Source organism: Lissotriton helveticus, chromosome 6 (genome assembly GCF_964261635.1).
Source record: "Lissotriton helveticus chromosome 6, aLisHel1.1, whole genome shotgun sequence".
Classification (NCBI taxonomy): Eukaryota; Metazoa; Chordata; class Amphibia; order Caudata; family Salamandridae; genus Lissotriton; species Lissotriton helveticus.
Genome location: NC_136067.1, coordinates 1,671,627,482 through 1,671,915,839, shown reverse-complemented (window position 1 = coordinate 1,671,915,839; position 288,358 = coordinate 1,671,627,482). Strand labels below are relative to the sequence as shown.

The window sequence follows — 288,358 nt, the reverse complement described above, 5'->3', positions numbered from 1 at the left end:
TTATTTGCAAATTGTGAGGACATACCAATATTGGATGTGTCCAATAATGTACAAAATGAGGTCCAAGTCAAACTTTTGTCACGATGCCAGAAAGCATGGAGGATATTTACCACAGATCTGTGATATAGTGTTTTTAATCTCTTGTTGCTTTGTACCTAAAGAATGTGTTTGGATGGGATGGGACAGGATGGGGTGTTTATTACAATGAACTATCGGTGCAACTGGCAATGCACTTTGTATTTTTTCTGCTATTGTTGATTAATCAAAACTCAATGAAGGAATTTTCAAAAAAATAAAGCAAATTGTATGGTATGAGTGTGCTGCCAGGCAGGGATTATATAAAAGCCTTGTTGCAGGCCGGAGATCCAAATGGGCTTTCAAAAATGGTCGAAATATCTTGATCACATGGGTGAATGAGCGACTATACATCTAAAAGCCGATATTGACATTATTTTAACCATATCAAGGGTACCTAATAATAAATGAAAATCCTTGGGTATGCCTTAAGATATTTGTTTCTCCTTTCTTGATCCCTGCTATAATCCAGTTCACATTTACTTAAGAACTCCCAGAAATGGTTGTACTCACCATGGTGGTATTCACTTACCATGGTTTGGATTATTTCCTATGAAGAAGGTTGCCACGATAAATTGTGGGTGAGGCACGTTTTCTAACATATTTTACAGATTCCCACGGGGCAACCAAAGAGTTCTTTTCACATGTGCATTTATTTTTCCTCTGTAATGTACTTTTTATTATGTATCTCTCAAAGTGTTTATGCATAGACTGATCATTCAAGTCAATCATGCTTGCTGTACTGGATAATGCATACGTTAATTAATGTACTAATCATATGTGATTACATTTTAGATACATCTTTTTCTAATTAAAAATGACTGAAGGGTGAGGTATTTAATGTATGCGGTCATTACCGGGTGCTGTAAATACCACCCAACTTGGAATTTTGACCAACTCTGAATCAAGGCTACATGGTCTCTCTTCCAGCATTTTTTAAGTTAATTGCACCAAAGTTACTAAAACCATGTACATATTTTGATCATATGCAAGAAAGCAGATGATGTTTCTGTCAAAGCCGAGTTAACCCTGTTTATTGAATTAAGTGCAAAGTGTTTTCTTTACTGACATTATTGTCTCATATTTCTTATATTCAATACTGCAGCACTATTTCTAAACTGCAAGCACCCGAACGTGAGACATTTCTCTTTGTCTTTATTTGTCCCAACCAGAAAGGTTTTTTCAAGGAGTATCTGACCTGATAAAAAAAAACTTATTACATTCCATGATTTTTGTACTTTTTGGTAATCGTCCAAATTCTGTAAACTGTTGTGAACACTCTTGTAAAAGCTATGCAGCTAATCACACTTGCTAAATACTAACAGCATGCTTTAGATATGCAAACAAAGGTATCAAAGCTCTCAATAGAAGTCGAAAGAAAATTAGTCCATAAAGTGAGAATTCTTGTAGATGTTTCAAGCCTGTAGATTATTGTAGACTGAAGCCAAATATCTGTGATCATCTGTACATGCTGAAAACAGCAGAAGACAGCCAACACATGTTTCGCCACTTAAGGTCATATGTAGGTAATATGTGTTTTCCGATTCTCAAATTGCAATTTTTAGGGAATCGCAATTAGAGAATCGCAAAACGCAATGTAGGTAGGATTAGCTAAATATTTTGCGAATCCCACCTATTCCTTATTTGCGAATTGCAAATTGAGATTCACAAATAAGGAATACCTTTCCATTCATTCCTATGGGCTAGAAGGTTTATAGGAATGAATGGGAAGACATTCTCAATTTGCGCAAATTGAGAATGCAATTTCAAGGTTGCAAGGGTGTCAATAGGACACCCTTTTGCACCCCTGAAATAAACATGTGTGCACATGTGGCGGACACACATGCCCTAAGGGCATGTATGTGCGCCACATGGCACTTTGAAAAATGCAAAAAAATGCATTTTTCAAAGAAATCGCAAATTACCACCAACGTGAAGTTGGTGGTAATTTGCGATTCTTTAAGCCAAAATCGCACAACTTGGGTGCTACCTACATTGCATTTATGGAATCGCAATTTAGGATTCCTTAAATGCATTCGCAAAATAAGGAATCGCAAATTGTGCGATTCCTTAATTTGCGTGTGGGTTTTTGTGTGCTACATAGTACACTGCCCAAATTGCGATCGCAAACACAGAAATTCTGCGTATTACTGCATTTGCGATCGCAATTGGGCTACCTACGTAAGGCCCATAGTGACTTTATTCAGTCTAGGTAAGTAATGATACATTGGTGATAAATTTGCGAGTAGAAGGATCTCTAAAACCAAAGTCTGGTTGTCACTTATAACAAATGACGCCAAGATGATGACGATGCAAAAGGGGATGATGGACGGAGCGTTTGAGCAAATCAAACACTCACCCCCAGTCAACTGATCTGGGTTTAATCCATCACCATTCTTTAGCTCACTCAGCCACCCCAGTTCAGACATGGCCATATGCAAATCAGTCTGACCCTGTGCATCATGGGAACAGTCCAGCCCGAACTGCCAAGTCATATCTTCCCTGGACCGGAAACAAGCATCCTGGGACCGGTTTCGGATCAGAGGTCATACGGGTCAGACTCTACATCCACTGTTAGCAATTTATAGAAACAGTGTACCGTAAAAGCAGTCTGATTAGAGATGGAGAGCCCCTTTTAGCCTATGGTCCAATGTACAGAATAGGGTCACCCTGCACAAATAACAGCTACAGCAAATATCCAGCGTGTTCTCACGGCGTCCTGGAAGTAAACAAAACTGCTTCTTTTTTTTTTTTTACTTCCGGGACACCATGAGAACATGCGATGCAACTATCTCCTCGGGTAGCAACATATCTTTTTTGATATCAATCCCAGGTCCAACAGGTGTGCGCTTCATATGGTCAGATGGGTCCTGCTGAACGTATTAACCATTGTTCTATATAATTAACGTATTTAGGGGCCGATTATGATGGCGGACGGACATGAGTCTGTCCGCCACTATAGAGTAGGAGGGACTGTCCGCAGGGGCAGCGGCGGTCCCTCCATACAGATTAGGATGTGACCACCAGGGTGGCGGTCACATCCTCTATTTTTAACATTGCGGCGGGTGCAGCTTCAAGCTGCACCCGCCGCAATGTTAAAAATGCATGCACGGCATTTGCGTGCACAAAGCGGCAGGCACCACGCGTTGTCTGTCGCTTTGTTCACGCAAATGCAGGAGGGTAACATAGGTACCCCCCATGTGCACTCCCCTTCACCCAGGGGGCCCGCAACGGGCCCCTGAGGTGAAGGTCCGTATGCTTTTCCACGGCGGAAAAGCCGCCGTGGAAAAGCATACTTTTTACTCTATCATAATATGGCTGGCGGTGTCTGTTAGACACCGCCAGCCATGTTAATGCTTTTCCGCCGCGGTCGGAAGATGACCGTGGCGGAAAAGCGGCGGACAGATTCAAAGACCCACCAGCCATCCTAATTTGGCGGTGGGTCTTTAAAGCATCCGCGGCGGTTTTCCCGCATCCTCCGGGCTGGCAGTGGTTTTCGCCCGCCCGGAGGATGCGGGAAATCCGCGATCCTAATGAGCCCCATAGTTTGGACCACTGACTTCTTTTCATAGTCCTCAGGTGCAGTTAGACTAAAGACCCGTTGCTGTTTCACTTAAGTGTCAGATTCCTTTTGGACCACCAACTTCATTTCATGGTCCATAGCTAGATATTTGCTGTAGCTGTTATTTGAGGAGGGTGACCTTATTCTGTACTTTGGACCAGAGCCTACCAGTGGCTCTCCATCTCTAATCAGATCACACGAATTTAAATATTCAATATGTCGAGCCAATTTAACTCTTGTATACATTTTTTCATCACTTCACTCAGAATTATAAAGTACTGCGATCTGCTTTTCTCTGCGAAATAAAGTTGACTATGCACAATTGTAAGAGTGTTTTTATTAATTTGAAAAATTATGACTAATTCGGGTCAACTTTAGCAAGCATGGCTAGAAAAGAACATATTTGCAGAGAGAAATGTGCCCTTTTATTTTGTGTGAACGTGTGTTATTCTGTGTCATTTTAGATTTTAAAAAAATCCATGAAATAGAAGCCTAACCCAGGGTCGCTGTATTTATCAATTCTAATAATTTGCCTCCCTCTCAAGTAAGCCATGTCCAGGATGTTCCTGTCTTTGTAACTTTCAAAGTCTTTTGTGTGAGCCCTTCTTATGGATAATTCATTAGCTGAAGTGTCAAATGTTTTTCTGTATTATGCATAGGCCAAGTAATTTCCTTCATTTGCTACACACACATCATTCATTAATATGCAATAGTGGTATGTGTTTCTAGATCTATCCTACTGAAATGTATCTTATGTACTAGACTGTTCCCTGGTCTACTAGAATAATACATTGCTAGTTTAACCTTCACCACTGAAAGCGAGTGATATTTCTGTATAAAACCCTGTATAAGATGTTTTTCGCATAAATGTCAGACTTTGTTTTACTTTCATGACTTTTTTTGCCTTTCTAACTGTGCTGTTATTTGATTTAAGCTTAGTTGTGCATGCGTTTCCTTTAGAGGTAGAGTCTATAACAGTTCTCTTGCTGAACTTTATTAGTTCCGGCTGCTGGCCCTCTTGCATGATTTGATTTTGATTTACTATTAAGACATTGATTGTTATGTATTAACTAATCACTTTTTGTCTCCTTTAATGATCTGAATTTTAAATACATTTTTAAGGTTTAACTTGGAACTCTGTCTCACTTACGTTAATTTGTTTGGCTTGGACTCAGTCTTATGAAGACCCAGATAGTCCCAATACTACGTTGACCCCCCTTAATTATTTTAATTAGAGCATTGATGCAATTAATGCTGACAAGTCATCCAATAGGCTCTTCAGCAGACTGCCTTCTAGAAAAAACTCTACAAAATCCTTTGCATAATGGATGACTTACAGGCCTCTCCTACATTGAATTCATCAGATATGGATTTTTTTCCAACATCACACTGTTAATAATATCTCTTGATGAAGGCAACCCCTCCAATTTCTGTCCAGCCTCACATCTCTACTACTTGGCTAAGTCATAGGAGAAAGGGGTTTTAATGAACTAAATGGTTATGTGGGTGGCAGCTGCTACCTTTATTCAATGTGATCCGGTTTTCAGTGTGGTTTTAGCAAAAAGGAAAAGGTAACTGCTGCCCTGGGTGAGCTACACTGTTCTACCAATGACTGGCCACTTTGATTTTGCTTGCTTTGGCAGCATTCTTTGACCCAATAGACTACCAAATGTTGATGTAATGTCTTAAGGAGATCTGTGACAAGTATACTGTCTTGCTTTTTGTAGGAAGTTGGGTTACTGATTGGGGGGGTGGGGTGAAAACCTACACAAGCAGCTATCACAATTCTCGTTAGGGTGAAACACAAGCAAACCCCAATTAACCCTCTTGTAGCTTGGGACAAAAGCAGTCAGGCTTAACTTAGAGGCATTGTGTAAAGCATTCGTGCTGCAGTTCAATTAACAAAAGTGAAAACACAACACAAGAAGAATTCCACACCAATTTAGAAAATGATTAACATTTTATACTTTATTTGACACCAAAACAACAACAATCCATTCATTAGAACTGGAGATTTAAAAGATTTATTGTAGAAATAGTGCTTAAAGCACAAAGCGCCAAATGTGGTTATATGGTCATGCCGTGACAAAGTCACAAGTTCAGGCTGATAGCAATGAAACGCGGCTCGGATACAGGGACCAAGTTAGGCCTGCTGAACAAAATACCTTAAATCCTATTTGTGCAGCACTGCGAGGTCCTGCGGCAGTTCTTAGGGGCTATGAAGGAAGTTCCTGAGTAGAGGATGCATTGCATGGTGTGTAGTGGTTTGAGGATCTGGCAATTAGAGGTTCTGCGTTGAGGATGCATTGCACAGCGGCAGTTCAGAGGGTCTGAGATATCTTCCTTCTGGGCTTCATTGTGCAGTGGCAGTTCAGATATGTTGCTGCTTGTCAATGCGTCGCACTGCATTTAAAAAAAAAAAAAATTGTAGAGCACCTGAATCACCCCCGAAGGGGTATCTCTGCGCTATGGATGTGAAGCAGTAGGCCGAAAGGGGTTGCAGGTTAGAATACAGTTTTGAGGAGCCTTCGAAATTTAAGGTGGTCAGGGCATTGTCGCAGGTGGGTGGAGAGTTGCTTCCAATAGAGGGGGAAAGGTGAGAGAAAGCTTTCCCTCCCATCCTTGATATTTTGAACCGCGGAACAAGGAGAAGAGATTTGGGTCCTGAACACAGAGACCTTGTAGGAATATAGTGGTTGAATTTCCTTGCAAGGTAAATGGGGCCCTTGCCATTCACGGCCTTGTGGACAATGCAACAGATTTTAAACTTGATTCGCTTGCGTACCGGAAGCCAGTGAAGCTGTTGAAGGAGGGCATTCAAGACAAGGTGTGCCGCAGTGTTTTGGACTACCTGCCGTCTGCTCAACGAGGACTCATTGGCTTAGAACAAGAGGGCGTTGCTGTAGTCTAGGCGGCTTAGTACCAATGCCTGGATGAGAGTTTTCCATGTAGATACAGGGAGAAAAGGAAAGACTCGCTGTAACAGTCCAAGCAAATTGAAACAGGAGCCAGCAATGTGGGCCGCATGTTCCTTCAAGGTCAGTGCCTGTTCTAGGTGTATGCCAAGATACTTGACCATGGTCTTAGGTACAGGGGCGTCACATAGATCAACCGGCCACCAGTCAGGAGCCCACAGTAGTGGTGTGTCTCCGAACAGCATGATCTCGGTCTTCCCTGTGTTAAGCTGGAGGAAATTACTCCTCATCCAGTTTGATATGGCTGTCATCCCTTCGGAGAGGGTGGACTGGGCCATAATAGTGAATTTATTAAACGAAAATAAAAGCTGAGTATCATCAGCATACGAAATGGGTGTGAAGCCTAGTGTCCTAAGTAGGTCTGCCAATGGGGCGACATATATGTTGAACAAGGAAGGGCTCAGGCAAAAGCACAGGGGCTCTCCTTTGGTCAGCTTCATGGTCTTAGAACGAAAAGGACCTAGGTTAACAGTCTGGAAACAGAGGGAGAGAAAGCTCTCCATTCACTGAAAAGCCGGTTATGCTGAGACCACAGTTGGGCCTGGAAGAGCACCTTCAGGCCCACTTCCAAGGGTCTAGGAGGTGAGCGTCATCCAGAACATTCATTTTTAACCTTAGCACAGCATGTGAACAAACGTTTCTTCCTAAGTTTGGTACTGTGCTATTTTTCATAATTTGCGCAATGCAGCAACTTTTACACACAGCTTCCTTACATTAAAGAGACAGAGTAGGTCTATGCCTAAAGTAACTGAATTTTGCCTACTCCATTTTTTTCATCAATATGTGGGATCTGAATTCGCAGGATAGTTGGATTTCAATGAAGTAAAGTCATATACAATGCTCAAATGAAGACAGTCGTGCTTGTGCTCATAAAATGTACCTAGATTTCAGAACTTTTCCACAATCACATATGGTAAATGTAAGCATGAAATGAGTACTCGAGATGAAATCCACGACCCCATGCCTGGTTGACTAAGCCTCTAGCTTATTCCAAGAACTGTTACGATTCTCCTAATGTTTCCTGATTTTCGCTTGCATCGCCCAACAACTGCCACAGTTGTAGGATTAGGATATTTATAAATTGGTCCAAACAACCATTTATGTTCAACTGTTTTTCCGTCTCGTGGGAAGATTGTGTTTTCTCTTTTTCATTTCTCCATCATGCTATTTGAAAGAGAAATATTTTACTTTAGGAACAATTTTTCTTCTTTTTTTAACTGTGCTTTGAATGCCAAATTCAATACAAAGTATGAACTGATTTTATCCTGCCATCTAGTGGCATTTTGTTGAAATTACATCAATGTGCTGTTTAAAATGGTTTGTCGAAAATCATTTCTGAGTAGCAACTATAAAAAGAAATATAAATACTTATACTCTGTTGCTTGCGTGATGGTATAGTCAAGATTAACGAGCTAGATTACGGTCGCCACCATTGTACAACATAAGAAGAATCCACCCTATGTGGGTTCAGAAAAGTGCATTAAAAAAAAGCATATCCATACAATGAAGGCCTTTGCGATTTTGTTAATTACCTCTGCAAAATTGACAACATTTCTGTATTTAGCGGAAATGTTTTCAATATGCGATTTCACGGTTTTTTTTTAAATCCGAGGCTCACCTCACATTAAAGTATTGTGAGACGCAAGGGAGAGACTGCACAGAAAGCGGGAGATTTTCTAAGATTTTATGCCGTGTTTGCATCACAAAAGTCACGCAAATCGTCGCAAAATCTTTTTTTTCCAATCTCCCATGCAACCACACAAGGTTTCTGAGCTGAACCAAATTTACTAAACAAAGTAGACAGGGCCTTACGTCGCTGTTTAATCATTTATTGTGATGCTAAGGTGGCGTAAAGATGCGCCACACTGCTACTAGGAAGATGTGTCACTTTGTAAACCCCTGCACTCCATTATACCTGCAACAGGTATATTGTATGCAGGGTTGGTGTTCCAGTGAAGAATAGCCTTCTAGTAGTGTTGCAGTGAAATCTATGAGGTTTTACTTCGACACTTCTATGGCCTCACTGCGTCAAATCCTTATGCCTGCTTGAAGCAGGTGTAAGGTGATGCAGCCCTTTTCACATGGGACTTGCCACATGTTGAATGACACATTGCTGGAGTTGCGTCTGTTTCCAGACACACTCCAACAATGCGCCATTTTTGCGCTGACAGATGCATCAAGAATCCTGACGTATCTGTCAATCCTTGCGTCATGTAGTGTCGTACAGTAAATATGGCTCATCCATGGTGTCGCAAGGAGGGTGCATGGAAAAGTGTTGCATCGCTGTTTTACCACAGCGATTCAATACTTTTCATACGTCTCAAAACTTCGCTCTTTTAAAGTTGGGGCAAGGAAAGAGAAATGCTTTCATTTCTGCTTTCCTGACTTTGTACCTATGCTGCACTGTACAGTACGCATATAAAGTCAGAAAAGGGTTGAAGTCACTCAGTGCATGGTATTTTCTACAGGAAGGGTAACCTTCCAGTACAAAACCTATGCCAGACTCATGGAGACACCATTGCACCATGACGCATAGGTGTCTCAGTTGCACATGGCAGCTGATTTCTGCGCCAGTGCCAGGGAGAGCGGAGTGCCATATTTCAATAAATTTAGCGCTATCCTGCTCTTTCCCTTTCACACAAGGCAGCGCAGCATTTATGGCTGCTGCACTGAGTTGCATGAGAACTTAGTAAATTCGGCCCCCACAAAATGTTTTGTGTTGCTCAATTTCCTCTCCGTATGTGGAGATTTCTTTTATACTACATGCCTTAGAGAAAGACATATTGGGTTATGCTGGCAAACGACTTCTTGCTACAAATGTGTTATTTTGTAAATTTGTCTTGAAGTTCGTGAAATTCCCCCAGAAAAAAAATCTGTGTTTTATCACATGCCTTTTCCCTGCAAAGACTCACCCCCGTCAACTAAGTAGAAAGGAAAAATTTTAGTTTTTAAAAATCACAGTCATATATGTGGAAACGCACAGCCAAAGTATTTGTACACGCTCACTGTCCTTCCTTCTTCTGCAACCTCATTCCTTTCCCACTCCTTGATAGCCACTGTGCTTTAAAGCGAGGGTCAGTTTGTACATGAATGTGATTGGTCTATTGCGCCCAGTACCCCTAGCCCAGTGATTTTAACCAGAAGTTCATGTGTGGACACCTCCTTGTTCGTCTTCTGTCATCCTTGCTTTTGCACACAGCACTTTTTAGATATCAAAAAAGACCTGACCAATCACGTTTGATTTGTGTCTCCACATTTTGCACATCGTCATACATATTAAAAAAAAATATTGTAAAAACTGGAATCTACACTTGGGGATCCCATCTTCCATGAAAAACCTTTAAAAGAGGCCCAAATCTTAGAAATAAACTAGTCCGTGCCTATACTCTACCTAGCATTGAACGGATGCTACAGTTGGCACCAATTGTTAGTCACTATAAGTGTAACAACTGGGTAGCATGTTCTACTACCAAGACAATAAAAAAGAATTTTGTGATCAATGAACAACAATTTTTGTCTAAACAATTTTCGAGTTGTAATACATGCAATGTTATTTGCTGTATTGAATGTCCCTATAGGCAAAACAACTCAACCCATCAGAAAGCGAATATTACAACACCAATCCAGGATTAGATGTCGAGTAGAACATGCACCTATGGTGGAACACAACACACACTTTAAGCACAGTGAAAACACATCAAATGGTGGGTTCTTGATGTTGTTAAATCTTCAGTCAGATTTTCAATAGTGGACCGTATGCTCACAATAAAAGAGAACAAATGGATATGGAAAACCGACATTGTCAAAAGAGGTTTGAATATCTCTGTTGAATGGCAAGCACTGTCTTTAGTGTAATATCAAAATATGGATATATTGAATGGAAATACTTACAGATCTGAACTAATGTGTTTTCTAGCATGATCGCTATTATGTTCACAGTACAGTTCTAGTTGATTTGACATGTTAGTATAAATTTCCTTTGATTATATATAGTATAAGAACTTTACTTGCACAATCGGTGTATCTATTCCATCATCAGAATGATAGCAAAATATATCAATATGTAGTTGATGTATCTCTTATTGTGTTGCACCCTTGACAAAAAAACTTTTTGTACTATCTAACCATAGTCAATGTTAACTGTTGGTGGCTAATGCTAATGTATTCTTTTGGATTTATAATTCTGAGTTCAAGAATCATGCAATGCGATATAATAATCCAATGAAATAAAATGACTAACATGCAAAAATGTCAATGCTTTTATTGGTATCTGGGTTCTTTTCTGTCCATTTCTTTGTTTGTGTTTGTTTCTGTTAATCCCTTTCCTTAATAGAATTTCTTAAATAATTCTCGTTACTAATAACGATTAATTTCTAGTAATATGTATAGAACAAAGATCATTTCAATTTGTATTATTTATATATATCCCTGCTATGCTGATTCTTATAAAACATAGCTGGATAACCTACACCTTTCAATGGTGATGTTTTTGTTTTAAGTCTTTTTTCAGCCTTGTACAGAAGTGTCAGACATTATTTGAAGATCATACGTCTGTACTCTAAGGCACAACTTTGTAAACACTACCCACAAGACGGCCAACCTGGGTTAAAATTCTAGATATTTTGGAACCTTTGTAGGCTTCACTACCGGGTTTACGGGGCTCGCTAGATTAATCGCGGACGCTGCCAAGAAAGATTCAGCTGTGTTCAAATTAATTTTGACCACCTGGTATTGAACATAATTTATTACAGGAAGTGAAAGTTTCTTATTTATATATATATATTCATAAACAGTTTAGACTTTAAAATGATACATTTATAAATATGCTACAAACATTTCCTTTTGCAGTTTCCCTATGGTTAATAGCGCACATGGACCTTTCGATTGAGTAATACAAGAAAGAATTCCTCTTAATTTCACTTGTTTAACCATAGATAGATTGCAACTTTTTTTAAACTTTTGTAAAAAAAATTATTCTTTTTTAAAATTCTTTCCCTTGGATTCTACGTCATTTATTTCTCTTTGGCAGGTATTAAAACCTTTTTTTGTATGGCAAAATTGAAGGTACTGTCATTTATTTCTCTTTGGCAGGTATTAAAACCTTTTTTTGTATGGCAAAATTGAAGGTACTGACATTATATATGGGTTTTGTTAGTCATAATATATTTTGAATATTTTATAGGAGTTTTCTTGTATAACATATAGTCCTGATGATGGTCTCTCTGATTTTTTGCTACAGAGACCGAAAAGTCGACGTAGTGTCCAATGTCGTTTGAATCTTGTTGATCTATGTGCTATCTAAATGAGTTATATTGCTTCGTATAATTAGGAAAGTGAATGTACTGCCATTGCTACTGTGTGATTTTTTTTTATACTAACCCTATATCAACCTCCTTGCATACAATCATTATTGCCGTAGAATTATATTCTTTGGAAATCAATATTTTCTTTTGAATAACTTTTCCTGGTGGAAAACTGTGAAGAATATTATTGATGTCATAATTTGACATATTGAATTTGTATCAAAGTACCAAATATTTGTATTAACACTTCCTTTGTTGGCACTTTATAGTGATTACTTTATTGTTTACCCAAGCCCCCAAGGGGAATATTGGGTTGCCCTGTTCCTTTTTTAAACTTTCTTACTGTGGCATTAACAGAATTGTGACTTCAAATCCATTCTCATACCATTAAAGAGGTTTTAAATTGTAATTTATTTGAGTGTAAACAGCATATGTCTATCTTCTCCTAGCACTCATTAAATGTAAAAAGGTAACCCAGTGTTAATGAACAGAGAGTTAGGCCTTACAGCAATGAAGAACAACTTTAGGAGTTTTTCACTGCCAGTACATGTAAAACTTAAGAACACATTTCTCACTTTTTAAATACAGTGCACTCTACCCTATGAGCCGTTAGGGCCAAAGATAGGAGTGGCTTATAAATAAAAAAAGAAAGGTTTAAGCTTGGCAAAAACTTTATTTTGCCAGTCAAAATGACAATTTAAAACTGAACTACAGTCTGCAGTGGGAGGACTGAGACATGTTTTAAAAAGCTACTTAAGTTGGTGGCTGTTAGAACTAGGTTACCTGGTTAACTGAGGTATGGCCAGGCTGGAACCACCACTTTAGACAGGGTAAGCTAGATACACACTAAAATATAACCTGTGCTTACCCTCTAGTAGCATGACACAGAACAGTCAGGCTTATCTAAAGAGGTAATGTGTAAAGGATTTGTGCAACACACACAGTAACACAATGAATACATCACAAAAAGACTCTACAGAGGTTTATAAAAATAGATGATTATATTAGAAATAAAACAAAACCAAATCAATAATAATCCAACGTATAGAAGTTGAGATATTGCATTTTAAATGAATAAATGCAGTAAAGCACGTAGAAGCAGGTAATGCTAAAAAGTTACTTTAGGGCATGCTGGGTAAGCACAAAGTCTGCAAGTTTGGGCTGACTTAATCAAAGTGCAGGACAGCTACAGGACCAACACAGACCCTGGTGTAAAAAGGACTTTTCCTGGTTGCAAGCAATGAAGTGTGTTGATCTTCTCCAAGCAGTGAAGGTAATGTTTCAATTCCAAATCACGCAGTTGGGTCAATGCGTCAAAGTCGAGTCTCATGGTCAGGACCTCAGATTGGTGCTGTGTCATCATTGAACCTTGTTGTTGGGTTCTGCGTCATCGTCAAGCTAAGCAATGCTGTCTCCAAATCAGCACTGTGTTAGCGTCGAAGGGCACTACGTCGGTTTTGATTGGTGCAGTGGTGACATTGCACAGATTTTGTATCAAAACAGTTGCAGAAACTACTTCTGAGGCCCAGAACTTGGAGAGGGCACCTCAGGCAAGGGTAAGACTCATAGAAGGCAGAATTCAGCTGCACCAACAGAATTGCAGAAAGTTGTTTGCATCCCTGAGACTTCAGAAAACAGGAGACAAGCCAGCTAGCCTTTGGAGATCGCTTGGAGGGAAGACAGAGTCCAGCTCTCCTACAGCAGAGTCAGGGAGCAGAAGGCAGCAGGGCAAAAAGAAGAAATGTAGTCCTTCCAGAAAAGCAGTCCAGTTGAGTACTTTAAGCAGCATAGCAGTTCTTCTGACAGAGGTTGAGTTCAAGATTCCGAAGTGTTTGATTTGAGGGGGTCAGAGACCCAGTACTTATACCCAAAAGTGTATTTGATGTAGGGGTGACTTCAAAGCAGTTCTCTGAAGTGCACAAGAATCCCTTTCAATCCAGCCCGGTCTTCCAGGCTATCTGTGGGTGGTAAATCAGTGCTTTGTGTGATAATGATAATGAAATTTATAAAGCGCACAACTACCATTGAAATGTGTCCGCCCCTCCCATTCCTCCCTGCTCAGGAAGGCCCATCAGAATGCAGATGAGTGCTCAGAATGGAGATGAGCCTCACATTCCTGTTTTTGTGGCTGTCTAGACAACATTTTCAAAGTGTAGCTGTCACCCAACCTAGATGTTTATTGGAGACAGGTTGCAAAGTGTTATAAGCACAGAGAAATGTCCACTTTCTCAAAGTGAAAAAGAGCAAAGCATCTAGCTATCATATTATCCTGCTGCTTTGTACTTCAACAGACTAAGGCTAAACACTTATTACATTGCTCTTCATAGTTTACTTAAATATCTTTCTGTACTGTTTTCAGAAGACCATTTCATTATGTCTTTTAAACCAGGGACAGGAAAAACACTGTTCGCTTTGCCAATAAACATGCAAACAAACAACAGCAATATCACAAACAATACAAATACACAAAAATAGATTGATTGGCAAGCAGGTTTAAAGGTCTTAAAACGTGGCTCTTTCTTCAGTGATTAGCTATCCAGTTATTCAGTTACAGTAGTTGAACTGCCTGCACTGGGCAACCCTGTCTACGGTAGCTGTGCGCATTTTAAATTTATTAAATAAATAAATAAAAAATAAGTCAAAGTAGCAGTAAACTGAACTCACAGGCTCTGCAGTGGCAGACCTGAGTCAGGTTTGAAAGGCAACTTCTGTGGGTGGCACACTCAGTGCTGCAGGCCCACTAGTAGCATCTAATTGACAGGACCTGGGTATATGGTTTACCACATTACAAGGGACTTACAAGTAAATTAAATATGCCAAACATTTGTAAACCAATTATAACATGTTTAGAGGAGAGAACACATGCACTTTAGAACTGGTCAGCAATGGTAAAGTACTCAGAGTTCTAAAACCAACAATAACCAGGTCAGAAGAATGGGAGAAGGCAAAACGTTTGGGGTGACCTTGCAGACACAGCCAATTTCCAGCAGTGCACAATGAGTGCTGCAGATCCACTAGTAACATTTAATTTACAGGTGCTCGGTACAGGCAGTACAATCTACTAGGAATTTAACAAGCACATTAAATGTGGCAATTAGGTTTAGGCCAATTTTACCTTGTTTGAAGAAGAGAGCACAAGCACTTTGACACTGGTTAGCATCGGTAACGTGCAGAGTCCTAATGCCAACAGAAAGGGTTTAGCAACAGAAGGTAAAAATCTGGGGGTGACCCTGTAAAAAGAGCAAGATCCAGCATCCTGTTCGGGGTTCAAAGTGTAAGAGTGTCATAAGGAGTCAATTTCATATTAAGAAATTGTGGGACAGTTAAGACATATTTTATGGCCCGCTGATTAGTATACCGTCATATTTATTACCCATGTCCAGCTCATTCAAGCACCCATAATGAAAAACAATACTGAATTATACATCATTTTTTCACAAATGGTAAGATAATGAGGAAAACAGATAAGCAAGTACTTACATTAAATGGTGCACTGATTATGTTTGTTTGATCCATAGCCTGCAGGAAGGAAATGCCAGAAGGTAATCATTGTCTATTGATTTTGCTAGAGAACAATATTCAGGAGACTCTCTTACTTACGGTAGTCCTTTTTCATGCTTATAGAAAACCTCTTCTAGCTTATGGACCTCCTTCAGAAATTAGGTTATTCTTTATATCAATATGCTGTTCGGGCTGGACTGTTCCCATAAGGCACAAGGTCAGACTGATTTGCATATGGCTATGTCCGAACTGGGGTGGTGGAGTGAGCTAAAGAATGATGATGGATTAAACCCAGAATAGTTGACCCTTTGGTATCGTCAAAAGTCACTCAGCAGATAGAAGGACATCTCACTAGTCTTTATGCTTGATTCAGGCAACAGTTATTTTATTTTTGGAGTCCAAGCTCTATAGATTCAGGCATCAGGTTTACATTTAAATTTGAAAATCCTTCATTTTTTGTAGAGAGAAACACCTATCTGATGTTCTTGACTGACCTGATTCAGACTCCAGTATTCCTTTCAGGTTTGGACAATCATATGTATTTTAGAGTGAGGAACATCTCTTTGGGGCTCCTGGCTGGTTCAGATATACATGTTCTTTTTAATTTTTGGCATCAAAGGTTTTTGTAGTGGAGAGCATCTGTTCGGTGCCCCTGAATGATTCATGCAGCAGGTTTTTTTTGTTATAGTCATCCGAAGTCTTTAGTAGCGATGGAAAATTTTAGCAAACGGAGTTAACAGGAAGGTATTTCCAAGAACAAATCGCCAACTAATTGTATTTGAAACATTTAGAATTTAAAACATAATAACTAAAACAATATTTCTATAAATACTTACATAATGGTTACCAGTGCTTTGTGTATGCAATTCTTCAAAATAAGGCTTTGTGTACAATTGCATTCTCTTTATCGAATATTTAAAATAAGCATCTCTCTCTGGATTTGTGTGCTGAAAACTTGTTAATCAGTTCAGTAAATTGTATTTCATGACTCATATCCGCCTCAATATTCAGATTAGCCATAGAGTTCAGTTTACCTTGAAGCATACTGTTATGTAGCTCATTTTGTTTTATTAATGTCAGTTTTGAAAACAACCATTCACCACTGCAGTTTGTAACTGTTGGACCTGCCATCCTTAGGATGGTCTTCACTCAACTTTTTGCTTGCTACACTCCGCTCTTTGCTGTATCTTGTTGAACTTAGGACTCTGATCACATTACCACTGCCAACCAGTGATAAAGTGCATGTGCTTCTAAATTAAAACATGTTGACATTCGTGTACACCTGATGGACATAATTATTTTACCTGTAAGTCCCCTGTAAAGTGCACACCATGTACCCAGGGCCTGTAATCTAAATGCTACTAGCTTTTTTTTGGTTCTATGGAGGAGGAGGACGCTACGATCATACTACAAAAGGGCAGTGCTTGTGAGCACAGTGGTAGTTTGACGGCTCGGCGGCTGATTGTTCTGCGACTTTTTTGTCTCTGCCTGGATCACCCCGCCCCTCCGGTCCCCGATGGTCAATTCCCCACAGAGACACATCCGCCTGGATTCTCGTTGTCTCATGGTCCTGAGGCCTATCGGAGGGGCCTGTGCATGGCGGCAGCAGTGGCAATTTTCTTTTTCATCTGGCCTGTATCAACCGCAAACAATTGCCTTTTTACTTTGCCATAAACAGGCTGCGGAGACGCCCAACTGGGTTGGGTGCGGTTTGCGGCCGTTTAGTTGCTCCCACTCGCTGGGGTTCAGCTGCAGAATATTAGAGAGTACATAGAGGCATCCAGAGCTCTTGACGGTGGTAGATTTGGTCAGATCCAAGAACCTAAGAACCTCATTTTCTCCAAAAGGCTCACCCGCTACAATCTGCAGCTCATGGATACCAGCATATCAAAGGTGAGCAGTTGGTGTGGTGGAGGTGAAAAGAGGAGGGAAAGGTGCGTCTAAGCGAAGGAAGTGGCGGTGGCTCTTCGAAGCCCCCTCACTCTCGCTCCTAGCTTTACTAGTCTAGAAAATCATCTGACCCTTCAAGTAAATACAGATATGAGGTCGGGTTGGCTGCATGAGACACTCGCCGACCTCAAATGAAGCAGTGGAGAGAGAATGGGGAGAGAATACTGCACAGCAGCCTAGGTAGTCCATTAGGAGAAACAAAAACAAATTATTTAGCAGCACTATCATTAACTTCTCCTGAAGATGCTCAATATTCAAAAAGTCGTAATGGGGTTAGCCAACCAACTATCACAGGACATTTTAAAAGACTTGAAAGTGTAAATAAAGATCCTGGAGACGGCATTACACACTGTGTAATACATGGAGTGCAAGCAGCTACAACCAAAGTTACATTAAAGCAAGGCATAAGTCATAACTGGGGTGTACGCTTGTTATTGACCTATCTCTTCCAGATAATAAAGAAGTGGAAACAACCTCTCACTAGCTGACAACAGTCCCTGTATTGTATCTACAGTTGACAGTGTGGTCCTGACAACTGCAACAATCTGTTGCCCACTTCTGGTAAAAACTTAGGTTCATGCCCTCAAATAGGTAGGCCTCAGCAAAAAAGTGCATCTAGTGGATACGTAGGTGCAATAAAACCTGTTCCTTCATAAATATCTGTGCTGGAGATAAAGTCTGTGACAGGCCCTAATGCAGTTGCAACTTCTAGAATACATTAGGACATCAGCCTAAATTCGAACAACTCTGTGAATAATATATCATTTGGCTTTGATCAAAATACAAGTGATGAGGTATTTTTGTCTTCTTCTATCCGAGTACCCACTCTTGTCTTGTCCTATCCAGACAAATTCGGATTTTGCCAAAATATGATACCCAAATCTTTTTCAAGACCGTAGGACCATAAATAAAATGGAGCCTTTTAGCCAAACTTTGGAAACTGGTATCACTACCAATGATCATAAGCAAATCCTTATCCCGAAGAAAATGTCTATAGAGAATGCGACCACTTTGAACGGACAAAGCAAGGCAGAGCAAGCTGATTCCACGATTAACCCTCTCAACTCAGGAAACCTCTATTTATTAGCCAAATACGATGAAAATCTTTGTTAAGGCGCATGTGCTCTAGAGGGGAAAAAAGAGCCAGAAATTGGAAAATGGGGTAGTCTGTTTAACTATACAAACAACAATATCCCAGAGTCTACACACATATGGGACCACGTATACTTTACCTAGCCAAGGCTATCTAAAAAAATAAAAAATAAAAATCCTGAAAAAATATTCAATACATTTTGGGATTCCCATCACTCACCATTCCAGGTGACATGCTTCATCATGTGGGTCTCCTTTAATAGTCAGCCTAATGACTAAAAGGGCTACAACTCCACCCTATTGATGGAGGAGCCCAAGGATGTTTCATAAACCTATTCTCAATAGTTTATTAACACAGATGTGAGCAGACGTATTACAGAGTGTATGGGAAGAAGTGCAGTGCAATCATGAGTGTGAAGTTAAAATCGAAGCGTGGTGAGACCCCAATTTTATTCTTGTCTGCCACGGTGCAAATTAAAAACAGTGCAAAAGAACAGTTTCTTACACAAATTATGCTTTAAAAGTTCAACTAACATAATTAAATCTTTTAATATTTACTCTTGGAATATTAATGGCCTAAAAACCCTATTCGAGGACCAGGACACTGTAACATTTATAAAGAACTTTGAAGTTCGAATGTTTCAGGAAACATGAAATATGGATAAAGAACCTTTTATTGGATAATATGAGTACATGTATATCCCATCCCTCATGTCTGCCTTTGTGGTGGGCTATCTACTTATGTGTCACTGACCCTGGATATCAAGCACTATGAAATTGACTTTCAGTTAGCATGGCTCCTATGTATTAAAATAGATTTCAAACAACCAATAATATTTATAAATGTTTATTTAAAGACAAAAAGCCCATAAAACATCCCAGTTTACTGCACTCTGGGAAGTAGTCAAAATCTTGAATTATGAATATTCAGCCCCTATGTTAGTCATCTCAGGAGACTTTAATATGCACTTGCTCTCCAAAAATTGCACCGACAAACCAATCAGAGCGTTAATACAGATGTGTCATTCTCAGCTTAATATATATAATCTTATGCTATTACAGGAAGACAAACAAAATTCCGATAAGAGCGTCCCAACTTTCAAAAAGTCAGGACAACTCTTCATTATTGACTATACAATCATTTCAAAGGATCTTGTTTTCTCTATCCGCGATTATCAAGTGATCCCCAGGATAGAAAGTGACCATAATACACAAATAATGTTTCTGGTATCATGGGTTCCTCATTTGCATGAGTCAAGATCTATGGCAACCGGGTCAACGGCCTACGACCTGAAAAGATTAGTGTGGGACTCGAGAAACCAGATGGAAATATGGGCATTTATAAAACTTGTAATTGCTACAGCGCTAACTGAGAAAAGTCAAGGGAAATCAATCAGAGATATCTGGCCCTGATTTTTGCTTCCCTTTTGGATCGCTTTCCTTCTTCAGCCACATCAAGAGGATTCACTAAAAGGCCTAAAAGATCGCTGCGGTCTAAAAGAAGTACGGGTCGCTGTAAAACCTTCCCCTTCCTTGAGATCATACTTCAAAATATTGGAGCAGGTAGAAGGCTCACAGATAAAGGGGAAGAAGTCTATGAAAATAATGGAGCAGGTAGAAAGCTCACAGATAAAGGGAAAGAAGTATTCGAAGCAGACGCAGATAGTCACACTTCCCTTGGATAATAGATTTACCCTGTTGACTGAATCAACCCTGATTGATGAAGAGCAGCAGGCTGATAACGTGAGGATGGTAGTTAACCCCACTCGAAAATTCTTGATAAATTACAAATAAAACTCTTTAAATCTGTTTTCGGGGTTCCAAAGAATATTGGGCATGCCAATGTTAGATTGGAATTTGGTTTGAAAAGACACATTTGAATAAGACAATTTGCACTTTTAAAATTGTTATATTTTTTTCTTTTGATCTGACCCAGGCACTCTTGCAAACCAATGCTGGCAGGAGATAATGGGGTATAAGCACGCTAAGGGTTGGAGATCTTATTTAACGGAGAGTCTAAATAGTTTTTGGTCTCCGCCCCTCTGAAGATGAGGCTAGAAACAAAGCTGTGTTCAGACAGACATTAAATCAATCAGTTAACTTTCTAATGAATCATTTGGATAAGGATGAGTTAGCTAAAAAGAGACATGCCTGGTCGGTTATTAACTTCTTCATCAAATTAGAACCACAATCGTATCTCATACCCCATTTAAAATCATTTACAAGAGACAGATTTATGATGCTACGAATTGGGGGATACCCCACAAAGGATGGAGCCCCCATATGGGTACATAATTGGCCCACAAACAGCTATAGGTTATGTGGTTTTTATAGTGAACCTCTCTTGCATATAGTATCCATTTGTCCACAACTATTAAAAGAGAGGAATGCCCTATTAAAATTTATTTTTAAAGAAATTGGGGTGAGAACATGTTGACAAGCAATCACAACTTGTCTCTCTGGGAAATCGGCCAGTTTGACTACACAGTTCGTAAAATGGATTCTTATTGCAGAAAAAAAGTTAACCTCAGATTGAATCACCTGACATTAGGGGTATGCTATGATAACTAATAATCAATTTCACTGGATAATGCTGTGAGTCCCAAAGTAGATGATTGGCAACTGTAACTCCATAATTTGGTCTTGAAGTTGCATGCACGGCTCTGAAATTGAAATTTCAAATTGTTTTAATTGTTTTCAGTAATTGGGCAAAATCCCAACTTCAACTTAATTGTTTGTTCAATGTAGGTTCCTTTGTAAGGAAGATTTTATCCTTTTAAATTAAATTATATAGAATGCTGCTTGATGTAAAAACGGCTTCCTTGAAAGGAACTGCGCAGTGATACTTTCACTATGGTATTTTAATGTATGAATTAAAAAAATTAGGGGCTAGCGTAGGTAGTTCTCCTGAGAATATTTTATTATCATTTTATATAATATAGTATTATCCTTTGTGTTCTGTGTGAAATTCAGAACTGAAACATACTGTATCACTGATATTACTGTACTCTTTGCAACGTGTTATGTGTATTTGTCACTGGAAGAAAATAAAAATTGATTGATCAAATCGGTTCAATCATGATCCCTGCGCAACCCAAAGCAGTTTTTATTCTTGTTTGTAATGATTTTTATGAATCAACAATACGTAAGTAAGTAATCTTTATTGCCTGATTAATTAAAATCTTAGCAGTCCACACAGCTATAAAAAAACACATATGTAGCACAATTTCATATTTCCTTAAAAACGGGGTTACTATGTTCTAAAATCGAGCGTTTGGCTGGTTAAAAATACATACAATAAAATTGTGGTAAAACTGCATAATTCGGGTGAAAGCTGTGAGTGAGTCCTGAGCATGGGGCAATGCCTGGGTCCATAGATCTAATGGTCAATTGTTAGATCGTGATCCACTAGACTTAGTGTCAATGATCGGTGGGAGTCAAGGACAGTCACCGGACAGAAGGGCTTGGGCATGGGAGATTATGCTCAGGTTGCTGCTTATGCATAGTTTTGTTTGTGCATCTTTCATGAAGCGGACGAAACTGCAAGTTAATCTAGTGTTGGCCCCGTTGAAGCACGCCTTCACTGCCTGTCTGCAAGACCGGATCTGCATTTCATTTATGTGCGGTTTTAACAGCTCTCTCCTCTCCCGGTCTAGAGACTTGCATATACACAGAAGATGCAATATGTCTTCTTCAGTTTCGCCACATAATCTGCAGAGTGTGGTTGGGAATGTACGTTTCCAAGAGGGCATGTGGGATTTGACAGGTAAAATCCCCATCCTCAATGCCAGGAAGCTTTCCTTTAGTGATCCAGAGAAGCTTAAGCCGAGGTACGATTGTGGGAAGCATTTTGAGTAGCTTTGGATCACGAAGCAGCTATGGGCCCTCTTATTTAAGCTTTGTTGATTGTTTTTGGTAGAGACGAGCTTTGTCGACTTGTTAACCAGATCTTTGACATTGTTAAATGGAAGTCCTGACTCCCAGATGTTCTCCAGGGCTAACACGCTAATCCCTGATTGAAGGTAAGCCTTGGCGGGGAAGTTGTTTTTCCTCGATATTTCCTTCCATAGGAATGAGTTCAGCAATCCCGCCGCTGTGCTCTTTATTTTATACCAGTTTTTTACATACACATCCTTCCTGCTTATTGTCTGGTTTGCTATTCCGAACTCGAGTCTTAGTTGCGCTGGAGAGGTATATTTTGGAAGCTTGAATATTATTCTTAGTGCTTTGGCGACCGTTTTGTTCAGGGTTGTTTCGTCCATCCCTCGCATGTCCTCACTGCCGTAGGTTATCATTGGTAGCAGCTTTGCTTGAAGCACTTCGAGTAGCGGGAGCAGGTTTAGTCCTGTAATTTTATTTTTTAAGATTTTTATAGTAATTGCTAGGAGGGTCGCTCGCCTTTGAATTGCCTCTTTTTGTTGGTCATACGACCCATTTTTGTCAAAGATTATTCCTAGGTATTTATACTCTTTGACGACTTCAAGTTCTCTCTCGCCCAGCTGCCATTTCAGTCGTTTTTTTGCGCTGCGCTGGTTTAGCACCATTATTTTCGACTTTTCTAGGTTAATTTCTAACCCGTTGTTTGAGGCAAAGTTGTTTAATATCAGGTCATCAGCATACAGTAAATTTGAAAGAGGGAGGCCGCCCAGTTTTGGTGCGTGATGGTTGCAGTTATCTAGGTCGGTTGAGAGATCAGCCACAAAAAGGTTAAATAGGTTAGGAGCCAGAACGCAGCCCTTCTTTAAACCTCTGGTAGTTGGGATCCGCCTGTACACAATCGTACCGCTCCCCAGTTTTATTTGGACCCATGTCTCAGTGTGTAATAGGATGAGTTGATTCAGGAGGGCGGGAGGTATTTCCCATCCAGCTAGCTTTGACCATAGTTTTCCTCTGTCTATGCTGTCAAAGGCGGCTTTGTAGTCGATGAAGCAAACAAATAATGATTTTCTTTTTGCTTTTGTAGAATTGGCTAGAAGTGAGAGAGCCAGGATGTTTGTGGTGGTTCCCAGGTTTTACTGGAACCCTGTTTGATTGATTGGGATCCATGATTTTTCCCTGGCCCATTCCCGGAGTTCGACCAGGGTAATGCCGGCGAATACTTTGCCTCAATGTCAATAAGAGCAATAAGCCTGTAGTTTTTTGGGTCGCTCTTGCAGCCTTATTTATAAATAGGGGTAATAATGGAGCCTTTCCACGATTCTGGGATGGTTCCTGTATCTGCGATGTTGTTGAAGAGTGGTAGTAATGCACTGGACCAATATTTTCGGTCTTTTTTATATAACATTGGTGGCATGCCGTTGGGCCCAGGCACACCCTCTCAATGACTTTGCTGGATTCTGACCTCTATCAATTTTGGAGAGAAACTGAGTAGTAAGCTGTTCCTGTGGAGGGGGGGCAGAGGTAGTGCAACGTGATGCTCAGCTGTTTTTTGCAGAGTTATAGGGGGGTCTTACATTGAAGTAAGTTTGCAAATGTTTTGTCCTCCGTTATATGTGAGTTGATCCTGGGTGCTGATGGGTTCTCAATGCTCTTGACCATTTGCCAGAATCTTGCACTGTTATTCGTTTTGGCGTCGTACAATAGTTTGGCCCAAAGTGATTCCGGGTTGTCCTTTTTTACGCACCAAATAATTTTCTTTTTCCTAGTCCGAAGCTTCCTTAGTGCGTCTACGGTACCGACAATCGTGCTGTTTTGGTGGAGGGAACGGATTGCTCTGTTTATGTCTCCCCTTAGTTGTCTTAATTCAGCATGCTGGCTTAATGAGAGATGGATGCACTGGCTTGTTTCTGCCCTGATGCTTTGTTTTTGCTGGTACTCTTTTTGTGCTGGTTGGTTTAACAGCCGATGGGGCTGGTTGGCCTAGAGCTTTGGAGAAGATTTCTCAGGCGTGGACGGTGTTTCCTTGGGTGGATTTAATTTCCTCCCACAGTGTTTTTACAGCGACTGATAGCTTTTCTGGGTCACGTATTTTGCATCAAATTCTCTTGTATTGGTATCTCTTCGTTGGATGGGGTTCTGGGTTTGTGTATGTTAAGGCGGTGCCCTGGATACCAAGAGTGAGCTCTTGCGGTTGGCGATCGCTGTGGTCGGACGCCCCGATCCTGAAATCTTTTACTAAGCCAGGAAGTGGGAGAGCGAGGAAGGTTTAGTCGATTGCAGTGTTAACTGAGTTTCTGTGGAAGGTTGGGGCTTGGGGGCTATCCCCTAGCATGCGACCATTTAGCACTACCAGCGATAGACTTTCCAGTTCTCTCTGCAAATCCTTCGAGATTTTGGTTGGTTTGCCCCACTTGTAGTTGTCCTGGGAGAAGATCCCCCATGCTCAGTGTTTGTCGTCTTCTGGATTGCCGTTGTCTATACCCTCAGCAAGGAACATGTTAAAGTCTCCTGTTATAATGTAGCTCGAACCTTCATCCTCCGTTATTAGCTGCGTAAGTTCGAGTTTCAGCTGCTTTGCACCGTTCCTCTTGCTCTGAGGGTGAATGTAGATATTTGTCAGAGTTAAGTGCTGTAGATTACTTTAGCCCTGCATTTCAAATTGGATTGCCATTATTTCAAGGGATGTAGTATTTTTGCTCATGCGTTCTTTCCCTGCGGTTATGGCTTCAATCGAGGCGTAGACGGTTAGTCCTCCTTTGCAGTGAACGTAGTTTGATTTTCGGACTGCAGGAAGGTGGTAGGTCTTATAGCCTTGGAGGTGTAGGGGGTCCTCCAGCCAAGTTTCCTGTTGGAGAACTAAGTCAAACTTTTGAAAATAGGACAGTAGTGAGGGGTCATTAATTTTAGCCCCGAGGCCATTGATGTTCCATGAGCAGAGTTTTAAGTTCCTTTCCTTGTTTCCCTGTTCAAGGTTGGGTCATGGAGGGTCTGTTCTTAAATTTATAGTTTTAGATATCCGAGAGCAGTCGGTTGGGGGATGGTTTCCTTCTAGCCACCGTCGGCCCCCTGTTGGGCGGCTGAGTGCGTCTGGACCTGCGACCAAGGTGGTGCGGGCTCCCTTGAGGACTGAGTTGATTTGATTGCACCCAGTCGGGCTGCCGGGTGGCCTCTTCTTGGGAGCAAGGTGATGTTGGAGCAGCGGGACTGGGTAGCCAACTGGTCAGTGCTGATACACTCAGATCCCCCAAGCTTCTAGTTGTAGTTCTTCACTGAGGATTCTCTCTGCTAGCTCTGGTGTTGCCCATTCGCTCTTAGTTTCCTCTTGGTCCGAGAGATGTTTGAAGGTTTCTAATTCTACTGACAGCAGATCTTGGGTTCTGATCCCGGCCAGGCTCCTGATTGCTTTTAGAATTTGAAGAATGTTGCCGCGGTTTAGGGTGTCCCTTCTACCTTTGGACATGTACTCTGGGACAAACAGGATTATTTGAAGTGGCTTGCTGACATTGGCTTGCTGGATATCTGCTGCCTGGGCGCTTGCGGCCTTGCTCTTCGCTCGAGAGTTTCGTTTGGATTTTTTTCTGCTTTATTGTCCTTGCCGGGGGTGCTCTCTCTGTTGTTAGATTGGTCGTCGATATTGGGTAGTGGAATAGCGATTGTTTAAATTTTCGCTTCTAATTTAGATTGTACGGCCGAGGGTTGGTGTTGGTTGATGTCATATACCACAGGGTGTCTGCCCATTGTGGGGTCATCGCTTCCATATATGCTAGGTTTATGGCTGCAGGTCGCTTTTTCCTGATGGTTTAGTGGGTGTTGATTATGATCCTTGGGGTAGTCCTCTACTACTCGTACTGGGCTTCTTGGTGTCTGGGTGTTGGTTAAGCCCTGGTCCAACTGTTGGATTTTTGGTGTGCCGGATTCTTTGAGCTCCTGCTGAGGGCCGTTCTGGGGGTTTGGTGCGATTTGGCAGTATGATTTTATGGGTGAGTTCTTATGCCTCCCTTTCCTCCTTTGTGTCCTTCGCTGCTTGGAGGATTGTCCTTTGTTCTGCTCACCCTTGCCTTCTTTGGTTGTTTCTTCGTGCGTTTTTGGGCGGCTGGTGGTCACTGCCGTTAGTTCTAAATTCATGGCCTCGATACACCCTGCAGATTTAGAAGGAGACGGGTTGGGTGCTTCAGGAGAACTTTTGGTTCCGGTTTCCGAGTCTTGGCCGGCCACTTGGGGGATTTGGGTCATCGGGTAAGTTGCTTCTTCCTTTGTTCTTTTAGCTGGTCCGTTGCTGAGTTACAAGTGATGGGTGGATTGAGGTCTTGGGTGGCCGATTCTTGCACCTCCTTCTGTACCCAATTCTTGGGGCCAGTTTGGTTGTCGGTTACTGGTCCTCTAATGCTGGAATTTGCGCTGTCTCTGTCTGATTTAGAGCTTGAGCCTATAGTTTTCAAGTCGGTGAGAAGATCACTCATCACTGTCGGTATTGTGGCGATTTTCTCCTCTATTAGGTGGCAGGTACAGCTTGGTGGGAGTATGGCTGCTTTGCGTTGGGCTCTTTTCATAAAGTTGTTCATGTCTGAGAGTTTACTGTCGATGCTGGTAACGTGTAATGCCAGACAGTTGAGAAGGGTGAGCTGGTGTTTAAAAGGGAGGTCCACATTCCTGTTTCGCTTGGCTGAGTGTTAACGTCAGCCTTTTTGGGAGTAATTCCCGATCGCTGGGGTACTGTTTCTTTCTTGTCCTCAGATGTGTATTTGGTGACCAGGTTTTCCCATTCTTCCTTTGTAAGGGAAGAGATGTTGATGCCTCCTAGAGTTGTATCATCTGGTTCGCCCTCCGTGTTGGCTGTTGTATGGATTGGCTTGGGTAAGGGTACTATAGAATGGGGTTTCGCCGGAGTGTGTTTCGGGAGCTTGTAATTTGTGCAGTTTCTTTTGGGTGAGTCGTCCACTATCGTCTGCGTGGCAGCAATTTCCTTCTTATTGTCTTTACATTCCTGGTTGGGATTGTAATTATTGAGCTCATGGTTATAGCTGATGAAGTTGGTGAAATACGATTTCGGATGTTGTAGGAGAAATGTCTCTCTGGGTGCTTTTGTGTCAATTTTATCTTCAAATGGAGAAGTCATGAGGCCTGTAAAGTGGAATACCTCTGACACTGGGGCAGAAAAAGCGGGGAGTACTGTAACTGGAGGGAGGCTTAATGACTGGCGAGCCAGTACTGTGACTTCAGGCTCTAGGGGGATCCTAGATGGTTCCGTTGATAATTCCATTTCTTCTTCTTGGAGAGACTGGGAGGCTGGTAAAAGTGTGGTTTCGTAACGTGATGGGGACTGTTCTGGGGCACCGCCTGTGGCTTTTTCAGGATTGATTAGGGGGGGTACAGTAGCTGCCGATGGTCCCATTGCTTCTTTTAGAGCCCCTGTATTTGGATTGGTCAGCGTGTTTGTGGGGCTGTGTCTTCTCTCCCCTGGTTTGGTTGGTTGGATGGACAGGCCAGGATCTGGTAGGGCTGGTTGGACTGGGATGTTTTCTGGTATGCCTTCTGGTAGCTGAGGGTTTAACGGAGAGGGGAGATTCAGTTGGTTGTTGGAGTTGAGGTGGAGTAATGCTCCTGCGTCTTTGATGAAGAAAAATTTAGAATAAATTTTAGGTTGGAAGGGTTTTTTCCCCTGGGGCGCAGGTTGCTTCCGAGTAGTCATTATTCCTACCTCTCTTGGGTCTAGATCGAGGTCTACTAGCATAATTCCTGACGTTCCTGGGGTAGCGAGGGCCTTACAAGCGGCCTTTTCCCTTCCAGTCGGGGTGATTGGAGTTTGGGAATTGCTGGTGGTCGGCTCGTTTGGGATAGTGGGGTTCTTACTTTTCTTTTTCCTGGTATTGGTGGTGATATTGGTGGTGGATGTTATGGCCCGCCTATCCTTGCCAGACCTCATTGTCGGCTTGGCACCTTCTTCGATGTATTAGGCTGAGATGATCAGCAGATTTCGGGTATTTCGTCCTTTGCTGCTTTTTTCCTGATAGTTTCCTAGTTGTTGAGCATGTGTTGCAAAACTGGGCCTGTTCGGCTCCTAGTTGGCAGTAGGTTGGCAGTTTGATGGCGATGCTGATGATGATGCCATCGGTTTGAGTTGGTTATTGGTGGCTGCTGTCAGGTCTTATAAACAGTTGACACTACTTTGATTGACTTTGCTTGACTTTTTTGGACTGCCTTTGGTTCCTTTTCTTTTTTTTTTTCCCTTTTGGCATTTGTGAGGTCTTTGCTGGCGTTTGTGAACCCCCTCAGATAACTTAATGCTGGTCTGCTGGTTGAGCCTTGCAGGGCCTTGCTTTTTCCTTTCTGGGCCTCAGTTAAAGGCCTGCACTGTTTGCCAGGTTGCCAGGGGTTGTCCGGAGTTGAGGCCAGGAGCCCAGGGCCGGTGAGTCGGAGGCTGGAGTGCTGGCTGAAGTACCGGCTGCTCGCCACTCTCCTGCCTGGGGATGCAGGGCGCTCACACACACGTCTTTACTGCCTGCTTTCCGACTGGATTCGGACGGCTGGATTCCGCCCCTGAGGGTGCGCCGCCTCGGAACCTACCGCTCCTGGGGACTGAGTGACCTGGGTGGGTCTGATGGCCTGATGGCCCGCCGGACAGCGCGCAGACCGCAGGGCAGTAGCAGCGGCGGGAGCAGTGGGGGCAGCAGCTGCGGCGTGCGTGACTCCTCCACTTCCATTGACCGGGGCGCTCAGCAAGGGGAGCAGAAACTGGCTGTGATCTGCGATGGATGGGGGCAGAGAGGTTTGTGATGTAGCACCGAGCAGAAGGTGTTGGGCGGTAGTGCAGGGACCCAGAATCAGAGAGCAGGAATGACCCGGGGAGTAGACCTGATGAGTGAACCAGTCCCCGGGTCCCGCAGAGTCCCGCTGTCAGCAGTACGGCAGTACGATGGTTCAGGTGGGAGCGGGGTGGGGCTGTAGGCCGTGAAGCCGCGCACACTCTCCTCTCGTCATTCGCCCGCCCGTGTTCACCTCTTGCCGCAGCTCACCGCAGCTCACTGTCGGCACACTGGACGCTGTGTGCCGGGTTACCAAGCGTCATTGCCGCTGCCGATGCCGCGGTGCCGGTGCCGCTACTCCACTCGTGCTCAGACTCGAGCTCCTCAGACTCCTTGCGGCTTCTTGCGGCTCTCGCAGCTTTGCAGCTTTGCCTCACTTCACCGCTTGCTGCTTGCCTCGCTGCTTGCCTCGCTGCTGCTCGGTTACTCAGTCTCATGCACGCCTGAAACTCGGCTTCTCCACAGGCTGTGTAATGGATATACATCAACAATAAGGTATTTTCTTCTTCACTCTATTTAATCATATTTAGGCTCTGGGGTTTTAGGTTTAAACCTATAATAACTGATAAAACCCCACTGAAAGATAAATAGCCCTAACCGGTGAAAACATATAAACACTGAAAAAACACCTGCACAACCACAAACTAAATGCCATTTAAAGAAAGGAAAAAGAGAGTGAAAGAGTCATTTTTTTCTTCTTGAAGGTGTCAATACAATGTAACTTTGTTATACAAGCTAGCAGTAAGGAAGACTGGCTAACATTATTCTGCTTGAGTTTCGTTATTTAGGGATGCCTCTAAAATATTGTTTCTTCTTCCTTTTACTTTTTGTAGTTTTGTGGCCTTGGTCTAAAGATGCAGGGTTTAGTTTCATGTTTTAGGTCTAGTTTAATTATTTTATAAACTGTAGAGAATCAGAAAATATCAAACTCATATTTGATATTTTGGCTGCATTTGATTCTTTCACTGATAGGTAAAATGGCTGGTTTCATAAAAATCTTTCCTAACATGTGTCATCACATTTACCCACAGAGAATGGGTAAAAACCCTTAATACATCAGACCATAGTTTCTAGTGGGTCAGTATTGATAGTAGGTGAATTGCCAACACCTCAGGCTTTAAACATTCAATGCAAGGTATAGTGACAAGTATATATGAAAAGAGCGCTATCACCAAGCATCTGGGATAGTGGTGAAAACATGACACCAGACTTTTGGAAAGCATTGAACGCAGTGTCACTTGTAATGCTCTGCCAAAAAGTTTCTTTCCAAGTTCAACAAAGATTGGAGTGATATTGTTTGTATTTGCAGTGATTCAGCTACGTATATAAAAAAGTTGTGTGATGACCTGTCAAAATTGGTACCCGAGCTGAAGTGATTCCCTGTAGGAGATCCTTCCACTTGTTAGATGGTATGCTGAAAGCATCTTTACCATCTTCAGAGTTAATGAGGGATGCTATTGAGTTTTTAGTCCATTCTGGAGCACTGTTTTCTTATGCACAGGAACTAAAACGCAAATATTTATCATTTCGTTCTTTATGTGGCATCAAAGAAAGAGTCATCTCAACTGTGTCCCTTAGCAGATGGTTCTCAGCCCAAGGGGCTATGAATGCTGAGAGGGCCTTTTCACAGAAGATTACATGGGAAGGAAAGAGCGAGCGCACATGACCCGAAGACTCACTGAAGAAGTATTGTATGGTGTACTACAATAAGATTAATTGGCAAAAATCTATTTGGACCTCATATACACTATAAGTACACTGTCTATATACCATGTTCTTTCAGTGCAAAAAGCAAGCAATAATAAAAGCAAAACATTCCATAAACACCGGAAAAACACTTTTTCTGTTGTTTTTAGTGGCGCCAAAATGTGTAACCACTGATAATTTTAAGATATTGAAAACACTGAAAAAACCCCACCAGAATATACAAAAAATAGAAACTGACAGGAAAGCCTAATCATATTCAACATAAAACCAAACCTCCTATCATGCTCTACTCTGCTCTTATCATACACATGGGATGTTGTTAAGGAAATAGGATACATCATCAAATCCTTTGAGCAATACATTCATCATCATTTGAAATATGGAGGACCCAGATGCTAATGCGAAAGGCATGCTAATTGTTAGACCTGGTACCATTGGCGTGAGTCTCCCTTCCATTTTTCACTGATTGCCTCCCTGTTATTAATATGTTTTGCTGGTTTAGATGCTTTTAGTGCAAGTGCTCCCTATTTTAAATTGATTAATTGATTAGTGACTCCCTGATTGGCTTATCTGATTTACTTGTCAGACCTTAATACAGTGCACCACGTGTGCCCAGGGCCTGTAAATCAAATGCTGCTGGTGGGCTTGCAGCACTGATTGTGCCACCCACAACAACAGCTGGTAAAGTGACTCAGGCCTGCCATTGCAGAGCCTGTGGGCAGTCTAGAACTGCCATGTCGACTTAGTGAGTGCACCCACTTGCCAGTCCCTAAACCTTCCCTTTTCTACATTTTAGTCACCCCTAAAGTGGGCCCAAGGGCAGGGTGCATTATATGTAAAAGGTAGGACATACCCTGAAATGTGTGGCTTGTCCTGATAGTGAATTAGAGACATTTTCATTTTTCACTTTTCACTATTGCTAGGCTACCTGTCCCCATAGGCCAGAATGGGCAGTTTTTTTTCGGATTTTGTATGCCTGAACTCAGGATGATAAAATACATGTTTTAGTAAAGTTGGTTTTAACATTCTGTGTTTGAACATACCACTTTTAGGAAGTGGGTATTTTCTTACCTAACCATCCAGCCTGCCACTGCTAGCTTATGTATTGCATGTCTGGTTTGTGAGTGACAGGGGCTGGGTTGGCTCCAGGAGACAGGGTAAATCAGCACAGGGCTGAATAGACCTATCTGCATGTAGAGTGGTGGGAGGAGTAGCACCTGGGCCTGAATAGGGCTGTGCCTGCCTTCCACAAGGCTTGCTCCACCTCCTGTGGTGTGCCTGAGGTCCCTGGACCACCCTGACAAAGGAAGAATGTGTGCACTGGCAGAATGCACCCAGAACTGGTTTGAACTAGGTACAGGACCCTCTGCCTTCAGAGGACAAAGGATTTGGCAGTATAAATATTGGGACCCAGACCCCAGGACTTTAGATCACTTCTGGAACAACAAGACAACCCTTTGCCAAGAAGAAGAACCAAGGAAGCTGCAGGAGTTTGGACTGCCCCACTGCCAGTGTGCTGTTTGCTGGGTTGGCCTGAAGTGGTGTTTTCGTTGCCAAGTAAAGGAGAAGAAACTTTTAAAGAACTTTCATCATCTTGCAGAATATTTCTCCAAGGGCTTGAATTATTGCTTGCCTCCTGGTGAAGTCTCAGGGCTACAAGACTTCACCACCAGCTCCCCTATGAATTTCCTTGCTGGGGATTCTGTCTGTAGAAGTCTGCGTGTCGCTGGGAGCTGGAAGTGCAACTCAAAGAGAAGAAGCGTGTCGCCGTCGCTTCGCCAGAGAAGCGTGTCGCCGCCGCAGAGGCTGCCGTCAGATCACCAGAGAAGCGTGTCATCATCACAGCTGTGTGCCGTCGCATCACTGGAGAAACGTCTCGCCACCACAAGGGTCGTCGTCGCATCACCGGAGAAGTGAGTCGCAGGGCCTGTCGGGGCTCCAAAGTTACAGAGTTTGCCGCACGCCCATCGAGCGTGCATGCATCGTCTTCACGTCGTCGCATCGCATCAAGGGTGCCATCTTATCGCACCGGATCGTCGCATCGCATCGAGGTGCCATCTTGCCGCATAGTAACCGGAACACAGTACGAGAATCAACGCATCACCCCCTCTCCAGTAAGGAACAGACGCATCCCCTACTCTGCGCAAGCATTGAGCCGCGACGCTACGCCTCCCCCGTAGCAAGGAACCGACACATCACCCTCCCTGCGGACCTTTTGTTTGTTTTGCGTTACGCACACTAGGTATTGTTGTGAGTAACATGTCGCATTTATCATCAACTTGAACAAGCAGGATTTTTACCAGACCTTATCACGGACCTTAATATTCAGAGAAGTTTCGGGATGGGACTTAACTTTGTGGAATGGACTGCCCTACTATACATGATCTCTTGGGCTCAAGTTCGGATGGGGGGAATGATATTGGAGAGCTATCAATTGGGCAGGGGTACTAAGCAGGGGTGTCCCTCATCGCCCTTCCTATTTGCCCTGGCTATGGAGCCTCTGGCCTGTCGGGCGAGAACCGGAATAACCTACCGGGGCCTGAAAATACTTGGCAAACAGCACCATATTGCTTTTTACGCCGATGACCTTTTGCTTTTCCTCCACCCCATGAGGGAAGATTGTGAGGAAATGAGAGAGCTCCTTACACACCTCTGAAGAGTATCAGGCCTATTAATTAACAGGAGAAAATTGTGCTTGTTTCCTACTGAAGCTGATACAGATAGACCAGCAATGATGGGTGACGTATTACGGGATTCTAGATGCCTCCCGTACCTAGCGGTTAAAATTTATCATGACCCTGCTGACCTCCTATAGGGCAATATTGGAAAGGCCATCTGCGAGGTGAGGTCGAGTGTGGAGTTCTGGTCTACTCTTCCCCTCTCAGTAATCGGCAGATTCGCCTTACTGAAAATTGCTTCTCTCCCAAGGTTGCTATACTTCTTCATAGTCCTCCTGTTATGGTTCCCAGCGGGTGTATTCCGAAACTTACATTCAATGCTAACAGGGTTTATCTAGTGGTCTGGCAGATGCAGAGTGGCACTGACCTTGCTGCAGAGACCTACGACAACAGGCGGCCTGGCCCTTCTGGACATTGAGAGCTATTACCTGCCTGCGCAGCTTCAGTGGCTCACGTGGTGGGGGGCTGGGAGGGTCAGCAGGACAGAGAATTTGGACACTTCTGTGCCAGATCTTTGACTGCTATCCCACACTGTTTTGTGTCTGCCCACCCTGAGAAGAGAAGAGAGTTCTGAATTTAGAGTACTCCGCCAGTGTTGGGCTAGGAGTTTAGAGAAGCCGATAATTTGGTGACCTTACGCTCCAGAAATTCCACTGGAATTTCTTCTTGAACTTGCCCATGGTCATAAATGCCACTGGCTTAGGGAATGGGTGGCAGCTGGAGCAACATCGATTGTGATCCTGTACGAAGATGGATTTCTGCTACAGTTTGAGGACTTTTGGGGGCATTATGATTTACGGCGGGGATACTACCTGTTGCATAGGGCCCTCACGGCAGCGATCCAAAAGCATTGAGGGTCAGGGCTATCGGAACCTTCAGTTTTAGGAAAGTGTCAATATCTAGTTGCTTTCTCAGGCAACTTTAAGGCAGTCATGTTCTTGTACCGACGACTTTGTGGTGAGGTATTTTCCCCCCTACCTAATTTACGATTGCACTGAGAAAAAGATCTGGGGGTCCCCACAGAAGAAAAAGTCTGGGATGACTCAGTGGCTCACTTTCCCAAAGAATCTAGGAATGCCCAATTTCAATTGATCCATTTTTATATACTTCAAAGGGCATATCTCACAGCAGGATGGGTAAACGTTACCATGTGACGGAGGCTGCTAAATGCTACCACAGTGAGGAATCAGGGGCCAAATTCCTTGATATGTTCTGGAGCTGTCCAGCGCTGGGAGACTACTGGAGGGCAGTGATGGATATCCTGGCTGAAGTGACCGAGAAGGAGGTTCACTGTACACTGGGGCATTGTTTAATACACTGGTTCCCACACACCTCTAAGACTAAAGTGACCAGCAGGTTCCAGGATCTGGCGCTCCTCCAGACACTGGCAATCCTCGAGGGGGCCCACCGTGGAGGGTTGGAAAAGGGAGGTTATACGCTGGACGGACTATGAGGGGGCTGTACGCCTGAGAGAGACCAGACGAGGCCGAAGATCCACGAAGGCTGGCAGGGCGTGGGGGCATTAGTAGAAGAGTTGAAACACCCTGATTCCTACTCCCTGGAGGAAGCACTAGACATGCCCTGATTATGCAGGTAGCACTCCTGAACACCACTTGGGAATCCCGTTCTAAGGTCATGCAGTCTTACTTAGTAAGAAGAAATGGAGAGGGGTCACAGGGACTAGATGGCATGGAATGACATGGGACACTATCCTACACCCTCTTAACGTTGTGTCTGCAACAATACTTGATTGTCTTCCTATAGTCGGTAACTGACCCAGCCATGGCACGCCTGGAGGGGGTGGGAAGAGGTTGAGTTTAGACTGTTTATTATAGTTTAGTTCGCAGTATATAGACCAAGGGATCTTTGCTTACATATTGCTGGGGAATGCTCAGGTTAATGAATACTTCCAACCATGTACTTTTCATATAGATTGCAGGGCTAGCATTATACCATACCTGGCCCAACCAGGGGGTGTGGGGGTTGTCTTGACTCTCAGTTTGATTGGATTTATAAACATGTAATTATCTATTCTTTTCCTATTGTACCAAGGACCTGGTTCTCACTTTGTAAACAACAAAAATGTGTATAAGAAATAAATGCTTAAAAGGTTACACAGGTGGGTGGCACAATCAGTGCTGCAGGCCTATGAGTAGCATTTGACTTACAGGCCCTAGACACACCTAGTGCACTTTACTATGTACTTAGTAGCAATTTAAATAGGCCAATTATTGATAAACCAAATGCCATTACAATTTACATAGGGAGCACTTGCACTTTAGTACTGGTCAGCAGCGGTAAAGTGCCCAGAGTCCTAAAACCAACACAAACTAAATGCAGCACACACTCAAAAACAGGAGATCAGAAGCAAAAAGACAGTTTAAATCAAACTAAAAGACGTCAGGTCCAACACACACTAACAGAAACTATGCGCTGCCGGAGGCACACAACAGACTGCAATCACGTTACCCACTTTAGAGTTCGCTACACCCACTTTTTTTTTTTTTTTTTTTTTGCTCAAATAAAATTTATTAAAAACAAGGACACTACAATTGGCATTTTATCTCCGTATTTTTCTTCTCTCAATGTAGCCACATGCGAGTGCTTGGCAGTATTCATATCCTAGCAGTCTTCCATTATTGCCACGCACACAGGTACTTGGTACACCAAAATAGTATGTGGTGCCATCTCCTTCATGTTGGTCAACATTGGTGCCCGGGTGCAAATAATCAGCAAAGCAAATGTTTAACTCATGCTCACACGTTTTCCATTAAATACTGTATAACTCATTTTGCTTAAATTCAATGGCAGTTTGAATACTACACATCACAACACAAGACATTCCTCTGCCAATACCATATTATCTTCACCAATACTAAAAAGCTGTTGAGAAATGCACTGAAGATAACAATATGCAATAGTATTCTGTTCTTTTGGAACTTGGGGAGGCAGTGTTTGTAGTTGTTGGTGCTATTTTCTTTGCAACTTCCAGGTTAAATATGCTTCCACAAATTATGGAAGGAAACTGGTGTGATTTTTTTAATGTAATTAACGAAGTGCAGTCTCTCTCGCTCTCATATACGATGGAATGCTACCAGTAGAGGTCCATTGAAACTTCAGAGGTTTGTAGTGAAATTCAAGTCACTTCATAGCAAAGCTCATCAAGAAGATAATATGTACTTTTTAATAATATTTGCGGATCCTCTGGTGTTTACTGCTGGCTGACCCCCATTCGTTGGTGGTCTGCTTCTGGTTCATCTTCTTCAACATCAGCATTATAGTATTCGAGTGCATCATCGTCTACATCTGGAAGACCAAGTAACGGTCTGAATGACTTGGAGACCTTTTCCAGTATTTCATGTAGTGTCTTTTTGCCACAGGAAGAGATGTAGTCTTGCGCAAGCTGCAGAAATGGCAAACAGTCCTCACTTTCACTCCACACGTGGAAGGTCTCCCCGCCGCCGGTGTCGGACACAGCACGTAGAAGGAGACCACTGGGTCGGCGTAGAAGTCCATGCGCCGCTCCGTCTCTTCGGCGGCGATAAGCTGGAAGGGGGTGTCGGAGCACCAGCCATCCGCCGCGTCGGCCAGCTGCTGGAAGTCCATGGTCGGGCGGGGGGTGAGGGGCCGTCAGCCTACACTAGTGTAGGCTTTACACTTTACACTTTACACCCACCTTTTTCAAGGCAATACAGGTTGGTAAAGTATCATATGGTTATACTAATAATGTAATACGTGTTTGTGCTGTGCACTTGATGACACACTCAAAAGTCACACAATAATCCGTGACTGAATGACTAAACTGTCTTCCTTCTTTATGGGCAAAATATTGCAAAAGTTGCATATGATGCTTTGTAATGTTTTAGGGCTTGAAAGAACTAACAAGAGGAAAGATATAACACACAAAAGAATCGTTGACCCAGCAAATGTCCACCAAGTTTTATTACGACCGACATGCTTTTTAGGTGTCAGCCACAGACAACTGTAGCTGTTTCTAGCAAGCACTATTGTTCCCAATGCATCATATATCAATTGTCTGTTCTTTATTTTTTGACTTTCCTCCCTATTCTTGTATATGTACTGCAGAGCTGCATTTCGGTCTCATAGTGTTCAGCTTGGAGACGTTGTATCCTCACATTGCCTTCTTAATGAGACTCTCTATTATTTTATATTCAGAACTTCATGGGAGTGCGTGTTTGCTTGCTCTCACTCTCTGTTTTCCTTCTACCACCTTGCATGCTCTTCCAGCCCCCCTACCCAATGCTCCTTGTTCTGCTCCCTGTTATTTTATATTTTTGGAGTTTTCTTTTACTCGACCTGTGCAGCTGGTAACTGCTGCCGGACTGCTCCACTACCAGCACGTACTACTTCTTCTTCCAACTTCTACCCAGTCATTTATTTATTTATATTTCCTATCTTTATGTATTTGTTTTTTACAAGGGCTGCAAAGTACCACCGGTTCTATTTCTTGTTTGCATTTTTCTTGTATCGTTCTGCTTTCTTTTATTTTTCTTTTACGATTGTAACATGCATTTACCAACCTTCTCTGGAGTGTGCCGAAATATCATAAAAAGCTGCATTCAGAGCATGAGAACGCTATTGTACTTGCATTTCCTATGAAGAGTTTGGCCTGCACAGTTCATGCTGGAATAATTTACACACCAAAATAGACCGCCGAAACCCTCTGCTATGGTCAACTAACTTGCCGTATTTACATTTAGCACTTTGTATTGAATGAACGGCTCTAAGCGTTAGGCAGCATCACCAGTGTACAGATTATTAAGTATGTGTATCTGTTTAAAATCGAAGAAAAATAAATAAAAGCAAGCAGTGGCAAGACTAATACGTCTTGGCCTTTAGATACTGAGTTATTGGACATACCAATGCTGGCTGATAGTGGTATGCAGACACATGGCTGTTAATCTTTGAACGTGTTTTCTCTTAAACAAGTCTGCGAACTATGGGGCATATTACCAAGCTATAGCTATAATTATCGCCAAGCTTGGTTAGCGGGTATAAAAATATTGCCGCGCTTTGACGATTTTAACCGCTGAGATATTATCAAGGTTTATCTCAAAAGCGGTAAAAATCGTGGGAAATGCATGAATATCGCTGTAAAATCAGCGATATTCATGCACTATCGTGACAATGCTCTTAGCCATGTTATCCACCTTCCATTGGATAACATGGCTAAGAACTGCTCTGGGCAGGCGTTAGCTTTTGGAGATAATCGCGCTTAGCGCGATTATTTCCAAAAGTTGGTAATAGGGGATAGCGATGTTAGCGACTGTTTTCAGTCGCTAACATCTTGCCACGCCCACTTTGCATGTCATTAGCGATAATTATCGCTGACATGCATAGTGGGCCCCTAAATGCCCGCTATCGCCTATTAGCTGTCGCTAACTGGTGTTAGCGACAGCTAGGTAATAGGGCGATAAAATTATCGCCGCTTTAGCGGGAAAAATTCCCACTAAAGCGGTGATAAGGCCCTTGGTAATATGCCCCTATATTCAATCCCAAAAATAAGGCGTCCCCACTGTGTGGAAGAATAAAACTTTTCTGTAGCATGTACCTGCTCAGAAGTATCCATACGCATGTTTACATCATTTTTATGATATAACCATTCTTAATGATTTTGCAGATTTTATATTTTATAATCAGAAAGCTAATACTTCGCTGCTGAGATCTGAGTGTTAATTAAAGGGCATTGGTTCAAGTTCTGGCGAGATCAACTGAGCCTTGCATACCACCGAGATCTATAAATTAATAATAATTACATTTGCTAAATAGTAATGTCTGTTATTTACAGTGCTATGAAACTGCAATACTGCAACAGCAAGCAAGTTAATAATGTATGCAGATGTGGAGTCTGGTACGGTAAATTACATTGAAAATATAAAAAACATATGTAACCAGGAAGAGCAAATGACCGAGCTTTTCAGTTCAAATCTCAGAGGACATATTTTAATCATTGTTGTAGCAGGAGATGAAGCACTCTACTTAGAGCAGTTATTGATTTGGATGCTGCTAACGGGTTTAGGAAGAGCCGGAGACATTCTGTTTGCAATAGTTCACAGTGAGAAAACAGTTGTTCTTTTTTGGATGAGCCAGCTCTCGGGATTTGTGAACGAACTCCCTTGTGATAAATGTCATTGAAAACTCCTGCTCAACCATTTTAATAATTGTTCATATGCTCTGGTAGCTGTTTTATTGTGTATCAATGTGTTTTCTGCCCCTAATAATAGTTCTATCTCTGGAGAATTTTACTGAACATTACATACTGGCATTCGGGAAATCCCTTTAATACACTGTTGTAACTTCATTGGTGGAATTGAAGGAGCACATTTGGAAGCAAATTCAAAATACCCTGATAAGTATTGCAAGGACACACTTGTGCATACTATAAAAAGATAGTTAACTCTCAGTTTTTCAATTGTTGTTTAATATAGTCCAATTTATTCTCAACAGTGTTCCATTTATATAAAAATCATGTAACAGATAATATAAAAACTAAATGCCTTCCCCCTTTCTTCAAGAGGTTTCACCTCATGATATAAGTTCATCCAACAGCTGTATGTATTCAACTGTCTATGCTGAAATTCGGCTTACTGCGTGTGAGAACAGGATTCGAATAACCGTAATATTTGAAGTGTAGTGGCAGTGATTGTAGGTGGTGGACATTTTTGGGCATCAGGGGCCAAGTCACAAAGAATTTTTGAATGGTACTATTTCATGTCCTTGCTGGTAAATTCACATAGGGGTTACTCCAAATACCTTTTACCACTGTTGTATGAAATCAGGATTCCGAAGGTGATCGATATTATGTGACATAAATGTTAGACCTGGCATCCTTGACGTGGTTTCTCCCCTAACCTTTGCCTTCAGACCACCTGTGTTTTCAGACTTTGTGTTTGCTGGCCTTAGGACTCTGCACACTTTACCATTGTTAAATAGTGCTAAAGTGCTTGTGCTCTCTGCCAAAAACATGGTAACATTGGCTCATACCCAATTGGCATATTTGATTTACTTATAAATCCCTAGTAAAGTGCACTGTAGGTGACCAGAGCCTATAAATTAAATACTACTAGTGGGCATGCAGCACTGTTTGTGCCTCCCACTTCACTAGCCCTTTAAACAGTATCGGCCCTGCAATTGCAGAGCCTCTTGCGTTCAGTTTAAACTGCCATTTCCACCTGGCACAATAAACCTCTTACCAAGCACAAACCTTCCTTTTTAATACACATAAGTCACCCCTAAGGTAGGCATTGGACAGCCCCAAAGACAGGGTGCAGTGTATTTAAAAAGTTTGAACCGATTCAACGTCACTGCTGCGTGGATCCAGGATTTAAGGTACTTTGCTCAGCGGGCCTAACTTAGCCCCTGGAGCTGGCCTGCGCTCCATCGGAGTCATCCTGAAAATGTAGCCCGCTACTTCGCAACCAGGTAGCTCTTGTTGCCACTTAATGCTATTAGCCCCATTTCAACCTAAAAATTCAATATCTACTGCTTACGTTACTTGGATATTTTTGTATTAGTCTTGTTTTATCTATTAAAATATACTATATTTTTCTAAATCTGGTGTGGGATCTCTTTTGTAATGTTTTCACTGTTTTTACTGTTTAAAGTGTTGCACAAATATTTTACACATTGCCTCACAGTTAAGCCTGACAGCTCTGTGCCAAGCTACCTGATGGTGAGCTCAGTTTAATTTGGGGTCTGCTTGTGCATTTCCCTGACTAAGATTGCAGTTGCTGATTGACCATGGCTAACAGCCCAGCCAACCAAAACCTTAGGCCCACATCTAGGGGACCAGGACTGGGGTGGGACCACTTGGCAGGGAAGACTCACAGATCGTAGAGTCCAGTTGGAAGCATGTTATGTCCCAGAGGCTTCAGATCAGGAAGTCAGCAAGCCAGCCCTTGCAGTAACTCTGGATTCGAGTTTGGCCCAATTCTTTTCACCCAGGTAAGAGAGCAGCAGTTACTTTATAGCAGCAGACCGGCGGAGTGGTAGTCCTTTCGGCAGCACAGCAGTCCCTCCTGGTAGACTATCTACTGATCCAGCGGTGTACTGAAGTGGTGATGTCTGAGGTCCAGTATTTATACACAGAAGCACCTTTGCAGTGGGAGGGAACTTCAAAGACAAGCATTTGAAATGCACATATTTCATGCCCTGCCAGCTCTGGCTCCTGTCTAAGTAAAGGTGATAGGCAGCCCTTTGTGTAAGGACAGGACACAGCTCATTCAGGTGTAGGTGAGGCTGGGATCCAGCTCCTCCCTCCCATTCTGTCAGGGTTGCACACTCAGTCACACCTAAACTCCCATTGTGTGTGGCTGTCTAGGAGGAATACATAAAGGCCAACTACACCCAGACATGTGACCAGATGCAGGCTGCAGGCACCAAATGGCTAAAGCAAGAACATCGCAACTTTCTAAAAGTGACATTTTCAGAATAGTTTTTAATTTTTTTTATTTATTTATTAAAGTTTTCAGAAAAGTAACATTAAAAAAACATCAGCATCTTATGCATGCATTGACAAAGTTTAGTTAGGTAGAGCATACAGTTAGCCAGACAGTTTCACACAATTGATATGCAAGATTACAAATGGCAGTCGCTTCAGATACAGTAACATAGCATGTATAGCACCATCCAATTCATCGGTCGGAGTCCGGGAGACCATATTTATGTAATTGGGCTGGCGTATAAAACATCTGATGTAGATATTTAAAATGAATAATCTTGAGGTTGCAATTAGCAGTCAACTTCCCTGTCAGCACACAACAAGCTTGCCAGTCAGCCATAGTCATGGGCTCCTCTAGGATAGCATTCAATTTTTCCAAAGGCCCTTCTGCCTCTGTATCTTTGTCAATTTGTGAGGCATGATAGAGCCGTGCAACCAGTTTAACCTTAGTTTGAGTAGTATAGAGCATCTGCAAGACCCCCAGCGTCTGTGGTTCCTCTGGAAACCCAGGGTATAGCGCCCTCATAGCTACTCTTAACCTAACATAGATAAAGGTCATCATTGCGGTTTCATGCCCATCTTCCCTCAGTTTAGAAATGCCTACGAACTTCCCCATCTGAAAACAAATCGCCCATAGTGTAGAGACCTGCTCCCTGCAATTGCTTTAGCGAACCACTTTCGGCTGTTACTCATAGAGTGGCATGGTGCAAGTGGTGAATGGCAGGGGCATAGAGCAAGAGTTTCCGCGCCTGTCTCCCCAGTTCTCTCCAGGCATGCATGGTACATTGCACTGAGTCGATTCCCCCTTTTCAAAACAGTACTATTTTTAACAAGCATTGCTTTAAGCGGTAGGGGATGGACTGCACCTGCCTCCACCGCAATGTGAGGGGTGTAATCTAGGGCCTGGTGCCAGGTGTAGGCATAGTGCACGTGTGCACAGAGATAGTACAATTTAAAATCGGGGGTTGTAAATCCACCCGTATCGCATGGTAATGTCAGTTGTGCCCACTTTACTTTTGCTTTCTTCCCTCCCCAGGTTAGGGTGATGAGAAATGTGCGAAGTGTAGCGAAGAAGTGCTGCGTCAGTCTAATGGGGATATTTAAAAACAGGTATAAAGATTTCGGCAGCACAATCCTTTTAATCAATGCTATCCTATCTGCAAAGGACAGTGGTAGCTTAATCCACCTAGACACCTGATCCTCAAGTTGTGTGATTGCTGTGCCATAATTGGACCGAATAACCTCTTGTGGGTCCCTGCTGATCCAGACTCCCATATATTTCACAGAGTCACCCCCCCATTCCAGCGGGTACCTCAGGTCCGTGTGCGTCGTGCAGTCAGTGAGAGGGAGAATGACTGATTTATCCCAGTTAATACCCAGTCCAGAATACCACTCAAAGCGGATATATTCACGTATTAGCTGTTCAAGATGTGTGCTGGAGTCGCGAGCATACAAGATCATATCATCGGTATACATCGATAATGCCAGGGGGCGCTGAAGAAAAAGCGCAGTGCCGCTGATGCATACCGTTGACGCAAGATGCAGGCCATGGGCTCAAGTATAATGGCAAAAAGAAGGGGCGACAAGGGGCAACCCTGTCTAGTGCCTCGCCTTATTTGGAAGGCGACCGATATTTGTCCATTTATGTGTATTCTCGCAATTGGGTTTGTGTACAATAACTTTACCCAATTAGTGTAAATATAAGGCACCCCCATGCGATGTAAGACCGCAAACATATATAGTCATGCAAAAGTCGAATGCCTTGGCAGTCTCCAGCAGGACCGCCACCGCAAGCAATGTAGGCTCCAGGAGATGTAGCACCATGAATAGCGTTCTAAGATTATACGACATGGAGGATGTGGGCAAAAAACTGAACTGGTCCGGGAGGACCATCACCAGCAGAAGGAGGTTTAGTCGATTGGCCAACACTTTAGATAGTATTTTTGTATCCGTGTTGATAAGGGATAGTGGGCGATATGAGCCGCACTTATCTGGCTCCATCCCCGGCTTCAGGAGTGTTATAATCAGAGCCTCACGTAATGTGGGCGGAAACTGCTGCGAGTCGAAGGCCTCAATATATAATTCATGGAGATACAGAGCCAGTAGGTCAACATACTCTTTATAAAATTCTGCTGGTAGACCGTCCGTACCCGCAGCCTTCCCATTTGGCAACTTATGGATTGCCTCCCGAATTTCGTCCAGCGTTATAGGGTGCATTAGAAAATCCTGCTCTCCACGTGATAGCCAGACCAATGCAATATCCTCCAAATGCTGCTCTATTTCCTTCACACTCGCTGACGGCCTCCTGTCATACACTCCTTGGTAGTATTGCACATAAGTTTGCACTATTCCCTGCGTGTCATAGTGGGTGACTCCCTCCTCCGTAATCGCCCGGACAATGTGTAGTTTAGCCCATGGTACTGCTATTCTATTCGCCAAAGCCCTCCCCAGCCTGCCCCCTTCCCCATAATAACTCGCCTGTCACCTGAGCGACTTGTGCTTTACTTCCTGCTCAGCCGTCTCATTATATTCTGTGATCTTCGACCTGATAGTGGCGAGCGTTGCCATTTCAGCAGTACTCCTGTACTCCCATTCTAAGGTTCCCAGCTCCTGTTCCAGTCACTTAATCACGTTTCTTAGGGATTTAAGTACGCCAGCCTGTAGCCCGATGCAGACTCCGCAAATCATTACTTTAAACACTTCCCAAAGAGTTCCCACACAGTAAACAGAGCCCACATTATTATTAAAGTAGTCTGTGATTGTAGCCTCCATTGAAATGGGGATGGTGTGTATGTAGGCACTACCATGCTAAGACTGGTGAGTGGTCAGACAACGTCTTGGGCAAGTGTCGGACTGTAGTTGTCCACATATTTATGTCAGGTGTGGCTAACCAGAAATCGAGTCGTGACCACGATTTGTGAGCAAAAGAGTGACAGGTACCCTCCCGTCTACCAGGATGGCCCAGCCACCAGACATCCAACAGTCCCAGATCTCTCATACCATCTAAGTCAGAGAGAGCAGCTTTTTTATGCGCGACATAAGCAGTGGTCATCCTATCCTTACCTGGTACTAGTACCACATTAAAATCGCCTCCACAAATTAACGCATCTGGGGGCAGCGTGTGCAACTTACTTCATAGCGCGACGTAGAAACTAGGATCGTCTATATAGGGACCATAGACATTGACGATAGTCATTAAAGTGCCACATAATTTACTGTGTGCTATTACACATCGCCCTTGATCATCCGCATCTACATGAAAGGGCTCAAAGGCCACATTTCTTTTAATCAATATCATGACTCCTCAGCATAGGATTAGTAAAATGATGTTAAGCGTACCCAGGCACGGCCCGTGCCGGGCGTTATACTGGGGCGGTGACGTCAGGCAGGGGAGGGTCAGGGTGGGGGGTTGTAAAATGCAGGATATGGACCATTAGAGGTAAGTACCGAAAAACGAATTTTGTTGCCCACGCTGCATCACATTTGGCGATGCAGCGTGGGCAACGAAATTCGTTTTGTTTTTTTTCGGTACTTACCTCTAATGGTCCATATCCCACATTTTACAACACCCCACCCTGACCCTCCCCTGCCTGACGTCACCGGCCCAGTATAACGCCCGGCACGGGCCGTGCCTGAGCGTACCCCTACCCACCTTGTGGCTATCGCTTACGCTGTGCATGCAGTCAGGTGGGTTTCTTGTAAAACCGCCAACTGAATATTATGACGGTCAAGGTAGGCTAATACTTGCCTTGATTTTTTTGGGGTGTTCAAACCCCGCACATTCCATGTTACCCATGTGATGAGATTATTTACACTACCTGCCATACACTGTGCATCTGTGAATAGGTGTAGCTACATTCCAGTCTGCATTTCTCAGATCGTTACATGTCATTAACCACCTTTGTACTTTGCATGCCGAGTAATTAAAATTAAAAAGTACCCCAGCAAAGCCCCCCGCCCACTTCAGCATCCCAATTATGCTAAGGACCCCTATTAGCAACCTGAAAAAAACTTGCAAGTAACATCATGCCTCTCCACATAGGAACAAAAGAAGCATCAACATGGTGCTCAATAAAAGGTGTCAAAACAGTGTGGGGTATACCCTCAAGAGGGGGCACCAGTGGCTGGATACAACATTGCATATTGTATTTTCAGCGGCTGGAGTTTTTTCTTCACCAGATGAAACTCTAGCCGTGCTTGCTGCACCCTGGCTGTGAAATCCGGAAACAGCGCAACCTGCACCCCTTGGTAGATTGTAGTGCCCTTCTCTCTTGCTAACCACAGTGCAGTATCTCGGTCGCGATAATTTAGAAGCTTGGCTATGATAGGGCGCGGCAGGGCACCAAGCACTGGTTTCGGCGCCAGAGATCTATGCGCCCGCTCCACGATCAGCACATTGGAGAAGTGTTCTGCACCCAGCATGTCCTTTAACATAGCTTCAGTATACATCTCCATCTTGCCCGTGTTGGTAGTTTCGGGCACTCCAGTGATGCGAAGGTTGTTGCACCGGGAGCGGGCTTCGAGGTCCTTGTTCTTCGCCTGGATGACTGCAAGGAGCTTTTCCATTTGCACATTAGACTCAGCTACAGCTCCCATCCGGTCTTCTGTTGTGGAGATACGCTGCTCCAGCTCCGTGATGCGCGAGCCATGCCGATCAAGTTTTGCCGCCATAGTGTCCATACATAAATTGAGTTTGTCTATTTTGCTGTCAATGGCCTGTAGACTATGCTGCATGACAAGCATCATGCGCTCTAGCTTACTGCTGGTACTGGGTTCAAGCTCTGGTTCGGGATCCGACGCAGTTGTTGAGCATGTTTTGGTGAGGCTTTTGATTTCAAATGAAAGCTTGGTCTGCTTTTTGTCTGGCTTACCCTTTTTCACACTATCAGTTTGAGCACTCCACTAGTGCGGAGCTTGGGCTGCAATTGTAGTGCAGTGAGCACTCTCCCCAGTGCCCTCTTCAGGCTATTCAGTAGATCAGGGGCTCCTGTTGCATCCAATGATGCACGGCCTACAGTGGCCACCCCTGTCTTCGAGTCACACAATGAACTGTCCTCCTATGGAGCCAAGTTAATCAGATGCTTCATGCCAGTGCTATATCACCAAGCCACGTGGTGCTGTTCCACAATAGGCTCAAGGCTGTAGCACTGGCCACCTACCAGTGGATTCACATCAGCACACCAGCAGCTATGGTGTGTAATGTGCAGCATCAGTATAGGCAGGTAAAAACAATTACAGGTAGCATATTAGGCACCAGACACAGCAAAGGGTGCCACAGCTATAATTTGCCCAACACTTACAAAGGGGCCATTTTAGTGTCACTGCCTGCCTCACGATTGCGTAGTTTATCGCAGCCCGACCTCCACTGCCGTATTTCAGCCGCTCTACATGCTCCCAGCACCCTGCTGCAGTTCGCGCTCTGTCCCTGACGTAGGAGCGCAGTGCACTCAACACCAGGGGTCCAGAAGTAATACAGAGACTGCCGTGTTATTGCCGCCTCGAGCGGAGCGCCTCACTGCAACACTGGCATGGCACGTCTCAGGTCCACAGCCCAGCCGCGCTACGCCGCTCTCCAACCGGCACTGCACGCATAATCTGCCACCGGTAACCCGCACCATTGCCAGCACAGGAGCAACCGTGTGGCCAGCAGCAGCCCCGCCGCGCACACCAGCACGGCCGCACCACTGGCCGCCTCACCTTCAGCGCGATATCTTGCCAGCCATGTGACAGTCAACAGGATGATCTCTGGTGCAGCCAATGGTCAGATTTCCCTGTCGCATTCTGTCGCGGCCATGTTGTGTCAGTCACGAGTGTCACCCTAAAAAGCACAGGCAAGAACAAGCTCCAAAGGCAGATCCAGTTACATGAATGTAAACCTTGCATGCAGGCAGGTCAATTCCACAGCGTGTGTTCTCTGGATGGTGAGGATTATGCCGGATTTTTGGCGGATGGAAGCTCTGACCAGCATAGAAGCACTGAAGTGCGGCCACTTTGCGTTGGGCTCTCTAGTGCCCCCCGACAGTTTCAGAATTGTCATTTAAAATCCAACTTCATCATAAATTATAGGATTCCAGAGAGACCAAACATTAACCAGTTATATCTTCCTGTTTGGAAATTACACATATAAAATGTAATAATTTAATTCTAATCCTAACCTATGGGAGATATAGCCCTCACATAAGTGAAAAAAAAGAATTTCAGAGTTTTTCTCTATGAGTATATATTTTTAAATGCATTGCACCCTGACCGCTGTGCTGGTTGCATCTTTAGAGCAGCTCCAGTTGCCATAGGACTTCATGATAATGCCATCAAGTTTATCCTGAGTCGTGAGCCTGCAGAGGACTTCGCAGATCATTATGTGCCTCGAGTCTGCAGTTGACATCGTCATACTGAATCATGAGTCTGCAGTGGATGTTTGTACATCATCCTACATCACGGACCTGCAGTGGACATCGGTGCGTCTGAAAGTGTACAGTAAGTTATGCCACCAGTCACGCCCCCACAAGGGGGCTTCTGAAATGCCTTACAATAGAATCTCACCACAGCCGCTTTCTGCAAAGGTAACACGTCAGTACATACAGGACTACAACTGCTAGTGCGTATGACACTGCCCTCATCATCTCATGCCCAGCTTGCTGCAATGTTTAGGGATAGATGCCATGGATAATTGGAGGTTGAAGTAGCCTGAAGGTTTTCTGGTTCTGGTCTGGACAGTTCATTATTGTGGAGCATTGTGTAAGGTGCCTTACAGCACTTTGAGATTCCTTCAAGCCATTATTAAGTGAATTTTCTGAAGGCAACAGTCTGCCTTCCTCCTGAGCCAAGATCCTCAGCTACCTGCTAGTTGTGTGAAAAGGTAATATAGATACTAAATTGAGTGTGATGGAATGCACAGGGGAGTGCTTGCATTAGCTGTGATGATCTGTGGGTAATTGTGTTTATGTTTATATCATAGTGCGCACCACATCCTCATCGCCTACCTGATATTACATCAAGGGCAGCACCTACTCGGTAACCACAGACGACGGTGTCCATTGAGCCAACAGACCAGATCTTGTTTCATTAGTGCTGAATGTAGTGAGTCCTGGGGTAAGAAAGATTAAAGAGGCAAACTTCCCCAGCAACTGGCAGCAGTCTCTTCCTGATGGTCTAGGGTCATTGTAGGGGACAGGATGACACCCTCCACTAACCCATCCTGTTCCTATTAAGAAAGGAGTTCTGGGAGAGGTTTACTCTACATTTCTATCTCATCATCATTGACTAGGAGCATAGTTAGCTCAAACCTCTCAAAGTAATGCTTGATGTGATTGACATGAAGGAATCTTAAAGGGTTCCTGGCAGTTTCTAGGTTCATCAAGTAGGAAACATCAGCTTTTCACTTCTTCACCTTGTAGGCCCAGACCAGCAGTCTTCCAGGGCCCTAAGCTCCACATGCTCTATCACCCACACTGTTCAGGCAGGCCAAAACTCGACCAGAGAGGCATTTTGGTCATAACACCATTTCATGCCCTTTTCACTGGCTACCAGATTCTAATAGCCGGGCTTTTGGAAGCGCATTGTCTGGTTGCGGAGTGCCAGAATGTAGCTGACCACATCCTGGAGGGCCTTCTTGGGAGCTCCAAAGGGGCTAAAGCCAAACCCCCTTCTGCGGTACCTCCCTATATGCAACCAAAAGGCTTGGCAGGTGGACATCCCACTTCTGCCTCGGAGGCTCTGACAGGCCCATAAGTTGGTTGTGGGTGGTAAAGAGTAGAGAATTTGTAAGTTACCAAACACTCCTTCCACATGGCCTTCAAATACTATGACATGAAGTTGGTATCACGGTTGGATACTACCTCCTTTGGGAAGCCAACACGGGTAAAAATCCATATCAGTGCCCGGGCCACTGCAGATACGTCACAGTGCTTAGAGGGATTACCTCCGGGTACCAGGTGGCATGCTCCAGGATGAACCTGTTGCCCATGGCTGTCTTGAGGTCCAGAGGGACAACAATGTTGATGTCCAATCTTTCAATGAGGATGCCAACAACAGAAAAAGATTGCAGGGGGGAAGAGACTGGGAAAGGAGGAGGGGTTGGAATTATTTTTAAGGAGAAATGGGACTTTATCTCAGTAGACATTGACGAGGTGAGTGGCTCTGAATTAATGGGATTCACATTACAGGATACCAAGGGACATGTAATGCCTGGCATAGTCTGCTATAGACCACCTGGAGTAGCCATTCTTCAACAGCAAGGTGCGCTAGCAGACGTCCTCAGTAATATGGCGTTAAACTATTCAAGAATACTTATTTTAGGAGATTTTATTCTATGGCCTAACGGGAGCCTAGATTCAGGATATCAAAATCTTGTTCAGACATGTGAAAACATGAATCTGACACAGTGGGTAATAGAGCCCACGCATAGAGGGGGGCATGTACTGGACCTAATCTTTACAAATAAAGAATTCATTGAGATGGGGCAGTCCTGCCAGTAGACTGGTCCGATCACCATCTAATACAATTCAGGATTGTTAGCTCGAGATCAGAAACAGCTACCCCGAGGAAATATGAGAATCTTAGAGATAGAGACTGAAGAGGACATGTAGGAATGACTACGCCTTCGCCGAAATTCTTTATGAACAGGACATTTGATACAGGCAAACAGCTGGACGAAAAACTATTCGCACTTCTGTGATCAAATTAATATGAGGCGTGACCAGTTAGCACCACTAAAAGATATTAAAAACGGGGTAGACCTTCTGCACCATGGTATAATGATAATCTGAGATTCCTGAAAAAGAAATGTAAACAGGCAGAGCGGAAATCGAGAAGAGTATATAGCGACAAGGATAGGAATGTCTGGAAGAGAACAATAACTAGTTATAAAAAAGAAATAACTATGGCCAAGGCTGAATACTTTGCTGACTCTATTTGTACATCTCCTAACTGCGCAAAGAGCATTTTTAAAATAGTGAATAATATCACTAACCCTGCTTGCACTAAAAAGGAGACTCCCCCAACAAAGTTATCTGGGATGGTTTGGCCACCTTTTTTGAGGAGAAAATAAGCAAAATGCTTAAGAGGCTACAAGTGGGCAGTGTGCCCACAATGGAGGATCAGAATGGAAAATCTCAAGGGTATCTAACCTTCCAGAAACAAATGCAGGAAATGGCTGAGACGTCTGGTAGCCTTGATCACTTTGAAATACCATCAGAGGAGGATTTTACCAAATTAGCCCTTAGTGTTTACTCAGGCTCCCTGTTGGATCCGATACCTCATAAAATTTGGAAAGCCTTAGGAGCAGAGTTCTTCCCAGTGCTTAGGCTGATCTGCAAACAATCACTGGAGAGTGGAACAGTGTCAACATGCTGGAAAAAAGCGATAATCACACCTCTCTTGAAAGAAGCTTCCCTAGACCCAGCCTGTCCAAAGAACTACAGGCCTATCTCATTGCTGTCCTTTCCAGTGAAGATCACAGAGCGACTAGTCAGTAGAGCACTCTCCCAGGTCCTTGAAGTCAACGGGAAGCTGGAGGATGTGCAATTGGGCTTTCGCCCAGGACATGGGACGGAGACTGCCTCAGTGACCGTATTGGATGATCTTTGAATGCGGACGGACTGGGGACAATCAGCAATTTTAATTTTGCTGGACCTGTCCGCCACATTTGATACGGTTAATCATGAGGTACTACTGGCCAGGCTCGCTGGAGCAGGCGTGGGAGGGATGGCACTGGTGGTGGCTTCAATCCTACCTTTCAGAGAGGCAATAGGCGGTTGCTCTTCCCCCGTATCAATCACAGTTAATGAATGTCCAGCATGGTGTGCCACAGGGGTCTGCCATCAGCCCTATTCTATGTAACATCTATAGGAGGCCGCTGGTGGCTGTCATCAAATCACATAATATCAGCCTTGTGAATTATGCTGATGACACCCAATTGATTCTGTCTCTAGAAGGCCACCAGTCACACTCACTGGAAAAATGTCATGACTGTCTGCATCATGGTTACAAAATAACTACTTGCAATTCAATGGGCAATAACCGAGATCCTGTGTTGCTCAGCTGGGAAGGTTCCCCTTCCACTACCTACTGGGTTCTGGCCACTACCGGTGACAGCCCCACTGATTCTCACCAAGGTAGTACGCAATCTAGGAGTCTTCTTTGATGGTAATTTGAGTCTAGGGTCTCAAGTAAACAAGATAGTTGGTGGCTGCTTCACTCTGATGAGAGTGCTTCGAAGGATCCTTCCAATGCTTCCTAAAAAGACCAGACCGTTAGTAGTAGAGAATATTGTCCTGAGCCAACTGGATTATTGCAACGCATTACTGCTGGAGTCTCCTAAATATCTGATAAGGAGACTCCAGAGAATCCAGTCGATGGCGGCCAAACTAGCTCTAATGAGATCACGCCATTCATCGGCTTCTCAGGCCCTCGCTGAGCTCCACCGGCTTCCAGTTATGCAGAGGGTACAATTGTAATTGTAAGCAGTATTAATAGAGTGCACTGGGACCCTATGGGTATCCTGGCGCTTAGACACATGAGATCAGCTAACCTCTGAGTATAATTGAAGGGTACAGGATCAGTAAGTTAGAAAGGCCATGGCCGCCGACTTATGCCCTAGGAAAGAGCAAAGTCTTTAACTTCTTTCAGATTGGCAGCTGATTTTCGATCTGTCTAAGTTTGGCTGGAAGTTTGTTGCAATCCAAAGCTGCTGCAATGGTGAAAGCCCTTCCTCCTGAACAAACTTCTTATAAACCTGGATACTTTCACCAGTTTAGCTGAGGAGGAGCGTAGGTTATGAGAGGGAATATACCATTCGAATCTGTTCTGTAAAGGCTTGGTCCCATGGCCATGCAGAGCCTTAAAGACTATACATAGCGACTTGAATTATATAAGTATACATTATATGTTTCACTAAATTCACTTTACATCATTTCTTTTCATATATTCATAAACGTTAAGATGTTTAGTCAAAGTCTTAAGATTATATCGATTTTCTACACGAATTTGCACCAAATTTTCTAAGTGGTGCTTTCAATAGCGAGGCAATAGAAACATCAGGCCACTTTTTTAATAGCAAAGCTTCATCCATAAATGTTAATAAACAACATTTCCATAAGGAATTCCTTTGTGCAACTTGTCTAAGTGTATTAGTATTATTTAGTGTATATGTTTTCTTCATTTTGCATTTGAAAGCACGCTTTTACGGTGCGTCTACTACCCGTGTCTTACTCTCATGTGTCACTGTGTCTAACGTGTGCAAGGTGCATTTTCAGCTTTTCACGTTTATGATCCATAAATGTATCATGTAATATGATTTTTACATTTATGTGTCTTCACATACAACAGATGTGCGTGGTGGGAGAAGCTGAGAGTATCCCTGCGATGACCACCCACATACAGAGGTAGGGATCACCTGTGTGTTCAACATATTTGCAGCATTTAAATTGACGCTTGCCTCCAGTGGACCAGAGAAATAACATGATAGCTGTAGTTGTAATGGGGTTATAAAGGACCCATACTGGCCCTGACACTTTCTCAAATAGCAGCAGGTCGAAGATAGAAGAATGACAAAGTCCAAAACACTGAGTGAAGGTTTTCAAGTTAAGCAAGTAGAATAAATAACCGAAAAACAAACTTTGGAGGTATCTCCAATTAATTATTGACAGATAAGAGACAAAAACTATTCAGACAGGCAGGAAAGAGCAGCAAAAATAACCCATCTCTGCTTAAGCATGGCTGGAAAGCTGCTTTCCGTGGATGATTTCGAGCTGTATGCAAAAGCGGCTCTTCCAAAATCTGTATATGATTATTATCGCTCTGGAGCAGATGATCAGCAAACTTTAGCTGACAACGTAGCAGCCTTTGCAAGGTAAGCTAAAAATATAAACGTGGGGTGTATTCCTCATTTCATTATAGAAAATAATGCATGTTCTCTAGATAGGAGCCCCGACACTCACAGAAGTCAAATACAAGAGTCCATTCATACAGCTGAACACTTACACAGATAAATCAGTGTAGATGTAACTTGGAAATCTTAATAAAATACACTAAAACAATAACATCTTTTAAAATACATTGCTGTATTTCAGACTTTACATACACGTTCTGCATTATACTGGTAAATATTTAACATCTCCTAGCTCCAACTTGTACGAGAAAATGGCATCTCACGTCTTAGAGCCTGCAAAAGAAACTGAACTTTTCTAATTTATTCTTGTGATGTTGTAGATAATCATCACAAGAATGGTCCATAATCAGTGAATAAAAATCACCTTCCGAGTAACACTCTCATACAGCAATAGGATTGCATGCTTTGTGATAAAAACGCACTGCTAATACTTTTTCAAACACACAAAGTCTTAATAAATCAGTGTATGGAAAATGGTCAAAATAGAGAAGCTCCAGTGGAAATCAGATACAACACTGACTCCAATGGTAAGTTTCCTTTGTTATGTCACAGCTTTGAATGCCATTTTAATCAACAGCTTAGTATTGCCCATGTCCAAGACATCAGTACTTTGCTTGTGGAATAAGCACAAAGGTATTCTTGGTTCACTGGTACTGAGGGGTTTATTGGTCCTTGTTCTAGAACGGAAAACCTATTTATTAATGATATTGTTAGACCTGGCACCCCTGCCGTGGTTCTCCCTTAACGTTTTGCCTTCAACCCTCCTGTTTTGATGACTTCGTTTTTGCTGGCTTTAGGACTCTGCAAACTTTATCACTGCTAACCAGAGCTAAAGTGTGTGCGCTCTGCTTAAAACATGGTGACATTTGCTTAAACCCAATTGGCCTGCTGACTTGTAAAGCAGCCGCGGGCGGTAGTGGGAGTACCGGCCTGGCGGTGACGTGGGGAGGGGGAGGGGCAGGGTGGGGGGTAGTAATGTATGGAATCCGGACCTTAACAGGTAAGTAACCATAAAAATAAATAAAACGAATTTCGATGCGAGCACTGCATCGCATTTGGTGATGCAGTCCGCGCAACGAAATTCGTTTTATTTATTTCTATGTTTACTTACCTGTTGAGGTCCGGATTCCATACATTACTAGCCCCCAGCCTGCCCCTGCCTCTCCCCACGTCACCGCCCAGCCGGTACTCCCACTACCGGCCGCGGCTGTTGTAAAGTGATACTATGTGTGCCCAGGGCCTATGAACTAAATGCTAATAGTGGACTTGCAGCACTGATTGTGCCACCCACTTAAGTAACCCTTTAAACATATCTCAGGCCTGCCACTGTAGCCTGTGGGGGCAGTTATAAGTTTCCATTTTGACATGGCAAAGTATACCTTTGAAATAAAATGGCAATTGTGGTACACTCAATGTTACTCCTTAATGGTTGTGCTCAAAGCAACTGCGTGCCTCGCTGGGTGTGTGTGTTGTCTGTCATACATAAACTCAATCTTTCAATACTGGCAACCACCCAGATTCATTGGACCCTGAGAGCACTGCTGAAGAATATATCAAAACAATAATCAAACTTGTTTCTGCATTTCACTTCATATTCATATTTCTATTTATAATTTGATTTCGATCTGGAGCAGCGCATTCAGCATATATTATTTTGGAATGTACTTTTTTGGAGAATGGTATTGATATTTCCATATTGGGGAGGAATATGGATATAATTTAATAAAGTTATTTTGCGATTTAGATGGAGTTGTTTTAACCCCTTTGCTGCGGCACAAATTCCGCCGGGGGCGGGGGTGGGCGTGGTGCTGTGGTACTCATAACAGCTCCCGGCTGTCATAAATCATGTGGGCGTGTGCTCATGACGGCCGGGAGCCATCAAAACTCGGCCCACTGATTAATTCTCCCACAAAGGTGGGGAATTAACACCACGTGGGAGGAGCAGCAACGTCCTGACGGCTCCCGGCCGTCATGAGCACACACCTACCGTGACTCATGACATCAAGAGCACCGAAAAGGTTAAGAACTTCTCAAGCTAAAATGGCAGCACCAGATGGATGAAATTTTACACTTAGCACGCCAGGCCAAGTCTCATTTCTATTTGATGAAATAGCGAGCAGCAAAAACACAGGAAGATGTCCATGCATTTGAATTCCACTGAATGGAGGTGTTTGGTATGCTGATAGGATAGGCTGCAACATGTATTTTTCAAGCGTGCATTAACTAGGTTTTAAATACAGGATTAGAATCTTCTGTCTACAGATGGTTTATTTATGTTGGTTCACTTTGGTTGTTCATGTCGATAGGCTGATTACAATTGAGGTCGTAGTTTTTTGACGGTTTGTCCATCAGGTTTGAGACTTTAGAAGATGTCCCTATCAACGGTTGGCACATTAGAAGAATGTGTATGATTTCATAGGTAGGCTTGATTATCATGGAATCTTTTACAAGTTACATTGAGAGGCTAGAGTATGTGCAGTGTTAAATGTAGTTGTGCTGTTATCATTTCATCTACAATTAATGGCAAAATCTAGTAGGTTGACGACATTCGGAGTCAGTAAGGTTATGCCATTTTCAAGCAATTGATTTTAATCACTACATTTCTGGTTTCAGCGTTGCATGTGATATGCTTTACTCTAAAATCACTTTTTTTATTCATCTGCTTATTTCTTCCTTCACAATTTTGGGACCACGTCTGAGCAATTTTTTGTTTTTATCGAGGGCAGGTTCACTAGCTTTCACATGTTCTTTTCTCTGCATGGTGACTAATTACCGCCATTTTTTACGGAATATGCACTTTAAGTCACAAATCAGCCAGCAAGTTGTATCACAATGTACATTGAATATGTGAGTTACTTAGATAATAAACCAACTAGTTTTTTTTTATTTTTTTATTTCAGTTATAAACAACAGCCCTTGAAGAACGGAGTGCACCCCGAAATGCATTGGGCAGTTTGTTCTTTGATGATTATAATAACAGAAATTCTATTTTATTGTCATGATTTGTATGAAATTTAAAATAATTGTCTGTCATCAACACAATTGTTTAAGACTATAGGAGTGGTCTTTGTATTAGAGAGGAATACATAATATATGATTGAAGTTTCAAATTATAAATAGGAATATGAAGTGAAATGTGTGAACACGTTTGATTATAGTTCTGATATACTCTTTAGCAGTGCTCTCGGGGTCCAAGGAATCTGTGTCTTTGGCAGTATTGAAAAAGTATCCCTTTTGCCCTGCCCAAACTTTCCTTTTTAATATACATAAGTCCCCTCTAGTGTAAGCCCTGAACTACCTAAAGAGCAGGGTGCAGTGAATAAAAAATGTAGGACATGTGCTTTTAAATTTCACATGTCCTGTTGATGAAAAACTCTTAAGCTCATTTTTCACTACTGGAAGGCCTTCTATAGGATAACATTGGAGTTACCTGAATACATTTAATAAGCTGCAACTTCCAATTGGGAGCAGGTTGTGTTTGTTGTCTAAAGAATTATAATTAACAGTCCTCTTAAATAGTAAAGTTGGATAATCAATCTAAATTCGGATAATGCCACTTTTAGATAATTGGCATAATATTGTCCTAACCATTTGTAGCCTGAAAAATGATTCTGGGTCACATAACTAGATGCAGGTGGCAGTTGGTACTTTGTATATTGCTCCCAGACAGAGAGACACAGTAAAATAGCAGTTGGCAGCATGGGCCACTCTGAGTTAACAAGCTGTCACCTAGATAAAAGCAATGTCACTCTGCTGATCTGCCGCTCTGAAGGACTGCTGCCCTTCTGTGCTGACCTACTGCCCTCTTGCCTGACCAATACGATCAAGACCTGCATCTCTAAACCCAGGACCAAAGAGTGACTCTAAGTAATAGTTGTCTGGCCTCCTGATCAGAAGCCTCAGGGACATAATAGGCTTCCAACGACCTTGAACCCAGCACCTGGATTCTGCCACCTGGGAGTCCTGCTCTGTTAAATGGAGCCACCACAGTCCTGGACCTTTGGAACTTGGCCTGAAGGGGCTCTGCCAGCTTATCTGTGGATACAGCAGAACCTACACATCTCCTCTGCTGCACGGCGCAACCCTGAGCACAACTGATGCATTGTGTCTGCTGCTGGACTTTCCTAACGCAAGGACTTCACATCACCTTTGGAGGCCACAGCCTCATCAGAAACGCTGCTTCACGACACATCCCCAACACAGGCCCTTGCATCACAAGTCTATCCTCACTGGCAGCCTTGATGACAAAGCAGGCCTCCTCATCACAAGCCCAGCAGCCTCTTCGGAACCAACCGGTATGCGACGCGTCCTTGACGCAGGAGTTCGCATCATAAGTCCCTCGTAGATAGCCTCCTCAACAATGATGCGAGACCGTGCATCACTGCCTCACAACTCCTCAGAACAATGCTGCGTGATGCATCTCCAAGCCAGACCTTGCTTTTTATCGGATGAGCAACACATCTTCTCAACCAGGATTTAAGATTCTCTTGTTCAGGGCCCTAACTAGGCCCCTGTAGCTGACCTGTGCTCCATGGCGGTTGGCCTGATATTGTGACTTTGTCCTGGTCTAGTCTAGTGCGACCAAATATGTATAGTTGGCGCTTTGTGCTTTTTGGCACTATTTTCACTTAACTCTTTTGATCTTGATTCATTTATTCAAATTGACTTTATTTATCTAAATTATTTTCACTTTATTACTGTCTGATGTGCTCCTCAAATACTTTACACATTGCCTATAAGATAAGCCTAACTGATTGGTGCTAAGTCGCCAGAGGATTGAGGACAGGTTAATTTGGGGTTTGCTTGTCTCTTCACCCTGACAAGGATTGGCAAGGATCGCGGGTCCTGCATGAGAAGGGTTTCACCCCCCTCAACCAGTAATCGAATTTCATACAGAAATCCTATTACTTTTTGGGAGGTAATATAGTACTAACCAGGACCCACTGGACTGTATGTAGATCTGTACATGTAGGTAGGTTTCCATCCAGTGCTTAATTTGTAAAATATGAAGTGCAGGTGCTGAAATGTTTGTCGGAGGCCACACCCACTTTTTCTGGCTCCACCCACTCTCTCAACGGGCCCCACCCACTTACTCTATTAGCCCCACCCACATCTTCAAGTGGCACTGCTAAAAGTCAAATATAATACCTGATCTGAATTTCAGAAAGGGAGCCTTCGTAAGGTTTTGATAGGAGGTTCCCCGTGAACCATTTTGAAAAAGATTAAAGCAAATGTGCATTTAAAGCACAAGTTTGGAATAAATTAGCTAGATCCACATGCATTTAAATGGACAATTTCAGTGCTCTATGTGCTGATTTGGGGAAAGGACAATACTGGGGGTATGGCATGCCATTTTTAACAGAGTCTATGATTTCAAAGGTACATAGCTTAAGTTATGTGACAAAACAAAATGTTGTGAAAACACTAGTCCAAACAGATAAGATGAATAAAATCATGCAATACACTTGAATGAGTCAGCCACTGTAACTTCCAGTGGCCGAAGGGGTATGGGGTTAATCAGTATAGTGGAATATTCCGTTAAAGCGACTGCTTTAGAGCAACAACAACAAAAACAGGATGATAACCAATTGGGCTTGTTAGTATAACTTACTCCCCTGGAGCTATATGTGCATTTATTAGACATTCAGAATAGTAAACAATACATAGAACTACGTAGTTCTGTATGGCACAGGCAACACAGATTAGAAAAGACTTGGTGGCGTAACGCAAAAGGATTCCCCCCTCCCCAGAATGTGACGATTCTTCGATGATGAGAGATGACGTTGATTGCATGTGCGAGTGGGTGGCTGGCTGCCTGTGACTTATTAGACACTAATACACTCTTACTTCAGCTATCTGAAATCATGTGAACAGCACTGTAGTTCTGTATTGCTCTAGCCTCTAACTCTTCTGTCCCTGGCTCAGACTGCCTGTTGCCTACGCACATCTAAAGTTCCCTTAGTTGCTTCCCATGATGCCTTTTGCACTTGTGGCTGAGATATTTGAATTAGGATAAACATCTATATCCTTCAGAAATCGTGTGGGAATTCCAAGGGGTACAGCCAGTGATTCCAAGTCATTAGAGGTACTGGCTCCGGTCCTAAACTTCTAACCTACAAATCTATGATTTCCGGTTTGTTACTTCAATTAGTTCAATGGAAGCAACTACAATACCCAGAATGAAGTAGGCTAGCAGCACACAAATGGACCAGACTGCCAGGCTGTAAAGGGTATCCGTAATGGTCAGGGAGAGGGGCAAACGGTGGACATCCTAAATTCAAGACAAGCGAAAGTGATGCTGTTTTTGGCAGTAATCATACTCTTATCTGGCCGAAAATAAGTTTATGATTCTGGTCCATATAGTCTGAGCTCTCAGGTTGTCCTCTGTCATGGGTAAGAAGCTCTTCCATTCCTTGAGCTTTGCCTTTACAGCCTTTACTTCTGTTCTTTTATTTTCGGTACAGCGTTTATAAAGAGACAATGCAAACTGCAAGCACCAGAGTGCAAAAACAGAGCAGGGCTTCATGATTTAGACAAAGATAGATAGCTAGCTAGCAAGAAAGACGGATAGTGCCAGCCAGTAGTGTCTTCTTTATACTCAACCAGATAAGATACTGAACACACCGAGCGAGCATCGTGCCTGGCTATCGTCGTCCATCTGCCTGTTGTATTGCTGCCTCTGTTGCTTTACAAAAGGCACCACGCCAGTAAACAGGTGTTTACAATAACAAAAGTATTCATACAGCTAAAAATATAATTTGGCCTCAACGTTTATAATATGAAATCAATGTGTCCACTTTCTGTTTCCGACCAACCGACACCGTCCAATAAGTTGCCTACATTTTGAATCCTTCCTCCCCAGGCCCCCCCCCCATCTTTAGGTAATTACTGCTTCAGAGCTTGAAATTGGAGCGTAATAGCGTATGATTAGAAAGCTGCCCAGCATGCCCCCTTATCATTGAAATGAAAACATATATTCGGAATCGGCACCCCACCTCGCTCCTAACCCCCCCCCTTCCTTCGTCCACCGGAATAAAACAAAGTAAGCGTGGGAGCAGCTCAGTCAGCTGACTGACCGGGTCAGCTTAACTTAAAACTTAAAGTGCTTCTGTGGTGCTTTGCTTAACTTAATTTGTAGCTTCATCTAGACTGCTTCTCACCTTTATTCGTCGTGGTGGGACCGGTCGGCACAGCTGCAGCTCTGCTTCACACTGCACTGCCTGCTACTCAGTTGTTGTAACTTTGCTGCCTGCCTGCTGCAGCTTGCTACCAGGGCCAGGCCGCAGTCTGCAGTGCACACACAGAGTACTTGCTGCACTCAGTGCCGCAACGTCATGCCAGCCCACCACTCAGGCACCAGACCCCGTCACGCCAGTTGCACAGCAGGCAGCAGCAGTGCACACAGCCCAGGTCTGCCCTCGCCCCTTCGGCTTCGTGACCTTAGCAGTTGCGTTGGTCGGGCCGGCCCATGCCGGGGGCTAACTTAATGTGGACACTGACAGTCAGTAGTGACTCGAGTGGACTCGTCGTGGCGTGCGTTGGGGAGCTGCCGCTGTAAATGCGCAGCGCGGTTATGCTGGAGCGTGGCTAGAGCCAAAGTGAAAGAAATAAATCTGCGCGCGCTACCGCGTGCACAGCCCCCGGCCAGCCCCAACCCCCATCAGAACCTCCAGGCTCCCTCAGCCCGGGCCCCACCAACTGAACTTCTGCGACCCGCCCACCCAGTCACTGGCAAAGTCAAACAGAAACTATCAACAACTCCATGATGATGAAAAACGAAACTTCACACATTATTTAATTATATATATATTTGATTTATTATTATTCAATTTTATTTGTATTCTCTGCGCCTGTGGTATATTGTATCATTAATTTTAGGGCACTTCGAGGTCACATTTCCAGCATTAACGATGATGTTGTGGAGTGAACTTAATTTCAGAGCAAATACAATTTTGGTGGGACGGGCGAAATATTTTTTTTAATTCTAACTGGCGTCAGTTGTTAAACGTTGCACTGCGTGCGCATTATGCAGCGGACTGACGGAGATTCTCTGAGCAGAAGTGAGCAGTTTCAGGCATTATGGCGTTGTTGACTCAGTGTCAGGGACAGCCTGGGTATAATAATAATGTCAAAGTCACTACCAGACAGACGAGTAATTGCGGGAGCACCGGAGCAGCAGGCAGCGCACAGTGCAAGACAGAGTGCAGTCAGTGTCAGTGTGTGAAGAAGACCGACGCCGCTGCCGTGCCGGTGAGTGGCTGTTGACATCTTCTCTCACCCTCTGACTGTGCACACGCATGCATGCTGCAGGGGCCGGGCGGGCCTGTGTGGCTGGCTGCCGCTGCACAGAGTGTGTGAGACAGAGACAACAGAGAGAGTACAATCAGTCAATAAAGAAGGTTATTTACATAATCATCAATGTGGGTGTGCGCAGATTCATAGACCCGGCCCTGACATTTAAGTGCCGGTGCTAAGCACCGGATAGCACCGGCACAAATTAAGCACTGTTTCCATCTCAGCTTGAGGGGGCAAAAAAACTGAAGTGTAGGGTGGCATAACATATGCACATAGATAGAATCAATATTTTACATACAATAAGCAAGTGTACCTTGCCTCTTTGGCAGAAGGGGAGGGGTATATATCCAAGGTATGCAAGTTAACAGCATATACTCACATAAAGAATACTGGTGTTCAGAGTTTGGGGAAGTTTAGGCTCTGAATGTATGAGTTGCATAACATATTGCAAATATAATTTAATAAGACACAACAACGCTTTAGACGTGAAAGTGATATATTGCAACTGTGGCAGTCAGTGAATAAAACTAGCATGTAGGAATACACTTATCATCAGTGTTTATTTCGCTGGGGTATATTTTATATAAATATCAATTTTTTTCAATCACGGAATCAAGAATGACCAATTTCAGCAATTTGTTTTGGAGTTTAGCATTTTGTGTTAGCATTTGTCACAAATGTAAAGTGCAAAACTCAACGTTGTACATGCAGAAATGTAGTAGTTAGGCCCTCTGCAAGTCACTAACCACTGCAGCACACAGCATCCAGCCATGTTCAGCAGTGGTTGTATGCTGGGTATGGCTTACAGCTAGAAATAGAGGTGCCCCTGTGAACCACCTGATGTTAGTTGGAACGGTAGGCGGAGAACCAGGGAAGGAAATTGCTGGGGATCTGTATTCAGGATACTGGGTATATAGGAGGGTGGGATGATCAACTGTGTTTAATGCAGCTGAGAGGGTCAGCATTCTCAGGAGGCAGGGGTCATCTTCATTTGTGGTCAGGAGGGCATTGTCTTTGATGTGATGCATCATGCAGCCTTTGTTCTGGGAAGCTATAGACTGTTATGTGACATCCTGCATCATCATCAAGGATGCTGTTGACTAGGGGCTTGCAATACTAGGTCCTGTATCGAAGATGTGTCATGCACCAGCAGGTTCCGAAAACGTTACATGATTTGCAATGTGAAGATTGGAGTTAAGAATGCGTCATGCAGCGATGATTCTGAGATGGCTGCGCTCTACAATGCGACTTCTTGTGTATGGGATGTGTCATGCAGCGGTGGTGCGATACAGCTGCGATGCATTATGTAGCTGTTCCTATGATGAGTTTTGGGAGGTGATGTGTCGAACTGCGTCAGTTCTGCTGGAACCACAGTTGGGCTGGCAGAGCATGTTTAGGCCAATTTCCAAGGGTCCAGGACTGGGGTGGCACCACTGGGGAGGACAGGATTCACAGCTGGCAAAGTCCAGGTTCAAGAATGTTTGGGCCTGTCTGTCCTTGAGTCTCTGTTCAGTAGGCCATCCTCCTTGCAGCAAAGCAGTCCTTCTCCTGAGTCTTCTACAGACCCATATGTGTACTGACAAGTTGGGCCTGAGAGTCCCTTATTGATCCCCGTTGCTCACTTTGATTTACAAGAAGTTTCTGAGGTTTCCACCCTCCTTCGGTGCCAGGCATCCCCTTCCACTCTGCTCAGGGCCCAGCTGGGGACACTAAAGACTACTGTAAATCACTATAAAACCTGCACATAAGGGGGGGGCATTGTCATTCAGAATTCAAACAGACTACAATGCTGAGATTCTTTGCCAACTCTCAATGCGTCACCATTACACAACTGAGATTTCGGGACTGATTAAAACTATTAGTACAGAAGCTAATGCTTGTGACTTCCTTAGTGATAATGAATTCAGGTTCATGTAATAATACCTCTCCAAAAATGCTAGTGATTACACACTTCAGTAAATTCACAAAGATGCCCATTCATCACCTTGCAGACCTATCATTTTGGGATGTGGGTAACTGCTTGAACCTCTTTGCCAATTTATTGACTATTTTTAAAACCTTCTGTTTCCCAGACTTTGACTTATATTTGAGACAGCACAGACTAATTGTGTGGAGAATCATCCATTTTTAGAAAGCAAACTAATTTTGGCCACTCTGGAAATTCAGTCTCTTTTGTATGTACATCTTTCAACAGGAGGGTATAGATGTAGAAAGAGACATACCTAACACTGGACCTACTCCTATGAAAGTTCCCATAGTATTTATAGTATTTAATATTGACCTTTTAAGCATTGCTATTCAGAAAGTTTTCCTTAAATTCTTGTGGGAATATTATCTCCAAATAATGGAAGTTGTATTGGGGTGTTCTATTGCCACCAATCTAGCCAATCTAGATATGTATCACATTGAGAAAAAAATCCTCATTCTATAATACCAATGCATATGCTCACAATGTAATTTCATGGAAATGTTACATTGATGAGGTTTTCATAATTTAGTCAGGAACAGCTTATGAACTTAGATAATTCCATTAATGGCTTAATGTAAGAACTCCTCATATTCAGTTTACTCAAACTTCGAGCACTAAAGAGGTTAATTTTCATGACCTGAGGATTAGGCATGAATGTGATGTTCTGTCTATGTCATTGTATCGAAAATCAGCTGAATAGTATTCCACACTGCAGCACTCCAGTTCTCATCCATAGTTTATGTGATAAGATGTCTTTTGGACAGTTTGTGCGAATTTGCCAAAAATGCACCAAGAAGAAAGATTACTTCTCAGTCAGACATCTTTATATCCCATCTTTTGGAGAGGGGTTACCCCCAAACAACCGCTAACGAGAACATGTACAAGGGGCTGCTTTTCACATCATGAATGTCTACTATGGCCTGCCAGAAAGTTGTCTGCCCAAAAGAGATTGACTTCTGTCGCTCAATTCACACCAATGTGTAACCAAACTAAGAAACTTGTCCTTTCTAACTGGAATATTTTGAAATCACTGGAGGATTGACTTTACCCCCCATTGTTCTCTTTCAAAAGAGGGAGTAGCTTACAGAATCATCTAGTGAATACAGATGGCTTTGGGGAAACACCTGTGACTACAAAATTGTGGTATCTGCAGTGTGTGATTATACATTCTATACTAAGGTGGTGTTGTGTCACGTTTGAATAAATAACTGCGTTTAAACCAAGAAGTGTGCCGCAATCTTTTTTCTTTTTTCTTTTTTCTTGCATTGGTCTATACTAAGGTAGTTCAACTATTTACTTTGACTTCTCTTACGAATTGTAATTCTCAGAATGTTATCTTTGCCATCTAGTGTCCATGTCTAAAAATATACATTGGAATGAGTACCCAATGGATTCGCTTCCAGATTCTTCAACATAGGAGCAGAATATGTTTTGGAATTGTCATGGCACCCCTGGCGGAACACCCAACACAAGACTTAAAATGGCAATTCATTAAAGCAAGTAGCTAAAGTCACCAAAGTCTCTTGGACCCTGACAATAATGGAATGTAGGTAGATAAACCATCTGGATTCTGCAATGACTGGTCTTAATATTAAAGATGAACCTTACAGACCATTTCTACCTATAGACTTTGAATATTTGTCTTGTGCATCCTTTGGATTTCCAATTGTGTTGGCCTATTGTGACCAAATGTGGACTGTGTCTCTCTCTCTTTTCCTGTATATATTTGTAGAATTGTTTCTGTACTTGCTTAAAATCCTTGATATTTTTTATTTGACATCATGGTATTTCATTAGATACTTTTCTTTCACTTCTGGCTTTTGTCTATATCTTTATCTTTTATTCCTTTCACTTACTTAAGATGGTGTGGCATTTTACTGGATCTGAGTCTATCTTTCTTCCTAGTTGTAAGTAAATGGGTTTATACTGTTTGGGAATTCGGCAACATACAGGGTCAAGAATAAGTCGAAGATTTGCACTTTCCCTTAAAGTGGCTGCACCCAAGAGCCACGAGTTTAGACTGCTTGCTGGGGCTTTAGAGAAAGAAAGTTGCGCTTGTAATTGCAGTGTCCGATAATGATGTAATCCAATACCCATCTTTTTTTTTGTTCATTCATTTGAGATCGATCCAATGTGACAAAACAAAATGGAAAAACAGCCGACAAGTGTTTTGCCTGCAGGGCAAATCAGCCAAGGGCCTTTTCAAGACAATAAGTCTTTGTTAAAGGTCATGTAGTGTGATTAGATTCTGGCCAACGTCTCGGCGGTGGACCTGAATGGCCTTTTAGGCACAGATTTCGACATTCCAAATTTGTTTATACCTTGCCTCCTGGCACCCTGTCCTTTCCTTTAACTAATTAGATTACTTCCTTTTTTAATATCTTTTGCACTATGCGCAGTGAATTTAGTGGTGGCCCAGGTGGACGTCATTGTTCGAGTTAACTCTACACACCTCCTAGCTACTTCTATAAAGTATGTTCTTTAATTATGTTTTTCTCTTTTTAATAATAATTTGATTATATGATTCTAATCCCAGCTTTGGGATTTCTACACTGACTGGCCTTCTGCTTGGCCTTGGATTGCATATTGTATCTCTAGTTTGTCCCTATTATTGTTGTGGAAAATTCTTAATGACACATTGATAGAGGGAATCTGGAGTCACTGTTACAATTTAGGTTTTCTTTTAAGAAAGTTTTAAGTCCCTTATTTGGTCACTCCTCCCTTACAATTCCTCATTTTACTCTCTAGGTATGCCATTGTTTTGGTTGGTATATGGGTTTTCAATTTTCTCACATTTTTTTCACCTTGCCTGGATGCCTTTGGTGATTTTCACCTTGTACCTTTTATTTGTATTTTTTTCAAATTGCTTTCTTAAAAATCTTTTTAACAATCTGTCCTGATGATGGTCCTGGTCAATTTCATCATAAGAGCTGACACGTTGACTGATTTTCTATAGTATTTACTGCATTATTTGATTGAACTTATTTTGAATTAATTGAATATTTTCAAGTAATCGCTGCGTTTTTGGGACATTTACTGTTTTATACTCGCTTTCTATTATATTGAACTTACTTCTCACTGCTCTTGATTGAAGCGCAACATTTTGACTTGTTACTACAATGAGATTTTTTACTCTAGTTTTGTCTTCAATTCTAGATTGGGATCTGTGTATTTAAACTTCTTTCTTTAAAGTTCTATAGTGTATCTTTATTGATTTTTCAAGGGAAATAAATATAATTTCTATATCCATTACGTTGATATAATGTTCACTAGTTATTACTGGCCGCATTCCCTCTGGTGGAGAGGCTCTCCGAGCCCGTCGGAAGCCAGTCGAAATGACCATTTGGATTCCTTTCCGACGCCTCCATCGTAATGAAGCAGTCCGAAAGAAATCCGACCGGCATATTATAATGCGGTTGGAGCCGCTTCCAAATGCATAGTAATCAGGCCCGTAATCTTTTGTGTTGTAACTGTCTGAGAAGTAACCACTGATATTTGTTGTAGTGAATGCATTTGGTTGGGAGGATTACTGTGAACATGTACAAACCTTTGAATGGAAGTTCGACGGATAGTCTGTAGTGTAGTTCCTATTTTCCCAATAGGCTCTGCGCATTGGAATAGTACCTACAGCAGTAAAGGCCTAGGCCAGACGTTAACTAGGTCTACTACTGTCGATACTAGACTTAATTTTTGGGTTTGCCAGCTAAGCTCAGAGTTCGCTAGAAACTTTCTCGAATGTTCAAGGAAGGATTAACTTCCCTGATTAGACAAGAAGGGATTTAGTTTCTGACAACCATAGAACATGACAACTTTGCTCTCCCCTAATCAAGAGTCAATCTAGAGAGTCGTGTGAGCACAAGGCAATTATTTTACTCAGTCAGTACGTGCATTCTTAGTCTCATCAGAATGTAGAGAAAAGGAAGAGACGGGCGTGTTCAATAAAAGGTGTTATTTATTGATCAGTCTCTTTTCTCGTACAAGAGAAATGGATCGATATTATTGCGATACTTATAGTTAAGTAAAGTGCATACATTAAAAGCAATAGTATAAAATAATACTGTAAAAACATTGATATGGTTTCTGAGCCATATGATGTTTAAAATGATTAAAATATATTTACATACACATATACATTTGACTAAACGTACTCAACTGGTGTTTCTAAATACGCCTACCCCGTGTACCTGACCTAAGTCTAATGCGTGGGCGGGAATAGAAAGTTACAGTTTAAGTTAAGTTTGTTTTTGCCAAGTGAATAACTAAAGAATTCTCTGTGAGGGGTTATTCAGTTCTGTACCTGGAATTTAGGATGAATGAGGAATGGTATCTCTTTCTCTGCTCTCGATATTCCAGGCTGCCTGCGAGGGCTACCCGGAAGCGCCGGTGCTGGGTCTCTCGGCTTGAGATAGCAGCGCGTCTCTCAGCGCGTCAGGAAGGCGGGGCTGCTGCCTGCGGGGTCTGCTTCTGCTCTCGGCTTCGGCAAGTATGGCTGCTCCGTCTTGTCACCACGCGTGTGTTTTGCATAGGGCAAGATCGGCAATATTTATACCTTAAAGGTGCCGGGATTGACGTAAGGATGGACATAGGTACGTCAATAAAGATGTCATACGACTTGCTCGTTAGCACATTCTTTACTAAAGTTCTCTGTGAAATCAAAACAATGGCCGCACGGATTATCCAGGTTGTCATAGGTTTGATTTGTTATGAGAACGTCGTATGCCTTATCAGGGGCTGGAGGAATATCGCTTGTCTAATTAGATCTCAAGCGTTATGACCTAATCAGATAACACGTTCCTGTGCCGTAGTGTGACTGCGTCAGATAACGGTATCTGCATCATGGGGAATTTCTTGCCTCATGGGCTGACTGTTAGTTAACTAGCTAGGTAGTTTAACCAGAATAGGGTCAGGAATAGGGGGATCGATTCAGAACCTATAGAAATACACGACACCCACTCCACGCTAACTATGGTCATATCTACTAATCTATGCATAGTATAACATAGTACAACATACTATAGAGTATAGTGTATACCTTACCACCCCAAAATACATAAATGCATTTTGAAATTTTCAAATATACAGAAAAATTGCAGTCATATATATCGTAAGCACTTAAGCTATGAATCAAATGCAAAAGTAAACACGCATTGTTATGCATTATTGTTTGTTGGTATATGATAAATACACATGAAATGGCTCTTAATATGGCTATACAGAAAAAAAGTCGAAACCATTTCATCACATAAAATATATTGTGAACATACCAGTGGGCAGCTAAAGTCTATATAAAGTCTATAAAGAATCTAAAAAAATAGAAATCTTAGTTCTCTAGGAATAGTTTCTTACTTTAAGCAGAAGATCAGTGTCCCGGGAAAAAATATATAGAAAAATATTTTAGGGGCTTGCTGAAAAAAGTTGCTGTCCGTGAACTGGATTGTAATTGTTCATGTGACTTTATTTTTAAAGTTGAAGGCCGAATTCAGGGAACGCCGTGTGCGAGTTTACTCAAAAGTCTCTATTTCTGTTCCGGAGAGAACATCATATCATTCAGGCTTTCGAAAAAACTGTCAACAGCTTCATGGGAAAGTTCCACTAAGTCGGAAATAGGGGTAACCATGCATTCATGCGCATGATTGTCTCCATTGACATTCTGATTTGCATTGCTGACAGAAGGTCGTACCTGTTCGATGCTGCTTTCATCTTGAACTTCACTACTCTTCAATCGCAGTTGTGAAGATTCCAGGAATGCCGTCATCAGAATTGGCAGCCTTTGAGGGCAGCACAGTGCGTGAACCTTGGTAGGAACCAACAGTGTATCTGCATCCACTGGCGCATCCGATTGTAGCGTCAGACAGGTGTCTAACACGCATTCTTCTCCGCATAGCAGACACCTTAGTACAGGTAAAACACACCTTTGCCACATTGGTCGAAATGATAGAAACCAAGTCATGTTTAGGTCTCTAAGCCGGGAGAGTCCCAGGATTTTTGATATCCGGTCCCGGTATCCAATGGCTAGGATCGTATCTTCCATTGTCGTGAGATTCTGTTCTGTGACATGGGTTGCCATAACGAAAAATAAGGACTAGGAATAGGATTCCTGCAATTAGTCCTAGGATCAGGGGAAGTTCGCCAAAAATCGAATGGACGAAGTCTGGAAAAATACCCAGTATGGCTTTGAATGGTGTTAATGCCATCGAAAATACTGTCTTAAATACCTTTGAGACCCCTGTGGTATCAGAAATATTTAAGATTTCGCTCAGGATTTCCGCGAAATGTACGGGGGAATTGGTTGATAATAGTGTATGTATCTCTGCAGTCGTCCTTGCGACTTGTAGATCATACGTTTCTTTAGATGACGTGAGCCTTGTAGGCATCTGAAGAAGCACTGTTTTCATTCTGCTTAAAGTGTCTATTCGAATAGAAGTAATTTTCAGACCGGGCCATGCCCTTGCCTCCCTGTCTGGAAAGGAGCTGGGGAACAAAGAACGTCCACAGCACTTGACCTTCGCCGGCCTAGTGACGAGATAAGGAGTCCCGGGCATAAGACTACAGCATCTGCGGTCTACAATAAGAATGTAACTCCCATTATAGAGTCTTTGAAAGAATGGTTCTATTTCAGTTGCAGGTGCGCCTTGCTGGTGACATGAAAGGTTGTATGAATTCCCTTCACAGGCTCCGTGCAAACTAATACCGTTACACAGAAGCGTGCCGCTCAGTGACATAGCACAATTGTTGCCACTAAGAAACACTTTCTGTCCTTTGTTACTGACACATGCATGTGAATAGGGCAGGTTCCAAGTTGTTTTAAGGTACCCTTTTCCCAATTTCTCGTACATGCCAGCCTGTATATATTTTTGGCAGTATTGAAACCTGAAGGTTGAGATTGGAATATTTATGATTCCGTGTATTATCCATTCACTGACAGGTCGTTCTGACATTGTCATTGGTAATCTTTCTAGTTTTTCAATGCTCAAGATTGTATAATCAGCACCCTTCTGCGCCATACCGATTTGTCTATCAGTAAGGTTAAAGATTTGGAATAGTGACGTTGTGTTGATTAAACGCCAAGGCACATAGCCTGAACGCAGATTTTGTAACGTCCAACCAAGCTGTACAATAGAACGCAATTGTGACTGACCATGTTGTAATAATAGTAAGTCTTGCGATAATATATCGATTGCTGAAGACACAATGCTGTCCAATGAAAAAATTCTGGAGGACAGAGTCATTAACCCATTGTCCACTACAGAAAGTGATTTTTCCAAATTAATACGGTCAATTTCCCGTATTCTTTCTGCTGTCTCAATTTGAGTAACCTTCCAGGCCTCATTGTATGCTGCATATACAGAGGCTGCTATGAAACGCTTATGACGCTGTTTGCGTGGTCCCAGTATGAAATCACGCAAGTCAGCACCATCAGTAAGTAAAGTTAGGTGTTGCTTAATTTCAGGCAGTGTGGAAGTTTGTAGCCATTGAAGGCATAATTTGCCCACACTGTAGGTTGTTATTATCCCTGGGTGATGTCTTTGGGGATATCTAGGGTCTGGCCTGGTCATTTTGAAACCCTGTGTTTTATTCAGGAATCTATCTTGACAGTTATTTGTATCTGTGGGCCAGATCAACCATTGTTTCCAATCAGGATGTGTTCTGTTTTGGTTAAGTATATGGTTTATGTCTATTCCTTCATCTGTATCAGAGTTATTGCTAAACATTGTTGGCTTTGGAATAGATAGGTTATTTAAATCTTTGATTTTTGCTAGGCCAAGACAGGTGGTTTGTTGGACGGTGTCATTTAAAAATATCATTTGTTCTGGGATCATGCAGGCTCTAAACAAAGCTTCTAAACCCTGTACTTGCCATTCTTTTGTACCCCAAACACTTTTCAAATCAACATGTTTGTCCCAATAATCAAATCCAAAAGTATTCATTTTTTCAAAGAAAGAATCCGAATATATCAATTTTGTGTTGGTTATCATGGTTTTCATCCCTGTCTTGTTTGACAATTTGTAATAAAATGTTTCAGCATTAGTTATGTTAAAACCTGAAAAATATGAATATTTGTCATATACGGTTCTAGAGCTCCCTTTTGGAGGTGTAGCACAATGTTCCCATTGATTATAACTTAAAACATTTCTAGGTTGTGCAGATTTATGCAAGAAATGGTTACCATAGTGGTTATAGCAATACATACTATCATAATTTGTAGAACCCTGCAAATAATCATGTTTTGTAAATTTAGCAGACATTACTAAGTCAGACATCATATTGTTAATACTTTCAAAGTCCCAATCATCAGCAAATGAGTTTGGTTTTGCAAAGTCACTCAAAGAGATCTTGATTTGGTGTGGATATTTCAGGATCTCGACCGGACCATAAATTTCATAGTCAGTGTTGTCCCAGGCTACCCCACCAGGTATTGGAATTGCTGTGAAGTTGGCTGAAGAAAGTTCTGAAGAAAGTTCTCGTTTCTCGACGTGTGAAGATGTGTGTGGTTTGAGGACCAAGTTGATGTTCTGACTTGCTGTGTCCATTTTAGCATATTTTCCCTCAATGAAGCGTCCCAAGGTAAATACCATGATGAGCCAAAGTATGAGGATAAATGCACCAAAACCCACCCAAAATTCAATCCATGGAGAAATCAGATATGTTTCTTTTAGTTGTTTCAAAAGTTCCTTCGCTTTGTCTTTAAAGGATTTTGATGATGGCTGTGTCTTTTGTTCGCTGAAACCGTCAGAGGAATCATCGAAGTTGATGAAGTAACCGGATGCAGTTCTGTCAATTGTTCCAATTGGTTCAGGATTTTTGTTTCTTGCATTTTCACTTGGTACTTCTGTATAGATTGGTGTGTCTCTACTAAATGTCTTTATTTGGGTTTTCAGAGGTCTAAGTTCTATTGCATTGTTGCATAGTCCTTGTTGTTCTTCTGTAGGCGTTTCGAATGTGATGAGCCTCTTTGATAGGACCTCTGTACTGGTAGCAAACCTTGGTGTTCTGCTACTTATTGGGAGTCCACTTGGCCTACTGTTTGTTATCGGCCACATGTTGTGGTTTTACCAGGTCGATGGATACAACTCGGTTCTCCTTTTTTCCAGCAAGTGGCGGTAGTACAACTGATCTTGTCCCGTTGACAGACAAGACAGGAACTGCTTTTCTGTAAGAAGGCCCAAATTCCTTCTTTACCGCGATCTTTTCCCTGACTAGATCCCCGACTTTTGGAATCCAGACAGGTCTTGCTGGGACAGGTGGTGATTCTTCAGTGGTTGTTGGCTGTTGTTTCAACTGTATGTTGCTCAGGTCTTTTCTTGTTTTGTTTAAGTCCTGCAAAATAGCCAAACGGTCTTTGACATCAAAGGTTTTTTCTATTACCACTGAAGTCTGACTATCAAGGTCAGAGATCAACATCCTAGTTCCGAATAATAATTCGTACGGACTGAATCCCTTCAGAGAATTTCTTGGCAAGTTATTTAGACTACGTTGGACACTTATTAGATGGTTGACCCACCAAGCTCCCGAACCTAATATCCTTTCTATTATAGATTGCTTTCTGTCTTGGTTTTTTCTTTACACCATCCCATACCCTCAGGAAGGAAGTGAGAAGATTCCCGCTGGGCTGTGCTCATTTGGCCATTCTTTCCCCCCCCAGGCTGGATTGCCTGAGAAAAAGAAAAAAAAATGGTCGAACGTAGCATGCTCTTAGCGTATATGCCATTTAGACTCGCAAATCTTGTATAACAGTCCGGACGTCAGCCGAGTGCTGTGGATCTACATTATAAGTGGGAACTAGCCTGTATATGTTAATCGCAAGCCATTCTTTTTAGTGGAGATGTTATCTGCCTTGATACGACGAGGTATTAAACTGCTTCTCTCCCCACTGCGATCTCTGTTGCAGTTTGGGCAGTTTTTTACAAACATGGTGTAGTGCAGGCTCATGCCTGGCCACCAGTACCGTGATTGTAATTCTTCCAGAGAATCTTTTAATTTAAGGTGTCTGTGACCCTCGCCCATGTGTGCGTCTGCGATTAACAAGTTTCTCCTGTCCATGTTTGGAATCACTCTATCCCCCACTCCAGGGATTCGAGCAAAAGGGACAGAGTTTGCATCGATTATGTATGTATAATTGAGTGGATAGTTGATCGGTAACGCTGAGCAGTCGCCTTTTGATGACGTTTTCACCGCCAGCAATGTTTCGCCGTCAATGTATTTTAATGTACGCTTTTTTCTATCTACGGGAGCCGATTTAGTGGCTGCCGCTGCGGCTGTCTCAGCCAATGAATTCCCCACAACGTGAACGCCATCACGCTGATGACTCAGTGAGTGAGTCACGTGAGTCTTTGGTAGTTCTTTCTTCAAAAGAGCTATTTGTTCCCAGAGAAGTCTCTGCTTTATTGGTGCATCTGTGTCATCTTTGTAACCGTTCTGAATCCATGTCTGCAAATCCTTGTTATATGCTTTGACGCAGAAATATGAATCTGACACTATAAGCGTCGGGAATTCGCGATCCGCATTATCTAGCGCCATTTTCAAAGCTAATATTTCAGTTTGCAGTTCTGAATTAGTTTCTACTGAGTGTGATTTTGTTAATAGAGGTCTTAGTTTACCTCCGTGCCACACTTCTTTTGTAATCTCACATGTGGGATTGTATGCATGTTCTCCCCAAACGGAGGGTTGAGCATGTCCGTCTGTATAGATTACACAGGCGTAATGTCTTAGAGGCAGAATGTCGATTGGCAGAGGATACGTTTTTTCATATTTTAGATTTTTCAATTCTTCTAGTTCTGGATCAAAGAAGTAGTATACTTTGTCCGTTGTGATTGAATTTACCCATTGCAACCAATCTGGATCCAATGTTGTTGTTGGTAAATTACACGGTGTTGTTAATGCCTCGAAGGCTGATTCAGCTGTTCTGACTGTGATATGTCGACCATCAGCTATGTCTTTTTCTCTAGCTATTGCGGTTTGAACTGCTTGAACCATTTTTCCTTTGTTGCTGAATCTCTGTTCAGCTTTTGTGTACAAATGTGATTTGAATGCAATTAGTACCTTTTCTCCCTCATTAGAGGTCAGGTATGTGTATCCGCATTTCCCTGGGATGACTCGGATCACAAGGTTGCGTGTATTATCACGGGTTTCTAATTTTGTTTTAATTAGCATGTCTGTTTGTAAGGATCTCAAAATTTCTGTGTGAGTTTGAGTCCAACTGGATCTTTTAAAGTCTGGTTTAATTAGATCGTAAAGGGGCTTGACCCTTTCTGCGTAATTAGCAATGTAAGTTCTTCCGAAATTTAGGAAGCCTAGAATTGACTGTAGGTTTTTTAGTGTTTTAGGAGCTTGGATTACGGCACATTTCTCTAGGAAATTGTCTGCCAGGCTTTTGCCTTCACTTGATAACTCATATCCTAAGAATAGGACCGTCAGATGGGCAATTCTGGACTTTTTGAAGTTGAATTTGTAACCCTCTGCAGCGAAACCAAGTATTATGGTGTTCACTCTTTTCAAGTGAGTCTCCAAGTCATCATCTGTTAAGTAAATGTCATCGACATAAGATAATGCTTCATCATCATATTGTTGTAGTAATTCTGTTACTCTCGCTGAGAATACCCCCGGGCTATTCTTGTACCCCTGGGCTAACCGACAGAATTGTTTTTGAGTGCCATTTACTGAGAATGCAGTTAAATATCTGCTCTCTGGTGCTATGTTTTGACAAAAGAATCCGTTGGAGATGTCCATGGTTGTTTTGTATTTTTTGCGCACTATGTTATTCATTAGTGCAGCACTGTGTGAGTTTTGCACTGCAAAAGTTTTGCAACATGTGTTAAGGTGTCGGTAATCCAAAACTAGACGGTACGAATTGTCTGGTTTGGAGACCGGAAACAAAGGATTGTTCATTTGTGAGGTGCAAGTTTCAATCACCCCTTGGTATTCTAGCTGATCTAGTATTTCATTTACTTGTTTTTTAGCTTCTTACTTAATTGGGTACTGCCTTTGTGCAGTTGGTTGTGATTTTAACTGGACTTTGTGAGGAGGAGAATCCTCATCCCATCCTACGTGATTTTTATATAAAGCAGGTGCTAAGGCCACTGCCCACTTTCTAGCAAGTGTGTATTTTTTATGAATCGGTATTTGATTCGAGAAGGCAGGCATAATTACTTCTTCGCCATGAGGGCACTCCCTGACAAACTCCGGTGGCCAGTCTTTTTCAGCTAGAAGGATGTCATAGCCCTTGGATAGGTTATCCCAAAATAGTCCCCTTATTTTCCTAGTCTTATCTCCCTCTATACGTAATGTTATCTCGTATATTTTGTGGGGCTTGCTAACTCTGGTATCTGCAGTTTCCACTTGAAGGTATTCATTCGTGTCCACTGTCTCCAGATGATTCATAAGGACTTTGCGAGCTATGCTCACCTCTGCTGCGCTGTCTAGCATTGTCTGGGCCCACTCTCCGTTTTTCAATTGTGTCCTCAGTATTCTCGGCATTGTTAACTACCTTGATACTGGCTACCTTCTTTTTTGGAAATTGTGATTTCTTTTTCAGTTGAGCAGGTTCCTTGTCTTTGGACTTGGCGTGCTCTTCTGATCGTCCTCTTCTTTCCGATTTCTGCGAGGAATTCTGAAAAGATTGAGAGGGACGTGTATCAATGTCTTGATATCTATCAGGTTTTTTAATATTATCCCTATTTCTAAGGTTATATCTATTCCCAGAGGGTTCACTCTGAGGTGACCTTTGTCTCGGGTTTGGAGATTTCTCTCTTCGCCTAGGAGACCTTCCTCTGGACTGGAATTTCTTTTCTTTAGGATTGGATTGTTTGTTCCCATCCCAGTTCTTTTTTGGTGAATTATTATTATTATTAAAAAACATTTTTTCTGGACTTGTAGTCAGTTGCGGTTTTACTGGTATTCCACCTAGACTATCTCTGCCTAGTTCTTCATAGGATTTTTCTATGATTCTGGCAATTTCAGCTGGTTGGTCTGCTATATCTGTCTCTTTTAACCTCTGGCGGATCGCCACGTTTGCTGCTTCACCCTTTATGTTGGCTAGTAATATAGCCGAGACCTGCTTGAAGTCTTTCAGTAATTTCATACCAAGAGTTAAAGCAGGTTCTGGACCATATTCATCTTGAATTTGCTTTAGCACATCTGGTATTACCGAAATGGATGGAACACCGTGCGTTTTTGTGTAGATGGAAGCAAAGACTGTACCCCAAGTGTCACAGTCCTCAATGTGTGGTGCGATTCCCATTGGGAGACATATAGTCAGAATCCTGTGTTTTTCTAGCGGGGTGGTGTCAGGAAACACCGCCTCTATTTGGGTGATTTTCTGTGCCAACCAGAATGGTATCTGTTCCCTTTTAGCTGGAACCTTACCTAGGCAGGATTGGATGTTCTGTGGTGTAATTTTATTTGTGTTCCCCTGGTGAGAGGTCAGCTGTGGTAGTTTAATCGCTGGCTGAATTGTAGAAGTCCGCATTACATACTGAACTAATTGTCTGTGAATTTTTAGTAGTTGTTTTAGCTGTATTAATAGCTCTGGTGCAGTCATCTCGTCGATGTCTGGATGTGGTGTGTATCCGGCTAAGACCGGCCACGTTGCTCCTGGTCTTCCTAAAGGACCGAGCCTTGTAATGTGATTATTATGTTTTAGGGCGCCATCAAATAAGAGCAAATGCTCTTGGAATTTGAGTGGTACTTCCACCTCCTCGAAAGGAGTGTACGTTTCAGGAGGTTCCTCTACTTTGTAATAGTGGAAGTACTTTGTTACAGCATTTGCTGCTGGAAAATGTATCCATGTATAGTATACCTCTGTCTGCCGATATTCGTGTGCCTCAATTACGAATATGACTGTGCCACCTCTAGGTGTCAGTCCATTTTCTATAAGTTTTAAGGTTATAGATCTCCTTTTGGCGACCTGGATGAGTATTATATCCGGGTCTGCTGTTTGCATGGTAGCATCAGCATCTGCTATTTCAGTAGCTAATCTAATTGCCTCTCTTTCTCCATCACTGTCTCCCATTTTACTGACAGGATGGTATTATTTTTATTTGCAGATCAGGTTTCTTTATGGAAACAGAGATTAGATGCACAATATTCTGGAACTGTTTTATCCTTCAACGTTGACTAGACCAAGAACCATACATAGGAGTTCCCTCCTGCGAGGTTTTGGAGGATATAATAACCTTTCACCCACTCCAGACTTCTTTGGAGTATTTTGGAAAAAGGGGTCTGAGTGAGAAAGCACGACTGAGTTACTCTAAATGTCTTACGTTAGTTTTATCGCCCTTTCCAAACGCGTTGGGCGCCATGTAGTGTAGTTCCTATTTTCCCAATAGGCTCTGCGCATTGGAATAGTACCTACAGCAGTAAAGGCCTAGGCCAGACGTTAACTAGGTCTACTACTGTCGATACTAGACTTAATTTTTGGGTTTGCCAGCTAAGCTCAGAGTTCGCTAGAAACTTTCTCGAATGTTCAAGGAAGGATTAACTTCCCTGATTAGACAAGAAGGGATTTAGTTTCTGACAACCATAGAACATGACAACTTTGCTCTCCCCTAATCAAGAGTCAATCTCGAGAGTCGTGTGAGCACAAGGCAATTATTTTACTCAGTCAGTACGTGCATTCTTAGTCTCATCAGAATGTAGAGAAAAGGAAGAGACGGGCGTGTTCAATAAAAGGTGTTATTTATTGATCAGTCTCTTTTCTCGTACAAGAGAAATGGATCGATATTATTGCGATACTTATAGTTAAGTAAAGTGCATACATTAAAAGCAATAGTATAAAATAATACTGTAAAAACATTGATATGGTTTCTGAGCCATATGATGTTTAAAATGATTAAAATATATTTACATACACATATACATTTGACTAAACGTACTCAACTGGTGTTTCTAAATACGCCTACCCCGTGTACCTGACCTAAGTCTAATGCGTGGGCGGGAATAGAAAGTTACAGTTTAAGTTAAGTTTGTTTTTGCCAAGTGAATAACTAAAGAATTCTCTGTGAGGGGTTATTCAGTTCTGTACCTGGAATTTAGGATGAATGAGGAATGGTATCTCTTTCTCTGCTCTCGATATTCCAGGCTGCCTGCGAGGGCTACCCGGAAGCGCCGGTGCTGGGTCTCTCGGCTTGAGATAGCAGCGCGTCTCTCAGCGCGTCAGGAAGGCGGGGCTGCTGCCTGCGGGGTCTGCTTCTGCTCTCGGCTTCGGCAAGTATGGCTGCTCCGTCTTGTCACCACGCGTGTGTTTTGCATAGGGCAAGATCGGCAATATTTATACCTTAAAGGTGCCGGGATTGACGTAAGGATGGACATAGGTACGTCAATAAAGATGTCATACGACTTGCTCGTTAGCACATTCTTTACTAAAGTTCTCTGTGAAATCAAAACAATGGCCGCACGGATTATCCAGGTTGTCATAGGTTTGATTTGTTATGAGAACGTCGTATGCCTTATCAGGGGCTGGAGGAATATCGCTTGTCTAATTAGATCTCAAGCGTTATGACCTAATCAGATAACACGTTCCTGTGCCGTAGTGTGACTGCGTCAGATAACGGTATCTGCATCATGGGGAATTTCTTGCCTCATGGGCTGACTGTTAGTTAACTAGCTAGGTAGTTTAACCAGAATAGGGTCAGGAATAGGGGGATCGATTCAGAACCTATAGAAATACACGACAAGTCCTAATGATTGTTTTTTTCCACGAAAGATGTGAATTAACGTTTTTATAAACATCAAAAGGTTTGATACTGGGGAGTTACTTCACCAATCAACATACTAATTGGATCATATGGATATCGCTAGCCATCAGAACACTGATAACATTGACATTTACCTGGTACTGAAGGATACCCACCAACCAAAGTGTTCAGATAGTTTCAGTGAAGGCTGAAATTCAACTACTTTGTATAACATTGATGGCATCCAGAGAAAATCATCCTACTTTTCCTGACTTCCAAAATGTCTGAGTGGAGGGTTGTTGCACAAGGATGTCCATGAAAAATGTTGCTAGGGCTCTCATATTGCTGAAATATGGAGATGCATACAATACATTGAAATGTATCTGCATTACACATGGATATGCCTACATCATAGTCCCTCTTTTCTGCCCAAGTATGTCTTCAACCCAAGCTTTAAGAAGCTACATTTGAGGCAGGCAATAAATAGTGTATTGGTGCTGTATGAAGTTGATGAGGATCAAACCCTTTTTTGACGGTGGGTAGGAAGGGACATGACTATGAGGCCAATTTACCCATTTTATGGAGATTAGTCAACACGCACATTTTAGATTTAATTCATTACTCTTGTGGCAGTGGATTCTCCACAGGGTAAGGACTTAAGTTTGCTAAAAAGGTTGTATATCTGGATCTGTGCAGGTCCAACATTCTGTGGCCACATCACGTTCCGTAGATTTTCTGGAGAAAGGGAATGGGATTAGAGACCATTTTACTTATATATTAATTGCGAATCAATTTCTTCCTTGAAAGTTCCATTCTAAATTTAAAGTAATGCACTAATATTATGACAAGTAGAATTCTAACTTTCAAATTGTTCATAAAAGGGGATTAGATCTTAATTATGAACATTTTCGTACAATTATTTGGCACAAGCGTTTTCTAGTCAATGTTCTCTGAACACAAACTGCTTATCCCAAAGTAAGTTCATATAGCTCTTGAAATGTTGAACTTCATTGCATGCCACATTATTGTTGCAGAGGTTTATGTCCCCTGATACTGACGTCACTTTCTGATCAGTTTCTTTTTCAAATATCAATTACAACGTGCTTTGATTTGGCTCTCTGCACTTGACGGCCAATTCCACTTTCATCATTATGCCTCCTGGACTTTCCACTGATTATGGCTTACATACTGCATTTCATATATTTGTATTGCAATTGATTTCTCTGTTGTTTCAAATGCATTTAACAGCTCTCTGATACAATGTGACAGTTTATTTCTATGCACCACTTTAAACAGCAGTTCAAGAAAAACAGTTTTTCCAGTCCCTAGAACTCGAATAATGCTGAAACTAACGACCTTATTTAAAGTTCGGATCATGGGGGAAATCCACAAAAAGTGGTGGATGTTAGTTTATTTAAAGGTCCTAAACCCTCTTAGAGGGCTGACAGGACATCTGAGAATTTATGACCGATGTCCCACACCCAACCAAACTTTAAATAAGGCCCTATCATTTTTTGATTAGTTATGATTTGGTATGTGTTTTTTTTACTCCACCTTCCAGCAGTAATCACTTCTTTGTTGATTGTCTCTTTAAAAACGGATTTCTGCTTCTGCATGCCCTTCCTTACATTAAAAACTAGTCTTTTCAGTAGAACTTTTCACTTCATGCACAGTTATACATGTTAATTTTTTTTACATCCTCATATGTTTTGTAAATTATCTATTTTTTGGCAGATGGAAGTTGCGCCCTCGGATGTTGCGGGATGTGTCTTTATTAGACCTATCAACTTCTGTATTGGGACATAATATAAGTATGCCAATATGTGTTGGGGCTACTGCAATGCAGAGGATGGCTCATCCTGATGGAGAAACAGCTACTGTTAGAGGTATACATATTTTAACACAAAATGCATTTAAACAATTGCAGTATACATCTGAGCAATAATAATATTTCTTTTGACCAAATGCCTCCCGTTTTGTAAAGGATGGAACCAGTTTGTGACAAATGGAAGCATTGATCTTGAAAAAATATTCAAAGCTAATGTCCTCCACTACTGAGGTATTTTTTAAGGGAAATGCAATGCCAGAGGGACAGGTGTTTGTGTGTAACATAAAACCAGAAACCTAGAACAGCAGTCGTTGTAAAGACTGTGGGATTGATAAAATGTGTTCTGCCCTTGCTTGCATTCACATCTTTTTCACCAGCTAGATGATTTGATGGAGAGGGTGCCAGGAAAGTATAGTGGTCAACGTTGTCAAGAATGTTATCTTAGGAAGGTATTTTCTTTTTATTGAATCTCAAATCCTCCCGGTGGGGCAAGGCAGGATTGTGATGGCAGCTAGGGTTCCTCAAAATTAGACACGTTTTTTGGGTCCTGCTGAACCCCCAATATTTGGTGCTAAAAGCTTAGAGCGGAATAAACATCAAAAGAGTAGATACCAATGATTGCTTCACCATTCGTATAAATGTGAAGCCTCATCCTGGCTTCAACTTCCAGGTCCCTTCAAGTTCCGGGTTCAGACTTGAGGCCTGATTTAAGCTTTGGTTTATGATACTCCATCCATCGGGATCACAGAGAACATTACCTCTGCCACCCTGGCGCTACTGTCCATCAAATTTAGACATCACTGCCAGCCCGGTGGTCATCTCTGTATATTGAAAGGGACTACAATTCCTTTGAATGTACAATGAGTTTGGTTGCCAGCCACAGTCGGTTTTGATAGCCCCTCACCAAACCTTTCAAAACGTTTTGTTTTTCAGAAACAAATTCCCAAAGCAGGAGATTGTTTCTGGAAAAAAACACAATGACCCCCCACCCTGAAAGTTTTTTTCATTAAAAAACCCCAATATTAGGGATTGTTTGCTTCTCAAAATTTTTAAAGAGACTCTCCCTTTATGCCAGGTACACGTTAGGTGCATTTTGGATGTCCCAGCCTGCTTTGGATGGGTCTACCAATGCTGGAGTGCATACGCCTTCTGGCGAATGGGCCACTGGCTAAAGGTTCCCAACCAAACATCTATGGAATGATAAAATCTGTCCAATAAATAATGCTGTGGAAAATAGAAAAATGATGGTTGGAATGCTTCAATTAATGTCAGTCACTGCTAATTACTCAGGATGCCTGTCAGTTGATTGTTTTGTTTTTTGCCCACTATGCCTGTCTAGACTCCGAATCGTTGTGTGCAAATCCCCTTGGTCCTGCTAATACTAATACAGAAATAATGCAGCCTGAACAGTCAAGCCAGATACCATCCAGATCTGGTTGTGGCCTATTTAGCCCTTTTGTTAAGGTTTAGATTAATGTCTATGGCACAGTGGGTCTTTGGCCCACATCTGTGCACAGCCATAACATTTACATCACACCAAGGAAAAAAAGGATGATATGTGAAAACCTTATTGTGAAACATTGAGGGGGTGTGAGCCTTTCTCAAGCAGCAGCCACAATCCTTCTCAGGATGAAATCCAAAAGTTGCTAAATGAACCTGTGCTTAACCATCTGGTAGCTTGGCACAAAAGCAGTCAGGCTTAACTAAGGGACAATGTGTAAAATATCTATGCAGCACACAAACAGTAATTAAGTGAAAACGAAACACAAGAAAAAAACCACACCAATTTAAAAAAAATAGAGTACAGTAGAATACATTATGCACACAGTCTTTAAGCCAACAAAAACCTATGAAGCAAAACAGGAGGGGTGAAGGCAAAATGTATGGGAGTGAACCAGTTGAGAGCGCCAAGTCCAACATTTCAGTTATGCTCCACCTCTCATAAATAACTATGGCCAGATTCCAATAAATTGTTTTTGTATATACTGGGAAGCTCTAGAAAAGGGCCAGCCATTTGCAAATCACCCTCACTCATTCGTCAATGGTAACAGTTCAGCTGAAACTGCCAAGCCAGGTCCCTTCCAGGGGGGAACTCAAGCAACCTGAAACTAGTTTGGAGAGATTTAGGCCTCATCATTGAGATACAGGAACCACGTCTTGGCATACCTATCAATTATAAATATCAGTGTACATTTATAATCGTCTGGATGCTGTTTGATTACTGTTTGCTATGGATTGTCACCCACTGACAATGGCTATACATGCTATTAACTTAAGTTCCTTTGAGTAAGAGAAACATTTGCCTGGGGAAGATTAGCTGCAATGCACATGAATTATGCCCTCATCTTGGGTTGAGTTTTCTAAATTAAACCGGGAGAAACAGAAAAAGTTGGAATGTTAAAAAGGTCAGTCAGTGAAATGATGCAGGCCTACCCAATCTTACATCACCAACAGTCACCAATATTAGAGATTTAGGAAGTTCCCTTTGTTTGATTCTGTCCCCTTTGATTTCAAAACAATTGCAGCATCATAAGCTATATGTTAGATCTTCTTATTATTATTCCCCTGCTCATGATTGGATGGCTTTGTTGTCTGTCTTACTTCCGTGCTCCTGATTTGATGGCTTGTATCTCTGTTCTTATATATGACTCTCCCAGGAGTATTTTGGCCTTTTAGTGTTCAGATCGGATGAGCTATATCCTTTCACTGCACATGGTAAGGGAGGCTTTTCTCATTATGTACTGAGCACTCTATTGGAGTGCATATGTTTCCTTGCTGTAAACCACATGCACATATCAGTCTTACATTCTTTTGTAAAGGACGTTTGGGTGTATCTTTCTGTCTGTACTGGAAAGCATGAGGGACAATTTAACATTTAAAATGTACTCTATTCAATAACTCGTTTAATTCTTTATTTCATCTTGTTTAACTATCTTTTATTTAAATAGCATATATGTTTTCCCTGGGTGCCTATGCACGTCGGGTTTGTAATTGTGCAAGTGTAGCAGTATTGTAAACAGTAGTAAAAGCCCTCCTCTTCTCAGCATATTTTTACATTTTTATTTCTATATTTCTAAAAAAGAACATTTTAAATTATTTAATTTGTACTAAATATTTGTTTATATCTTTAATGCAGTCATATGATTTTTGCACTCGTATGTGTGTGAAGTGCTCTATAATAGATGCATGGATGCCTATTTTGTGTAGGTTTCTTTCTATTGTCTTTGAAGAAAGAATGGAATTTTCTTGATGCAACACAAAAATATCTTATTCAATGATATCACCTTATCTTTCCTGGAAATACTTTATGTCACTCGTGTTTATGAATAGGGCAGTATGAACTCCCAAAAATAAGCATTGGCAAAGCATTGTGCAGAAAATTATTTTGTGCTTCACTGGCTTCTCTACAACGCCGAATGACTTTATGAATGCTTGTTTACAGGGCCCGACTGGGAACCAAAACCGGCCCTGGCAAAGTGCTCGGCCGGCCCCCCCTCCTCCCCCTGGGGGAGGGGGGGATGCCACCGAGCTCTTTACCAGGGCCGCTTTTCCGCCGAATTTGCTACAGGGCCGATTTTGCAGCTATGCTGCAAAAACGTCCCTGTAACAAAAACGGCCCCCTTGGGACCAAAAACGGCCCCCACCCTTGCGGCCGACCGGGGTATTGCCCGGTGCCCGCAACGGCCAGTCCTGGCCTGCTTGTTTATATGTTATTGAGCACTCCTCTAGAGCGCATGTGTTCCCTTTCTTTTAACTCTGCTCCTTTTGCTCAGCATAAGGGCCTTGAGTGCCCTCTTTTCATGTCCTCCTGCACCCCATTCCACATCCTGCCTCACTCCCTATCCCGCTCCTGGTGTTGCATTTTTATTTTTTTTATTTTATTTATTGATTTCGTTTTCAAGACCCCCCTGCCCTTCCCCCACTCCCCCCCCCCAACTGCTGCACGGTGCTGACGGGCCACCCAGTTATTATTTTGTGACTCATGTGTTTCTTTGTCACTTTTGTTTTAACATTTTAATTTACTGCTCCAATATGGTTATCCACCACAACCACTATATGTCACATGTGCGCAAGGAACAGCCATTACTAGTGTGCCAGCCATGTGTGTGCCCGGTTCTTGATGGATGCGAGTTCACGGCATTGACAAAAAGCATCGGAAAAGCCCAAAGGTTTGCCTATTAGTGATGAAACGCATTGATTTTGCAAATGCTTCTTTTTTACTTCTTATACCTATTATATTGTCACCTCCTTTTGTCAGTGGTAGCTTCTGCCTTCATAAACGTGCAAAGACTTCATATTCATTTATTGTCAGATAAATATGGCACATTTAAATATTTTTATTTGTCTAGATACGATTCTGCAAAATTCCAGAGAGAGCGAAAGTGAAATCGCACCCTCTTAGACCTTAATTACATGAGAAGAAGTGGCATCATATGACCTTTGACTGTGAATATTCCCAGGAAGTGATGTCACATAACTCTAATCCTAATCACAATATAGACATTGCTGAAGTTCCTTAATAACTGCACAGTTAATATAACACAACACAGACAAATGTCTATTTTAGATAGCACTTTTATTGGGAGTGCTTACATAATATACAAGCACCGTAATGAAAGTGATTTGCCAGTGAAACATTACTAATTTCTCTTTGAATTACATAAAAAATGAGTGTTCATCTGAAGAGAATATAGTGATACCGAACACAGAACACCACTGGGGACCTAAACTTTATTTAACATTATTATGATTAAATCGTTTCCTTAGTGCATACTGCAACAATCAATGTATTGATATATTGATCAATCATAATGGGATGAAACAAAAGAGATTTTAAAATACTGCATTTACATTTATGACCATTTGGAGGCACAATCACTTGTGTTGAGCTTTTATTCACATACATAATTTTTAGTTGATGCACAAATACAGCAACAATTTGTTAAAAATGTATTTGCTTTAGTTCATTACTTTTATTTGATACTAGCTGTACCCTGCTATGCGTTGCTGTGGCGCAGTCTGTTTAAATGGACTATTGTCACGTTATGTATATGTAAACACGCGCTAATGTTGCAAAGTGAACCAACTCCTCCCCGCTCCCTCCACCCACTTCCTGGTCTGCCATCCTGACACCAACTGTCCATCCTAATATATGTAGACTATTGTCTCTTTGCGTCCTTTCTTAATGTGACAAAGTGAACCAACTCCTCCCCCCTCCCTCCACCCACTTCCCGGTCTGCCATCCTGACACCAACTGTCCATCCTAATATATGTAGACTATTGTCTCTATGCGTCCCTTGTAGTTTTTTGCGCAGCAACCAAATCGATAGGGTCTGTCGGCCTTTTGATTAAAAACATGAGCGTATTGGACACACGATTATTCTTATCCCACGTTGTGTATATATAAACACGTGCTTAATCTAATCCAATGTTGTGTCAAAATTTCAAATCAATCAGTGAAGAACTTTTGGAGATTTAAGATTTTGAACAAAGGAACATTGACATTTTTATGTGTATGTTTGGGCTTCCGATTAAAAACACGCGCGTATTCGACACGCGCGTATTGGAATCCAACGTTGTGTATATAAAAACACCCCCCTATTCGAATCCAACGTTGTGTCAAAATTTCAAAGCAATCGGTGAAAAACTCTCGGAGATTTGCGATTTTGAACAAACATTTACATTTTGATTTATATAAATAGAAGATAGATGAATCATGTGTGTTGTATTGCTGAATGTATTTTACAAAGCCTAAGCATAATGTGCAAGTGACTGTGGAAGCTGCAGAAAATAAACAATGCTCATCAAGATATTGTTTACTTTCTGATCTTCCTATGCACTGGTGAGAGAGTAATGAAAGTGAGATTCTGGGGATGTGGAGGTTCTTGATATATGGGGCAAATTAATGCTTTTTAAATACTTTTCATAAACGAGACGTCATAGGCTTTGAAAGGGCACTGATGCTCTCCAGGAGTTGACTCTACTTTTTTCAAAGTATGCTTGGTGCCCCCAAAGGCAAATGACTATCACATCTGTATTGGCAAAAGGGTGCACTTATATGTTTCTCTGATCAAATGCATACCATTTTGTCATCAACTACAAACATCACTGTGTGGTAACATCATAGATAAAAATGTAAATAGACATATGGGAATTAATTATCATTTCTCACACCTAAGTAGCAGTGCTTGAAGAGTGTTGGTACCCCAACTCTGGAATTCTTTACCTTTGTAATTTTGATTGGTAGTAGAGCATGCTCCATTCCTGAGAAGTCTAAAGAACCTTTTCATAGGCAAGTGTTTGGTCAGAATATTTTTTTTTAATACTGCTTTTGCCCAATGCCAATGTGCTCTCCGGAGGTAGGGGGGGACTGGAATTTACATTTAACAAGTAACTTAATAAATAAATGTACGTTTACAGTCAATGCATGGCTATGGATGTAAGACAAGATCTTAATAAGATTTGGAATGTTCATTAATGTCGCTCTACATGCACAGCTTATTAAATTAATGTTTGGCCATTTCCTCACATTAAGTAAATAGATAGCCGATTTAAAAAAAAAAAAGAATTTATTGAACAAAAGCAGAGGTAGTGACAAGTTGACAGTATGAATTTACAAATTTGACATACATTTGTACATTACAGCAGTGCATCACAAGTACGATTACGGGGGAGACCAGTTCTAGCCATCGCCATGTCAGTTGAAGAGGAAGTACAGAGTTCACCTCTATAAATATTCCAATGACCCCACTTTCTATCCCAAGTTCCAGGACACCCCCTGACCTTGTAGACCGTTTTTTCGGACACCATACACACGTCCATTGCAACGACCCACCTGATCATAAGCGGTTTAGAAGGTGAATCCCAATGCATTGCTATCTCACGTTTCAGTAAGAGGAAGCCCAAAGCCCCCCATTGTCGTTCCATTGCAGTGAGATCTGTGGGGTCCCACACATTGAGGAGTCCACATTTGGGAATCAGAGGGACGGGTTTTCCTAGAGCATCAGTCAATTTGCGAACAGCACGCTCCCACAGGTCTTGAATCGTTGGGCATACCCAGATAGTGTGGTAGAAGGTACCTATCTGTCCGCAGTTACGAGACAGAGGTCAGATGTGTGTCTACCAAGTTTGGCCAGTAGGGGGGTGGACATGTATGTTCTGTGTAATATCTTTAATTGTATGAGTCTAAATCGGTGGTTGATAGCTGATTCGAGCGGGGACATCAATGCGGCCTGCCACTCGGCATCGTCCATGACTCCGATGTCGTTCTGCCATTTGTCTCGTAGAAGTTGGAAGGTGTTGGGCATGTTATTGCATAATATACGGTAGGTATGAGATATCGCTTTGGCCTGGAGGGGTTCTTACAAGAGTCTGTCCTCAAGAGGCGAGGATTGTGGGAGAGAGGAGAGGTCAGGGACACTGGTGAGTATGGCATGTTTGATTTGGAGATAGCAGAAGGCTTCAGATTGGGCTAAGTCATATGTCTTTTGGAGCTCTTCGAATGTCAGAAGTTTGCCCTTCTGAAGTATGTCTCCTAAGGTAGAGATGCCAATTGTGTCCCACTTGTCAAAGCCCCGATAGTGGCAGAGGGAGCCTAATTTATGTGAGGTCCATAGTGGAGTGGATAGTGTGAGAGTGTCAGCCCAGCCGAGTCACCTGTTCGCACGTCGCCAAATGGATATTGTGTGGGACTTCGGACCGATATACCGGGTGCAAGAGTATTTACCATATAAAGCCTCGAGATAGCCCCCATGATAGCCCCCGTCTGAAATCTCTCAAGGTGAAAAGCAGGGTTCGTGGGTGAACCATATATCCATGAGTTAGTGGCTGTCAGTTGAGTGGCCCAGTAGTAGAGTTGAAAATTTGGTAAGGCAATACCACCATCGTACCACCCCTGTGTAAGCAAGGAAAGAGCAATGCGGGGAGAGCCGCCGTCCCATAAGAGGAGGCGGAGGTCTCCTTTAAGCGTATTAAAGTAAGAGTCGGCAATGGGAAATGGGCAATTCTGCAGTGCGTACAAGACACGAGGGAGTGCAAGCATTTTAAAGAGGGCTGCTCTGCCCGGGAGAGAGGGAGTGATCTCCAGTGAGTGATGTAGTTATGGAGTCATTGAAGAGGGCGTTTTAGGTTACGGTCGTAAAATATTTTGGGGTCCGGGGTGACATAAATTCCCAGGTATTTAAATCCATCCAGGGCCACTTCGATTGAGTAGCCTCGCGGGAGAGGAGGGGGTGGGCCGTGTAGTACGTATAGTATCGATTTGGACCAATTGATGGAAAAGCCCGAGTATTTGCCAAAATTAGTAATGACGTGAAGTAAACTATTAAGTGAGGACTTAGGGGAGGAGACGTAGACAAGGATGTCGTCCGCATAGAGTGAGATCTTGTCAATCGTGTCGTCATTCCACCGGAGGCCATGGATGGAATTGTCAGTTCTGACCCATTGAGCCAGAGGTTCAAGGGTGAGTGCGAACAACAAAGGGGACAAGGGACACCCCTGCCTAGTACCTCTTTATAGGGAAAATCGTCTGGACGTGTGTCCGTTGACATAGACTTGACCCCAGAGATCAGTATAGAGCAGTCGGACCCACTGGATGAATTTGGGACCAAAACCGTAGCGGAGTAGGACCTCGAAAAGGTATGACCATTCTATAGAATCAAAGGCAAGCGTAGCATCTAGGGAGAGGATAGCTGCATCCTCGATGTGGCATCCTACTTATGACGTTGTGGACCCATCGGAGGTTGCGCGCTGTGTTGCGGCCCGGTAGGAATCCCGACTGATCCTCATGGATCAAGGCGGGAGGATTGTCATTAGTCTGGTAGCGAGGAGTTTTGCCAGAATTTTCACCTTGGAGTTGATTAGGGAGATCGGTCTATAGGAGCTGCGTTCATTAGTCGGTTTGTTAGGTTTATGGATGACAACTATTGATGCCAACCGTTGGTCCAGTGGCAGGCATCCGGCATCTCGGCTCTCCTCGAACATTGCCTTGAGGTGCGGGAGGATCTCACCTGCCATGCCTTTCAGGAACTCGATAGGGACACCATTGGGGGCCATGGCTTTACCTGATTGTATGGCAAACAAGGCATTGCCAACCTCCTCTGTTGTGAGGTCTGCCTCTAATTCCTGCACATCAGCCTCGGAGAGAGTGGGAAGTCGCATCTCGGCCAGGAGGCGAGTTGCCGTATCTTCTGAGGGGTTCGTGTTGTGGGTTGATTCTAGGTGGTTTAGGTCCGTTTCAACCTGAATTAGGTGTTCACTCTGTTTGTGTATGTAGCCAGTTTTGAGAGCTAATGCCTTACCCTTGAGTTATGCCTTATAGGCCTCCCATATAGTTATAGCGGATTTCACAGATCCAACATTTTCTGCGAAGTAATATTCCGTGTGTTCTAGCAGGGAGTCTTTTATGTCGTGGATTTTTAGGAGCCAGGGGGTTATGATGATGGGGCCGTGGGACCGCTGGCGGTGGTGTGTGAATTCCACAATGAGTGGAGAATGATCCACGATTGCCCTGGGGAGCCCTTTAGGGTGGCGGAAAAGCTCTGTATCAGTTGTGGGGGAGAACAGATAATCTATGCGGGAGCTACTGTTGTGGGCATTTGAGTAGTGTGTGAAGGAAGAAGTGTTAGGGTGAGACGCTCGCCATAAATCCACAAGGCCCATTGCCTTCATGAAGTTGAGCAGGTCAGAGCTCTGTTTATGGGACGAACGCTGGGGGTGTCGATCCTGGGTATCGTTCATTGTTATGTTGAAGTCACCCCCAATAAGTAGGGGTCCTTGTGGGAGATCTAACATTATGCACTGTAGGGCCTGCAGAGTAGTTGTGCCTAGGGTCGGTGAGATGTAGACTGAGATAACATTCAACGGTTTTCCCTCCCAGATAGCCTCTAACACAGCGAAGCGACCAAGAGGGTCAGCCCACGTCTTCATGCATGTCACTGCGACATTTTTACAAACCATGATTCCGTTCCCTCTTGAGCCGGAGGTGAAGCCAGCGTGTACAAGTAGTTTGTAACCTCCCCGGTGTAGTGCTAGACACGTGTTGCCCATCAAGTGTGTTTCCTGGAGGAGGACCAGGTCTGGAGCGTGACGTTTAAGGTATTGCATGACTATCCCTCTTTTTATTCTACTGTCTAGGCCGTTGACGTTCCATGTCATGAGGGAAAGAGACGTAGTCATTGGGGGTGTCATGGTGGCTCAAAGAGTGGACGGCATGTACGGATTATAGGTCTTTGGGGCATCGGATGGGTCCTGTTGTAAATAGCGGTCCTATTGTGGTCTATGGCGGAATTCGGGAAAGATCTGGTGTGCTGTAATAGTGAGTATGGGGCGCCTTGTGAGGGGACATAGTGTTGTGTAGTTTGCTTCTTGTTTGAAGAACCTCTGCGGTGCAGAAACAACAACAGAACCAGAAAGAACGATAATATCAGAGCAAACTTCCCAACCATCCACCTCCATCCAGGAGGGAATTGGTGTTTCCCAGTGTTAAGGACGGAACAGTTTGTGGGGGTGCGTAGTGCTATGCAGTAAGCTTCATGCTTAAGAAAACCTCTGTAGTGTACAAACCAGAACAAAAACAAAAAGAATAACTGTTTCTCATTAAACTTCCCAACTATCCCTGTCTTCCCCAAGCCCTCCCCCGACCCGTCTTCCCACCCTCTACCCCCCTCCCTGCCCCCCTGCCCGCGGACTAAAAACTATCCACTCCCCAACTAGGCAGAGTGTCTGTCGCCCTCCCGAACATCTATGGGGTGTGTGGAGAACCGTGGGTGCCCTCACTGGCAATCAACAGGATGATATCGTCTAGTGCAGTGAAAAGCAACTTTGCAGCAGAAATAACATTCACATAGTAGAAAATATTAACAAATTGATCTGAGTAGGCCACAATGACTGGAGCTAGTGGAGGATGTGCGGAGTCAAATGGGGGGACCTGCCCAGTGGGCCCTCGGCCGGCCCCACGTGGGAGGCCCAGTCTATATCCGTTCAGGTATTGGACATTGTCCAGCAGCAATAACCAGTGTGTGCAGTTACCATGTGACAACCAGCAGGATCAGGATGGCCGAGTTCCGTAACACTCCCCTCTCCTATTAGGCAAAGTATTCATCTCCCTCCCGTGTCTTAATAAGCCGCCCGGAGGACCAAGATTCGCCTCGAGTGCAGGAGTACTAGGTGAATTAGTCTATCATATCGTAAACAATCTACTAGAGTAATATTGTTCACAGGAGATAGGAAAACAATACATGGAACAAAATACTTAATTACAGCAGGACCAGGAAAGGATACATATGGATCAGTATGAGCAGCAGTCTATAGAACTGAGTCCAAGTAGCAGAAGTTGCGGTTGGGTTCTTGGCCGCGATCTGGAGGATTAGCCGGAGGTATGAAAAATTGAGGAGGTCACGTCCACGGAGTCGAGGTAAAGTAGAGGAGTACGGTTCCAATTAGCATGGTCAGTCTTGGCAGCACCACAGTGTCATGATGGACCAATTGAGAAGCGGATCTGAACTCAAATAACCAACAGAAAATCGCATGGCGAGTTGGAGCAACACAGCAGGCATTGCAAACAGAGAAGATCCAATCAAGAGTGAGTCAGTTGCTAGAAAGGACTTTATCATGTGATACGTTGCTCACCCTGAATATTGTCCATGAACAGGTCCTGGCTCTCAGGTAGTACTTCTGAGTCAGTGCGATCTGCAGATCTCCTGCGACGAGTCTGAGTGGCCGCAGACTGGCGCCACCCCTCAAGCCAGTCCCACACTTCAGCAGGGGATTCAAAGAACCAGGTCTTGCCCTCCGATTCAAAGCGTAGTTTTGCGGGAAATAGCATGGAGTACTTGATGGATTGAGCACGGAGCGCCTTCTTCACCTCTAGGAAGCTGCGTCGACGAGCCTGCACCTTCACCGTGAAATCCGGGAAGATCATAATCTGTGCATTATCAATTCAAAGTGGTGGCCCCGCTCGTGCCGTCTGGAGGATGACATCGCGGTTGCGAAAATTAAATACACGGGCAACGATAGGGCGGCGGGGCACGCCCAGCTTCGACCTGCCCCCGGGAACCCGGTGTGCTCTCTTTATGGAGAAGTAATTGGAGAGTTGTTTTGGTTGGAGATGTTGTAGAACCAGTTTCTCCACAAAGAGATCGGCTGCCGGCTCTTCAAGACGCTCCGGAACGCCCAGGATGCGGAGGTTATTGCGTCTAGCGCGCCCTTCATAATCATCGAGGAGCATCTCCATTTGTTGCTGTTGTTTCTGAAGGTGAGTCACTTGTTGCTGTAGAGTGGAGGTATCTTCAACGAGCGCTGAGGTTTTGATTTCTATATCTTTTACTTTGGTGTCCATTTTACGGAGATCTGCGCGCAGCAGTGTCACTTCTATGTTCACTGATTCAATACGGGTCTCTAATGAAGACCGAACTCCAGAAATCGCCTCCATAACGTCGGCGAGGGTGGGGGGCCTCATCTGCGGAGGAGGAGTCGTTGTTTTAGGTATAGCATCAGGGCCATTTTCTTTGGGCTCGCCTTTAGAGCCCCAGGAAAGTTTGTTGATTTGCCTTTGATTGGGGGGTCGATTTCTCTTACCGGAGGCCATCGTGAATTGTGGATCGCACAGTAGGTCGCACTGACGCAGATTTGAGGGGTGCACAATTTGAAATGGGGTCCTTCACAGAGCGTAGTATGGAGCGCAGCCCCGCGTTGTCCGGAATAGACGACCCAGGAAAAACTATGAGTTTGTAGGGTTCCAGAAGGCGAGGACCAGCGGCAGCCTATGGTTGGAAGAGGGGGAACAGGAGCACCACTCCCAGTTGTGCAGGCTTTACTATTCAGTTCGCAGTCCAAAGTGGAGGGGGAGGGGAAGGGCCTCAGCGTCTCCCTTCAGATCGAAGGTGGAGGGGTAGGAAGGCTCCCCATGGCCATCTCCTCCCGCGGAACGTCCAGGAACCACAGCAGAGGTCGCGGAGGCAGTACCCAAGCCGGCAAAGCCCACCGAAGTCGCGTCCAGGTCAGGGCTCAACGTGGTGCACAGTCCGCACCCGATGGCATCCCCCGGGCAACAGCAGCGACCCTGGGAGGGCCGGGCAGTTCAGGATGGAATCTTCCCGCATATTAGGAGCCTCCAGAAGTCGGGGTGAGCACTGGGACCAGGTATTTCGTCACCCCGGAGAGAGGGCGAGCACCGCCCACTGCGCGCCAGACCGGGGCCTAGAGCAATGTAGCCACCCACCAGGCTCGGTCCACAAAAGGCTTGAAAATCCTCTCAGGGGGAGATGGAGCGCCTCATGGGGCAGCACGTCCGTTAGCCGATCCGATGAGCAGCGGGGGGGAAGCATTCGCTGCTGGCAGCTGTAATGCGGTCCCCGGCAGCAGGCCCAAAGCCGGGGACTCGCGTGAATGGAGACGCGGGCGTCAGGGAGGGCACTAGCATAGCATGAGCAGCAGTTATGCAGCGAGGGCCGAGGAGCCGCCTCAGGGTGCGACCATTCTCCACGGCTGCTAGCCACGCCCCCTAGATAGCTGACTTTTGATGATCTATTTTTTACTAATTTCAAAGCGTCTCGACTAAATGCTAAAACCTCCCCATTTTCACAATCTATATTGATAAAATAAGTGTAGTGCAATATATTTTCAGTTTGCCAACCTTCAGAGACCAATGTACTAATATTAAAGCAAATTCAAATGCACACATGTACTTTCGATATTTCCTGTCCCATTTCTGATTGCCCCATAATCATTAATCCATTATCGCCATGGCTTGTTTCTGTTTTGCTAAGATCTCGAACTTACTAAGTTACTGTCGTGTGTGATAGTGGTTTACTTGTAATGCATACAGGTTACATTCAAGCCAGGCTTCATTGTATGCCTACATGAGAGACAGTCGAGGTCGGCATGGTTCGTGGGGTGGTGTGGGAGGGGGATGGGGAATTGTTGCATCGGGGAGAGTTTACTTTAATTTAAAAATACATATAATTAAACTTACCTTTCCACCGGTCGGGTACCGTGTCTTCTCTGCTCTCCAGGAACAGAAAGCAGAAGCAGGCAGCCAGGCTCCCTCCCTCCCCTAAGCCAATTCTTCCGGACGACATCCAGCCAGGGGCTTATGGGGAGGCCATTTTTTCCATATAGGCTGCATTGCATTTAGAGAGTGTGTTCTTTTGCTTGTGTTTTATTTTACCTGGGGAGTACATTATGTCAATTTGTGAAAAGTTAGTTAGATATGCTGAATATATTTATTGTACATGTTTATTGAATAGAAATTGTTAATTGATAAATAATTTTGATATTTGTAAGTAAAGTGCTAAAAAATTAATAAACATTGTTGTAAAGAATAATGATGTGCTGACAGTATATTATAATTGAACACAGCTCATTTTTTAATTCATTGGGAATCAGATAAAAAAGAAATATAAGTCATGAGGGAGTTTATGTAGTGTGATTTGCATTTATGTTTCTGCTTCTCACAATGCATAGAAGCAGTGGGGCGATGCTCCTCAGCCCTAGTGTAGGAGTTGCACCTGATGAGAGACGCTAACATTTTTGAGGGTGTATACGTAAGGCTTAGGGCTTGGGAATCTAGTTTTCTGAATGAGGATGCTAGTTAACAGCCTGTGTAAAATGGTCATATTATTTGATTTTATTAAAAGGTTAACATTAGTTTCTGTGCTGCTGCCCAGAGAACTACATTTATTGATTAAAATTGAAGGGAAATCCGGCCTTGCACAGAATAAGTTTGAGAGGAAAGAGGAAGCATTTGTTGCATTTGCTTAATTTGTGCTTTACAGTGCAGAAACAGCTCACTGCTCGAGGGGACATGCCCGAGCACAGTTATCTCACTGCAGCAGCAGCGGCCGGCATAGACCGCTAGTGGGGGGGTGGGCGCGGGTGTCACGTGGATGAGTCATGGGGGGGGTGTCACGAGTGGTTTCGCGCAGGTGGGTGTCTTGCGTCGCTGCTCCTACTCTCCTGTCTCCGACTAAAGGAACACAAAGAAGGCAGCCAAGCTCCCTCCCCAAGCCAATCACAATGCTTCAATGCAGCGTTGTGATTGGCCTGAGCGATGTAACACGGTTCTCAGCCAGGGGCTCTAGCGGAGGGCATGTTCTCCTTGCAGGCTGTAATGCAGCCTGCATGGAGCACAAGGAATCACGCATGACTCGTTTGGGCAGCCCGAGAGGGCCGAACAAACAGTTATTGTACACTTAGGAGTGGGCAAACCACTCCTCCACTGCCCTGCTCCTTGAACAGAGCTGCCCAGCCCACACACCCTGCCGCAAAGCAGCAGGACAAGTCACGAAGCATAAAATGATAATAACATTTAAAGTTATTACCATTTTATGTTTCTCTTTCTTCACACTGCTTAAAAGCAGTGGGGCGATGCTCCTCCGCCATAGCGGAGAAGCCGCCCCTGCACTGCAGGTGCGACAGCTTTCTGAGGTATGCAGGGAATTTACATGCCTTGACGTAAAATTGGTATAAAATTACTGATAGTTCAGCCAATACAATACCAATGAGGCTGATAACATATGTAGTTATATGGGTGTTACATAAGGATTAGAGTAACTATTGAAAGAAGTAAGGATGAGTTATTCAAATGATTATTTTGTTTTATGTAATGCCCGCAGAGATTTTTACAATAATTACCATCATTGTGATACATTTGATTTATATGCTGATTGTGCACATTACATAACCCCTTTTTGTAAAATGCCAGCAGCTGTTTGTGTCTGCTGTTTGTGTCTACTGTTTTCAGGGGCTATAAGAGTTTCTCTGGCAGGGTTGTCTGACTCAGAACACTCTAAATCTAGATGAGTCTAGCGCGTCATATAGAAGAGCCAGAGTACATTTTCCTGAAGGTGATATGACACAAATTATCTTCTTCGGACTAAGAAGATCTCACCAAGTGTGTCCTGCCCCCCAAATTTGGAGGCTCTGAACATTACCCTATTTGAATAAACATTGTTAAATATGAGCTATATGATGTGGTACACTTGGAAATTATAGCTGGTGGAAACTGTCTCTGTCCACATTTCTTTTTACCTCTGTCCTACAAAGCCCTTTAATTTGATCAAGGTCCAGCTTGCTAGTAGGTCTTTGGTGAAGTGTGCAACTGAGATTTCTGACTTTATCTTACATCACATAATTAGCACGACTGCTATGGGTGGTGGGAAACCTTACAAGGGCTAATTCAACACAATGTTATTTTCGTTCAATCATGGATGCTAATGCATTTGAGCATTTTGCAGCTGAACCTCCTTTGGAACAAACCTACATACATTTTGGTGACCGTAATCTACCATCTACTTGGAAAAGCTGGCAATGTCAGAGAGAATTTGTGGAATTCAGGCTGCTAGTAGTGGGGCTGAATAGGAGTTTGCGAAACTTGGGGCACTGTAGAATGTAGTTTTATGTAGATGATAGGACCACATGCTATAGTTTCCTAGGAGCATGGGGTTATCACATAGTGGAGAGTGCTCTTTGCAGAGAGAATAATTTAGAATGGGCCATTTCCCAAAATGCCTGTCTTACTATCCATTTATAGCACGGACTGGTTGGTCAGACAATTATGCTATATTTAGCATAGTGCCCTGTGAAACTTATTTGATTAAATCAAATGCAGCACTGGATTTTGTGAGAGATTCTTCTAAGCAGAGACTTATTTTCCTCTTTCGGTTGGTAGGTTGGCTATAGGACCATATTAAGAACCAACACTACATTCCTGTTGGCCCTTATTCAAACATAATAAAATCAATTTACCTTAACAATCACTCTGTATCTTAACTCCTCAAGATCTATACTGATTATGAGCATAGCCTTCTGCTGCAACAATTATTTTAACACAAACACTTAATTGCTCAACCCTGTGTATTCATCTGCTAATCTCAGATTTTCTTTTTTCCCTTTTTACCCTTTTCCGTATCCTCATTTCGCTCCCTCTCCTCTCCAGCATTCCATCCAAGAAAATGATCTGGGGGCTGCCAGACTAATCTCCCTAATCAGGATTGTAATATTTCATTATACACTTACACTAGGCACATTTCACATTGTCCATTACTTGCCTCACTAACCCATTCAAACCCTTTCCTCAGAAGCAAAATTTCCTATTTATTCATCTGTTTACTTGAAATGTCTTTCTTTATGTACATGATCTACTGAATGTGAATATTTTAAAGTTGTAATCTATACCATTTCGATCCTTCGTTTTACCAAGAATACATAAATGTCAAAATATGCTGTCTCATTAATCGTATAATAATCTGCCCACCTGCCTTTACTTGACTAGGGATTTACAGGATTCAATGCGACATTCAGTCAAGAAGCTGCATAAATTAGTCCTAATGTATCCTTTGAATATTCTTCAAACTAACAACATGTGACACTGAAGCTGTTATTGTTTGTTAGGATGTGTTGTAATGCTAGATATGCCCACATTTGCCTCCCAGGTGAGCCACTGCAACTAAGGTGAGGCCAATGCACACATGAGGGGTCTGTTATTCTGAGGAAGTGAGAGAATTTTTTCCATCAAATATTTTTAATTAGTGTCACTGACTTCAGTCTTACACCACTTACTGATACTGCACAGAGATGGGTTGGAACCATAGTTCGTATGGATAACTACCCCAGTTTACGGATTTTATCTTAGTCGTTTTAGGATAAGCACTGTGCACCTTTTGATAGCATTTTCCCAGAATGGTTCTTGGTTCCCTTCTACACCCTGTTACCTCTGCGACAATGTTTCACTACAGTCCACTGCTCCTTTTATGTTTCTCTGCGATCTTTATAATACTCTCAGAAGTCGATTAGTCCCATTCTGCAAGCTAAACAATTTACATCATATATGTTAGGTTTACAATGTCTTCAGTGTTTAGAACAGTAATCTACCTGCTGTTCCGTTATCAGTTATATTAGGTGGGCAATAAGAAGCAGAGTCCATGAAACAGGCCCACAAACAACCCATGGAAGTGGCCTACACACTGACCTGGGAGACCAGCACATTGGCCACTGCCTGATTGCCCCTTAGTCCAGTCCGACACTGTTTGAGAGCACAGAATTCTTGTATGAGTTTCAGTGTCTGGTTTCTCTTTTTGCATCAGCAAAAAAAATAATCAAAAGGAATGCTTACATATATTAATGCATAGTGGCGAAGTAGCAGTGTTTCTTTTCTTATAGCCTCTTTAATTATTATTTTTTTAAATAGTCTTTATTGGTTTTTCACAGATTAAGCATATTACAAGTTGCCGTCTTCGTTATACAATATCATACAGTGACATTTACCAACTTCACACTTGGTGAGGAACCAGGCTACCCTGCATGCTGGTGACAAGAGGAGAAAACAAACTTTTTGTATATGTCTTTGTATGTTATCCACTTTATACTCCGCGAATAATGCAACAGACCTTCCTTGTCACCATATTTGCACACCAATCAAAACGCTATAAACACAACAGAAGAATAGAAAAAAAAACTGTACAGTCACTAATAACCCACAGATTTGTTAAATACATATCTCCTATGTGGTTTTTGGAAGTGGCTTGAAGTCACGGGGAAACATTTAATGATGCTCTGTGCTCAGTAGTCTTTTTGTATGGTGTCACAATGGCCATTCTTTATTTTATTTTATTTATTCAGCCTTGAGAAAGTCGCGGGATGAAATTCCAATGTATGTGACGTAACACATGTGTTGGCTGACAGAAGACTCTATGAAATAACAGAAGGAAAAGAATAAAGAAAGAAAGAAAGCATTACGAACACTGTGTCTATAATTTGTGCATAATTGTGCATTTATAGGGTTGCTACATTGAAGACTTGTGCTGAGAGTTGCTTTTAGTCTGTGTGGTGTTAGATATGTGTGATGCAAATAATTAAACTTTGTATATTTGAGTCAAGCATTCATGGATATTATTTTAAAATACCCTATGCACTCCGTCCACTGTTTATCAGGTATGGTGACTGCCAACTCAGAGTACCAATATGCCCGAAGTGGCGCCAGTAGGGAGCTAGAAGCGGGGTTGAGAGAACTCTATAATTCCGTCACCGCTTGTCTGCCCTTCCCATGTTTGAGCAGGGTCTGTAGCACCTGCGATGTGTCTGGTTCCCTATCCGCGTCCCCCATATTTGGAGGAATTGTCGTTTCAGTAGCGCATAAAGCAGGAAAGTACCCTGAGGGATACCCAAGTTATTCTAGGCTTCTAGACTTTGCAACTGCGCATTTGTAAATAGATCACCCCATATATCCAATTCCACTGCTATCCAAGATTCCAGCTCCGATCTTTAATGACAGGTGAATGAGCCTGGTAAGATCTCTAGTGGTAGCATAGGTGCATAAGGCATTGTTGGGCTCTTAGGTACCACATAACGCAGCCAGCTGTGTCTAGCTGCCGTCATCAGCAGGTTGCCTTGTTTCTTCTGCGTCCGGGTAGTGGAACCCAACAGCTATTCTAAAATGGCTGTGCGTCTTAATGGCATTACCCAGCTGGACATCTCATAGGCTATTGAAGTTGTGCAGCAGCATAATAATGCTCAAAATTTGGAGCCCCCAAACCCCCATCCACGAGTGGAAGGTACAGTTTACGGAGCACCACTCTTGATCTTGAGCCCCCCCTCATATCAACGCAACCAGGAGAAACTCTAGGTCCTTATAAAAGGACTTCAGCAATCTATACAGGAGGGTGCTAAAAAAGTAGAGCAGCCTCAGGAGTAAGAGCATTTTAGCAATAGCCACTCTGTCCATGGGAGAAAAGGGGAGGCCGCACCAGAATGGTAGTGTTGCTCATGCTCTCAACACTGCCTTACCCAAGTTCCCTTCTATGATGTCCGCACTGGAATGATGGACCTGCACCCCCAAATACTTAAATGTGTGAAATGTCCACTCCAGCAGAGTTTGGGGCATACCCTGTATTTGATCTCGTGGGATCCCTTTCATTGGGAAGACTACAAACTTAGGCCATTTACCCCAGAGGCTTGAGGCCAGAGCCTGGGCATGTAGGAGCAGCATTAGGTCTTGCAGTACAGCGCTATCTCAACGAAGGTACACCAGCGCATTGTCTGCATATAGCAAAATTATATGCCATTGTGTATCCGCATGGATACCCCAGTCCAGCACTCGTTGATGCAGCCTGCATACCAATTGCTCCATGGTGAATGCGACTAGGATAGGCGATAGGAGGCAACCCTGTCTGGTGCCTCACTCAATGATAAATTGTGGAGAGATGTCACGCCTTGCCCGCGGGTTTGTATATAATATACGTACCCAGCATAAATGTTAGGATCAATGGCAAATTTACCCATGCCATTGTGTTTCTTCGGTCTCTGCTTCCCGATTGGAGGGCACCGAACACTCAGGGGACCGTCGCTGCAAATTAGATCCTGGACAGACGGCTCTTAGTGGCGTTTTTCAGGATAATGTGGCAGGCCAGGCACGGAGCTTAATAAAGTGCGTCCCTACTCGCCGCCATCTTGGCCACGCCAATTCTTCTAACTTCTTTAGTTAAGTTATACGTTTTTTAGCTAGCAAGAGGTTAACATAAGCAATGCCAATATGCGTTTGTTGCGACAAGGAAGGGGACATTAGGTGGGTCTAACTAATCCTCTGTGTGTTGGAGAAAGCAAATCAGAAATGCATCGCTGGACTATTTGTTGTATGGGTGAAGCGGGGATACATTTTACTATAACATATGCATATTGAATAGAGCAAGTTAACTACCTAAATGCTCCTGAGACTCACCTCTGAATTATAAGAGATGCTATTATTACTACATCCAATTCTAGTTATTTAATATGCATTAGAAAGGTGAAAGTTAAGCCAAAAGTGTTCAAGCATGTAATCGACAATGTAAATACTGATTTCCGCAGTTTACACCAAAGTATTATTTCACAGAGATTGTAACTTGTGACCTGCAGATTACGAGTGTATCTATGAAGTTGCCTCTCATCTCTTACCATCCCTTTCAAAGTGTCCAAATGGAAATGCAAATTGTCTATCTTCTCATACCTCTGATCTCTCATAGCCTGGTAATGGGCCACATTTATAATCACTTGTCAGTGCTAAGGCCCCGTTCCGGTTCTATAGCTTTCTTCTCCTGCGATGGACCGTTGAATTGTGTATTAGGAGTCAAAGAGCAAATATGACATCTCAAATAACAGTTTAAGTTCAGTCAATGATGCAAGTTGGATTGTTGTTTTAAAAACGTTATTTCTCATTAAGGGATTAATAAAGATCGGTTTCTTGTTGATCTTTTATTCAGTAACTCCATCAATCAATTAAGTTTACAGAAATCTCATCATAAAGAAATTTGGTGAGAACAGGTCAATTATCAGTACATTTAAGTGTGTTATATAAAGGAATGTATTCTCTATTCTATTGCTCAGGATCAGAGTTTTAATCTATTAATATCCCATACAGAGTTTGAATTTAAATGGAAAATAGTGAAATCAAGCTGCATATAGCTTTCAAAATCAAGTTAAAAAACATAATTTCACATTGGGAGCATTTTAGAAGACTCAGCCGAGTCGCAGATCAGCATACAGTTTAAGGAGAAAACTGTTGAATACAAGTGAAGTCAGGTAAAAGAGGGAAACAGTAGCAGCAGTACCTACCACCGTCAAGGGTCTGGATCTGGGTCAATCCTTCAAGAACAAGCATTGGCATAGCCAATAGGTCTCGCCTTCGGAGCCTAATAAGTGTTTACTTAGGCAGCACAATATCCTTGGTGCAACAACATCAACTGTTGCATGGCTAAACACTTATAAGGTCCAAAAGGCGAGACCTATTGGCTAGGCCAATGCTTGTTTGTTTCTTCTTTTTAGAGTCCTTTGGAGACTGATTTGCCCAGAATCACAGGCTGTTGATCGGACGCCAAGACTCGTTCCAAAGTCGGCATCTCCGGCTGTGACGCCACATCATGCCCTATCAGTAGCATAGCAAGGAGGCAAGGGGCCCTGGTGCAAGCATGGAAAACGACCCCCTTTGTAATTTGTTAGGTTAGTATGATACAGCAATTATCATGTTTCAAAGGGCCCTGTAAAGCTCTCTCCGCTGGTGCCACTGCACCTGCTGCACCAGTGATAGTTGCTGCAGATCGTAGTTCTGAAATCAGCCAACGACTTTAAAATCCACGCACACAGATTCTAAACTTTCAGATACACGTGCATAGGTCCCCAAAACTCCTAGCCTTGAGTGCAAAAAATGTGTAGATTGGAAACCTACGGGCAGAAATGCAAACCAAGGCGGTCCAGTACAATAATTCTAATATTTCGAGAAACTGGTTGTAAAATCGATAGATATATTTTGAAATCTCCGGAGATATTTTTAGAAGTACTGCGAATCTAAAGTATGTTAATAAGGTTTGTAAAATCTCGAAACACGCTTGTCTACCACTGTATTAAGATGTACACCCATACGCAGGATGTCAAATCTTCAGACACAAATTGTAAAATCTCTGTAGAGGAAATCTGAAATCTCCTGTTCTACATTCTTGAAAAAAAAAACAGATTTCAAAATATCTAGACAGCGCTCGTAATATCCTTAGGCACATATTTTGAGACGTCCCAATACTCATCTGAAATGCCATACTGCACATTTTCCAGAGACAGCTCATAAAATCACAAGTGACGCATCCTGAAATCTCATGGCAAAAACCCAACTACTGAAATATGTACCTACAGATTGTAAACTTCACGCATCCGGATTGCTATCGCTCCGGGCACATATTCTGAAGTTTGTAGACAATGGTGCGCAGGTACAGACTGGACCACCTCCAAACACAGATTATGACATTTTTTTAGATTTAGGCTTCAGGCACAAATACACACATGACCGCTCTGGAAGCAGACATGCATGGAAATGAGAAATCAACATGACATGACTGGATAAAGATATGAAAACAGTAACACAGATACAGTTTTGGGAAGCACACATGGTGTTAAGCCCCACAGTTGCAGATACAAAAATGCCTACACGCAGTCTCAAATCTCGAGCCCGGACACGAAATCGTATCCATCCGTGCACACATTTCTTCTGCATGACTGTCAGAAAGGCAGCCCTGTGCATGGTCTGGGACTACCGACCACCCCCTCCCTATCATGCAAACACCACATACAATCCCCGTAGTAATTTGACCAGGTGAGTGATTTCTTTGGAAGGCAAGGGGTCTCGCGACCCCCCGGCCGTATTTATTAAAATATGAAAACAAAATAAAATTGGAAAATAAACATTATTTCATAATTATTAAATGCAAAATTCTGACATTAGATTACAGCAAGGTAGACAGGTATGAAGGGCTAACCTTAACAAATGTCTAATACAGCGTGTTCCTAACCAAATCTAACAACATACTTATCAATTTTGCATTCAAAAATTCTAAGGCCTATGGCAAGGTCACTAACCGTTGTCAGATCCGTTTCCAGCTGCGCCCTCATGTACGAGTGCGCATGCGCAACAAGGGCCCGGTTACCGGGAGAGTACGTACCTCTCCTGCTTACCCTCGTACGCACCGTGAACTCCATTTAACCATAACAGAAGGGCCCTTACACTCACGCCATTTGATGACGTCATAGTGTATGTGCGGGGTGGCTACCAGCCTGAGGAAAGCGTGACTCCCTCCCCCGCACCCTTCCAAGCAAGCGGATATCCTGCCCCTGAAGTTCTGGGAGAGACCAATGGCCCCTCCTACTGGGCGGCCCCATTCGATGAATGGTGCCGCCCCTAAGGACCTTAAATTGCTGCTCACCGATTATGACCTTACCGCCACAGGCCAGCATAGTTGACCGACTATCTGGCCCCCCCCAAACCTCCTACACTGAAAGGTCATACCTACCTCGCGAAACCTTCTAAGCATGCCCAAATATTCTTTGTCAGTAGCTCATTGCCTGTCTCAGTTAGGTGGACACCAACCTGCAAGTAGAAATGGTCCCACCAGATGTACCCATGTGGAATATTCTGGAATTGAGGTATTTGAAATAATTTCTCAATCTTGTTATTGATCCTCTTTACCGAGTGATTCAATGCCCTAACAGAGTCCCCCCCCCCTTCCACTGAAGCCTAGTTATCCACTGGGACCACACTATGGTGCAGCCTGGGCGTACTTTTGCTAACCAGTTCACCGCTGAGATTAACTCTGCGATCAGGCCCCTCCTGCCCAGTTTAACCAAATCGTTGCCAGCCACGTTTAAGATAACGACTGAGGGCGGAGTGGTGTACCTATCAAGTAGTTCATGCTTCCTACTCTGGACGGACAGACACCATCTTTGAAATACCTGTAATCGGTGTGACGGGGCGTATCTTGGCGCTAGACGTGTAAAACCCAACCTACTTCAGTATCCTGTTCAAGTTGCAGGGTCTAAAGCTGGGGCTGGCCTACTCATAGGCACTTTACACCCCCCCCTCTTGGCGCCACTATCTGGCCTCCGTCATCAGCACCACGGTGCGCCGGATCTTCACACCTCCCACGTCAATGCTAATCGCTGTTGGTGCAACCATACCATTGTAAGGCTAAGCCCTGTGCCAGCCTATCTCTTTACTATGGAGCCTCCTAACACCATGCAGTGTTATTTATGAAAGGCGCCCGCGAGCGCAAGCGCCCCCTAGCAGTATCCACTTCACAACGAGGGTGTTGATGTGACGTCTCCTCCGTAATACTTGTGCTCCTGGTCTAACTGTGACGGTATACCCCTGAAAAACAGTGCCCTGGCCCTTTCCTTCAACCGGCCACACAGTGTGCAACCATAACCTTGTAAGGCTGAGCCCTGTGTCGGCCTACCTTCCTACTATTGAGCCTCCTAACACCACGCAGTGTTATTCATGAAAGGCGCCCGCGAGCACAGGCGCCGCCATAGCATTAACCGTTTCACAACTAGGGTGTTGTTGTGACGCCTCCTCCATAATATTTGTGCTCCTGGTCAAACTGTGACGGTATGCACTTTAAACGCATTGCCCTGCCCCTTTCCCCAACTGTGACAATTACACACTTCAACCATAATGCATGGGTAGCACCTTCTCCTGCTTGCACCGCTTGAGTTGTCGAATTGACCGCCCATCACAGTTGAGGCCTTGACACTCCTGATCCAGGTGTACCGGTCCCCTTGGCTGTCCACTTCTTGCACTTGTTGTGGTGTGGAGCACGTCCCCGGTATCAACCATGGGTCTGGTCATACATAAATGAAAAACAAACACAAACGATTAGTGTTTCTTGTTTCCTGACAAAAAATCCAGTACACATGCCCGTATTCGTTGCTGTCACATGCTAAGCTTTAGCTAAGATCAGCACCAGGTACATTTCCATCATACCTGCAACTGCACGTGTCTAACATAGCATCAGTTTGTGTCCCATGCAGAGCTTTTAAATTAGTGCTACAATGAGGGTGCCTGGTAGTATTACCTACATGAAAGAATAGACCTGTAGTCAACAGTGAATGCAAAAGCCCATCCATCCCTACTTAAGGACAGCACATAGTGTGAAATGCTGTGAAATAGCGCTTTCATAGTTACTGAAAAGGTATGCTGCAGCCCAGCACATTTCTTGTCAGGCCAATGCTATTGGCATTTCCAAAGTCTGTCCACACATACGTGTATGCGCGTATCTGTGTGACACGGCATCCCCACAAAGCTTACGAGTATCACCCTTTGGTGCCTATGGTTTTAGACACAGGTCCCGTATTCCGATGTACCTCCGCAACTGCGTGTTTCAAAGTCCATGCTGAGAGTGTACCTGGGTGAACCTTCACCGAGGCCGTTCCACGTAGGCCTGGCCTCCCCCCCATGTTAAGAAAATTGTTGTATTATGTTAAGCATGCCTCCCTCAGTAAGTACAGACCCCTTGTTGAAACCTGGAGCCCGCTCCAGCGGTAACCTACATGTAAAGAAAAGAAAATGTGGGCCAGATTTTGCAATTCACCAGCTACGTGAGCTGACCACATCACAGCGCACTACCAGCACCTGGCTTACAGGCCATGGCACCCCCTTATAGTTCCTGAAAATAAAACTGTAAACCTAGTTTATGTTATAATTCCTTACCGAGAGCACATGCCGTATCTATAAAGACTCACTGGTGCCTTCCTGGATACTTAAGGAAGGTATAGAGTATAATTGGGGCTCTTTCTGTCCAGTATGAAAAGATTCCCCCCCCACTAAGTCCAGTGTTATTTCCCTTACATGAGTAACTTCCCCATGAGGGGGCTTGCTATGAATGTAATAATGCGTCAGCTCCTTTTTAGGACTGGTTGACCGGAAGCTAAAGGACACGGGCGTTAGGTGGAAAGCAGCTCCCGTATAGAGCACTCCCAGCAGCACACTAAATTTGCTCACCTCAGGTGCCTTGCTGAGATTTGCTTTTCGAACTCACCATAATAATGCATGATACAAAGTCTTTTACGCACTACTGGTTCCCCAAATTGAATTCATTACTAGGGCCCACCACTGTGTTAATTACCTTCACAATGAAATATTCAAGTCCCTTGTTTGGCTTTCTACTTTGAGTTGCAAAGGAACGTGGATAAGGTCTGTGCGTAGCATACTGTGCCGCGCAACCTGGGAAACTGGATTTCACGCCCTCGTCATGCCCTACCCTTAGATACATGTTACTCGGCAGGAGGACCCCAAGAAAAAGAGGGCGACCCCATTCGAGAATGGTTCCAAGATTGTTCTAACTATCAACTCAGCAGATACAAATGATAGTAATTCTAGAGTGTTATAATTTAACTTATGTCAATGGCCGTTCCTTGCGTAAGATAAATGAGCAGCAACCATGGCTTGTATATAATATTGCAAATGCTATCGACTGACTCCCAGGGTACACCACGACAATATTGCTGCTCTTAAGTCTTCACAAAGAAAGTGGAACTCGGAGAGAAAGTTATTCTTTAAATGCTTTCCCTCCCCCCACAATGCTCACTTGGTTTGCCATCATTCCAACTAGTGAAAGTGAGCAGTGTGAGCACCTGCACATGATGTGCCTGCAATTAGGGGGCCCGACAGAGTACCGTTCCGAGGCCCCCGGCTTCCCCAACAAACTGCCGGTGTCTAAACTAATGGAGTTACCATTCTCACTTGGTTTGCCTTCATTCCAACTAGTGAAAGAGAGCAGTGTGAGCACCTGCACGTGATGTGCCTGCAATTAGGGGGCCCGACAGAGTACTGTTCCGAGGCCCCCGGCTTCCCCAACAAACTGCCGGTGTCTAAACTAATGGAGTTATAAACAAGCAACAATAAATACGCTGTCCAGCTGTTCCAGAGTTCCATAACGCATGCACATTCATGTTTAACTCTTGGGATCTTTGTATGGCTCGGGCTCTAAACAATTAACCAGGGTCATTTCAATCAAGCCGCTGGATTCTCCCCTCACCCTATCTTTACTGAACAGGTAGAGGCCAGCGTTTTTTCACAGCCGGCAGCCCCTTCAGCTTTGCGGGCCAATCCAGCCCCGGTATTACCAGGCCCAGAATTATCAGCCACAGCTTGCCGACCCAATAATTGCTGTACCTCAAACCCCAGAGTAGCTCAAAACGAGACGCCCAACCCTCTCATCTCAGTCACCTGTAAAGGGAGCCCTTTGTAGTGAGATAATTGGAGTTCTATTTTACTCGTGAGTCAGCAGGCGCTTTTAAAAGGTAGCCCGTCTTCCCGACGGTGCAGCATCATTCCATCGAGCTGCTGCTGCTGTCATAACTTGCATGATATTAAAATTATGTATGATTTACACGGGTCCCATCCTCGGAGCTTTAACGGCATGCACGTGCACACTATATGAAGAATAATTATACTCCTCACTAATAGTCAGTGTGATGCAAGAGAAGGTATACAATTGGACCAATCACAGTTTGCACAGTGCCAATACTGCCTGCCTACCTTCCTCTCTAGCCAGAGTCACCATATCCAGAGCTCAGGGAGAGCAGCTGAGGATGTTATGTTCAAGGGAGCCCTTTGTAGTGAGATAATTGGAGTTCTGTTTCTTCTCGTGAGTCAAACCACTTTATTTCATATGGCCCCGGGGCCTTGAGTCCGAATCCTGCTCCAGTAGATTGCCAGCAAATTCTGCGACTTTTGCTACTTCCCTACAGCTCCATGGGCTCTCAAATCATTGCTGTGTACTGCGACGTGGGGCTCGAACCCCCCACCATAAGAAGAGGTCCTATGTATAACCCATGAACACTTTTTGAATTCCACCCCCGTTGTGCAAAAGAAACGCAGCCTTCATTATGCTCATTTACGAGCTGAAACTCTGTCACTGCTTGAGCCTGCTCTTAAGATGGCGCAGACTGTCCCCCCACGCTCCGACATCTGCCCGGACCCCCGGAGGTCGGCTGCCTTACCCCTCACACGCTGAACTGACTTTCCTTATTTCGTCAAACATACATTTTTTTTATAAAAAAAGGAGCACTGGACAATAATAGCCACCCACTGAGCTAAACACATAATTATGTGATTATGCCATTATGTTTATAACGGAATCGAAACCCCGACCACAACCGACACTAAAGTCCTATGATCCCTGCATGGAGCTAAGAGCTCATTCAACACCCACGATGGGAGAACCCGGCACACGCGCCACAGGCTCACCTTAAATAGCAACGCCATGCCGAAGTCCATGCTCGCTGTCCAGCGCATGAAGGCTTCCTGCTCCCCACGCTCTTCTACCGCTGCACGCCACGATCCGCTGCGCCACTCCTTCCGCTTCTAAAAAAGGGATTTCCAGGATTCGAGTCCGCGGCTCTGGGCACTGCAGCGCCCCCCGCCACATCCACTCGACCAAGGCAAGGCACGGCGACGATTAGCTGTCCTGCCTTTCGCAATCCCGACGACCTGCAAGGTAAAAAAACAGAAAATTTAGTGATCCCTGCAGCGGGGCGAGGAGCGAGCCTGGGGAGCGCGGGTACAAGAGGCCGATTCCCGCGCCCCCCAGGCCTTTTAAACCCCCCTGGTCCCTCCCCTTGACCCGGAAGCACTCACACCGCTTCCGGGTCAACGGTGGGACCCAAAACCAATCAGGAGGGGAGGGGGGCCCGTGCCCAGCCATGCGTGCGTGGGGGCCGAGCGCCCCCCCCCTTTCCTTGCGACAGGTTTTACAAGCCCTAAGTAAGACTCGTACAAAAAATCGTGAAAGTGTAAATATTGAGACAGTGGAAACAAAACGCACTCAGGGGCCCTGCTGCGGTGCCCGCCCCCCTGCTGTGAAATCCAGCGTTATCAGAGACAACTGGGGGTGTGCAATACACACCTCAAGGAACTGCAGGGCAAATGTGTAATCGGATCTATGTGGGCATATCTCTTGTGGGATAGGTGTATGCCGAGGGGCCAGTAACAGTGTTACAGTTTCGGGAAGCACACGTGGTGTTAAGCCCAGTGCTGCTGACTTTGGAACAGGTTCGAGTCCCGGCGTCGGCACAGCAGCCTGTGATTCTGAGCAAATCACGTAATATCCAAGTGCCTAAAAAATAAATGTCATTGCGTGTAATATAACCTGTGCACATGTGGAGCGCTTCAATACCTTCGGGCCGAGTTTGTGTCATATAACAATACTACACAAAAAAAAAGAAAGAAACGCGAGTGGTGACGTGCGTAGTGTGCACGTTTGTCACGGCAAGTGCTACCCTGCCAGCCACCAGCTTGCTATCATGCGCACGCTCTTGTGCGTGAAAGCAAGCTGATCGCTGGCTATGTAGCATTTCTCAGAGCCCCAAAATGTCTCGGCCAAGATTAGCGCATGCGCTGGATCAGGCCAAGACCTAAAAAGGAGAGAATGTGCAAATGTGTTACTCTACCAAGGAACACGCAGTAATAAAAAAGTCGAGAACAAATATCGAAAACATTGTTGCCAGCTTTCTCCTCCATGAGTCAATAAGAAGACAGGGTTCTTTGGCAAACTAGTTCATCTCCTCTGTTCCCACGGAAATACATCTGGATTGTTAGCTACAGACAGTCTTGCAAGGCTAGGCTCTGGAAACATTAGGCATAGTTCTCACAGGCTTCTCGTATCCATTGGAATTCCATATCGCTATTTGTTTTACTATGAAAATAATGAACTACTAACGGAAAGACAAATCATGTCTCGGTGATACATTCATTTAATCTAAACAACAGTAATTTATTGTTTAAATGAACAAGCTATTTTATTCAATTCTTATATAAAACATTAAGAAATAGTAACTTCATAGCATTCAAGAATAAATGTTGCATAGTAAAATAATACTCTTTTTTAAATGAGAAAATTCTGCAGTTATGACAAATCCCTAAGCATGTCAATATGAGGTAAAGCTGCTAACTCAAATTGTGTACATATCTGCTTCTTTATGACTAGCTAAAACCTGTTTGGGTTTTGTCTGCAGTCTACATTAATAGCAAGGTTTGCCCACTGCAAATTAGCATTTTTCAAATGTGTCTCAGTTTACCGTGAGGTTTACACTTTTCATGGCACATTTAGCATACTGTTTTAATTTATTTTTCATTCTAATTTTTAGACTCTATTACCTCTAAGGAAATTTGTAATACTGTCAAATTGATGGTCACACCCTGCACTACTGAGATGACCCACTCTAAAATCCTCTTTGAGTCTCTGTCAGACATTTATAACAATTAATTTCATCTATTATCAGCTCACTACTAGCTTCCAACAAAACCTATTGCCTCCCTGGTAAGTCCATCACAGCTTTTCCAGGATCCCTTTTGCAAGTAATCTGCCAATCTACCTATCACTGACGATTTGAACTTCCTATAGGAGACAACACCTCCACTATCATTTCTACCATCAGGTCAGGATCCTCATTATATATGTGCCCAGTCCTTGCTGCTTATTGCCATGACACTTACAAGGCTGTTCATGACCTCCTTAATGACAAGCAAGGCCAGCCACTGCTTCACACAGGCTCTTTTCCTACCACTTCTCAAAAAACCTCTACCGACCCCACTGTTCTGTGCAACTTCAGATGTATTTCTTTTCTACATTTCCACCTCAAACTTTTAAGAAAAAAAGTGAATTGTCAACTCGGCACATGGGAGACGCGCTCAAGACGACTGTGTAGAAGAGTACAAGCTGGCCCCAGGTGGCAAGTCCTGCCTCATGCTGTCTGATATCTGCGATGGCCCCAAGTGCCTAAAGCCGGACTCCAAGCTCAACAATACCCTCTTTGGGGAAAGGCTGCATGGCTAGAACAACAGGACGCAGCAGGTCAACCAAGGACAAGTTTTCCAGATGTCCTTTAGTGAGACTCGGGAGAGGTGAACTGGACCTTTGCTGACGGTCCCTGGAGCCACAGTACCCTGTACTTCAGCCTTAGTCCCTGGAGGGGCTTCAAAGCACTTGCGATGGTCCCGCGATGTGGAGAGACTTGGGAGAGGTGAACTCGACCTTTGCTGATGGTCCCTGGAGCCACAGTACCCTGCACTTCAGCTTCAGTCCCTAGAGGGGCTTCAAAGCATTCGCGGTGATCCAGCCCGTCCTCGCCTGTCCTCGCAGGAAGAGGCAGGGATGGGCCTCCCCCTTAACTGTCCAAAATCGAGGTCCCGGTGGAACCCTTTGAGACCTGCGGACGCCAGATATTTCAAAAACTGTGAGGTACATTTATACTGACATTGAATGGTGATATTTTGTATCATTACATAAGGAAAAACGAGAAAAACTGCCAATTACTTTTTTCTTGCCATCTGCTTTCCTGTTTCTCTGTTCTTATGGGGAAAAGGAAATCAACTGCATGTTAAAGAATCGAGACCTCAGATACGACCTTGTAACTCAACATTCTTACCTATCAGTAGATGTCCTACTCTCGCCACCATCCATACTCGACGCTGTCGACAAACGCCATAAACATCACCAAGCTTCAGAGAAATAAATAATCCTTCCGCGTCACGTGATCGCGGTTATCATTAAGCTCAAAAGAGGACTAATGTAAATACGGAGCTTCGTGTGAAGTGAAACACGGTGAAAATTCAATAAAATCAATGTGTTCTAATGCTTTTAGTCGGCAAGAATCGGCGAAACGATATGCATGAGACAAAAAATCAAATAATATTACTGATATCCCGAATAAAACAATCTTGGTTAGAATTGATTCTCAGAAACAAAGGTACATAGGATTTGGTCTTTATATGAGTTTAAATTCAGTCAGTATTCGGTGTTGGATTGTGGTTAAGTTTGTTGTTTGTTTTGCAGTTGTTTCTTGTAGGAATACATTAAGGACTTCAAGTAAGTTTTGATTTGAGGTGGCATGTTGCACAGGTGCTGGTGACTGGGTATGATTAATTGATGTGTATAGAGTAGAATTTATTACTTTTTTCCAATGAATTTGGTCTCATGATATAATTTCTTTTGCAGCTATTCCCTGAAGAAGAGACCAAGGTCTCGAAATGCATTGAGTGTGAAGTTAATAATGTACATTGTGATATTGGTTGTAACATATGAAATTGTTTAAATGTTATTGAAAAATATCTTGGATGTAAAATTCTTTAAATAATTTTGTGGAAGCATAAAAGTTTATTGTGAATGAACAAATGAGAAAAAGAACTGAACGTTTTTATTGCCAGAAATAATCCATGTGTTGATGCATGTTGTAGTCCCTGTCGCCCTTGTGGGGCTGGACCTCTTACGTTTATAGCCCTATAGTATACGCCAGGATACTCCGGTAGTAATAGAGCGTGTAAGAAAACAGCATAATAATAATAATAATAATAGTACATAGAAATATAAACCTTCCCAGATCAAGGAGTATGATGATTAGTGATCATAGTACCCCAAGGCAGATTCAGGATTATGATTCCATTAATAGCCCTAAGAGCATCTTCTTGACTAATGTGCCCTAGGTTTTGAAGAAAGACAGACAAGAGAATCAACACTCATTGCTTAATAAATCAATCCATTGGAGTCGAAAAATAAGAGGGTGTAGATCTATCATTAGAGACGATATTCTTTGGGCCAAACGAATATCAAAGGGTGACTTCCCTACTGATTCTATTGAACTCCATTTTAGTGATAGAAATCTAGTCCACAAATTAATAGCTTTAGAAGCACGCATCTGCTCTCCCACTACCACTAACACCCAAATGAAATATAGCCCCCCTGCTTTAGTACATCCACATATGCCTAGAAGAGGAAATGTCTTGATGGGATCTGATTCTTTACTAGCTCAGAATGACTGACTGAGGTGTCACGACACCTCACCTTGTAAAAACTTTGGTCCCCATGATATAAGTATCATCCAGGCCCCGGACATATTACAGCTAGAAGGCCCACCAACTGCTTCTTTGGCTACAGTGCCGCTTCGATGCCTTGAGTCTTTTGGTTCTTTGCCTTCTAGTGGGGGAAAAGAAACAATATCAAGGTATGGTCAGCAAATTATCTCCCAAGATCCACAGATAAGCAGATCATTAGAGAGGTGCTATCACACTATTCCTCACATTATTCCTCTAGATTTAGAAAAAAGTAAAACCTCACTCCATATACTGACATGGAATGTGGCTGGAATACAATCTAAGATGATACTTTCTCATTGGATTGAACATATTACACAATTTGATGTATGTATTTTTCAAGAAACCTGGGCCACCACACCGACTTATATCCCAGGGTATGTCACTCTATAACGATCGGCTACCACAGACAGACCGGGAAGACCAGCAGGAGGGCTATTGATCTGGATTAGGATTGATTTGCTATGTGCAGTTAGATAGATTCAAACCAACGATCTTAAGATACTCACAGCTAACCTCAGGGGGAGTAATGGTAGGATGGTGGACATCTTCAATGTCTATGCTCGCGGGACCAAGGCAGGTTCATCGTCTCCAACTCTCCTTGCATTAGAAAACATTCTTGAGGTGAGAGAGATACCAACACCCCTGATAGTTTCAGGTGATTTTAATTGTACATATGAACTGTTATGTACGATGGAAGTATCCAACAGCGATCAGGTAGAGTCATACTGGCAGGTTCCTCCACTTGACTTACCGCCAATTAAAAAATGGACTCAAACTGCCTTGCAGCTTCAGGCCATATCTCTCGGCTATGGTCTTAGAGCAGCCAATGGCCTTAAAAACTCGGATATGATGGGAGCTAATACCTTTAATAGGACATTCAATATGAGTCGTATTGACTATGTTATGATTGATATCTGATTATGGCCTGAAGTACAGGACGTGGTGGTTGGCGAAACCACAGATCGTGACCACAACCCACTTGAGCTCTCTATGACCTCCTTCTTGATTAAAATCAGTGCTACTTCTGAGGTAATGTTTTCATCTAAGGGCTTACACCCTACGAATGATAACAGATTAAAATGGACACGGGTAGCAATGGATATCGAGAAGACTCATGCTATGAATTTAATTCTTCAAGAAAATATTGATAGGCTCTGTTCCAGAGCCGACCATCATGACGATCTTAAAACGGTCACATACATACACTCGTCTTTTTTTACACAGTTCGCCTTCCATTTTGTAGGTAAGAGCCCCCATTGAAAGAAGACACCAGCTAACTCTCATGTCTCCTGGCATAATAAAAAGTCGATTCCCGGAGGACTTGTGCAATTAATGCCCAGACTTGGTTTTCCCATTTCCAAAATCTTTACTCTGCTGTTGAAGGCCCACTTAACGTTCCCTTTAAAATTCCATCCTTTACTCTAGACCGAGATCAGGAATTGTTTTCTCCCCTCGATGTAACAAAGCAAATTAAAACCTTGGTCCCCTTGAAAGCTGCTGGCCCGGACGGCCTACCGGGGGACATTCTCCGTGCCTATCCGGAAGAATGGGGGGCTCTAATCTCTGCACTCCTCAATGCAATCATGGGGGGAGGGCTTGTGCCTGACTCCTGGAGAGGTGCGGAGGTGGTGCCCATTTTCAAAAAGGGCAGTCGGGATTCACCAGGGAACTATAGGCCTATAAGCCTAATAGACTCCAGCCAGAAATTGGCCGGGAAAACCATCTTGGGGAGAATTACTCAATGGGTGGACGACAATCACATTCTGTCCGACATGCAGGCTGGGTTCCGTTCGGGTACAGGAACTATTGAACAGGCCTTTAGGCTTTTGTTGATACACTGGAAGGTGGTGGTGCTGGGCAAAGGCAGTCTCTATCTGGCCTTTATTGACCTTAAGACTGCCTTTGACCTGGTACCGAGGGAGGAACTTTGGAGGGTGCTTGATGGTTTAGGGATGCCCCCGTACCTACTGAACCTCCTCATTAACCTGCACACCAACACCTATGCCCAGGTTAGATGGGGGTTGAATGGGGAAAAGACCGATAAAATCAGGGTCGAGAGGGGAGTAAGACAGGGCTGTGTTTTGGCCCCCACCTTATTCTCCCTCTACATTAACGGGGTGGTAGATTATCTACTGGGCGAACCATCAGACGCTCCTAGCCTGGGTGGAGTAAAAATTCCAACTCTGTTGTTCGCCGACGACACCCTCCTCATCTCCAAAACCCCCCAAGGTCTACAGTCTTTACTGAACCGCTTCCAGGATTTCTGTACCACTAAAGGCCTCGTCATAAACATAGATAAGACCAAGTACCTAGTCATGCACCCACCCCGCAAACTTGGTCTCCCTCCAATTCTGAACTCTATACCCCTAGAAAGAGTGGCGGAATTCGATTATCTGGGGATCCGTCTGAATGATGCAATGAGCTGGACTGCCCACATTGATAAAATGACTCTGGCTCACAAAAGGGTGGGGGGCGCCCTTCTTAAGGAGTACAATAACTCCTCAAAACATTGTGTTGCACCCATACTCGAGATCTACAAAGCCCGTGCAGTCCCTGCTTCTCTCTATGGATCGGAACTGTGGGGCTTGGGCAAGGTCGATTCACTGAGTAAGGCCGAAAATAAATTTATCAAGGACCTTCTTGCTATCCCATCGAGCAGCCCGACCATCCCAATGCTCTTGGACACTGGCTGCAAAGCCATAAGGGACCAGGCTCGGCTTCGTCCCCTTCTGCTCTGGGCACGCTTGTGGAGGGTCCCGGAGCTACAATCTTACGCCAATGGGCTGGCAGAAGTGATGCATGCTGATGGTTGGAGTAGCATCAAATGGCTGAAGGACATAAAACATCTTTTAGGGGAACTGGGTCTGGCCTCTTGCTGGCATAGTCACTCCGCTCCACCAAAGAAGACTCTAAAAAAACTTTTCTGGGAGTGGGTTGACGTGAAGCGCTCTAGTAGCCAGCAGCATTGTAAAACCACCGCAGTTTTCCTGTTGTTCAAAGACGTTGTCTTGTATGAGCCATATATGGATATTATAACAGTTGCCATGGATAGGTCCTTGTATATAAAATTTCGGCTAGGAACCTTGCCCTTGGCGGATCTCTGTTCAAGGTGGAATAAAGCCCAGCACACATCACGCTTTTGTGCCTCATGTTCGGATAAACCAGAGACGGTGCCACACTTCCTTTTCGAATGCCCGGACTATGGTCGCCCCAGATCACGTTGGCTTGGCCCCATCTGCAGAGAATTGGGGACTCGTCAGCACTCTGTTGCCCTTCGGATTCTTTTAACGAACACAGCCCCTCCTATTGTCTGTGCTGTTGCAAAATTTTTAAAATGGGCTTGGTTGATAAGACTTAGAAGACTGTCCATATCAATTTAATTCTTTTTTAGCTAATTTATTCTGACATATCGTGTTTTAATTGCCATTCTATTTGTACAGTCTTACTTATTTCGACATGCTGTTTTTATATTTTTTGTACTGCTTTTATGATATGTGCATATCGAAATAAAGCATCAATCAATAATAATAATAGTACATAGAAATATAAACCTTCCCAGATCAAGGAGTATGATGATTAGTGATCATAGTACCCCAAGGCAGATTCAGGATTATGATTCCATTAATAGCCCTAAGAGCATCTTCTTGACTAATGTGCCCTAGGTTTTGAAGAAAGACAGACAAGAGAATCAACACTCATTGCTTAATAAATCAATCCATTGGAGTCGAAAAATAAGAGGGTGTAGATCTATCATTAGAGACGATATTCTTTGGGCCAAACGAATATCAAAGGGTGACTTCCCTACTGATTCTATTGAACTCCATTTTAGTGATAGAAATCTAGTCCACAAATTAATAGCTTTAGAAGCACGCATCTGCTCTCCCACTACCACTAACACCCAAATGAAATATAGCCCCCCTGCTTTAGTACATCCACATATGCCTAGAAGAGGAAATGTCTTGATGGGATCTGATTCTTTACTAGCTCAGAATGACTGACTGAGGTGTCACGACACCTCACCTTGTAAAAACTTTGGTCCCCATGATATAAGTATCATCCAGGCCCCGGACATATTACAGCTAGAAGGCCCACCAACTGCTTCTTTGGCTACAGTGCCGCTTCGATGCCTTGAGTCTTTTGGTTCTTTGCCTTCTAGTGGGGGAAAAGAAACAATATCAAGGTATGGTCAGCAAATTATCTCCCAAGATCCACAGATAAGCAGATCATTAGAGAGGTGCTATCACACTATTCCTCACATTATTCCTCTAGATTTAGAAAAAAGTAAAACCTCACTCCATATACTGACATGGAATGTGGCTGGAATACAATCTAAGATGATACTTTCTCATTGGATTGAACATATTACACAATTTGATGTATGTATTTTTCAAGAAACCTGGGCCACCACACCGACTTATATCCCAGGGTATGTCACTCTATAACGATCGGCTACCACAGACAGACCGGGAAGACCAGCAGGAGGGCTATTGATCTGGATTAGGATTGATTTGCTATGTGCAGTTAGATAGATTCAAACCAACGATCTTAAGATACTCACAGCTAACCTCAGGGGGAGTAATGGTAGGATGGTGGACATCTTCAATGTCTATGCTCGCGGGACCAAGGCAGGTTCATCGTCTCCAACTCTCCTTGCATTAGAAAACATTCTTGAGGTGAGAGAGATACCAACACCCCTGATAGTTTCAGGTGATTTTAATTGTACATATGAACTGTTATGTACGATGGAAGTATCCAACAGCGATCAGGTAGAGTCATACTGGCAGGTTCCTCCACTTGACTTACCGCCAATTAAAAAATGGACTCAAACTGCCTTGCAGCTTCAGGCCATATCTCTCGGCTATGGTCTTAGAGCAGCCAATGGCCTTAAAAACTCGGATATGATGGGAGCTAATACCTTTAATAGGACATTCAATATGAGTCGTATTGACTATGTTATGATTGATATCTGATTATGGCCTGAAGTACAGGACGTGGTGGTTGGCGAAACCACAGATCGTGACCACAACCCACTTGAGCTCTCTATGACCTCCTTCTTGATTAAAATCAGTGCTACTTCTGAGGTAATGTTTTCATCTAAGGGCTTACACCCTACGAATGATAACAGATTAAAATGGACACGGGTAGCAATGGATATCGAGAAGACTCATGCTATGAATTTAATTCTTCAAGAAAATATTGATAGGCTCTGTTCCAGAGCCGACCATCATGACGATCTTAAAACGGTCACATACATACACTCGTCTTTTTTTACACAGTTCGCCTTCCATTTTGTAGGTAAGAGCCCCCATTGAAAGAAGACACCAGCTAACTCTCATGTCTCCTGGCATAATAAAAAGTGTAAGGTGGCACGGGCACTTCTGGCAACTGAGATCAAAGCTAAAAATAATATTAATATAAGTTTAGCTAGAAGAGCATATAAGAAAGCACAGAGGGAAGCCAAAAGGGAACATGAGGAGGATCGCTGGAAACTAATCAATGCAGCTTGTAAATTGAAAGATCAAAAGCAATTCTGGCTTCTTGTAACAAGGGGTGACACAGAGAGATTAAGTCCACCCACTAATAATATCACAGCGGTAGCCTGGTTTGATCACTTCTCCGGAATTTACTCTGATACAGGAACGTCTACTTCTGAAGATTCCCCTCTAGACTTAGACAACCTACAGGTTGATGGTACATTATTCTCAAAAGCAGATATCACTGAAAGCATTAGCTCTATTCTTAATATTAAAGCATCAGGCCCAGACAGAATACCTAGTGATGTATTTTTAGCTGATATTCCCAAATGGTCTACCTATATGTGGCTACTCGCCAATGGTAGAGCTGCTGGTGCTCCTATACCTCCCTCTTGGCAAGGAGCTGAGGTTATCCCAGTTTTCAAGAAGGGGGATCGATCACTGCCCTCAAACTACACACTGATAAATCTGATAGATGGGGCGCAGAAAGTCTTTTCACGTGCCCTGCTGAGAAAAATTACTAATTGTATTGAAGGTAATGACATACTATCTCCCTTCCAAGCAGGGTTCAGGAAAAAGGTCAGTACTATCGATCAGGTCCTCCGATTTACCCTCCTGGCCTGGAAGTCTGTGACATTGGAACAGGGCAGTCTTTATTCTGTTTTTATTGACTTGAGGTCAGCTTTTGATCTTTTTCCAAGGGCCACACTTTGGCAAGTACTTTATGATCAGGGGCTCCCCCATGACATTCTGGCGCTCTTAATTCACCTTCATGAAGGCAATTATGCGTGGGTACGCTGGGGAAATCAAACGCAATTGACAGATCCCATAAAGGTTATAAGAGGGGTGAGGCAGGGCGGCGTTTTAGCCCCCACCTTATTTTCACTTTTTATAAATGGGGTGGTGAGTTATTTAGCGGAAGCCCATGCAGATGCCCCTTCACTGGGGGGCGTAAAAATAAGTACATTGCTTTTTGCGGATGATACGCTTTTAGTTTCTAAAATCCCAAGTGGCCTTCAACTTCTATTAGATCGCTTCATGTCTTTCTGTGTAAGGAGAGGTTTAGAAGTAAATACTTCTAAGACCAAACTATTGTTAATGAACCCCCATACATCATTTAAATGGAAATTATCATTGGGGGGGGTTCCACTGGAAAAGGTAGGTTCCATTGTATATCTTGGTATAACCCTCACCGAAAAAATAGAATGGAAACAACGTATCTCGAAGCAAATTCTACAGCAGAGGAAGACTTCCGGGGCTATAACTTTAGAACAAAAGTCTTCCCAATCTAAACTGATTGCAGCACCATTACAGATATAGGATCAGAAGGTGGTTGGCTCGGCTCTTTATGGGGCCGAAATCTGGGGACATGGTAATTTGGAGGCCCTGCTTCTTGCAGAAAACAAATTCTTAAGATCACTTTGTTCACTTCCCTAGAGCACCCCGCTTACTCCCCTACGACTAGATTTGGGCAGAACGACTATTATCGATAAAGCGAGACTACGACCTCTTCTGTTTTGGCTTCGCATTAAAAAAACACCTGAGTTTGTCCACTACGCGATTGCCACTGAGGAGATTCTTAAACAGGATCGCTTTAAAAAAATTGTTTGGTTCCATAATGTTAAAACACTGCTGTTTGAAATAGGCCTGGGGAACCTATGGAAAGAAAAAGATCCCAGTTTACTACCAAGTAGAGATTGGGTTAAGTCTTATTATTGGAAATGGGTAGCAGAGAGACTAGTCACACAAGTGAAAGGAGGTAGATTAACAACAGAGTTCATGGAGTTTAAGTTGATTGGTGTATATGAGCCCTACATGGACTTTATCACTGTCCCGCAGGAGAGGAAGCTATTTATTCAATTCAGATGTGGATGCCTCCCCTTAAATTCCTTTACTGCATCATGGAATAGGGGCTCCCAAGTGAAAACAATTACCTGCCCATGTTGCCTTGATATAGAGGAGACAATTAATCACATTCTCTTTGCATGTCCTCTATATAAAAATCCAAGATCTATATGGCTAGCCCCTGCTTGCAGACACATAGGAACCCGTAACCACTTAGAGGCACTACGTATCCTCAAGACAGATACAAGGCTACTAATAGTATGTGCAATGGCCAAATTCTGGGAAGGTTTTGGTTCATTAGGAGGCACAAGCTAAAATGATGTGAGTATACTGGCTGTATAAGTGTTACCCTCATAAAGTGTTTAGACTGTACTCAATGTTCTATGCTCAAAGTATTTTATGACTCATGTACAAACTATAGAGATTTGATCTATTTTGCACTCTTTACAATCATGCACCAGCACTTTCCGTACTTTCCATGTACTTTTTAGCTTGTATGGTTTTAATACCCTGGAAGCCAGTACTTTTAATTGTTATATATTTCCTAGTGGACAGGGCTTTTAATATGCTTGTTGTTGAATAAATATTATCATCTACTTTGGCTTACAATTTTATCATGTACATTTTTTCCATTTGTTACACTTTTGTATGCCTATGTACTTTGATGGTCTTAACGATCGAATAAAGTTAAAGATGATGATGATGAATTGTCAACTCTCAATTTTCTAAGAGCTCAATGAAATTCTTGACTCAGTGAATTATGAGTGTGTTCATTACACATCACTGAAAGAGGACTGCTCCTAATTTTCAGAAAATCTGCATAACTATTGGTTAAAGGAAACCCTATTATCCTCAATTTATTAGATCTGTCAATGACAATTGATATGGTGTCACACTTAATCCTCCTTTATTGGCTAGCTAAGATCAGTGTTAAAAAAATGTGTCTTGCCTTGGATAGCTTCTTACTCATCAAACTGTACCGGAGACTCTAATCCTCCTGTTCAAGGATGATGGGCAAGATGTCCCTCAAGGATTTTACCTCAGTCCTACACTATCCAATATCTATGTTCACCCATATGTTAACCTGATTCACTCTTATGACTTTTCTTTGACTACATATGTGGATGGCAGTCATGTCATCTAGCATGGCAAATATCCCTGTGTAGTCAAATAATAGTTCCACTATCCTTCAGGCATTGTTTTCTGTATAAACCTTAATTTGCCACAGCTCAAAATGACCAAAGCTGAGGTTTCCATCAGGCAATGACTTTTATGACTTGTCAGATGGCTGTTGGCACATACACCCTGGTCCTACCCACCATGCTGGCCATCTTACTCTATAACTTAGGCTTTCTTTTAGACTAATCATAATTTTTCTGGAGAAAAATCAATCGTTTTATACCTGCTTCTTTTACATCTGCCTTCTACTGAAAAGTATCTTCTAGTTATCGCTCACTTCAGCGCAGACAGACAATACTTTCACATCTCTGCTAAAATAATTCTTTATACGTTAGCCTCCCAATCTCTTTGATAAACATGATGCAAATAATTCAAAATAAAGCAGTTCATCTCTTTCTCATATGCCATGCCACTCCAACATCGCTGAACATTTGGAAAAGTTGCACTGGCTTCTTCCTTCTAAGTGAATCTTCTTGATGAGTATTTTGCCTATTGTGCTTTTCATACAAAGTGACCACTGAATCTTCAATTTAGTTTTCCCCATTGTGTGCTCATTAGGACTCTCAGATTCACAAACTTTCATCTACTTGCATTTCCATCCTTCAACAATATTGTACTTGTGACCAGTCATTTTCTTTCCTCTGTGTAAAATATTTTGCTTTACTCTTTTTCTAATCGCTATACTGATGATCACTTTACATTGTGCAAAGCACTTTCTCTTTTACTTTAATCAGCTCTACTAACGTTCAGTGGTCAGTTATTATATCAATCCCCCAGCGCCAGGATACCCATATAGGTGACCACCTTCACTCCCAAAATATTGCATACCATAGCATAGCATAAGATAACAACATAGCATAACGTAGCATAGCATAAGAATTAAAACAATATTTTAGTGACCCTTCAACAATATAAGCTATTTTACTGTGATGGAAGCATGTGGTTTCAGATCACACATCCACAACTAGATACACGCACATACTTTGCAATCTAAAATTTGCATGCAATACATACTGATCTTTGATGCTAATCAGCCTCCTGGCCTATTTAGTTGAACGTTACACTCTAACTGGCATGCTTCCCATATACGTCAAAACACAGACAAATCACTGAGCTATTATCAACTTATCATATGTTTTCAATAATGTTATGTCAGTTCATGATGAAAGCCAGTAAACATGTACAGCATGAAAGCACTAAGTCTTTTTGAATGGCTAGAAATTCTGATTGAGACAATAATGGGATGTTACCTGTTTGCATTAATAAACTTCAATCTGACCCAGTAATAATAATAATAATAATAATGAGTTTGTATAGTGCCTGGTTACACTGACTAGTGTGTCCCCGCACTGCGGTCAGAAAGAGCACAGAGAAAAAGTCAAAAGAATGGGACAGTAGAGCTCATGGGAACACAGTGTTCTTACTCTTGGAAAAGCCAGGTCTTCAGTTTTTTCCTAAAGGTGTTCTCTGACTGCTCCATGCTAAGGTCTAGAGGAAGAGCGTGCCATTGCTTAGCGGCCAAGTAGCAAATAGAGCGGCCTCCCATTCTCGTTTTTTTTATAACTGGGACTTTCACCAGTCCTGCGCCTTGGGAACGCAGGGCTCTAGTAGGCGTGTAAGGGGTCAGTAGGTTGTGCAGGTACTCTGGCCCTTTCTTTAACATAATTCGTTGACTAATACACATGGTTTTGAATATGATTCTTTCTCTTATAGGGATCCAGTGGAGAGTAGTACGGGCCTTATTTGATGAGGCTCTCCTGGGAAACATCAGGACCAGGCGGGCGGCGTCATTTTGAATGTACTGTTGTCTTTGCACGCTCTTTTTATTGGCTCCTATATAGAGTGCATTTCCGTAGTCCAAGCGAGAGGTGTCAAATGCGTGGACTAGAGTTTTCCTGGCCGCTACTGGGAGCACATCTAAGATTTTCCGAAGGGCCTTCATTATGCAAAATCACTTTCCTGCCACCGTCCTAGTGTGGTGATCATAGGTGAGGGTGGAGTCTAGCCATATCCCCAGGTTTTTGACCTCCTCCTTGGGGATGGGAGTGGCGGCCAGAGTCTGCGGCCACCAACTCGGCGACCATATCTCGGGAGCGTTTCCCACAATGAGGACCTCAGTCTTCCCGCCATTCAGCTTTAGACAGTTGTTAGCCATCCAGACTGGGAGCTCTTGGAGTCAGGCCGAGAAGTTAGTGGCAGCTACTTCCTGAGATTGCGACAAGGATACTACAAGCTGCGGGTCATCCGCGTATGACACGATGCTGATGCCGGGTTTATCAATGATGTTAGATAGAGGGGCGATGTATAGATTAAAAAGCGTCGGGCTTAATATTGATCCCTGGGGAACCCCCTGACCTAGTCTGATGTTCTTTGAATAATACTGCCCTTGTGATACTTGGAAGCTCCTGCCCTGTAGGAAGGAGCTTAGCCACTTCAAAGCCAGGCTGGTTATTCCGCTCTAATTTAGGCGCTAAATCAGTACAGGATGAACCAGGGTGTCAAAGGCAGCGCTAAGGTCCAACAGAATCAGCGCCACTGTCTGTCCAGCATCGTCCAGCCGACGGATGGTTTCAGTGGATAGAAGCAGCGCCGACTCTGTGGAATAAGAGGCTCGGAAGCCTGATCAAATGCCGTAAGTCTACTACTAACAATGGCAAGAGCAATCCCTTTCCTAAGCAAGAAGTGAACACAATTGCTGGGGTGTGAGGAAAGATATTGTTCCCATGGAGGAAAAAAATTGTTATCTGGTGCTTTTAAATATACTCATATATTTGCTTTTCTGCAAAAATGACATTCACAAAAGTTTTGTAAGAGTAAGTATGGAAACATGCAGCTATCAAAGGTTTCCAGATATAAGATAGCAAACGTTTTTGAATCTCAAACAAAAGTAAACCTAGAACCTTATTCTTTTAGATATTGGTCATGGACTCTGTCGATCTCCCTCATGGTATGACCAATATCTCTACTTGATGTTGGGACACTGGGCAGACGTCTCTGGAGCTGTTTTTATAGCAGGGCAGAAACATTAGCAAAATATCTGTTTTGTGTCCTGGTGCCTGTAATGCTGAGGGCAGCCTAGGGCACATATGAGACATGTGTGGCTTAGTACCATAAGCCCTACAGAGACGTGTATTACTCAAGACCCCAATGCAGGGCTTACCTATTGTGGAATGCTTAAGTGGGAAATGTATCACTTGTCCTGTACAACCTTCGGTATGCAGGTAATTTACAGGAAATGGGGTGTCCCAATCTAAAATGACCCTCATACACGTGATGGGTATGTTTGTCGTTAAAGCGGTATATCTTGGTTCTCCGCTTTTAAAACAAGTGTGTGCATAATCATTGAGTCGATCGAGTTATGCAGCCTCCACCAGGAGGATCTTACCCAAGGTTGATGCAGTAGTGAGCCAGTGAAAAAGATGCTTGTTATTAAAAGGGGCCGGGAAGACCAGGATGTGGATTTATTAGTCTGGCTTCCGGGTCCGGACACTCTTTAGTATAGTGCACGTTGGAACTGGATTAAGAGTAGTAAGTGCACTTAGAGTGTAGGATTCTTAAAATAGTGAAAGGGAAGTTCTAAAATGGTCGACATGTTTCTGCCATGTTGCCTGGATTAGGACTTATAGGCATTCTTCAGGACCGTTAGGTGAATGACGTGAAGGAAATATCAAGATAGTGCTCAAAAAGTGTGATAAATAAAGGTTGTTGACCTGTTATTCTTGTCATGAAGGTCTCATTGTACCTCGCGCAAAAACTTTTCGCGCTCCTTTCGGGTCGAGTGAGCTTCAGGGGGACTCTTGTGCCCGTCCTAGGCGCCTACTGTGCGCGTTGCTCAAATCGAACCGGAAGCTGTCCGCAGAGTTTCCTGGCTGATGAGGATTATGAATCCGAAACCGGTCCTTGGATGCTTGATTCCGGTCCAGGAAAGACATGGATTGGCAGTTCGGGCTGGACTGTTCCCATGAGGCACAGGGTCAAGGCTGATTTGCATATGGCCATGTCTGACCTGGGGTGGTGTGGAGTGCAAAAAAACGATGGATTTAGACCCAGATCTCTGTACTGGGGTGAATGTATGACATTGTTCTGCATTCTGTCCATCAATTGTTGTTTTTGCATTTGTCACCCCGAGTGGGATGGGTATGCTCAGACGTGAGTCCCATGCTCTCCACACCACTGGAGTCAAGCTATCCAGGCTGATGACGGCTGATAGCCAGAAACCGGTCCTTGGATGCTTGATTCCGGTCCAGGAAAGACATGGCTTGGCAATTCGGGCTGGACTGTTCCCATGAGGCACAGGGTCAAGGCTGATTTGAATATGGCCATGTCTGACCTGGGGTGGTGTAGAGTGCAAAAAAACGATGGATTTAGGCCCAGATCTCTGTACTGGGGTGAATGTATGACATTGTTCTGCATTCTGTCCATCAATTGTTGTTTTTGCATTTGTCACCCCGAGTGGGATGGGTATGCTCAGACGTGAGTCCCATGCTCTCCACACCACTGGAGTCAAGCTATCCAGGCTGATGACGGCTGATAGCCAGAAACCGGTCCTTGGATGCTTGATTTCGGTCCAGGAAAGACATGGCTTGGCAGTTCGGGCTGGACTGTTCCCATGAGGCACAGAGTCAAGGCTGATTTGCATATGGCCATGTCTGACCTGGGGTGGTGTGGAGTGCAAAAAAACGATGGATTTAGGCCCAGCTCTCTGTACTGGGGTGAATGTATGACATTGTTCTGCATTCTGTCCATCAATTGTTGTTTTTGCATTTGTCACCCCGAGTGGGATGGGTATGCTCAGACGTGAGTCCCATGCTCTCCACACCACTGGAGTCAAGCTGTCCAGGCTGATGACGGCTGATAGCCAGAAACCGTTCCTTGGATTCTTGATTCCGGTCCAGGAAAGACATGGCTTGGCAGTTCGGGCTGGACTGTTCCCATGAGGCACAGGGTCAAGGCTGATTTGCATATGGCCATGTCTGAACTGCGGTGGTGTGGAGTGCAAAAAAACGATGGATTTAGGCCCAGATCTCTGTACTGGGGTGAATGTACACTTGTGGGACACCCCCGCGCCGCACGGCCACCAGCTGCTGCGTGTGCCCCTCTGCCCTGCCTAGCTGCCTCGCTGCCTGTCGCACTGCCGCTGACCACGCCCCCTCCTCCGAGAGGCGCGGTCCGTGCCTGCCTGCCGGTTGCTCTTAGTGTTAGTTTAAATTATTTCCCTTGACTTTGTGCTTTCTCCTTTTTTGCCTGTCTCTCTTTGTAATTGTGCCCGTGTTTTTGCGCTCTCCTTCCTGTCTGCCCGCCTACCTCGCCGACCCCGCTCTCCCTCCCCGCTTCCCGCCACCGCCGCTAAGCCCCGCCCCTTTTGCCTTCTGTATCCCTCCCCGCTCCCGCCTCCCAGCTGCCCCGCCCACCCGCGCACTTCGCCTTATATGGCGACCGTGCGAACGCGCAGCGGTCACGCGCAGCGGGCGCGCCGATTGTGCGCCGAAGGCGTGCCAAAGGTAAGCCCGTCTGCGCCCGTCCGCGACCGGATCGCGACCAGCGCCAGGACCCCTGGCCCACGAAGACCCCGACCGACCCGCCTGACGTACTCCTCCGCCACCCTCATCGCACTCAACACCGGCCGACTCCCAGAGTGCCACCAAGCCACCCCACGACACACCCACGGACCTTTCAGCTGCCACGCCTGCAAGTTCACCTGCATCCGGACCTGCCTCGCACCAGCACCCGCCAAGTCGAACACCAGCAGCACCCACCTCAAGTGCATCCTGCTCAACACCCGCTCCGTCCACAGACACGCCATCGAACTCTGGAACCTCCTAGACGCCACAGCCCCTGACGTTGCCTTCCTCACGGAGACCTGGATGAATGCCTCTTCAGCCCCCGACATCGCCATCGCCATCCCAGAGGGCTACAAGATCGTCCGGAGGGACCGCAACGCCAACCAGATGGGAGGAGGCATCACCATCATCCACAGGAACACCATCCGTCTCACGACCAGCACCGACAACACCCTGACCAGCGCCGAACACCTGCATTTCCAGATCCACACCAACCCGAACACCACCCTTAGAGGCACCCTGATCTACCGACCTCCGGGACCACGCACACAATTCAGCGAGGACATCGCCGACTTCGTCAGCCCGCATGCCCTCCCCTCCGCTGACTACATCCTCCTGGGGGACCTCAATTTCCATCTGGAGAACAACAACGACCGCAACACCAGCACCCTGCTCGACAACCTCGCCAATCTTGGACTCAAGCAGCTGGTGTCCACCCCCACCCACCTCGCCGGACACACACTCGACGCCGTCTTCTCATCCAGCAAAGACGTCGCCTTCAGCCACGCCACAGAACTCCACTGGACGGACCACAGCTGCGTCCACTTCACCTTCAAGAGAACGACGACCCACCACCACCAGCAACAGGTCGCCCGCAGAAGCTGGAACAAGATCACAGCAGACCAGCTCGCCACCTCCCTGAGCCAGCACCCTCCTGCCAGCTCAGCGAACCCCAGCCAGGCCGCCGACAACCTCACGAAGTGGATCAGCATCTGCGCGGACGAGCTCGCCCCGCTGAGGACCCCGCCCAGCAGACCCGGCAGCAAGAAAGCCCCGTGGTTCTCCGACGAACTCAAGAGCTCCAAGAAGAACTGCCGAGCCCTCGAGAAAGTCTGGAGAAAGGAACCTACACCGGACAACAGGACCACCCTCAAACTGGCCACTCGGAAGCACCACCAGCTGATCCGCGCCGCCAAGAAAACTGCATTCAAGGACCGGCTGGACAACAACGCACACAACAGCAAGGAACTCTTCAACATCGTGAAAGAGCTATCCAACCCCAGCGCAGGAAACAACGACATCACCCCATCGCAAGACCTCTGACACTCCCTCGCTTCTTACTTCCACAACAAGATCGCGGTCATACACAACAGCTTCAACAAACAACCAACGCACACCATGACCGAACAACCACCCCCCACCACCACCCTCCACGCCTGGACCCCGATCAGCACCGAAGACACCATCCGCACGATGAACTCCATCCACTCCGGATCACCGACCGACCCCTGCCCTCACCACGTCTTCAACAAGGCCGACGCTGTCATCGCACCCCACCTGCGAGACATCATCAACACATCCTTCGACACCGCCACCTTCCCTGAGAGCTGGAAGCACGCCGAACTCAGCGCTCTACTCAAGAAACCAACAGCGGACCCCACCGAACTCAAGAACTACCGCCCCATCTCGCTCCTCCCGTTTCCAGCCAAAGTCATCGAGAAGACCGTCAACAAGCAGCTGGCCGCCTTCCTTGAGACGAATGGATCCCTCGACCCCTCACAGTCCGGCTTCCGAGCCAATCACAGCACCGAGGCCGCCCTCATCGCCGCCACCGATGACATCCGAGCCCTGATGGACAACGGAGAAACAGCGGCCCTCATCCTCCTAGACCTCTCCGCGGCATTCGACACTGTCTGCCACCGCACCCTAGTACAGCGCCTCAGCAACGTCGGAATCCAGGACAAGGCGCTGGAATGGATCATCTCCTTCCTCGACGGAACAACACAGAGAGTCCGCCTACCACCGTACAAGTCAGAGGCCTCCGAAGTCATCTGCGGCGTCCCTCAAGGATCCTCTCTGAGCCCCATACACTTCACAATGCAAACCTTTCCTAGAAGCCCAATATCAGTGACCATATCCTGTTAAAACAATCATATTGCACTTACCAGTTGAGAGTACAGGTTTGGTATCGTGGAGACTTCAATCAATCAATAATACTCCTCCAAGATAACTTCTCTTGGATCCAAATGGCTGACTGTTAGCACAAGGTGTCTCTCTTAAGTTACTTTATCAGGGGAAAAATATGTCTTATCCTTGACATGGACAAAAAAAACCTTCACGCTAAAACCACGCGTGAATACCGGCACTGGATGTTAACACGGAGAGTGTTACGATAGCAGCCTGGCTATCCACACACACGGGATTGGACAGCGCTCGCGGAATGACCTAAAATGTCATTTCCTGCACCTAACGATGTGGAGCGGTGTTTTAAGGAGCCGCGTAAAAGTAAAGAAAGCACTGTCTCAACCACCGCGTTATCCTCACAAACAAATGGACAAGGGTGCCGGTTAGAAGGGAAACAAAAAAAAACCTAAAACCCCCCAACTTTGCAAAAAACGGGATAGTGCACAGTCATTAATTAACGGGACAAACACAGGGAAAAGGGTCTCTAACTCACTAAACTCACTACACAGGGACGGCAAGGGCAAAAAAAGGTCATCAGATGCCCCGGATTTAGTGCTCCAAGGAAGGGGAAGGGAAGGGTAACAATTCTCACGAGCCAGTGAGAAACAGCTAAATGAATCCAGGAACACAGGAACCGGCATACAGGAACCCACAGGTTAGCAATAACAAGCACTGACAGGAAGGTAGGACTGACCTATATCCCAAACTGGCAGGTCATGTGATAACAGTACATGGTCACAAAGAGAGGACTGAAACCTGATTCCTAACATCCATCAATTGTTGTTTTTGCATTTGTCACCCTGAGTGGGATGGGTATGATCAGACGTGAGTCCCATGCTCTCCACACCACTGGAGTCAACCTATCCAGGCTGATGACGGCTGATAGCCAGAAACCGGTCCTTGGATGCTTGATTCCGGTCCAGAAAAGACATGGCTTGGCAGTTCGGGCTGGACTGTTCCCATGAGGCACAGGGTCAAGGCTGATTTGCATATGGCCATGTCCGACCTGGGGTGGTGTGGAGTGCAAAGAAACGATGGATTTAGGCCCAGATCTCTGTACTGGGGTGAATATATGACATTGTTCTGCATTCTGTCCATCAATTGTTGTTTTTGCATTTGTCACCCCGAGTGGGATGGGTATGCTCAGACGTGAGTCCCATGCTCTCCACACCACTGGAGTCAGGCTATCCAGGCTGATGACGGCTGATAGCCAGAAACCGGTCCTTGGATGCTTGATTCCGGTCCAAGAAAGACATGGCTTGGCAGTTCGGGCTGGACTGTTCCCATGAGGCACAGGGTCAAGGCTGATTTGCATATGGCCATGTCTGACCTGGGGTGGTGTGGAGTGCAAAAAAACGATGGATTTAGGCCCAGATCTCTGTACTGGGGTGAATGTATGACATTGTTCTGCATTCTGTCCATCAATTGTTGTTTTTGCATTTGTCACCCCGAGTGGGATGGGTATGCTCAGACGTGAGTCCCATGCTCTCCACACCACTGGAGTCAAGCTATCCAGGATGATGACGGCTAATAGCCAGAAACCGGCCCTTGGATGCTTGATTCCGGTCCAGGAAAGACATGGCTTGGCAGTTCAGGCTGGACTGTTCCCATGAGGCACAGGGTCAAGGCTGATTTGCATATGGCCATGTCTGACCTGGGGTGGTGTGGAGTGCAAAAAAACGATGGATTTAGGCCCAGATCTCTGTACTGGGGTGAATGTATGACATTGTTCTGCATTCTGTCCATCAATTGTTATTTTTGCATTTGTCACCCAGAGTGGGATGGGTATGCTCAGACGTGAGTCCCATGCTCTCCACACCACTGGAGTCAAGCTATCCAGGCTGATGACGGCTGATAGCCAGAAACCGGTCCTTGGATGCTTGATTCCGGTTCAGGAAAGACATGGCTTGGCAGTTCGGGCTGGACTGTTCCCATGAGGCACAGGGTCAAGGCTGATTTGCATATGGCCATGTCTGACCTGGGGTGGTGTGGAGTGCAAAAAAACGATGGATTTAGGCCCAGATCTCTGTAATGGGGTGAATGTATGACATTGTTCTGCATTCTGTCCATCAATTGTTGTTTTTGCATTTGTCACCCCGAGTGGGATGGGTATGCTCAGGCGTGAGTCCCATGCTCTCCAAACCACTGGAGCCAAGCTATCCAGGCTGATGACGGCTGATAGCCAGAAACCGGTCCTTGCATGCTTGATTCTGGTCCAAGAAAGACATGGCTTGGCAGTTCGGGCTGGACTGTTCCCATGAGGCACAGGGTCAAGGCTGATTTGGATATGGCCATCTCTGACCTGGGGTGGTGTGGAGTGCAAAAAAACGATTGATTTAGGCCCAGATCTCTGTACTGGGGTGAATGTATGACATTGTTCTGCATTCTGTCCATCAATTGTTGTTTTTGCATTTGTCACCCCGAGTGGGATGGGTATGCTCAGACGTGAGTCCCATGCTCTCCACACCACTGGAGTCAAGCTATCCAGGCTGATGACGGCTGATAGCCAGAAACCGGTCCTTGGATGCTTGACTCTGGTCCAGGAAAGACATGGCTTGGCAGTTCGGGTTGGACTGTTCCCATGAGGCACAGGGTCAAGGCTGATTTGCATATGGCCATGTCTGACCTGGGGTGGTGTGGAGTGCAAAAAAACGATGGATTTAGGCCCAGATCTCTGTACTGGGGTGAATGTATGACATTGTTCTGCATTCTGTTAATCAATTGTTGTTTTTGCATTTGTCACCCCGTGTGGGATGGGTATGCTCAGACGTGAGTCCCATGCTCTCCACACCACTGGAGTCAAGCTATCCAGGCTGATGACGGCTGATAGCCAGAAACCGGTCCTTGGATGCTTGATTCTGGTCCAGGAAAGACATGGCTTGGCAGTTTGGGCTGGACTGTTGCCATGAGGCACAGGGTCAAGGCTGATTTGCATATGACCATGTCTGACCTGGGGTTGTGTGGAGTGCAAACAAACTATGGATTGAGGCCCAGATCTCTGTACTGGGGTGAATGTATGACATTGTTCTTCATTCTGTCCATCAATTGTTGTTTTTGCATTTGTCACCCTGAGTGGGATGGGTATGCTCAGACCTGAGTCCCATGCTCTCCACACCACTGGAGTCAAGCTATCCAGGCTGATGACGGCTGATAGCCAGAAACCAGTCCTTGGATGCTTGATTCCGGTCCAGGAAAGACATGGCTTGGCAGTTCGGGCTGGACTGTTCCCATGAGGCACAGGGTCAAGGCTGATTTGCATATGGCCATGTCTGACCTGAGGTGGTGTGGAGTGCAAACAAATGATGGATTTAGGCCCAGATCTCTGTACTGGGGTGAATGAATGACATTGTTCTGCAATCTGTCCATCAATTGTTGTTTTTGCATTTGTCACCCCGAATGGGATGGGTATGCTCAGACGTGAGTCCCATGCTCTCCACACCACTGGAGTCAAGCTATCCAGGTTGATGACAGCTGATAGCTAGAAACCGGTCCTTGGATGCTTGATTCCGGTCCAGGAAAGACATGGCTTGGGGGTTCGGGCTGGACTGTTCCCATGAGGCACAGGGTCAAGGCTGATTTGCATATGGCCATGTCTGACCTGGGGTGGTGTGGAGGTCAAAAAAACGATGGATTTAGGCCCAGATCTCTGTACTGGGGTGAATGTATGACATTGTTCTGCATTCTGTCCATCAATTGTTGTTTTTGCATTTGTCACCCCGAGTGGGATGAGTATGCTCAGACGTGAGTCCCATGCTCTCCACACCACTGGAGTCAGGCTATCCAGGCTGATGACGGCTGATAGCCAGAAACCGGTCCTTGGATGCTTGACTCTGGTCCAGGAAAGACATGGCTTGGCAGTTCGGGTTGGACTGTTCCCATGAGGCACAGGGTCAAGGCTGATTTGCATATGGCCATGTCTGACCTGGGGTGGTGTGGAGTGCAAAAAAATGATGGATTTAGGCCCAGATCTCTGTACTGGGGTGAATGTATGACATTGTTCTGCATTCTGTTAATCAATTGTTGTTTTTGCATTTGTCACCCCGTGTGGGATGGGTATGCTCAGACGTGAGTCCCATGCTCTCCACACCACTGGAGTCAAGCTATCCAGGCTGATGACGGCTGATAGCCAGAAACCGGTCCTTGGATGCTTGATTCTGGTCCAGGAAAGACATGGCTTGGCAGTTTGGGCTGGACTGTTGCCATGAGGCACAGGGTCAAGGCTGATTTGCATATGACCATGTCTGACCTGGGGTTGTGTGGAGTGCAAAAAAACTATGGATTTAGGCCCAGATCTCTGTACTGGGGTGAATGTATGACATTGTTCTGCATTCTGTCCATCAATTGTTGTTTTTGCATTTGTCACCCTGAGTGGGATGGGTATGCTCAGACCTGAGTCCCATGCTCTCCACACCACTGGAGTCAAGCTATCCAGGCTGATGACGGCTGATAGCCATAAACCAGTCCTTGGATGCTTGATTCCGGTCCAGGAAAGACATGGCTTGGCAGTTCGGGCTGGACGGTTCCCATGAGGCACAGGGTCAAGGCTGATTTGCATATGGCCATGTCTGACCTGAGGTGGTGTGGAGTGCAAACAAATGATGGATTTAGGCCCAGATCTCTGTACTGGGGTGAATGAATGACATTGTTCTGCAATCTGTCCATCGATTGTTGTTTTTGCATTTGTCACCCCGAATGGGATGGGTATGCTCAGACGTGAGTCCCATGCTCTCCACACCACTGGAGTCAAGCTATCCAGGTTGATGACAGCTGATAGCTAGAAACCGGTCCTTGGATGCTTGATTCCGGTCCAGGAAAGACATGGCTTGGGGGTTCGGGCTGGACTGTTCCCATGAGGCACAGGGTCAAGGCTGATTTGCATATGGCCATGTCTGACCTGGGGTGGTGTGGAGGTCAAAAAAACGATGGATTTAGGCCCAGATCTCTGTACTGGGGTGAATGTATGACATTGTTCCGCATTCTGTCCATCAATTGTTGTTTTTGCATTTGTCACCCCGAGTGGGATGGGTATGCTCAGACGTGAGTCCCATGCTCTCCACACCACTGGAGTCAAGCTTTCCAGGCTGATGACGGCTATAGCCAGAAACCGGTACTTGGATGCTTGATTCCGGTCCAAGAAAGACATGGCTTGGCAGTTCGGGCTGGACTGTTCCCATGAGGCACAGGGTCAAGGCTGATTTGCATATGGCCATGTCTGACCTGGGGTGGTGTGGAGTGCAAAAAAACGATGGATTTAGGCCCAGATCTCTGTACTGGGGTGAATGTATGACATTGTTCTGCATTCTGTCCATCAATTGTTATTTTTGCATTTGTCACCCAGAGTGGGATGGGTATGCTCAGACGTGAGTCCCATGCTCTCCACACCACTGGAGTCAAGCTATCCAGGATGATGACGGCTGATAGCCATAAACCAGTCCTTGGATGCTTGATTCCGGTCCAGGAAAGACATGGCTTGGCAGTTCGGGCTGGACTGTTCCCATGAGGCACAGGGTCAAGGCTGATTTGCATATGGCCATGTCTGACCTGAGGTGGTGTGGAGTGCAAACAAATGATGGATTTAGGCCCAGATCTCTGTACTGGGGTGAATGAATGACATTGTTCTGCAATCTGTCCATCGATTGTTGTTTTTGCATTTGTCACCCCGAATGGGATGGGTATGCTCAGACGTGAGTCCCATGCTCTCCACACCACTGGAGTCAAGCTATCCAGGTTGATGACAGCTGATAGCTAGAAACCGGTCCTTGGATGCTTGATTCCGGTCCAGGAAAGACATGGCTTGGGGGTTCGGGCTGGACTGTTCCCATGAGGCACAGGGTCAAGGCTGATTTGCATATGGCCATGTCTGACCTGGGGTGGTGTGGAGGTCAAAAAAACGATGGATTTAGGCCCAGATCTCTGTACTGGGGTGAATGTATGACATTGTTCCGCATTCTGTCCATCAATTGTTGTTTTTGCATTTGTCACCCCGAGTGGGATGGGTATGCTCAGACGTGAGTCCCATGCTCTCCACACCACTGGAGTCAAGCTTTCCAGGCTGATGACGGCTGATAGCCAGAAACCGGTACTTGGATGCTTGATTCCGGTCCAGGAAAGACATGGCTTGGCAGTTCGGGCTGAACTGTTCCCATGAGGCACAGGGTCAAGGCTGATTTGCACATGGCCATGTCTGACCTGAGGTGATGTGGAGTGCAAAAAAATGATGGATTTAGGCCCAGATCTCTGTACTGGGGTGAATGTATGACATTGTTCTGCATTCTGTCCATCAATTGTTGTTTTTGCATTTGTCACCCCGAGTGGGATGAGTATGCTCAGACGTGAGTCCCATGCTCTCCACACCACTGGAGTCAGGCTATCCAGGCTGATGACGGCTGATAGCCAGAAACCGGTCCTTGGATGCTTGATTCCGGTCCAAGAAAGACATGGCTTGGCAGTTCGGGCTGGACTGTTCCCATGAGGCACAGGGTCAAGGCTGATTTGCATATGGCCATGTCTGACCTGGGGTGGTGTGGAGTGCAAAAAAACGATGGATTTAGGCCCAGATCTCTGTACTGGGGTGAATGTATGACATTGTTCTGCATTCTGTCCATCAATTGTTATTTTTGCATTTGTCACCCAGAGTGGGATGGGTATGCTCAGACATGAGTCCCATGCTCTCCACACCACTGGAGTCAAGCTATCCAGGATGATGATGGCTAATAGCCAGAAACCGGCCCCTGGATGCTTGATTCCGGTCCAGGAAAGACATGGCTTGGCAGTTCAGGCTGGACTGTTCCCATGAGGCACAGGGTCAAGGCTGATTTGCACATGGCCATGTCTGACCTGAGGTGGTGTGGAGTGCAAAAAAATGATGGATTTAGGCCCAGATCTCTGTACTGGGGTGAATATATGACATTGTTCTGCATTCTGTCCATCAATTGTTGTTTTTGCATTTGTCACCCCGAGTGGGATGGGTATGCTCAGACGTGAGTCCCATGCTCTCCACACCACTGGAGTCAAGCTTTCCAGGCTGATGACGGCTGATAGCCAGAAACCGGTACTTGGATGCTTGATTCCGGTCCAGGAAAGACATGGCTTGGCAGTTCGGGCTGAACTGTTCCCATGAGGCACAGGGTCAAGGCTGATTTGCACATGGCCATGTCTGACCTGAGGTGGTGTGGAGTGCAAAAAAACGATGGATTTAGGCCCAGCTCTCTGTACTGGGGTGAATGTATGACATTTTTCTGCATTCTGTCCATCAATTGTTGTTTTTGCATTTGTCACCCCGAGTGGGATGGGTATGCTCAGACGTGAGTCCCATGCTCTCCACACCACTGGAGTCAAGCTGTCCAGGCTGATGACGGCTGATAGCCAGAAACCGTTCCTTGGATTCTTGATTCCGGTCCAGGAAAGACATGGCTTGGCAGTTCGGGCTGGACTGTTCCCATGAGGCACATGGTCAAGGCTGATTTGCATATGGCCATGTCTGAACTGCGGTGGTGTGGAGTGCAAAAAAACGATGGATTTAGGCCCAGATCTCTGTACTGGGGTGAATGTATGACATTGTTCTGCATTCTGTCCATTGTTGGATTCCCACTCAGCCCGCACACTGCAGGAACGAGGTATGTTCCAATCCACTTTCCCCAGCTCAACAGCCACTCACAAGGTATTACCAATGAGTGTACTAATGACCCAGAAAAGGGGGTGGATTGTGGGGAGACACCAAGTCTACCACCCCTGTAGAGCGAAGAACGAACCGCTCCCTCCTCCACACTTCTGCACCTGTGCAAACAGGAAAAATACACTTCACAATGCAAACCTTTCCTAGAAGCCCAATATCAGTGACCATATCCTGTTAAAACAATCATATTGCACTTACCAGTTGAGAGTACAGGTTTGGTATCGTGGAGACTTCAATCAATCAATAATACTCCTCCAAGATAACTTCTCTTGGATCCAAATGGCTGACTGTTAGCACAAGGTGTCTCTCTTAAGTTACTTTATCAGGGGAAAAATATGTCTTATCCTTGACATGGACAAAAAACCCCTTCACGCTAAAACCACGCGTGAATACTGGCACTGGATGTTAACACGGAGAGTGTTACGATAGCAGCCTGGCTATCCACACACACGGGATTGGACAGCGCTCGCAGAATGACCTAAAATGTCATTTCCTGCACCTAACGATGTGGAGCGGTGTTTTAAGGAGCCGCATAAAAGTAAAGAAAGCACTGTCTCAACCACCGCGTTATCCTCACAAACAAATGGACAAGGGTGCCGGTTAGAAGGGAAACAAAAAAAAACCTAAAACCCCCCAAGTTTGCAAAAAACAGGATAGTGCACAGTCATTAATTAATGGGACAAACACAGGGAAAAGGGTCTCTAACTCACTAAACTCACTACACAGGGACGGCAAGGGCAAAAAAAGGTCATCAGATGCCCCGGATTTAGTGCTCCAAGGAAGGGGAAGGGAAGGGTAACAATTCTCACGAGCCCGTGAGAAACAGCTAAATGAATCCAGGAACACAGGAACCGGCATACAGGAACCCACAGGTTAGCAATAACAAGCACTGACAGGAAGGTAGGACTGACCTATATCCCAAACTGGCAGGTCATGTGATAACAGTACATGGTCACAAAGAGAGGACTGAAACCTGATTCCTAACATCCATCAATTGTTGTTTTTGCATTTGTCACCCTGAGTGGGATGGGTATGATCAGACGTGAGTCCCATGCTCTCCACACCACTGGAGTCAACCTATCCAGGCTGATGACGGCTGATAGCCAGAAACCGGTCCTTGGATGCTTGATTCCGGTCCAGAAAAGACATGGCTTGGCAGTTCGGGCTGGACTGTTCCCATGAGGCACAGGGTCAAGGCTGATTTGCATATGGCCATGTCTGACCTGGGGTGGTGTGGAGTGCAAAAAAACGATGGATTTAGGCCCAGATCTCTGTAATGGGGTGAATGTATGACATTGTTCTGCATTCTGTCCATCAATTGTTGTTTTTTCATTTGTCACCCCGAGTGGGATGGGTAAGCTCAGGCGTGAGTCCCATGCTCTCCAAACCACTGGAGCCAAGCTATCCAGGCTGATGACGGCTGATAGCCAGAAACCGGTCCTTGGATGCTTGATTCTGGTCCAAGAAAGACATGGCTTGGCAGTTCGGGCTGGACTGTTCCCATGAGGCACAGGGTCAAGGCTGATTTGGATATGGCCATCTCTGACCTGGGGTGGTGTGGAGTGCAAAAAAACGATGGATTTAGGCCCAGATCTCTGTACTGGGGTGAATGTATGACATTGTTCTGCATTCTGTCCATCAATTGTTGTTTTTGCATTTGTCACCCCGAGTGGGATGGGTATGCTCAGACGTGAGTCCCATGCTCTCCACACCACTGGAGTCAAGCTATCCAGGCTGATGACGGCTGATAGCCAGAAACCGGTCCTTGGATGCTTGACTCTGGTCCAGGAAAGACATGGCTTGGCAGTTCGGGTTGGACTGTTCCCATGAGGCACAGGGTCAAGGCTGATTTGCATATGGCCATGTCTGACCTGGGGTGGTGTGGAGTGCAAAAAAACGATGGATTTAGGCCCAGATCTCTGTACTGGGGTGAATGTATGACATTGTTCTGCATTCTGTTAATCAATTGTTGTTTTTGCATTTGTCATCCCGTGTGGGATGGGTATGCTCAGACGTGAGTCCCATGCTCTCCACACCACTGGAGTCAAGCTATCCAGGCTGATGACGGCTGATAGCCAGAAACCGGTCCTTGGATGCTTGATTCTGGTCCAGGAAAGACATGGCTTGGCAGTTTGGGCTGGACTGTTGCCATGAGGCACAGGGTCAAGGCTGATTTGCATATGACCATGTCTGACCTGGGGTTGTGTGGAGTGCAAAAAAACTATGCATTTAGGCCCAGATCTCTGTACTGGGGTGAATGTATGACATTGTTCTGCATTCTGTCCATCAATTGTTGTTTTTGCATTTGTCACCCTGAGTGGGATGGGTATGCTCAGACCTGAGTCCCATGCTCTCCACACCACTGGAGTCAAGCTATCCAGGCTGATGACGGCTGATAGCCAGAAACCAGTCCTTGGATGCTTGATTCCGGTCCAGGAAAGACATGGCTTGGCAGTTCGGGCTGGACTGTTCCCATGAGGCACAGGGTCAAGGCTGATTTGCATATGGCCATGTCTGACCTGAGGTGGTGTGGAGTGCAAACAAATGATGGATTTAGGCCCAGATCTCTGTACTGGGGTGAATGAATGACATTGTTCTGCAATCTGTCCATCAATTGTTGTTTTTGCATTTGTCACCCCGAATGGGATGGGTATGCTCAGACGTGAGTCCCATGCTCTCCACACCACTGGAGTCAAGCTATCCAGGTTGATGACAGCTGATAGCTAGAAACCGGTCCTTGGATGCTTGATTCCGGTCCAGGAAAGACATGGCTTGGGGGTTCGGGCTGGACTGTTCCCATGAGGCACAGGGTCAAGGCTGATTTGCATATGGCCATGTCTGACCTGGGGTGGTGTGGAGGTCAAAAAAACGATGGATTTAGGCCCAGATCTCTGTACTGGGGTGAATGTATGACATTGTTCCGCATTCTGTCCATCAATTGTTGTTTTTGCATTTGTCACCCCGAGTGGGATGGGTATGCTCAGACGTGAGTCCCATGCTCTCCACACCACTGGAGTCAAGCTTTCCAGGCTGATGACGGCTGATAGCCAGAAACCGGTACTTGGATGCTTGATTCCGGTCCAGGAAAGACATGGCTTGGCAGTTCGGGCTGAACTGTTCCCATGAGGCACAGGGTCAAGGCTGATTTGCACATGGCCATGTCTGACCTGAGGTGGTGTGGAGTGCAAAAAAATGATGGATTTAGGCCCAGATCTCTGTACTGGGGTGAATGTATGACATTGTTCTGCATTCTGTCCATCAATTGTTGTTTTTGCATTTGTCACCCCGAGTGGGATGGGTATGCTCAGACGTGAGTCCCATGCTCTCCACACCACTGGAGTCAGGCTATCCAGGCTGATAGCCAGAAACCGGTCCTTGGATGCTTGATTCCGGTCCAAGAAAGACATGGCTTGGCAGTTCGGGCTGGACTGTTCCCATGAGGCGCAGGGTCAAGGCTGATTTGCATATGGCCATGTCTGACCTGGGGTGGTGTGGAGTGCAAAAAAACGATGGATTTAGGCCCAGATCTCTGTACTGGGGTGAATGTATGACATTGTTCTGCATTCTGTCCATCAATTGTTATTTTTGCATTTGTCACCCAGAGTGGGATGGGTATGCTCAGACGTGAGTCCCATGCTCTCCACACCACTGGAGTCAAGCTATCCAGGATGATGACGGCTAATAGCCAGAAACCGGCCCTTGGATGCTTGATTCCGGTCCAGGAAAGACATGGCTTGGCAGTTCAGGCTGGACTGTTCCCATGAGGCACAGGCTCAAGGCTGATTTGCACATGGCCATGTCTGACCTGAGGTGGTGTGGAGTGCAAAAAAATGATGGATTTAGGCCCAGATCTCTGTACTGGGGTGAATATATCACATTGTTCTGCATTCTGTCCATCAATTGTTGTTTTTGCATTTGTCACCCCGAGTGGGATGGGTATGCTCAGACGTGAGTCCCATGCTCTCCACACCACTGGAGTCAAGCTTTCCAGGCTGATGACGGCTGATAGTCAGAAACCGGTACTTGGATGCTTGATAACGGTCCAGGAAAGACATGGCTTGGCAGTTCGGGCTGAACTGTTCCCATGAGGCACAGGGTCAAGGCTGATTTGCACATGGCCATGTCTGACCTGAGGTGGTGTGGAGTGCAAAAAAGTGATGGATTTAGGCCCAGATCTCTGTACTGGGGTGAATGTATGACATTGTTCTGCATTCTGTCCATCAATTGTTGTTTTTGCATTTGTCACCCCGAGTGGGATGGGTATGCTCAGACGTGAGTCCCATGCTCTCCACACCTCTGGAGTCAAGCTATCCAGGCTGATGACGACTGATAGCCAGAAACCGTTCCTTGGATGCTTGATTCCGGTCCAGGAAAGACATGGCTTGGCTGTTCGGGCTGGACTGTTCCCATGAGGCACAGGGTCAAGGCTGATTTGCATATGGCCATGTCTGACCTGGGGTGGTGTGGAGTGCAAAAAAACGATGGATTTAGGCCCAGCTCTCTGTACTGGGTGAATGTATGACATTGTTCTGCATTCTGTCCATCAATTGTTGTTTTTGCATTTGTCACCCCGAGTGGGATGGGTATGCTCAGACGTGAGTCCCATGCTCTCCACACCACTGGAGTCAAGCTGTCCAGGCTGATGACGGCTGATAGCCAGAAACCGTTCCTTGGATTCTTGATTCCGGTCCAGGAAAGACATGGCTTGGCAGTTCGGGCTGGACTGTTCCCATGAGGCACATGGTCAAGGCTGATTTGCATATGGCCATGTCTGAACTGCGGTGGTGTGGAGTGCAAAAAAACGATGGATTTAGGCCCAGATCTCTGTACTGGGGTGAATGTATGACATTGTTCTGCATTCTGTCCATTGTTGGATTCCCACTCAGCCCGCACACTGCAGGAACGAGGTATGTTCCAATCCACTTTCCCCAGCTCAACAGCCACTCACAAGGTATTACCAATGAGTGTACTAATAACCCAGAAAAGGGGGTGGATTGTGGGGAGACACCAAGTCTACCACCCCTGTAGAGCGAAGAACGAACCGCTCCCTCCTCCACACTTCTGCACCTGTGCAAACAGGAAAAATACACTTCACAATGCAAACCTTTCCTAGAAGCCCAATATCAGTGACCATATCCTGTTAAAACAATCATATTGCACTTACCAGTTGAGAGTACAGGTTTGGTATCGTGGAGACTTCAATCAATCAATAATACTCCTCCAAGATAACTTCTCTTGGATCCAAATGGCTGACTGTTAGCACAAGGTGTCTCTCTTAAGTTACTTTATCAGGGGAAAAATATGTCTTATCCTTGACATGGACAAAAAACCCCTTCACGCTAAAACCACGCGTGAATACCGGCACTGGATGTTAACACGGAGAGTGTTACGATAGCAGCCTGGCTATCCACACACACGGGATTGGACAGCGCTCGCGGAATGACCTAAAATGTCATTTCCTGCACCTAACGATGTGGAGCGGTGTTTTAAGGAGCCGCGTAAAAGTAAAGAAAGCACTGTCTCAACCACCGCGTTATCCTCACAAACAAATGGACAAGGGTGCCGGTTAGAAGGGAAACAAAAAAAAACCTAAAACCCCCCAAGTTTGCAAAAAACGGGATAGTGCACAGTCATTAATTAACGGGACAAACACAGGGAAAAGGGTCTCTAACTCACTAAACTCACTACACAGGGACGGCAAGGGCAAAAAAAGGTCATCAGATGCCCCGGATTTAGTGCTCCAAGGAAGGGGAAGGGAAGGGTAACAATTCTCACGAGCCCGTGAGAAACAGCTAAATGAATCCAGGAACACAGGAACCGGCATACAGGAACCCACAGGTTAGCAATAACAAGCACTGACAGGAAGGTAGGACTGACCTAGATCCCAAACTGGCAGGTCATGTGATAACAGTACATGGTCACAAAGAGAGGACTGAAACCTGATTCCTAACATCCATCAATTGTTGTTTTTGCATTTGTCACCCTGAGTGGGATGGGTATGATCAGACATGAGTCCCATGCTCTCCACACCACTGGAGTCAACCTATCCAGGCTGATGACGGCTGATAGCCAGAAACCGGTCCTTGGATGCTTGATTCCGGTCCAGAAAAGACATGGCTTGGCAGTTCGGGCTGGACTGTTCCCATGAGGCACAGGGTCAAGGCTGATTTGCATATGGCCATGTCCGACCTGGGGTGGTGTGGAGTGCAAAGAAACGATGGATTTAGGCCCAGATCTCTGTACTGGGGTGAATATATGACATTGTTCTGCATTCTGTCCATCAATTGTTGTTTTTGCATTTGTCACCCCGAGTGGGATGGGTATGCTCAGACGTGAGTCCCATTCTCTCCACACCACTGGAGTCAGGCTATCCAGGCTGATGACGGCTGATAGCCAGAAACCGGTCCTTGGATGCTTGATTCCGGTCCAAGAAAGACATGGCTTGGCAGTTCGGGCTGGACTGTTCCCATGAGGCACAGGGTCAAGGCTGATTTGCATATGGCCATGTCTGACCTGGGGTGGTGTGGAGTGCAAAAAAACGATGGATTTAGGCCCAGATCTCTGTACTGGGGTGAATGTATGACATTGTTCTGCATTCTGTCCATCAATTGTTGTTTTTGCATTTGTCACCCCGAGTGGGATGGGTATGCTCAGACGTGAGTCCCATGCTCTCCACACCACTGGAGTCAAGCTATCCAGGATGATGACGGCTAATAGCCAGAAACCGGCCCTTGGATGCTTGATTCCGGTCCAGGAAAGACATGGCTTGGCAGTTCAGGCTGGACTGTTCCCATGAGGCACAGGGTCAAGGCTGATTTGCATATGGCCATGTCTGACCTGGGGTGGTGTGGAGTGCAAAAAAACGATGGATTTAGGCCCAGATCTCTGTACTGGGGTGAATGTATGACATTGTTCTGCATTCTGTCCATCAATTGTTATTTTTGCATTTGTCACCCAGAGTGGGATGGGTATGCTCAGACGTGAGTCCCATGCTCTCCACACCACTGGAGTCAAGCTATCCAGGCTGATGACGGCTGATAGCCAGAAACCGGTCCTTGGATGCTTGATTCCGGTTCAGGAAAGACATGGCTTGGCAGTTCGGGCTGGACTGTTCCCATGAGGCACAGGGTCAAGGCTGATTTGCATATGGCCATGTCTGACCTGGGGTGGTGTGGAGTGCAAAAAAACGATGGATTTAGGCCCAGATCTCTGTAATGGGGTGAATGTATGACATTGTTCTGCATTCTGTCCATCAATTGTTGTTTTTGCATTTGTCACCCCGAGTGGGATGGGTATGCTCAGGCGTGAGTCCCATGCTCTCCAAACCACTGGAGCCAAGCTATCCAGGCTGATGACGGCTGATAGCCAGAAACCGGTCCTTGGATGCTTGATTCTGGTCCAAGAAAGACATGGCTTGGCAGTTCGGGCTGGACTGTTCCCATGAGGCACAGGGTCAAGGCTGATTTGGATATGGCCATCTCTGACCTGGGGTGGTGTGGAGTGCAAAAAAACGATGGATTTAGGCCCAGATCTCTGTACTGGGGTGAATGTATGACATTCTTCTGCATTCTGTCCATCAATTGTTGTTTTTGCATTTGTCACCCCGAGTGGGATGGGTATGCTCAGACGTGAGTCCCATGCTCTCCACACCACTGGAGTCAAGCTATCCAGGCTGATGACGGCTGATAGCCAGAAACCGGTCCTTGGATGCTTGATTCTGGTCCAGGAAAGACATGGCTTGGCAGTTTGGGCTGGACTGTTGCCATGAGGCACAGGGTCAAGGCTGATTTGCATATGACCATGTCTGACCTGGGGTTGTGTGGAGTGCAAAAAAACTATGGATTTAGGCCCAGATCTCTGTACTGGGGTGAATGTATGACATTGTTCTGCATTCTGTCCATCAATTGTTGTTTTTGCATTTGTCACCCTGAGTGGGATGGGTATGCTCAGACCTGAGTCCCATGCTCTCCACACCACTGGAGTCAAGCTATCCAGGCTGATGACGGCTGATAGCCAGAAACCAGTCCTTGGATGCTTGATTCCGGTCCAGGAAAGACATGGCTTGGCAGTTCGGGCTGGACTGTTCCCATGAGGCACAGGGTCAAGGCTGATTTGCATATGGCCATGTCTGACCTGAGGTGGTGTGGAGTGCAAACAAATGATGGATTTAGGCCCAGATCTCTGTACTGGGGTGAATGAATGACATTGTTCTGCAATCTGTCTATCAATTGTTGTTTTTGCATTTGTCACCCCGAATGGGATGGGTATGCTCAGACGTGAGTCCCATGCTCTCCACACCACTGGAGTCAAGCTATCCAGGTTGATGACAGCTGATAGCTAGAAACCGGTCCTTGGATGCTTGATTCCGGTCCAGGAAAGACATGGCTTGGGGGTTCGGGCTGGACTGTTCCCATGAGGCACAGGGTCAAGGCTGATTTGCATATGGCCATGTCTGACCTGGGGTGGTGTGGAGGTCAAAAAAACGATGGATTTAGGCCCAGATCTCTGTACTGGGGTGAATGTATGACATTGTTCCGCATTCTGTCCATCAATTGTTGTTTTTGCATTTGTCACCCCGAGTGGGATGGGTATGCTCAGACGTGAGTCCCATGCTCTCCACACCACTGGAGTCAAGCTTTCCAGGCTGATGACGGCTGATAGCCAGAAACCGGTACTTGGATGCTTGATTCCGGTCCAGGAAAGACATGGCTTGGCAGTTCGGGCTGAACTGTTCCCATGAGGCACAGGGTCAAGGCTGATTTGCACATGGCCATGTCTGACCTGAGGTGGTGTGGAGTGCAAAAAAATGATGGATTTAGGCCCAGATCTCTGTACTGGGGTGAATGTATGACATTGTTCTGCATTCTGTCCATCAATTGTTGTTTTTGCATTTGTCACCCCGAATGGGATGGGTATGCTCAGACGTGAGTCCCATGCTCTCCACACCACTGGAGTCAAGCTATCCAGGCTGATGATGGCTGATAGCCAGAAACCGGTCCTTGGATGCTTGATTCCGGTCCAGGAAAGACATGGCTTGGCAGTTCAGGCTGGACTGTTCCCATGAGGCACAGGGTCAAGGCTGATTTGCATATGGCCATGTCTGACCTGAGGTGGTGTGGAGTGCAAAGAAATGATGGATTTAGGCCCAGATCTCTGTACTGGGGTGAATGTATGACATTGTTCTGCATTCTGTCCATCAATTGTTGTTTTTGCATTTGTCACCCCGAGTGGGATGGGTATGCTCAGACGTGAGTCCCATGCTCTCCACATCACTGGAGTCACGCTATCCAGGCTGATGACGGCTGATAGCCAGAAACCGGTCCTTGGATGCTTGATTCGGGTCCAGGAAAGACATGGCTTGGCAGTTCGGGCTGGACTGTTCCCATGAGGCACGGGGTCAAGGCTGATTTGCATGTCTGACCTGGGGTGGTGTGGAGTGCAAAAAAACGATGGATTTAGGCCCAGATCTCTGACCTGGGGTGAATGTATGACATTGTTCTGAATTCTGTCCATCAATTGTTGTTTTTGCATTTGTCACCCCGAGTGGGATGGGTATGCTCAGACGTGAGTCCCATGCTCTCCACACCACTGGAGTCAAGGTATCCAGGCTGATGACGGCTGATAGCCTGAAACCGGTCCTTGGATGCTTGATTCCGGTCCAGTAAAGACATGGTTTGGCAGTTCGGGCTGGATTGTTCCTATGAGGCACAGGGTCCAGGCTGATTTGCATATGGCCATGTCTGACCTGGAGAGGTGTGGAGTGCAAACAAACGATGGAATTAGGCCCAGATCTCTGTACTGGGGTGAATATATGACATTGTTCTGCATTCTGTCCATCAATTGTTGTTTTTGCATTTGTGATTAGGTGTGGCCAACTACTGGCTTACTCTTTAATTTCCAAGATAAAGTCACAGCTGGAAATACAGGTCCATGTGTGATGTGTTACTCTATTTCAGACTTGTAGTCCTGGTTTATGATGGCATAACAAAACTACACATCACAGAATTCATATAGAAAACTTGGCCTAGAGCAGCACATCACACATGGATCTGGGAAACTAGGCAACTATGGAAATAGGTTTGGGAATTAGGCCCTCAGAGAGTTCTGAATATGTCTCAATAAGGGGTATTAGTACATCATATAAACCACAGTGTAGTGCACTATGGACCTACCTGAACAGTTTGAAGATGTAAAGTTTTCATTTTTCTTTGCATAATCTAGATTTGTACTGTATCGTGTTAAATTCAAAGTCAAAAGGCCAAGGCAATGTTTTGGCATAGTTTCTAAAAACCATTGTATACAATGCAAGACCAAACCGTTCAAGAAAATATATCTTCACTCACACATTTTAGAGGAAGTTGCCTAGACGTTCCTAAACAAATATTAAAGTCTGCTAAATAAGTGATACACTGAGATACATTTTAATTCAGCTGTCAGAAGAGAATAAAATAGTAGGCCTTAATAGTGTGGGAACAAAACCGTAGTACCCCCAAATTTAGACACCCCAAAATTGACCTCATTCGGTTCTACCACAGTTAACTGGATTGGAGACAGAGTCCAACCTTAATTTCATAAGGTAATGTGTTGCCATGTTGATAATTGAGTTCAAGGATCAATGGGGGCAAAACAAATGATGGCTGTGCTTCACAAAAATACTGTCTTGTAATAAACACAAAAGACTCCGAATACTCGCGGAGATACAATTAGTTCTCAACCTCATCTGTACTAGTCTTGGAGTGACGCCAATAACTGAATATGGATATGATTGAACCCTTATAAATATCAATACTTTTCCTGCTACCTTCTCTTCTACCATATATGTGCAGTGTATGTTTTGAAACCTGTGAGAACTTTTGAACTTGATTCTGGAATCATCCTATAGCACGACTGATTCTTGGTAAAGACTACGTCCTGTCCTTATATTGTTTACTTAACAAAAGGGAAGAAAACGATGGGGGAATTATTGATATACATTTGTATGCATGCAAATGAATTTTTTATTCCTTTATTTCAGTTGAAAAGGTTTTGTGTGCTTTGCTACTTACCAACATAATAATGATTATGCAATAATTGCCGAAAATTATAATATGACTGAAAACGACTGGGAAATGTTCCAAGTTAAAGGAGTATCTAAATCAAACAGTGGAAACCAAACGTATTACTAGGTGCTACATGAGAGTTGTTACCAAGGAGAAGAAAGGGAATTTACACTCACCCTAGTAGAAATCTTGGAGTGAAAATCCAGATATGGTTACGTCTTAGAGGCAAGCCCAATAATTTCCTGTGCTCTGGCTTGGCACTCGCATTTAATTTTCTGCTTACCCACCTCTGTATTTTCCCTTTAATATACATTCTCCCACTGTGGCTGCAACAGTCTTTTACAAGAGTGCGGATGACAGGGACAAAGGATGAAGTGAAAACATACAAAATACATGTTAACTGTTAAATGGTCTTTAGACAGACCCTTCAGCATTTTGTGATTCATGAAAAAATCACAAGATCAGCTGACTTGAGCGATGACCGCAATATTTATCTTTATGGCCCCAAGAAAGGCCTGCAGCAGACAGCAAAAATAATGTCGTCATCTTATTGACTGTATGTGCATACATCACTGATTGGCCCAGTACAGCTGTAATTCCTGCCTGCTTCCTGCTGCCACAACATTAGGAATTACAGGTTAGGCAAGGGACCACCCCACTGCAGAGGGTGAAGATCGTCAAGCAGTGGGAGAAAGTACTGAGGAGGATACGGTCTTATGCAACTCACCTCAACTATTTAGGGAGGGTGGGTACTGTGCGCCTTACCCCTCCAGACCAAGGAGTACAGGGTCTAGATCATACGGAGGTGGGGCAGACTTTGTACAAGACAGTGGTGACAACTTCACTGAAGACAACAACATTTTAGCAAGGATGGGCAAAAGACTAGAGCTAGAGACTAGGCTCCTGGCACTAGAAAAAGAAATAGCAGAGATGGGCATAGGAACCAATATTGGTGGCAGCAAATGAAACAACCAAGAGAAGGAAGGATCTTATGATCCTACAATCCCCAAAGGGATTGTATCTAACCTTGAGGATAGTGCTGATACCACCAAATGTTTCACAGCCTTTGAGAGGGCTTGTGTGCTAGGAAAGTGAGAAAGACTCATTGTGGGGCAGGATTATGAGGGACTTAATAATTTGGTAATGAAAGAACATATTTTAAGTAACTGCATTAATGAAAGGTTGCATCAGTATCTGGTAGACCTAGGTCTAATTTCTCACCAAGAATTGGGAAAGAAGGTGGACCATTGGGTCAAGACAAGGGTGCCCAAGACAACCACTGGGGTGGTCAAAATACGTGGGTTACAAAACCTCCCCAAGGAAAAGAGGGTGAAAAGTCCACATATAAAAGCTAAGAGCCTTCTAAAGGCCCCGAAATTCCTGATCCAGCTAACCCTGGAATGGCAATCTCCAGATGGGATCAATTGTGTGCCCTGAGCAAATCAGAGAGTACACAGAACCTACACTAGTCTCCATGGGTGAAGTAGATATGCAACCATGGCTGTATGGCCCACACACTTAAATAAGTGCCTGCAGCACCCCAGAATCTGTGGGTCAAGTGTAGAAGCCCTGAGGGATACAGGAGCAAGTGTCACTATGGTGAGAGAATCGCTGGTTACCCCAGGACAATTCTTAGCTGAGAAATCATTCCCAGTGACCAATGCTGATAATGACACTGTAGTCTATCCCCTGGCATTAGATTGGGGAGGGGTTACTGGCCTGAAACAGGTAGTTGTCTCTCCAAACCGTGCAGTCACTTGTCTGCTTGGAAATGATCTGGAGACCTCAGCATGGGCAGAGGTAGAAAGAAGGACACATACAGCAATGCTAAACATCCCTGAGACGGTGTGTGTGAAAACAAGAGCACAATGCCTAGGACAGGGTACAAATGGAGAGTTGGAGACTGAAATGATGGCCCGTCCTCTCAAGAGGAAAGGTGAAAACAAGAACACAATGCCTAGGACAGGGGCACAAGAGCACAATGCCTAGGACAGGGTACAAATGGAGAGTTGGAGACTGAAATGATGGCCCGTCCTCTCAAGAGGAAAGGTAGGAAGGCTGGTGAAGCAGCTTCCACCCAGCAAAGGGATCAGTATTTCTCTCCTCAGGGAGAGGACTTGTCAGCCACAGAGGGAACTGAGCTGAGGGAACTGAGCTAATGGAACTTGAACCTTATGAGGTAGAGCTCTAGGGCCTGGGGGGGCCTCTAGGGAACAGCTGTGCCTTGGGCAGCAGGTCTGCCTCTCTCTTGAATGTTGAGGCAGCAAGCTGCTGCACAGGAGCAGGGAGATGTCAGTCATTCCCACAGGATCTATTTGGAGGAGGGACTCCTTCACACTAAAGCCAGAGACCCCAAAGCTGGTGCCACTAGGCGAGTGGTAGTACCTCAGTTGTATAGAGACTTCCTACTCATATTGGCTTAGGATATCCTGCAGCTTAGCTGGACATGTAGCCAAGACAAAGGCTTGGGAAAGACTTGAAACCACTTTTATTGGCCCCAGAAGTGAAGGGGTTTGTAAGCTCATGTGTCACCTGTCAAGTTAGTGGCAAGACAAGAGGACATAGTGGGTCCACTTGAACCTCCCATAGCTTCAGGAAACAAACACATGCTGGTAATAGTGGATCCTCCTACCAGGTATCCTGAAAACTTTCCCCTTAGGTATCCTACAGCCCCTGCAGTAGCCAAGGCCCTCTTTGGTGTCTTGTAAGTAGGTAGTATCAGACCAAGGTTCCAACGTCATTTCTGCATACTTGATACCCATGTGGGATGAGTGTGGGGTGGTCCAAGAGTTCACTACTCCTTATCACCCACAAACTAAAGACCTTGTTGAAAAATTCAAAAAGACATTGAAAGGTATGATGCTGGGTCTCTGTGAAAAACTGAAAATTAATTGGGTTTTTCTGTAACCCTGCATGCTGATTGCCCACAGAGACGTACCTCAGAAGGAAGTAGGGTTCTCTCCCTTTGAACTTCTGCTTGTCCACCCCCTTGTAAGGGGACCACTCTCTCTTGTGAGGGAAGGATTGGAGAAACCCCATCATGTACCAAAACAAGATGTGGTGGACAATGTACTAGGCCTTCATTGGCAAAATACATGCAGAAAAATCAAAAAATCTTATAGCCAGCCAGGATCTCCAGAAGCTCTGGTATGACCAGAAGGCTGCACTGGTGGTGTTCCAACCAGCGTAGAAGGTGTGGATTTTGGAGCAGCCCTTACCGTATCCTAGAAAAAAAAGAGTGAAGTCACCTAATTGGTAGACCTGGGCACTAGTAGATCCCCCAAAAAGGTGATACATGTGAACTGCCCGAAACTCTTCTGTGACAGGGCTGATGTAACAATGCTGATGGTTACTGATGAAGATGAGGAAACCGAGAGTGAACCTCTCCCTGACCTCCTCTCTTACAACCCCCAAGATGGTCAGTGGATGCAGTTGTCTATTCAGACACCCTCTCTGCCCAACAGCAGACTGATTGATTGACTGATTGTGACCCTCACGGGTGAGTAGCGTGCTTACAATTCCTTGATTGATTGATTGATTGATTGTAGGCAGGTCCTGCTACAGTATGCACAGCTCTTCTCCTTAACCCCTGGACAGACACAATGTTGTACCCATGATGTGGACACTGGGGAAATCTGGCTTGTCAAAAACAAAATCTATCGCCCGTCTGACCAAGTTAAGGAGCGCATCAAGGCTGAAATCAGCAAGATGCTAGAATGTGGGTCATTGAGCCTTCCAAGAGTCCCTGGGGCAGCCCAGTGATCCTAGTCCTCAAACCCCATCTACTGTGTCGAAAGAGAGAAAAGAGGTTGTGTGTTGAATATAAAGATAACAATACTGTCGCCTAGACAGATTGATAGATAAGTTGGGTCTGCCAAATTTATCAGTACCTTTGACTGACTGCAGAGTACTAGCATATTGGCATGGCTCCTGGAGCAAAAGAAAAGACAGATTTCTCCACACCCAATGGGCACCTTCAGTTTACTGTGATGCCCTTTGGTCTACAGAATGCCCCTGACACCTTCCAAAGGTTGGTAAGTCAAGTCCTTGCTGGGATGGAAGGCTTTAGTGCAGCATATCTTAATGAAATTGCTCAGTTTAGCTCTTCCTAGCAGGATCACCTTGTCCACTTGAGGAAGGTTTTACAGTACCTGTAAGCAGCAGGCCTAACTATCAAGGCATCCAAATGTCAGATATGGCAGGGAACTGTTGTATACTTGGGCCACCTGGTAAGTGGAGGCCTAGTTCAACCACTACAGCCCAACATCCAGACAATTATGGATTGGGAAGCTCCAACCACCCAGTCCTAAGTCAGAGCATTCCTCTACTTGACTGGGTACTGCGGGAGGTTTGTGAAGGGGTATAAATCCATTGTGACCCCCTTCACATATCTCACATCCAACAAGATGCCCAAGAAAGTGGACTGGATAGTTAGCTGTCAAAAGACTTTTGACACCTTAAAAGAGGTAACATGCTCAGCACCTATTCTCAAGGCTCCAGATTACTCCAAGCAGTTCATTGTGCAGACTGATGCCTCTGAGCTAAGGATAGGAGCAGTCCTATCCCAGACCAATGATGATGGCCAAGACCAACCTGTTGCTTTCATATGCTGGAGGCTACTCCCCAGGGAACAGCGTTGGAGTGCCATTGAGAGGTAGGCCTTAGTTGTGGTCTGGTCCCTGAAGAAGCTGACACCATACCTCTTTGGTACTCACTTCTTAGTTTAAACTTACCACAAACCTATCAGATGGCTAATGCAAATGATAGGTGAAAATCCAAATCTTTTGAGGTGGTCCATCCCCCTACAGGGAATGGACTTTACAGCGGAACATAGACCTGGGACTACCCATGCCAATGCAGATGGATTTCTAGATTTCTCCACTTAGACAATGAAGTCTCTCTTGAGACAGGTTAGTCTCATCCTCTTTCGTTTGGTGGGGGAGGAGGTTGTGTAGGTAAGTGGCCCTTTTGGCATGGTTACCCCCTACTTTTTGCCTGACATTTGATGCACTTTGACTTGATGTGCCAAGCGTCCCTGCCAATCAAATTCCCAGAGCCTGTGTTCTTACCCAAAACTGTACCTTTGTGTCATGCCTGCAGCGGTTGTGAAGAGTCACAGAGGGGTTGTGCTTGCCATGGTCTGTAACGAGCCGTGGTTGGAGAATATAAAACGTTCTCGACCCCGCACTAGAACACTTTACGTTCTAGTGTTTTGTCTGGTACCAAGCATTTCCAGATACTAACCCTTGCTTCTGGTCGAAGTGGCGGCGTCTCCGTTTCCTGCGTTTCCTCGGCGTCCTATGCCGCCCGTCTCTTGGTAATTGGATATACCTGCATGGTGCTGCAACATTTCTTCTCCGTGTTCTCCCCCTGCTTGCCATCCCTCTGCTTTTCCATGATTGTGAGGCATCCTGCTGAGTCCCTGGTCACGGCAGCGTCTTCGCCGCGTTGGCGAGGCGTCCTACTGTGTTTCTGCTTCCGGCAGCATTCTCAAACTTCACTCTTCACCAGGAGAAACTAAATTGCGGGGGTAGGCGCAGCTGCTTATGGGACCTTTGAATTCAGGACAAAAATTAAAGTGAAAGAAAGAACCAGTGCAGTAAATTGATTATGAACATTAATATTGGCTGTGATATAAGGCCATAGTGAGCAATACTCATCCCTGTGAGCTCCTCCATCTTTGGGGATCTACCTTGTTCTGTTTTTCATTTGAGTTTCTGCAGATAGGAAATATAGTTGTGTTAATTATCCTGAAGGAAGGAAATACAAGGCCAACCCAATTTGCAATTATTAGTTTACTTTTCTTCAATGAATGGACATTTCTTGAATAGGTGAGTTATTTGTACTCTTACTTTCTTTTAATGCTATCAGAGTTGTTTTGGGGGGCATTTAAGTAATTGATATCTTTTATTTATGCAGATAAACACTATCATACAGCATATTGCAGATAAACTGCACCATACAGTAATTGGGCTAGTAGTTAAAAAACGGAAGAGGGGAAAGTTCAAGTACTCAAACTACATTAATTTGTCCACTGTACAATTCTTTAGAATATGCAATCCAGAATTCACTTTCTTCCTTGTTACTTCATGTAGGTATTCTCCTGATTGCCTGCATGGACATCCAACCAGGGATCATCGAGGGACAGTGTTTCTCTTTTCCCTTCCCCTCTTCCCCTGATTTACCAATGGGCTTTGACATAGTTGGGAACTATTGGTGGATAGGGGACATTGGGATCTCTTTCGTCTTGCATATTGTTCCTGCAGAAATCCAGGTAAGACCTTGACACTTTGTACCCACAATTGGTCTATCTCGGGCCACAGATAAGCCTCTTGTAAAAGGTGCCATGGGTACCAAGGGCACTGCGACCAGAGAAGGCCTCTAAGGGCTGCAGCACCTATTGTGCCACCCTTAGGGGCCCTGCACCTTAGCATCCACACACTTCCATTGCAGGCTGCATGTTTTGGTGTAGAGAAAGTGAAGCATGGACATGGCACACATCCCTGTGTGTCATGCCACGACCTGTGGCCTAGGTAAGTCACCCCTCTAGCAGGGTGCACTAGACCACAAGCGAGGGTGCAGTTGCATGAACAATGCGTCCCTACAGTGTCTAAGTGCATTCTTAGACAATGTTACTGCAGTAAAGCCATAAAGAGTATATGGTCTGGGAGTTGGTTACTACGAACTCCACAGCTCCATAATGGCTTTACTGAAGAAACCTGGGAAGTTTGGTAGCAAACTTCTCAGCACATTAAACCCACCCTGATGCCAGTGTGGGTTTTAATACAAAATGCACCCAGAGGGCATTTTAGAGATGTTACCTGAAACACGGCAAGCCATGGTGTGGTTCCTGAATGCTTACCTGCCATTTGCCACCACCAGACAGGTTTCTGGACCTCTGGGTAGAGGGCATCCACTCTCTGGGTTCAGAAACAAAGACCATCCTGGCAGAGGTGTCATGGCTACTCCCCCAGGATGGGCTAGGTCCATGAAGGGGAAGCTTCAAAGGCCTGCAGCCTTTTGCTGCCCCCAGCAACTGGCTCCCATCAGTTGTGACCCCCACTTTAGGTGGGAGAATTGGCGTCTTGAAGATGAAGGGACACAGCCAATTAGGAAGAGGCTCATGCCTCCCTCCCACTGGAGGGTGACATAATAGGGGGTGTACTCACCCCAGAGAAGGGACCTATTTGTCCTGACCTGCACACCCCTGTAATGCACATAAATTCAGTATTTTGGGGAGACCCTGAACCTTACCTCCTTAGATTCGAGGAAGAATGAAGAAGGACCAAAGAGCAGTGCTGATCCAGGAAGAAGAGGGCACAAACTGCTACAACCCCAGCCCAACCGGCCTGTCTCAACTCCGACCTGCTCAAAACAAAACCCTGATGTGTCCAGCAGCCACCAAGACCCCAGCGGACCTACTCAGCCTTTATCTAAAAGACTTTGTCTCCCCTGAGTACCGGATTTGCTCAACCAGAAATGCACCAACACAGACCCTGGATCCAGCCGAATTTGCGATTCTGCACCACTCTGCACCCGGCACCCACGGCTCCAGTTCGAGTGGACCAACACCACGGGGAGGGCTCCCCAGTGATCTTGACTTGGGATCTAGTGATCCCTGTCCTGCCTTGACCGTCCAGCCAGTGCCTGAAGCCTCAACCTGAGGGATCCCCCCCCAACAGTGACTGGAGCTGGTAAAGAAACCTGATGCCTAAGGACTCCCCTGCACCCGACTCCCGAAGACGTTGGGTTGCCCAACCAACAGTGTCCAGGCATCCCCCAAGAATTCAACTTACCTCTCCTGCCAGTGGTCGCCCTCAGGAAGCCTCCTTAAATGAGCCTGCAGCATCTCTTCCAAACCAGAGATCTCCTAGGAATCCACAGGGCTCCCGACGTCTCCTTGGCACTCTCCATACGGCCACCTCCGTGCCTCTGGTGGTGCAGCTCCTGTGCTGATTGTTGGCCCCTGCAGTGCCGATCAAACCCCCAGGAGCTTTGCTCCCACAACTGAGTGGCCAGCTCATTCGCAGCCCCTGGCCGAAAGTCCCCTTAGCCGTATTGGCTAACATTGGGCCCCTGAACTCTGCTCCGGCTGCACCAGTGCCGCTGGTGGTGCGATTTGAGTGCCTAACTGGACCTTGGGGAACCTTGGCTCTAAACCGAAAAAGATATTCTTGCAGGTCATTTACTTACCTGCAAAACGATAACCTTCTTTTCTCCTATAGGAACCCATGTTATTGTTTTCCTCCCACAAATGTTCTAAATGTCTTACTGTTTTTGTATGAGAGAAAAGAAACTGTGCTTTGAACCAAAAACTGTCCTACTTAACTGCGTTTTGTAAAGTCCACAAGGGGATATCTAGGCTTATCACCCTGAGTAATCGAAGTAATGAGAAAGCAATCTAAAAGTAATCCAAATTAATTTCAGTGTGCTCTGAACTTTTTTTTATATAAATACAAATCTGCAACGATTCCAAATCAATTCACAATTGCATTTCCTTGTAAAGTTTTGCATTTGAAAGTATTTTCTACTTGCTTGTGCCAAGTCCTGCTTGGTTCTAGAAATAATATCTAAGTATACCTTTTCTATACTTACCTAGTTGGTCAGGATTCTGTCTCTGAGTGTATGGTATCATCCCTTGCCTGAGCGAACCCAATAAAAGCTTAACACACCCTCCTGATAACTCTAACTGCTTGACCACACTTTCACAGAGAGAGGTGCTTGTGGGTTATCTAATTTAGCATCTGCTATACCTCTGGGGATCCACTGGACTCTGTGCACACTGTACCCTACTTTGGTATAGTACATACAGACCCAGCTTCCTATATCTGCTAAAACAGTTTCCATTGATTTAAGGCTGAAAAAGAATAATTATGAGTAAAATAAAGTGCTGCAATAATGGCACAATAGTTCAATTTTTGTGCCACAAAATGTGCACATCTATGCCATAGTATCCTGGGTGGTCTGTTTAGAAGACCTGGAAAATACTGTAAATGCATCTGAGGCGTCAGCCTATGCCCAGTCTAGCCCAACCCATGACACCTTGGGTGAAGCTGCACAGCCCAGACTACGGCAGATGAAGGGGGATGGGGGCCCAAAGCCCGTTCAGCACAGTGGACGTTGCGCCTGGCCCCATTGACCTCTTAAACTTCTTTGTTGGACACTCCACTTTCCATCCTGCATGAAGCCACCCTTTTTAGGTCGGTACAGTTAGTTTGTTGGTTAGTTATACTGGAACTGTATTTATTTCTTTACGTGTATTTGAGCCCATTATTTAATTTTTATCATACATTTGAAACCCATTAGCTCCATTTATTCTTTCTAACTTCGGTATGCTTTTGCAGGTTGTTTTAATCCACCTGTTCCACCAAATCCTCCTGTTTATACCCCACCCTAACAAAGAACTTTTAAAGGTGGCTGCTCTCATCTAGGTTTATTAAAAATACACAAACACAGACACGCCACGAAAACCCCGCCACAAAAAACACCATTTAGTAGAGCAAGCAGACAGAGACGTTTTAAGGCATGGGCAAAGTGGGCTCTGTCCCAGGGCCCCAGCCTTTAAGGGGGCCCCCTGATAATTCTGACTATGTTCTTCACCCAGTCCTGCCTTGATACCATCCAGCGAGTTTTAAACATAGATTGTTTTAATCATCATTTTCCTGTATGGCAATGTGTGGAAGTCTATTTCAGAAGTGTTGCAGAGAAATGTCGCGTTTTTCAACACTATGCAACGTTTTATGAGAAATGGCAGTTGATCGCAAAGATTACTTTCAATAATATTAGTGAGCTGCTGCAATATTACAATATTGAAAGCACGCATCACTACACTTGCTTATTAGATGGATCCACATTTAGAATTTGGACCAGTCTCCCTGTGCGCGAACTGGCCTCAGAAGTCATGAACTGCTCTTAAACGATCATAAATTCAGAGCGGTTTCAAACAGCCCCCAAAATATGTTTGGCTCAGGGCCCCCAAAATCCTTAAGATGTCCCTGGAAGCAGTAAATCTGCTTGTCCAGCTCAGATATTATGATAATGAGGACTTGCTTCTTATACATAGAACGACAGTTTCCCTTGTAATACTGTTATGTTGCTCTAGGTGGAACTCTAAGACTTCAAATAGAATTTAACAGGCGTTAGTTCATTCACAACGGCCTTACTTTTATTCCCATAATACAACATGGTTTGAAACATGATGTCTTATTATTTTAATTTTAATGACAACGCTAGTCAATTTCACAAACCGTTAGGGGCAGATTTATGAAGGCCTTGCGCCGCCGGTGCGTCACTTTTTCCCATGTTAAAAATGACGCACCGGCGGCGCAAGGCCTTCATAAATCTGCCCCTTAGCCTTTTTGAGGAAACAGGGCTGTGTTAGCAATTGCACTTGTGGTTTTGGCATTTTATGCTTCTGTTCGTGGAACTAACGTGCACGTATTTAATTAAGGAATGTGCACTTTCAATACCAGCTTGAATGCAACCTGAAGTCTACACCACTTGTGGAAGGAGAGCGTCTTGAATAATTTTGTAACAACCCGTATTTATGAACGTGAATATGGTCAGTAGTCACTACAGGGTCATTTCCTTAGCTGTAAAGCTAGGAGTAGTCTCCGTCCCACATCATTTCATTGTGTGTCTCTGTTTGATGTGTGCCCAACTTACAACTTTGCTCTGTACTTTAGGTCGGTGGTTCTTAGCCTGTGGTCTGGGGATCCCTAGCGGTGTGCCAAGTCTAGTCTGGGGGTCCACGACTGTAGGGGATAAATAAATAGCATTAATATATTAGCAAAGTGTATATAAATAAAGAAGCACAATTGAAAATTAAACATTTTAAAACGTTGTGTGAAAATTGATTGTTGGGTGCAGTAGTGTTTTCTTTGACAAAAGTGTGATTTGATTTTATGTAACTCTTGTCACAAAACGTGTTTTGCCTGTGTGTTTTAGTGATACCTATTCAGGTGTGCCCCATAGAGGTACATACTCCTACAAACCAATTTTACTTTCATATAATGATAAACTATGTTATAATAATTGATTGGATATTTCCCGGACATTATTTTTGTTGTACCCAGAGCATTACTTATTCTTAACAAGTGTTTAGGGACCCTTGTTTCTTATAGGCAGAAAGGTTTGAATGTCTAAACCACCCTTTTTTTAGGATTCTGTGTTCCTGTAGTGTGCACATAATCAGCCCCATCAACTGCTCTAAACCCTGATCCCAAACCCCACTGGTCAGCACCCTTCCTGAATTATAAACGTTTTTGATGTGCACAGGGGATGCTCTGCTCCACTCCTTCAGTGTATCCCCTTCTCCGCCCCCAGGAATGGCAGCAATCCCCATCTCCCGCCGGGCTCTCCACTCCACATCTCTCTCTTAGTTCTTCTAGACATCCCAAAATGGAGCCCACAAACCTCCAGGTTATGTGCTCCAATCAGGCACAGACACATGCGATACAGAACAAACATGCAGTCACGTGCTGGAAAGTGCTACATACATTCACCGAGTAGGGCAAGGTGAGTTAAATGAGTAGCAGGTGAACTTCACATGAGGGCCTGTAGACACTACTGTTTTGAGGATGTTATTGATAGTGGTCACTGTTGTAGTACTGTGCATGCGGGAGTTGTTAGTGGTGACGCATGGACTCTACAATGAACACTACCTCTAATTCCATTTCAACTTGCGGTGTGCTTAAACACTGGCGGCGATTGACGCCTGACTGGGGGGGACATGTGCCATTCCCCACCAGTTCTCCTGGAATTTGAGTAGCTCATATTTCAACCCACTTCGCCTTCACATCGACGTATGCAAGTAAATATCTATATATTTACTGGGACACACTTTAAATGACAGTGTGCCTCGAGGTAAAGGCGATGGAACAGATGTCTGGTGTTCATTGCGTTTCAAATTCTGGTGCATGCTGACAGCATGAGACCCCGCCCAGTAGTAATGTGAGAAGTTGGCCTGATGTATGATGTCTCCAATTCTGGGGGCACCTTCTATCAGTCCAAACAATCCCTTATGGTGGTGGTTGTAAGTCAACCTTAAAGACAAGCTATCCTAGAGGTAGCATGGACTAAGCAGCCTAAAGGCTTAACTCAAGAGGACATGTGAAGCCAGCTGTTTTACCATATGCAATCCTGTAATATCAAATGAAAGGACACCATACAAGTTATATATTATAAAAATATATGTATTTATTCTCAGAATAATCCCCACTTCTCTTTATGAGCAATGAAGCACAATCATTTAAACAATAGCACAATATAACATATGAAAGTTGCACAGTTATGGATGAGGCCGGTGGCCACTCAAACCAAATATCAAAAAAGTGGTATAAGTATCACGAATCGATCAGTGGTAAGGCCTAGGGCCTTCGGAATCGCTGGGACTACACTGGACTAACAGCAGTTAGGACGGGAGTAGCCCGCGGGATTCGGGTGCAGTGCAGAAAGCACACGCATGTACCAATGCAAAGTCAATGGTGCGTAAAAGTTATCGAGTTACAGTTTTAAGAGTCTTCCGACTGGACTAGAAGGACAAAACTTTAGACTTAGACACTAGAGGTGTAAACAACTACAGGAGCACCGGCGTTCAAGAGTTACCTCACCCACAGGAAGCGGGTGCACAGGTGCAAAGATGTGTTGGGTTTCGTCACGCACTTCTATGGTGCCTGGAGATGAAGATGCTGCAGACGTCCAGAAGAGAAGTGTCCGGTGTGATCCAAGGGTGGATCGAAGATGTAGAGTACCTGAAAGCAGAGGGGACAGAGTCTGGGTCACTAGCCAGTGACCAGGAAGGAACCAGGAAGGAACCAGGCGATGTCGGGCGCAATCAGGTGCTTGTCGTGAAGCTTGTCTCCGCTGCCACGTGGACTCTGGGGCACCGAGGATGTCCTGGAGTAAATCACGAGCTGTCCTACAAAGGTTCTCGCTGTCGGCGGTGTCGACTTCAAGATCTAAGTCAACAGGCCTTGGCAAAGGCAACCCACGCAGGATTCAAAGATGGCTTCCTACTCGGACCAGCAAGGTCTGAGCGGGTGCTCCTTTTCAGGGGAGCGAGGGCCAGTCTGGAGCAACCAGACTAGCAGAGCAAATTCAAAGGTTCGTCGGTACTGGGGCCACTAACCAACAGGCAAGCGACCGGACCAACGCGTCAAGCAGGAAAATGCAAAAGGGCCCCAGGCAGCACTCGTTGAGTGTGGAGGGGTGAGCTTCAGTGCAAAAGCTGCTCGGGACTAGAGCTTCTCAAACTCCAATGCACAGCTTGGAGGAAGCCTTGGATGCTGCACGGTCAGCGCTTCGTAGTTTTTCCAAGATGCCCGGCCCCACGCTTTAGGTAGCCTCCACGGGTCTCAGCTCTGCAGGGACTGTGGATCGGGCTGTTAAAAGGCAGGCACGCTGAGTTTTGTTGATCTCTGTTGCTTGAGTTCCAGTGGGAACTGCAACAAAGCAAACGTCAAGGTGCTGGATGGTGCCTGTTTGCACAGAGTGGTCACTCCTTGACCACAAGGGATATTCTTCAGTCTTCTACGTCGAGTAGGATGATGAAGGGTCCAGAGTTTCATTTTATAAGTTTCAGTCAGGATAATCTGATGTGCATCTGCACAGCTCCTACCTTTATTCCAAATCAAGGGGCTGGATTACCTGCTAGGTCCCTTCTATGGGTGGGACCCAGGAAGGGGGTGGTTACACCCCTTTCCCTTTGTCCAGTTTCGCGCCAGGACTGGGGCTGGAGTGCCCCGGAACCGGTCTGACTGGATTTTGCTTGGAACACCTTGTGTGCCCCAGGCAGTGTCTAGTTTCTTTCAACCCACCCTGCTCCAATCCACTATCTCCTGTCTGGGGAGGTGTAGCACCTCCCTGTGACAGGAAACCCTTTGTCCAGGCCTCCTCTGCCAAGTTTCGGTCAGCAGCAGGAGGTCAGACATGTGTCGGGGCAGCAGCATCCATTTGGTGATGCTGAGGCTCTGGTTAGGATTAACCGCGTTTTAAGTAAAGTAACATGTCTTCTCCCTCTAGAAGGGTGGAATGCTACCCCCATCGCCAGAACTGGCGAGGGGATAGTATTCCAAAGTGTATGACACCAAACACGACATGTTTTGATAAAGCCAAACCAAAGTTAGCAATAACCGCGAGGATTATAATGCACTTAAGAGTATATGGTATGGCAGTATCACTGGAACAGCTGCACGGAAATGGTTCCGACCTCTGCAGACAGGCTCAGCTCATGCTAGAGCACCATCTCACTTAAAACCAAGCACTCTGCCTTCAGGATTATTAAGGCCTGCCATAGGAGTGACTTATAGGTATATATGTGTCTAGATAGGTTTAGATATAGGTATACTATATTTAAGCAAGGGGTGATTACACCACCTTGCCCCAGCTGAGGGATCAGCCAGTTGTGTCGATTTAAGTACCAGCCAGGGGTGGCAAATGATATGCTGCAGCCCCTGGTAGGCCTTGGATGCACCTATGCCCTGAGCACCTATAGTGCATGGTACAGGGGCTGACAAGGTGTCCAGTACCAAATTGGTGATGTACCTATAGTACATGTCTGTGAATTTAGAGAGAGAACAGCAGGCTGGGTGTCTGATTAGCATGCCCACAGCCACATTAAGTCGAAAACCAGTGAAGCAAAAAGCAAAAATTGGGGTGACCATAGGATAGCAGACCCTACTCTCCTACACAATCACCCCCCCAAACGCAGGGAGATTAAACTTAACCTTGACCAGATAAGTCTTCATGTTCTAAGTGGAAGTACCTGGAGAGACCATCTGCATTACCATGGTCAGTCCCTGGGCGGTGCTCCACTGTAAAGTCCATCCCCTGTAGGGAAATGGACCACCTGAGTAGTTTGGGGTTTTCACCCTTCAACTGATTGAGCCACAAGAGGGGCTTATGGTGTGTCTGAATTAGGAAGTGAGTACCAAACAAGTATGGCCTCAACTTCTTCAGGGCCCAAACCATAGCAAAGGCCTCCTTCTCAATGGCTGACCAACGTTTCTCTCTGGGGGTCAGCCTTCTGCTAATGAAAGCAATGGGCTGGTCTTGACCATCTACATTAAGTTGTGAAAGCACAGCTCCCACCCCCAACTCAGAAGCATCTGTTTGAACAATGAACTGTTTGGAGTAGTCAGGACTCTTAAGGATTGGTGCAGAGCACATGGCCTTCTTCAGGTCATTAAATGCTCTTTGACAGCTAACTGTCCACTGAACCTTTTTGGGCATCTTCTTGGATGTCAGATCATTCAATGGTGTCACAATGGACCCATAGTTCTTTACAAATTTCCTGTAATACCCAGTCAGGCCAAAGAAGGCTCTGACTTGTGTCTGGGTAGTTGGAGGAGCCCAGTCCTGTATGGCCTGGATCTTGCTCTCCAGTGGTTGAACTTGGCCTCCACCTACTAGGTGGCCCAAGTACACAACCTTGCTCTGCCCTATCTGGCACTTGGTAGCCTTGATAGTCAGGCCCGCCTTTTGCAGGGCCTCCAGAACCTTCTTCAGGTGGATCAGGGGATCCTCCCAGGTAGAGCTAAAGACAGCAATATCATCTAGATATGCTGCACAAAAGTCATCTAACCCAGCAAGGACTTGATTCACCAACCTTTGGAAGGTGGCAGGTGCATTCTTCAAACCAAAGGGCATCACCACAAACTGATAATGTCCACTGGGGGTAGAGAATGCTGTTTTGGCTTTAGACTCCTCAGCTAACCTGATTTTCCAATAGCCAGCTGTCAAGTCAAACGTGCTCAGAAATTTGGCAGATGCCAATTTATCAATGAGCTCATCTGCCCTTGGAATGGGATGAGCATCTGTCCTAGTGACAGCATTGAGACCTCTATAGTCCACACAAAATCTCATTTCTCTCTTTCCATCTTTGGTATGAGGTTTTGGCACAAGGACTACTGGGCTGGTCCAGAGGCTCTCTGATGGCTCAATCACTCCAAGTTCTAACATTTTCTGCACCTCAGCCTTTATACAATCCCTGACATGGTCAGGTTGCCTGTAGATTTTATTCTTCACAGGCAGACTGTCACCAGTATCCACCACATGGGTGCACCAGTTAGTTTGACTGGGTGTAAGAGAAAACATGTGTCTATGGGCTTGCAACACCTGTCTGCAGTCCATCTGTTGTTGGTCAGTGAGGCTGCCTGCCAAGGCTACACCTTCCACTGAGCCATCATCAGGGTTTTGGGAAAGCAGGTCTGGGAGAGGGTCACTCTCTTCCTCCTGTTCCCCATCTGTAGCCATGAGTAAACCCATGTCTTCCCTGTACACAAATGCTTTCAATCTGTTCATATGGAGCACCCTGTGGGGGCTCCTAGGGGTGCCAAGGTCCACCAAGTAGGTGACCTCTCCCTTCTTTTCAATTATGGTGTGGGGTCCAGACCATTTGTCTTGGAGGGCTGCTGGGGCCACTGGCTCCAACACCCACACCTTCTGCCCTGGCTGGTACTCAGTCAGAACAGCCTTTTGGTCATGCCAAGCTTTCTGTAATTCTTGGCTGGCCTCCAGGTTTTTGGATGCTTTCTCCATGTACTTAGCCATCCTGGAGCGGAGACCAAGTACATAGTCCACAATATCACGTTTAGGCTTTTTGAGAGGTAACTCCCATCCTTCCTTCACAAGACACAATGGACCCCTCACAGGGTGGCCCAATAAAAGTTCAAAAGGGCTGTAGCCAACCCCCTTCTGTGGGACCTCTCTGTAAGCAAAGAGTAAGCAGGGTAAAAGGATATCCCATCTACGCCTGAGCTTTTCAGGTAATCCTTTTATCATTCCCTTTAGGGTCTTGTTGAATCTCTCAACAAGCCCATTGCACTGTGGGTGATAGGGTGTGGTGAACTTGTAGTTCACTCCACACTCCTTCCACATTGCCTTTAAGTATCCAGACATAAAGTTGGTACCTCTGTCTGAAAGTACCTCCTTTGGAAAGCCCACTCTAGAGAAAACTCCAAGTAGGGCCCTTGCCACAACAGGAGCTGTTGTGGTCCTCAGGGGAATTGCCTCTGGGTACCTGGTGGCATGATCCACTATCACCAGGATAAATCTGTGCCCAGATGCTGTTTGGGGATCCATTGGTCCAACAATGTCAATCCCAACTCCCTCAAAGGGCACCCCCACGACAGGTAGAGGTATAAGGGGGGCCTTTGTGGTGCCACCTGATTTGCCACTGGCTTGGCAGGTGACACAGCGACAAAACTCATTGGCATCTTCTGACATGTGAGGCCAGTGAAAGTGAGGGAAAAGCCTGTCCCAAGTCTTGTTCTGGCCTAAGTGTCCTGCAAGGGGAATATCATGGGTCAAGGTTAGAAGGAAGGCCCTAAATTGCAGAGGTATAACCAACCTCCTGGTAGCACCAGGCTTGGGGTCTCTAGCCTCTGAATAAAGGAGCCCATCATCCCAATACACTCTATGGATACCTTGAGCATTCCCAGCAGCAGCTTGCTGTCTGAGGGGTTCAAGAGAAGGGAAAGTTAACTGAGCCTGCCCCAGGTCTGCCCTTGAGGGTCCCCCTGTCCCCAGAAACTCAACCTGATCAGGTTCAAGTTCTTCCAGGACAGTCTCCTCTTGGATCACAGAATCACCCTCCTGTGAGGTCTGATCCTCAACCTGGGGCAAGTGGGAAGGCACTGCCTTGACCCTCTTGCTCCTTCTCTTGGGTTGTGGTTGGTCTATAGTTTCAAGATCCACCACAGGTTCAGGTAGGCACTTCTTGACCTGGGACCTGGTTATAGCAAGGACATGTGCTGAAATCCCTAGCATTTCTGCATGAGTCCTGTACTCCACTTCTGACCATAAGGATTGCTCAAGATCATTGCCCAAAAGACAGTCAACTGGGAGGTCTGCACTAACAACAACTTTCTTGAGGCCAGTTATCCCTCCCCATGAGAAGTTAACAACAGCCACACTATGTGTAGTAGTGGCATTGCTAGCATTGGTCACTAGGTAGTTCTCACCTAGTATCATCTGTTCAGGGTCCACAAAGTTAGGTGTCACCATAGTGACACTGGCACAAGTGTCCCTGTAGGCCTGAGCCAGTTTCTCATTAATCAAAGGCGTCTGCCTGTACTTGCCCAAAGTATTAGGACGTGTAGTAGTGGATATAGCTATGTCCCCCTCACAGATCAGAATTGCCTGAGTAGGGACTCTGACTAAGCCAGACTCCATCTCAGATCCCAGGGTTAACCCTACTATCCCCTTGGGTTGTGCACTACCATTGCTAATTGTACTAGGGGGTGCAGGTGCCTTAGGGGCTGCAGTGGTAGGAACTGGATTTCTATTAGTGTATTCACTTCCTCAATGAGAAGTGGACTTACAAGTATTGCACCAAGGTTTCTTTGGGCCATCATTCTTCTTTTTCTTGATTCCATTTTGGGAACCACCCTCCTTATTAGAATTTTGAGGGCCTGAAGAAGACTTCTGGTCTTTTTCTTTCTTATCTCCACCCTTCTGGTCTGCTTTCTTCTGATCACCCTCCTTGGTTCTGGGGTTTCTGCTTAACCCTTGTTCTGACCCATTTGTCTGCCTTCTTACCCAATTCTTGGGGAGAGGTCAGATCTGAGTCAACAAGGTGTTGATGCAATTGCTGGTTCTGACAGTTATTAAGGATCTGCTCTCTCATTATAATATTGTACAATCCTGTATAGTCTGAGACTGTACTTCCCTGCAACCAACCCTCCATAGCCTTAGTGGCACAATCAACAAAATCAGTCCAGTCTTGAGTCTGTGCTTTTTGGGTGTCTCTGAACAACAACCTGTATTGCTCAGTGGTTAGGTCAAACCCTTCAATAAGAGCACTCTTCAAGACAGAGTAGTTTTTAGCATCCTCAGGTCTAACAGTGAGGAGCTTATCTCTCCCCTTCTCAGAAAAGGAGAGCCACAAGATTGCTGCCCACTGATCTTGAGGAACCTGCTGTACCATGCAGGCCCTCTCCAGAGCAGTTATCCATTTGTGGATATCATCCCCATCTCTGTAGGGGGGCAAAATCTTACTCAGGTTTCTATGATCATAGGACCTGTCTTTATCCTTAGGGATAAGGCTGCCACCAGTGGGTGTCTCCCCACACAATTTCTGTTCTCTTGCAAAAGCAAGTTTAGCTTGGGCCAGGGCTACTTCCTCCCTCTCTATTTTGAGTCTAACAGCTCTCATCCTGGCTTTATGCTCTTTCCTCTGGGGGGGAAGTCATTCCCCTCTGAGATTCTCTTGAGGCACTAGAAATGTGAGAATCCCTGGAAGGAGTTCTCTCTCTCCTATTGCCTGGGAGAATTCTGCTATTGGGTCTGGAGAAGTGGTTCCCTTCTCCATTCCCATGTAGGACCAAGTTGGCTTGGCTAAGCCTTACCACTGGTACCTGGTCTCCCCTCTGATCCTGATCTGAATCTTCACCTTCTGATTCAGGGTCTGCCTCCTCATTTTCTACTTCTGGGGAGGTGTTCTCAGTCTCTGGGGGGTTCACTCCTTCTCCCGACCCTGAGGGGACTACTCGGCCTTTCTCAAGATCATCCTTCTCCAGGATGGCTATCAGGATAGGAATGGTAGGGTTGTGACCCTTTTTCAGCCTCCTTGCAGTGCACAAGGCACTCAAGTCTCTATGGCTGAATTTGTCATAGTCTGAGGTTGCCTGTGGAGGGTCAACCACCACAGGTAGAGAGCTCTGAGCTTCACCTGTGGCAGACATGACTCTAGTGAGGTGTAAGTGATGCACCTACCTACACTAAGTGTTTTCCTACTGTACCTTGCTAGTGAGTTGTAGTCAGGGTGTGCTAGGCCCTTCTACCTACAACTACTAAGTTCAGTAGAACTTAAATATGCTAAGCTTTGTTTATATGTACCTATGGTACCTAATGTGATCTTTCAATTTGATAAAACATTGCAAAGGTAAAACAACAGCAAGCTCAAATCCGCACCACTACTCACCAATGTGAGAAGTTGGCCTGATGTATGATGTCTCCAATTCTGGGGGCACCTTATATCAGTCCAAACAATGCCTTATAGTGGTGGTTGTAAGTCAACCTTAAAGACAAGCTATCCTAGAGGTAGCATGGACTAAGCAGCCTAAAGGCTTAACTCAAGAGGACATATGAAGCCAGCTGTTTTACCATATGCAATCCTGTAATATCAAATGAAAGGACACCAAACAAGTTATATATTATAAAAATATATGTATTTATTCTCAGAATAATCCCCACTACTCTTTATGAGCAATGAAGCACAAGCGTTTAAACAATAGCACAATATAACATATGAAAGTTGCACAGTTATGGATGAGGCCGGTGGCCACTCAAACCATATATCAAAAAAGTGGTATAAGTATCACTAATCGATCAGTGGTAAGGCCTAGGGCCTTGGGAATCGCTGGGACTACACTGGACTAACAGCAGTTAGGACAGGAGTAGCCCGCGGGATTCGGGTGCAGTGCAGAAAGCACACGCATGTACCAATGCAAAGTCAATGGTGCGTAAAAGTTATCGAGTTACAGTTTTAAGAGTCTTCCGACTGGACTAGAAGGACAAAACTTTAGACTTAGACACTAGAGGTGTAAACCACTACAGGAGCACCGGTGTTCAAGAGTTACCTCACCCACAGGAAGCGGGTGCACAGGTGCAAAGATGTGTTGGGTTTCGTCACGCAGTTCTATGGTGCCTGGAGATGAAGATGCTGCAGGCTTCCAGAAGAGAAGTGTCCGGTGTGATCCAAGGGTGGACCAAAGATGTAGAGTACCTGAAAGCAGAGGGGACAGAGTCTGGGTCACTAGCCAGTGACCAGGAAGGAACCAGGAAGGAACCAGGCGATGTTGGGCGCAATCAGGTGCTTGTCGTGAAGCTTGTCTCCGCTGCCACGTGGACTCTGGGGCACCGAGAATGTCCTGGAGTGAATCACGAGCTGTCCCACAAAGGTTCTCGCTGTCGGCGGTGTTGGCTTTAAGATCAGAGTCAACAGGCCTTGGCAAAGGCAACCCACGCAGGATTCAAAGATGGCTTCTTACTCGGACCAGCAAGATCTGAGCGGGTGCTCCTTTTCAGGGGAGCGAGGGCCAGTCTGGTGCAACCAGACTAGCAGAGCAAATTTAAAGGTTCGTCGGTACTGGGGCCACTAGCCAACGGGCAAGCAACCGGACCAATGCGTCAAGCAGGAAAATGCAAAAGGGCCCCACTCAGCACTCATTGAGTGTGGAGGGGTGAGCTTCAGTGCAAAAGCTGCTCAGGGCTGGAGCTTCTCAAACTCCAATGCACAGCTTCGAGGGAGCCTTGGATGCTGCACGGTCAGCGCTTTGTAGTTTTAGATGGCCAGCCCCACGCTTCAGGTCGCCTCCACGGGTCCCAGCTCTGCAGGGACTGTGGATCAAGCTGTTAGAAGGCAGGCATGCTGGGTCTTGTTGATCTCTGTTGCTCGAGTTTCGGCAGGAACTGCAACAAAGCAAACGTCGAGGTGCTGGATGGTGCCTGTTTGCACAGGGTGGTCACTCCTTGACCACAAGGGAGATTCTTCAGTCTTCTATGTCGAGTAGGATGTCGAAGGGTTAAGAGTTTTGTTTCAGAAGTTTCAGTCAGGATAATCTGATGTGCATCTGCACAACTCCTACCTTTATTCCAAATCAAGGGGCTGGATTACCTGCTAGGTCCCTCCTATGGGTGGTTACACTTCTTTCCCTTTGTCCAGTTTTGTGCCAGGACTGGGGCTGGAGTGCCCCAGAACCGGTCTGACTGGATTCTGCTTGGGACACCTTGTGTGCCCCAGGCAGTGTCTAGTTTCTTTCAACCCACCCTGCTCCAATCCACTATCTCCTGTCTGGGGAGGTGTAGCACCTCCCTGTGACAGGAAACCCTTTGTCCAGGCCTCCTCTGCCAAGTTTCGGTCAGCAGCAGGAGGTCAGACATGTGTCGGGGCAGAAGCATCCATTTTGTGATGCTGAGGCACTGGTTAGGATTAACCGCATTATAAGTAAAGTAACATATCTTCTCCCTCTAGAAGGGTGGAATGCTACCCCCGTCACCAGAACTGGCGAGGGGATAGTATTCCAAAGTGTATGACACCAAACACGACATGTTTTGGATAAATCCAAACCAAAGTTAGCAATAACCGCGAGGATTATAATGCACTTAAGAGTATATGGTATGGCAGTATCACTGGAACAGCTGCACGGAAATGGTTCCGACCTCTGCAGACAGGCTCAGCTCATGCTAGAGCACCATCTCACATAAAACCAAGCACTCTGCCTCCAGGATGTTAAGGCCTGCCATAGGAGTGACTTATAGGTATATATGTTTCCAGATAGGTTTAGATATAGGTATACTCTATCTAAGCAAGGGGTGATTACACCACCTTGCCCCAGCTGAGGGATCAGCCACTTGTGTCGATTTAAGTACCAGCCAGGGGTGGCAAAAGATATGCTGCAGCCCCTGGTAGGCCTTGGATGCACCTATGCCCTGAGCACCTATAGTGCATGGTACAGGGGCTGACAAGGTGTCCAGTACCAAATTGGTGATGTACCTATAGTACATGTCTGTGAATTTAGAGAGAGAACAGCAGGCTGGGTGTCTGATTAGCAGGCCCACAGCCACATTAAGTCGAAAACCAGTGAAGCAAAAAGCAAAAATTGGGGTGACCATAGTATAGCAGACCCTACTCTCCTACAAGTAATATCTGTGCATACGCTGAGCTTTGGTGCTGGAGATTCGCTTGTGTCACCAATGCCCAACACTCACATTGGACGGCTTGGTATGAAGTTGTCAAAGTGTCATGCAAATTGTATGGTGACATTGGTAGAAACATTTGCATCACTAGTATTGTACGTGGTGTCCATTTTAGACTGGGGCAGCTTTATAATTTCAAACAACATTGTTCTTCAACCAAGTCTAGTACATGTACTGTATAAGATAGTGAATTAACGTTCTTTGACCAACTACTGGAATGTCAGTGACTGATATGTTTCAACCCCATATGTTCCTATCTCAAAAGGCTAACCTCCTTTTACTGTAGAGCTATTGGGGGAAATTATTTGCTTTCCTATTTGGTGGCAATCAGTGGGAAGAAATGTTCTGCTGCAAGAATGCAAGAGATTTTGTTGCATAACTGAGGGATTGAAGGGAGAAATATTTATGAAAGTATTGATGAGACAACTGTTGGCAATAGAGAGGAGTACCAGCAGACATTTATGAATGAGCATTGAAGATGCTTGAACAGTATTTTGGGCCCTGTATAAATGTAGTGAATTTTTCAGCCGAACCCAAAGAACATCTGAGAGGGTTGGCAATTAGATTGCTTCACTCAAGATTCTTGCATGCACCTGTGAGTTTGGGGAACTAACTGACTCCCTAATTAGGGATCAGTTTGTAAGGAGTGATGACTGTAATCGGGTGCAAGAGAACCTTTTGGCCAGGAATATCTCACTCAAAGAAGCTATAGAAAGTATGTAAAGTTTGAAAATTACTTATGGTTGGGTGAAATGAGAGCTCACTCATCTGAAAGTGGTAACTGGTAACTGTGAGCAGAGCAGAGCAGCATACAGGTTGTTTCTCAGGATGATGGGTGATAAAACTGAAATTCTCATGGTGTTTTTTCACACAATAGGGGCAAGTGCTACAGATCTGGCTGCTCTTTTCATATCTCTGAAAGCAAATGTTGCTTCAAAGGGCATTATATTTGTATGTGTAGAGTAGAGCGAGATAATACAATTGAGAGTGTTACTGATGATGTAAAGAAGGTAATCCCTAATGTTAAGAATGATCCCACTGCTGTTGACACTGGTGTGTTGGTAATGCCTGAGTGTGAGGTTGATATTGGAGGAAAGAAATGTGTTGTTTAAGCAGATTCTGATTTGATTGGAGACAAGATTTGGTCTAAACATTTGGAGCTGAACAGCTTGTTTTCAATTCACCAGACATCAACCTGTGAGCTATGGTAGAACCTAGTTTGATGCACTGGGTAATGTTATTCTGAATATTGTTTTCAAGAAAAGGGTAACTACTCTCAAAGTTTACATAGCCAAGAGAGGTGACAACACAAGCCCCTACGGTGCATGGGCCCCCAAGCTCCAGGGGGCCCCCTCAGCACAGCAATCTGGCTGCAGAGCTCCTGATTGATCCCAGATGGGGCCCTCCATGTGTCTTGCAGGGAGGCCCCCTCGAGTTTCGTTACGCCAGTGCAATGTATTAGGTTGCCATCATCAGAGGAATATGGGTATTACCCATATTCCAAATGACCATGAGCAAGTGATATTGGTCGATGTTGGCAGTGACTGTGAGAGCTTTTGTGATGAATGTCCACAGGTGTTTAGGAGTAAGCTAGGCTTACTTAAGACTTCTGAAGATAGGATCATCCTAAAAAATGGTGTTGAACCATGCGTATACATGGTACGGAAGGTACCTAATTTAATGCTTGAACCACTCAAACCTGAATTAGACCAGTTATGTGAGTTAAATGTGGTAGAAGAGATAGAATCATTTGAATGGCTGGCACCAGTGGTGTCGACCCCCTAAGGATGGTGGAAAGTCCATTTGTATGTGTGTTGATCTCAGGGACTCTCACATAGTTTTCTGGTGCCAATTTGGTTAGTGTAATGGATCTGTCTTTAGCATATCACCAGGTACAGTTTCACGAAGAGCAAACATTTTTAACTTCTTTTTTTACACCGTTGGGTGCCTACAGATTTGTCAGTATGCCTTTTGATATAGCCTCTGTAGCTGCCTGTTTTCCAAGTATAATGAAAATTGTTCTAGGAGGTATCCCACAGGTGTTAGTTTTTCATGATGACATTTTAATCTATGGTAAAAATGAGTGTGAGCATGATGAGACCCTGTGATTAGTCTTGAAAAGGTTATCTGAAATGGACACCTGGCATACTGCCACCCTCAGTTACCACACTCAGCATTACCCCCCCCCCCAACTTATTAAAAAAAGTACCTGGTTTTCCTCCGCCCACCCACACAAGCCTCAATTCATTCCATCCCTTTGTCTCCCAAATATATACCAATAATGCCTGGTCGATTGCTACCTCCCCCACCACCCTCCGTGCCTGGCCTTCCCATTCCAGTATGAAGCTTTACTTCGTACACTCCATCACAATCGACAGCTGGTACCACACTGACAGGGTCTATTGAAAGACTTGCTGGAGTGCAATATTATGTAGCAACAGTTTTGTTTCAGACTTTTGCTATGTAGAGAACTAAATAACCAGATATTGAAACTGGCATTCAAACTACTAGCTCACAGTGAGTGCCATACATGACATAGTTATTTTTAAAAGGTCAGAAAAAGATCTAGGCACCTGTTTACAAAGACATTTTAGAGTATATAATGCATTACCCTTGTAGTATTTTTTAACATACTTTGGAATGCATTTGTGAATTGGTCAGAAACATCTAGATTGGAATTATTCCTATATGAATGCAAATAGAAAGCAATCTGAAAGCTTTGCTCTTTTATTAATAATGAGTTGGACATTTCGGGACTGATTCAGACAGCCATGTAAGAGCAAGTAAAAGAGAACCCCTGTGGTACAACTTTCCCTACTCATAAAAGTTTTTGTAAATTGGCAGTAATTCATTTTAACTTCAAAATAATTAGGTATGAGACAAAGCTAGAATTTGTCTCCCAATATTGTTACCTAGGAGAGCCCTTTTTTTCTAATTTTTGTATCTCAAGGTGCTTCGAGGTGACAAAGTAGAACATGAGTGGGTTAGCCCATCTAAAAAAAGGAAAGTTAAATAAATGATATAGCAACATTGTTTCTGTGTTTTGATGATAAATTGGTCAAGAAGAAAATGAAACACAAGAAAGATTGAATAAACGTTTTTTAGGTATTTTTATTTAGCTCCATTGCATTCAAATGTGTTTTTCAGTAATTTAAGATGGAATTGCTTTAAGAATTTATTTTGATATACAATTCCTATGACATTTCAGAATGATAAAACCTACAAAGTAGATTGAAGCACCTTGCTATTCATGGATTTATGAAATGTATACTATTGGTTGAAATAGCTCAGTGATAAGTAACTTTAAAAATAGATGTAGCCTGGTAGAAATATTTGCAATATTTTGAGTTATTAAAACATGTCTCTAGGCATAATATGAACTCTTTTTTCACGAAAGGGACACTGAAAGCTGAATCGTTACCTGATTGTGTATAAGATTGTTTTCTTCCATTTCTCATACACAAATTGCAGTATTTCAGAGTCAACACAAAATGAATTCCTTTTTTTGACAATCAATGTAAATCATGTTGGCATAGTTGAATAAGATGTCCCTTTTCTACCATCTTGTGTTAGCTTGCAGGTCTATAGGAACAGGGATGATGCTGAGCTCGTGGGCTACTTCTTCTATAGAAGAGGTTTCTGAAGCTGCCCCAGATGCCCTACGCTGGATGCAGCTTTATATCTACAAGGATCGTGAGCTTACAAAGTCCTTGGTGCGGCGTGCCGAGAGAGCGGGTTATAAGGGCATTTTTCTGACTGTAGACACTCCATACCTTGGACGACGCTTTGATGATGTTCGGAACAGGTTTCAGCTTCCTCCTCATCTTAGGTATGATCAGATTCATCAAAGATGTCTTCACTTTTCCACTTTCTCTAATTAGATATAACTTTCAGTTTTCTAAATATATGATATATGTTTCACTTCAGACCGACATCAAGTTGGGAGGACACAGAATAAGAGTGCACATCTATTATCAATTTCATTTAAAACAGGAACTTATGTCTGATTGTAAGACATGTTTATAAAACAGATATGGAAAATCCAGTCTTAGTCCCTAAAGCTATACACATCATATATCAGAAGTCAACGTTCGAGTCTATGGCGGTGAATTAGAGTTTGGCAGAGTGAGAGCTATACTCCAACATATATGGGACACCTTTCTGCCCCAAACCATTGGCACAGCCGGAAATGCGTTTGCAATGTTATTTTTTCTGTTAATTTTCCTCTTTTCCATGTTTACAACAATGTTTCGTTCCATTGATAATCCACATGTTCACTTGAAATACTTTTGATCTTAATGCAAGGTAACGCCATTTCCTATTTTTTTTTTCCATAAATCTTTTTATTTCAAAGGTAAACTTAGTGGTCAATACACACAGTGATTGCATTTGGTACTGTTCGCTTATACAGAGTAGTAATGAAGTACATAGTTGCTGGTTCAATAGCATACAAGATGATATCAAAGCAGAGTAATACATAGGTCAGTCAAGGCGTTAACCGAACATCAAGGGCAGGGACAAAGGGAGGTTCACATATGTTGCCTATATAGTCATTCTAATTGGAACACACTGCTACCCATTTCCGGGGGCAGCCCTGGGCCACATATACTGCTTCTCCTGCAGCATGCACCAGTCCATATCTTTCTTCCATGCCGTGAGCTTTGGAGATGTATCTGCTCCCCATAGACGTGCAATATTTTGCTTTGCAATTGCTAGTCCTAGTGATACCCACAGCCTGCCCTTGGTTGAGAGATCAGTGGGTTCCCATATATTTAAAAGATACCTTTTCACTTTGGGCCGTAATTCCACCTCCCAGACCTCACGCAGACAATTGTGCACCTTGTATCAGGGGGCACTCCCATAATATATGAAGGAAGGTCCCCACTTCCCCACACCGCCGTGTACAGAGGCCGTCCTCACTCCTGCCCATCAGCACCAAACGGGTGCCGGATATATAAACACGGTGTAGCACCTTCAACTGCACCAGTCTTAACTTCGCTGATATTGCTATTTCCTTGGGAGAGGCAAGTGCTACCCTCCACTCTTCGTCATCGATTGCAAGACCATCCCCCTCCCACTTACCCCTAAGTGCAAGTAAGGGGTCTGGGGTGTGATTAATACGTTTTTTGTATGTGAGGTAGATAGCCTTTTCTGGAAGGTGGCCATCTAGTAGTCTGTCCTCCAGAGGGGAGGATTCTGGGGGTGTCGTCCCAGGCGGGATGTTAGCTTGGAGGGAGTGCCTAACTTGCATATAGCGAAAGTGTTCTGTTTGTGCTAGATCATAGGTGTGCTGAAGCGATGCAAATGTAATCACCCCATCAGGTCCCCACAGGTCTTTTATATGTGAGATCCTTATCAGGTCCCAGTTGTGGAATTCCTTTGGTGCACCCCAATGTACCCAGCTTTTCAGAGACCAAAGCGGGGTTGAACACGTCAGTTTGTCAGCCCAACCCACTTTACAGTGAACAATATGCCAAAGTTGGACAGAGTGTCTAGTGGACCCTATCAGGGGGTATCTACTTGGTTTAGAATAGAATGCAGCTTCAAAGTTCCCACCTGGAAGGAGCCACTTATCCATCCCTTATCTAGGATCATCCCCACCACTATACGTGCCCTGGTTTATAGCTGAGAGGTAAGCTGCCCAATAGTATTTCCTAACATCTGGGAGCGCTATTCCCCGGTCGTACCAACCCAATGGGAGTTTTTGGAGTGATATTCGAGGCATATCGACCCACAAAAGGTCGCTTTGGGTGGCCTCAAGTTCCGTGAAGTACTTATGTGGGACTAAGTCGGGGTAGTTTTGGAGGGCATATAAAAATCGTGGCAGCCCCATCATCTTAAAAAGCGCTGCCCTACCCAGTAGGGACAGCTGGAGTTTCTTCCAAGCTGTGGCATCTCTTTTGAACCTCTGCAAAGGCAGCAGGAGAGTCCTTTCATAGCGCTTCGTCTTATCCTTAGAGATGAAGATTCCCATATACACGAATCCCTCAGTGGCCACTGCAATCGGACAAGAGCTCCGAATTGCCGGGCGGTCCCTGCGGAGGACATAGAGGAGCGATTTACCCCAGTTAATGCTATACCCCGAAATTCACCCAAAACTGGTAAAAATGTCTAAGGCCACTTTAAGGGACTTGGATGGGGACGCAAGGTATAAGAGGATATCGTCCGCATAAAGCAAAATCCTATCCTCCCATCCGTCTGTCCATTTGAGCCCACGCAAGGAAAGATCCTGCCGTATCCAGGCCGCCAGCGGCTCTAGAGAGAGGGCAAAAAGCAGGGGTGAGAGGATCATCCTTGCCGTGTTCCTCGTTCCAACATAAACACCTCCAAAATGTTATTGTTCACCACCGCCTGTGCCAAGGGCGCAGTATAGAGGAGGCTTACCAATCCAATAAAATTGGTACCAAAGCTCAGTTTTTTGAGAACCGCTATCATATAAGGCCACTCGAGAGTACGAATGCCATGGCGGCATCCAGTGACACCACCACCGCGTCTTCTTGGATCGTGTGGCATCGTCCGAGTACTCCATGGAGGCGTCATAAAAGTTGAGCGCAGTATTACGGTGTGGCATAAAGCCCGATTCGTCTGCATGAATTAGAGTGGTGATAATCGGCTTAATCCTATCAGCCAGCACCTTCGCAAGGATTTTGGGCTCAGCGTTTAACAGTGATATTGGCCGGTAAGAAGTACATAGTTCCCTAGGCTTGCCTTCTTTAGGAAGGGCCACCAACGTTGCAATGCACTGATCTCTCGGCAGTATCCCTTGGTCTTTACTTTCCTCGAACATAGTTTTAAGGTGGTGACTCAGATAATCGGGATTGAGCTTGTAGAGCTCAATAAGGAGGCCATTGGGACCCAATGATTTCCCAGGTCGGAGATCTTTGATCGCCCTGGCCAGTTCCTCCACTGTGAGTGCCTCCTCCAGAGCCTCTCGATCCTCCTCAGAGAGGGTAGGGACCTTATTGGCGATTAGGAGTGTGGTGGAGTCTTCCTCTGGAAGATCTGATCCCCTGCTATACACTCTTTTGAAATGGACCTCAAATTCACCAATTATCTCTTGAGGTTCAACAAGGTCACCCGAGTCAGTCCTAAGCTCGGACACCACCTTCTGCGCCTGCTTATTCTTGTCTAACAAGGCTATCAATTTGCCTGCTTTGTGCCCTTGATCATACAGCCTGCCATCTCTATCCCGCGCCAGTGTTCTAGCAGTGTCGTGGCCAGTGCTTTATATTCTGCCGCTTTAAACTGCATCCAATGCAAAGTTCCCGGATCCCCATCGCTTTGCCCTTCCCTTTCAAAAGTGAGTAAATCTCACTCAACTACTAGTAATTGTGCCTCTTTCTCTCTACGGTGCCCAACAATCGCTGAGAGGGCTTCACCCCTTAGCACTGTCTTAAAAGCTTCCCATAGGACGACTGGGGACTCCACCGACCCAACGTTTTCCTGGAAGTAGGTCTCAATCGAGTGGACGATCTTCAGTTTAGTCTCAGGATTGTGAAGGTACCAGTGGGTTTATGGGTGCCACACAGCCTACCCTCTTCTCCCCAATAGTGAGATGTGCCCATATGGGTGAGTGATCCGAAATACCCAGTGCTAAATGTTTGATTTCTCGAATGGTTGTGTCCTGCTGCAGAGGTGTAAGAATGTAATTGATCCTAGAGAAAGTATGGTGCGGCCCGGAGAAAAATGTGTACTGTTTTAGAGTAGGGTGGCGCAAGCGCCAAAGATCTACTAGACCGAATGTGTCAAGGAGATTGGAGAGCCACATGTGTCCCGTTGCTATGTCCTGTGGCGGATGCCTATCCAGGCCTCCTGCCACTACTGCGTTGAAGTCTCCTCCTATGAGGAGTTGCCCCTCAGGTAGGGAAAGGAGAAGCTCACCCAAATCATGATATGACATAGTCTGGAGACCCGGCGGCATGTAAACCATCACCAAATTGAGTCTGCGTCCCTCCCACCTCCCCGAGAATTTCCCAAATTTCTAATGCTCCTGCGGGCCATCCGAACCTCACTTCAAGAACACGACTAAAGCCGAATTCATCCATAGCAGTTTATTAAAATCCAATGCATTTTGGGCCTCTAGGGCCCTCCATCAGGGAAAACTTTGCTTTCACCTAAGATTCTCCAAATTTCTAAACTTGAACTTAATACACAGTTCAAGGTTATGGTTGCGAAAGAGTTCTTAACGTTGCGATAAAATATTCCACAGTTCCGTGAAAAGTTCACAGTTGCGTCACATTTAGCCAACAGTACCTTTAAATACGACAAAGTTCCAAAACAGAAGCTGGTGCGGTGGAAAACAAGCGGTGCGTCACTCCTGAGACCTTGGAGAGGCGATGCGACAGCCCCGCTGGATGTAGCGGGCGTGTTGCGATGAATTCGGTCTGTATGGGGAGGGAGGCGATACCTTGTATGGATTCCGGTGCCGAGGTTCCGTAGTGAAAAGCTCGCAAAGGCATGATGCGATGATCTTTGGGGGCTGCGATGATCTCCGGGGCGTTGATGCACGGTCCAGCGGCGATCTTCCTCTTGTAGCTCCTAGATGCGATGGCTCTGCGACGATGTTCGCAGCGACGTGATGCGGATCGCAAGCAAGCGGTGCGACAATCTCACCCAGTGACGACAGGCTCTGCAACAATACTCGCAGCGATGGTAATCTACCCGTACCGGACTGGTGCATCCCGCAAACGAAGGATGCGATGACTCTGGCAGCGGCAACAGGCGCTGCGACGATCTCGGCCTTTGTAGCGACGGGAATTTCCTCGCACTGACGGGGATGCGCTCCGCAAGCGAACGATGCGATAAAACTTGCAGGAAGTCTTTAAAATCTTGGTTTCCAGCTTCCCAACACAGGTACAACTTCCAGAGGCACCACAACTGGCCCAAGCACACTAGGAAGGACAGAACTCTCTCAGCAGAGTTCAGGGAAGCTGGGGGTGAAGTCCTTTTGTTCCTGGGACTTCAGATCAGTTAGCCAGCTTTTCTCAGGCCCTTGGAGATTCCTTCAAGCAAGGGGACACAGCACAAAGCAAAGTCCTTCCACTCTCCTTGGCAGCAAAGCAACAGCAGGTCAGTCCAGCAGAGCAACAGCAGGACAGTCTTCTCTCTTCAGTTTCAGCTTTCTCCATGGCAGAGGTTCCTGGGAGTCTTCAAGTTAACCAGGTAGGTTACTTCGCTCTTGCGCTCCACCACCTCATATGGGCCAGTCCACTTGTCTTGGAGCGCACAAGGCTCCACTGGCACCATCACCCTTACTTTCTGCCCAGGTTGAAATTCGACCAGAGTGGTATTCTGGTCGTACCATCTTTTCATTTCTTCCTGGCTCGCTTCAAGGTTCTCCTGAGCGAGCTTCCTGAAGCGTTGTGTCTGGTTTCAGAAGGCCAGCACATAGCTGAACACTTCCTGGGGGGTTTCCCACTTAATTTCTCCCACCCCACCTTCACCAGTGTGAGAGGTCCTCTAACAGGGTGGCCATACAGGAGTTCAAAGGGACTGAACGCTAAGAACTTCTGAGGCACCTCCCTGTAGGCAAACAACAGGCAAGGTAGAAAGACGTTCCACTTCCGTCTCATGGGCCCTGCTAGGCCCATAATCATACCTTTCAGGGTGCGGTTGAACCTTTCAACCAACCCATTTCCTTGAGGGTGGTAAGTAGTGGGGAATTTATAAGTTACCCCACACTCCTCCCACAGGGACTTTATTTACCTAGCGATGAAGTTAGTACCCCGGTCGGAGACCACCTATCTGGGGAACCCCACATGGGAAAAGATCCCCATCAATGCACGGCCCACCACGGGTGCTGTGATTGTCCTGAGAGGGACTGCTTCCGGGTACCAGGTGGCATGGTCCACCAAGACCAGGATTAACCTGTTGCCTAAGGAAGTCTTTTGGTCCAGGTGCCCCACGATGTCGATGCCCACCCGCTCGAAAGGGGTGCTCACCACAGGAAATGGTTGGAGGGGTGCCTTGCACTTTCCTCTGCTCTTGCCACTGGCCTGACATGTTTGGCAAGTTCTACAAAAGGTACTGACGTGCTTCTTTATCTGGGGCCAGTAGAAGTGGGTGACAAGCCTTTGGACGGTCTTGTCTTGCCCCAGATGTCCTGCAAGAGGCACGTCATGAGCCAGACCCATTAGGAAGTTCCTGTAGCGCTCGGGTACCACCAGCACATGGGCTGCACCGGGCTCAGCAAACTTAGGCTCACTATACAACAACTCAACTTCCCAGTAAATGAGATGATTTTTGGATGCTCCACCTGCTGCCTGGACTGCAGCCTGTTGCCGCACACCAATGAGGGAAGGGCACTCTTTCTGCACCTTGCAGAATTCCTCCCTGGAGGGCCCACCTTCTTGCTGCTCAGGTAGGTCGTGTACAACCAAGAATCCAAAGTACTGGGTTCAAAGACCTAGCTCATGTCGCGATAATTGGCCCAATTGGTCAATAGTACCTGCCGAGAAAGAAAAATTTCTTTCTAGTGTCCCCTCACTCACCAGGGTTGCCCCACGGTGACATGCTTCATCATTGGGGTCCTCCCAGTTCTCTACGAAAAGGGGCGTGCTGTGACTCACGAACTACGCAGGAACACTTCAAAGTGAGAGACTATGTATAGTGCACAGTGGTGGAGTGGGTGTGGGTGTGTTAAAAATACCATGCTTAGTGGGCCTCAATAATTTTATTTTGCTCCTATACAGGTATATTAAAAATGGGGTGAGTATCACTGCCAACCAACCTTTAATGGGACTGGTTCAGTGAATAGGTCAACATGTTTCATGCTACCCCTAGCATTTCGTCAGGACCATACAGGGACCAGCCCTGTATATGCCACTCCAAAGTCCCTAATGAGACAGTGATAGATTAAGATTTAAGAAATAAACTTAAATGTATGAAGCATGCGTCCCTAATAGGATACATACGATTTCTTTTGATTTCAAACAGCTGCAAAAAGAAAACACACCATTAGTAGCATATTCAAACCTCCCTTACAAGGAGGGTCACATAGTGTCCTCTCATGACGCACGCATCATGGGCTATGGTGAGTGCACCATATTGGCGCGTGCACGCTCTCATGCTAAACAGTAAATTAATAAAAAAGTGGTTGTGAATTCACACACAAAAACAAGACAGGACTTGATATGACTAGGACGATAGACACAGAGAACACATAATATATGCATAGACAGGATTAGATTCAGATGGAGTATTCATAATATTTACTTTTAGCTGTGCTCAATGGCACTTCATGGTCTCTTGTCGGGGGTTTCGTTTTTGCCTTATGGACTCAATGCTGGATGTCCATTGTCGGGTAAGGGGAAGAGAAAAGGGAACAGGGATCGATAAGTATCTCCTCCCGGCCGTTCGTTCAATGTGCACAGCCGTGCATGAAAGAAACGGTAAAGGAAAAGGATACTACTTACTTCCGTGAGTGGGAAAACGAGCGGACAATACCTAATCAGCTCCCCTGGGACCGCATCTCAAATCGCGGTCGCGTCTTCTCAGTTATGTTTGCTACAGGCTTCCGGGATTCGTCATGTGGCATCTAGACCGTAAGCGGTCGTCGGCCATCTTAGGAGGGTGTGATTCTTTGTTACAATAAACCATATTGACAGAAGGGGCGTGTTTATTTGCAAAGAAAGCTTCCAAAGTTACGGAGGAGTCTGCTTTTTTGGTTGTAACCCTTGTTGATGTTATTTTCATAATTTGAGAAGATATAAAAAATAGCGATCGTATTTGTTGGAAGAGAGCTATATCAGGCTAATACGGGGCAGACCGAAAAATAGTTCTCATGCTGCTCGTTTTGCTTAATAAAAATATTTCATTAAAAAACAAGTTATTTTTATTTTCTATATATCTAAATATGATAAGCAGGTTGAAGGGTTTCAGCCACATTAGGCGTGACGTGTTGCCATCAAAATAGTATCTTAAGAGGGGGGGGGGGAGCTGGGGGGTTTGTTCGTCCAAAAATTGGCAGTGACTCTATCTACTCCCGATCTGTCTACACTCAGACGATATGAGTCAGCTCTTCCCCTAATAATAAAGAGGAAAATATCTACTGCATACGGGATAAATGTAATAGGGCATGTCAATGTCCCCAAATAGAGAATCCTAGAAAAGGATTTTACTGTAGATAATACCTGGATGGGAAGAAGGGGTTACAAGAAGTTTCAGTTTATAAAAGCATTCCATAGGATGTCGTCATTGAGTCCGCATGTGTCCGTGCGTAATTTGAACACCCATCGTTGTTCTCGCTCATGGAGTATTCTTTCTTGGTTTTCTTTTGTCTTTACAGTCTCCAGGACAACCCATGTCATGTCGTTAGGTGTATGGTTCATCTCTATGAAGTGATTGGTCATGCGTGTAGTTGACCGTTTACACCGGATGTTGCTCCTGTGTTCAACAATGCGGGTGCTAACCTTACGGGTAGTCATCCCGATGTAATGTAGGTTGCACACACATGTTATCATGTACACCACTCCACTTGTGTTGCAGTTCGACATCTGTTTTAGATGCCAAGTGGTGTTGTCATTGAAGGTGATCGTCTTTGTAGTCATTGTTAGATGGCACACGCTACAATTGTTGCACGGATAGTGCCCCATTGGTAGCGGTTGAAGTCTGTTGGTGGTATTTACAGGTTTTGGACGGGTGTGGACCAGGTGGTCTTTTAGATTCATCCCTCGGCGGTGGCTGAACATTGGTAAGGGTATGTTGAGATCTCCGCTGTTAATAATAGGCCAATGTTTTTTTACAATTTTTGTCACTTGATCTGAGACTTTGCTAAAAGTTGTAATGCAAATAGGCCTTGTATTCTCATTCATATTTCTTATTTTTGGTTCCAGAAGGGCGTCCCTATGGTTGTTTCCGGCTCTTTTTTGGCACTCCTTTAGTCGGGTAGTGTCTTTCCTTGAGTTTCAAGCTTAGATCTTCCGCTTGCATGAGATAGTCTTTCTTCTCGGAACAGTTCCTTCTAAGCCTTAAGAACTGGCCAAAGGGAAGATTCTGTTTTAGATGGCGCGGATGAAAACTTTCATAAGTTAATAGACAATTTCGTGCAGTGGGCTTGAAGTGCGTCGTTGTTATCAGCTTTTCATTGTCTGCCCAGATATTGAGGTCTAGAAAGACCAGGTGGGATCTGCTCATGTTGTTGGTAAATTTCAGGAACCTATCCTGTTGGTTCAGCCATTCAAAAAATAGGGTGGCCTCATTTTCATCTCCTTCCCAGATGACAAGAACGTCGTCGATGTAACGTTTCCATAAAGTGATATGGTGTCTGTAGGGGTTGTCATCACTTAGGATTTTTGTTCTTTCTAGATGATGTACGTACAAACCAGCTATGCTCGGCGCGAAAGTGATTCCCATGCTGGTTCCGTGTTGTTGACAGTACAGTGTCTCTTCAAATCTAAAGTAGTTCTCGGTAAGGGCAAGGCGGCAACATTCTAGGACAACATGTCTAGGAGTTTTAAAATCCCATTGTGAGTCGAAAAGGACTTCTTCCAAGATTTCAAGGGTGTCTTGATGTGGGAGACTCGTATAAAGACTCTCTACATCCAGACTGATGAGAATACTGGATGTAGGGTCAACATTTTGTTCTTTAAGTAGGCATAAGACATCCTTTGTGTCTCGCAAGTATGTGTCTGTTTTCTTTACCAGGGGTCTCCGGAACGCATCAGCGTATTTGGAAAGGGGTTCAAGTATCGAACCTATTCCGGACACTATGGGTCTGCCCAGTGGTTTTTCCAAACGTTTATGAATCTTTGGAATGGTGTAGAAATAGGGGATGACCGGTTTATTGTTTACTATGAATTCTGTTTCTTTTTTACTCATCCAGTCATTGGCCAATGACTCCTCGATGAGATATGCAATCGATATTCTTAGTCGTTCCGTGGGGTCCTCTTTAATAATGATGTAATTCCTAGTGTCTGCTAGGAGTCGTAGACATTCTTGCCTATAGTCAGATGTGTCCTGTAGAACTATTGCTCCTCCTTTATCCGCTGGTTTGATTGTAAGGGAGCTGTTATTGGAAAGTTCCTGTATGGCTTTAAATTCCAGACTACTGGTATTTTGGAACACCTTCACTGTGCGAGGGTCGAGGTCTTTTACTTCCTTCATGATAGCTTTCTCGAAAGCCAAACTTTCGATTGGTAAATTGGCTGGTGGTGGCACAAAGGTTGATTTTTTCTTTAAGCCAGTGTCAGATTTTGTTTGTTCACTTTCACTCTTGTCATGAAAGAAAACTTGTAACTTCAATTTTCTCAGGAATTCTTTTAGTTCGCAACAGAGTCTGAATTTGTCTGTGTAGGGAGTGGGTACAAAGCCTAGTCCTTTGTTAAGTATTTGTGTTTGGATAGATGTCAATTCCATGCTGGATAGATTTACTACCAGATCTAAAGGCCGCTCGTTGTCGCCTCCGGTGGCCCCTTGCTGCGTGTGTGTCGTGCTTCTGTTACCAGGGGTTGGGCCCATTGTAGCTGCTGTCCTGTTTTGTTTTTTGCCCGTTGATTGGGTTTGCCTCCTCCTAAAAAAGGACGATTAGGGTGGCCTTGATTTTCACCCCAGTTCTGAAAAACCTGTTGTGGGTACATAGGTGGGCCATAATAGAAGGGTGCTTGAGGAGGAGGGCCAAAAGGAGGACCATATGGCTGTGGGCCTTGATACGGTGGCCAGATGGGAAATTGATTCCCACGGTAGCCTCTCCAGTTACCTCTCCCTCTTCTAGGTCTTCTATTCATTTGTTGGTTCTGAGCAAAGGAGGGACCCGAACTATCAGAACCGGAATCAGAACCATCAGTGTCCGTATTATATCCCGGGTTTCTGTTGCTTAACCTGTAGTCATCTCTTATGTAGGGATAGACTTTGTCATGCTAAAATCCTTTTTGATCCTTCGAAAGTTTTATGTACTTGGTATCTTTCAGACTAATCTCAAACTCTGTCATACTTTTATTCAATTCGTCTAATCTCTTCTTTAATTCACTAGGGGTCTGGAATGATTTTAGACGAACCTCTAGATTGTGTATCTCCTCTAGTAATGTCTCTGACAGACAGGCTACTGTTTTGACAATGAGCACTAACCAGTCCCAGGTACAATGCCATGAAATGAGCGACCAGTCTTTTTTAAATTGCTTATCCTGCTGGAAGATGAAAGGCTCATTCCTAACATTCAGTCCTCTCGGGGCCGCGCTTATTTAGAGGTACTCAGCCATCATGACTCGTGAATCAATGTTTGATTTGTGTTCTTTTGAGTTCCGTTAGTTCGTCCCATATTTGTGTAGCATCGCTGTTTTCTCTATTGGGGGCACCCGTGTGTGGTAAAATTGAGGCAATAATCCTGTCTACTTCATCTTCAGAAAATGACAGACCAGTAATCTCTGCCATTATTGGTATGGAATTTGGAGAAACCTTGTATTATTATGTGTAACAAAGTGTTAAAGGGGGTTAGTCATTCAAGGGAGGGTAAACAACCCTAACAAATTACATAAACTCCCGCAGCTAAAAAGCTGCTATGAACAGTTCGACCACCTGTTCCCCTGTAGGTTCCAGGGCATCCCCCTCAGGTTCGGCTCCTTCCTGGACCGTGGGAATGGCTGGGGCTGGTTTCCCTTCGCCGCCTGCCTCTTCCTCTCCTGGCAGGTCGCTGTGCCACTGTTTCAGGCTCCAGTTCTGCTGAATCACCCTTACTGACTGCCTTAGCACGCGTGGTCACACAGATCCACGCAGGCAAACCCAACATCTCCAGATGAGCTTGGTGCTCCACATCCTTCCATGGAGAACTCTCCAGGTCGTTACCTAGCAGACAGTCTACAGGCAAGACTTCACTGACAACAACTTACAAGAGACCAGAGACCCCCCTCCACTCAAAGGGAACACGTGCAACTTTGCAGAGGTACACTGAGCTGTCAGCTGCCACTACAGGGCGGAGTACATTAGGAATGACCTGCTCTTCAGACACCCACTGATGCTGGCTCCTGTGTCTCTCAGAGCCTCTATCTCTCTTCCATTGATGATCACCCTCTGCCCGTATTTCTTAGTGTTAGGGGGCAGTAAGGTTTCCTGGACCATCTCTTGGTCTCCTAAAGAGACAAGGGTCATAACTGCTAGTCCCTCCTCGCCACTAGAAATGAAATCCCCTCCCAAAGCTACACTTTCTAACCCTGGGGCTGGAGCACCAGTGGGTGCTGGGGGTTTCTTGGGACATCTAGGGGCAAAGTGGCCCACCTCATTGCAGTGATAGCAGGTAGGGGGACCCCTTTGTCCCGCCTGACTCTAGGGGGCCATAGGTCTGGGGGGTTGGGAGTCCCTTCCCTGGGAACTATTTTAGGGCCCTTGAGAGAACTCCTTTTGGTTACCCTTGTCCCCCCCACTCTTCTGCTGGGGACCCTGCCCACCTTTGGCTGTGGTACCCACAATTCATCTGTGGACCCTGGTACTGGTCCAGCGGTCCGCCACCTTAGCAAGCTCAATGGGGTCTGTCAGCTTGCTGTCTAAAAGATGCTGGCGCAGCTCTGGAACACAAAGACTACTCAAGTGCCCCCAACTAATTAAATGCAACAACCCCTTATAATCAGTTACTTTGATGCCCTTCATCCAACCTTCCAGTGCACGTGAGTACAAATTCACATACTCCATCCAAGTCTCAGACTCTCTCTTCTTAGAGTTCCTAAACTGCAGTCTGTACTGCTCTGGAGTAAGTCCATACCTGAGAAATAATGCCTCCTTCATATTGGGGTAGGTCATGGTACCTGCTAACTCTAGGGGCTCTAGAGCACTCCTCTCAGAAGCCTCAAAATGTTTCCACAGTCCGGCCCCCCAATGCTGTTCAGGCACACCATTCATTCTTAATGCAATTTCATAAGAAGTAAACCAGGCATAGATATCCTCACTCCTATGGAAATTCTGTACCAGATCCTTGAGAATATATACTTTACCCCCCTGCAGTGGCTGTGCGCTCCCACCATTTGACCTGGAATCCACCTGCTTGGCCTTGATAACCAGTTCTCTCATGCTCAACTCATGAGCCAAAAGCAATTTCTTTCCTTCCAGGGCAGGAGCATTCTTGCTATCCTCTGCCGCCCTTCCTTTTTCTACTTCCAATTGCTTCATCTTCATCCTCATGACTTCCAATGCATGGTTTCTCACTCTTTGATTCTCCTCTAACTCTTCTGGAGTGAAACTCCTTGTTAGTAATGGGATCCCTGGCTGGCCAGGGCTTGCGCCAAAGTCAGTCAGAGACCACCACTCCTAAGTCAGTGCAAGGGAGTTACACGCCAAGATAACCCCTGCTCACACTCTAGGTAACGTGGCGCGAGCAGCAAGGCTAAACTCGGAGGCGATGTGAGTTAAGTGTTTGCGCATGCACCCCCAGCAACAACACCCAGGGCCCACCACAAAGGAAACTCCACACAAGGTTATGTATAAAAATAGCCTTTGTATTACACCAAAACACATTAGATAAAAACACACACTTTACAATGTGCCAACAGGCACGGGCAGAATTTACAGGGGATATGTACAAGACAGGGCCACCTGGACCACTGTCAGGAATCAGCACTTTTAGAAGTAACACTTTGAGAACATAGCACGTAGAATGTAAAATCACTGTAGCAAGAAATAGCACACAACCAGTAATCACTGGTAACCAGGACCTCACTAGCACCACCTGCACTAGGAGAAAAACAACCACCTAAGTATCACAATACCTGTAGGGGTGTAAGCACATAATACATGATGCATAAACATACATTCAGCGGTGTAAGGAAGGAAAACACATGATGTATCAACAACACATTCAGAGGTGTAAGAACAAGGCACATGACGTATAAAAACACATTCACAGGTGCAGCACAGGAGAACACATGATGCCTAAAAACATTCAGAGGTGTATCAAAGAACACAATTGCGCCAAAATCACATTAGCCCCAACCTGTGACTGTCCCTAGGCCAACTGGCCTCTCTAGGGCTAGGACGCCCTGTGTCCCAGTGTCAGGGGCCTAAACGTGGCAGCTGCCCACAAAGTGCTGGGCAGCTGTGAAGCAATGCTGGTGGGGACAACGTTGGAGCCTCTCAGGCTCTGGCGAACTGTGGGCTGGGGGCCTCGTGGCCCTAAACAAATGCAATGTCACCCAAGAGCCTCTCTGGACTCTAAAACAAATCTGGCACCTCAAGCCTCTCTCAGGGCTCTAAATACCTAATGCCCCCTGAGCCCCTCTGGTCTCCTGAAACAAATGCGGGGTCGTTGGAGCCTCGGGGGCTCTACTGAGACAAGTATGCCCCCACGAGCCTCGCAGGCTCTGAACAAGATGATGCCTCTGGAGCCCTCGTGGCTCTCACAACAACGGAGTCCGGAGCCTCGTGGGTTCGTTAAACAAATGAGGCCGACCGTTCAAGTCCCCCCTCCTGGGGAACTCGTGGCACCACAATGCCGCCTGGAGCCTCCGTGGCTTGATAAAGAAAGAAATGCCCCTCTAGAGCCCTCGTGGCTCTACAACTACCAGGCCCTAGGTACTGATGCCGGTCACTGTTCGGCGGGAAGGGAGAAGGGGGCCCAGGTCACGGGGCGGCACCGAAAGCATGCCCGACACACCCCCCAACCGCCTCACTCAGAGCCCCACTCACCGGTCTCTGGCGGGCGCTCCCCGGGTCTCCAGGCTCCTTCTCTTCATCGGCAGCTGCGGGGCTCTCCCCACACCACGAGGACCCCGCTGCTGGACAGAAGGCTTCTCTCTCTCCTGGTTGAGTGCACAGGGGCGCAGAGTAGGCTCCTGCCTGCCCCGGTACTCGTGCAGCCGCGACTCTCCTGTGGGAGGCGGGGTAGGCTCCCGCCCTCCTACTTCCGGTTTCCGGTTGTCCCGCCCGGCCTGCCTGACTCCCTGGTCGCGGGCCGGCGGCGATGTTCGGTTTGTCCTGGGCTGCGGCGGTGATGCGGGGGGACACACGAGGGGTATGCTCCCTCTAGAATTTAAATATAAAGCGAGGTGACACTCGCTATGGGGCCAAACCAACGGCACCAGGTCCCTGGCGGGGTAGGCACCTGCCTGGGGTGCAAAAATCGGCAAAAAGCAGCGTGGGCAGCCGCAAAAGGGAAAGTAACACGCTCCCAGCACTCAAGGACAATTTACAGTGCTCCCAGGTGCTAGGAACAGGATCACAGCGCTCCCAAGCACTGGAGGGCAGGATCAAACGCTCTCAAGCGCTATAAGGAAAATAAAAGCGCTACCAGGTCCCAAAAGTCCAGGGACCAGCACAGAAGTTCCTTTAAGCAGGCAGGGGGGCAAGGCTGGGCCCAGAGTCAGCTCACTGGGTCTCCAGGCAGGGAGACAGTCCATGTGGCGGTCCTCTGGCCCAGCAACAGCAGCAGCCCCCTCAGGCAGGATCCTGGAAGAGAACAGAACCAATTGTAAGAGGACACAGCCCCTTTTTATACTTGAAATCCCTTTGTCTGTAGGTGCAGGGTGGGGGAGAAACCAGTCGCAGCTGGTTTTGGAGCACCCTTGATGGCTCAACCACCCATTTCATTCACTAGGGAGGCTAGGGTCGTTAGACGCACCACAGGGGGCGGAGCCAGCATTGTGTGGGGGAAAGCCCAGCCCCATTCAAGAACCAGGTGCACTCCTCCCCAGCCATCAGCATGCTAATCTCCACACTCACCACCGGGCAGACCGATCAGGACTCATGGAGCCTGGCATCCCAGACAGCTCCAGCCAATCACACGCCAGACACATTTTACACTAATATGCCAACTCCTAGAAGTGGCACTTCCACACACGACACAATCATGTCACATATATCATTGCGAAGCATTCAATCACACGAGTCCGCACATACCAGACTCGAGCCTGTACACCCCACGCATCAGGAACTACCAGGGACACATACATTCCCCATGCATTCCTATGGGAGGGCAGGCCAATCTCATCACATGCACTCAGAGTGCGCACGCACTTTCCACTGGGACACAGTGAAAGTGCGCAGAACCCAAAAATCACCATCACCAGGTCACCATTACAAGCAAAAAGTTTAGGGGTGAACCTGCCAGAAGGGCCAAGTCCAACACTCCTACTGGAATGGATGCTGCCAGGCCTTGAGCCTGGGTTGCTCACAGGCAACTCGTGCGGTTGAAAACTATCCCTTCCACTTGCATCATTTCCATCTTGGGCCTCCCACCAAGCCTTCAAGGCTCTCTGCAGCTCATCCGTCCTAGAGCTGCTATTCACAGGGCAATCAAGATTCTTGCATAATTGTTTAAGCTCCTCAACCTTGTATGAATACAGATCATCAATGTGAATCTCCAATTCTGCCCTTTCATTTGCTGCCTTCTGAGACATGATGCTTTTAAAGAGTTACTCAAAAATAGAACTAAAAAACAAAACACGGTATGTGGTTGCATAGTGGTCTGCACTAAACTAGTGATGTACACCAATTATTGTGGGTCAAGTACAAATACAAGTCCAAATCCTCACCACTGACCACCAATGTTAGATCTGGGGGTCTCTAGTTGGCACCGGTAGGTACCAATGTCCAAATAGAGGCCCTTGCTTCTAGTCAGGGCAAGGGGGATACACTCTTTAGATAAACCCTGCTCACCTCCTTGGTAGCTTTTCCATGAGCAGACAGGCTTATGAAAGTCAATGTGTAAAGTATTTGTACCAACACTCACTGTAACACAGTGAAAACACCACAAAAGGACTCCACGCCAGTTTAGAAAAATAAAGTATCTTTAACTAAACTACAAAACACCATAACGACAAAAATCCATCATACACAGTTCAAGAATATGATTTTCAAAGAGTTCTAGGGTTGGCGTCAAAATAATCCACAGTTGCGTCACATTTAGCCCAAATTACCTGGAGATGCGACAAAAGTTCCAAGCGGCAACTGCAGCGGCGAAAAACAAGCGATGCGTCCTTCTGAGACCCTTGGGAGGCGATGCGACAACCCCGCTGCACGCAGCGGGCGCGTTGCGACAAATCCGGTCTGTATGGGAAGTGATGCGATACCTTGTGTGGATTCCGGCACGCAGGTTCTCCGGTAGGATGCGTCTCGCAAAGGCATGTTGCGATGATCTTCGAGGTGGCAAAGATCCTAGGTGCAGCAGCGATGCGCCGTGCAGTGTTTATCCTCTTCTGCCACGGCCCCTAGATGCCCTTGCGCTGGACTCTGCGACAATGTTCGTAGATATGGGATGTGGTACGCAAGCAAGCAGTGCGGCAGTTTCTCTCAGCGACGACAGGCTTTGCGACGATACTCGCAGCAACAGGAATCTTCCCGCACCCTGGCAATGCGCTCCGCAAGCGATCAATGCGTTGGTTCTTGCAGCGGCAACAGGCACTGTGACGATCTTTGGGGCAACGGGAATTCTCTCGGACTGTTAGATGCGCTCCGCAAGCGAGCGATGCGTGCAAATTTTTGATCTTCTTCTTTTCTTCTAGTACAGCTCCCCAAACAGCAGGAAACAACCTCCAGAGGCCCCACAAATGGATCAAACACTCTATGCAGGTCAGAACTCACACAGCAGATTTCAGGGGGGAGCTGGGGGTGAAGTCCTTTTGTTCCTGGGACTTCTTAACAGGAGGCCAGCTCTCCTCAGGCCCTTGGAGATCTCTTCAAGCAAGGGGACACAGTAACAGCAAAGTCCTTCCCCTCTCCTTGGCAGCAAAGCAACTGCAGGTCAGCCTTACAGCAGGTCAGTCCTTCTTCTTCAGTCTTCCAGCTTTCTCCATGGCAGAGGTTCCTTCTTGATTCAATGATGATCTAAAGTTCTGGGGTATGGGTATCCCTTTTTATTCCCATTTTTTCTTTGTTCTCTGAAGGCAGAGAGGCCTTTGCCTAGTCCAAACCAGTTCTGGTCAGTCCTGGAGCACTCTGTTTACCTGTCTCCTTCTTTTCTTTGAGAGAGAGGGGCAGGGTTGTCAGCCTCCCAGCAGGGGGTGGAGCCAGCATTGTGGAAGGCAGGCACAGCCCTATTCAGGCCCAAGTGCTATCCCCTCCCACCACTCAAGATGCAGATGGAGCTATTTAGCCCTGTGCTGACTTATCCAGCCTCTTGGAGCCATCCCAGCCCCTGTCACTCACAAACCAGACAGTCAATTCACAAACAGGCAAAGGCACACAGAAAGGTCAGATAAGAAAGCAGCCACTTTCTAAAAGTGCCGCTTTCAAATTCTGGGGCCGACCAAACCAGTCATGCACGCTCTCCCTTTTCTCCATGTAGGCTGCAGGCAGACTACATGGAGAAAATGACCTCCCCATAGATGCCTGCCTTGCCGGTGTCCCCGCTAATCACAACGCTGCCATTGCAGCGTTGAGATTGACTTAGGGGAGCAGATGGAGGCTACCAGCTTCCTGTGTCTGCCAGAGGCAGAAGATCAAGACAACGCGGGACCCGACCAGAGGCTGAGATGGCACGTGACCCTGGAAGGTAAGTATTTTTATTTGGGAAATTAACACTTGCATGCCCCCCCCCTCCACCCGCGAGTCATGCCGGCCGTGACTGCAATATGTTCATAAAGTAAAATGTCATTTGAGAAGTAGGAGTTGAAGGTCAGTTTTCATAAATGTAAATTTTACCCTTCTACTGGTTGTTAGTAGCAGACAGAGGTAGAGCTACACTAAGGCCACTGCCTAATAGCACCACCACAAAAGAGTGTCAGATCACCAAAAAATGCTCTAAAAATGGCCTTATTGTGGAGGGGAGGGTGAGGCGCCAAAATGAAAAACATGTTTTGCCAGGGACTCTGAAATCCTTGCTCTGTAATTGATGGCAGTTGGCATTCATCCAATTTCCTCCCATAACAAATATGTTTTCAAATTTAAATTCTTATAAATGGAAGTAGTTAGAGTGTCATGCTTGTATTGCAATGCAGCACTGCCATGTGGCAGCAGCGCAGCAGGCACTGCATGGCTCCTGTGAGGTGACAGTAGATAAGAAGGTACACCGTCCATATAATGCATTTAATGTGTGCAACTCTTTGGAACAAGGAGTGCTCAGGTGGTTCTAATGAGTGCTTTGCCACACTTGATCAGTTTGCGAGGTACATGATATCTTTTTTCTGGTTCCTTTTTTTCAAAATGCCAGTTTCTTTATAAAAATTAGGGAACCGAAAACCCCAATATTCTCTCCTACATTACACTGCTGGACATTCCCAATGTATCCCAATTGTGCAGGCTGGACACGTAATACATTTGCGGAGAATTGCATTGTTAGATCCTCCTGCAGGTCCATACTTATTCTGAACCTTTGTAACAGTGCTAGGCATAATTATGAGAAAAAGTGTTTTGTTCGACCATTGCTGTGTGATTCACTAGTTAGGCTAACTGTTAATGCTTATGTTATGGTTAACATTCACATAAAAAAAGGAAATGTTTATCTGAAGGGTGTGACTTGCACTTGCCTTTTATTCCCATACCTGTATGTTTACTTTACAGTCTGTTGTTGTGTTTCCTTTCCTCCTTTTCTTTCTCACCCTCCTCCTCAGAGAGACAGACTGGGTGGGTGTTAATGTAAAGGTGCTGGATTAGGAGTGTCTTCCTGTCGTGTCTTCCCTGTCTGTTCCTATTAACTCTTAGGGCCGGACCAGTGCTGGCACTATTCCTTGAGACAAATAATTCATAAAAATCCCTCGGGATGGAAGAAGACTTGTCAGCCTCAATTTTTAAGTAGCTTCAAATGACTGAACATAATGAGCTTGGAGGTGGTTTTATGGGTAATAGTCTGTCAGAAACTAGGAGAGGCCGAAGTGTGCATCTGTAACTCAAATTTGAAATACAGAGCTATCATATAAGGAAATGCCACAATGTAAAAATACTAAACAAATAAAAACCCATAGGGCACACTAATACGTTCAGCCAACTACCATCGAACCAAGAAATTCAGTACCAATGAAATACTCCCAGTGTATAAAGACATCTGTCACATTATGGCTACAACATCACATTATTTTAGTAAAGTCCATCCCTGCTATACCCACTCTCATCCTCAACAGTGTTAAAGTAAAATGCTCTAAATCACTACAATTTGCTTAACCATGGTTGCAAAACAATCCACTCAGACAGAGCAATGTCTCTCTCCTCTCCAGGCCTTCCAAGATTTAGGGATATGATCGACTAGTTGCTGTATCCGGCATAGGAGGTAAGTTGAAGGCTTGGTAGTCACCAAAAACTCCACAATGGAGAGCTGCAGAATAACTCATAGGAGCAGACTAATTTAAATGGTGTGCACTATATCTCTAAATTGACTTTGTCCTATCACACAGATAGGTTCTATGACTGAAGACATGACAAGAGCACCAATCTGGTCACACAGCAAATCATTTCCCACATAGGATTCATTGCAAGCCTCCAACCCACTCAAATCTCCTTTTTGTGTAGCCTGCTACCCATCCAAATCTCCTTTGGCACCATGCACTGATGACCAAGTGCTATACAAATCCAACTTCAGTTAACATTACATTCCTCTGCAACACTCAACTGTCTCTGTTAAAGTAGCACATCTCTTAACTTAAGTCATTCATTACTTTAGGAGCAACTCATTCTTGAAATCAGCCAGTGTATTCAGTTGATTGTCAGGTGGCTCCATTACTGCAAACACATTTCTAGTATAATTTTTCACCACTGTGTTTCCAACAGCGGAAATAAAGGTGACATATGCTATCAGACTCACCACAGAAGGTTTCATACATTACAATGATTAGTTCTGTGGGCCTTTGCCTCTGCCAAAAAGTCTCTTATGATTAAAAAAGTGGCTATGGAAACGAGATCAGAGTCCTTGTTGACTTTTAAGTCTGTGTGGAAGTAACTTACGCAGGATAAACTAATACTTTCAGACAGGTACCACCAATCTATGAAACCAGGACCAAGAAATTCAATACCAAACAGGGCGTTTCCACCGTGGGTTTTTTTGCAAGCATGCAACCATTCCTACCAAGCCCCCCTACTGTGTAGAAGGCTACCAATCAAAATTCGTTTTAGCACCATGCATTGTCGATAAAGCGCTATACAGTTATAACTCCATTCCACTGCAATTCTCAACTATCTCAGTTAAAGTAACACTTACGTTAACTTGTCATATATGCCTTCTGATTAAAAAAAGACTCTTTTGATTAGAGAATATGGTAGTGGACCTAAGATCAGACTCCTTGTTGAATTTAAGTCTGATTAAAGAGATCTGGAAGAGGACTTCTTGCATGATGGAACAGATGGAACAAGCTTGTCAGTAATGAACCATGCTCAGTGATCATACAGGGATCTCGATAATGCGACTTCATTGGTGTTCAATGAAAACAAGACATAATCACTGACCATTGATTTTTCTCAATGAGCACTGTGCAAAATATGAATACCACATTCCTATATTGTGGCACTTAAATATATTTGTGTATCAGTGTGTATATCTCTTATTATTTGTTAGTGATATTTTTCCAAAATATTACCAATCAGATATAGATTTGTGCTGGCTTTTTTCCAAACGTATGATTCACCTAGGTATGCAAATGTGTTACTTACATGGACATGGTGATTTTGGTGGTCAGTAGTTTATAAAAGAGCCACTGCACGTTTAGCACAGTTTTTAGGAATGGGCTTGTATGGTGCGGAAGCAAAACTGTTTTCAATAATTTTTCTATTTCCTAAAAGCATGTAAATGTCATGTACTGCCACCACATTATCAACACAAATAGGTAAAGCTGTTCCCACAAATCTAAAGTGCACAGACTCACCCATCAATTTCAATATCATTGGCAAAATTCGCTACACCCCCTTCGCAGGTCACCTACCTTCCTTAATCACCATAGCACCCTCACGCTGTCTCTCATAAAATGTTTCTTGCACACATCAAATTAATACAACAAGCTTCCGCAACTGAATATGATGAACTACCATTCACCTTCTGCCAACTGTGCTTTCGCACCCCTCAGAGAGTAACCGTATCACACCAGTGATGGCAGTCTCACACCCGTCACCGACTAGCAGTCACACAGTATCAAAATAATGCTCTCACAGACTAGTTTATAACTGAAAGTGCCACTTCAGAGAGTGGTGAGCTTGTGTGTATGAGATTATACATTTGAAGGTAGGTGAATGCAAGAATGAGTGGATAGATAGATAGATAGATAGATAGATAGATAGATAGATAGATAGATAGATAGATAGATAGATAGATAGATAGATAGATAGATAGATAGATAGATAGATAGATAGATAGATAGACAGACAGATAGACAGACAGATAGATAGATAGATAGATAGATAGATAGATAGATAGATAGATAGAAAGATGAGTGTCATAGTGCCTCGATTATAGATGAATAGATGGATGTATTACTGATTGCGACCATTCAGCCACTTACACTTATAAGACAGATTTATGGTTTTCCCCAATGCTAGCTCGAAAAAGCGAGTCCTGTTGGTTTTGTCAGTGGTTGTTTATTTGCACACGATCCTAGAAACACTTCAACTTCCGATATGGCCTGAAAACTCCTATCAGTGGAACAATCCTGCAATAAGAGACGGGATTTCAAAGTCAGAAGGTTTAACTTTGCTCGGTGACTTTTTTCATAATGAACAGATTTGAATATCCGACTGTTTTGACTTCCCTGAAACTCCGTTCTCTAAACTGGGTCTAAAAACAAAATGTTTTTCTTGTGCGAGGCTTGTTTTATATCCTGGACTCCTTCAAGTGGAAAGGCAAATAAGGAAATCCCGTCGCTTACGGGAACCGCTCTGAATGACCTCAATTTGAAAAGCGGTATCAAGCTATCTGATAACTTGTTCTTGGCCCCTAACTCTCAGCTAAGTTTTACGATAGTAACAAGGCGCTGCTATGAACAGAAAATCATCTGAAGGCAACTTTCATTCATTCATGTGCTGATCTGTGTTTCCCCATCCAAGAGCTACACCGTGTATTTATATAATGTTTCCGTGTTACTGTTTTTCCTACCCCGGCATCTCCCCACAAGCAAGGCTCAGATCTATCAGGCAAAGGTGGAAGGGCCTGCCTGTGGGCAAAGTTGTTTATATCATGCCGCGCATACAGCAGATAAGATTGTTTCCTCTCAATCCAAAATTGCTCTATTAAAAAAGAATGTCCAGTCATAACTAGTAGATAATGGGCACTTGTGAAACATGTGAAGCATAAATAACATTTGAATATTCTGAAGCTTGAAATGTTGTAATCAGGGATTCCTGAATCACATCAGCTTTTGAAGTCACTTGAACGTAAACAGAGAGAGAATGTTTCGGTTCATTCATCCAAACAGTCACAGAAACAGTGAAAGTAAAAAAAGATTAATCACCTACAAAGTAAAAATGCGAATGATAAAGGTATTAGTGCACCCAATTTGAATTTAGGCAGGCACCCTCCTCACTTTATGGGAGTAAACTCACATTTGTTATTTCAAAAACATTACTTTAGACATACATTTATTTGTTTACATGTAACTACATAATGGTATAACACTATATGCAATGAAATCTATTGCTAGGTACCACTTGTGGACATTCCAAAGCAGGAATGCTTGTTTAAGTGAAGAACCAAACAACTAGACCTTTTGGAAAGCACATATGCTCACTGAATATTGTTGAAGATTTACCCCTGCCCTTGGAACAGATGTAAATCACTTTCAAGTTGGGAATAAGAAGGGATTTCCCTACAGGAAAAAATATTTTTACTGCAGAGAATCAGTACACATCTGTACATGTAAAACTGATTTTCCATGGCATTCTTTTGGAATTCATAATAACACATTTCCACCGTACGATTAGAAGTTGGTTCAAGCTAGAACAGAAAGTCGGATAGCCCATGGGGGAAAGGATTGTGGACTGAACCAAAGCGTTGAAAAAAAATGGTCTTCAGAAAAGAAGGTTCTAAAGAAGATTTCCAGTTACCTAGATGCTTCCCAACAAACGCCTTGGAGTTGGAAATCAGCTTCAATCCCATGCAGCAGATGATGCAGAATGCCCCATCTAAAATATGCAGAGAAATAGTCAGGCTTCTCGACACAAAATCATTGACAATGTCTGTAGAGCACATGCGCGTATGTACAGGTCATGCAAAATCACACATCACATCCATGGAATACTGAAGCCAAAAATATAAGCCGCGAAATAAATCGAAGTGTCACTCAAAATATGTAAGCTGAGTTAACTTGGGTCCATGTCTATAATGATTTAGACACAAAAAGAGATTTCTGACTTAGGTTCATGAGGCTGCCTATTAGGGACTGGACAGTACTGTGCTTGAAAATTAGTGTACAGTACAAAATTTCATCTATCTCAGAACCTTAGATTAAAAAGTTAAGAAATCCAACAAATGAACAATCTATGGTCTTACAATTAGGGTCAATCACAAATAGTAACCTATTAGCTGGTTGAAAGTAGGACTGTCTGAAATTGTAATTACAACAGCGACATTTATAAAAATGCACACATTTTGCATTGCACAAAGGACACACCATTCTGAGAATTTCACAGGTGTGAATGTTTATTTCCTCTTTTAACAGAATAACTACCTGAAGCCGATTGGGCAGAGAAGAAAATGTCTTGCGGAAGGCAAGTAGTAGGAGTGCGTGATTCACTATAATAGCAATTGCAAGAGGATGTCTGGCAAACAACGACAAGGTCTCTGCCAAACAAAGAATCCCTTTATAAACTCTAGACAGAAATGAAGCCTATTTTCTAAGCAAGCTTGTAAAGATGAACCAAGCATGTGAATTTTAACAATGCTTTATTCTGAGTATAGCGACACACTGGTAAGAAAAGCAGCGCTTCGGTCAAAGGCTCACCATATGGATCGACAACTCATCTAACTGTCAACAGTGTCAACTGTCACTGGCAGAGCCACTGACGTAACATATGTAAATGTGGGAGGTCGCGCGGCAGGGACGGGGGCATGCAGGGGACAAAGCGCGATAAGGGAGACTGTCAACGTAACACATCTCCTTCCCATAGAGAGAAGAAAAAACAAGAACCGAAGTAGAACAAAAAGTCCTTGTTCTTCAAGTACTTGACCGCCACGTGTCATGACAACGTGCAACCTGAATCTTCCTTGTCGTAGTCATTCATGTTAGGTCTCTCATTGGATCTCTTGCTGTTCACTGTTCCAAGAATCACAGGTGTCATCCCTGTAGATAGGGTCTATACCATCCGGGATGACTTCTACAAAGTCCTGACCTTCCTTCAACGTGGGCGATTCTACTTCGCCAAAGGTGTCAGCAGAGTCCTCAGATTTCTTGTACTCGTGGTTCTCCACTGACTCTACTTGCATCCGTTTAGTTCCCAAATCCACTTCTGGGTGTGGACGCTGTAGATGTATTTGTGCTTTTTCACTTCTGTGACTCTTCATTGTACAACCAATCATAGTAGTCCATCAAGTTGTTGTTCACGAGATTTCTCTTACAAGCACATTCTTCTTCACACTGGTCTGTGATACACGCTAAATAATTCTCTTCCTTAGGATACTTCTTGGGACTGGTTGCTATCCAATCGTCTACGTCTGTCCTCTTGCTGCACTCAGTACTGGGACCACCGGTGATGTTACTGTCTGTAGGATCCATCTCGTCCGTGCAAACTACCTCAAGGACATTTCCTTTCTTCAGCATGGATGATAGAATTGAGCAAGAAGAGTCGCCAGAGTCCTCTGTACCGTTGTACACGTATTCTCTCCTGGACTTTTTGTGCATTACGCTCATACCGATATCAACCTTAGGTGGTAGGCGTAGCAAGTATTCTTGTGTCTCTTCACTCTCATTCTCTGACTCCTCAAAATACAGCCAGTCATAATAATCCACTTTATTGTTGCACTCTAGTTCATCCTGACACACGACCTCTTCTTCCCCCATGAATAGTGTTGGTATACATTGTCCCTTTTCAACCAGTACACTCTCTTCCACTTTTACACCTTTACCATTCCTGATCTCACATATTTTGTTTTCGTGTTTTCCATCGTTATTTTCCATAGTTGCTTCATTTGTTCTTGCAGCTCTACTTGCTGTTTTTTCCCACGCATCATTGTCCTTAATCTGTGAAGTCTTTTTGCTCAACATCCTGGAATGATTATGCTTTTCCCTTTCCTTCTTTTCCACCCAACTCACTTGTTGAGAATTGTTGGGATTGAGGGTAATTTCTAATTTACTTTGCTCTTTCCATCCCAGTACCGAAAGGCCTTTTTTTTTAAATGTATACTGTACTCCAAATACTTCTTCCTTGGAAACTCAATTCCATTTCTCATCATGCATGTTTCCGAATTTGCATGTAAGTGCCAAATTTTTTAAAGCGGATACATAGTCTTCTATACTTTGTTTCATCCCTTGTTTATGCCTATAAAATGTATATCTGTTAACTGCTGCACAAACAGTTAGCTTGTAATAATTGTCCAAGTCTTCCATGGCATTGTTGAACACATCTCCTTCATTTTCACCACAAGTTTTTTTTGTGATGTTGTTGTACACCTTCAGGCCACCTGCCCCTAAACAGTGTAGCAGTATCTTTTTCTTTTGCTCAGCTGGTAGAACCTCATCTGGTTTGTCGAAAGTCGTTATGTAATTATTGAAGAATTCTTTCCATTCCTCCCATTTTATTTCAGGTTCCTCTTTTCCTTTTAGGAATAATTGTGGGGGTGGTAGATTGTATATATTGCCCGTTGCCATTCTGATATAAAAGGAGTTGTCCTTGATATAGTCTCCTAATTTCCTATTTCTCACGTTCTATCTTTCTTATCACAGTCCAAATTTTTTTTTTCTTTCCTTTGAACTTTCCCAATAAATTTTAAGTTACTTAATATTCTATATGTTTCTTCAACACTCAGGCGCCAATAATTTCTACCACACAGGTACTTCTTTCTTTTCTTCTGTTTATTTCCACACTCGTGTCTTTTTTTTAATTTAAGTTAATAAAGAACTGCACGGTGATGAAAAATGCTTCCTTAGTGTTGGAACCAAAGTTATAATTTTCCTCACTAATGAACTTGACTAGGAGACTCCTTCACTCAATATCGCCCCCAGACGTCAGTTTCTTATAAATCTCACCTAACTCAATTAACTTCCTCATTAACGTGACTGACTCGGAGACTTCCTCACTCAATATGGCCCCCAGACGTCAATTACGTCATCACGTTGCTCAGGAATGTGTGCTGGAGAACTGAGGTGAGTTTTTTTCCACACGCTACCGCGTCTTCTCAATTTCAGTTTCTTGCACGGTTGCAAGGACCCAACTTTATTCCCACACCGGTCACTCTACCTCCACCAGCATTCCCGGCTCACCTCAACTCAATTGTGCAGATGTCAACTTATTGTGCTTCGGGTCTTCCTCCGTTTACTTCAAAACACCCCAAAGTTCAATCTTTTTCTCAAAATCCGTTGACAGCGCTTAATCCTTACTCATAAATTATTCTTCTGCGTCCATACCCTTCACCCGATGTCAAGCGCCGCCTTCCTCTTTAATTTGATTAATTCTCAAGTCGTGGATTCTTCAGTGTGTCATATCCCCGTCCTCGTCGCCAAATTTGTAAAGATGAACCAAGCATGTGAATTTTAACAATGCTTTGTTCTGAGTATAGCGACACACTGGTAGGAAAAGCAGCGCTCCGGTCAAAGGCTCACCATATGGATCGACAACTCATCTAACTGTCAACAGTGTCAACTGTCACTGGCAGAGCCACTGACGTAACATATGTAAATGTGGGAGGTCGAGGGACGGGGGCATGCAGGGGACAAAGCGCGATAAGGGAGACTGTCAACATAACAAAGCTACAGAACCTACCCATGTCTCTCACAGATTGTGAATGTTGAAAGAACAAAAGTCGAACTAGAGTCTCTTGGTGGAGGCACGCCACAGGCATGCAGCACTGCAGCAAATATTTTAGTAATATAATTTTAAACTTTGTATGGTCACATATAAAACTTTCTTTGTATTTTAAAAGTAACTCCGTGAGTATGGTCTTCATGCCTCTTTTCAAACTGCCATGAATTATTCTTGTAAAATTGACTCAAGCTTTTTTTAGGACAGGTGAGACAGGTTTTGGTGAGTAACTGTCTTCACGTCTATTTTATCAAAGTAACTTAAACTTTAATTTACAAATGCTTTAAAAAAAGTTTATTTATGCAGTAACACGTAATTCATATGTTCTATTTTTATGAAACCTGTTTTTGTAAATCTATGTGTGAAAAGCAAAATTATTCCGAAATGATTTAAATACATTTCAAAGTTCTAATTCCATCGATTCGATCTACATATTTTGCGACTAGGATGCATTTTTTCGCTTTCCTATGCATTTCACAGGCTTGCTATTCTGGTAAATGCGAGCTCTTAAATAAAGAAAATAAACAAATATGATCTGTATTTGTACTTATAGAATGAAAAATTTCCAGACATCAGATTTAGCATTTGCTTCTGAGAAAGGCTATGGAGAAGATAGTGGCCTGGCTGTATATGTTGCCAAGGCAATCGATCCATCAATCAAGTGGGAAGACATTGGATGGCTACGAGGATTGACTTCACTTCCAATTGTTGCCAAAGGAATTTTGAGAGGTTTGTCTTGTACCCTCTAAGGAGTTCATGCCTAAATGTGTATCGTTCTAAAGATGATTCATTATTTGCAGAGTTATTCTGACTCACAGCTATGAATTTCAACCCTATAACCATGGACCTGGGCCAAATTCAATATCTACACTCAATTGTAGAAGTAATTTTTAATGATACAGCCTTCCATCATGATGCATCCATCCACAATTTGCCAGACTGTAAGCAATTCTCCTATTTTCGTAGCCATTTTTTTGGCACCGTCTACTGTATTTCTCCCTTTTCCCTTGAGTTAGTCATGACTGAGATCATATGTCCCTCAATGTTTAGTTGCTTAGAACACATCATCACAGAACCAACAAATCTTACGAGCGAGGCACTGTATTTAGCCACACTAGCCAGAAGGCATATAAAAAAGCTGGAATGGATGTATTATTAAGAAATCAGGAGTGCTTTACCACACAGACTTTCTTAAACTGGAATGCAATGTGTGCTGTGACCAAAGAATGGATGTAGGCACCTGAGACACTAGCTCAATGTGAAGAGAGGTGGATTAACTATTTTCACACAAGAAATTGTCCAGTGATAAGGGAGGATATAACCGCATTCTCAAGCTGCATTTTGTCTTCTCATCATAGACACTACCTCTAACTACCTAAGCATAGCACAAATAATATCTACTATGGACCTATGATGAGTAAAGTGTCTGATATGTCATTCTCACCTTCTCCGATAGTAAGCTCATAAGTACACTAAGCCTGTACAATATCACTTCAGCTTGTGTGCTTTGGAGTACTTTCAGACTTTCCAATAGGCTAATGGTAAAGTTGAGCGGATCTATTTATAAGCCAGCACAAAGGAAAAGCTGAATGGAAGAAGCGAATTACCAGTAAATTCTGTATTTTCTGGTGCTAGGCACGCACATCTTCTCAGCTTCAGTGGACACTAATTTTCCATCTATGTGTACTTGTTCTTTTCTTTGTTTGGAACTGTGGCTTCCTATAAGCACTAAATTGGGCTCCTTTGATGATTTCAAATACCATATAATAGAAGTGCAACAAATTCCTATTTGCTATTCCAAACATGCTAGACACTTATTTCCACTACTCTACAAAGAGCAGGGGAAAATGATGAAACTAAATCCAGTGCCACTGCAAACTCTTCTTTTTTAAATATGTAACTCGATTATGCTCACCTTGGTTTGCCGTTTTAAATAGAAATAATCAATCCCCTTTAACCTTTGGGATGTGGATATTCTCAGTAGTCCATATTTTGCATGATATCTAAATGTAATCTACTCTAATCAATCAAAATGTTGCTTCTGGTGCTGAAGTAATTATGTTAAGTACAGAGGAAGGGACAGCAAGCTTATTAATAAGTGCATTTCATAGAGCAGTGATTTTTGAGTCATGTGTACTTATGCATGAATATAAAATGAACATCAGAACACTAACTACTGTCTAAAACACACAGAGGAATGTGGCTAAAAAGTGCTTGCTTTTGCTAATGTTTTGTGTATGTCCGTACAATAAGGGTCTAAAGGGACAGGAGATGTCAGAACCTCATTCTGAGGTCTGCAGGGAAAGCAGGAGCTACTTGGCCCAACCATGGGGACTGAGGTCATTTACTCCTGATATTCATGGGTCTTATCTATTATAAATCCCTAGATTCAGCGCTTGACACTCAGTGGTATCGTGGGACGAGCAGTCCAAGATGTTTCGATGGGGGAAAGTAGTCACGGGGAGGACGGTGGGGGGGAGGGGGTGGTGAAAACAGACTCACAACTCAAAATGCTTTCAGCAGTGGCAACAAATGATTGTCGAGTCAAATATTTGATTTTATGGAGAAAAACAAACCAAAAGAAAAATACAGCATTCACAAACAATACACACATTCCCCCGAGGCCAGAGCTCTAGTGTTTTACAGGCAGGTCCCTGAGTTCTGCTCCCCTCTAGCTAGTGGTAGTGGTTATTCTCCATTCATATAGACAGCATTCAGGTTAAGCCCCACTAGTAGTATGACTCTCAGTGTAAAACAAAAGGGTTCAGGCAGATCAGGTCGATTACCCCTTTCAAGGTTTGCCCGGCGTTAGCCGCTTCTCACCCAACTCAGGATTACCAAATAAAGAGGCAGGCGCTGGAGACTGGAAGGCAGGAAACAGGAGTTTATTTCCGACGGAACAGAACACGTCAAATCAGACAACAGGGTATCTTCTCGAGGTGCTCTAACCGCATCTCTGAGGCCTGGCCTCTTATACACAGTTTTATGGCTTTATTACATTTGTGACATCCGTGGTATTGCTTTGAAGTACGGAAAAGGCATCTTTGGAATCCCCGATTCAGGCCCGTTCCCACACATATCTACAGTAGGAGTCCCCACCCCTAATTTCAGCATGATGGCTATCGCGCAGCTGGACATTCCGCTGGGAACAGAAATGCGGGTAATCGATCGGATCTAGGGTGTGAGGGCATTGATTAATCCCCGCTCCTTTGAAGTGAGGCGAGGTCCTACTGTAGGGGCAATAAACTGCATCTGCTGGGCTAAGTGATGGCCTGGGATCAAGGAGGAAGAGGTTATCAAAGGGCCTGTTTTATGAATGTGATCAAAGGGTGTGGGGGGTTCAGCACGGGATGTGGCTCGGAGGCAGGGTCGCGCTGGAGGTGCGTTTAGGGCCCAAGCAGGAGAGACCGGGGGCTGTCAAAGGGGGGGGGGGGTGTGTTTGTGAGGCCGGGGAGTGAGGGGGTGAGACGCGCTGGCTAGCGGCCGTAGGCGGAGAGGCCATGGCACCTAAAATGGCTGCTGTGCCTATTTGTGTATGTGTCTGAGGAAAGGGACAAGATGGCGCAGATGATGTTCAGCTCACAAACTAGATTTCAACAGTCCTCCCTTTTAACATGTCTCGCCAACTAGTCAATTCGGATCTATCCCCATAAGGCCACGTATTTTAGAAGGATTCCTTACATTACAGTGGAATTATGTCCCCTTGCATTGCAACACTAGCGGGCACCTTTGTAGCCATTGAGTAACTTTTCTCTTTCTTTCGTGGCATACATCAACTGACTCCGCCCCCAACTCCGCTCAGCGGTTCTGCGGAGTTCGTACCGACTGGCGTTGACTGCAGCGGCCCTCCCAGGTGTCTGTAAGTAGAAGTGCGCCTCTTCTGAGCATTTCGCGGCCAACATTTGAGATAGGTCCCCTTTCTGACGGGCCTTTTTCCGTGTTGTTTCCCCCAGGATTCATTTGTATGGAGGCTGACGGAACGGCTGTCCGTATTTTGCCTCTTCTGATCTTCGGGTTTGTGGTGTAAAAGAACGACTTCACCACAGAGCACATAAGTGCCGAATGGAAGGTCGGCTGCCCATTTAGTTCCCCTCCCGCTGATAATCTGGAGGTATGTAACGCATTCTTGAATTTTCTACATGAAGTGTGTACTCCGATTTAGCCCTTCACCAACTCACTATGGAGTCTCTGTTTTATATTTTACAGCGATCTACAACGTTACCGATTTATGCAAGGAATTGCGTCTCATGTTTACAGACAACTAGCGGTTCTTGGTCTTTACTGCTTTTTCACTTCAGATTTTTTCATGTAAGTGGATGTGATTGATAGGTTACACTGTGGCTCCTTATCATGGGCCCTAACCCGGTGCAGATTAATCATCAATGCACACACCTTTAAGTCCCTCTGACTGTCGATTTCTTTCACCCACAGCCCGTGCACCCTGCTTGCACCCTCGGCTGTTTCAGACATCTGAATAAGACAAATGACAACTGGGGGCTAACAACAAACTCACCATTCGGCCGAATGGTTGTAGCTTGTGTAAGTTCAGTCCCCGTTTTTTAACCAAGCAGATAGTGTTTAATGACAAAATACCTTTCAACTGGCGGTATATTTCACTTTTTTAATTTAATTTTTATTTACAATTCAATTTAATTATGTCTCCTCTGTAGTTTGCGAAACATTATCGCTGAGATCGACCACGACTTTCTGCGTGGCCTACTCATTTCCTACGTTTAGAGCCCAGCTGGGCCTTGATTCCATGGTAATTAAATTAAATGAATCTGTTACTGTCAAATAGGACGGTTGTAATTTATTCTTACAACGTATAAGCCTGACTCCTTGTTTTAACTTTTCAGATAGGATTGCCCCACCCCACCTCTTCCCTGTATATGTCCTGATGAAGACCCCGATAAAGGACTTAACGTAGCCTACAGACAAGGGTCGAAACGTCGACAGCTTTTTTCTTGGACTTCTGGCACATGCCCCTGATAGTTCTGATTTTAGTATGTGACCGTTGAATGTCATTAATTTTACAGTTTTTCAATGGATGCCTTGATTTTTGACCTTTGTATCTGAATTGTTATGACTCCATTTAGAATATTGTAATCATTACTTGTTTTTTGACTGTGCTTATTTTCTTTGACTTTACACTTCCTTGAGCACCACCCCTCCCTTCCCTTTCCTTCCTCTCCCCGTTTGGGGCTATTCATTGAATGTGAATGTAATTTGGTAAATGATAGATATCTGGTGTTGGAAAATAAATGACAATACCTGTAAATTCATTTTGAATCTCTTGTTTGTTAGTCTATAGTAGTGTTAGTGTGTGTAGCATACAACACCCTTCCCTTGCGGGGACCCCTTTCTTATATGTACCATATAGCGCCCAGGTCCCCGCGACTGCATGGGTTCTACCCCCTTATTGTAACGGATACAAAACAGACAGCATCAAGGAGTAGAAAAAAGGAATCACAATTAAGACACAATCAGAACGGAACCATAAGCAAAACAATATCAGGAGAGTAACAGATGAGAAACAGATGACATGGCCGCTCAGCCTGGTCTGGATGTGTCCATAACATCAGAAGTCTGTTGACGAAGGAAGGCTTGAAGAGCTGCAGGATCTTCATATGTAGTTGTTCTATCTTTATACGTAACCTTGAAAAGACAAGGATGCAGGAGGCCATATCTAGCATTAAGGGCTCTTAACTGAGGCCTGAGGTCCAAAAACTTTTTCCTCCGATCAGCGGTGGCTTTGGAGACATCTTGTCACAGGTAAAGACGGTGACCTTCCCATGTGATTTGTTTCTTAAGTTTGGCAGCTGAAAGGACCTGTAAAAGGTCAGTATATTGTAGGAAGAGCATGATGACACCCCTAGGTCTGGAAGCAACTTTGTGGCCAAGGCGGTGAGCTCGCTGGATGTTGATGGAAGATAAAGCCGGATTGTCCAGAATTTTTGCAAGAAAAGATTGGAAAAAGATAGTAGGATTGGACCCTTCTGTAAGTTCAGGAAGACCATATAGGAGTAGATTGTTCCTGCGATTTCTATTTTCCAAATCCTCAGTCTGACGCCTAAGTAGAAGAATCTCAGCCTCTATGGAGGGAATCCGAGAGCAGGTATTGTGTAAAGAGTCTGAGGACCGCTCCAAAGTTGTGACGCGTGAGTCCAAAGATATCCATTTCTCCTGCACGGCTTGCATATTATTTGTGGTAGCCTCCATAAAAGGCCTGAAGGCACGTAGCTCCTCCAGGATAAGATCCATAGATGAGGAAGAGGAAGAAATTGTCCCAGGAGATGGCGGGTCCTTCTTCAAATGTTTGGACGAAGTCAAGGAAGAATGTGACTTACTTCCATTCTGAGACTTAGGTATGGCCCCATGAGCAGAATCAGCCTTCGAGGGTTTGCCCTCCTCCATTTCCTGGGTAGGTGAGTCGGATTCAGAACCAGAAGGCAGTCTTGGTAGAGGTGTGAGCTTCAGAGTCCGGAGTTTCCCCATAAAAGGCAAATAAATCAGAGAAACGCAATATCACAAGGATCATGTGGTAGAGAGCAGGCAGGAATATGTGTGAGATAATTCCTGGAAGCAATTGCAGAGAAGAGGCGTCCTAGCAGAGTATTCAAAGTACAAAACAGCAAGAATGAATATGGAAGAGCATCCTGAAGAGAACCACAGAAGCAGAGGGTCCTGAAGAAAAGCGCAGTGAAATAACAGCAGAAGCGTCAATTTAGAAGCAGGAAGATGCGGCGGCAAAATAGTTCGGAGCAGAGTTCATGTCGATGAAGAAGAGATATGAATGAGCACTGAAAAATAAACAATAGACAGCGATAGGCTCACAATAGCTGCGCAGAAGGAGCTGAAGAAAAAAAAAAAAAAAGAAGGCGCTTCAAAAAGATTAAGCTACATAGAACATAAGGTATATCATTGAGGATTAAACACTGTGAGGGTCGTTAGTTAAGGAGAGAAGGACATAAAGAAGCAGAAGTGTGCATGTGGTGTTTGCTTCCAAAGTCTATTGCTGACGCACAAAATGGTGGCTGAAAATACTGAGGTAAGTTCCTCACAATCCCACAACGACCTCGAGGTTGGAGAACTTCCCAATGAGGAAAAGAGGATGGAGTGCAGGAGAGGCGCAATTTTAAGTGCAGGGGAGCATCACAGGAACGCACTTCATTGAAAGTGGTGAAAGCCTCATAACAGCATTGCAGAGTGAAAACGATGAAAAACAAGCGTAGTGGGGCGCCTGAGAGAAGTCATTGCATTTTCAGGGAGGCTTACCCCATATATGGCGATGTAGCACTCTCCAAGTAGGCAGAGGAGACTGAGGCGAAGATTCGTAGGTATGGATACATTTATTCTAATTCTTCGTTAAGGGCTAATGTAGTTGCAAACCATCCAAGCCAGAAATGCGAGGCTTATGCCCATTTGTTGGATAGCAAAATGTAGACAAAGCCAGCGAACACAGTCAAATGCTTTGTCTGTGTATATTGCAAATATAGTCGCTTCTCTCTGTGCCCTTTCCACCATATACATTTGAGATAAATAGTTTAGTATTGTCAGCTCAGTTCCATCCTAGTATGAATCCCGCTTGACCAGTGTTGATCAAGGTTGTCATATAAGGTGTTAGCCTCTTGGCCGGGATCCAAGTGATTAGCCTTGTGTCCACATACAAAAAATAAATGGGCCTTTATGAAGCATACAGTAGGGGTCTTTTCTGGGTTAGGGTAGCTTCCTGATTTACTGATTGTCTGCTTGTCCTCTATTGTGTTAAAGAGGCAACCCCATCTAGAAAAGCAGTCTGTCTCCTGTATATTTTAAGCCCTATACAGTTGTTCAGGTAGTGTTTTTTTAAAAGAATGATTATTTTGCTCCTCCGCCAATGTTATTTCACCTGATTCTGTTTTAATGGTCGTTATGTGGTTATGTGCTACTAAGGCTTTATTATGGCTGTGATATATTTTTTTTCCTTAATATTCAGCAGACCATACTACGCCCTGTCGGTATCAAGTGCTTTGAGCTATGACCTATGATATATGACATAATATTGCGCCATACTTTGGAAAACTCTTTCCCCTAATGCTGTTTTTTAGTGATTGTATTAGCATTTTAAGTGCTATATTCTGTCAAAGCGTTCTCTATTGTTCTTAGCAGTCATTGTAATTATTGTAACTTGTACAGTAGCTTTAAGCTCTTCTCATAATGTGTGTATCTGTGTCTCCTCTTCATCATGCAAGTAATCCTTGACCACCTTTCTAATCTCAGCTTTATTAGTTTAGCTAAAGAGGAGGTTGGCCCAGAGACACAGGGCCACAATTCTTTTCTCGCCCAGGCACCCGCATGTTCACTTGTATCTGTGTATGATCCAAATGGGATTGTACACCTTTGTCAGATGACATCACCTGTGCCAAAATGTGTTGAACAGAAGAAGTGGTATTGGCATGCATACATTTGGCGTGCTGCTGAGCAGTGTGTGTAGCTGCCAGTGAGCATGGGGTAGATGTCGCCAAGCATCTATGAAGCCCACATTCTTCATTAATTCATTCTGTACCAGAATAGAACATAGATCCAACCTGTTGTGCAGATTTATCCTGGTCACTGCACACCACTACATTCAAATTTCCTCCTATACGTATACCCCTGATTCCAGTGGTGGAATGGCAGTTCTAAGATATGTTTGGTGCGCATAGTTTGGCTACTGTAAAAGTGTTATCCACCAGTAAGATTTTAATGGCCAGCAGTCTGCCTGGAATCTCAGCCAGTTTGTCAATGACAATCCCCCTGAATGTATTCAACAGCAAGATTGCCCACCCACTTTATTTGGCCCTGTCTGAGTGCAGAATTTGGTGAGGAAGCTATCTGGACCACAAACCATGACAGTCCTTTTTGAGTGAGTGAGTCTCCTGAAGGTGACGGATCTGGCAGCCTGAGGCACTGAGCACTGACAGTGGTCCCTCTCTTTGCAGGCCAATGAGGTCGCCAGTGTTGATGCTCAACACTTTAAGAGTCACCATGTATATCCATAGTAGGAGCTTCTGGTCGACTGTAATATGCTAAGTAATGTGTGACATGTTATACACCAAGTGGCTGTTGTTCAAAACACATTCGTATGCCTGTCTAACATGACATTAAACTTATGTACTTGCCTCCCTCCAATTTGGTAAACTGAACAACATCAAACATCCCAACGAGAATAAATTGACTCATAGTCCCCAAATGTGACTGAGGTACTTAAGTCAGTGACTCTTACAGGTGGTTAAGAAGGTTCTTCTCCTCAGCCCCCAATATTTGTCTCGGTCCAGACCACTGGTGGCTCCTCCAATCCGAAACCCATTTCACTTTCATGTGCAATCCTCTCCCACCTCCAAATGTTGTTATCAGTATTGATGTTATAAGGTCAGCCGTGATTCGCTGCTCCCCTTGAGATGTTTCTTTAAACAGCTTTCAAGATCTTCACATGTTCTTTGCCTGTTTACATTTCTCCTTCTTGTCCTTGTGAGGGGAAGAGACTTAGAACAAGCTCTCTTGGTCAGGATGGCTTACTTGTGGTTCCATCAAAGCTGAGCTGCTGATAGGTCTCTGTTAGAAATCTTAGATGATGTTAAGAGCCAGTCCATGAAAAGATTATGAGGAATGGGTGCCTCCAGTCCGGTTTAACTTCTTTGTTTCTTAGGAAGTCTGTGACCACTTTTAACTTCCTTCTTTTCTATAGCATGATGAAATCTAGATCTTTAAATAAAACAATGTTATGCCTTTTAAAAAGAATCAGCTTTTTCTAGCTGCTGTCAGAATAGTCTCCTTCTGTTGGAAATAGTGGTGGCATGTCAAGATGTCCTGGGGTTGATCTCCCCTGCCTCTGTTCAGCCCTACCCAATGTGTTCAGTCTATTAATATCGCTTCTCATTTTAGAGTTCAGATAATATGTTAGAACAGCTTTTTTACAAACTTTTTACATTCCCTTCGTCTGCATTACGTGGGACACCTCTTATGCAAATATTCTCACATCTGGTTCAGCTTTCATAGTCTCTCAGGAGGAATTGAGAGTTTGTTACCTGGTCTTTAGGTGAGAGCACCTCATGTCTCAAGACCTCTTACTCCTCCTCCTGTACATCCATGTGCTTTGCAGGGAAGAGACTCTAGCTCTGAGGTCAAATAAATCTTCCTTAAGTGGTTGATTGTCTTATTTAACTTACATTTTCAGTGCCTGGAGGCCATCATGTAAGTCCTTGAACAACTTCTCCATAAAAGTACAGGTCACTGGTGGTTCCTGAGATTTGACATAATTCTGTGACAATTTGCTATGAGTGGGTTAGCTACCCGATGGTTTGATAGGGGTGTCCTGTTTGAATGTTCCTGTTTCAGACAACATATCTCTAATAAACAAGTCTTTTTATTTCTGGCCATCGCCACTCTTTAGCTTGGTTTATTAGCTACTGCAGATGCATTCTTCACAGCGCTTCTAGGGCAGCATTGTAGTCGTGACCTAATTTAGAGTGACAGAGCTCCTAATACCAAAAATCCAAAGATTCCTCGGTAAGGGTTCTGCCATATGGTACTGTAGACAACTTTACATATGTACTGTGCACCTTGATGGGAGATTCCCCTCTTCTGCAGTATGGTCAGGGCATATCTGCATGTAGCGATCCCTGTATCATGAAGTCCAAGGAATTCCTAGTATGCTCCCTCCTCAGACCTCCAGTGGAAGAGTGCGCTCTTGTCTCCCCAATAAGTGTACATATGCAGGAGCTATTTATGTCCCTAAATTGGCCCTGCTACCCCTTCGTCCATGCTTTGGCGGCACAGCTTTGCAAGGAGTGCCTTTAAATAGCACCGCTCCTAGGTTCCATCTTCTATTCCTGGGTTACATCTGTTGTATCCTGGGCTTGCTATGCCCCCTTGGCCAATTTATCATTCTTTATCTCCAGAGCGACCTAGGACCCACTGCGGCACTACCAAGTCTTAGTTCACTGCTCTCCTTACTCATACCACTACATCAGTTTTACCTCTTTCTGTCCAGTGTGGCAGGCTTACAAACAAATGTGAAAGAAGAATGTGAATGGAGGATGGTAGGAATTTTGTACCATGCTAGTCTGACAAAACTGTATTCCCAGGGGTGGCAGGTTTTCAGAAAAAGTAGGTTTGGTAGGTTACTCTATGTGCCGTTGACACCAGGCAGACCACTGCAAAAATACCCCATGGTCAGTGAGGGTAAATAGTTTTTTAGGCATAGTTATGACATAACTAACTCAAAAAATATGTAGAATTTTCTGAAATCACTTACATGTTTACGGTGTACACTTCATAAGAAAAAAATAACTTGCACCAACCCCCCTCGATTCTCCTGTGTGTTTAGTTGTCAGAAATCGAGTCGCAGATTGTAGCCTCACTGAGATACGTGAGGTACAATTTTCATTAGGCACAATGTCGGACACCTGCATGGTAGGACTTTTTTTGTTCCCCTGTAAATTATAGATGCTTCCTTCACAGAAATGTGAATACGTTATTTGATTCACCAAAAGTGTGACATCTACTGGGAAGTTCGAGAAAGAAATGTCTGGGGATTGTGGGTTTATTTAGGTGCAGGCAGACTAGTGCCTTAAATACAACAAGCAACCACCACCCCAAAAATCTGTCCTATCCAAACACCGTTTCCTCCCTTCACACAGCTGAGTTTTTTGGTCTTTACTGTCCCATGCAGTAGGCCCTCCCACATATATGGGGTACTATTTTGTGTTGAGCGAAGTGTGAGAATGAATAATGGTCAGACATTTTTTATAAATTGAATTTCTTTGCTCTGTGGGGCTTACATTTCTATATCATGCTCACAAAAGCATTTTGAAAAAACACCCCCAGAATTATGTGGCATTTTGAGTAATGCATACTTTGGAGAGGTAAAGCAAGCCATATGCTTAAGGTTAGAGTCTTGGGCACAATAAAAATAAATGCATATGTGTTCCTTAGACACGTTAGTTATTCATTTAATTGTTACTTGAGATACTTATGAAGATCAGCCTCCAGTGCAAAAACGTACACATGTAAATTGTGTTATCTATTTCTCTTTCCGTCCAATTATTTTCACTATTTTTAAGCGCATTATTTTCTTTTCTTTGGAAGCATCTCGAGCAATTTAACAAATGACCCTTTGCAGAATTCAGTAATGGGTCTACTTTTGCAAAAAGTGCGGCTTTTCAGGCTCACCTATGGGTTTCACACCCGTTCTTTAACTATTTGCAAGGAGGTATAAACCACAAAAAAAAAAAACTACAGGCCACCACTTAGGAACTTGTACAAAGTGCTAAACAAAACATTTTTTTCACCCTCCTGTTTCTGACAGTAGAAAGAGAGAAATATTAGCACAGCAAACAGTTTGCTGGTGCCATTTGTAGAAAAAAAGCATTTTTTTGGCAAACACCTTTTAATTCTTTTTGCAAACCAAAAAAATAAAATTTAAATAACATTGTATATATTTTCACATGTCCCTTCGGGGTAAATCACCAACTGTAGGCACCTTTAGAATCTCCAAAGAGGGCACATTTCATTTGTAGAAACAAAAATGTTTTGCAGGTTTAACAATGATGTGCCAAATTGGCTCTGCACTTAAAGGGTTAAACATCTGTTAACCCCATTTAAATGTCCCTAAAAAGGCATTTATATGGTATGTGGTTATTTTAAATGTATGTGTAGAGTGCACATTCATCAAGGTTGGAGACAAGAGCAGCAGATCATATTGACGGCGGTGGTCCATCATCAAGGGCAGAGGGACCCCACTGTCCACCTTTTGCACAACATGAAAGCATCACCTGACAGACACTCTTCATGGTCAGATCAGGCAGCCAGGCAATGCATATGTGCTAAATGCACAGGTGCCTGCCTGTCTGAGCCAAGCTTTAAGGGCTAAAGATTTCATGGCCCAGAGGGCACGACCTCATCCATCATGCAAAGTCCCTTTGAGAACCTAGCCCTCATCATGAGGGTGAGTGTCTCTGAGAGCCCCAAACCTGGGCACCTACAGTTATAAGCCTTGGAAGTACCCAGGGCTGAGTGTCTATTATGACTGCTTGTCGCAGAGTGGGGTGGGGTCAGCAACTATCACTAACCCCATTCCATTCTCTGAGGAGTTAGGGGGAGGTCCTTCTCTTATTGGTGACCCATGACATGGTGAGCCAATCAGAGAAGCCAGTGGGATCATCCAGTTTCAGAGTATCCATATCTTTCCAGTGCATTCGGCTTCGCTCCTGCCACCTGCTAGACCTGCCTTCACTCCAAAAGTAATTTTTATAAATGTTTGGGTGCACGAGTTCATGTACGAATGTCTGTGTAAGTGAATGGATGTACGCATGAGTATGTGCTTGTGAATGGTGCATATATGTTTTGGCACTGATGAATGGATGGGTGTTAGTGAGTGTGCAGTACCTCACATTATGGGCCACCACTGCATATGGAGACTTATCAGGCTATAAAGGATGAGAAAAAAACACTGAATGAACAACAATGATCTAACACTTTCCAGAATTTCAAGCGGCAACAAATAATGCCAGCATTACCAGAAAAATATTCTCTGAAATCAGTCTCACATTTCATGGTGCACTCACTCATTTGAAATAACATGAACTCATGTTTGTTACAGCGGATGATGCTCGGGAAGCTGTCAAGCATGGTGTTGATGGGATACTAGTTTCAAACCATGGAGCACGTCAACTGGATGGAGTTCCTGCTACAGTGAGTAATCACAAACCTAGCACATATGTCTGGGTATTTCATCAACCAACTTGAAACATTGCTATATACAATAGTTTATTGATCTTGTCTTTTAATTTGTGCAATATCTGTAACATTTCTACTGGTTTTCACTCCAGATTCAAGCATGCAATACTAATGAATTTCATAGGCTTAGTTACTAAGTTTGCTGATTCATGAAGCTGTGTTCCGCCTGCATATGGTCAGCATATCTAAGATATGAGGTTGCCCTAACCATGTACAGAAAATGCTTTATGATTTTGCCATGAGCAACCAACAATGACTGGTGCATTTGTCAATTGAAAGCATGAGCCTTACATGCGGTTTTAGATTGCTCTGCTCTGAATAGGAACACCCTGGTCTGGAGACTAGGCCTTTTGTAGGATGCCTCCTGGCAGTCAATGTCAACCACACATTCAAAGGCACCATTTTAAATCATGGATGTAACAATAGGGAAAATATTAAACATGTCATTTTCATTATCCTAAATTAATAAAAAATAAATTGCATATGTGTATATATATACATATATATAAATTCACTGAAAAAACCGTAGATTTGACACATGTTATAGTTAGCTGGACATTTCACTCATATAAAACCATTGAAATTCCCCCGTTATAGTTAGTTCAGCTAACTATAACTCGCGCGCCCGCAATGCACTGCTGATGACGTCACATATTACATCACTCCTGACATGGTCAGTGACATCACTCATGACATCACTGATGACATCACTGAGTGAAATGTCTAGCTAACTATAACATGTGTCAAACCTACGTTTTTTTCAGTGAATTTCAAAGGGTTTGTAAATGCTACTTCCGAACTATGACGTGTGTAAAACCTACGTTTTTTTCAGTGAATTTCAAAGGTTTTTTAAATGCTAATTCCTAACTATAACATGTGTAAAATCTACTTTTTTTCAGTGAATTTCAAAGGTTTTTTAAATGCTAATTCCTAACTATATCGTGGCTGTAACCTATGTTTTTTTCAGTGAATACAATGGTTTTGTAAATGAAAATTTTTTAATGTAATAATTGTTATATTTTTTATACTGATTTACTATATTATTATACATTTTTTATTTTTAGATATATTATTTTTTAAATTACATTACATATTTTTAACATAAATTGATTAAAAATAATTGTACACCTCTCTGCAACGCAGCCCCCTGACGCGTTTGCAGAGGGGGAACTAATTCCCCTTGCATACTGGGGGTCCCTGGGGGCCAACTAGCCCACCAGGAACCTCCAGTATTTCCCAGGGGGCTGCATTGCAGAGAGGTGTAATGAGGCCACACCCTTTTCTACACCTCTCTGCAGTGCAGCCCACGGGCTCGTTTGCAGAGGGGGAACTAATTCCCTGGGAGGCAACTAGCCCACCAGGAGCCTCCAGTATGAGCCAGGGGGCTGCGTTGCTTTGCCCCGGAGGGCGGCGGTCCCCGGGGCAGTGTGGGGGGGATTGGGCACCCCCCACACTTCTTTATCACTATGCCCCCACAATTTGGCCCCCCTGGGGGGGTAATTTTTAAATAAACATACTGGGTTTTAAAAAAAAAAACATTTTTGGCCTTGGGGGTCCTTGTGGGACCCCATGAGCAGGCCTAGGGGGTCAGGGTGCTTCTACCCTGCCCCCTTTTTGTGTTCTACACATTTGTTTTTCTGCTTTCTTGTGCCTCGGTCTACAGAGCACAAGATGGCTGCCAACACTTCCTGGTTTGAAGTGTTGAAAGCCAATGAGCATGCAGCTCGTGCTCGAGAAGTTTTAGAACTCAAAAAGGGGGCAGGGTAGAAGCACCCTGACCCCCTAGGCCTGCTCAGGGGTTCCCACATGGACCCCCAAGGCAAAAAAAATATTTTTTGGGGGGGGAAATCATGGGGTGCAACCCGCGATTTTTCTAAAAAAAATTTCTTTCACCTTGGGAGTCCCTGTGGTACTCCCTGAGCAGGCCTAGGGGGTCAGGGTGCTTCTACCCTGCCCCCTTTTTGAGTTCTGCACTTTTTTTCTGCTTTCTTGTGCCTCAGTCTACTGAGGTACAAGATGGCTGCCATCCATTTCTGTTTTGGAGTGTTGACAGACAGTGACAGCCAATCAGCATGAAGCTCGTGCACGGCAAGGTGCGGGCACGGTGCGCGCTTATAGATATATAATTGATTTCTACTTCGATTTTCTCAGGAACTACTGAAGGGATTTACACTATTTAACCAAAAGCGTGATCTGCGTACCAGACTCTACAATTTTGCCAAGTTTGGTGTAATTCTGTTAAGCGGTTCGGGCTGTAGCCGTGTCTAAAGGTCCTATGGAAATTAACATGAGGAAAACACGTTTTGGGACCCCCCTTTTTTCTCGCCCCCCGCTTTATGAATCTACCCGAGACTTTCAGGGAAGGAGCGCAGCGGAGTTGGCCAAAATTTTGGAAAATAACAAGCAAATTCCTTAACCGGCGCCAAAGTTATTCCCAATAGAATGTTGCGGATTTCCTATGGAAACTAGGTCCTAACTATAACTACCTACTGGCGACCGCCAGTAGGTAATATATATATATATATATATATATATATATATGAAAGAGCGGCGTGCTTCTGCCGCTTACACGGCGGGCACTCAACAGGATCGCCGATCCTTTAAATGTGTCCACAAACTGGTATAATCCTTTTGAAAGAAACCAGAGTCGAGGCCCAAGTGAATTCTCAGTGCTCAAGGTTTATTTGGCGGAAAAATTGAACAGCCCCAACGCGTTTCGAGGTACGCCTACCTCTTGGTCACGGGTGGAGTACACATTAGTTCGCCATTCCACCTGAAAGTCCCGATCAGTATAGGCAGACGCAGCAGCCGGGAGAACACGCCGGGGCTCTGCATCAGGCGAGACGGATCGTTTTCAGTGCGCACAGCGCCACGCCGGGGGGCACGCTGTATAGGTTAGAATGGCGGAGCTGAGAAACAGCAGGAGGAGAGACGCGGCAGAAAAATTATTTTCCCATGCTGGGAACAGCAAGGAGGATACTGCGAGGGAAAGTGCACCAACTGGGAAAATAGTGGACGAAACAAAAAAACTCTGGGATGCGCTGGGGAAAGCACTAAAACGTGAACTTTCTAAGTGGTGGGATGCTGCAGCTCTCACAAAGTACGTAGAATGCAACCGTATTCCCCGTGGACTACGTATCTTTATTGTACCCACTTTTCAGAAACCGGACCCTGTTCTAATTAATGATTGGATGGAAAACAATCACACCTGCTCCACTAATATGTTGAAAATGCTGATAAAAGATGCAGAAAAGGAATGTGGCAAATTGAATGAAGAGATTGAGAATATAACTTGCAAGTTGAAAGAAATATGTACTGATACTGATTTTTCAACAGAGATGGCCAAAATCAATAAGCGCTTAGAAAAAACAGAATAGGAAATCAAAGAAAAAAAGCAAAGGAAATGCCTATGTGATGAGGTCGACTACAATAAAGATCAGATTTTGACCTTCTCTAAGAAGTTTGATGCCTTAAGAGACTCTGCCAACACGAAGGGGAAATCTAAGCGAGCCACTAAAAACCCAAGAGGGGCTGACCAAACTGAAGGATTACAAGTTGAAAGAACCCTGGTGATACATGAAAGTGAATCTGAAGAAAGCGACACCTCTGAGCAACTTGAGTCGGTCCAACCAAAAGACCGAATTTTAAAGGAATTTGCTCTAATGGCACAAGGTCGCCAGATGGGCACGCCCCCAAGGAATCGTGGAAGAGGCGGCAGAGGAGGAAACAAGGCCAACAGAGGAGGAAGCTCACACGTGGTGGCCAGTCCAGTGGGAATGCGTACCAGAGGAAAGATTGCGAAGAAATGATGAAGAAAACAGTGGTAAATCTTTCTAAACGTACATTAACGGCTGCTCAGATGCAAGTACTATCACGTGGTCTTTCATTTTGTCCCACCTCAAGATTTAACTTCACTAACTCACGTATTGACTTATTCAAGTTCACTCGCAAGCTTAAATTAAAAAAATGGTTTGCGAGTAAAATTAGATTGAAAAAGGACAATACTGTTGATAAACCTAGTGTGTTAACCCCTAATGATGCAGAAACACTACAAGCCTTTCAAGAACTGGCAGGTTGTGAAAATGTGAATATAGATCCTTTGCTTAATCTGATGGAATCAGAGAGGGTTGACATGTGTAGTGCTAGTGGGTTCAGACCTAAGTCGATATTTGTACCTAACATTGCCAATATCTACATTGATAGTTTTGAACAAGGGGTGTTAGATGAAATGCGCAAAATTGAAAAAAGAAGACCCAAACTCAAACTAAATCTTACTAATAACCAATTCCTAGCACTGAAAGAGATGGAGAGCTGGACCGATGTAATTATCAGGAACAGCGACAAAGGTGGTAATGTTGTTCTGTTGCCTGTTGAGATGTATTTGGAGGAAGGGTACAGGCAACTTAATGATCATGAGAATTATGTTTTGACCACGAGACAAGAATACAATAATATGAAGCAAATGTTTTTTGATAAACTTGTTGAATGGAAAGTTGGTGGTATCATTGAAGATGAGGAGTATAAATACCTGTTGTGTAAATACCCCAAGGTGCCAGCTCTGTACCTACTGCCCAAGCTACATAAGGATCTTGGGAAACCACCTGGGAGACCGATTGTCTCCTCAGTGGGTAGTTTATTAGAAAAAACTTCAAGGTACATCGATCACTTTTTGCAACCACTAGTCCAGTCATTACCATCTTACATTAAGGATACATCTGACTTCCTCAGAAAAATTAACAACTTTACATGGAATTCTGATTATTGGATGATCAGTTTTGATGTTGTCAGTTTGTATACAAGCATTCCCCAAAATTTGGGTTTAAAGGCATGCAGACACTTTCTCAGTGAACGGTCTATTTCCCACTGGAGCCACACGAACATGATATTGCATATGATGCAGATATGTCTTGAAAATAATTTTTTCATATTTGATAAAAAGATGTATAGACAGATACGGGGGACGGCGATGGGTACTTGCTTTGCCCCCAGCTTTGCTGGTCTTTTCATGGGCTGGTGGGAGGAGCAAGTGGTGAGTAACATCTCCCACTTCAGTACCCACGCCGTCCTCTGGCTGCGTTATATAGATGACATGTTCTGTGTCTGGAAGGGCACTCGTGAACAAGCTCATGAATTTGAAACGATCATCAATAATAATGGTCTTAATTTAAAATTTACGAGCTACATGAGTAAGACGCAGTTGGAATTTTTGGATGTCAATCTTGTGGTGAAGGATGGAGTTCTAACAAGCTCCTTATTCCGCAAAAAAACAGCTGGAAATAGTCTCCTACACGCTGAAAGTTGTCACCCTGTTTCACTTATAAGAAGCATACCTCTGGGAGAGCTGACCAGGGCTAAACGAAATTGCAGCACAGAGCTGCATTATGAAAAGGAAAAAGATCTCATGATAGCAAGATTTCGTGAAAGGGGATATTCCAATGAAATCATTACACAGGCAGAAAGAAAGGTAGATCAAAAAGATAGAAAAGAACTTTTGATCCCTAAAGAACGTCCTGTGGACCATAAAATTCGATTCATAACCCGGTATGACAGTCAGTCCTGGGAAGTGAGACGCAGTTTACGGAAGTTTTGGGATATCCTGAAATTGGATAAAGATTTATGTGAGGCCATACACGAGGCACCATCATTGACTTATATGAAGGCAAAATCTCTAAAGGACACCCTGAGTACCACATTAATCAGAGAACGTCCTAAAGCAGATGCTATACAAGGATTTTTTCCTTGTACACGGTGCAAAGCATGCAAGACCAGCAGAACGTGTAAATCAATAAAGATTTCTAAAGATCAAGAGGCACACAAGATCACCAAACACCTTAGTTGCACGACTGACTATGCTATCTATGCATTACACTGTCCATGTGACAAATTTTACATTGGGTGCACCACAAAACAGGCTAAACTCAGAGTGTTAGAACACTTAAGAGCCATAAAAAACTTGAACCACCAATACCCAGTAGCGAGGCACTTTGCGGCAGTACACAATCAGAATCCTAATCTGCTAACATTTACGGTGCTTGACTGTGTTGAAAACAAAGAGAGAGGTGGGAATAGATGGCTAGATTTACGAAAACTAGAGTCCAAATATATAATTAAATATAATACCATCCAACCCATGGGGCACAACCTTGGAGAAGAGCTAGCAGTACACCTGTATGAGTAACTGGTGTAATTTGTGAAAGAATCAATCACTTGTTGTCGCGTCTCTGTAAGTAATGTGCAAACTTTTAAAGGAATGTGATTTTAAAGAGGACTTGTGAATTTATTTGCATAGCAATTGATGGGTGCACACAGGCTAAAACGGATTGTTTCGTGTTTTTTGTTTCAGGTGAAGGACCTTACGCCCACTGGGGCAGGATTTGAATCATGACTCTACACTATGAACAGTATATTGAAGTTCAAAAGCCCACTTGGGCAATGATTTGTTCTAGACGGCTTATATACAACAGGCATTTAAATACTATCTGACATTTATTTGTTTAATTCACATGATGTAAATATTTGCCTGCACATACAGCTATGAAGCCAATATGCATGTCGTTTAATTTATTTTGTTTGAGGAGATGCAATCACACGAAACTACAGTGAAAGTTGATTCACTGATACATTGTAGCCAAACCACAGTGTGTCTTCAGTGTCTATGTGCACGTGATGCATGACGTAATGCATTTCATTGTTTACTTTAAAAGAATGGCGAACTAATGTGTACTCCACCCGTGACCAAGAGGTAGGCGTACCTCGAAACGCGTCGGGGCTGTTCAATTTTTCCGCCAAATAAACCTTGAGCACTGAGAATTCACTTGGGCCTCGACTCTGGTTTCTTTCAAAAGGATTATACCAGTTTGTGGACACATATATATATATATATATATATATATATATATATACATATATATATATATATATATATATACAAACATACACGACAAAATGGAAGACTGGGTCAGGCATCGTGAAGAGGTGGTAGGAGCAGTTTTTGACGAGGAAAGACTGGATACCAGTATTATAAATAATTTATTGACAGCAAACAATGCATTACAAGAAGGAAACGGACAGACAATAAAGTGCAGGCTTGAAAAGCTTAGACAAACGGAAATCTCCAAATGGTGGAAGTGTAGATCACTGGACAAATACCTAGAGGTGGGAAGGGTCCCATGCGGATTAAGAATATTAATAGCTCCTACTTTCGAAAACCCTGATCCGGAGATGTTACAGGAATTGGCCAATAACAAAGCTGAATCTTCCAACAACATGATGCGGATTTTGGTAAAATTCACCTAATGTGACAGAGAGAAGATCATGGAAGAAATTAAAAAACTGCAGCAAGAGCTAGATGCCTTGGTGAAATCGGATGAGGCAGCACAATTTGAAAAGGATCTGATGATCAAATTAAGTAAACATGGGAAATCTATTAAAGAAAGAAAGGCAATCAAATTTACCAGGGATCGCATTGATTACCAGAGAGGTCAGATATACACATTCCCTAGACGTTTTGACTCCCTGCGCAGCCCAAAATTTTCGAGTAATGCAGGCACAGACAGGAAAAGTAAGGACAAGAGAAGAATGACCGATACTAGCACAGAATGGAGCTCTGAGGTGGACACAGACCTAGAGGATGGCGCTAGAGCTACAAATTCAAGTCAACAAGATAAACCCTCCAGAGTAATTGATGAGATTCGCTTTTTAGGATTGGATCGGACTATAAATGCCAGACAAAGACCACCCAGAGGGGGATGGGGTCAGGGATTCAGAGGAAATGCAAGAGAAGAAGGAGAGGGCATGGAATTGTGCTCAGGACTGAAAACGAAGGACAACAAACAGAACAAGTCAATACAGGAGCCATTGCAGTCATTAATTTATCTGACCTGGAGTTGTACGAAGAAGAAATTAGTACCCTATCACAAGGTTTATCCTTCAGCAAAAGAACCAATTTCCATTATGCACAGACATAGATGGATTTTTACAAATATGTGAGGAAACTTAAGTTGAAAAAATATTTTGGAAATCGATCTGGCAGCAAGACCAAGACACCAGAGTGTATTGACTATAACCTACAGAGCAACCTGGTGATAGTTGACCTAGATTTACTAAAAGACCTTGAACTACCGGAGATGGAAAATGAGGATCCCAACACAACAATATCTTGTAAGGACACTGCGGACAGACTGTGTATTGACATTTATGGCAACAGCATAACTGATTTTAGGAAGAAATTAACGCTTGTACCAGCCACACCTAAAGATTTGATTGATACTTTCTCTGATGGAGTAATTAAGGATTTAAAGGAATTATCAATGGAATCCAGTAAGAACTTTTGCAAAGATATGAAAGAAAAGGAGAGAAGGTATTCTCAAATCATGGACAAATGGAAATCCAGAACAGACATTGTAATCCGTCAATTGGATAGGGGGGTAATCTTGTCCTATGGCCTTTGTGCAATATAACGAGGAGGCAAGATTACAGCTGAGGGACACTGATTATTACAAAAGTGTACCACGGAGTAATCTCTTAGAAGTAAAGAACAAATACCACAAGAAGTTAGCCAGATGGAGGGGATAGGACTCATCACACAGAGCGAGTATCAATACCTTAAGTTAGATGACCCAATAACACCAATCCTGTACCTAGTTCCAAAGTTCCACAAGGATTTTTATACCCCTCCAGGTAGACCTATGATATCAGATATAGGTAGTTTGTTCGAAACTTCATCCAGGTACATCGACCATTTTTTGCAAGATATGGTAAAATCCCTGCCATCCTACATGCCGGACTCCGGGGATTTTCTGCAAAAGCTTTACAGTGTTCCCTGGGAAGGATCAGATCTATTAATCACATTGGATGTGGCCTCGTTATATACGAGTATAGCACATACTGATGGCCTAAGGGCACTCAGACACTTCCTGGGCACCAGACCCACTAAGCTATACCAACACTCTGAGATGCTGACCACAGTGGCTGAGACATGCCTGGAAAATAACTTTTTCCTATTTGGGCGAGACACCTGCAGGCAATTGAGGGGCATGGCCATGGGCACCTGCTTCGCCCCCAGCTATGCAATCCTTCACATAGGCTGGTGGGTGGAGCAGGTGCTCAAGGTGGAATACGAAACAGAGTGGAAACACTACATAAAGGTCTGGTGATCTGTTTGTCATCTGTAGATGGGGCCAAATCATTTATAGAAGCTCTCAACATTAACTCCGTGAACTTGACCTTTACCAGTACTATTGGTGAAACACAGGTGGACTTTTTAGATTTTGAAATTTTTATCAAAGAGGCAGCTTGCACACACACACTTTTAGAAAGCCAACAGCGGGGAACTCTATCCTCCACTCGAGTAGTTTCCATACACAAAATTGAAACAAAGCATCCATTATGCGTAACATCTCCGTATGACTAGGAACTGCAGTGACAGTATCTCCCTCAAGCAAGCACACACTGACTTAACACAAAGATTCAGCGAGAAGGGCTACAGTCAGAAAGTCTTAAATCAAGTACTATCTAAAGTGGATGAGCTACAGAGAGAGGCTATTCTATTTAAAGACAGAGAAGGGAAAAAACAAATAGGTGCTGGTAAGGATGCAACCAGAATAATAACCATATACAATGCCTATCATACCAGGGTGAGAGACTGTATGAATAGGCATAGGCATCTGGTTAGAGAGGATCCAATATTGAATGGTCTTGGGCTCCCGCAGACCCCCAATTTAGTTTAGGAAAGCCAAATCGATGAGGCAGCAACTGGTCAAGAATAGCCCAGAGATTATGGAAATGGACAGTTGGCTAAAGGCAAACCCTGGTTTCAACAAGTGTCCAAAATGTAAGGCATGCAAACATGGGGTAAACAAAAGAGAGATCCAGTTACCATTAATGGATTAGCCATGAAAGATTCCACAATTTTTCAACTGTAAAAGTGAATATGTAGTATATGTTTTGCAATGCACCTGCCCCAAGTTCTACATGGGTGGCACAATACACATGGCTCACATTAGGTTCCAACCTATCTCGAGTGAATTACACCCGACCAATGTGCACAGTTGCAAACTCAGTTGAGTTTATTTTCAAATTTTAAACCATATCAGATTTTCATTAATATCAACATAACATCTCAATTCAATACATTGAACATAACAATAATTGTTATTAAGACATAACAGTTCTCTTTAAGCTCAGAACAATACAGCGTACATAACACTACAGATCATTTTCACATGAAACACTTAAGAAGCCCGATGCATTTCGAGCCCTATGAGGCTCTTCCTCCGGGGCCTGTAATCTGAACAGATGTAAAAAAACAGCGTTACATTTTTAGGGACCACTTCAGAGTTAGAATCAAGAAAAAAACGAAAACAAAGTGTTGAACTTAGTGCTCCACCACCATCTCCCCGTGTGAAAATAATGTGAGGCTTACCCTCTCCTTCTAAGACTGAATGAAGGAACCTAAATGGTAAAAAACGTAACATGAACTCTCAAAACCCTGTACCAAGGGGCTGTTCTCAAAACACCCACAAACCTCGTCTGTTTAACAACTCAACTTACCCTCGTGAAGACGCATCGCCGCAACCATTTCTACAAAGGAAATGAACCAAGGTCAATATTCCCGAACACCTTAAAACTTTGAATAAAAAAGCCATCCGAAACCAGTACTCCAAACTACGTACCTAGTTGAAAGACGCTGTCCGTAAATAACATCACTCTTGGCTGTTGCCAGACGGTCAAAAGACTATGTCAAAACCTCGCGCTTAAGTCTCCACGTCATTTGCGCGCCTCCCAATGAAAGCCGCTTTACTGCCTCAGATGTCACTCCAACAACTAGAGCGGGCCGCTCTCTCTAAAAGCGGTATTACTTCCTGAACAAAACGCAAGGTTGGATAAACACACCAAGGAAATACAAGAAGGAAAGTTGAGAAAGTTTAAAAGAGATACATTGGATTACAAACTACAAGAAGTGTATACCTGGGCAGAGGTTTATGCCCAGCGAAGAGTTTTTCCAAAGAGGAGGACCAATGTATCTTCCGAAGAAAGCTTGGTGTCAGATTCAGATTTAACAGCAAGTAGACCATCTGTCCAATCTGTTATCAGAAGCTTCTAAACCAGCAGAGGAAAGAGGAGCGCATGCTCCCGGAGCTAAACAATCTTTTTTATCCGACGCCGCAGATTCAAGTCAACCACCCGGACCATCCAAATCAATAGGAAAACAAGGCGAAGCCTTAAAAAAACCAGCAACAAGGAGCCAGAAGTAAATTTGGTAGTTAACATTTCAGACACCACGTTGTCAACCCACCAAAACAAGGATTCTAAATAAAGGTTTAGGGTTTGTTCCTACTCACAACACGAACCAATTGGAGTGTGAAGTTTCACTCTTCAAATTTATGAGAGTCTTGAAATTGAGGCATTTTTTCACCAATGTTGTTCCTGCTACCCCCCAAAAAGAGGAGGCAGAATTTTTGGAATTCCGCCCTAAGTCAAAGTTTCAGGCGCCAGTTTCTCATAAAATCATAGAAGCATTTGAGCGATCAGTCCGTAATGACATTCAGAACATCAACCTATCAAGGGGTAGAAAGAAAAATGTATCTGCACAGGACAGAAACATTCTGAAATCTCTGCAAGAAAATTCAGCTATTATGATCCAGAAAGCGGATAAGGGGGGAGCCATAGTTGTGATGAACAAAAAATTTTACATCGAGAAAGTGGAAGAACATGTAGCGGACAGCATCACGTATTTACCATTGGAAAAAGACCCGATTGATGACTTGAAAATAACCCTGAATAGTATTTTGGAACAGTCATTAGAATTAGGACATATCACCTCATCCACCAAGCAATTCCTGACAGCAGAACATCCGAGAAGACCAAGATTGTATATGCTTCCCAAAATACATAAGAGTCTCACCAACCCTCCGATGAGACCGATAGTAACGGGGTGCGGTACCATCTTTGAACCCCTTGGAATCTACATTGATAAATTTTTGCAACCCTTCGTTCAAAAATGGCCCTCACATGTCAAGGACACCACTGACTTTCTTCTAAAGCTACAAACAGTAAAAACAGACAAGCAAATGTTACTTTGCACCATTGATGTCAAAGCACTATATACGTCCATTCCCCATCAGGGTGGACTGGAAGCAGTAGAATGGGCTTTGCTGAGTCAACCTTCAATCAGGGCTGATAAAGTGTTCATTTTGGAGATCCTCCATTATTGCCTATACCACAGTTATTTCCAATGGGAAGACCGTTTCTTTTTACAACAACAAGGGACCTCCATGGGATTTGCCGGGGCCCCGGCGTATGCAAATACATTTATGGCTAAATTCGAGGCAGATCACATATACACTGATGAGGACTGGAATAAGCATGCAGTACTATACTGTAGATTTATAGACGACATCTTTGTTATATGGAATGCTGAGAAATCTCTACTGGAAAAGAAATTGCTACAATTAGATCAGTTCAATGATCAGTTCAATGAACATATCCAGTTCACGTCTAATATCAGTGAACAGAAGATCTCCTTCCTAGATGTGGCAATTACTTTAGTGGATTCAGAAATACAAACAGAAGTGTTTCGGAAAGAGACTGATGTAAACAATGCATTGTTATACCAAAGTTTTCACCCACAGAATTTGAGAGACAACCTACCTCTCTCTCAATTTATGAGGATTAAAAGGATTTGCTCTAAAGAGACAGATTTGGAGAAACATCTAGACATACAACAGAAAACATATGAACAGAGAGGTTATCCCAAAGAAATTCTGGAGAAAACCAGACAAAGAGTGAAAACGTATGACAGAACTAATTTGTTACATCAAAAAATGAAACAGAAACTGGAGAGACAAGTTTTTGTTTTGAAATTTTCCACGAGCTCTCAGAAGATTAAGAACATAGTCAATAAACATTGGGCACTTTTGCAGAATGAAGCTGATTTCAATGGCATTTTTGAATCAAAGCCAATGTTTGCTTATACGAGGTCTAAAAATCTTAAGGAACTTTTGGCGCCCAAATTCAAACAAAAACAAACCTCTTCTTTCAAGGGAATGAAGAGATGTGGTAACTGTGTCCATTGTAATAATGCCATCACGGGCACATCTATACATCATCCTCAAACAGGCCAAAACATTCCATTATTTTTCAATGCTGATTGTAACTCTAATGTTTTGATCTACTACATAAAGTGTCCATGTGGGAAACTTTATGTGGGTAAAACTGAGCGAAAAATAAAAGTCAGGATTTCTGAACATAAAAGTACCATCAGAAATAGAAGTATGAAAAGCCCTTTAGCAGTACACTGGCAGGAGGCTAAACACAGCATAGCTCAGCTGCAGTTTTCTGTCCTAGAAAGGGTGGAGAAGTTTGAGGGTACAGACTTAACCAGATCTCTGTTACAGAGAGAAATTTTCTGGATAAAAAAATTGGGGACTCAAGATCCGAAAGGGTTAAATGAAAAAATAGATTTTTCATGCTTCTTGTAAAAATTGTCTGTAATCTTATGCACCATGTGTTCTATGCAATGTAATGATGGTTGAAAATAATTGTACAGAATGATCGTTTCCTTCTGATTTTACCCTGCCTATTCCGTTGGTTTTTCTTTATTTATTTTTTGTTCACTGCATGTGTCACATTTTTCATTTAACACGCGCCGTGTACCTTCGAGCGTGCTCGGATCTAGTTATGAGATCAGCGATATTGTTTTGGCCCAGCCGGCACCACGTGGTCTATAGTGAGGCGTTTTGTTCAGGAAGTAATACCGCTTTTAGAGAGAGCGGCCCGCTCTAGTTGTTGGAGTGACGTCTGAGGCAGTAAAGCGGCTTTCATTGGGAGGCGCGCAAATGACGTGGAGACTTAAGCGCGAGGTTTTGACATAGTCTTTTGACCGTCTGGCAACTGCCAAGAGTGATGTTATTTACGGACAGCGTCTTTCAACTAGGTACGTAGTTTGGAGTACTGGTTTCGGATGGCTTTTTTATTCAAAGTTTTAAGGTGTTCGGGAATATTGACCTTGGTTCATTTCCTTTGTAGAAATGGTTGCGGCGATGCGTCTTCACAAGGGTAAGTTGAGTTGTTAAACAGACGAGGTTTGTGGGTGTTTTGAGAACAGCCCCTTGGTACAGGGTTTTGAGAGTTCATGTTACGTTTTTTACCATTTAGGTTCCTTCATTCAGTCTTAGAAGGAGAGGGTAAGCCTCACATTATTTTCACACGGGGAGATGGTGGTGGAGCACTAAGTTCAACACTTTGTTTTCGTTTTTTTCTTGATTCTAACTCTGAAGTGGTCCCTAAAAATGTAACGCTGTTTTTTTACATTTGTTCAGATTACAGGCCCCGGAGGAAGAGCCTCATAGGGCTCAAAATGCATCGGGCTTCTTAAGTGTTTCATGTGAAAATGATCTGTAGTGTTATGTACGCTGTATTGTTCTGAGCTTAAAGAGAACTGTTATGTCTTAATAACAATTATTGTTATGTTCAATGTATTGAATTGAGATGTTATGTTGATATTAATGAAAATCTGATATGGTTTAAAATTTGAAAATAAACTCAACTGAGTTTGCAACTGTGCACATTGGTCGGGTGTAATTCACTCGAGATAGGTTGGTTTAAGTGAGGGCACGTGAGGGCAAACGTGCCACCAATGTAGCACGCACAGATTATTTACTACAAAAAGATTTAGAAAACGTCAAAAATAGGTGTGCTTCTCCTATCTAAATTCATCACATTAGGTTCCTCCAGCACCTCAGGGCTGTGAAGAAAAAGGATAGAAATTATCCGGTAGCCCGCCACATCAATGAGGTTCATGATGGTAATGATAGCGAGCTGTCGTATTTTGTAATCAATTCAGCACCCAGGAACAGGCGGGGGAAACTGAGAGAAAAAACACAGACAGCTCGAATCAAGATACATTTTTATGTTTGATCGTAAGGCACCTCGAGGCTTAAAGGCAGAAGAACACATGCTTGTGCACCTTGGATAGTAAAAACAATAAGACTGACCAATTGAGCTAAAATAATCTGTAATTAACTTGTATGTCTATAGTGTTTTATAGAATGGTTTTATGATTTTTTAGTATGAGTCACGTAAGCATTTGGGTTTTTAAGATCATATCCTGGTATTTGCACATTGCCCTTTATAAGTATGTCCTAATATTTTGCACAGTAAGATGTATTGGCAGATTTTAAAGTATGAAGTTGGGAGGGACTTGAACCGTTGTTGTTTTTTGATGTTGCACCAGCACCTTTTTGAAAGATACAAGGAATGCGCTTTTTGCACTTTATGTGAAGTTTCTAACAATATTTACAATTATGGCACTTGCACTTTATAGTGGGAGTTGGCTTGCATTTGCACTTTAATTATGTGAACGAGATTCTACAATATGCCATGTAGGACTGCCCAATAGATTAGAGGGCACTTACCCATAGTCGGCTGTGGCCGAACAGCAGTACAATGTGAGGCCCTACACTAATGTCATGTTAGTGATTATGTTTACATTAATTGTGGATCATACAATCATCCCATCCTGTAAAGGTGCACTTGCACTTTATTTTGAAATCCAAAGTTAAAATCGTCCTGCACTTCCACTTTATTATAACACATAATTTGTCAACTAGCACTTTATACACAAGGCACTACACATATGGAGAATTGAATTAGATCCACAGAAAGAAAATAAAGCAAACAGAGCAGACCCATTCTTAATATGGTAATTCAGTGCTACTGCCAAAACACCCTGAGCCCGTTACCAATACACCATTAAACACACGTGCACAATTGTGAGACAACTTCTATAAGATACATGGAATGGGCAAATTCTAAAATAAATTGTGCAATACTCATGAGATTTAAATGGAGGTAGCACACGAATGATCGTTTTTTGCACTGGTGAATACACAAATTATAATTTACAAGAAAACATAAAACATAAAAATAGCATGAAAATGATAAAATGTTTTTTAAATAATGAAAAGACAAAATACGGGGACATCAAAACCATATTTTAAAAAAATAGAAAAAAAGAAAGAAATGAAATTAAACGATGTTTATCTGTTGTCTCTATCTATACGATCATGTGACCACACTTTTTTAAAAACTATTTACCATTTTCAATGGGTACAATAATACAAAAAAGAGCGCTCACTGTCATCGTTGCATTAATCAGATAATGTAAAGAAGTTGTCCATATCAAAACACAACATGTCAAGAATTATAAAACACAGTGTGAATAATGATGATTGCCCTATACATACTGTCCCATCGGAATGATCTCGAGAGTTGGACAAGGTCGTCCGTTCCCACCTGCCCAGCATTACTACCTCCCATAATAGAGACAATGAAGTGGGTGTATTTGAAAGCTCCAGCAATTAAAAGAAAAACCTTTGTAGCCAAGGGATTATGATGTACCAACCGCTCATCATGTGACCACACTTGCTGTCATAAATGCAATGTAGGAGTTTAGGTCGTTGTGTGATCAAGACAGGGGATCCTTCCGAAACACATAACAGCATATAAAATAACCTGATGAAGGAGATAGGAGCTGCTGTGTCGGTGTCTGGCTGATTAAATATGTATGCCGGAGTTGGACTTTAATATACTTATATATAAATATATATATATAAATATATATATATATATATATATATATATATATATATATTATACATTGTGATTTTTCTTAAAAACCTTGTTTTACAGGTCAGATGTATTTTGCATCATTCTATTTGTATCTATTTCCGTATGCATTGACATTTGTATACATGTATTTTAAATGTGAATATATACAATCGTATGTTTAAGCAATCTGTCGTCAATGTCCATTTGCATGGTCTGAGCACTTGTCACTTTAAATAAGTAGATCCCATAATGCAGTACTGTCATGTGATCAAGGCCGTGGAAGGCCGAAATGCGTTATAGCGGAAAGTCAGAAATAAATCAAATTGCATAATTCAATGGAGGTCCGTATTTGAGTTTGTATAATAAAAGGAAGTGATTGAAGCAGAGAAGATGTTTTTGCCCATTTTGCACAATCGCATACAATTTTGCACATGCAGGGGATGAATTGTAATATTTTATCAATTTCAACCTCCTGTCATATTCAGCTTATACTTTTAACTTGAATTGTTTTTACCTATAATGTGGTTTTAATATATTATTAAAAGTTTATATGCTCCTTTATGACTTTGTTGATTGTGCTTTAGTATTTACAACTATTTGGTTTTAATGATACATTTGTAACCTGTAAGTATTTTTTCGGTGCCTATGCAGCTGGTTTGAGTGGTAACCAATCGTGTTTTAGGTTACTTGCACTTTGCACTTTAAATGCGGCATGTTTCTTACTGAGCGTCATGTGATCAAGGCTTCTGTGTAGGCTGAAACGCGTAATGCAGGCAGGCTGCAGATATTCTAAATAAAATCACTCACCTGCACCGTTTGGGTAAGCCTTCGTTTGTTCCTGTGTGGTCCCGGGCACTGGGGGATTGCAGGAGCGCATGGACGAATCTTTCGGCATTTCTCAAACCGGGATTGCTTCTCCGGTGTCCAAGCTGACCCCTCCTTCATACTGTGGCAGAGTAGCAGGAAGCAGTTCCTTCCGGCATTCCGGAAGTCATCCATTGCTCCGGTCAGGAGCAGCTGTTCCAGCCCCCGGACTGCTCCAAGTGTTCCCGCAACCGAAAACAAGACGGGCGCTAAGAGATGGACGTCCCTGCAAGTGCCCAGGTTCTCGCTTCGGTGGGAAATCTCTGCAAGCGTATTGTTTGGTGAAGGAGTGTGTGGGCGGCAGACATGGACATTAAGCCAGTTGTCCACTTCCCGAGTGAGTCCGCATTTGCATAAATCACAGCGCCATGTCAGCAGACGCTTTGAGATGCAGGGAGGAGGCGGCACTAGACCTGTTTGATGATTCCCCGGCTGGGGCATCAAGTACAAATATCCAAACAGAGACTGTGTGTGAAAAGCTCATGAAAACAGAGCAAGACAAATGGTGGGAGCATCGCTCCCTTAGCAGATACCTTGAGGTGGGACGCATCCCTCAAGGTTTAGGAATCATGCTGGCGCCCAGCTATGAGCAACCAGACCCCATTATGCTCAATGAATAGGCAGAGTGTAATTTAGACTCCTTGCGCAAGTTGGTAACTATCCTAGTCAAATATGCGGAGAGTGACCGCGCTGCACTGCAGGTGAAAATTGATGAACTCAACAGCGAGATTAATGCCATGGAGTCTGGGGCGGAATGTGCCAAATATAGAGAAGAAATGTTAGTTAGACTGCGCAAAGAGGAAGACATCATAAAAAAGAGGAAGGCGTACAAATTTCAACTAGATAAGATGGACTACCAACAGGGCCGTATCTTTACCTTTGCGAAGAAATTTGATGTCATGAAAGCCTCTAAGCTTCCATCCATATCTCCCTCTGTTTCAGCCAGCACCAGCACTGCTCCTTTGCTCCAACCAGTGTCCTCGCTCTCCGATCTAAGCTCACTACCTGATAGTGAGTCAGACACTGATCAAAGCAGGAATGCCTCACGCTTGGGGTTTACCAGATTTTCCCTGGCGCAAGAGGTGGACAGCTTGCATCAGGACCGGCGAGAAACCGTGCGTCCCAGAAGGCCAAACTTGAACAGCGCAAAAGAAACAACCAAAAGCGCAGACAACGCCGACAATCAGGCCTCAAATGGCAAACCCCAAAAAAGAAATTACACCAACAGGAGATGGAACAGCAAAACATGAACCTGTCTTACTGTAATGAAGATCACAGCACTTCTGACCCATCAGTTCTCAATCTCATTAAAACTGCTTCAAGTCAAGCTGAATTATGAATCCTTTCGCTTGGTTTTAATATCAGCAGGCAGGCTGCTGATATTCTAAATAAAATCACTGACCTGCACCATTTGGGTCAGCCTTCGTTTGTTCCTGTGTGGTCCCGGGCAGTGGGGGATTGCAGGAGCGCTTGGACGAATCTTTCGGCATATATATATATGGGCTATGTGATTACATGTTCATTAAGGCTGTTCATTTTATTTTACTATTTTGGTGCCTCTAGTACATTTTATTCTATGAGTCATAGTGGTTACTTATGTGCTTTATGCACGTAGAGATAAATGATGGCATGCATTAGTTGTTCAAAACAATGTTTTCCACTATAGATACTTTATACACTGTATATATGTATTATACAAGCATTTGGTTCACCAATTTTAAAATATGAACGAACTTTGGTCAACATGAATTTTTTTTATGTCTATGATGATAGTAGTGTATATAGACCAACACCAAAATGGCGCCAATCAGATTGAAGAAGGCTGCTGTGACAGCCGAAACGTGTCTCTCTGTGCTGGGTCGAGGGAGGCTTAAATTGAATAAAAGAGCCTTTACCTGAATAGGCCTCGTCTGCGTGCTATTTTCCTTAAGTGGAGCAGAGGTTTCCTGTTGATACTTATCAGCGCTGGCGGTTGGTGCTGTATACGCAACACTAGTCGTTTAGGGACGCCAGTTTCAGCCGCAATCTGGGGGTAGCAAGCATGGTAATGCTATACTCACGGCCCCCATGATATCCGCCAGGAGGAGAAGTTGTGGATGACAGAAGAATGGGAGGCAGTGTTCCTGCAGCGAGGAGGTCACTGGACATTCAGCGCAGGATGCAGTCCTCCTCCTCTCTCGAAATGCCCTACTCGGAAGGCCGACGTGACTCGTGGTGACTGGGCACCGTAATCAGCGGTGAGGACTATTGGGCTAATCCATTTTTATGTATTGGTCTCCCCCGACCCCGCTTATGTTATGTGTTCATTTACACAATGCATGTGGCTGCAATAAAGTAGAGACTGCCGGATCTGACACCTGATATGTATGGGATCATTTCAGACTTTACCTTGGAGCATAAGGACACCGTGGTATTTTCATGTGCCTGTTTGTTCTTTGGTAACGGTATACTGGTGAAGTCTCATATCGCTTTGTATGATACAGACCAAGGCATTATGGGAGCAGTTGTCCCGGCCGAAGATTTGGACACTGTTTCTGAAGTATAAAGGAGGCACGTAGTACATATTTGCGATGCTATATTTTCATATGTATGTTGGCTCTTGTACCTTATGTGGAATCATGCAGGCAGCTTTCAGACAATAATGTTTGTTAAAGAGCGTGAGTCTAACCCCGAGAATGCACATCAATATATATGTCTTTAATTTGCAAATAAGAGCCAAACGTGACCTCACAAGTTCATTTCCAAAGGGGCCTGCCTAGGCAAAGAATTAATGTTGTTAATGTGGCGAGTCTCCCCTATAGCCTATGACTAATGCAGCGTGATTCATTTTCACATGTCAACATTATTTGTGTAATTAGCGCGATTGTTTTAATTAGGGCCTATGTGATTAAATGTTCATGAAGGCTGTTCATTTTATTTTACTATTTTGGTGCCTCTAGTACATTTTATTCTATGTGTCTTAGTGGTTACTTATGAGCTTTATGCACGTAGAGATAAATGATGGCATGCATTAGTTGTTCAAAACAATGTTTTCCACTATAGACACTTTTAGTGGGGATATCTCGTGCCATTCGCTCTTTACCCCAGGCTCACCCCTCTCCCAGTAAGACACTTACAACTGATTGGTGTCCTCTGCGTAGCTTTATTATTATACCAAAATCCATTTCAGTTGTGGGTAAAACTTCCCACATTTACCATTTATTAAATTCACACATAAATGCTGCGCCCATACATATGCGCCACAGTTTACCATATATATACAAATTGGCATCTCTAGAGGAGTGTTGTACCAGCAGGACACAACACCACCCCCTTTCCAAGCCACCAGCTACTAGGGTAGAGCCGGAGAGTCCAGGACCACCAGCAGGACGGCCCCCTCTCCCGCCAGCCTAGAGCCGCCATAACTGCCTCCCCTGCTCCAGGGTGAACCGTTTTCCGTCCAAAAGGAGTTCCTCAGCCTTTTCTCTTATCAGGGACCCCGCCCCCCACAATTGAACTTAGGGATGGGTGGGTGGGCAACTCTTCTTGGCTGGCCTTCCTGCTACCCAGGCGAGAGACGAAAGAGGGCTACTTCCCGGGGTGCTGCTCACCTTATCGCCTTAGGAAGGAGGGTCCTCGGACGCCCACCAAGTGTCTCGCATTACCGAGACCCTCCCCATGACGTCCAACCCCAGAATCGAAACTTTACCTACAGGGGCGGGCACGGAATGCCCACTAAAGGCCCCCCTCCCCTAGACGCGGGGGTGGCCTCTCATAGTGGGGATATCTCGTGCCATTCGCTCTTTACCCCAGGCTCACCCCTCTCCCAGTAAGACACTTACAACTGATTGGTGTCCTCTGCGTAGCTTTATTATTATACCAAAATCCATTTCAGTTGTGGGTAAAACTTCCCACATTTACCATTTATTAAATTCACACATAAATGCTGCGCCCATACATATGCGCCACAGTTTACCATATATATACAAATTGGCATCTCTAGAGGAGTGTTGTACCAGCAGGACACAACACCACCCCCTTTCCAAGCCACCAGCTACTAGGGTAGAGCCGGAGAGTCCAGGACCACCAGCAGGACGGCCCCCTCTCCCGCCAGCCTAGAGCCGCCATAACTGCCTCCCCTGCTCCAGGGTGAACCGTTTTCCGTCCAAAAGGAGTCCCTCAGCCTTTTCTCTTATCAGGGACCCCGCCACAGGGCAAGGAGCCCCACTGGCGCTCTTGCCCTCCCCCCATGCTAACGCCCTGCCACTCTACCGGGGTGTAACATAATGGCCCCCAGGATTGTTTGCACAAACACCTCCAAACCTACCCTGGTCAGGTGCACCCCCCCTGTCCGATACTCATCTGGGGTCAATGTCTGCAGCAAGGTATGTCTAATAACCAATATCTGTGAACCCCTCAACAACTTTTCCACCTCTCTATTCATTTTCTTTACTGACGTGTTCATTGCTGCTGCCGGCACATCGCACCCCCACTCCCTCCGAGTGAGAACCTCTGACCAAATAATTGCTGTGTCCGGCAATGCCCTTCTGATCCAAGTAAGAAGAGAGAATAATGCCTCCTTGGCTTCTCGCCTGCCCCCTGGGACCATATTTTCAGCCCCGACATGAATAACCAGCACATCTGGAATAGGCAAACCTTTATTGAGTGCACTCCTCAAATGAGTTGAAACGTCCTCAGCCCGCAGGCCCTCCAAACCTAACCAGTTGTGGACCATTCCCAGGGCCCTCTGCGTCTTGTCCACCCCAGATTCTCCAAACCAATTCCCCGCTCTGCATATGACCGAATCTCCACACCAGCATACTTGCATCCTCTGGCTTGCCACCCCTGCAAGCGAGACCAGAAACAAAATACAAAAGAGAGAAGTGGGTAAATACCAACCTGTTGAGGATACCACCCCACCTATACCAGCTGTGGTCGCACATAGCGCTCGAAACTCGCTGAATTCCACCTGCCCACTCTCTTGATTGCACCCGGTGATAGTCCTAATTCCGCTGCTGTAGTAGCTGCCCCAATACGGAATGAATGTGACGTAAAATGAGCTATGTCTTCTCCTAACAATTCCAGAGCCCGCTTGCATATTCGCGTGAACTGGAATTTCGTCAACGGTGTACCATCCTCATGCACCAACAGCCTATTGTCTTCACATCCTGGCCTCATCTGCATGAACCTTTCCATCAACATCACCGGGCAATAGCCCGCCCCCTGGCTTGCTCTCAGTTGCACCCATACTCCTTTTCCCAGTGGGTCTGTCTTCGACCGCCGTACCCTGACCTGCAGCAAGCCCGCTGCCCTCACCACATCATCAACGGCGATCCCACCCTGTCTGTCCATCTTAGAGTTTGGCACTAGCTCTGATACCCTGAATGCCCCAAAGAAAGCTAATGAATATGCTAGCTGCAGCAATTGCACCTCATAATGCGACCAACAAACCTGCGGCAACGCCCCCAAGATATTCACCAACCTTTTGGAATCGATCGGTCTCCTGGAATCCTTTTCCCCTGGAACCAATCGTTCCCATCCCCTCATGGCCCTTCTAACTCTAAGGTCTTTAGTGGGATCCGTCACCCCTTTTATCCCTGCAAAGAAGGCTATTGCTGATAATTGTCTGCGTACCAGAGCCAGGGACCTTCCCCCATCTTTCTGGCTAACTATGAAACTGAGCACCCCTTGTGGTGTAAATTCTCCCACACCCTTTTTGCTCTGCAAAACAGCCCTGTAAACCTGCCAATCCCTCTCATACCTACTCTTAGTCTTGGGAGCAACCGATGCCGCTATGAGATCGGGAGCAATGGGGCACCAAGCTTCCACAGGCTTTCCGGGAAGGCTGTCATCTGAGCGTCTGCTTGCGGCCATCGCGCTCTGAATTCTGTTAACTTAAAACGAGACAGGGAATCAGCTACTGTGTTAACCACACCTGGCACATGCTTCGCAATGAAATGCACATTACGCCGCAGACACTCCCGCACCAGCACTTTCAGTAAACGGAGCACCCAAGGACATTTGGCACTTTGGTTGTTCACCGCCAAAACCACTGACATACTGTCAGACCAAAACACAATTTTTTTGTTTTCCAGAAAATTGCCCCATATCTGAAGAGCCACAATAATGGGGAATAACTCCAGAAATGTGATGTTGCGGACCAGCCCCCTCCCAAACCATTCTGCTGGCCAGTGCTGCATACACCACCTGGCTCCTAACACTGCCCCGAAACCAACACTACCTGCTGCATCCGTATAAAGTTCCAATTCTCTGTTGTCCTGCGCCGGTTGTTGCCATATTACCGACCCATTGAAATCCTCCAAGAAATCCCTCCACGTGACCAAATCATCCTTCATCTCAGTTGTCAGCCTAGTGTGATGGTGTTTTTCCTTCAAACCTGACATCGCCCTGGCGATATTCCTGGAAAAAACCCTGCCCATAGGTATCACTCGGAGTGCAAAATTCAACTGACCCACTAACACCTGTAGCTGATGCAAAGTAACCTTGCGTGCCCTCAAGCATTGGTCCAAGGACCCCTGAAATGCCTTAACTTTTTCCTGAGGTAATCTGCACACTCCTGCAACCGTGTCTATCTCAATACCTAAGAATGTCAACTGGGTTGTCGGTCCTTCCGTTTTCTCCACCGCCAGAGGCACCCCCAAGGCCCCCGCCATGCGCTGAAAACCCACAAGAGCCTCCTGACAATCGGACGCGCCCGCCCGCCCCATAAACAGGAAATCATCCAAGTAATGCACCACCTCTCGCGCGCCCATCACCTCCCGCACTGCCCATTCCAAGAAGCAACTGAATGTTTCGAATATTGCACATGCAATGGAACAACCCATCGGCATACATAGATCCACAAAGAAATTGCCCTCAAAAGTGAATCCCAGCAACCTAGTGTCCTCCGGGTGGACCGGCAGAAGGCGAAAGGCCGACTCAATGTCAGCCTTTGCCATCAGCGCCCCTCCCCCCAGCAGCTGCAATCTCTGAATAGCAGAGTCGAAGGTGGTGTAACGAACTGCACACAATTCTGGATCCAAACCCTCATTGACTGACCCACCTGCCGGACTTGACAAGTTGTGAATGAGACGGTATTTTCCAACTTCTTTTTTCGGAACTAGTCCTAGAGGAGAACAAACCAGGTCCGGCCTAGGCATTGTCTGAAAAGGACCGGCCACCCTCCCCAGGGCCAACTCCTTGCTAATCTTTTCCCACGTTACTTCTGGATTCCGTAGCACTGACCGTTGGTTGCGGGGAGGAACTGCGGATGGGACTGCAGCCGAGGGAATGTGAAAACCGTACTTAAAGCCTTCATACAAAAATTGTGCTTCTGACCCCCTCTCATACCTTGCTAGCAGATGGGTTAATACTGGGAGCTTTATGGGCGTGGGCAGGTTCCGAACTTCACTGTGCAGGGCGGGGCTTTGGTTGCAAGGGAGCTGCAGGGGAAGGACGGGGCTCCTTAGGCTTTCCGCCCTTCTTGAAACACTTGATCTCTGGGTGGCCAAACATCCCACAGAAGGAACACATGTGCCTGAACTTACAAGCCGTCCCTCTATTACATTCATTCTTGTTGAATTGCCAGCATGCTTGTTTCTTTTCCCCGGCACCCTTGTCTCCTCGAAAGGAATGTGCAGGTTTGCTAGTTGGTACCGCTGAATAAAATTCCCCATGCCAAATATTAATCTCGCGCTGATCCCATGCTATGTCGGGTTTCACCGCCTTCATCTGCCTGAATTTCGTGTCGTATTGCAACCATGCCGTTCCCTGAAATTCCGAAGCCGCCCCATGAATCAATGCCATGTAACTTATCAACTGTGCCGCCAATGCGGGGAACCGCTCCACCATAATTGCTGCATATATAGCAAACCCAGTCACCCAGTTCTTCAATGACCATTCCACCCAGACCTTCTTCTGTTTCATTTCCCCATCTTTACCCGATCTGGTTTTCCCCGGGACCACACCTGCATTAATCAGATCAAACACATCCACATACTCCCCCTTAAAGATCTTCTCCCTTGTATCTGCCGGCACGTGCCAAGTTATACTTGCCGACGGAGTCATTGCCAAAGATGCCGAGCCGTATAAAACTGGGCTATGCATAAGGGGAGCATGCGACGGTGCCACCGGCGCAGCGGGTGGAGTTGGAGACACCGTAACTGGCCCCGCCCCCACTGACATTGCGTTGTTCACTGGGCCTTGAGCTGTGGTAGCCATCACCATTGGTGCTTGTACTACACCCCCTGACTGGACCCAAACCTGAGCCACCCCACCATTTTGTGTCGCCACCACCGGGGCCTGAACTGTTTCCCCTAGGGTCCGTGCTGCAGCAACAGGCACCGCCCCCCCACCATCCGGGGCTGCCCCCCTGGCCACCACCGCATTCTGTGTCGACCCCTCCCTAAGCGACAACCCACTTTCTGCTGCTTCAGCTGTCTCGCCTACGCTCGCCACCCGCATCGTGTCCTTGACCACCAGGGGCAGGCCCTCTGCCATCGCCTCACCTGGAACGGTCGTTCGCTGTCCTGAGACCCGCTTGGTCTTCTCTTGGTGAGCGTCCTTAAAGCGACTAGGCGTCCGCCGTACCCGTTTTGCTAAAGTGGACTCCTGCTGCCCACTCGCACCCCCATCTTGCGATAGGGTCCTCAGCGCCCAATCGATACCTCCTTTCTTTGCGACCTCCCACAATGCCGCCAATGACCGAAATTCCTCTGTTGATGCCGGGGCCTCCTTGCCCCCCCGTGCCCGCTTGGGCGGCATTTTACCTACTAAGAAAGAAAATACAATCATTAATGAGTCCCAACATGCCTGCCCCTTCCATCCGGTATTGCACTGGCGCGCAACCTACTACGCGCCACCCCTGTCCTTTGGACCCATGCACCATATCCGCCTCTGATGTACAACAGCCCCACTCGCATTGCCTGCACACCACCAATCCCTTCAAAGCCCTTTACATAATTGCGCTGCTGCAATTCTATGACTTAGGCTGGCAAAAGGTGGGAATAATGCCACCCCCCCAATCCATTTACAAAAAAGTGCTGCTTGTCTGTGAGTGGGCATCTGACGCACCGAATTAAGATGCTGTTAAATGAGTAACGGTGCAATGTTCCCCGTGAAATGGCCAGACCCCCTATGTGTGCCTGACCGAAAGTCAATACATCTGAATGAAGAAGCGGCTTCTGTGATCCAAATGCCAATTCCCTCACCCTGCATACCGTTTAAAATTCCCATCCTCATGACGAAATCTCCCATGTGCCCAGCAATGTGAACTGCCGCCCTGTATACGCGGCGCCCTCAAGCTGCACCCCTCCGTGCCTCCAGGGCGCGTCTCCTAACCCTGAATACCTATCTCGGAGCCCTTAGCCCATCAATCACCTTGACATCGCGCTCTGGCTCCCCCTCCTCCACATCTCTGCCGTAATACCGTGCAGCAAATGATCTGCGCTCTGCTGTCCTACCAGGATCGTTTCCCTGTGCCATACTTAATCGGCATCGAACCCAAAGTGAAAAACCATTACCGCCACATATGCAAATGCGCTCCGTAAATCCCCATACAATCATTCCCTTAAACATCGCGCCCCAGCACCACGCTGCGCTCATCTCTCCTTATTTATCTTTACTCCTTCTTGCTTCTGTGGCAATGTCGCAGCATCCCTACAGGGGCTCGAACCGTGCTCTAATGTGAACCCCAGGCCAACTCGCACCGCAGCACGCCACGCGGGTTGAAAGGGGGACCACCCCTCCCTCCGCCTGTCCGATATCCCTGCACACGCTCAGCCTGCGTTATCACTGCTCGGTACCCCCACCATAAGGCTTAACGAGGGGGTTTATTGCAACTCTCCATGCAGTATTACTTTGCGCACAAAAACGGGAACACAAGGGAAAAAAAAAAGAAAAAGAAAACCTTCCTGAATAAACGTGCGCTATCACAAGGGCCCGAACCTGAGGCTCCCGGCCCCATCCACTACTGCTGGCTCCCCCATTCCGCTACGCTATGGCCTCTCACCTGTGTGTCAGAAAACAAAGGCCACCAGTCTCGACTCCACCGCAACTCTTCTTGGCTGGCCTTCCTGCTACCCAGGCGAGAGACGAAAGAGGGCTACTTCCCGGGGTGCTGCTCTCCTTATCGCCTTAGGAAGGAGGGTCCTCGGACGCCCACCAAGTGTCTCGCATTACCGAGACCCTCCCCATGACGTCCAACCCCAGAATCGAAACTTTACCTACAGGGGCGGGCACGGAATGCCCACTAAAGGCCCCCCTCCCCTAGACGCGGGGGTGGCCTCTCAATACACTGTATATATGTATTATACAAGCATTTGGTTCACCAATTTTAAAATATGAACGAACTTTGGTCAACATGAATTTTTTTAATGTCTATGATGATAGTAGTGTATATAGACCAATACCAAAATGGCGCCAATCAGATTGAAGAAGGCTGCTGCGACAGCCGAAACGCGTCTCTCTGTGCTGGGTCGGAGAAGGCTTAAATTGAATAAAAGAGCCTTTACCTGAATAGCCCTCGTGTGCCTGCTCTTTTCCTTAAGTGGAGCAGAGGTTTCCTGTTGATATATATATATATATATACATATATATATTACCTACTGGCGGTCGCCAGTAGGTATATATAGTTAGGATTTTTTCTCTATGGGATTTTTGAAAATTCTATGTCTAATAACTTTGGCGTTTGTGGACGGAATTGGCTGAAATTTTCAGGAAAATGGCACATTTTGTTTCTGAGCAGCCCCTGAAAATTGGGGGGGGGGTTTGTCCAGGGGGGGTCGAGAAAAAAGGGGGGTCCCAAAACGTGTTTTTAACATTGAGTTTTCCATAGGGCGGTTGGCCTCACTTTTAGCCCGAACGGCTGAATGGATTTGCACGAAACTTGGCAAAATTGTAGGGACTGGTAGCCCGATGTGCCTTTTGTAGGTCTCAATATATGTGCTACAGTGGATTTTGAGAAATTAACGTTTAAAAAAAGATATATATCTGTAACAGCGGACCGGGCAGCGCTCCAGTACGCGTACTTTTCGCGCAACGGAGCTTTGTGAAGCGAAGCTGATTGGTTCTCCGGCGTCTGTAAACATTCCAAACAGTCCGTAGCGGCCGCCATCTTGTCTCTCGGTAGGATCGAGAGACAAGAGGAGGCCAAAGCGAAGGGGCAAATGACCATAAGGGGGCATAGTAGATCCTTGCTGACCCCCTAGGTTTGATGTGGAGGTTTTAAAAGGGCCCCGCGGGGCAAAAAAAAAAAATAATAATAATAATCGAACGGCTGAATGGATTTGCACGAAACTTGGTAAAATATTAGGGACTGGTAGCCCGATGTGCCTTTGCTAGGTCTCAATGTATGTGCTCCAGTGGATTTTGAGAAATTAACGTTCAAAAAAAGATATATATCTGTAACAGCGCTCCGCTTCGCGTAACGGAGGTTTGCGAAGCTGATTGGTCATTCTGTCACTGGGCTATAGTTGGGCTACATCTGGCTGATATTTGGGCTACATTTGTTTTTTTTGTCTCTGGCGGCCATCTTTGGGCTACATTGGGCTACATTGGGCTTCATTGGGCTACATTGGGCTACATTTGGGCTCCAACATATATATAGGCCAATGTAGCCCAATATATATTTTTCAAAGTTAATTTTCGTAAAAACCACTGGAGCATATATCTTGAGACATAGCAAAGGCACATCGGGCTACCAGTCCCTACAATTTTGCCAAGTTTCGTGGAAATCCATTCAGCCGTTCGAGCTAAAAGTGAGTCCAACCGCCCTATGGAAATGAAGGAAATGAATGGGTAATTTGTAATTAGCAAATAGCTCATCGCAAACTAGGAATGGTAAAGAATCGCTATTTATTCCTTAAAGTTCGCTATTTATGAAATGCAAAAAACTTTGATGATACATATGGCGGTTCATCTCTAACAAGATAAGAAGCATAGGGATAGATTTATGATGACTGGCGCATCACCAGGGATGTGTTAGTCATTCTGTGCCGCTGTTCCGTCACCTATGGTGTGCTGCATTTACAATGCGGCGCATCATGGGGCAAAAACAGCACAGATGCGTGATGTATCTGTGCCGTAAAGGTGGCGCATTGCTGGAGTTGTATCGCAAGTGTGATGAAGCTCCAGCAAGGGTCGGGGGTGCCCCTGTCGCAGGGTTTCTGTTCTCACACAGAACTGTGGACAGAGGATTGGAACCTCAGCGAATTAGGGTGTCCCAAAACTCACCTTAGTAATCAAAAACCCCTTAGCAAGCTAGGTACAGTGTCACATTGGATATAACAAACTCTCAATGTTTAGACAATCCAGAATATGAACTTATAGTACCTCAGGATACGTGGAACTCATGAACAGTCGGTCGTTATATATTTCTTAGAAACCAGAACATGGAGTTAAGAAGAACACATGTGTATTTGAAATGTTTATTTACTAATGCCGTCTTCTCAGGCGTAGTATCTTAGATAATACAAGTACACATATTATCAGTAGCAAAATTACCAGCATAGTTACTAGTACATAAAAAGCGAATGGTGACAGTATGTTAACATGCTGTAAATGAATAAGAGTTAGCAACACTTATAAGCAGCCACGGGCCGTGGAGGGAGTTACGGTGGGGCAGGGAGGCGGGGAGGGGGAGGGGCAGGGTGGAGAGGGCTCCACCCTGCCCCTCCCCCTCCCCGCCTCCCTGCCCCACCGTAACTCCCTCCACGGCCCGCGGCTGCTTATATCTCACCCTCCCTAATACACATATTATATTATTTGCTAAGAAGGTCTGTTTGTGTTGGTTTAGGGCGTGCCCATACTTTAGTGTCTTAGATTTGAAGGAATCACATCAGCATACACCAGCTCTCTCTTCATGTGAACCGCATCAACTGTTGTGTATGTGTGTTCGGCAAAGCAATATAAAACCCGCCTCATGCCCAGAATTGGCAGAAGCTGCACTTATGTTATGAGTATGAAGTCGTGGAGATCAGACCTCATAACAATTCTGTATCGTGTTGTTCTTGAAACTTCAGCACTCGCTGTACAGATATAGTTTAACAAGCAAAGCAGATAGTAGAGCAATAACATATTATTCTCATGTAAACCACGATGAACTACTAGGTTGAAAGCTAAAGCAACAACTAAGTGTCGTGTGCAGAAGGTGCAAAAAAGGAAAAATGGCGTTTAAACCGGTAATGAGCCCATGCTAACTTAACACGGTGTAAAGATATCCAGGACCTAGATGACACCTCCCCATGATCCGGAAACGAACTGAATAAGATAATAGAAGTGCCATCTCATGAGAGCAGATTGCAAGTTTATATGTGGACGGTCCGCAAGGTAAAGCATTAAAAACTAGGAAAATTTAATGCTAAAGAAAAATAAAACAGCCAAGTACTTTATCGAGTCTTAAGCCAATAGGCAAGCTAAATAATAAAAACTTGACAAATAAGTCAATGAATTGTCAATGAAATGCTAGTACTCAGCATATCAAACATGAAAAAGGTCTAGGACATAACTGTGTATGCAAAATAAGCTGCAACAGCCTCCAATAGGAAGTCACCGTCTTCATCCGAAAAGAGTTCAGCCATCCAATTTAAAAGCGGAAAATAACATACGTGCTCTCCCAGCACCGGATCCTCTATCACCATCAGAGGACAGCTCAGTGGGTTTTCAAGAAAGCTCTGTTCCAAGAAAGACTGTGTTGCCGCCAGTAAATTCCAGGGACCAATTAGTCCATGCATCAATGCCACAGCCATAATCCTTTCGCCAGGACAAACCAACTCGTGAGTAATGATAGGAGTCATCAGCTGATTAAAGTCGACGTCAGGAGAAACCGGTCCGCAGAGACACAAATCAATGGCCCAATCGAAATCACAGGTCAGGCAGTGAAATACAGGCTGGACACAGGTGAAGTAGGAGAATCGAAAAGATAATCCATATGCCGTGCTTAATATCGCCAACGGCATTGTGCCATAATATTCTAGCATGCGATTGCGGAACAGTGTCAGCAGCTGCAGGGCGGGAGCTTGCACAGGAGGGACATCCATATTTAAAAATGTAAAAAAGCACAAGAGCGTCCGCTGGTAATGCAAGTAAAAATGGGAATCCACGAAGCAGAGTGGAAAAAATAGAATGAAAGAAAGCAGGGATGACTCCAAAGATTTTCTCAAATGAAGTCACGAGACCACTGGTAACAACTTTAAAAAAGTGCGCCAGGGCCTTTGTGGAGGACGCGTCAAAGATAGTCCGAACCATGTCGCTGAAATGCAAAGGCGAATCAGTATTTAAAAGGGTCTGCACCTCTGTACGGGTGTTCGCTATGTGAAGCACGAACGTTTCACGGGCCGAACTCAAGGCCACCTCTCTCTGAGACAAAAGAGCTCTTATTCTTGCCATGCCGTTGAAATCTGTTCCCAAGGTTGGTATTTGTGGCCAGATTGAAAACTCCCTATGTTCATGTGTGGGAGGAAATAGAACATTTCTGCAGCAAATAACCCGTTCACTTACTGTTACGATAAAAGGAATACTTTTAATTAACCCAGAACAATCTTCATTATTGAGCATCAAATAACTACCATTTTCCAACAACTTGAACGTGGGGATGATAGCAGGAACTGGCGTGCCTTGCAACACGCAAGCCATATTTGGTCGGTGTTTGTTGCATGAACCGTGTAACTGTATGTGCCTACACATTAGTGAATGATCTGGCGTCTCAGTACATTCCTCTCCATTCAGATAAACTTCTTGATCATCTTTGAAACATCTGTATGTGTATGGAAGCGACCAGACCTCATGAAGAAAAGCACTACCTAAAGGTTCATAACGACCTATTGGTATATATTTCATACAATTTGAAAACTTATATAAAGCAAAAGGCAGCGTTATTAAACCGTGGATAAGGCACGTTGCCAAAAAACCCGCAATCCTCTGCTGATGATGTCACTGAGCATGTCATGAATGATGTAATATGTGACATCATCAGCAGTGGATTACGGGTAATAGTATCTCTAGTTTACTCCCCTATAGCTGTCTTTCTTTTAACATAAGTGTCTGTTTCCTTCCCTTATACTTACTGTTTTTTTTTTCTTTAAAAATTTTTGGTTCACTTCCGGTTTGCGTACCGGCGAGCGAACTGGGAAGCGAACTACGAGAAATAGAGGTTGGCACAGTTCCAAATATTGTACCAATTTTTTAATAACGGGGAGGTAGTTCTGAAAAGAACTTTTTTTTTTATTGTTTTTGTTGTTTTATATTTTTTTTATTATTTTTCTGAACATTTTTTTACTTTTTTTGAATTTTTCTGAACAGTTTTATATTTTTTGGGGTTTTTCTTGCAGGGGGCAATGAAAACGATTCATTGTAAAGGGCTCAACAGGAGCAACAAAACAAAAAAAAGTATTTATTATTTGGGGCGTTTCGTACAAACTTGCATATGATAGTCAATAGCTCTGTTGATCAGAGTGATGCTTCTTTCTCCGTAGCAAATGAATCCATTGCAATGTACGCAGACGTGTTTTACTTCATGAAATCTCGTTTGAATATTTGGCACCATCTCCCTGCCCTCTGGTCCCGTTACTTCCGGTACAACAGATCTTCTGGCCATAATAGGGAGATTATCTAGGTCGTTACGAAACTGTGCAGCACTGTAGTTGTTAGGATGCCACCTAGTCATATGGCGATGCATTGTGTAGTTTCCGAAACTGTATTTTTTGTCGGTCCCTCTGGACAGTCTATCTTGACATATAAGGCAAGTTACGTATCTTGCATTTACTTTTTTCTGACCTTTGGGAATTTTAAAAAATTGCCAAATGTAGTTTTCTTTCCGGTGAGACGTCCTGGGCTCCTCAGGCAAAAAGTGCCCCTCTTCGTGCTCGTCGTCCTGTTCTTCTTCTTCCTCTTCTTGCTGAATTATAACTTGAGCAGGTGGTCCACTCTTCCTTGGATGTGGTGGAGGTGGTGGGGAAGCACCAGCTGAAGCTACTAAAGAAGCCATTGCTCACTGGTAACAAAGGGTCTTTCTCTCACAAAGATGAAAGTCAGAGTGAGGAAAGAAGGAGGGGTTTTCATCATTTGGGAAAAACAATAGTTCTCAACCAATGAAAAGTGTTCATTTTAGATTATATGACCTAGTCTTACATCATTAGGAAACCAAAAGCGAAATGAACCAATGAAAAGTGTTATTACCAAGTCACATGACCTGCTGTGTTTACGTTAAGCGCTTTGCAGGGCCTCCAGGTTTGCTTCCAGAAACCTGTGCTTTGCGACTCGGTAAGCGTACCAGTTCGCTAACGTAGCACGTCATATGACGTATCACGCGACAACGCGAAACGTCATGCGGACGGGAGCCGTCACGATGTTGTTTTCTAACGCGGCAGTTGCGGTAAAGAAACGTTTACCGTCTCACGGTCTATTTCGCGGCATCAAGGTCAGCTAACGGGAAGCTTCCCGATTCGCGAAGCGGGAACGAAGAAAAAAAAAATATTAAAAAAAAAAATTATTAATAAACATATAAAATATATTTTTGGATTTAAAGAAGAATACATTTTACAGCTACAGATATTAGCTGTTAAAAAACCAATGAAATTCACTGAAAAAACCATAGGTTATAGACCATATATAGTTAGGAATTAGCATTTACAAAACCTTGAAAATTCACTGAAAAAACCATAGGTTATAGACCATATATAGTTAGGAATTAGCATTTAGAAAACCTTATTTTACTCACACAAAACCATTGAAATTCCATATATAGTTAGTTGCACTAACTATATATCGCGCACCCGCAATCCACTGCTGATGATGTCACATATTACATCATTCATGACATGGTCAGTGACATCACTGATGACATCACTGATGACATCTCAAATAACATCACTGATGACATCTCACTTGACATCAATGATCACATCACTGATGATATCATTCATGTGATAATACAATGCATCTCCTCACACTCTAATATAACCTCCGTTACACCCAGTGTTAAATAGAGAGTATAATTTTTGAAACCATTGACACACCAATACTAGTTACTACATACGCACTCACTGATTCCTATGTCTACACACACATTCACTCATACAATCATTCATACATACAATCACTCATCTTTACAACACTATCATATGCACTCATACACCTATACAGACACTCACACTCTGCCACTCATTCATGGAGTTACTCACACACCTAGTCAGTCCTGAAAAGAATCAATCACACTTCCATTTTCTCATCTATACAGTTAAACACAGAACACCTTACATTTTTGAAACATATACTAACACATACTTACTCTCTTATAGAATCACTGATACAAGTACACATTGATCTGCACAGAGTCACACACCTCCCAGCCAGCCATACACACACTCAGTCTCCCATACAAATACTTGTGCAACCAATCAATAACCCATATAGCTACTTATATAGCTACTGATCAACACATGCAGCAGCTTGCACAACAACAGACATACTGATGCACACTTTCAGACAGTTTAGTCACTAACCCGTGCATTCAGTAAGACGCATTTAATCACTCACTCATACAGTCAATCACGCACCTACTAAAACCTTCATTCAGACACTTATACATCCACTCATTCTTCAATATGTAAAACATATTTAAACTTTACAGAAACACATAATCACTGGATGTTGTCATCAGTGATGTCACTGACCATGTCATGAATGATGTAATATGTGACATCATCAGCAGTGGATTGCGGGTGCGCGATATATAGTTAGTGCAACTAACTATATATGGAATTTCAATGGTTTTGTGTGAGTAAAATAAGGTTTTCTAAATGCTAATTCCTAACTATATATGGTCTATAACCTATGGTTTTTTCAGTGAATATATATATATATATATATTATATTATGATTCAGATTTTTCCAGGCAGCAAGCCCCAACAAAATTAAACCTGGAACAAGAGATGGATTTTGTTGTGGAGGAGAGGCTTCAGACTTTGAGACCAAGGCAGCTAAAGAAGCCAAAAGAAAAAGAAAGAACAAGCGGAGACGAGAGAGAAGACAAAAGTGCAGACAAAAATTTAAAAAAGAAGAAAAAAAGCACTTAGCAGAGGAAACAACAGTAACTGATAGCAGCATTGTCAATTTGTCTTCAGTTGTTCTCACAAAAGCAGAGGAGCACCTATCATCTTTGGGCCTTAATTTTTGTCCTGGTCAGAGTTTTAACTATGCGAACACTCGCATTGATGTTTTTTGTTTCATCAGAAAACTAAAATTACAAAAATTCTTCGCACTAAAGGCAGCCAAAGGCAATATTGACTGAGAGAACGATACTGTTGGCAATAAACTATTAACCTCGGATGCTTCTACCCTCTTAACTCTGCATGACCTCAGTGATGCGACTAGCTCTCAACCAATGGGACCAGACTCTGATCTTGCCACACAATTGCGATTGAATAAAATCAATATGACGCAAAAAGGATCAGGACTTAGTCCATTCAAAGTAAAGTCTAATTTTATTCCCTTAATGCCAAAGGATGCAGTGGACACCTTTCATGACTGTGTTATTAATGATATTAAAAAAAAATGATATCTACACACGAAAGGCAAAAGAGAAAGAAGATTCATCATATGAAATTGGAATATGCAAATCTAATGAAAAAACTTGGCAACAATAATGAAATCGTGATAAAGAACTCTGATAAAGGAGGTATTTGGTCATTTGGCCCAAGAAACAATACATTGCAGAGGCCAACAGGCAATTGAGTGACACAAATTGCTATGAAAAGACAACATACAAAGAATATTCAAAGGCGAGAGACGCTCTGTATAAGCAACTTTCATTATGGCGCAGGGAGGGACTGATTTCGAGTGATGAATTCAAATTTATGAACAATAAATTCCTAGTCCTCCCTGTTTTATATCTGATTCCCAAGATTCATAAGGAATTAATACCAGTACCCGGACGACCGATAATATTAGCTATCAAAAGCGCCGGGGAACAAGTGAGTCAGTACATTGATTTTTTCCTTCAGGACTTAGTCAAGGATTTACCAAGCTATGTGAAAAATATAAGTGTCTTTCTAGAAAAAATTAAAGAACGTGGTTGGAGTGATGATATGTTGCTTATTGCATTAGACGTTGAGTCTCTTTAGATGAGCATTAATCATATACATGGAATGGCTGCTGTTGAATTTTTTCTATCAAACAGATCGTGGGAATATCATGAACACAATAAGGCTATTATCAAACTCATTGAGTGGTGTTTATATAACAATTTTTTCCTGTACAGAAAGGAACTGTATAGGCAACTCAGAGAAGTGGCGATGGGTTCCTGTTTCTCCCCCAGGTATGCGTGTTTACACGTAGGCTGGTGGGAGAAACAGGTCCTAAAAAGACAGCACAAAATATGGGTCCAAGATAAAGTAATCTGTTATCTCCGATACATAGATGATATTTTCATTCTGTGGGAAGGGGAAGAATCAGAGGCCCATAATTGTGTGAATGAAATTAATCAGAATTCCCTCAATCTTCACTTCACATCGCACATTAGTAAAGTAAGTGTGGAATTTTTAGATGTGAAGGTTTATATCAAAGATGAGAGAATAGAAACAACTCTGTTTAGGAAACCCACAGCTGGAAATGCCACACTCCATGCCACCAGTCTGCATCCAAAGCATCTAATTGCCAGTATTCCGTATGGAGAGATTTTAAGATTAAAGCGTATATGCAGTACAAAAATGGATTTTCAATTGTGCCTCAATGATATGATTAAAAGGCTTAAGGTACGTAGGTACTCTGACAGACTGATACAACAGGCGATTGAAAAGGCCGAATTAGGACCTAGAGAGAGCCTTTTCACAATCAGTGAATTAAATGATGTATTGATTGAATCTGACGCGGCCACAGAGAAAGAGATTGCAAATAATATTAGCCCTAGATTAATAACAGCGTATAGCAATGAAGAAAAAAAGATCAGAGCAATTGTAAAGAAAAACTGGCCGATCTTGTTAACTGATGCTATACTTTATCCTAGGCTTTCTAGCACCCCCACTATAACTTTCAGAAAAGCAAAAAGTATGGGGGCGGTGCTAGACAAGAGCAGTCCTGAAACGATTTCTAACACTATGTGGCTCAAACCAGCATTCGGATTCCGGAAATGTACCAGTTGCCGAGCTTGTACATTTGGGATTAATACCACCCATTAACAAACCCCATTCAGCACGCAAGCGGTGGCAATCTATGGGAGCTACAATTGCAAAACGGAGTTTGCCGTGTATGTCCTGACATGCACCTGTGGATTGCACTACATTGGTAGCACCAAGCTGCAGGTGCATGTCAGGATTTTACAACATCTTGGTGCTATCCTACATAGTAATCCCGCCTATCCTGTGGCACGTCATTTTAAAAAAAAGTCTTAATAATGACGTTGCCTGTTTAAAATACTTTGTGATAGGGGCAATCCCAAAACAACACAGGGGCGGAAACCATGAGTGCCAATTGCGCCAACTAGAAACCAAGATGATATTGGAGTTTGATTGCAAATGGCCTAACGGACTCAATAACACAGAAGAAATGCATAATTTCTTATAGGTCTTGAAGTAACTGGTTATACGCTTTTTAACTAAGCTGATATAAATGCCGTCCCCATTAACTTTGAAGATTAATTGACGGTTGGGATAGAGAAGAACTCGCAAATTTTCCGTTGATATATAGGTTTCCTAATATCAATGTATACAAATTAATGATGATTTTCACATGGTAATATTCTTCGTATAGCTCTGTTAGTAATTATGATGTAAATAATAGTTATATCACCTCCTTTTGCACTATTTTTAACCGTTATGATGATATTTTAAGATACTATTTATATGATTTTAACAATTTTATCCAATAGTTGGTTTATTATTGTTAACAATATGGATATATGTTATTTATCATACAGTTTGCACTTTCCTAGCTTTTTTGCACAATTTTGCACAGTTTTACACAGTGATCGTGCTGCTCTTGCTATACTTTGAACATGAACTCCAAATGCATTATAGAGGCCATGATAATGTTTTTCTTGAGGGAAATCAGACGTATTATTATGGTTTTTATCTCATGTATTTAAATAGTAATGAAACAGCATTTTTTCAAAGAAATGTGAGCTGTGGACTGCATATTCATTTAAATAAATGATGAAATGTATTTATACAGTCATAAACATTAATTTAGGTCTACAGTACCTTTTGATGGGTTTTGCACAAGATATATTACGTGTTATTCCTCTGGATGTATTTAAACAGTGACTTTAATATGGTGAAATGTTTCGTTTTATATATATATCTATACTACTATTATAAAGAGAGAACACAATCCTTTGAGCCAGGTAAACTCGGGAACCACAGCGCCAATCAAAACACCCAATACATCATAGGAAACGTCAGGGTAAGCAGATGGACATAGGCTATATACCAAAAAAAAAATACCTTAGAAGGTCAAAGTACGTTCTTTCAGAAAGTAGTCCCTTGGAAGTAGCACCATGTCTGAGGTGGGTTTTATGCGTGCTGACATCACAATCACGGGTCCGCCATTTTAGTAAAGTAGTAATGTGCTCGGAGAGCGGACAGGAGCGTGGCCAGAAGCGGGCAATACAGGAGCGCCAAACCGACAGACTCCGGAGTCCGACATGCCAAGAGCGGACAGGAGCGTGGGCAGAAGCGGGCAGGAGCGCCAAACCGACAGCCTCCGTAGTCCGGACAGGAGCGTGGGCAGAAGTGGCCAGGTGCAAGGAAACGGGGGAAAGGAAACAACACCCTGCGCACGTGATGTGGGTGAGTACGCTCTGCTGCTCCCGCTGCTGGCCGCTCTGCTGCGCGTCCCCTGCAGCGGTGCTGCCCCCCGCCCCCTTCTGCCCCGGACAACGTCGGGGCGGGCTGCTAGTGTATTTATACAGACATAGATTTTGGAGTTTATAGTCTTTTCTCACTTTCTAGGGCCACATGACCCAAATACATATGGTGGTGGGAGTGCACTTGGTGAAGCATTTAAATTTGTTGGTTTCAATGTGGTCGACGTGTGATCAAGGGCTTTCGCGCCTGAAATGCATGACTGCTGTAACTTGGCAATAAAGAAAAACATCTTGCCAGATTTATTGGGCCGTTCTCCTTCTTCGCCAGTTTGTTGAGCTGTTGCCACAAAAGCCTTAGGAGGGCACCTACCATTTCAGCCTCTGATTAAGATGTCTTTCTACATCGAAATGCGCCAGGCAGCATAAGTGACTCGGGACTATGAGGGGAGTCACAGAGGGAAGACCGGATGATTGGCTGGTTACCGTGTGCCCTCCTAAGGCTTTCGTGGCATTTGGTGAATACATATAAATATATATTTATTTATTTATTTATTTATTTAAGGACTTGTAGAGCGCTTGGTGACCCGAGGGCCTCCCCGCGCTATAAACTGTAAGTTGGCTAAGAGGGGAGAGAGGAGGAGCGGAACTCTTTATTTGGGGAAAAGCAGCGTTTTAAGTTGTTTGCGAGAGCGAAGGTAGCAGGGTTCCAATCGCAGGCTGCGGGGAAGCAAGTTCCAACGAGAGGCTGCCTTTACGGAGAAACGACGGCCTCCGGTACGTGCCTTCCTAAACTTGGGAACATTCGCCAGTCGATCATTGTCCAATCGAAGGGACCTCAAGGCCTTGTACAGGGTAACCATTTCTTCCAAAATGGAGGGGCCTTGTCCATTTAGGAGCCTATGGGCAATGCACATAGCCTTGAACTCGATCCTCTCTCGTACTGGCAACCAGTGGAGTGCTTTGAGGGCAGGTCTTGCGGAAGATCTGGAGGGGAGACCAAGCAGCATATAGATATATATATATATATATATATATATATATATATATATATCACCCACTGGAGGGAAGAAAGTGCGGGGCTGACTACAGGTACCAGAATGCTTAATTAGTCCATCGTGACTCCCACTAGAGGGAAATCACTGAAGAGATAAAAAGCAATCACCTGATATCTGTATGTACAGCCCCCAGATGCCTGTAGCTCCTTCTCTGAAGAAGGCTGAGATGTTGGCCGAAATGCATTAGGATCACCGGAGCTTTTAAAACCGCTACCAATATATGTTGTAGACGACCGCGATGTGTGCGGCTCATTCTTTCCCAGGTGGAGAGGCTGTTTGGAATTAATATATATATCTATACTACTATAATAAAGTAAGAACTTTCAGGCTTTGAGGCGGGTCAACTCGGGAACCACGGCGCCAATCTACACACCCGATACACCGTTGAAATTGTCAGGGTGTGTAGATGGTTATAGGTTATATAAATATAAAAAATAAATGTTATTTACAAAATTTATATTAAAAAAAAAGTAGTCCCTCCAAAGTAGCGCCGGCCGCGACGTGCATGCTCACGTCAGGAGCACGGGGAGGAGCGGCATCCTAGGAGCGGCGGACATGGCGCGGGGGAGGAGCGGTGACGTGAGGAGCAGCGGACAGGCCAGTGGCGGTGTGAGCAGCAGAGAGGCGGACATGGCGCGGGGGAGGAGCGGCGGCGGACTGGCGGTGAGGAGCAGAGCGGCGAGGAGCGGTCAACTGAGGAGCGGCGGCTGAGGTAAGGCTCCGAGGACAATGTCGGGGCAGGCGGGGGTCGGGGCAGGCGGGGAACGAGGACTAACAAGGTGACGGGTGGAACATTTTGCACGTACTACTGTCCGACCTCCATTGACTCAGGACAGGCGGGGGTCGGGCCAGGCGGGAAAACAGATCGGCTGAGGAAAGGCAATGTCGGGGGAGGCGGGGGTCAGGCAGGGGCACGGGCTGCTGGGCAATGTCGGGGGAGGCAGGGGAAGCCTGAATGCTCCCGGACAAGGTCGGGACGGGCTGCTAGTGTATATATATATATATATATATATATATATATATATATATACACTTATACAAAACCATTGAAATTCAGCAGTTATATTTACCTGAGCTAACTATACCTTATGCCGCCAAAATGCACGGCTGATGACCTCACATATTACATTACTCATCAGATGGTCACTGACATCACTGATGTCATCTCAAATGATATCACTGATGACATCATCTAGTGAGTGTAAGTATTTCATAAACATTTTTGAGACTTTAAGATATATAATAAGCTACTGCTTAAGTTAATTTATTATTCTTTAATGTGCTACTGAATGCCACTATTTCTGAAATAGGTGACCTGAGTGGTTGTGTGACTGTCCGTGTACATGTGTAAATGGGTGTGAGTGGATGTGTGATTGGCTGTACAGGTGTGTGAGTTGGTGTATTGGTGCATACGTGAGTATGTGTGTAGCTATGTGGGTGAGTGGCACTGTGAGTGCCTGTACTGGTGTGTGAGTGTGTCAGTGGCTATATGAGTGAGTAATTGGATGTGTGAGTGGCTGCATGGGTAGGTGAGCTGATGTGTGAGTGACTGTGTGGTGAGTGGGTGTCTGAATGGTTATATGAGTGAGTGAATGTGTGTGCAAGTTGGTGTATGGGAGAGTGGGTGTTTGTGTGAATGGCTGTATGGGTGAGTAAGCAGATGCAGGAGAGTTTGTATTGATTTGTGAATGGATATGTAAGTGGTTGTGTGAGTGGCTGTATAGGTGAATAACTATATTTGTGAGTAGCTGTATGGGTGAGTGTGTGGGTGAGTGGTTATGTAAGTAACAGTGAGTGGTTGTGTGAGTGGTTGCATGAATGGGTGTGTGAGAGTTTGTGTGGGTGTTTGAGAAGTTGAACAAGGCTGTGAGTGTGTGAGTGGTTCTGGGCATGATGTCATCAGTGCTGTCATGAGTGATGTCACTAACCATGTCATGAGTGATGTAATATGTGAGGTCATAAGCAGTGCATTAAGGGGTCGTATGTTATAGTTAGCTCAGGTAACGATAACTGATACATTTAAACGGTTTTGTATGAGTGAAATCTAAGCCTAACTATGACGTCCCTGTAACCTTTCTTTTTTAGGGGAATTTCTATAGTTTCGTGATGTTATTAAATATAATATCCCTGTAACCTTCATTTTTTAAGTGTATGTCGAAGGTTTTTCAATTTTATTTTCTAACTGTAACCTGTAACCATTGAGAGTGAGTGTATGAGTGAGTGCATGAGTGTTGCAATGGGTCTGTGAGTGGGTGTGAGCATGTGAGTGGGTCTGTGAGTAGCTGCATAAGTGTCTCACTGGGTGGGTGGGTGAGGGGATGTGTGAGAGTCTGTGAGTGATTGCATAAGTGAGTGGGTGCATGAGTGTCTGAGTATATCTGTGAGTGTGTGTCAAAGTGTCTGAATGAGTTTGAGTGACACAATGAGAGTGGGAGTCAGCCTATGAGTGAGTGCATGAATGTCTGAATGGGTGTGTGAGTGGTTGTATGAGCTCCTTAGTAGGTGTGTGAGTGAGTGTATCACTATCTGAGTGGGTCTGTCATTGGCTGTGTGAGTGCCTGAGTGTGTGAGTAGGTATCTAAGTGTACATGAGGATTTGTCAGTAGCTGTGTGAGTGACTGGGCCTTAAAAGAACAGCACCTGTGACTTAATCCAACAAGAATCCACAGTTTTGAACAAAATATTTACCTAAGTGAAGGACATTCTACTGGTTTATTACTACGTGCTACTTCCATGGGTAAAGGTTCAGTACATAATCTACACTACAGCTGCATCATGGAGCATGAGGAAATGTCACCAGTGACCTTGTGTGCGTTTTGGCAATGCAATTGTTCCTGGTCCATTTTTATTAGTTCTAAGCGGAGTGCGGAACTCCGAGAAGTGACAAAAATCTCTGCCAAGCTACGTGTTCCACGAGAAGCGGAGTGGGTTACCTCACGCTGTTCACAGTGCAAAAAGGTGCTGCTTCTTTTTGCCACTCGAGTAGAAGTTGTACTCGAGCGGCAGCTTCCTCAACGTGAACTGAACGTTTCTCAAATTGAGCCGTAGCGACTGTCCGCATTGAGAAATCTTGCTGGGAAGTGGTCTAGCATTGGATTTCCCTCACTTGCCAACTTAACTTTGGTGTGCTTGATAGAGGAAAAAACTACGCATCGCATAGCACGGAGTGCAAAAAATTCTGCAAACTAAGCAGAGTTAACTGCCCAGGCTTACTTTTGATCCAGAAATATGTGATTACATAAATTCTCCTAAAGAGAAGACAACAAGACTACAAAGAGGTAACTCTTCAACAAACAAGATGCTTTCTTTTTAACTTTATGATGCAAGTGCTACTTTGGTGGAGATGCCCTCATATTCCTCAGCATTAAGATCGCCTCACCAAAAATTGGCAGGAAACCCATTGGGGGGGCCTCTTGTTAAGCTGTCAACAGCCTGACTAAGGCAGGAAGACCGTTGCATACTATTAAGGCGGTAATTTTTACCTTTGAATACTTGTAGCAATTTAAAGGAAGAACACCATGAACTCTGCTCTCACTAGGTAAGGGCAAAAAAGCACCCAATTGTTACGGTCACTACACATTGCCTCCAATAACTCAAAAAATGCATTCACCTCCACTTAGCATTTCAGATCGTCTTTCAATGTGGAATTGCCAAGAAAATACACCTGCTTTGCTTCGCCAACCCTTTGATAGAAGTGGAGCTTCAGCTGGGGCAGCTGCTATGTTTTATTTGTAAGTGCTTTCTGTTGAGGTTCAATTTCTTTGAAATGAGCATAAGGGCTAGAATGGCCCCAGGGATCCCATCTCGAGACCCCGCCACAACTGATTGGGGGCTGCACGGCCCCTCTTCCCTGGCTAATTTAGACCCTTGGAAACCCATCCCCAGGGACCCTACTATATTTCAATAGAGGCCAAGTGCCCCGGGGACCTCATCTCCCAGGGCATGGCCACATCTATCTGGGTACTCTGGCCCTACCCAGGGCACCCAGTGTGGTATTTAGAAGACAGTGGGGGAGCTAGAATGCCCCTGTGGCCCTTGTCAGCTCCCCGCCTCCAGCGGGAACCAGCTTTACTCACATAGGGAGCTGCTAAATATGCAGCTCCATGTGTGTTAGAACAATCCGTTCATCTGCTTGCCTGCCCACTTGACAATGGGCAGTGAAACAGAGAAAACTCTGCTCCCAGCAGGTGGGAACAGTTTGACAGCTCCTGCTTGCTGGGAGTGGAGTTATGTTTTCTCGCCTGGCGGAGCTATCACAACTCCCACCAAGCAAAAGCTATCTCACAAGGGTGGAGCAAGACCTAACTGGGGAGGCGGGGTCACAGTCCCCAGAGCTATACATGGCTCTAGGAGGGGGGAGCGCATGGCCACCCTCCATTCTTGTAAATGGGCCAATCCCGGGAGGTGGTGGTTGTCCCCGGAGCCCCCCTCCTTCATTTAAAGAAAGGATTTGGCCCCAGGGAGGTGTGCAGTCCCTGGGGCCAGGGAGGTCTGCCCGGCACCCCCTATCTATTTTTTAATGTAAAGCTCCAGAGAGGCGAAGGGCCCTGGGGCCCGGGGGGTCCATTTGCCCCCCTACATTAATATAAACATGGGCCCTGGGGCAGAAATAAGCCCTTTATCTCCTCTTCTCTCTGCTTTATATATGGAGGCTTTAGCGCAGCGGCTGTGGAACAATCCTGACATCACCGATGTTGCGTTTGGGGGTGACCAACATCTTATTAGACTTTATGCTGATGATGTTATCTTGTTCATACCCAATCCTATATCCTCACTCCCTATGCTGGTTTCTAAACTTCAACTAGTCGGCAAGGGTTCTTGTTTTAAAATAAATCTACGGAAATGGCAGATTTTTAATCTCTCTCCATTGACTCTGCACACAAAGTGGTCCTGCGTGCTCCATTTCTGTTGGAGTGGGCAAAGAACTCCATTGAATACCTTGGTTTCAAACTGGCTAGCCCTCTGTCTTATAACTACTTGACTCTAATATCTCAGACACGTAGAGTGCTAGCTGCATGGAAACGGCTTTGGCTGTCTTGGGCTGGCCAAATAGCAGCTATAAAAATCATTGTACTTCTGCGTATTTTATACATATTTCAGACACTATCACGGACCCCTCCTACTAAGGCTTTGTGTTCCTTACATCAAGAGATAAATCAGTTCTTGTGGGATGGCAGGAGACCTTGCCTCCATCAAAGATTACTCTATCGTCCAAAAAGGGAAGGGGGCTTGGCGGTCCCTATGGTGCCTCATTACTTCCAAGTGGTGCAACTCCATTTGTGGTGGAATGGAACCACCCTCTATCCTTCAAGCATTAGTCTTTTATGGAGAAAGCTGTTGCAGGTTCAAGTAACTGGAATGAGGTCTGTTTAAAATGCAAGCACAGAGCCTGGGTCGTATACTCTTCTCCGGTCATAAGCTCTAGCCTTAAAGTATAGGATGCGGTGGCAGGGCGCTCTGGCCCAACTACTTTCCTGTCCTAAGGGCCAGAATCAACGGGAACAGAGCTTGGGTGGGCCCTTACCCCTAGGGAATGGGAAGACATTGTCTATATAGTTCATCACACAGCACACAATATGGCCAGTACCGAAACTACCTAAGATTGTCTCCTATTGGTATATGACACCAGACCGAATCCACAGATGGGACTCAGGGCGTTCCGGTGATTGCTGGCAGGGGTGTAGAAACCTGGGGACTCTCCTAAATCTCCTCTGGCATTGCCCGAAATGTACCAGATTCTGGGACCAAATCTTTCTAAAATTGACACCGCTTTTCACACCTCCATCCCTAGGTTTCGTGCATATACCATTTTAGGACTACCGAATCCTCTGACCTTTACCTTATGTTCCACCTGAGGTAGGCAAATGGCACTGGCTTTGTGTCCTCATCACCAAGTAATCCTGTCCCTTTGGGTGACCAATAGAATCCTGGATCATACCTTTTGGTTTATCCAGGGAATGGAGAAATTGTGCTTAACTCTGGACTCCAAATCTACTTTCTCTGCTGACAGATGGGCCCCATTTAAGGAAATAATATCCTCTAAATTTAGACAACTGACATACCTCTCCTATTTGAGACTTCTTCGCTTGATCCCTAAAAAGTCCCCTGCGTCTGACTAATGACTATTTCCGTCCACATATAGATCTTTTCCTCTTAGTAGTGTCCTTACCTCTTAGGCACAGCATGGACACTCTTTCTATGGAGGAGCAGTGGTTAGTGGGAATGGGTATGGGTTATTTTACTTTGTTATAGTTTCAGATTATAAAACTCTGCCTGATTCAGGGGCAGCTTCTGCACTAGGGTCCCGCAGCGCCAGGAGAGAACGTTGCCAGGAGGCAGTTCCGCTCCCGGAGGAGCACCGTACCACCCGCCAGAGCACCGCACGGGGACTCCATAGCCCAGGAGCCCGTGCGTGTCCAGCTCGGAGCGGAGCCACGCCCACCCGCCCTCCGGTGTTCAAAACAACGTCAGGCTGACGCAGCGCGGGACGAACGCCGGACGAAGCCCGGACAAAGGGCGGACAGTCAGTGACAGTCCGGGACAGGCAGAGACTGGGCTGGGCCAACCCCCTTGGATCTTCAATTAAGGTACTTTGTGAGTCGTTTATCTTTCCAGTTTTGGTAATTGTTCCGGAGCCATGGGAAAACATAAGCTGGTTGAAGATTCAGGCGACATAGTAGGGGGTGAATCTAAGGGTGGGAAAAAAGCCAAAAAATGCAAAACCAAACAATTGGCTAAACGGATGCCTAACGCTGGAGCAAACTGTGTCATGGACCGAATAGACGATTTGATACAAGACTGTGGAGACATTCTGTCCCAAGCACCCAAAATTGTTGAGATACCAGACGAGGGGTCTATGCAAACAGGGTCAGGTTTGCAAAAAAGGCTAGACAATGTGGTGGTGAAAATTCCTGACATGTTTTTGTGTAAATCTGTGTTGGGGTCAGAGGCTAACACTGTACCAAACGTTGAGAAAGAATCAAGTGTAGATCAATTGACCCCACCCATGGATCGAGAGGGTAGCGTGGTGGACCTAGAACCGTTATTTAGTAGTAACAGGTTCTCAGTTTTGGCCCAGCTAGGATGTGAGGATTCAGGGGGGGACTTGATGATGCCCACTGTTAGTGAAAAACCTATATCTGTGCCTGGTCCTATTAACGCACCGATGTCCCCCGATCATTCAACTGATCCCTTGTGGGTAATTATCAAACATTTGTGTGGGCTGGTGGAGGCATTACAAGTAAAAGTGGATCACTTGACGGCCCTAGCCAATTCCAAAAATATTACACCTGGACTTAACACCCTTAACCCAATAAAAGTGAGATTGATAGTCCCTACGAATAACATCACGGCTAGAGGGAAGAGCTGTGTTCCACCTGCCCGCTAACTACTATTCCACCGACACCTTCTCTGCCTAGTAGGAAAGCAAGGGGAAATATGCAACCGGTAGGCAATTTACAGGCAAAGGGAAAAACTATGACAATCTTGCCCAAAAGCATGCCCACAAAATATAATACCATACCTACAACCTCACAAGTAGATGGAAGCAGAAGGGGTGAGAATAGAAAGGAGGGGTGCCTGCAAGATTCAGGTTTGAGTTCCCTCAAACCTTTCAGTCTTCACCGTAGTGACTACCCTAACTACACTAGGGCTGTTTATATGGTGAATGTTCCTAAAATACCTGGGGGGCGAGACCATGAATCTCCGGACACCCTAACGAATAAGACAATCCATTGGATTAGGTATATCAGGGGGTGTAGGTCTGTTATCAGGGAGGATATTTTAAAAACCACAAGATTTACAACTCCTGGTGACACCTATGACTGTATTGAGATAGTCTTAAAAAATCCAAAGATAGCTGAGGGCTTGATAGCCTTGGAATACAGGACCTGCTCCCCAGATAATTCCTGGATCCAATTGAGATCTCAACCCTACCAAAGAATGACTCAAACTAGTGTAATGTCAGAGAGGATTTTAGGGGATGATTCTTCAGCTTTGAATTCTAACGATTGATTGCGGATTGAAGAAGCATTACCCAGGGAGATAAGTAGCAATGAGACTCCAAATCTTGCACTTGTTGTAACGGACCCCACTTTCTTTATCTCAGAATCACTGCCCTTAGGGATGATAAGTGAACAGAATAGAGTAGCAGATACCATCCAGGATATTAACAATTCTGTAAATTTCCCTGCTACTATAGGGGCTCTTCTTTCCTGGAACATTGCAGGACTTGGAGCGAAAATGGACTCCCCTGAGTGGGCCTCCTTTATCAATAGACATGATATATGCCTATTCCAGGAAACCTGGGCTCTAGATCAGTTACATTTCCCAGGGTACCTGAACTATGGAATCCTGGCGGAAAAGAAAGGGAAAGGCCGACCGTCAGGCAGCCTGGCGGTTTGGATTAGGCAAGATCTCGATGTAACAGTTAAGGTAATTCCCACCAGGCACAGGGATTTCCAGGCACTCCTGCTTGAGTTCCCAAAGTGAGACCCTATTCATCTATACAATGTATATGTTAGAAGTACCGGGGGCAAAAACTCGGAAATTTTAACTTGCTTGGAGGATCTCCTAGAAAGCAATTCTCTCCATACCAATAATATTATTATAGGAGGAGATTTTAATGTAAACGTTGAACCTCTCCTGAATGATAACTGGGACCTCTCAGATGAAGAAGATAGGATATGGGGGGTCCCTAAACTGGACTTAACTCCCATTAAAAGATGGACGCAAATTGCTATCCAATTGAACTCTTTTTGTCTAAACAAATGAGTTAGATCTGCCAATGGTAGAACAGTGGGTGACAAAAGTGGGGTAAGTACCTATAAGAACGGCCCCCGGCAGAGCAGAATAGATTACATTCTTGTTAGCTTGAGCCTGTGGAGCTATCTGCAGGATATGCAAGTTATGGATAGACTAGAGAGTGATCACAATCCTCTATCGGCCAAAATATCCTATTGGGATTCACCAGTAGCATTAATTAGGGCGACTGATGCTGTTATTCCAGTGGACGTCGTTATCACTAATGATGAGCGTCACGTCCGCTGGGCTAAGGTTGCGGTCGACCAGGAGAACGTTGATTTTATAGCTGGTAAGCTCACGCAGGCAATAAATGATATGAAGCAAGCACTGGTAGAGGAGTGCCCAACCCCTAATAATGAATATGCAACCAGGATTCACAAGGCTTTCTTTAAGGACCTACGAACAGTCTTTATTAAGCCCTCCCAAAAAAGTGGTCCTTGTATACAAGTTTCTCCATGCTGGTATTCAGCAGACTGCAGGCAGGCTCGCTTGGAGCTAGGCAGAGCCCTTAAAGATGGTTCGAGTTTAGATGTTTGTGTAGCTAGGGCAGCGTATAAATCAGCCATTTCTAAATCCAAGCGCCTGTGGGATGAGCAGAGGTGGGCAGACTTGCTGGAAGCAGGACTTCACAAAGATCCTCGAAAGTTCTGGAACACCTACAGGAGAGGTGTGGATAGCAACTCTGATAAACCTCTGAATTGGGTCCCACAGGATAAATGGGTACCCCATTTCAAACCGCAGTTTGCGAAGGCAACAGGGCAAGACTCTCCTGTTGAGGTGTCCTGTATGCCTTTTTTGGAAGACCCCTTTACCTTGGGGGACGTTCAGCTGGCATTGGATAACGTTGTTCCTGGTAGAGCGCCAGGAATTGACGGTATCCCTGCTGATCTATTCCTACAAGATAGAGATTCGTATTGACAAATGCGGTGGCAAGGGGACTACCGGTCCCTAAATCATGGAAAGGGGCTGAAATAATCCCTGTTTACAAGAAGGGGGACAGATCCCTGCCTGGAAACTATCGACCAATTAGTTTGATCGACACTACCCAGAAGATCATAGGTAGGCTTATTTTAAATAAGGTCCAGGTTTGGGAAAGGGAGTACAGCATTTTGTCCCACTTGCAGGCTGGCTTCAGAAGTTGCGTTAGCACGGTCGACCAAATTATGCATTTCACTATGCTATATTGGACGACCGTTCTAATTGGCAAAGGCAGCCTTTATGCCGCCTTTATAGATTTAAGGGCGGCATTTGATCTGGTCCCTCGCCACACACTATGGAAAGTACTCACTGAGATGGGAATGCCAGGGGATCTTTTGTCTTTGATAGTTAGGCTCCACCAGGAGAACTTTGCCCAGATTAGGTGGGGTAGTCCTGGCAATGTTACACCACAGTTCCCTGTAGAAACAGAAGTCCGTCAGGGATGTGTCCTGGCGCCAACATTATTTTCTTTATATATAAACGACGTTGCAAAAATTTTAATTGATTCTAATGTTGACGCTCCTATTCTTGCTGGAGGTAAAATCCCCATATTAATGTTTGCGGACGATTGTCTTATAGTTTCGAAGACCCCGGGCGGGTTACAGAAGGCTCTGTCAATTTTCGAGGGCTTCTGTGCCGCCCGTGGCCTGGAAGTTAATGTTCTTAAATCTAAGTACATGTCTTTTAATGCACCCAAAGTAAGTAGGGGTACTGTACATATGAGTTCCGGCCCTCTTGAGAAGGTTGAGGCATTCAGCTACCTGGGTATCTGTATTCAACAGGATCTCTCTTGGAGACAACAGATTGATTTGGCCACCCTGAAGCATCGACAACTATCAGGGGCTTTGACAGTAGAGCATTCTAGGTCTCTGACTAGACCAGTAAGTCCGGTGCTAGAGGTTTACAATGGCAAGGTAGTTAGCTCTACTATGTATGGTGTGGAAATGTGGGGAAGTGAAAAGCTAAGGGGGATGACTGTCCCTGAAAACACATTTCTTAGAAAACTTATAAGGCTACCTCAAAGCACCCCATTGTATCCTCTGTTCTATGATTTGGGTATAACACCTATAGCCCCAATACTATACTGGCGGCGAATTCGGACCACACCAGAACTGGAAACATACACTAGAGGGCTGATGGATGTGATTAAAAGTGATGGCTCCCGGAAAGTCAAATGGTTGGGTCATATTCAAAATCTTCTGAAGGAATTAGGATTAGGAGAATTGTGGAAGGATCCATTGCATGCCAGGTTTCCACCGAAGAAGACACTTAAGGCATTGTACTGGAACATGGTGGCGACAAAGATTTTTAGTACTACACCCTCACAATCCCTTGCTGGTTCATTTTTGGAAATCAAAGATTGTCCCAAACTTGAGGAATTCTGGGATGTCATTACAAAGCCCCTTGACCGCAAGCTCTATTTTCAGTTAAGAGTGGGAAGCCTACCTGTAAGGTCGTTCTCAAATAGATTAATTAAATTAATTGCAAGTTTATATAGCGCTAGGATCGACTCCCGGAGGAGTATCTCCGCGCTTCGACCGCTGCGAAACCCTTCCTGGCTTCCCTGAGAGATGGTCCCTTAATGGGTACCTCCAGGGTGAGACCAGGCATCCCCGGCGGTCTGGTGGGGCCGCTAGTGAAGATGAGGCAAGCTAATGCCCAGAGTTGCCGAGTGTGATCGCTGATCAGAGTGGGCACCGAGGCGAGAGAATTATCGAGTCCGCTGACCCTGGTCCAGAAACCTGCCGCGTCTGGAATCGAACCCTGGTCCCGGGCCGTCCTCTGCTCTCGGGTCTGCCGCCTCTAACCAGTGAGCCACACTACTTCACAGTTGGATGGTCTAGTGGAGGCATGGTGGATTGTCCAACTTGCCCAAGTGTTCCTGAAACCGTAGGCCATTTTCTCTTTGAGTGCCCAAAGTATGTAGCACCAAGGCGGAAGTGGGTAAAGCCGATGTGTAGGTTATTGGGAACAAGGGAAGGAATGACTGCAGTTAGACTTATCCGTACCAGTCCTAATATGTCTGTGTATATTGCGGTGGCAAAATACCTAGGTTGGGCATGGACGATTAGAGCCCGACTCCTGAAGGAATAATACAGTACTTAACGCTGTCGGCCGGATACTTCTTGTAAGAACAATATTTTGCTCATTTGTACAGTTTTTTAAATGATCTCTTTTTAACTATTTATTCATGAAATTGATACTTTGTTCTTAATATGGTTTTACTACTAGAAGTTTATACATGTACTTTTCTATGTGGAACATGCTTTTATGACGATTGTCAAAAAAAAGCTTACTTGACCTGACTAGGGTGGTGGAGCGTCGCCCCACTGCTTTCTCGCAGTGCGAGAAGCAAGAACATAAAAAGGTAATAACTTACTGTTATTACCATTTCATGTTTAGCTGCGGATGGGCGGGCAGCTCTATGAGCAGGGGAAGAGGGGTGCGCCTACTCCTGAGGGGGCAATGACGGTTTGGTCAGCCCTCTGGGGCCACCCAAACCAGCCATGCGCACTGTGCCCTTTCTCCGTGCAGGCTGCAATGCAGCCTACATGGAGAAAATGGCCTCCCCGTAAGCCCATGGCTCGGTGGTGTCCCCACCAATTACAATGCTGCCATTGCAACACTGTGATTTGCTTAGGGGAGGGGACGGAGGCTGCCTGCTTCCTGTTGCTGCCGGAGGCAGGAGAGCAGGAGCTGAGAAAACAAGACACCTGGCCGATTGACAGGTAAGTTTTTAATTTATTATCAAGTTAACCCGCGTTTAATGCCGGCCGCGACTGGCCTGATTACGCTGCTGGCCCCAGGGTTGTAGGCAAACAGCTGTTTCATGGTCTTAAATTTTATTCCACTGCCGGCCACTTTTTGTAGGCGAACAGCTGTGATTAACTTTCAACAGGCTTAATAAACAGAATGGTTCCATAAAAAAACTAATAACGCAAAAATGAATAAACCTCAACTAAATATTTAAAAAGATATTATGCCCACCTATATTTTTAAATTATTTTATTTAAAAAAACTTTAAAAATCAATATTATTTATTTAGTCTGTTCCACAAAATTTGTGACATTACAGTATTTAAAAGAATACCACAGATGGCAGCTATAAAAATTAAAGGATTGTACGGCAAAATCCAACCAATCTTAACTCCTCTGTGAACAGAAATAGTCAGTCAAGGCACATCCAACAGTAGTTCTATAGTTGGCACAAATATTTACTGCCTAAAAAAGAATTCATTTAATTGAACTAAAGGGATCTTTACTCAAAATGTTTCTTGCTCTCCTGGACTCATGGTTCTTAAACCATTTTAACTTTTTTTTAGAGATATTTAACTAATCGCGCTAAAAATGGAGAAGCAACCACATGTTAATTCATAAGTGAGAGATGTCTCTGGATAACAAGAAAATACAATAACTGTCAACAGCTTCTTTGCATCCCAAATCGTTGTAACATTAAACATTTGGCTATCACTGCAATATCCTATGAACAGTTTACATTTAAAATGGTTCTATTGTGCCCATCAAAATGTCTTAATTCAGTAGTTCATGGATAAACATTCTCTTTGAAGAACTAAATAGCTTTATTCCTTCCAAATATGAGACAAATAAGAGACAGAACGTTCTACTACATTTGATCTCTCAAGTGTCTGTTTTCACAACAAACATTAGGAAGTTGACATAAAATAAAAGCCTGAGTAAATAGCTTTTGAGTTCTGCTTCCCATCCTAATGAAATGCTTTCTTCATGTTGTATTTATGCAAAGTTCTTTATATATTCACAAAACAAATATGCATTATATTAGAAGATACGTGTCAATCCAAAATACCTGAAACATTCTTAAAATCTAAGTTATTCCAGAATAATAACAAGATTTCAACGTCTTCTTTCCCAAAGTCACACTTCTCAGGTTTACTGAAAGCTGAAATCGGTACTTGCGTGTACCAAATTCAAATGTTCTTGATGTTGATCATAATATCAATCAAGTAGAGCAATAGTAACTTGTTCAAGACATCAGAGAATATTGTATACATAGTTCACTGAAAACTGTCAGGCACATTAAACAACTCACAAGCCTTCAGTGTCTCCTACTTTTTAGTTAGAGTAAACATACCAACAATGAACAATAGCACATGTTTGATTAATATAGAACAATATCATTCCATGAGGAGCAACAACATTATGCTTAAAAAATGGAGAATAACCATAGTAGTACTGCAGTGCCATTGTTGAGATGTTAGCAACAATCAAATTCAAAGTAGAATCATTAATCTCACCCATTAGAGAGAACAAGTTTCCATAAGCATAACAATAGGACTGACAAAACTGTGATGACAGACATTGCTCGAGTAGACCAACTTACATACAGATCATTCCTTTGTAAGCATGGAATGACAACAATTATATCTTCATGGAGAGAGACAATCATTTAATATGAGATCCAAAAAGCCTTGCAATGGAAAAGAGGCTTCACATATTGGACCTAAAATTAATGGTGAACCATCAACAATCTGAATCATGTCAGGAGTCCTCTTAAGTTTCTGAGGAATATTATTCATATTGGACCATTCTTGATCAATCAACATTCTACAATGCAAAACCATTGACAACTCTTTTATCTTCTCTCCTTATAGCAATTGGTAGAAGGAACATATTTTTATCAGTATCATCTTTCATATTGAAGACAACACACTAATTCTTTAACCCCTTCCATGCGTCGGACGGCCGGCGGCCGTCCGACGTCACGGTGGGCGTGTGCGGAGGACGGCCGGGGGCCGTCCGAACCACGCCCATGCCGTAAATCACCCGCACCGCGGCGGAATTTTCGCCACGGTCAAGGGGTTAATCATATATCTACATGACCACAATACAGACACAGCCCTACCTTTCACCAGCATTCCTTTCCTTCTTCAGTTAGATATCCCCAGACTGCCTCTCAGGGCTAGAGTGGCCCTAGCAGGCACAGGCATTTTTTATGGGTGGACTGGAAGGGTGGGGACCGGTTTTGGAGCAATGAGGGCCCATTTTGTTATAGGGGGCTGGATTTGCTGCAATATCACCCCGTTGTAACAATAGCAGCCGCAGTGCTTCACACTAGCACCCCCTCTCACTCCTAATGGGGCTGGTGCTTCTCACTAGCACCCCCTCCCCCACCCCGGGCATGCCCAGATGGATTGCCAGGGCTGGTTTGTGTTCCCAGTCTGGCCCTGCTGCCTCTATTTGCATTGGGGCAAGGGTTCCAATGAAACCTCTGATCAACTGCATAAAATCTTCTTGACATGCTAGAATGTCCATCATTTTTTTCTTGGCATGTGTCTTATAATCTAGGCTCAGTTATTAATGGCAAAGCAATACATTGAGAGAAAAAACTTAGGATGCTGTGAACACACCAACTTATCTTTTTTCTTCACTCAGGCTATATTGAAAAGGGGTAATCAGTGTTCTTTCAACCCAGGTTGTTAGAGCCTCTAATCGACAAAAACATCTCATATAAGTCAAAACATACATTCAATTTCTCAGGAAATATGGCACAAAGCTTTCTCATCAGAATACCCCATGTAAGCACAGTCGTACATCATTTTAAATGCTGAATTCATTTCTAAAATATTTGCCCAGGACAATCCAGGTCCAATATGGCAACACATAAAAAAACACTTTTGCTTGATCTTGAAAAAACTGTGCAGGAATGCAAAATGCATTGTGAGAGATTCTAAAACGTCTCTTAACTTCACTGACTCCCAAGAAAGGTATGGGACACCTGAAGGAACTACTGAATTATTAGTAGGACTCCATATCAAAGTCTACCTTAACGCCAAATTATCAAAGTGAAATTGTTGTAGCTCTTGAACTATGACCTGGAAAGGACCTTTAGTACAGGCAATCCAAAGGAGCCATTGATCCTGCAATCATTCAAGGACTGAGCACAAAGGTCTGTTCACTCACCTTAATTGATCGCCTGAGAAGAGGCCAAATCCTCCCAGTAGCCACAACGTCACCCTGCAATTAACTGTACACTTGGAAGGTGACAAGGGTCTCCTTATTGGTATCCCAGTTGTAAGAAAAAAACACCACATATGACAGAAACATTTGTGGGCAATCCTGTAGCTTTTCAGTGTAGATGAAGATGAAAGAACAAATAAATAGCAAAGCACCAAGAATATTTTTGTGTACTATTTGCCCTATAGACGTTCTTTCTTTCAGTCATAAGTAGAAAAGCTGTTGATTGATGCTGTGATAGTTGATGGTATTTGCAGGACGGCTTGCAGTGTCACTGTGACTCATGAACGTATTGATTTGTCATTTAAATAAATAATTAATTTGTGATTGCCCTGATTTTATTATTTGGTTTACTTAGATTGATGTCTTGCCCGAAATTGTTGAGGCTGTTCAAGGGAAAGTGGAAGTATATCTGGATGGCGGAGTCCGAAAAGGCACTGATGTCCTGAAAGCATTAGCCCTTGGTGCAAAGACTGTCTTCATCGGAAGACCCATTCTTTGGGGATTAGCATATCAGGTAAGTAGGTCATTGTGTGGGTAAACGTTGTGACTGCACAATATGCATTTCATTTGTGGTATTTCTTTTAATATAAATAGGGTGAAGACGGAGTTCATGATGTTCTACAAATGCTGATGGAAGAACTCAGACTATCTATGGCTCTTGCAGGTGAATGCTCTCGTAATTTTTATTGCAAAACTCATTGTTGCAGGTACACTAAAAAGACAAGTTAATGGTCAAAAAGTAATTTGTGAATGCATTACATTCAGCGTTTTAATTTTTAACATAAAAGCACAGAAGGTACATGATGTGGATGTGTGCTCAACTTTGTTTACTATTTGTTGCTTCTGGGCCGTTTCTAGGACAGCAATGGGGATGACAATGTCATTTATTTTAGTGAGGTATTATACAATTCTCATATGCATAGTAAAATCAGTTCACGTCCTCCAGCCAGCACCCAACACTGCTCAGACATCTAATCTCTAGTTTGAAGATGCCTATGCTGCAGATGTGATGAGAATGTCAGCCAGATAGGTTGTGATGGATTTTCAGATGTGTTAGCTGGTTTTGAAAATACTCTGGGCAGGCAAAGGAAGCCAGTTAAGATCCAGTATGGTGCATTCATATCATAACATATCCTCAGGCCCTTAATGAGGTGTGCTGCAGCCTGTAGGGTGCCCTTATGGGAGGGGGCAGTGTGGAATTTGGGGAGCCTTGGAGCAGGGCATTTCCACCATCCAGACACAAGATTCTGATGGCTTGAACAGCAGTTCTGGAGTAGTATTCTGGGAGAAGTTATTGAAGGTGAGGCAGTGCCCAGGGAGAATTTGAGTGACTTGCGATTGGGGGAAAGTTGAAGTTTGATTCCATCCAAGATGAAGTCATTGAAGTAAGCATGAAAAATTGCTGCATGTTGTTCTTGGTCAATAGTAGGATTTATATCTTGGTAAGGCTGAACTTCAGGTAGGAAGAGTACAACCATGTTCGGTTGAGGGGAGGGCAATCTTTGAAGCATTGGATGTCTGCAAGTGAGGAAGCATTCAAGTAGAGATGTGGTATGTTGGTGTAGTTGAGACTTTTAATTCTGATATTAGTGAGTAGTTTCCCAAGTAGCTCCAAGACAGGTTGAAGATGATGGGAATTTGATGAAACCCTGGACAACAATGAGGTAAAAGGGATATTGTTAGACTTAGAGTGGCAATGTGAGCAAACTGGAGTTGGTTTTAAAGATAGGAGAAGCAGTGAAGGTCATTGTCTCTTAATCCCATTTGAGACTTCACGGTATGGCTAAAAATGTGATGATCGACGGTTTGAAAAGTGGATGGAGTTTATTGTATAGTATTTGTAGCCTGACCTGAAGGCAGATTGGTAGTCATGTAAGAGATGATGTGCACACACTGCTTTCTTGATGATTGTAGGAGGCTGGCTTAGTATGTGGTGCACACTTATTTAATTAAAGCCCCTTGCCCTACTCCAGACAACCCTCATGGTGACTTTAGTGGTCTTAGACAACCTTAAGTGGTAGCTGTGGAGAGCAGCCTTAATGCTTCTTCAGAAGGGGTATTAAGCAGCTTGCTTTACCAGATCTAATCATGCAGTGTAGGTTAAACGAAAAAGAACCACACAGTGTATATATATATATATATCAATATATACATATATATATATATATATATATATATATATACATATATATATATATATATATATATATATATATATATATATATATATATATGTCTATTTATTAAACAACACTCACTAACACATTTGTATATCTCCTACACAGAGATATAAACACAAATACACATAATACTTCAATTGCAAATAGGTAAGTAAAAACAATCCACATTGGCCTCCAGGGGAAGACTAAACCATATGCTAAAAAAGTGGAATGCAAACTGCGTCCCAAATTGGGACTTGTAACAGAATACTCAGAAGAGCTGGGGGCACAAGGAACCACGCAAGGTAAGTACCCAGGATCCCCACAGAGGCTGCGTGCAGAGTAGAAACATAGCCGCATGCTCAATAGCAGTCAACTGTAAAGTTGTGGTTGCAGTTTTGAAGAAGAATGATCCTTCCCAGTGGACCCTGAAGAAACTCCATGGAAGACAATAGTTTGGAGATTCGCCCTATCTGTGGATACCACAGGAACCAGGATACCTACACCAGGGAAGCCGGATGCATAGGTGCAAATTCATGTTGGAAACCGCCGTAGACCACAATGGAGTACTTCAGTAAAGATGCCTCTGCTGAAGACTGTTCAAGTGTCCAGTGAAATCGAAGGGTGGATTCTTGAAGAGAAGAACCTGTAAGCAGAGGGGATAGAGTCTATGCCATTCTGAGGTGATCAAGAGGCATGCAAGAGCAATGCCCATCAATGTCAGGCAGTTCAAAAGAGTTGACGGTGACCTTGTGGCTGCAGCTGCGAGGACCAGGTGATGCTGAGGAAGACCAGTAGCCATGCATGAGCTTTCCCACATCAAAAGTCAAGAACCAGGGGGTCGGTGTCCGGCGGGAGCACTAACAAGCCCTGGCAGCTGCAACATGTGTGGAAAGAAAAGAAAGGGCAAAGTTGGGACCAGCAAGGTCCAAGGGACTCATCACAAGCAGAAGAGTCAGAGCAGGCCACGAGAAAGCAGGGGAGCCCACTGAAGCAGAAAACACTTGAGAGGACCCACAGGCCAAGCGCACAGGAGTCGCCAGATGATCTTGAACAGCTCACCAAAGATGAAGGCCTACTGTGCAGAGGATGCGGTGAGGACACTTAGCTTGGCAGGAAAACATGCTAGAGGCTGGACCTTCTTGTAACCTGAAGATATCTGGAGTGCAGAGCCAACAAGCCTTGGCAACAGCAAGTCAACGCTTTTCACCGGGGATCGGTCCCAGATGTTTCAATGAGGTATACAGGCCTCACATATACAGAAAGGACAGGTCAAGCCTCAGTGGAGTTGCAGAACTGTAACCGGTGTTGCTAAGCCTTTCGAGGTCCGGGGGACATCAGGAGCAGCAGACCGGTCAGCTGTGTTGCTGTGTCTGCAGATGCAGGGGAGTGACTCCTCCACTCCAAGGGAGATTACTTCGGGTGGCCTTGATGCCTACAGGTTTGTTGAAGATCTGAAAGAAGCGCAGGCACAGAAGATGAAGAGGTCTTGCAGAGCAGTGAGACAAGGAGCAGCAGGAGTCTTTCTTGGTGCGGTCTCGGTTCCAAGCAAAATGCAGTGAAGTTCAAGTGTCCAGACGGCCGAAGAGTGATGTGGTTTCAGGCTTGAGTCTTATCCCACAATGAATCTGAGGGCCCACCCACAGGTAAGTCATTTTATATCCTGTCCTTGTGAATACCCACACACTAGAGTACACTTGCGAGATCACAGACCTCCACCTGCATTTGTCATTAGGAACTACATACTGTGTTGGTTACTCCCAGAACTGGTTCCAAGTGGAGTATGCAAGGAGGGCATCAAATGTGCCCTTCAAAGCAGCCTTGGTGGCTCTGGCAAGCGCCCTCACCCAAGCCCAATACACTTAGTCTTGTTTGGGAGGTGGTCAAACCTTCCTGTGAATGGAAACCTATTGTTCTACCTTCCCGTGCTCAAGCTCAGCTCAGCAGCAGGAGGGCAGAATCATGTCTGGGGTCTGCAGCAGCCCTAACTTGCTGGCAGAGCATGTACGGTTGTTACTGGAAGTGCAGGGAGCTCCATGGCGGAGCCCCCAAGTGCATGGAATCATACCTCCAACACTGGTAACAGTGTTGGGGTGTCATTCCAAAATGATTGAAACCAAACATGCTCATGTTCAGCACAGCTACTATATAGTTAGTCATTGCGTAATGACAGAGGCCACTATATGTATAAAAATGGCTGACGGCACTGACAAATATTAGAGAATAGACTCCGGGGGTTTTAAGTGTAGTGACCTTAGATATAAGAAAACAGTCACAAGTGCTGTTAGCAACAGCATACACAGGCTGCGATGGAAGACCTGTAGGCATAATTTGAGTGGTCTCTCGTGGGTGGCATAATTCATGCTGCAGCCATGGGAGACCCTGGTGTACCTATTTCCTGAGTACCATGTACAAGGGACTTACAGGGGTATACCAGTAGCCAATTGTAGAGATACTAAAGTACTTACCAGGTCAAAATTAGGGAGGATACTCAGTGACTGGGGTCGTGATTAGCAGGATCTCAGTCAGACTAGTCAAAACAACATACTGACACCAGCAAAAAGTGAGGGTAAACATGCTAGAAGAGTCAAACCTTCCTACAATGATGTTTCCAATAGCGGGGTAGATGAGTTATGTGGCTATAGCTGGCAATGTCATCACTGTCTCTCAAGGGTTTCTGGCCTGGGAGAATCTGGCCTGTCTTTAGAGCTTCTTTGAAGGCAGGTCTTCTCTATTGCATCGCCCAGAATCTTGAACAACATACCCATTGAAATCAAAACCACACCAACCTACGTACAATTCAGGAAAAGCTTGAAAAACATCTCTGGAAGGAACATTGCATCCTGCCACACTAGCTCTTACAGTGCCCCATGCAGTCCCCTATGTATGCCCCCTGGGCCAGGCCCTTGTTCAGCTCTCTATTACTCTCTAGTTAGATTTGTGTTCTACAAATACCAAAAATCAAATGCCATTAGTAGTGATCACAGGGATAAACCTTTATTGATACATAAACGTTTGCATCCTAATAATAACAACATTGCTACATATAAAACACTAACAACACTATTGGACCCATTAAAAAAACGGTAGAATGGACTTGTTGTACCCTCCCCTCAGGAATAAATTTCGCCTACATTTTCAGCCTAATTCTCAAAATATTTGTTGTATGGGAACTTATTTTTGCCTTATACATAAATCTCCTGGAGTCAAACATTCTTATTGGGGGCCTTGATTCACAATACGTTTTTTCAGTCCGTACTCCTGGCGTATGATACATGAGTCTGTGATTTAGACGAGGAATTTTGGGAAAAATTGACACATAGGATAGAAGTAAGTCAGACCTACCTGGGCTCAGAATATGTATATAGTATTCTGTCTGGAAAGTTTATTAACGATTGAGAATTGTTGAAACTATTTCTAATGCTGAAAATGCCAAAATGAATACTATTGTCACTTAAAACATAGATCTCCGGAAAATGTTCTCCTTTTGTTTGCTTTTCTTCACATTTTGATGCATTCCTAAATGATTGTTAACTTTTTTTTTTTTAGGTTTCCGCAGCGTAGAAGAGATAGACAGGACCTTAGTTCAAAGATCTACATTTCCTAATATGTAGATATTCTCCATTTTAAACTCTCGTATAAATGTTTCCAAAATAAATACAGTACTGTACCCTAAATTATCAATTTAAAACTAAATAAAAAATGTGATCAGTCTTATTCTAAAATTCACTATTCTCATCTTTGGATAAAATACATCTTTGATTGGACAAGGGGAAACGAGTAACCTCTCCGCGAGGCCTACTGGGGTAGTTAGCAACTTTTTTACAGAATCAAATACTCAAATGAATGTTTATACAAATAAAGAAGCAATATTTAAAAATGTGAAAAAGTGTTCTATATTTGGTGTTAATTAACTAAAATATTTTAATATTTGAGCATTTGTTGTTGTTTACTTGTTTTTGGACTTTTTGTATTTTTTTGAGGTTCAACTGATAGAAGTTGCTAAGGCCAGGGATTCTAATAATGGCTCAATGGGGTCCACCAGAATCGAGTAGTGATTCAGTGGGGCTCCACAGAAGTCAGAAGGTAAAGAGACGCTGCTCTAGTGTAGTTGTTGTTCAAACAGCATGTGATTTATCAACTGGCAAATCGTCTGCAAAGACAAGTGATGAACTGAGCAACATTTGTGTTAACATTATCTTTCAAACAAATTAACTCCACACAAGCAAGTCTTCATATACCCTACTTCAGCTATTTGCAAGATAATGCCTTACATGATGTTCATTGAAAAAGACTGAGGAAATATTAGAATACAAGTTATACAATGGAAGTGTTTAAATGTCCATGGGCTTTTAGAACCCAGTCATTTGAAACATACAGGTGGGACATGGGAAACAAAGACATTTAGACACTACACGAACCATCAACCTCAGCAAATGCTACTCTTACTAATTTTCTATTTCGAGATAGCCCAAACATTAGGTAAGGTTCAACCAACATATGGACAAGTGTGCCCATAGTCTATTGTGCTCATACTCTATAAGCAGCATGTGCTGACTGGGTCTGTGCACTCCTTTAACTAAATAATCGTGCGTTCTAGTGCAAGGTGTTTGCAATCACTGAGCACTGGCGCAGGCTAATGTGCAACAGACAGTCACAAATAGATGGGTGAATTTACAACAATATTGGTAGTTCTTTAGGGTTTCCCTTGCAACTGAGGAGGGTCCTGAAAGCACCCTTTGCAGAGCACTCAGGTTTTCCATGTCTATGCATGAGTCAGTCATCCACTCACATTTTTTTTGCATTCTGGGATTGCAATATTCTTTATGCATTTAAAAATCAGAACTACAAGTCCCCGAATACAAATAAAACTCTTGGACTGGAAATTGTATTATTGCTATTACAGAATGCTATTTCCGCATGAACCCAGGCAAAAAATGTTACAACTAGACCCACATTTTAGGAGGCCTTGTCTAGAATGGGACCACAGGGGTTTTAAAACAGTGCCCTAGACTGCAGCTCGCGGGGAAAGTGCCATCGTGGCAGAATGGAACTCAGAAACTTGCAAACTCTGCCTCTGAGGTTGAAAGTAGGCTCGGATTTGAAGAAACCCTTTGTCCCCACTTTAACCCTAAGGAGGTCAAAAAGGTCTTAAGTCGACCAACTTGCCACTAACAAAAAACAAACAAATCTGCAGGCAAAAAATGTTTCATCAAAAGTAAATGTTCATATTTGGCACCGGCTGGCAAGATATGTAGTTATAAAGCATTGCCATACAAATATATATATTTCTGTTAAATACCTATCTAGCAGAGTCCCTAAAATACCTACCCTAAGTCAGTTTATAAAATGTAGAGTAATTCTAAAACATATCTCTATACATGATGGGTCTGTTACCAGTGAACTTGGCCTTTGTGTGCATTTCCCATTTACATTTATTTTCAAAACGGCTTTACCTGTAAGATTAAAGGATAATGCACAAATTATTTAGTGGTGATTTTCATTGCCCCGATTACCCTTTCTCGTCCCAGTAGTTACGATTTTGAGGTAATTTAACTTCCACCCAGGCCTCACCTGATATAGCCATTCAAAGAAGAACTCCCATCCCACTTTACTTCACATACCTAACCCCCACAAAAAGGACTATGAAGAGGACAGCCATGGTGCATCCTGTTTTGTATAAGTAATCAAAGTTGCAAATTTTGGTCCGGAGGTGGGATGTATGAACTAGGACAAAGAAGAGTATCAGAAAAATGAAGATTACCAGTAAGTAATCATAGCATCACTTCGTCAACCTTGCCACTTCCAATATTTACAACTTTGAGGCTATACCAAGCAGGTCATTTGTAACCTGCTCGCCATATAAAACAGCACTCTAAATGTATGCTGCATATCTAGTTTTGCTAAAGTAAAATGATTATACAAGAATAATCTTGTGGAAAGCATAGCCCCAAGGATCTTGGTTTCCAAACCCAAGGAATTCCGGTCCCCAACATCCAACGTGTAGTGGGAAGGATAGCCGAAGTTGCTGCTTGAGAAATTCCCCTATTGGAGGCTCTTGTAGCCACTGCATCAAACTCAGCAATTCAGTGGAACACCCTTAAACTGAATAAGACAAAAAATCCATATCAAAATATGAGCAAGACAGAGCACTGTCTTAATCCATCGAATACGTTGGAGCCTTCTATCCCTTCTTGAAGACAGCAAAATTGACATGGAGTACATACCAGATAATGCAAATTGGCAAAATGGGAAAGTACATGTGAGCTACATATGTTACCTCCAAATATAGTTGACACTCCTCCTGGAGGCACGAAGGAGAATAAAAAATGAAGACATGGTGTTTTCTTGTTCTAGGTGAAAGGAAGACTTCACTTTAGGATGATAATGTGGACCTAGTTGTAATAAAAATCTGTCAAGAAAGACTCAAAAGTAAGGAAGACAACAATCCTAGTTCCCCTAAGATAATGATCAAAAAGAAATCTTCAATGTTAATACTTTAAATCATCCTCTGTCAGTGGTTCAGAAGGAGGGAACTGTACAACTATAAGAAATAAAATGAACTCCATGAAGGAACTATAGAATGAACCAGGAGGGTGGTAAAGAGAGAACCCTTTAGGCAGCATGCTATTTAGAAATTCTAACTCCGCCAGATCTCCATGTTAAGATCGGATTGTCTTTATGCCTGCCCATTAGACTTTCTGTGTAAAGACAGAAAGTCCTAAATCAAAAACATCTTGCAGAAATTGTAAGAATGGCTTTGATTCATAGTAACAAGGATCAAGAGTTTGCTTAGAACACCAAGTAGAACAAAGGATCAATCATTATCATAAGGCGTTTGAGTGGAAGGTCTACAGAAGGCTTAAATGAACGCTGTCAAAGAAGAGGATAACCCTAACTAGTGTGGCTCTCTCCTATCACCCTCTAGACTGACAGGTGGAGATGTTAACAAGATAGATCAACAATAAGGAGAGAAAGGGTATTCGCCAGTGAAGGCAGGAGAGGGACTCCCTGTCCGCTTAGATATATCAGTAAACAACAATAAGGGAGTTACACCTTGAGGATACACCCAGCCTCAATGGAGGCGAGTCTGTGTGTTAACCACAATCCAGGAAAAGGACGTCCTTTGTCCTTTAGAAGACCCCTCACTCACCAACCTAGTTGGTGACATGCTTCATCATCGGGGTCCCACCCGGACAGCTGAATGCCATCCAGGTGTGCTGCGACACCTGATTACAGTGGAGCTGGATTTTATTTCTTTTATATGTGCAAAGGAGAGAACTAGGTGTAATTAAAAGTATCCGGTACTGCCTGCTTACGTGATTTATTCTGGGGTGTAATGGATATTATTAAAACAAGGAAGGCACCTGTTGCCCAATTAGGAGAGCTGTCGGTGAAAAAAACTATACAGGGTGTGGGTTAAAAAGGTCTACATGTTTCTACCTATGTGTAAGTTTAACAGGTATTCGTCAGGACCATGGGGTACCTTCGGAAAGGTGTACGCACGCTAAGGCGCACCCTATCCTCGTAGGTAGCAGGAGGAGAAACTAAAAATGAATCTCCAAAAAGCTGTTTTCTTCTTTTGTTTGTAGAAAAAAGCCTGTGGAAAAAAATGGGGGAGAAGGGTTGTGGATAACGGACATACATATATATAACATACATAAGACACAATCAGTGAATCGTGATGTACATCTTCATTCATCAAAGCCTTGATGTGAGGGACGTGTGAGATAAGTCCCAATATCGCGGCAACCTGCGAAATTACATACCACGTGGTAGCACACCCAATGTATCATAGATACTGAAATCACTTGGTGTCAGTGCTAGCCTTGGAAAGGGGCACTCAACACGTAATGGCGAAGTCCTGGGTGTTTATGTCTCAATTACTGAGAAAAAGCAGAGTCGTCGTGGAAGTGAAAACGACTTCGCGGGATTTAAAACTGCATTCAGTGAGAACGCAAGTGGTGCGTGAGTTAAAAAAACAGTTTTGGACGTGCTACACCAACCACACATTAACAAAAGAGCGAAGGTGCTTGGTATTGGGAGCATGCATAAAATTAGTGAGAGTAAATGGAGGCTGAACATCTTACTAGGAGCGTTACTATTCAATGCTCCATGAGCCACCCCGGGACTGGCATTTTCCTCGTTACGATCTGGCAGAAAGTAACAAACAGGGTTTTAGCGATATGCCGATATGAAAACCAAAAGGCTTTAGGCGTCCCCTCAGAGGAACAATCTTACTTGTAAGAGGATAAGAGGGCGCCGTTTGCACCTAAACCGTCACCGCGAGTGCTCCGTGGGTTACTGGGCAGAAAAGCCGGCGTGGTAATAGAGTGTACCGTTTCCGGGTTGGGCGTGGTTGGCTCTAGCGTGTCATCGGAAAACTAGCCAATTGGGTAGCGGACGTGTGGGGGTGTGCAATACTGCATGTCACTGTTAACGTGGCCAATCAGAGCGGGGGCGTTAGAGGGCCGGTTCGTGTTTACTTCGTTTCCTCGTAATATTTTCTCTTTCTTTCGAGTACAAATCGGAATGTTGCAGGCGGTTTAGTGGGTGTTACCATCATCTTAAGAAAACGAGTAAGGACGTGTTTAACAAGATATTTCACAGAGATATTTTAAAAGGGTGGTCTTGCGCAGTTGCATTGCAAAAGAATCAGTCTAAAGGGTCATACAGCATGCGAAAATCAAAGGTTTACACAGGTTTACAAAGGACTACCACAGTTTAATAGCGAAAAGCTAGTTATGCACTGAGTTCCAAGGGATATTCTCATTCAGGCCGGTCTTATGTGTGGCCAGTCTATAGACCCAACGCTGTTCCTATTCAAAGAGGTTGGACTCTTTCTCAACTTGTTCAATGATGGTCCATTTAATGTCATTCGGGCCATGTTTCATAGACAAGAAGTGTTCTGTAAGTTTTGTCATTGTTTTTTGGCAGCGGATCGTGCTCCGGTGCTCGCATATGCGTATGGGGCCTACCCAAGGTTATGGGACACTGCAAATGTGGGAATTGCAGTGTCTGTCCTTTTACAGAGAACACGAAGACATTCATTTTGGAAGAAGGTAAGATCTGGACAATCAGATCACATACCAATTGTAATAGCTCACATGTGGTGTACTTAATTACTTGTCCCTGTAACTTACAGTATGTGGGTATGACCAGCAGGAAGATCAAGCAACGCATATGCGAGCACCGGAAAGTGCCAACATGCCGGACAAAATCCAGGCCGACCGTGATGGTGTGCGGGCCAGCTACATGGACTCAGTATGCCCGCTGAACACAGTACCTTAAATCCTGGTTGCAGAGCGTTGTGTGTATCTGCGAAGATGTGCTGCAAGGCAGAAACGATGATTCAGTTCTGAAATGTGTCAGGGCTGCTGTACGAAGTCTTGTTGTGTCATCGCCGAGGACACTGTCAATGGGGCTTGCAATGCAACGTCTGGTGTTGGGTATAAGGCGCACAGTTGACGATTCGCCGGTTGCGAGGCTGCAATGCAGAGTCCGATGTCATCGTCGGGGCTGCTATTGATAAGAGATGCGAGTATCTAGGCTGAGGATGCCCCTCGCTATCAGAGCAATGATTTCGTCTCAAGGGCTGTGGAGGTGATGTAGATCTTTGCAACTGGTTCAATCCATGCAGCAATGCATTGTTTTTTTTTGTTTGTTTATGCAGCAAATGTACAGTTTAATTTTTTGCATGAAATGCTTGTATAGTCTTCGGTACAATCACAGTTTCCTAATTTCTTTAGTCAGAAAACAGCCAACACATGTTTCGTGACACAATGACTTTTTCAAGGCTCACTAAGGTAGATATCAAGAGCAAACGTCCAAATAATTTAATCAAAAAGTGGTTGATTGGTGTCCCCAGCAGAATCTCTGAGCTTGCTAGTTTTGATGCGATCTACGGTGGCGAACTGCGCAGACCGTTAAAGAAATATGATATAAGGTCTCAGTTAAGAGTTGTTATGGGATCAGCTCACTATAAGAGATACAAGACCTCATATGATGTGAACGAAAGACCAATATTCCAGTAGTATATTTCAAGCCAAGTCGGTGTCTGCTGTATTATCTCTATATTCTATGTGTTCCAAACATAATAGCGTGTGAACATTTGAGAATCGAGTCCAAAGGTGGCATGCTGCGTAAGTAGTGGAGCAGTGTGTGTCTAGCAAGACTGTTTGAGATTCGCTCGCATTGGAAAGATGAAAGGTAAAAATATCTCCAAGCCGTAGTGCAAGAGGATGTGATACTACAATAGATTAGCCAACTAGATAGGATGTTCACAAAGTAACCATTCTAGGTATTTGAACATTTTTTTTAATTAAAGCTTTTTTTTTTAAACATATGAAGTTTACAGAGATCATCAGTGAGCACATGTAATTGAGAAACAAACTTAACAACCTGTGGCAATGGTACATACATCCAGCATATGCAGTCTAACAATGATCTGCATAGTATAACAAAGTATCATCGCATATATACAAAAGATTAGTACATTCAGTATTCTGCATTTCCTGGTGACTCAGCCTGCTCCACAGATCACAGGTACTGTAGCACCGGCTCCCATATGCATCAGGTCTAGAGGTGGTGGGAAGTTCTTCCACATATAGCACTAAATTATCCCAGCAAAACGCCATATCTTGAAGCCACCATGCAGTCGAAGGCCCAGCTATGCCCTCCTATGTCATTGTCACGCGTCTCCTGGCCATGAGCAAAGCCACTCTCACTAGTCTACCTGTAGCCTCCTTCAGGGATGGCACCAAGACCAGCAGACATACGAGTGGAGAATACTGCAATTCCAGACCGACCATTTTAGACTGTGTGAGAATCACACCATTCCAGAACAATGCTACCTTACGGCACTCCCGGGATAAGTGACATCCGCAACTCTGCATCTCTTGCATTTATCAGTGTCTCTAAGCCCTTACTTGAATAACTTATGTGGAGTATAGTGCACTTGGTTTATGTACTTGAAATGGATTATATGGAGGTTACAATTGGAAGTTAGGGCCCCGGTAAGCTTTTGTTGCTTAGAAGAGGCTTCTCGGCTCTAGCGGATCAATATAGTTTGGTAAGGAGTTTACGTCATGTTGGACTGACAAGCAGAGTTTGTAGAGTTTGTAATGTTGGAGGTTCCGCAGGGAAAGTGTGGTAGTGGGCCTGTATCGCTTTCTTTAACCTGTGGAAGAGGAATGTAAATAATGGCGTCTTATTCTGTAGGAAATTTAGATCATCGTCAGTTAAAAAGACGCCGTTAGGAAATTGATCCCTCATTTTGACTATTCCTACTAATTGCAGAGTGCGCATAGATCCCACCTCATGTGTCACTGACAGAGTCAAACAAAACGCTAGAGGTAGAGGGGAATGCAACAGTAACTTCCCTGCCATGCGACCTAGTGTCTGCCAGGCCACCATAGTGGTATCAACGGTGTTTATCTCAGAGCGGGGTGCCTGGAGATTAGACTGAGTCAGCATGGAGCTCAGTGGACAGGGTGTGCGTCTCCATACTCTTCCATGTGGAATGAAGTCATGAGAGCCAAACCCGTAGTGTGCATATTGTGCGTGAGAGCAAAAAATAATACAAATAGAAGTCAGGCACACTAAAACCCCCATTTTTGTAATCCAGAACAAGTGTGTCCCAGTTCACATGAATTTGTCTACCCCCAAACGATCTTGAGGAGTAGAGAGCGCACAGTGTAAAAAAAATGTTTAGTTAGTTGAATCGGTATGTTACTAAAAATATATAAAAATTGGGGCAGCACAACAATCTTAATTAGGGCAATATGGTCAGCCAGCGATAGTGTAAGCTTCACCCATCTGTCCACCTGCCGCTCCAACTTCACAAACGCGGGCCGCAATTCTCACGAATAACCTAGCCGGGGTCTCTGTGTACCCACACCCCTAAATACTTCACGGGGTCCGCGGCCCACACAAGTGGGAATCCAAGTTCATTAGGTAAGGTGCCTTCTGTCAGCGGTACTACCACCAATTTAGCACAGTTAATATATAGGTTTGAGAGCAAACCAAAACGGACATACTCCTGCAGCACTGGTGCCATGAAAGTGAGTGAATCCCGTATGAAAAGCAGCATGTCATCCGCATATAATAAAATGCTGACGGGGTGGTG

General features: G+C 44.3%; 1 protein-coding gene and 1 pseudogene across 1 annotated transcript; one reads left to right on the top strand and one right to left on the bottom strand.

The window, feature by feature from the left end:
• Positions 1–36,458: 36,458 nt before the first annotated feature.
• LOC144761859 (maturin pseudogene) lies at positions 36,459–37,146 on the bottom strand (annotated as a pseudogene).
• Positions 37,147–53,664: 16,518 nt separating this feature from the next.
• HAO1 (hydroxyacid oxidase 1) lies at positions 53,665–280,128 on the top strand. Its single transcript, XM_078647081.1, has 8 exons — positions 53,665–53,834; positions 81,543–81,694; positions 176,031–176,286; positions 204,787–204,962; positions 217,855–217,946; positions 274,428–274,586; positions 274,667–274,736; positions 279,781–280,128. The coding sequence occupies exons 1-8, from the start codon at positions 53,698–53,700 to the stop codon at positions 279,843–279,845; spliced, it is 1,107 nt and encodes a 368-aa protein (XP_078503207.1). The 5' UTR covers positions 53,665–53,697; the 3' UTR covers positions 279,846–280,128.
• Positions 280,129–288,358: the final 8,230 nt, after the last annotated feature.

Coding starts and splice junctions, on each gene's coding strand:
- HAO1 (XM_078647081.1), top strand. CDS start 53,698: ATGGCTGGAAAGCTGCTTTCCGTGGATGATTTCGAGCTGTATGCAAAA. Junction 217,947..274,427: donor TGGATGGAGTTCCTGCTACA/GTGAGTAATCAC, acceptor TGGTTTACTTAG/ATTGATGTCTTGCCCGAAAT. Junction 274,737..279,780: donor ACTATCTATGGCTCTTGCAG/GTGAATGCTCTC, acceptor TTTTTTTTTTAG/GTTTCCGCAGCGTAGAAGAG.